We start from the raw sequence: 204,358 nt of genomic DNA on the forward strand, positions 1-204,358 counted from the left end.
AGGTGTTAGCTTTTATTGTCATTTTTTTGGTGGAGTTTTCTAATCCCCCTTCACTGAAGAGGGACTTCAGACGAGAAAATTGAGTCACAGAGAATGTTTTTTTTTTTTTTAACAATATGCCAGAAGTTCAGTGGTATTATAAGCGTCACATGAAGATTGAAACCCAAGTAGTCTCTAAATTAGAATCAGTGCTTTTAGTCTCTGCACTGTAGTGCCTTTCAAGGAAGCATGCATATGCCCAGAGCTCTGGTGAAACAGAAAGAATCCCATGAGAACTCAAGCACAGCTATAGAATCTACATTTACATCTAGTCCTGAGCAAGATAAATAAAGATACCAAATTGCTTTTTTTTTTTTTTTACCAAATTGCTTTTTATGTTACAGACACTGGTCATGCATGAATCTTTCAATAACCCAATGCAGTATGCTTTAGATTTCCCCCCATTTTACAGATAGGGAAACTAAGCCACAGAAAGATTGTGTATTTTCCCCCCAAGTCACACAGCAAGTGAATGGTGGAGCCACACCTGGACCCAGGCTGAACTTAGAGACCAGCTACTTACCCACTAAGATAGATTACTCATCAAAAGCAAGAGCAATGACCTAGTTAGTATACTCAGAGTGCTAAAGTGGACTAATTCAACCTAGAAGCCTATACCAAGTTAAAACTACTATTTGAGTGAGGATGAAAATAAAAATAATTTTAGATAAAACTGGAAAGTGTAAATTATTTATAAGGCCCAGGCTGAAAGAATTAGTATTGATAAATAATGAATTTCAGGAGAAAAGATTATGGGAACCAGAACGGGGGTGAAAGAAGGAATGGAGAACAAAGAAATTGGTAAGCATGGATAAACCTGAACATTAACTGAAGAAAAAAAATTAGTGTGGGAAGTTTTAAAAGAAAGTGAACCAAATGTCATTATAACAAAATCAATTACTCCTTGAATTATAGGCAATGGAGTTTCTTTATATAAATCAGGACAGTTTCTAGCGTTTATCTCAATTCAGTTCTCTCCTCAGAGGTGATGTCCCAATAAACATTCCTGACATATAAATATGTAACAAAAATTCAAAGATAAAATGGTGGCATCAAAAATACGTTTTGTCGATGCCACTATTATTACTCTCCAAGCCTAAGTTAATTCTACTCAGAAAGTGTACATTTTGGTTATTCCATTTTTTATATTTTACCTTTTATTGGTAGAGATCCATACAGGTGAAGACTACATTCCTCTCTCTTAAGCATTTTGATGTGTGTTCATTCTGATTTAGTCTAAGCAATTCTCACGGTTTTGTTAGTCATGTAGCATTAATACAGGTGTCAAAAAATGTCAAAATCATTCCTTTTAAGAAAAAAGTTTTTTGAAATTTCCTTTTGTATACATCGGGCAATGACAGTGATTTCCTGTGTAATTCGGGGATATTTGTTGACAGTAATGTATATAACATGAGGAAAAAATTTACTTTTCCATGAAATGGCCATTATGGGATTATTATTAAAGAAGGAATATAACACTATTTAAAAATTTTCTCCCAACTATTTACATTTGGATTCAATGCATTTTAATTCTAAATTTAGCATCATGGATTAGCATGATTGTCTAAAGGACTGCATACAAGATGACTACATAATTCTGTATTATTTGTCTGTGCTGTCAAATAGGTTTGACATGGAAGGAATTCAAGTAACATTGGCAAAGAGTTCAAGTATGTTCTAACTATGGAAAAGATAAAGGTATGTTGTCTACCATTGCTCAATTTCTGAAATAAAGGGGTAAGAATACAGTGTAAGAATGTGATTTTAGTCAAAGAAAGTGAACTTATGTAATGTTTCTTTAACGCCAAGATTCCAGTGGCTTAACTCAGTAAAGGTTTGTTTTTCCTGCATGTCACAGTGCACTCCAGGTTGGTAGGGAAGGCTCTGCTCCACGCAGTAATTCAGGGACATAGGCTCCTTCCATCTAATAAGTTTACCTTTCCCTGGGATTTCAGATACTGTCTCCATCTCCCTGGGATCCTTTGCTTCTGTCTGGCAGAGACAGAAGACAGAGAACACAGGAGGATTGTGTGGGGGTTTCAGGGACTTGAATGTGACACTCTTACCCCTGTTTATATTCCATTGGCCAGACCTCAATAACTGCAAGCACAGCAGGGAGATGTGTTTGTAGGTGTGTGCCCAAGATGTAGGGAAGATGGGTTTAGTTGAGTATATGACCTGGGTGTTTGCCATAAGATAGCTAATCATGACTGTTTTGCAAGTATGCAAAAGGTAACAAGGATGATTAAAATATATAGTGATCACATTTGTTTATTTATCATTGAAAGTTTTTCCAAGTTAATTACATTCTTTTATTTCCTGATAGCCACCAGCATGGGCCCTGATGCCTAAACACAATTTCATTTATTTGTTTGAACAACTCATTATTTTTTAAATACGCAGCTTGCTGCTTATGAAGAGTTGAGTACAGATGTTGCATTACTTTAGTTGAAGAACTTTGTCAACATTTTGTCTTATAAATTTAATTTACCTGTAAGTAGGTATCATCTTAACTTTGTATTTAAAAAGTTTTGTCTTTAAAAATATAACATGTTTGAGCTTCCCTGGTGGCGCAGTGGTTGAGAGTCCGCCTGCCGATGCAGGGGACACGGGTTCGTGCCCCGGTCCGGGAAGATCCCACATGCCGCAGAGCAGCTGTGCCCGTGAGCCATGGCCGCTGAGCCTGCGCATCCGGAGCCTGTGCTCCGCAACAGGAGAGGCCACAGCAGTGAGAGGCCCGCGTACCGCAAAAAAAAAAAAAAATATATATATATATAACATGTTTCACAGAGGCTTAATGATTGACAAACACTGGATGCTCCTTCATGTAGCCTGGGGAGTGCACGTCGATGCTGGGCAGCACTTGGCTCTTCACCTATGAACTTGGAGCTTCACCTTTGTGAAATTTTCTAGAAGAGGGACACTATCCAGCAAAGCAGAAGTAGGGCAACTCCTCAAGTCTACCTACTTTCATCGATGGTGATAGCACTTGGCAGAATGGTGTTGCTTTGGATTTGACCACAGTTGGGCAAAGCAGTTCAGCATGCAGACAGGAGAAAAGAGCACTGTGTCAAAGGGGCCCAAGTCACTGGGTTTGGCTTCACCCAAGGAATACAGTCTGATTCTTGTGGGAAGTTTAGGGAGAGATAGTCCTGTGAAAGTCTAATGTTCAACCTGCCAAATGTAAGTTATTAAGCTACAAGAAGCATCCTTATCTTCTGTGATTCTTTCCTTAAAACAATTCCTGCCCCTTGACTGGTCACAAGGTAACTTGGCCTCAGATTGACTGAGGCCAATCAAAATGCACCACCTTTTTTGAGAAAGGAAGCTTTTTTCCAACAACCTGAATAGTTTACAATGGTGGCGAGGTGAAGTAGAGTGGTGCGAGCCACCATTCCCCAATTCAACCATCATTATCAGATGGGACAAGCAATCTTGGAGAGTTTTAACTAAAACAATAAGGTGCCAAAGGGTCTCATAGAATGCAGTAAAACTCTTTAATTTGGTGTTTTCTAATACTGTTGGGGCCATGCTAACATGGATGTGCCTTACTTGTGGCCGATATTACAGACCAAGGCAAAAAGGTAAAAAGAAGAACCAAGTTGTCCAGCAGTGGTTTTTTATTCTCCTCTTTGAATCACTATCAGAGCAATTAGTTGTTATAATATGCTGGCCAAGAGAAAGACATCCAAGGGTGAGTGGCATAGGAGACGTGTCAGTCACACTGGGGGACAGCTGAGGAGAGGTGCCTTCCTTGTGCTCCAGCTGAGCAGCCTGCAGAGGGAGAATGCCATCAAGGGGAGGATTTGCTGTGTGACACCAGTCAACTGTGAACACTTTGAGAGGTTCCTAATTCTCTAGCAAGAGAAAGGGGGAGAAAGACATATTCTCAAGCAGTTCTGTGTAGGAGGCTGTGACTCCTGTCTCAGCTCAAAACTGCTTAGCTTTCTTCCTCCTTCTCTTTTCCTTCTCTTTTTGTTCCATTAGTTGACAGTGACCCCAGTTTGGCAAGTCCTTGACCTCATCCACTGACCTAATGGACTTCCTCAGTAAGTGTCTGCAGTAAGCACACCTAGTGGTGCAGGTATATTTCATTAAGGTTCTCTTTTTTTATTTGTCACAAAAAGGTCATTCACATCTGGCAAGGAACAGAGGAGCTTTGGTTTTAGGTCATGTTAACCTTCCCCACATTTGGAAAAAAGTTCATCCCTTGCCACGTTTTCACTCTGAGGCTGAGTCTGCCAGATCTATTTTGGGCTATTATTGAAGAGCCTATGTGTCCAGCAACAGGACTTACCTAGGACATTAGATGTACGCAAATACAGCACATAACTAGTTATTGGACCTATTGATCCCAGTGTGTATTTTACTCATGTGTATTTGACTCATGAGAGACTCTCCTGTGCTTATTCTACCCAAAGGAAAAACTAAAATTGTCTGTCAATTCCCTAATATAATCAAGCCCAGTTTTAAATTGGCCAAGCAGTGAGACCTTCCATAAAGAAAGGGTACTTTAAAGCTTCAGTTTTTTTTCTTCTGCTCCTAGTCTCCTCTATTGCCAGCCTTGGAGGGCGGAGGATTGATTTTGATCAAGGAGTTGATACTATACGTTATGGTTAGTGGATCATGCTGTTAGATTAATGGGATTGGCCTCATTACTAGGTGGCCCAGAAGCAGAAGTAGGAGTAAAAGCTTCAAGAGAGAAGATGATAGAACTGGCCGAACTTCCCTGAGATCTTGGGTATCATCAAGATAGTTGCTAAAGCTCAGTACAACATTGGAGTTTGGAAATATATCACGGTATTTGATATACAAGTATGGCTTTCACGGAAGGTTAAGCTGCTTAGGGAAGAGCCAGCCAATAGGACTGGACAGTCAGTTTCCCAGCTGGAAGGGTCACAAAGATAGAGTGACTTGCGGGAGAGTAGAAAGGTGCCCAGCAAAGTAAGGAGGCAGCCTTTCAGTGAGCCCCAAGGCCAACTAAGGCTGATTATTGAGTGATGCCACTTCCTTTTTATAATCCCATGAATTTTTAATAAAACCTTATTTAAACATTCCTGCTGTCACATCTTGGTGCTAGGCAGTGTCCATCCAGAGCAAGGGCACCTTTTTCTCATTTGTATAAGAGTTCAATACGGGCTAGCTATGGCCCTGATGGTGCTTCAGAGAATCAAGGGAGGGGACATATGTCTGTGATTAGAACAAACGTTAAAGGGGACCAGACCCTGCCTGAGGTCAATGATGATTCCTGAGAGAGCTCCAAGAGGAAAAGACTCTTGTGCAGAAGGAGTTGGAGCTCTAAAGCAGAACTTCACAACTAATATGTCTTGAGTGTGTGGCACATGTGACTCAATGTTGAACTGCTTAACCCTTGGGGAAGCTGGCCGAGGTTGGGGGCAGCCAGAGCCTCTATCTTGGTCACCTCTGGCCAAGAGCAGCCTCATCCATTTAGGTGGTGTGCATGCAATATGATGATATTCGCAGCGTGCCGTGATGCGAACAAGTTTGGGGAGTACTGCTATAAGGTCTCACTTGTCAGAGGACCTGGGTTTCACATCCTGAAGGAAATGTCTAATCTTCCTTATACTTGGTTATCTGGTTCCCAGAACACCGCAGACTAACATCAGAAAATAATGAAGTGGAAAAATATCTGCTAAAGAACCTTCAGCTACAACTGGTTTCTAAGTCAGAAGTGCTGGAGGATCCTGCAGTGAATGGACACAGGTTGATGCAAAAGATGAACTCTGGATATTGGGGAGAATATGAGCTATTTAGCTCAGACTTAAGTAGCTGTGACAATTTCTATTTAAAACTGACAGCCACTCTTGCCAGTCTTAGTATCATAGAGTGCCTATGATAATCTGAGCTACTGATAGTATTGTCATGTTGATTCTCTCCTAGAAATATCTCCCAGACCAGCTTCCTCCTTTGTGTTCTTCTTAACCATGTCACCCCCTTTCTTAAGAGGGAGGGCCTCCACGTTTGGTTGTGCAGTGCGCAATCCACACAATGCTATGCTAAGAGCCTTGATATTCTCCACTGTCTACAGAATAGAGGTTAAACTTTACAGTCTGTCATGCAAGGCTTTCCATGGTCTGGCTTCAGTCTGCTTGAATCAGTGAAGATATTGCCGGGAAACAGATGGCCCACTAAAAGGGTTTAACTGAGGAGAATTTAATGATCAAACTATCTACAGAGTGATGCGTGGGGTTGAGGGAACCCAACAGGGATGATGAAACATTAACGCAGGAGTTAGCCACAGCAAAGCTATTACTACCGCTCGGCTGAATGGACAGGGAAAGCAGGGGTGAGGTGATAATAGACCCTGGAGAGAACTTGGAGCCAAAGAAGAGAGATGGGTAAGTCAGGAGCTGTAGCCATAGACCTACCACTGCCAGAACAGCCAGGAGACAGGGAGGGAGCTGGAGAGCTGCACTTTGATCTCAAGCCAGTGCCCACCCACCCTCATTGCTAAACCAACTAGAATCCAGAAGGCAACAGAGTGTGGGTGATGCAGTCCCTAGGGGTCAGCCTCTGCAGGGCAGAAAAGGTTGGAGAATGCCTCTGGAGAATAACCAGCACATTCCTTCCCTCCTTACGGTCCTGTAAGCCTATGCATTACGCATTCTGGTTCCTTTTCTTGATGGTGGTTCACATTCCTGAGACTTTGCTCCTGTTTATGTCTCAGTCTGGAATGCCCTTCCCACCATCCTCCTATATTTATACATTTGAAATCCTACTCACCCTTGAAATCCCAGCTTGAAAGTAACCTTCTTTTGAAGTCTTCTTTTTTTTTAATTTTTAATTTTTTTTAAAACATCTTTATTGGAGTACAATTGCTTTACAATGGTGTGTTAGTTTCTGCTTTATAACAAAGTGAACCAGTTATACATATACATATGTCCCCATATCTCTTCCCTTTTGCGTCTACCTCCCTCCCACCCTCCCTATCCCACCCCTCTATGTGGTCACAAAGCACCGAGCTGATCTCCCTGTGCTATGCGGCTGCTTCCCACTAGCTATCTATTTTACATTTGGTAGCGTATATATGTCCATGCCACTCTCTCACTTCGTCCCAGCTTACCATTCCCCCTCCCCATATCCTCAAGTCCGTTCTCTACGTCTGTGTCTTTATTCCTGTCCTGCCCCTAGGTTCATCAGAACCATTTTTTTTTAGATTCCATATATGTATTAGCATACGATATTTGTTTTTCTCTTTCTGACTTATTTCACTCTGTATGACAGACTCTAGGTCCATCCACCTCACTACAAATAACTCAATTTCGTTTCTTTTTATGGCTGAGTAATATTCCATTGTATATATGACCCACATCTTCTTTATCCATTTATCTGTCAATGGACACAGGTTGCTTCCATGTCCTGGCTATTGTAAATAGAGCTGCAATGAACATTGTGGTACATGACTCTTTTTGAATTATGGTTTTCTCAGGGTATACGCCCAGTAGTGGGATTACTGCATCTTATGGTAGTTCTATTTTTAGTTTTTTAAGGGACCTCCATACTGTTCTCCATAGTGGCTATATCAATTTACATTCCCACTAACAGTGCAAGAGAATTCCCTTTTCTCCACACTCTCTCCAGCATTTATTGTTTTTGATGACAGCCATTCCGACTGGTATGAAGTGATACCTCATTGTAGTTTAGATTTGCATTTCTCTAATGATTAGTGATGTCGAGCATCCTTTCATGTGTTTGTTGGCAATCTGTATACCTTCTTTGGAGAAATGTCTATTTAGGTCTTCTGCCCATTTTTGGATTGGGTGGTTTGTTTTTTGGATATTGAGCTGCATGAGCTGCTTGTATATTTTGGAGATTAATCCTTTGTCAGTTGCTTCGTTTGCAAATATTTTCTCCCATTCTGAGGGTTGTCTTTTGGTCTTGTTTATGGTTTCCTTTGCTGTGCAAAATCTTTTAAGTTTCATTAGGTCCCATTTGTTTATTTTTGGTTTTATTTCCATTTCTCTAGGAGGTGGGTCAAAAAGGACCTTGCTGTGATGTATGTCATAGAGTGTTCTGCCTATGTTTTCCTCTGAGAGTTTTATAGTGTCTGCCTTACATTTAGGTCTTTAATGCATTTTGAGTTTATTTTTCCGTGTGGTGTTAGGGAGTGTTCTAATTTCATTCTTTTACATGTAGCTGTCCAGTTTTCCCAATACCACTTATTGAAGAGGGTGTCTTTTCTCCATTGTATATTCTTGCCTCCTTTATCAAAAAATAAGGTGACCATATGTGCGTGGGTTTATCTCTGGGCTTTCTATCCTGTTCCATTAATCTATATTTCTGTTTTTGTGCCAGCACCATACTGTCTTGATTACTGCAGCTTTGTAGTATAGTCTGAAGTCCGGGAGCCTGATTCCTCCAGCTCCCTTTTGCTTTCTCAAGATTGCTTTGGCTATTCAGGGTCTTTTGTATTTCCATACAAATTGTGAAATTTTTTATTCTAGTTCTGTGAAGAATGCCATTGGTAGTTTGATAGGGATTGCTCTGAATCTGTAGATTGCTTTGGGTAGTATACTCATTTTCACATTGTTGGTTCTTGCAATCCAAGAATATGGTATATCTCTCCATCTGTTTGTATCATCTTTAATTTCTTTCATCAGTATCTTATAGTTTTCTGCATATAGGTCTTTTGTTTCCTTAGCTAGGTGTATTCCTAGGTATTTTATTCTTTTTGTTGCAGTGGTAAATGGGATTGTTTCCTTAATTTCTCTTTCAGATTTTTCATCAGTAGTGTATAGGAATGCAAGGGATTTCTGTGTATTAATTTTGTATCCTGGTACTTTACCAAATTCATTGATTAGCTCTAGTAGTTTTCTGGTAGCATCTTTAGGATTTTCTATGTATAGTATCATGTCATCTGCAAACAGTGACGGCTTTACTTCTTCTTTTCTGATTTGGTTTACTTTTATTTCCTTTTCTTCTCCAATTGCTGTGGCTGAAACTTCCAAAACTATGTTGAATAGTAGTGGTGAGAGTGTATAACCTTGGCTTATTCCTGATCTTAGAGAAAATGGTTTCAGTTTTTCATCATTGAGAATGATGTTGGCTGTGGGTTTGTCATATATGGCCTTTATTATGTTGAGGAAAGTTCCCTCCATGCTTACTCTCTGGACGGTTTTTATCATAAATGGGTGTTGAATTTTGTCAAAAGCTTTTTCTGCATCTATTGAGATGATCATATGGTTTTTCTCCTTCAATTTGTTAGTATGGTGTATCACATTGATTGATTTGCATATATTGAAGAATCCCTGCATTCCTGGGATAAACCCCACTTGATCATGGTGTATGATCCGTTTAATGTGCTGTTGGATTCTGTTTGCTAGTATTTTGTTGAGGAATTTTGCATCTATGTTCATCAGTGTTATTGGCTTGTAGTTTTCTTTTCTTTGTGATGTCTTTGTCTGGTTTTGGTCTCAGGGTGACGGTAGCCTCGTAGAATGAGTTGGGTAGTGTTCCTCCTTCTGCTATATTTTGGAAGAGTTTGAGAAGGATAGGTTTTAGCTCTTCTTTAAATGTTTGATAGAATTCGCCTGTGAAGCCATCTGGTCCTGGGCTTTTGTTTGTTGGAAGATTTTTAATCACAGTCTTAATTTCAGTGCTTGTGATTGGTCTGTTCATATTTTCTGTTTCTTCCTGGTTCAGTCTTGGAAGGTTGTGCTTTTCTAAGAATTTGTCCATTTCTTCCAGGTTGTCCATTTTATTGGCATATAGTTTCTTGTATTAATCTCTCATGATTCTTTGTATTTCTGCAGTGTCAGTTGTTACTTCTCCTTTTTCATTTCTAATTCTGTTGATTTGAGTCTTCTCCCTTTTTTTCTTGATGAGTCTGGCTAATGGTTTATCAATTTTGTTTATCTTCTCAAAGAACCAACTTTTCGTTTTATTGCTATCGTTTCCTTCATTTCCTTTTCATTTATTTCTGATCTGATCTTTTATCATTTCTTTCCTTCTGCTAACTTTTGGGTTATTTTTGTTCTTATTTTTCTAACTGCTTTAGGTATAAGGTTAGGTTGTTTATTTGAGTTGTTTCTGGAGGTAGGATTGTATTGCTATAAACTTCCCTCTTAGAACTGCTTTTGCTGCATCCTATAGGTTTTGGGTCCTCGTGTTTTCAGTGTCATTTGTTTCTAAGTATCTTTTGATTTCCTCTTTGATTTCTTCAGTGATCACTTCATTATTAAGTAGTGTATTGTTTAGCCTCCATGTGTTTGTATTTTTTACAGATGTTTTCCTGTAATTGATGTCTAGTCTCATAGCATTGTGGTCAGAAAAGATACTTGATACAATTTCAATTTTCTTAAATTTACCAACGCTTGATTTGTGACCCAGGATATGATCTATCCTGGAGAATGTTCCATGAGCACTTGAGAAGAAAGTGTATTCCATTGTTTTTGGATGGAATGTCCTGTAAATATCCATTAAGTCCATCTTGTTTAATGTATCATTTATATCTTGTGTTTTCTTTTTAATTTTCATTTTGGATGATCTGTCCATTGGTGAAAGTGGGGTGTTAAAGTCCCCTAGTATGATTGTGTTACTGTCGATTTCCCCTTTTATGGCTGTTAGCATTTGCCTTATGTATTGAGGTGCTCCTATGTTGGGTGCATAAATATTTACAGCTGTTATATCTTCTTCTAGGATTGATCCCTTGATCATTATGTAGTGTCCTTCTTTGTCTCTTATAATAGTCTTTATTTTAAAGTCCATTTTGTCTCATATAAGAATTGCTGCTCCAGCTTTCTTTTTTTTTTTTTTTTTTTTGGCGGTACACGGGCCTCTCACTGCTGAGGCCTCTCCCGTTGTGGAGCACAGGCTCTGGACGCGCAGGCCCAGTGGCCATGGCCCACAGGCCCAGCCGTTCTTCAGCACATGGGATCCTCCCAGACCAGGGCATGAACCCACGTCCCCTGCATCGGCAGGTGGACCCCCAACCACTGCGCCACCAGGGAAGCCCCTCCAGCTTTCTTTTGATTTCCCTTTGCATGGAATATCTTTTTCATCCCCTCACTTTCAGTCTGTATGTATCCCTAGGTCTGAAGTGGGTATCTTGTAGGCAGCATATATACTGGTCTTGTTTTTGTATCCATTCAGCCAGTCTCTGTCTTTTGGTTGGAGCATTTAATCCATTTACATTTAAGGTAGTTATTGATATATATGTTCCTGTACCATTTTCTTAATTGTTTTGGGTTTGTTATTGTAGGTCCTTTCCTTCTCTTGTGTTTCCTGCCTAGAGAAGTTCCATTAGCATTTGTTGTAAAGCTTGTTTGGTGGTGCTGAATTCTCTTAGCTTTTGCTTGTCTGTGAAGGTTTTAATTTCTCCATTGAATCTGAATGAGATCCTTGCTGGGTAGAGTAATCTTGGTTGTAGGTTTTTCCCTTTCATTACTTTAAATATGTCCTGCCACTCCCTTCTGGCTTGCAGAGTTTCTGCTGAAAGATCAGCTGTTAACCTTATGGGGATTCCCTTGTATGCTTTTAATAGTTTTTCTTTGTATTTAATTTTTGATACTTTGATTAATATGTGTCTTGGCATGTTTCTCCTTGGATTTTTCCTGTATGGGACTCTCTGCGCTTACTGGACTTGGCTAACTATTTCCTTTCCCATATTAGGGAAGTTTTCAACTATAATCTCTCCAAATATTTCCTCAGTCCCTTTCTTTTCCTCTTCTTCTTCTGGAACCCCTATAATTTGAATGTTGGCACGTTTAATGTTGTCCCAGAGGTCTCTAAGACTGTCCTCAATTCTTTTCATTCTTCTTTCTTTATTCTGCTCTGCAGTAGTTATTTCCACTATTTTATCTTCCAGGTCACTTATCTGTTCTTCTGCCTCAGTTATTCTGCTATTGATTCCTTATAGAGAATTTTAAATTTCATTTATTGTGTTGTTCATCATTGTTTGTTTGCTCTTTAGTTCTTCTCGGTCCTTTTTAAATATTTCTTGTATTTTCTCTTTTCTGTTTCCAAGATTTTGGATCATCTTTACTATCATTACTCTGAATTCTTTTTCAGGTAGATGGCTTATTTCCTCTTCATTCGTTTGGCCTGGTGAGTTTTTACCTCGCTCCTCCATCTGCTGTATATTTCTTTTTTCTCATTTTGCTTAACTTACTGTGTTTGGGGTCTCCTTTTCACAGCCTGCAGGTTCTTAGTTCCTATTGTTTTTGGTGTCTGCCCCCAGTGCCTAAGGTTGGTTCAGTGGGTTGTGTAGGCTTCCTGGTGGAGGGGACTGGTGCCTGTGTTCTGGTGGGTGAGGCTGGATCTTGCCTTTCTGGTGGGCAGCACTGCATCTGGTGGTGTGTTTTTGGGTGTCTGTGACCTTATTATGATTTTGGGCAGCCTCTCTGCTAATGGGTTGGGTTGTGTTTCTGTCTTGCTAGTTGTTTGGCATAGGGTGTCCAGCACTGTAGCTTGCTGGTTGTTGAGTCAAGCTGGGTCTTTGTGTTGAGATGGAGATCTCTGGGAGACCTTTCACCGTTTGATATTACGTGGAGCTGGGAGGTCTCTGGTGCACCAATGTCCTGAACTCAGCTCTCCCACCTCAGAGGCACAGGCCTGACACCTGGCTGGAGCACCAAGACCCTGTCAGCCACATGGCTTTTGGGAAGTCTGAGGTCTTCTGCCAGTGTTCAGTATGTGTTCTGTAGGAGTTTTTCCACATGTAGTTGTATTTCTGATGTATTTGTGGGGAGGAAGGTCATTCCATGTCTTACTCCTCTGCCATCTTGAAGGTCTCCTCTATTTTTTATTTAAAAAAGTTTTTATTGGGGTATAGTTGATTTACAATGTTGTGTAAGTTTCAGATGTACAGCAAGGTGAACCTGTTTTACATATACATATACCCACTCTTTTTTAGATTCTTTTCCCATATAGGCCATTACAGAGTCTTGAGTAGTGTTCCCTGTGCTCTACAGTAGGTTCTTAATAATTATCTATTTTATGTATAGTAGTGTATATGTGTCAATCCCAATCTTCCAATTTATCCCTCCCCACCCCTTATCCCCTGGTAACCACAAGTTTATTTTCTACATCTGAAACTGTATTTCTGTTTTGTAGATAAGTTCATTTGTAGCCTTTTCTTAGATTCTACATATAATCGATACCATATGATATTTGTCTTTCTCTGTCTAACTTCACTCAGTATGACAATCTCTGGGTCCATCCATGTTGCTGCAATTGGCATTACTTTGTTCTTTTTTATGACTGAGTAATATTCCATTGTATATAGGTACCACATCTTCTTTATCCTAAATGAATTACTTTTAACAGAACATTTAGAACAGCTCTGAAACCTAGTAAGAACGATAACAGGGTTACTATATACATATACACATATCTATGTGTGTGTTAGCTATTAATAAAGTGGTTTTTTTAAAATTAATTAATTTATTTTTGGCTGTGTTGGGCTTTGTTGCTGCACGTGGGCTTTCTTTTAGCTGTGCCGAGCGGAGTCTCCTCTTCGTTGCGGTTCATGGGCTTCTCATTGCGGTGGTCTCTCTTGCTGTGGAGCATGGGCTCTAGGCACTCGGGCTTCAGTAGTTGTGGCATGTGGGCTCAGTAGTTGTGGCTTGCGGGCTCTAGAGCGCAGGCTCAGTAGTTGTGGCACACGTGCTTAGTTGCTCTGCAGCATGTGGGATCTTCCCTGACCAGGGCTCAAACCCATGACCCCTGCATTAGCAGGCAGATTCTTAACCACTGTGCCACCAGGGAAGCCCCTAATAAAGTGTTTTTAAAGTTTAGGATTTAAGAACTCATGTCTTCCCAAAAGAATTAGATGCTTCTGGACACTTCTTCTAACCACTGATTTTGTAGTGGTTATTATTAACTTATCAAAAAGTTAAAGAATCCTTCTACAGAAATGGTAGGCATTACTAAGCAACTGCTGTAATAGGCAACCATATAAATATGAAATTATTAGCCCCTGCATTTCCTTTTCAACTGAGGGAGATGATAAAAAGCACCAGCCACACATTTCTTTCTCATTATATGTAATTAATCCTGAACCATTCAACCACTGGTACTACTACACTGTGCACCTTCTCACTTTCTCCATCACCAGTCTATGATGATGATTCCTGAAAAGTTTCTGAATATATCCTAGATGCAGCATATAGGCCCCTTTCCCCATTTTAATAGTGGCATGAGGGCCAAAGAAATGGTATTTTTAGGACATGAAGAGGGATAGAAAAGAATGAATAGGTTTGAAAGAGGGTATTGGGACTAGGATAGGATGGAAGGGTCAGTGTAGACTGAGGGTCTTCTAGATGGAAGACAGGGTGTGGCTGTAGGGTGAGTGGGTACCATGGGTGTCATTTAGGCTGGATGGTCAAACAGTTAAAGAAGCAGAAGAAAATGCTTTAATTTCCTTCAACTGTTGCTCCCACTAGTGGCTCAAGTGCATTAATGAAAATGAAATCAAGTAGCAACTTGGATACGTCTCTGGGAAGAGCTATGAGTGCCAGAGGTGTGTGCTCACTTTTTCCTTTTCTCCAGAGTTGGCCTACAGATGGTGAAAACAGGTATGATGTCAGGCATCTCCTCTTTCATCTGGACCATGGCATCGACTGGTCACAGTATCTCATTTCTCCAACGTTTGCTGAAGCTATTAATACTTCCCCTGGTTCCTCTTCTGTCAAAGTGCTTAAAGAACACTTAGAGAAATCAGAGAAATATCTGAGAGCAAACAGAGCAAAATGGTTCTAATTTGTTATTAAAAAAAAAAATCTTAGGAGTCACATATTCCCACAGATCCACAAATCATCTGCCCATATCTTGTTTGACAATATCTAAATTTGTCTACTATCATTCCAGAAGTCTTTTCCACATGGTGTCCGGGGAACTGATGTGGAATGTAATAAAATTTAGACCTGGGATTTGCTAAAAAGAAACAGGGATGAAACTAGTCTTGTTTTTCTCAAACTTTTACCTCACCTGTTTAATATGGCCCTTGCTGAGAAACTTGAAAAGCCTCCCAGAGAACTGAGGCTCTTTCAGACCTTTTTGCAACTGCCTTTGGGGTTAGTCCTTAAATTGCAGTGCCCGTGGTGAAAGAAACCTGAGTCACAGGAATGAGTTATAAATAGGCTTTTATCAAAATGCTTCCCATCCAATGGGCAGATCTATAGTGCTGTTTTTGATTGTAAATGTCTCAATGACTAGAATCCTTTGTTTGTATCCCATTATGGTGAATTATTAATAAATCATTACATGGTTTCCATATGCCTGAGCCATTTTTATAGTGCACTGTGACTCTAAACCGCCAAGATGGGCTATAAGGAACCATGTTATGTTTTTTAAGACTAGCAGCTACAGCGCTGAGATACAATTAAAGTTTTTATTGTGTGCTGTCCAATAGCAATTGTCCTTCACCTTCCTAATCCCTCTCCATCTAAAATACTTCAATAAATGAAACAGAATATTCCCCAATATTCTTAAATTCCCAAAATAGATTCCAAAATTATGCTAAATGGGTGATGAAATTGAAGTTGTTTACACTATCTTAGTTTCCTCTCCTTTATTCAGAGTTTTTCTTTTTACTTACTAAATTCGTATTTCATATAACAATTAGTTGCTTCATTCTCCCTGTGCAACTTACAGCAATGCATTTAAGGGAAACAGAAATTCTGATTTAATGTGATTAGACTGTCCAATAGAATAAATTCTGAAGGGCTTTTACTTTCTTAGTGTTTAGTTTACTTGATATTGCTAAAAAGTAGGCACTTTAAAACTCATGGCTTAGATTTGTCACATCCTAAAAATCTAAATTTCATAATGGTCAGATTACTGTTTAAGTGACCTTCAATGTGATATCTGCCTCCCTCTTATAGCTCTAAAGATATAATAACTCAATTACCTGATAAAATTGGCCATTCTGCACCTTTCTTTAAATGATACATTTAAATTATTATCTTAAAGAATAATATTATTATAATAATTTCCATTCCAATGTCTTTAAAAAGTAAGCATATGATAAAAAAATTAGCAGTACAGAGGAGCACCAGTTGAAAAGTTTTCATCTATGTTAGTCACCTTGGGCTGCCATAACAAAATACCACACAGTGGGTGGCTTAAACAACAGAATTTTATTTTCTTACAGTTCTGGAGGCTAAAAGTCTAAGATTGAAGTGCTGTCAGATTCCGTTTCTGGTATGGGCTCTCTTCCTGGCTTGCAAATGGCCATCTTCTCACTCTGTCCTCCCATGACCTTTTCTCTGTGTGCACAAGAATGAGAGTGAGCTGTGGTGTCTCTTCTTCTTCTTATAAGGACACCAGTCCAATGGGATTATGCCCTTACCCTTATGACTGCATTTAACATTAATTACCTCCAAAAAGGTCCTATTCCAAATACAGTCATGTTGGGGGTTAGGGCTTCAACATATGAATCTGGGAGGACTCAATTCAGCCCCTAACAGTACTCAATCCCTAGTCCCAATCCCTAGAAAACTACTTTTAGCCATTTTCTGATTTTAGTTCTTCTGGTGGTTGTTATTGTATTACTATTATATATTTAGGTACCTGTTACTTGAACTATAGATATTTAGACAATGTATCTTTTGTCTGCACATAAGGGAGATTAGGAAATTAGTTGATTTAGCATAATCTCCTAACTTTCAGCCTTAAAATTTGGAGGCTGGTATTGATTTTAAGTTTTTCAGCTGGTCAACTTTATAACCTTAGAAAACAAACTTCTATTTCTTATTCTGTTAACTGTGGGCAGTCTTCCCTCCCTTCACACTGTGTAAGATAGGGAATTAGCTCCTTTATCATGTCCTGCTCCTCTCCCTTCCCCCTCCCCCTCCTGACTTTTGTCAGCAGTACCATTACTTTGACGTGTCAAGGCTTGTAATATTTATATTCTACTGGTAAATATAAGTGAGCCATATAATTTGATTTTTAAAATGTTTAGAGAATTATGACACACAAATATTATTAACTTTAAAACCAGGCGTGTGTTGAGATTCATTGAAAAGGAAATTACGTCATATCTGAAGTACAACTTCAAGTAATTTTTCAGATGGGATATATAGGTAGTGTTAGAAAATGATGCTTCTGCAAATATAAAATAAACATTTTTTCCAAAGGTTTTACTCAACTTAAAAGTTGATGAAGATATTAGCAAATTGTTAAAATTGGTCCAAAAAATAAAGCACTTAAGAAGCTAAGTATCTATAAGCAATTTTAAGTGTTAGGATAAAACTGCTGGGTTAGATACAAAACTGGTTAATATCCAATGGGGCCACAAACCATGCAGAAGTTAGTTGAATCTCTATCAGATCAAAATCATTTGCACAAGTTAACCTCTGTCCTTACCAAGTTGTAAAATACCCTGAACAATAGGAAGTCAAGCCCAATACTGCACTGAAAACACACCAAAAATAGTTATCTTTTTGCTTTTTTCCAAGTGTTGGATAATTTATCTGAAATAAGTAAACTTTCCAAGTACTTGTAATATGAACATGTTATTATTTTGCCCTTCCACTTGGATGCACATTTGGCTAGGTATAGTATCCTGGATTTAAATATTTTTCCCACAGCATTGAAAGTGTTGTTCCACTGACCTCTAGTATACAATTTGTTAACTTGAATTAAAGGTGACTCTGCTTGTTAATTCTTTACAATACCTGAGGTTTTTCTCTCTTTCTCTCTTGATTCACTCTCAAACATTTTAGATCTCCCCTTTACTTTTGGTGTTCTGACATTTTATATGGACTGTTCTACACGTGAGTCTTTTTCATTCACCCCCTGCCCCCTTAGTACTAAGGAGACACTATCAATCTTTATTAGTTCAAGAAAGTTTCTTCCTTCTGTTGCTCTGGTATTATTACATTTTCTACATTTTCTCTAAAACTCCTATTAGACATATGTTGGACTTTGAGACTAATCCTCTGTATCTTTCAACTTTTGTCAAATATTTCACATCTTTATTTATTTGTTCATTTTAGATTTCCTCTACTTTAACTCCTAGTCCTTCTATTAAAGCTCTTGGCTTTGGCAATCCCATTTTAAATTTGCCAAAACTCCTCCTCATTTTTGATTATTACTTTTTTAAAAAAATAGTAGCTTGTTATTATTTTGGAGCCCAGTATTTTCTCAAATTTCTCTGATGTTATCAATTACAAATTTAAAAATAATACTGTGTTTCTGAACTGTCTTTTCTAGGGAAATGTTCTCTTTGTTCAATTTGGTCTTTTTTTGGGCTATTGATATGCAGTTCATCTCTTCAAATGTCTGATAATTATTGTGGTTCATTTTTATTTTTGAATAAAGGATGAGAATGGTTAATGTCAGCTGATGGCGTAGATCTTTCTCCCCTAAGATGCCTTTCCCTGACTGGACACTGATGTTGATGCGTCTGTGTCAATGACCAGGCTTCACTTTATGATGTGAGGGCAGGAAGTGGGCAAGTGGGCTAGGTTCCCTGCTTCCTGCCCCCTGCCCCAGACCAGGGACTTAGCCCTATCAACACTGAACATTCACTTTCTTTAAGATAAGTTTCTTGATTTCAACCTGGGGCAAACACTGAATGTGTCAGTTGTTCTAACTAAATGGAGTGAGAGGGGATGGGAGGGGCCAGGTGAGATGGGCTGGCAGTTAATTACATAGTTAGCCTCTCAGTCCTGTGACCTTCAGGCTTAGGGGTCTCTTAAGACTCTGCAAGGAAGAACACATCCTTCCACAGCTACAGCCTTATCCTGTATGTTCTAGGCTGCAGCCTTCTCCACTCTAAGTTATCCACCAACTCAAGGCCAGAAACTTTCCATCTTTCAGAAAGTCATCAAAGACTTGGGTGTGTTGTTGGTACCATTTCTCCTGTTTACAATACAGTTTTGGCTTGATTCCATTTTATATTTTCTCACTGTCATTTCAGTGGAATTTGAAAAAGGAAGATTGATAGATGCCAGAACTCATCCATCACTTTGAGCTGGAACTCTATATCTTTTGAAGTAGAACGTATTGCTACCAAGTTTTTCTTGTCCCTTTAGGTATTCAGAATGAATGAGAATCACACCACTGTGTTATGATATAGTTTTTTCTCCAAAACCTTCAAGCAGTGAGGAGTATTTGTTCTCAAACTGTTATTGGGTTTTTTTTGTTTTTGTTTTTTTTTGCGGTACGCAGGCCTCTCACTGTTGTGGCCTCTCCCGTTGCGGAGCACAGGCTCTGGACGCGCAGGCTCAGCAGCCATGGCTCACGGGCCCAGCTGCTCCACGGCATGTGGGATCTTCCCAGACCGGGGCACGAACCCGTGTCCCATGCATCGGCAGGCGGACTCTCAACCACTGAGCCACCAGGGAAGCCCTGTTATTGTTTTTAATTCTTATGATTCCAGTTTCATCTTCTTGCCCTCACTTTTACTTTATTGCCCCTCTCATGGTGCTGCCTTGTAATAGACTCTCTTTTTCTAATCAGCTGCTTCTGATATGCAACAGATTATCCATAGAGCAAGAGTCAAACTTTGAGGGTTTCTTGAGAGACACTCCTTTGAGCAACATGCTTAAATTTTAGGGCATGAATTTTTGTGACATCTATTGTGACTGACTTGAGGCTGTTTGTCCTCACTGATTTGGGTCTATCTTTAGACAGTTGAAATCTTTAGATAGTTGCCAGATAAAGTGAACTCTGACCAGGTCTTGTAGATTTATTATCTTCATTAGAGCGCTATATAAATTCCTAGTGTCAACACCAATCGTTTTTTTTCTCTTAGATTCATTGCCTCTCAATGAATCATAATTCATTTAACCATGAGTAAATTTTTTCACATAAAGACCATTTACAACCAAGATACAATATTATACTTGTTATTAGTAGTCAATAATTTATTTATTAACATGGATTTATTAGCCAATGTGCCAATTTTTTTCCTGTCTTTAGTTTTAACACATATAATAATAACTCTACAGAAGCTCACAAATTACAAAAAGCAATACTTTAGGACTCAGCATAGTCATTTCATAGGAAGAAAATTTACTTCATGTTGCAAATGCAAATTTTAGCAACAATTCTGTCGAAGTTACTTTTCTAGGACTGTTTCCAAAGCATTATTTCAACTACTCAAGATAAAACACATTATTTATCAGGATGTGGTATTTCAAAATGTTACAGATGAGAAATACATGTCAAAGGTAACACATTTGTTTAATTTCATTAGTTACAAGTGAACTGGTGGATTAGTCATGATTTTAGGTGTGTGTAATATTTCTACTAAGACATCTAATCCATGTCTCACTGATAATCAGGAATGGGTATGGCTATTGAGAGTTTCCAGGTAAGTCAGGGTCACCATCTCTGGGGACCCACTGGGCCCACTTGCCCCACTCCATAGACTTAACACAAGCTTTTAATTCATGCTGTGGTTTTAATGCACAGTGTGGTTCATGAGCACTGAGAAGCAAATGCCATCTCCCTTTGGGATGAAATTAAGGGACTGTCTTGACAGATAACCTGGAGAATACATCTATAGATAAAAATCCTGACCATATTAAGTAAGGGAGCACTGTTAGGGAATAAAGATTTTATGTCCAGTGGTCAACAAGGTTGGAAAGAGCTGGCAGTTTCAGAGAGAAGAAACCTCTCTTTAGTACTGTATTGTGGGTCAGAAAAGGCTAAGTAAAGAAACCAATCCCTGAAGACAAGTTAAATGTTTGAAGTGAACCTGCACAGTGAAGTAGTAACTCTAAATAACAAGCATTTGCAAAACCACCCTAACCCTAATTCTATTGTGTGAATATCAATCTGGTTTTGGCCTGATAATTATAGCTGTGTAGATCTAATAATTAGATGAGTGGTTCAGAGCCAACCCAATATGGTCACTCAATAGAATTTCTGGTTCAGACATCATAACCAAAAATGAAACAAAGAAAAAATTTGCTGGGTCATATGTCTAGGCTCCAAAGAGAAGGAGATGGCACATTGTTTTTCCTACAAGATAGGAAAAACAGATTCTGCTTCCTTATTGTTTTTCTTTCTCTTTGTCATGGCAACCTATGTTTTGAGGGAAAGGGATATACATGGAGTTTTAAAACTGGAAGAGGCCATCAATCTCCTTCATTTCTACAGACTTTAGAAGCCCAGTAATTTGCCCAAGATCCAATAGTAAACTAGTGTCCAGCCTGCTTTATTAATCAGTGGGAGATCTAGTGTGCCCCGCTCATAATTCCCACTTGTCACTATTTATAAGTACTTTCTAGAGTTCACATCTTTAATGCCAGAAGACTGGCCAAGAAGAGTAATTCTTAGTCTGCTCAGCCACAACAGCTGAAATCTTGCCAGTTTTTCCAGGCAACAGTTGGGTCACATCAGGTAGATTCTTGTGCAGAGATGATTAAGTTTCAGAGTCTGAAAAAACAACTCAAATCTACACCTTCCCCCTCCTTCATGTGTCAAAATAGCTGGTCCGTGCATGATGTTCTGCTTGACTTTTCAGTTTCTAGAGACTCAAACTCTCTTGGGTTGTATCAGGGAACATGAAGTGGAACTAAACCAACATGGGGCCAGTTTTATCTTGTGGTCACCAACCAAGTTAATAGCATTTGCCATTTGCTGAAGCTTTAGTATGAAATGCCATATGAAAGTGAGAAAGCTCAATGTCAACATGGCTCAGGTGATATTTATTAAGCATTTTACACAATGTCATCACTGCACTTAGCATCCAGCAACTTTTCCAGAAAGTATACATTACTTTGATATCACCTGGGATTCAGACATGTCGGTAGCCTTTCTTCCTTCTTGGAGGCAATGATTAGGTTAAGGCTAGTCCCTCTCCAGAGCTGAACACTACCTGCAGGTTGGGTCAACTGTGTGTTGTGTCAGTGGTTGGAATGCATGCTCAAGAAACCAGCCCAAGTCCCCCTACCACTTACAAAACTGTTTGCTTATACTCTTTTGAGATTTGGTCCTGCTTATTTGGGGTTAGATGGGAGTTTTCAAGCAGTTCATAGTTGTCCTGCATGTTGGGGAGACTTTGCCTCATGTCTTGGGTAACCTTTTGGACCTGAAAACCGGTGCTGTTCTTTGCAGAAATTCTCTGACCCCGGTATGCCTGAGCCTGACGTTTACAGATACCGAACTTGCTGAGCAGGATAAACACATCCCTCTGGAAGGCTTTGGTGAAAATGGCATAGAGGAATGGATTGGCACAGGAGTTAAGTGGGTAGAAGAGAACCAGCAAGATTTTGGAGTTGGTAACGGTGATGAGAGGCTTGTTCATAAGTGCTGACAGAGCATAGAATGAGATTGGGGCCATGCACATGAAGTCAGTGAAGATCAACACAGCCATCCTTTTGGCAATTTTGGTGTCTTTGTCCCCCGGGTTGTACTGGGGATTCCGGACTGTGATGTAGATCTTCACGTAACAGGAGCAGACGATGATAAAGGCAACTATGTTGAGCAACAGAACAAGGATAATATATGCCAGGGCAAGAGGAGTCTCGGTGTCCATGGGCAGGCAGATACTGACCTTAGCATAGCTGCTTATTCCCACCAAAGGGAGCAGGGCGAGCAAGAAGCAGCAAACCCAGCCCCCAACCATGATGGCGTAGGCGTGCCTGAGGCGGATCTTGCGGTCCAGGCGCATTGCGAAGGTGATGGCGTACCAGCGCTCCAGGGTGATGACTGTCAGTGTGTACACTGACAATTCGCTGGCAAAGACGGTGAAGAAACCAGCTGTGTTGCACCCAGGGCCTGTCTGCCAGTCGATGGCATGGTTGTAGTACTCAGACTGCGTGTAGAGGTCTACGGAGGCTATGAGGAGCAGGTACATCCCCATGCAGAAATCTGCGAAGGCCAAGTTGCACATGAGAAAGCGTGGGACAGTCAGTTTGTAGTGGCTCGTGAGGAGGATGACCAGGACAAAAACATTGCCCAGGAGAGCCAGCAGACTAACAAACCACACCACGATTCTCAGGAATTTGTAGCCCATTATGTCTTCACAGGGGTTGAACTCATCCGACCTGGGGGTACACACCATGTCTTCACTGCCCCCACACACGGTGTAGTCATAATGGCTGTCAAAGGCCTGTAGGGTCTCTTCCTGGGGGTTTTTGAGCTCTTGGCCAAAACCAATGATCTCATCCTCTTGTTCTTCTAAGAAGACGTAATAATGAGAGTTGCTGTGGGTATCCTGGAACTTGGAGTTTTCCTTGTACCCAGCGCTGCCGTCACCCAGATCCTCTTCATATTCTTGTTCGAAGGGACCATTTACAGCTTTCACAGATTTTCTCTGACGCAGGCTCCGAATACTGCTCTCATTACACATTAAAGACTCAAGGATTCTGCAAGGCAGTAGATATAAGTCACCACTTGCTGAAAACCCTCTAATAGTCCCCACAACACTTAGCAAAATATGCAAACTACTTCGTATGATATACATGATTCTGTGAGATTCTACATGATCTGGTCAGGCCTGTCTCTCCTATGTCATTTCCTATAACCCTCCCCTCTCCAAGTGTGATCCACTGACATTGGTCCTTATTTCTCGTCTGCAACCAGTTCAAGAACAGCAGTGACTTAAAAAAAAAAAGAAAGTATGGATGCTAGAGCCAGTCTGCCTAGGTTAGGATCTGATTCTACTATTTACTGGCTGTTTCATCTTGGGTAGGTCTATGAACATTGGTTTATTCATTTGTAGAACGGGATAGGGAGAGTATCTATTTCGTTTTGGATTGTTAAAGGATTAGATGAGTTTATCATTTTGAAGTTCTTATGACAGCACCTGGAACATTGTTAGTGCCATGTATATTTTGGTTACTATTATTATTTTTTTTCCTCTTCAGAGCTTTAGAATTCCATGTTCCCTTTGCCTGCCTGAAAAACTCATGGCTGCCTCTACTCATTATTCAGTTTTAAACTCAGATTTTCTTTCCTCAGAAGAGGCTTCCTTCGTCTTCCTTAATACATTGCCTGAGCCTTGTGTTTATTTTCTTCACAGCACTATCTAATATCTTCTTTTTGTTTGCCTGTTTCTTTTCTGACTTCCCATTCTAGAACGTTAACAAAATGCAAGAAGGCTCTTGCTGTGGATAGGACAGTGCCAGGCACATAACAGGTGCTCAATAAATATTTATTGAACAAATGAATAAATGGACACTATTGTTCAGACATGCTTATGGAAGTAAGATTTAGTGTTTCACTAGCTCTCCAGACTGATATCAAAAGGGATTCTTTTTTTTTTTTTGGGCCACGCCACACGGCATGCAGGATCTTAGTTCCTCGACCAGGGATCGAACCAGTGCCCACTGCAGTGGAAGCACAGAGTCTTAACCCCTGGACCACCAAGGAATTCCCTAAATGGCATTCTTTAACTGGCTTTAGCTGCTGAGCAGATTCATCTATTGAGCTCTGCTTAAAATGCCTGGTGGACTGCCTATTCCAACCTGTTTGGAGGTTGACGATAAACCTGGATACTGCCCTCGGGGTCCACTTTAGCCTCCCGCCCATCCCTGGTCCCTTTTCTGCTCAGGGCTGGCTGACACCGTCCCCATATCCCACTCCTAGTTTTCTGCCACTGTTATGCCCGCAGTAGCTTTCTTTGCACAGCTGTTCAACTTTCCTGTTTGCTTCTATCCCCACAGCTAGATCCCAACTTATTTACAACTGCTAGTCTGAGTGCAGGAAGTCAACCCGCAGATATTATATAGAAGCCAAGAGGGAGTGAATAAGAGATAAATGAAGAACAGACACAAAAGGGGAAATGATGCAGAGTGAAACTGTAGGTGAAGACAAGATTCAGAGAGAGCATGGGAGAAAAAGAAGGCCATCCCTCTTTTGCAGTCCCACAAGCAGCCTGTTAATAAAATAATACATATTATGAGAACTTAAATTCCAGGTCATGGTGATAGGTGTTTTCTACTCAGTTTCTCATTTGCTCTTCTCAAAACCTCTGTAAATGGTAGCATTACGATCTCCCTTCACAAAGGCTCAGGAAGGTTAAGTGAGTAGGGTGGGATAACACAGCTAGGAAGTGGCAAAGCTGGGACACAAACCCAGGTGACTACAAAGCCCACACTGTAACCAGGGAGCTGTGACATTTGCAAGGCCTGAACTGACCAGGTAATCCAATTGCTCGTGTTGTTCCTAAGTTCGTCCTCATAGTTGTGGCACCTAATATGGGTTGGGTCTGGAGGCCAGAAATCATGTCGTGTAACCTCTACAAGATTCCTGCCTCTCCTACAACATCACCTAAAATCCTTCCCTCCCCTGCTGTGATCCAGCGACACAGGCCTTATTTCTTATCTGCAACCCTTTCGGTCTGCAGTCACTGTGTCCCATGAACTTCATGTCTCTGACGGATGTTTCCAAATTCTTCTTCACCTGGTTTTCAAACCACAGAGCTTCTTCCTCAAACCCAGAAATTAATTCAACTTCAACCAAAGCCTTTTGTCACTTATTCCAGACACTGTCACTTACCCTCTGATTTTCTTCTGATTCTTAAAAGCACAGCAGTGGCTCGGATAAGAAAGGTCAGCCCGTGTGAGATGAAGGAAACTCAAGGAAAGTGGAAGTTTCTTTAGAGTCCAAGTGTTTCTTGCTATCAGTTCCTTCAGGTGTTCCAGGCCTTTGGATGGCAGGGCAGTAACACTGGTATGAGAGACATCCCTGGGAGGGAGAGAACAGTGATACAGAGAGATGGTGAGCAGCCAGGGCCTTCCAGTTCTTGGCCAGAAAGACAGACAGGCCTGAGATTAATGGGGAGATGACACGATGCTTTCTGCTGTAGAATATGCACTCTGAGTTATTACACACAGCCACTGGTCTAAGGATGGATATTATGCTTCTAAGTTGGTATGTTGCAAGGGACTTCCATTTCTATTGTTTAGAACTCCAGGATCTATCAGTACAAATAATACATAGTTCAGCAGACATTTTGTTTTACCCATTACAATACACACAAACTCTGGGAATCAGAGATGGATGTCAATTTTACTCTGGAAAACTACATCATATAACTACTAAATGGTCTCAAGAGGCAAGAGCAATAAATTTGAACAGGCTCAGAGGGGACTAAATTGCTCCCAGTCTCTGTGGGGGCTAGGGTTTTGGGATTGATAAAGTGTTCATCGATATGGATCAATACCAGTATCATGAAAGTCTTCTCCTAATGACGCAGAACTTGGGAGTCATAACCAGTTACATGGTGGCTTCATGACTCAGAACAATCTCGCCACAGATTCCTTAGAAGGCTCTAAATGTATTCCGGGAAAGAAAACTCCAGGATTTATATTAACAATTTGAAATGAGATTCAGATTGAGGTGGTGAGGCTGGGGACAGTGTAGACATTAGTGTCAGTTACTAAAGTAGAATTAATTCATGGCTTTTAGTGTGACATTTCCTGCTCTTTTCTCAGTCCCACAGAATCCAGGTTATGTATCTTGCTCCATCATTTTTCCTTGTGTTGAGTAACAGCCTGAATAAGACCATAAATATTTAAACTAACATCTCTCTTATTTTATATTTTATCAATTGAATTAAATTGACCTTCATTAAATATTCCTTCTTTTTACAATCATATTTTTAATGTTTCATGTAATTAGTAATGACTGATTAGCAAATGAATTCCAATATTTTCAACTTCTACTCCACATTATTGTAATTGGACTTAGCTGGGATTTACATTCTCAGGGTTCAAGGCTGCTAGAACTTGCAACTTGCTTTTTATAAACAGGAAGCTTGAGTATTAACCCCATTCACTGCAGAACTGTGATTATTGGGGGGAGGCTGTCACGTTCGCTTTTTTTTTATATTTAATTTAAAAATTCCATATTTCAGCATTTCCCAAACTTGCCTGGGGGTAATAATTACCCTTGGTGCTTGTTACTATATGATCCCCAGGTGATTTTTAACGTTAAGCAAGTACATTTGGAAAAACTGGCCTAAATGAATAACTTTGTGGTTAGTGAGAGAGTTGAGGAATTAAGCCCAACTGTGAGGTAAATGAGGCTGGACTTTGCTCTCCTGCCTCATCTTCCTTTGGATGCATCTCTTTCTCTTTTAGCCGTGTGTCTTCATGGTGTGGCCATCTTTATGCCTCCGGTTTTCTGGAGGCCACTTACGTGTCTCTTTTCTGTCGGTGAAACGAGAGCATCTCTTGGCTCCTTTTTTCTGCTTTGCTGTCTGTTGGATACACTGATTGTGTGTGTTCATCTGAAAGAGTTTATCCTTCCAAGTAGTGCGTTTGCATTTTAATAGATATTTCTTTTTTTTACCCTTTCCCCTCCCCGTATCCTCAAGTCCATTCTCTAGTAGGTCTGTGTCTTTAAATAGATATTTCTTGAGAAAACACTTTAGTAACCATTCCTGTTACTGCATGACAAAATACCCCCAAACTAAATGGCATCAAACAACAATCTTTTTATTACAAGCATAGCTTTTGTGGGCCAGGAATTTGAACAGGGCATGGAGGGGATGGTTTGTGTCTGCTCTGTGCTGTCTGGGACTCAGCCGGGAAGGCTTGAAGGTTAGGACAGCTCAGTGGCTGGGGGCTGGGATTATCACCAGGCTCCTTCATATCTTCAGGTCTCTGGAGTCTTTGAACATAGATCCAGGTGCAGCAACCCCTCCAGGAACTCGTTAGCAACCTGGTGGGGGGGAGGAATTTACTCCCTGATTTGTCTGAGTGTCTGCAATGAGCGTTTCCCAGGTAGCCTCTAGTGGGGCTGAATTGGGAAGGCGTTTTTGGAAAATGTGCATAAACTTTGTGATGGAAACATCTGTAACATAATTGGTACTTGGCCTATAGTAGGTGTTCAATGTTAATGCCCTCCTTGCCACAATCTGGAGTTTAAGCTCAAATCAGAAGCAAGGAACCAAGCAAATACAGCTCCAGCCCAGATCTTGGCTTATATAGTCAACTGCTTATTTGACATTTCCATATGGATTTTTCACAGGCATCTCCAACTTGACAGATCCATCCCAAATTTAGCTTCTAATCCCCCACCCTGACACCAACCTGCTCCTCGTCCATTTAATCGAGCAAAATACAGGGATGTGAACTCCAGAAGAGCTCGTATTTGCATCTCTAATGGAAGCTCTCTGGTTCAAGCTAACAGCATCTCTTGCTGTGGTAGTTTTCTTGTCAGCTCTTACTCCCTTCCGGTCCATTCTCCACACAGCAGTAGAGTAGTCGTAACATATGGGTGGAGCAAGGTCATTCTCCTGCTCAAAACCTTGCAGTGACTTCCTAATGTACATGAATAACATCTAGTCTTCATACCATGCTTGTCAAGGCCCTGCAGATCTGGCCCTTGCCTTCCTCTCCAACCTCATCTCAGGGCCACAGACTGCTTACAGCCCAAATTAGAATCTATCTGGAGCCATCTCACTCCCCACTGGCATGAGCCACTTGATGTAGCTCTAAGTATCCATTAAGCCTACTGCTCCTGAAGTGCTCTGAGGTACGGCCCTCTCCTGATGTAGGCTGCTGCACTGGTGCTACTTCAGCCCTTACAGAGTCAAGCAAGGGGAACAACGACTTCCCCTTCAACCCCCCCTTTTAAAAAAATTTAACCTCTGTTGCAGAGATCTAAAGTTTTAATCAGACAGCTCTGAGTGTTGCAGAAAGGAAGATAGGAGCTCCTATACCTCCCAGTGGATGTAGCACTGTCTCTCTTTTCAAAATTACCCAATGGAATGATTCTTCCCTCTAAGTCTGCTGGTATTTCTTTATTTCCTGCCCACCAAGTGCCAACTTCCAGGGCTTATGTTCTTGTGGATTCTCTCTTGTCCTTGTTCAGTATTCATGCCATGAATGTTTACAGTAAAATGCAATTGAGCTAGACCCCCAATCAGATTTCAGCTCTGCTGTTTATGGGTCTACAGTGTCATGGTTCTCATAACTACCACCTTAGTTTAGGTCTGAATTACATTTCAACTGAGTTTTGCAAAAACTTCCGGACTCGTCTCCCAGAAAGTGTCTACTAATTCTGCCTTCAGACTTAGGACAGGATGTTCTTTCTAAAACTTGGAAAGAACAAGTTTTGTTGCTTTCCAGCTTGAAACCCATGGTTCCTCCAATGTCTACAGTTCACACTTCTCTAAGTCTCTGCCCTCTCTCCAGCGCAAGTCTCTTCCTGAATTCTGTGTTGTCTTCTTTCTTGGTTTTCTCCCTCATTTCACTGGAGTACATTTTCTTCCTTCCTTCCTTCCTCCCTCCCTCCCTCCCTCTCTCTCTCTCTCTCTTTTTCCTTCTTTCTTTCTTTTCTTCCTTCCTTCCTTTCTTTCTTTCTTTTTCTTTTCCCGGCTTACAAGATCTTAGTTCCCTCACCAGGGATTGAACCCGCGCCCTCGGTGGTGAAAGTGCAGAGTCCAAACCACTGGACCACCAGGGAATTCCCTGGAGTACATTTCCAAGTAATTTTTTGGAGGTCATATATGCAAGATATTTTCTGAGTCCTTGTATGACTGAAAATGACTTTTTTCCCTACTCTTGTATTCAATTGACACTTCACCTGGCTATAAATTTTAGGTTGCATATCACTTTTCTTCAGAATTCTAAAGGCTTTACTCTATTGAATTCTAGCACCCAGTGTTGCTCTTGGTAAGTACGGTGCCATTCAGGTTCTTATTCTTTGGTCATTTTTTTTTAAACATCTTTATTGGAGTATAATTGCTTTACAATGGTGTGTTAGTTTCTGCTGTATAACAAAGTGAATCAGCTATCAGTATACATATATCCCCATATCCCTCCCTCTTGCATCTCCCTCCCACCCTCCCTATCCCACCCCTCTAGGTGGTCACAAAGCACCGAGCTGATCTCCCTGTGCTATGCAGCTGCTTCCCACTAGCTATCTACTTTACGTTTGGTAGTGTATATATGTCCATGACACTCTCTCACTTTGTCGCAGCTTACCCTTCCCCCTCCCCGTGTCCTCAAGTCCATTCTCTACCTCTGTGTCTTTATTCCTGTCCTGCCCCTAGGTTCTTCAGAACCATTTTTCTTTTTTATTTAGATTCCATATATTCTTTGGTCATTGATGTGATTTTACTCTCTGACAGCTTTTATAGCCTTCTCTCTCTCTCAGCTTTATTGAGATATAATTGACATATATTACGTTCAAGGTGTACAACATGATGATTTGAGATATGTATATATTGTGAAATAATTATATGGCCTTCTCTTCCCTGGTGTGAGATTTCATGAAAGTGTGCCTTGATATAGATATAGATCTTTTTTCATTTATTGTGCTGGACACTGCGATAGAGGGGTCCCTTCAATCTGGAGACCTGTGCTCTTCACCTGTAAGACAATTTTTGGTATTGTTCCCAGGATAACTTGTGCCTTGGAATAACACAATAACTTGAGTTTCTTCCCGGGAATTCCTGGTAAGTGGAAAAGGACCATCCTGGAACCATCAGACATATCTCCATCTTTTCTTATAATTTTCTGCTATTATTTTTATTGAATCTTCTGGTAAAATTCCTTGACTGTATCTTCCATCTCTTCTATTGAATTAAAAAAATAATTAAAACAATGTCCAACTTTATTGAGGTATAATTGACAAAAATTGTATATATTTATGGTGTACAAAGTGCTGTTCTGATACATGTATACACTGAAATGATTACCACAATCAAGCTAATTAACATATCCATCACCTCACACAGATGTAATGTGGTGAGATGTAGTGTGGTGAGAACACTTAAGATTTACTCTCTTAAAGACTAAGACATAGGACTTCCGGGAAGATAGCGGAAGAGTAAGACGCGGAGATCACCTTCCTCCCCACAGATACACCAGAAATACATCTACGCGTGGAACAACTCCTACAGAACACCTACTGAACGCTGGCAGAAGACCTCAGGCCTCCCAAAAGGCAAGAAACTCCCCACGTACCTGGGTAGGGCAAAAGAAAAAAATAAACAGAGACAAAAGGATAGGGACGGTTCCTACACCAGCGGGAGGGAGCTGTGAAGGAGGAAAAGTGTCCACACACTAGGAAGCCCCTTCGCGGGCGGACACTGCGGGTGGTGGAGTGGGGGAGCTTCGGAGCCACAGAGGAGAGCACAGCAACAGGGGTGCGGAGGGCAAAGCGGAGAGATTCCCGCACAGAGGATCAGGGCCGACCAGCACTCACCAGCCCGAGGGGCTTGTCTGCTCACCCGCCGGGGCGGGCGGGGCTGGGAGCTGAGGCTCGGGCTTCAGTCGGAGCGCCGGGAGAGGACTGGGGTTGGCGGCGTGAACACAGCCTACAGGGCGTTAGTGCACCGCGGATAGCCGGGAGGGAGTCCGGGGAAAAGTCTGGACCTGCCGAAGAGGCAACAGACTTTTTCTTCCCTCTTTGTTTCCTGGTGCGCGAGGAGAGGGGATTAAGAGAGCTGCTTAAAGGAGCTCCAGAGACGGGCGCGAGCCGCGGCTAAAAGTGCGGACTCCAGAGGCAGACATGAGACACTAACGCCGCTGCTGCCGCCACCAAGAAGCCTGTGTGCGAACACAGGTCACTATCCACACCCCCATTCCGGGGAGCCTGTGCAGCCCGCCGCTGCCAGGGTCCTGGGATCCAGGGACAACTCACCCGGGAGAACGCACGGCACGCCTCAGGCTGGCAACATCACGCTGGCCTCTGCCGCCGCAGGCCCGCCCCGCACTCCGTGCCCCTCCCTACCCCCGGCCTGAGTGAGCCAGAGCCTCCAATCAGCGGCTCCTTTAACCCCGTCCTGTCTGAGCAAAGAACAGACGCCCTCCGGCGACCTACACGCACAGGCGGGGCCAAATCCAAAGCTGAGCCCCTGGGAGCTGTGAGAACAAAGAAGAGAAAGGGAAATCTCTCCCAGCAGCCTCAGAAGCAGCGGATTAAAGCTCCACAATCAACTTGATGTACCCTGCATCTGTGGAATACATAGATAGACAACGAATCATCCCAAATTAAGGAGCTGTGTGGATGAAAGGCTCTTGGTGCTGCAGCCAGGAGTTAGTGCTGTGCCTCTGAGGTGGGAGAGCCAACTTCAGGACACTGGTCAACAAGAGACCTCTCAGCTCCACGTAATAACAAACGGCGAAAATCTCCAAGAGATCTCCATCTCAACGCCAGCACCCAGCTTCACTCAACGACCAGCAAGCTACAGTGCTGGACATCCCATGCCAAGCAACTAGCAAGACAGGAACACAACCCCACCCATTAGCAGAGAGGCTGCCCAAAATCATAATAAGTCTACAGACACCCGAAAACACACCACCAGACGTGGACCTGCCCACCAGAAAGACAAGATCCAGCCTCATCCACCAGAACACAGGCACTAGTACCCTCCACCAGGAAGCCTACACAACCCATGGAACCAACCTTAGCCACTGGGGACAGACACTAAAAACAACGGGAACTACGAACCTTCAGCCTGCAAAAAGGAGAACCCAAACACAGTAAGATAAGCTAAATGAAAAGACAGAAAAACACACAGCAGATGAAGGAGCAAGATAAAAACCCACCAGACCTAACAAATGAAGAGGAAATAGGCAGTCTACCTGAAAAACAATTCAGAATAATGATAGTAAAGATGATCCAAAATCTTGGAAATAGAATAGACAAAATGCAAGAAACATTTAACAAGGACCTAGAAGAACTAAAGATGAAACAAACAATGATGAACAACACAATAAATGAAATGAAAAATACTCTAGATGGGATCAATAGCAGAATAACTGAGGCAGAAGAATGGATAAGTGACCTGGAAGATAAAATAGTGGAAATGACTAATGCAGAGCAGAATAAAGAAAAAAGAATGAAATGAACTGAGGACAGTCTCAGAGACCTCTGGGACAACATTGACGCACCAACATTCGAATTATAGGGGTTCCAGAAGAAGAAGAGAAAAAGAAAGGGACTGAGAAAGTATTTGAAGAGATGATAGTTGAAAACTTCCCTAATATGGGAAAGGAAATAGTTAATCAAGTCCAGGAAGCACAGAGAGTCCCATACAGGATAAATCCAAGGAGAAATATGCCAAGACACATATTAATCAAACTGTCAAAAATTAAATACAAAGAAAGCATATTAAAAGCAGCAAGGGAAAAACAATAAATAACACACAAGGGAATCCCCAGAAGGTTAACAGCTGATCTTTCAGCAGAAACTCTGCAAGCCAGAAGGGAGTGGCAGGACATATTGAAAATGATGAAGGAGAAAAACCTGCAACCAAGATTACTCTACCCAGCAAGGATCTCATTCAGATTTGATGGAGAAATTAAAACCTTTACAGACAAGCAAAAGCTGAGAGAGTTCCCACCACCAAACCAGCTCTACAACAACTGCTAAAGGAACTTTTCTAGGCAAGAAACACAAAAGAAGGAAAAGACCTACAATAACGAACCCAAAGCAATTAAGAAAATGGGAATGGGAACATACATATTGATAATTACCTTAAATGTAAATGGACTAAATGCTCCCACCAAAAGACACAGATTGGCTGAATGGATACAAAAACAAGACCCATATATTTGCTGTCTACAAGAGACCCACTTCAGACCTAGAGACACATACAGACTGAAAGTAAGGGGATGGAAAAAGGTATTTCATGCAAATGGAAACCAAAAGAAAGCTGGAGTAGAACTTCTCATATCAGACAAAATAGACTTTAAAATAAAGACTATTAGAAGAGACAAAGAAGGACACTACATAACGATCAAGGGATCGATCCAAGAAGAAGATATAACAATTATAAATATTTATGCACCCAACATAGGTGCACCTCAATACATAAGGCAAATACTAACAGCCATAAAAGGGGAAATCGACAGTAACACATTCATAGTAGGGGACTTTAACACCCCACTTTCACCAATGGACAGATCATCCAAAATGAAAATAAATAAGGAAACACAAGCTTTAAATGATACATTAAACAAGATGGACTTAATTGATATTTATAGGACATTCCATCCAAAAACAACAGAATACACATTTTTCTCAAGTGCTCATGGAACATTCTCCAGGATAGATCATATCTTGGGTCACAAATCAAGCCTTGGTAAATTTAAGAAAATTGAAATTGTATCAAGTATCTTTTCCGACCACAATGCTATGAGACTAGATATCAATTACAGGAAAAGATCTGTAAAAAATACAAACACGTGGAGGCTAAACAATACACTACTTAATAACGAAGTGATCACTGAAGAAATCAAAATCAAAAAATACCTAGAAACAAATGACAATGGAGACACGACGACTCAAATTCTATGGGATGCAGCAAAAGCAGTTCTAAGAGGGAAGTTTATAGCAATACAATCCTACCTTAAGAAACAGGAAACATCTCGAATAAACAACCTAAGCTTGCACCTAAAGCAATTAGAGAAAGAAGAACAAAAAAAAAAACCCAAAGTTAGCAGGAGGAAAGAAATCATAAAAATCAGATCAGAAATAAATGAAAAAGAAATGAAGGAAACGATAGCAAAGATCAATAAAACTAAAAGCTGGTTCTTTGAAAGGATAAACAAAATTGATAAACCATTAGCCAGACTCATCAAGAAAAAAAGGGAGAAGACTGAAATCAATAGAATTAGAAATGAAAAAGAAGTAACAACTGACACTGCAGAAATAGAAAAGATCATGAGAGATTACTACAAGCAACTCTATGCCAATAAAATGGACAACCTGGAAGAAATGGACAAATTCTTAGAAAGGCACAACCTGCCAAGACTGAATCAGGAAGAAATAGAAAATACGAACAGACCAATCACAAGCACTGAAATTGAAACTGTGATTAAGAATCTTCCAACAAGCAAAAGCCCAGGACCAGATGACTTCACAGGCGAATTCTATCAAACATTTAGAGAAGAGCTATCACCTATCCTTCTCAAACTCTTCCAAAATATAGCAGAGGGAGGAACACTCCCCAACTCATTCTACGAGGCCACCATCACCCTGATACCAAAACCAGACAAGGATGTCACAAAGAAAGAAAACTACAGGCCAATATCATTGATGAACATAGATGCAAAAATCCTCAACAAAATACTAGCAAACAGAATCCAACAGCGCATTAAACGGATCATACACCATGATCAAGTGGGGTTTATTCCAGGAATGCATGGATTCTTCAATATACACAAATCAATCAACGTGATACAACATATTAACAAACTGAAGGAGAAAAACCATATGATCATCTCAATAGATGCAGAGAAAGCTTTTGACAAAATTCAACACCCATTTATGATAAAAACCCTGCAGAAAGTAGGCATAGAGGGAACTTTCCTCAACATAATAAAGGCCATATATGACAAACCCACAGCCAACATTGTCCTCAATGGTGAAATACTGAAAGCATTTCCACTAAGATCAGGAACAAGACAAGGTTGCCCACTCTCACCACTCTTATTCAACATAGTTTTGGAAGTTTTAGCCACAGCAATCAGAGAAGAAAAGGAAATAAAAGGAATCCAAATCAGAAAAGAAGAAGTAAAGCTGTCACTCTTTGCAGATGACATGATACTATACATAGAGAATCCTAAAGATGCTACCAGAAAACTACTAGAGCTAATCAATGAATTTGGTAAAGTAGCAGGATACAAAATTAATGCACAGAAATCTCTGGCATTCCTATACACTAATGATGAAAAATCTGAAAGTGAAATCAAGAAAACACTCCCATTTACCATTGCAACAAAAAGAATAAAATATCTAGGAATAAACCTACCTAAGGAGACAAAAGACCTGTATGCAGAAAATTATAAGACACTGATGAAAGAAATTAAAGATGATACAAATAGATGGAGAGATATACCATGTTCTTGGATTGGAAGAATCAACATTGTGAAAATGACTCTACTACCCAAAGCAATCTACAGATTCAGTGCAATCCCTATCAAACTACCACTGGCATTTTTCACAGAACCAGAACAAAAATTTTCACAATTTGCATGGAAACACAAAAGACCCCGAAAAGCCAAAGCAATCTTGAGAACGAAAAACGGAGCTGGAGGAATCAGGCTTCCTGACTTCAGACTATACTACAAAGCTACAGTAATCAAGACAGTACTGGCACAGAAACAGAAATATAGATCAATGGAATAGGATAGAAAGCCCAGAGATAAACCCACGCACATATGGTCACCTTATCTTTGATAAAGGAGGCGGAATGTACAGTGGAGAAAGGAGAGCCTCTTCAATAAGTGGTGCTGGGAAAACTGGACAGCTACATGTAAAAATATGAGATTAGGTCACTCCCTAACACCATACACAAAAATAAACTCAAAATGGATTAAAGACCTAAATGTAAGGCCAGAAACTATCAAACTCTTAGAGGAAAACATAGGCAGGACACTCTATGACATAAATCACAGCAAGGTCCTTTTTGACCCACCTCCTAGAGAATGGAAATAAAAAGAAAAATAAACAAATGGGACCTAATGAAACTTAAAAGCTTTTGCGCAGCAAAGAAAACCATAAACAAGACTAAAAGACAACCCTCAGAATGGGAGAAAATATTTGCAAATGAAGCAACTGACAAAGGATTAATCTCCAAAATTTATAAGCAGCTCATGCAGCTTAATAACAAAAAAACAAAAAACCCAATCCAAAAATGGGCAAAAGACCTAAACTGACATTTCTCCAAAGAAGATATACAGACTGCCAACAAACACATGAAAGGATGCTCAACATCACTAATCATTAGAGAAATGCAAATCAAAAAATAAGATATCATCTCACACCAGTCAGAATGGCCATCATCAAAAAATCTAGAAACAATAAATGCTGGAGAGGGTGTGGAGAAAAGGGCACCCTCTTACACTGTTGGTGGGAATGTAAATTGATACAGCCGCTGTGGGGAACAGTATGGAGGTTCCTTAAAAAACTACAAATAGAACTACCATATGACCCAGCAATCCCACTACTGGTTATATACCCTGAGAAAACCATAATTCAAAAAGAGTCATGTACCAAAATGTTCATTGCAGCTCTATTTACAATAGCCCAGAGATGGAAACAACCTAAGTGTCCATCATCGGATGAATGGATAAAGAAGATGTGGCACATATATACAATGGAATATTACTCAGCCATAAAAGAAACGAAATTGAGCTATTTGTAATGAGGTGGATGGACCTAGAGTCTGTCATACAGAGTGAAGTAAGTCAGAAAGAGAGAGACAAATACCGTATGCTAACACATATATATGGAATTTAAGGGAAAAAAATGTCATGAAAAACCTAGAAGTGAAACTGGAATAAAGACACAGACTTACTAGAGAATGTACTTGAGGCTATGGGGAGGGGGAAGGGTAAACTGTGACAAAGTGAGAGAGAGGCATGGACATATATACACTAACAAACTTAAGGTAGATAGCTAGTGGGAAGCAGCCGCATAGCACAGGGAGATCAACTCGGTGTTTTGTGACCGCCTGGAGGGGTGGGATAGGGAGGGTGGGAGGGAGGGAGATGCAAGCAGGAAGAGATATGGGAACATATGTATATATATAACTGATTCATTTTGTTGTGAAGCTGAAACTAACATACCATTGTAAAGCAATTATACTCTAATAAAGATGTTAAAATGAAAAAAAAAAGATTTAATCTCTTAGCAAATTTCAAGTATGCGATATAGTATTAACTATAGTCACCATGCTGTGTATTAGACAGTCAGAACTTAACACTGCATAACTGAAACTTTGTACCTCTTGACCCACATTTTCCTATTTCCCTCATCCCCCATCCCCTGGCAACCACCATTCTACTGTTACTATGAGTTCAACTTTTTTAGATTCCACAAATAAGAGGAATCGTGCAGTATTTGTCTTTCTGTGCCTGGCTTTGAATTTTTTAAATTTAGCTTGATGAGAGCTGGGACTCTGCCTTTTCTGTTTATCGCTATATTTTTCGCACACAGACTGGTGCTTAGAAGACAGAAGGCTCTGAATATATACTTGTCAAATACATTTTTAAAGAGTGCTTTCCTGTTTTATCTTCCTTTTTTATAGCATGTTTGAGGACGTATACACACAGTTAGGAGCATGAGTTTTCAATTCACGCTATCTGGATTTGTATTTTGGCTTCCCCACTTACTATCAGTTACTTAACATTTTGTGCCTCATCTTCTTGAACAGTAACTGACAGTGTGTTGTCAATGAATATTAGCCATTATTATCATTACTGTTATAGGGATAAAACATCTCAGATTTATCTCAGGTCACTAATTGTTGCTTTGTACAAAGTTCTTTTCTGTTCTCTTTAACGTCTTTGGTTCCTCCAGACTCGTCCCCCTCCCCACCCCCACCCCCCCATTTGTTTTTCTTGGTTTTGATCTTTCATGTTAGAAGCATTCTTTGGCTTGTGTTCCTTGGTGTCACATTCATGCTGAAGAATGAGGCACTGAAAATCTGATAGGGAGCTTGTCTACCAGTAGACTGTGCTTTAGGGCAATTCTGTGGGGAGATGGCCATTATGCTGCTGAACCCTAAAATGCCAATGCGGAGGTCTTTTTTGTTTTAGAGTTTTTCAACTTCTTCAGAAAAAAGACTTCAATCTCCAGCTTAGAGGGGAGGTACTTGGCTGTTGGTGTTTTCCACGAATCGGGTGGAGGGTTACCATTTCCAGACAGAGACCTTCAATTAATCCTTTTGTTTTTAGTCCCACGTCTCTTGCCACATGTCACATCCATCACTGCTAAATCTCATACCCTTCAGAGATTCTGCAGGGCAAGGAAGTTGCCTCTGAATATATGCTCCGTGTGGATTTTGCCTCCCTCTCCTCTGCCTTTTTTCCCCCCAGAATTCTGTAGCTCTCCAGGCCATCCATTTGCCCTCACCCGTCTTCTTTGTCCTTGTTGATTTATGTACATTAAAATTTTCTTTCCCATCTTTTAAGAGGGATCTCGGGAGGGAGAAGAAATAAAGGCTTAAGTTCAATGCATCATCTTTGACTTTTAATCACTACTCCATTTAGCATGTAGAAGTGTGCAAGAGCTGAGAATGAATACTTATTGAGTGCTGAGCCACACTGGACAATCTCCAAATCTGGAGTTGATGGAGAAAGAGCCTCAGTCTGAAGAAATCCTCAGACTTAACAAGGCAGGGATCATTTTAAGTTATTTGAAGCTGTATCTTTTCACATTCATCTAAATTTTTATTTGACCACTTTGAATCCAGAATTTCCTAATAGTGTATCTTTCCTAAAATAAATCCTTCAAAATATAGTTTAATTTTTAAATTTTGGTTTTGAAGTGATAACAATATGGAGAGTAGCTATCAGCTGTTAAAGGACCTGAATTCCTTTGTGAGTGCAGCCATATCGAATGAAGCCTACTAGCTGGAGGGCCTCCCCCTCTCTTACTGACTCTGGCACTTTCCACAAGGAGCTCATCAAGTGATGGGCACTGAACTTCAAGAGAATTCGTCTCTAGCAAGTATTTGCTCACAAAACAGAATGCAGCTTAGCTGAGCCTGGCAGACAGTTTGAAGTCTAATTGCCTAGGTCATGGGAACCATCTCAAGTTAAGTGTCTAATGAAAGTAACAGGACCTGAATTTGGAGAGAGTGAGGCCTGCAGGGTTATATACTGGGCAAGAATATCACCAAATTTTAAGGATGCCAGGAAAAAGAAAAGACCCAACTGATATTTGATGTCATAGGAAGAACAAATTGCTCCTCAGAAGCAATTAGGTGCTCTGGCATCCCCAAACATTGGAACAGTTTCTATTTTTGTGTGAGATATTTTGTCATTATCAAATACACGATTAACCTTTGATGAATTCAATTGCAAATTAAATAAGCACTAATCAGCTTGCCAATGTTTCAGCAGCAATTGCAAGTCTCTTTTATGTTTGCTTGTAATGAATGTGGGGTTTTCTAAAGGTCAGTATGTAGAAGCTGATCCATTATAACTGTGTAATCACATCTGTAAATTGGTAGATGAAATGCATCTAAGAGCAGAAAGAAGATTAACTTACTGCTTAAAAAGCAGTTTAATTAATTTATTGATACTGAGTTAAAAATAACTAGGGCTTAAAAGCTATAAGTTCAAGACAGTGAGCTTGTTTAATTATTTGTTTAAAATTTTAAAACAGCATGTGCATTTATTCAATAAGTATTTATTGATTGCTTTCTATGTCTCACGGAACAGTTCTAGAATCTAGGGTTATAGCAGTTGACTAAACATGCAGAAATTCCTGCTCTTCTTATGCTTACATTCTAGAGAGAGGGATAATTTTTTCTAAAAAGGAACAGTATGTTAGATGATAACGATAAGTACCATGGGGAGAAGCAATACGGAGTAGGGGAAAGGAAGAGCCCAGAGGTAAGTCACAATTAGAGATGGGGATGGGTGTCAGGGAAGACCTCACTGAGGAGTTGGTTGAGCGAAGATCTGAAGGAGATGAGGGAGAGAGCCATAGTTATATCTGGGAAAGAGCCTTCCAGGCAGAGAGACCAGTCAGTGCAAAGTCCCTGGGATGAGAGTGTACCTGGTATGTTTAAAAAAGCAGGGAGGCCAGTATGGCTGGAGCTGAGACAGTAGGGGGTTAGGAAATGTGGAAGAAGAAGTCAGAGAGGTAATGGGGAGCCAGATCACGTGTGCCTTGTAGGCCATCAAAAGGACTTTGTCTTTTCATCACAGTGAGATCAAAAGCCTTCAGAGGAATGGTACAATCTGACTTATTTTAAAAGGATCAAACTACTGCTTTGAGAATAAACCAAAGGGAGCAAAGGGTGGAATCAAGGAGACCAACAATAGACAAGATGGTGCCTTGGACCGGAGTGGTAGCAGTGGAGATGCTGAGAATTGTTGGAGTCTGTATAGATTTAAAAGGTAGAACCAATGGGATTTTCTGATGGATTTGGATATGGGGGTTTAAGAACAAGTGAGGTCAAGAATGACTCCATGACATATGGTCTGCAGCTGGAAGAATGGAGTTGCCATTTCCTGAGATGGGGAAGGCTGAAGGTAAAGCAAATTTGGAGGAATGGTCAGAGGTCTAGTTTTGACAGGTCAAGTTTGAGATGCCTATGAGACATCCAGGTGGCAGTGTCAAGTAGGCTGTGTGTTATAAGTCTGGAATTTGGTAGAGTTGTCTGGATTGGAGACTTCTATTTAGATATCACAGGCATTATGCAAAGCCATATGAGTGGATGAGATCACCAAGGACACGGATAAAGAGAGATAAAAAGAAGGCCACAGGTGGAACCCTGGGGTACTCCAACAACAAGAGATCAGGAAGAAGAGGGAGAACCAGAGAGGGAGACTGGGAAGGAGCAATCAGAGGTGTGGAGAAAAACCAAGAGAGAGTGGTGTCTTGGAAGCCAGAAGAAGAAGGTATTGTAAGGAGGATGAAGTCATCAACCTAGTTAAATGCTTCTGAGACACGAACTAAGAATTGGCCATTTGATTTAGCAACTGTGGAAGTCACTGGTGACCTTGAAAAGAGCAGTTTTGGTGGCATGGTGAAAACGTGATTGGAGTGAGCTTAACAGGGATTGGGGGAGAGGATTTAGGATTCTAGCCAACTCTTTTGTGATGTCTTGCTACAAAAGGACACAGAGGTAGATATGGAGTTGAAGGGATATTTTAAAATTATAAGTAGTTCAGCATATAGTCCTGAAAGTTAAAGTATCTTTTAAAAATAAAAGAACACTTAAAAATAATAATAACTCTTTAAAGTCATCAAATATTCAATCAGTGTTCCAAGAGAGGCAAGGTAGTTGTCTCACTGGAGTCAGGAGCCAAGTTGACCTAAGTATTACAGCTGACTGATATGTCTCTTAGGTGTCTTTTAATCCATAGGCTCAAGAAATATTGTTTTAAGATGGGAGAAACAATAGCATGTTTAAATGTCCATGGGAGATAATCCAGTAAAGAGGAAAATATAGATGCTATGGGACAGAAGGGCAAGGATTGCCGAAGCAATGCCCTTGAATTGCTGAGAGGGCATGGGACCCAGGACCTTGGTGAAGGGCCCAGCCTTAAAAAGTGACTTAAAATTCAGGAGAGAAGACAGAGGATGTAGACATAGATACAGGAAGGTGGGTAGATGTGGTGGTGGGAGCATGAGGAATTCTCTTCTGATTGATTTTATTCTAAATGAAATGGAAGTCAAGGTGATCAGCTGGGCATGAGAATGAGAGAGGACTAGAGAATTGAGGAGAGGGGAAGAGGTCTGACATGTTCATCTGGGAGAGTGCCTAGGGAAATGGGATGTTATTGCTGTACAGCACTTGGGGCCCACCTGGGGTGAATGATTTAAAATGAAACCACTTGCCAAGCCCACCTGCAAAAGTCCAGGACCACAGTAGGTGGGAATTGGACTTAACCAAGGTAGGGTTTTTCTATGCAAGGATGATAGAGAGAGGGTCAAGGTAGTTAGTTGGCTGTGTGTACAGATCAGTGCTTATAATGATAGATATGGAATTTAAGCTTCATAAGGAAGAAATGAAGACTTGAGAGAGGTGAAAGACAGTGAAATATTAGTAATAGATTGTAGCTCCTAGTAAGACCGAAGAATTGAAGGAATGACTGTGTTAGAAGGAAACACGTGGAAAGACAGCAGAATGTTTGAGACTGAGATTATGAAGGGTTTGGAATCATTGGCTATAGACCTGAAGTCTAGAGGTAGAGTGGAGGACAAGGTTACTGGAGTGGAAGTCAGAGGCCAGGAGGACAAGGTTACTAGAGTGGAAGTCAGAGGCCAAGGTATAGGAAAGAAGATCCACATGGATACTGAAATCAACAAAAATTATGAAAGGAGTAGTGTTAGAGGAATCAGTAACAGTACATCAGGTGCTGAGAGCTTCAAGAAATGAGATAGAGTAACTTTGGAGTTCACAAATCACAACAAAAAAGATATTTGGGTGGTAAATCAACTATACTTGAATTAAAAAAAAATTTTTTAAAGAAAGAAAATAAAACAAAATTGGAAAAAAAAAGGTTTGTATAGAATTCACACCAAAAAAAGAGTGGTTAAAAAAAATAAAAGTATATTTGGGTGGTAATGTTTGAGGGCATGAGAGTCAAAGTTTGGGAGAGGTTTTAAGGAGGAGGAGAGATAATGGTCCAAAAGCAACAATGAGGAGGCAGGAGGGCATCTGCCTCGACTTCATTCTATATAAACTGCTTATGTTTCTACAACATGAGTCAATCATTAGCATGTTTTAAAATCAGGTATTCTACTTTAAGATCCCTCCAAGCTGCCGGTGCCCACAGGTAACTGTCTAGTTTTTTCATATGAGGATTGACTTGCAACAAGAATTTGCAAGTTGTTCACATGGACTACTTCGCTACTGGGCTTGCTCATTTTCGGAGAACCCATAAGAAAAGAGGCGTTCTTAAGGAGCTTCTGCTCTGTGTGAGTCATTGTATCAGGCGCTGTGGTTACAACCATGGGGAAAGATAGAAAAAAATCTCTTCTCCCGTTACACTTACATACTAATGGAGGGAGAAAGAGTAAACAAGTCAGTAGATGTCTAAAATAGCTAGAAGTTTGGATGGTGCTCAGTATCATGGAGAAAAAGGAAGTAGGGAAATGGGATGAAGGGTGATGGGCAGCTTCTAATTTAAACAGGGAATTCAGGGAAGACCTCAGTGAGAAGCTTACATTTAAGCAAAAACTCAAAGAAGTCAGAAGAGCAAGCCCCATGGATATCTGGGGAAGGAGCCTCCTGGGTAGAGAAAACAGCTGGTGCATAACCCCCAAGGTGAGAATGTGCCTGGGGGCACCAGTTCAGTGTGGCTGGAGTGGAGTGATGAGGAAAGATGCAGGAGATGGGATCAGAGATACTGGGTCATGGGTGGGGGGCGAACAGCATAGGTCTTTGAAGGCCTTGGTGAGGAGTTTGGTTTTTTTCAGAGTCAGATGATCAAGAACTGGGGATGTTCAAGTAGAAATTTAAGAAAATGATCAAGCAACGTTGGAGGATTACAACAGGAGCAAGAATCATCTTATGTGAAAGGGGTTGACCTGATGTGCTGTAAATTGATGGTGTTTCTGGGTTAGGGCTGGGTTTGCATCCTAATATCACCGCTTATGGCCAGGTGACCTTGGGGACTTACCTGATATCGCTGCACCTCAGTTTTCTCATTTGTTAAATAGGGATCATGGCACCTACTACTGAATAGTTAAAGAGACTCAAGGTGATCTGTAAAGAACCTAGCACACAGCTGAAGCTCAAAAATTGCCCCTATTATTAATAAGAAAATGTTTGTCTAAAGATTTAGATGATCATAAATTACCAATCTTTTCTTGAAGTCTTTGCGTACAAACAAAATTGCTTTGTAACTCCGATAATCACTGTTATTTCTTTCTTTTCGCTCTTGAGTTTGCATAATTACACTTCATTTAAGACTATAGCTTCCATGACCTATGAAATCTCATGGAGTTGACTGTCTCAGCGTTATATATCCTGGAATGAAAAACTACCTGTATACTGTAATTCAGTAAGGTGGGAGCTCCTCCACACAGTAACAAGAGGAAATGATGGCAAGGTATTACCGACAGTCAAATGCTGAAACACAAACATGTCCTCCTCAGTGTTAAGTCCTCTCCCCTGTCCTCCCCGACGCACAACACACATACATAATAACCATCACTATCAGTCTGTGAGAAGTGAAAAGTCCACTTTCTTTCGAGTGTTTGTTTCTTTTAGACTCAGAAGCAGAACATAATTAACAAAATGGATTTCATAGACTTGACAGAGATAGCATGTCAGAATGAAAACCCTTAACTACCTTATTTCCTTCCACCTGTTCCAAGAGTAAAAATCACAGAAGAGTCAAAGATTTAGTACTCATCCATATTTGCTTGGGAAGAATTGAGTGCCTCATTTGTATACACTGTAAACTGCTTCTTTATTTATATTTGTGGGTTATTTATTTAAAAATTTAATCCCAGGTTGATTCACCCCTCCTATCAACCTGTTATCAGCATCTTTTAGTGAATTATAAAATCATGAGTAAAACTTGCCACAGAACAGAGTACGCATGATTTTTGCCTCATCTATTTGGCCCTATGCAATCTCATTTCTCTTCTTTCATCATCTGAGACTTGATATGGGTAAAATTACCAGAAATTATGAGCGGAGTAGTGTGGAGAGGTCAGAAACCTTTGGGATTGATAGTATAAAATAAAATAATTTATTTTAAAATGTTTAGCACTGAGACTAGTAGGCACTCACTAAAAAGTAGATTTATTTACATGTAAAGTTGCAGAGAAAAATATGTGTTCCTACTTGCTTTTTATTCTGAAGATTCACTGTTGATTCTGAAGATTCACTGTTGAGGGCTCTTGGCTAAAGAGCACTGATTAGTTAATAAAACTGGTTTAGAAAATTAATATGGTTTAGAATTTTTTTTCTAATTTTTTCCCTGAAACTTCAAGTGTTGTTTACCTAGAATTCAGACTCAGTAAAGATTCTTTCATCTTCTATCAGTTTTGATCAAAGTAAAAATCCTTTAAATAATTGACTTTAGCAAAACTGAGTTAAAAGAAACAGTTAATGGATTTGTGAGTTATTCTTTTTTAGAGATGCAGTCATCCTAGTTTACTTTTTGGCGTGGCATAGATACAAAAACCTTTACTCAGACTGAATCCCCTGACGTAAAATGCATGATCATTTGAGGCCATTGCTCTAGGACAGTGGCTCTCAGTGCTTTGGAGAACTTTATTTAAAGTAAAAATCTTTTGAGGATAATAGTAGCTGGGCTTTTAGTCAACTGAAGAAGCTGAAAGGTTTGTATGGCTTTGAGGATCTTTGCAATAACTCCATCATCCTTCTCCTACCAGAGTCATCCCCCTAGTTGGGAAATGCTCTGAAAGTTTCTCAATAATTGTAAAACGTAACCTTATCATTATAGATTTCCATGACTTGAAGTGCTAATCCTTTCTTCTCATATCAATGGCTATGGTAGTAAGAGATGCTACTGATCAATAAATCTGGATTTGGGGGGAATCAAGTATCCTGAGTTGTTGACATAACTCCTTTGGTCCAAAGATTCCTAGGGCTGAAGAAGACCATCCTTTTGTTTTTAGCAAGAAGCCACCATGCACACAATTCTGGAAAGGTAATTGTCTTCTCTTTCTCTTCAACTTCTTCTGTGACCTTCCTTGCAGCTCTCATAGACTCTACAAAATGGCCACAGGCCCTCTCCTTTGCTGTGCCTCTGGAGAAAAGGGTGTATGACTTAGGAGGAGAAGTTGCTTATCCTGCTTTGGTTGCTTCCCTGACAACCCGGCTTCCTTGGCATGAGTCTGGCTTGGTGCCCAAGTCGGGCACTGCAAGAGGTCTGTTTGTCTTTGTAACTCATTTCACAGCCCAGAGTAGAGCAGCCTAGTAGACAAACCCCTCTGGTTTTCCACCCTTAGGAAGCTCCCTTCCTCTCCAAGAGAGCTACTCCAGAGGCTCTGCTGGCAGGCACAGAAAGGAAGACAAGGAACACTAGGCTGATTAGGTCTTTGGGCTTGATTTCCCTCCCTCTGAGGGAGGGCCAGTGCCTGCCAAACAGCCAGGATGTAGAGATGAGCGGTCCCAGTGCCATGGCTGGGACAGAGCTACCCAGGGTTAATATAGTCAGAGTCAAGTGTGGGCAGAGGCCAAGGAAAGGAAGCATGGGGTGAGTTGAAGAGGACCACAAACTGTAATGGATTATGCAGCTATTACTAATCTTTCCATGGTAACCTTCAGTGGGTCATCCTTACCTGCTGAGTCAGGTCATGTTCCCATAACATGATTTCAACACAACGCGCTTTTCAGACACTATTCTTTGGCCCAAATTATGTTTTTTTGGTTGTTGTTGCTCTTAGAATATATCCTGTTTTCCTGTACGTTTGCCTTTGTTCTTTCTCTTATAGTTTCTGTCTCTGTCTATTGTCATTCTGCCCCTCACCTGAAGCCCATCTCAAATACCACCTCTTTTAAAAAGGCCTTTGCTGGTCACCCTAACCAGAAATGCTATCTTGATTCTTTAAATACTTCTTATGGCTCTTTTTACATTAAACTTATAGTGCCTTATTCACATTTCTCCTGAATTTGATTGTAACCTCCTTCAGGGCAGAGGTTGTATCTTATTCTTATAATTTTCATGGAGTTCAGTAGGTGCTCAGTAAAATATCTTCAGAATGAGTTAATGAACACCTTGTGTGAGTTTGTTTCAGATTAGCTATTTCTCCTTAGAAAGAAAAGAGAAACAGAAAGAGAGAATAAACTAGGGATGACAGAGGACTGGTAGTTAGGACTAAAACTGATTTGATTTCTCAGGACCACACCTCAATAACAACAAAATGTCATGCAACCCAATTTTAAGAATGGATAAAATATTTGAACAGACCCTCGTAAAAAGAAAATATACAAATGGCTAACAAGTACATGAAAAGGTGCTTGACATCATTAATAGTCAGGGAAACACAAAGTAAAACCACCATGAGATATCTCTTTACACCCACTAGCATGGCTAGAATAAAAAAGATTGATAATACAATGGATTGGCAAGTATGAAACTCACTTCACTGGTGGGACTAGAAAATGGGATAGTCATTTTGGAAAACAGTTTGACAGTATATCCTATAAAGTTAAATATACATCTATCCTATGACCTGATAATTTCACTCCTATTTTTACACTAGAAGAATAAAAAGATATGTGGCTGTCTATGGGACATTGGGGCATGAGAGAAGTTTCTGGGCCATGAAAATGTTCTAAGCCTTCAATGAGGTAACATAGTTTTGCCAAAACTCATCAAACTGTACACTTTAAAGATGTGCATGTTATTGTATGTAAATTATACCTCAATAAAGAAATAGTTTTGCCCAGAATTAACCTAGAAAATCATGTATTCAACACGCCTGTGGACTTCAGCCATGCTAGAAAGAACCCTGCCACAATTTTTCAGCCATCTAATAGTATGACCTTGTGGAGAGCATTACGAGTCAAAAGAAATATATGAAAGACTTATTTTTCTCTAAACCAAGATGGCAGTGCCATGACTCTTAGATTTTCAAATGATTAATTTGATCAGCTAATAGCAACAATAGTTTATTTTGAAGTTTGTTTTTGTTGATAACATGTAGTGCAAGCTCAAGTATATTATCACAGAGATTTCATCTTCTTAGGAGTTACTTATAATAGTAAGTGGGACAATTACAATATAGTCATTATCAACAGTAAGTTAAATGCTTATTAGAATGAGTTACATAATTTAGACCTTGGAGGACTCTGGTTATTATGGAAGGCATTACATTTCAGTGTGTTCTTTCCTTTGGGGTTATAAACACCAAGAGCTTCTCTTTCAAAATAAGATGAAAAGAAAACATGATAATCAAAAATGGACAGTATAAAAATGGAAAATGAGATTGCATATCTTGATTAAAAAATCAATAAGGAAAAAATGTTATGAAACTAAATTTAAAAGGCTTTTAAAAAGTTAGCAAAGATTGGAGATGAGATCGCACTTTAGATGTTGCAGCTGTTTTAAATTAGATTCTTTTTAAAGAAATGACCTTGAAAACAGGTGGTAAACTAAGTTGGCAAATTTGACTGTTTTAGTCAACAGAGATGAATACAGTCTTCACAAATACCTTTATGAGGTATACATATATTCCAATCATCTTCTCTTTAGATGGAGTTTAAGATTTTCCAAGTTTGGCTTTTACTCCAAATCATAGCCAAATCATGGGTCTTTGATATTAAGTTATACTTTATCAAGATTTATTGAGTACTTGCTGTCTTCTTTTTTGAAGTGGGGGCATTACAAAAAGTATAAGACACAGTCCATTTCCTCTAGGATCTTAAATTCTAGTTATGGGGAGAAGATATGGCGGAAATAAAGTAATGAAGATTTTGACAAAAGTTCAAGACAAGAATTAAAGTGATGTTGCAAGGCCATACATGGTTAGTTAACAGATGCATTTTAAGACAGATGCTTGGAAGTGGAGAAATGAGACTGGACTCTTATTCATTTCTTGTTTTCCTCCTACGGGCCTCTCAAATGCTACAATCTCCATTGTCCTTTCTTCCTATGCTTTGTGGTGTTCTTTTAAAATTTAATTTAGAATTTTATTAAAATAATGCATGAACCTATTTTTATAAAGCAAATTATACTGGAAACTTAACACACACAGCAGATTCCTGTGCAGCTCTTCCCTGCCTTCTGCTCTCTGATGCCCCTGAAGCAACCACTTTCAACTTCCAGTATTCTTCCCATAATTGAAAATACTTCTTGATTTATTGGTTTTTCATTCACCCACTGACTCCCTACTTTGGAAGATGAGGATTTAGCTCTCTTCCATCACCCTGCACATACATCCTTCTCACACCCCCTTAACTTTCCCGAAATAGTTTTAGGATGTATTTGGTTAAACCTATATTTAGTATTTTGGTTATTACAAGCCTGCATATTGTGATTTCATTTTATTTCTTGTGTAACATTTTTAGTTTCTTCATGAGATGTCTATTTCTCTTTTATTTACATATCTTGGTTTGAATGGACCTCTTGCTGAGCCTTGTTATATGCTCCAAAGTTCTTAAAATATCTCTCAACTCAGTTTTTCATAAAGTCAGTCCTATCATATAATCTATCAATCCCTTTTTATTTGTAGAACTTTCTCTTGGAGCCCTCCTTCAGCCCTGATGTAGATGTCCTGGTTTCAAGATTCCCAGGACCTCCCTTTTTGGTCATCCTGGGAATTCCATTTGCCTCTGTCCAATGTTGATCATTAAAATTCTCATTTTTCTCTTTATTTGTTTATGCTTCAAGAAAAGGTGAAGGGAAATCAAGTTTTTGAGGTTTTGCACATCTGAAAATGTCTTTATTTTACCTTCATCTTTGATAGATAGTTTGGAAAACACTTTTGTATTTCTGTGGTTGTTATAACTTTTCTTCTTTTATTTCTGATTTAATTGATTTGGGCCTTCTCTTCTTTTTTCTTGGTAAGTCTGGCTAAAAGTCTATCCATTTTGTTTATCTTTTTGAGAACCAGCTCTTAATTTTGTTGATCTTTTCTACTGTTTCTTTAGTCTCTATTTCATTTATTTCTGCTCTGATCTTTATGATTTCCTTCCTTCTACTAACTTTGGGTTTTGTTTATTCTTCTTTTCTAGTTCTTTTAGGTATAATGTTAGATTGTTTATTTGAGAGTTTTCTTGTTTCCTAAGGTAGGCCTACATCGCTATAAACTTCCCTCTTAAAAATGCTTTTGCTGTGTCCCATAGATTTGGGGACACTGTGCTTCCATTTTTATTTGTCTCATGGTATCTTCTGATTTCCTCTGATTTCTTCAACGACCCATTTTTTGTTTAGTAGCATATTGTTTAGCCTCCACGTGTTTGTGATTTTTCCATTTTTTTCTTGTAGTTGATTTCTAGTCTCATACCATTGTGGTTGGAAAAGATGCTTGATGTGATTTCAATCTTAAATGTATTGAGACTTCTTTTTTGGCCTAGGATGTGATCTATTCTGGAGAATGTTCCATGTGCACTTGAAAAGAATGTGTTCTGCTGTTTTTGGATGAAATGTATATGTCTATTAGTTCGCTCTGCTTGAGCTATAACAGCCTCCTTGCTACTCTTCAAACACGCCAGGTATGTTTTCACCTGGGGGTCTTTGCACTTGCCTAGAATGATCTTCCCTCATATAGTCACATGACTTGCTCCCTTATGACCTTCCAATCTTTTCCCAGTTGTGACCTTCTTGATGAGGCTTTCCCTGACCATCCTTCAAAGTGGTGACCCTCCCCTATTGAAAGCTCATAATGAAGAGTCCTGGGCTTACCAAGTGCTCAGTAAATGTTGACTGTACATTTTCAGAGGTTGGTCAGGAAAAGTTTCATCAAACTGATGGGAATGGGTAGGAATGAGAGGGAGAGGAGGGAGGAATTCCAGGCAGGTGAGATGACTAAATAAGAGCTATGGTCGGAAACCTGAAATTTAGAAATTATTCATATTCTCATAATATTAGAGAGCAAATGATTTAACCAAAGGAGAAGATATAGAGGAGAAAGATCCAGGACTGAGCCACACTGAAATTCTGGGGCAGTGAGCTCTAGTGAGAGAAATCGGGAGGGAGTGATCAGAGAGGTTACAAAAGATAAGAATAGTGATGCTGTCAAGAGTCAGGAAGAAGTGAAGGTAATGATAATGTTGACCATTTATTAAGCATATATGAAATAGTTCAGATTTATTTTCTTACTTAAGTTTCACTACTTTTAGCTACCCTCTTTTGACAAATAAGAAAACTGAGACTTGGGTCTCACAATTAGTGATGGAGCCAAGAATCAACTCCAGGTCTAGCTCCTAATATAGTTCACTTTTTGTAACCTGGCATGCCTCTAGGAAGCAGAACTGGCATCGTCAAGCTGTTGCACATCTGCTCTTAACTTGGTTAGAGAGTCTTGTAAAAAAGAGACTTACCAAAACTATCAAAACAACTTTTAAGCAGCACAAACAAATAGGTAATTTAATTTACCGCTTCCAAAGAAGTAGAAATGGACACTCTCCCATAAGGACAATGTACTAAAATATCTTTAAAATGTGACTACTACTTAAATGCCATAACATTTATGGAAGTGTGATTCAAATATTTATAGTATACTGTATTAATTTCACAAACATTTTTAAGCAAGTACTGTGTTTCAGGCACTGTAATATGAACTAGAACTGTAGAAATGAAACAGACATAGCCCCTGCCGTCTAGGAGCTCCTGGAGAGATAGATAGAAACATGTCACTGGTGCCATGAGATGCATAAATAGAGGTGGGGAGTATAAGGGAAGAAATGGTCATCCTTCCCTAAGGAGAGGAGGGCCAAGAATGACTTCAGAGAGATCTTTACTCAAATGTCAAAATGGTAGTAGGTGCTTATCAGACAGATAAGGTTGTGCTAGGGTTTTCAAAGCAGTAGGAAGAGCAAGAGTTTAGCATAGCCATAGAAGTAGGTTGGAATATTAAGGGAGCTGAAAGTTTCAATATGGATGGATGATTGGTCAGGAGTGTATAGAGGTGTGAGAGATAAAGCTGAAGGTTATAGCAGGGCTTTGCATGCCACAGCGAGGTCTTTATCCTGAGGGGAATGGGAGACCAGCATTGGTTTTTAAGATCCTATTTGCATTTGAACACAAGGAGGTTTGGAGAAGGTAAAATTGACAAGGTCAAAGATAGAAGGCCAAAAAAAAAAAAAAAAAAAGATAGACGGCCAGGGGAAATCTGGAGACTTGTCATTTAGACCAGTGCTACTCAAAGTGTGGTAACCATTGGCTGTTCCTTATGAGTCCCTGATAAAGTAAGAAGCTTGTACTGGAATGTAAGCAACTACTTTACTAAGCACACTGCTTAGTTTGGGCAACTTTGCTCTCCTAGGAAGACTTTATCCACGAAGAAAGCTGTGCTTTGAAGTACATTCTGGAGCCAACCTTATAGTGGACCCACACTTTGAATGTTTCTGGTCTACACTATTGGTCTTCAAATTCTTTCAATGTCATGTATTTATAAGTAAAAAATGTCTGAGTATGTACTTTAACATATGTATATTTATGAGCTCTATACACATATTACTGTAATACCATACGTTATATATTATACATTACAAAACACACTAACCGTACATTTAAAAGGATAGGATAAAAACAAATAAGTAATATTAAAAAAATATTTCACCAAAGTGAAATCAATGTTATTAAATAATACTTTACTCATTATGAAAATTGTCATTTAACACTTTCTGATACAGCTATTCAGAGGTCTGCTTCTGGGTCAGTTTATTTTTGTTTTGGTTTAAATGGTTGTCAATTGAAAAAGTTACCTCACAAAGATAGATGGTTCCAAATGGAATAGGGCAGGCTTGGCTGTACTTACTAAATTGAGATTCTCATCTCTCAATCCAATTCAGTAATTAAATACATGTTTTTATTGAAATTCATATTCTCAGCTGTCAATAAGTAGTTTTTGCAAAGTAGTCTAAAGATGTTTCATTTGCATATTTTATATACATGGATTTTAAACCCACTGCAACTCTTAATTTGAAAGGCTTTAAAACATGTTAAAATTCAATTTCTGATTTTAAAAAAGCAAAATTTTTATAAGTGACATTCACTATTTTCATCAGGAAAATTACGTAACATGGAAAAGTTTCCAAATACCTGTTTCTAAAGACTTTCCAAAGCACACATTTCTTTAGAAGAGCAACAACTTTCCTCATTCATTGGTGAAATATCACCTTTATCTTGAAGGAGCAGTTAAAGATGTCTTTAAAAAATGTCTTCCAGGTTAAAAAAAAAAAATCACAGAAAAGGTCAATACACTTTTTTTCACTTGTCTTTTTATAAAAAGAAAAATGCATAATACTTTTAAGTACTTTGCCATGAGTTAACAATGAATCCCCGTATGGTACAATAGATTTTCAGGGTCACTCTGCCCTCTTATATGGAGCCTGTGTGTTAAGAAAGTAAGGCCATAAACCCACTTAACTGGGTGTATTCAATCTAAAAGTGAAGTGAAATTGTTAAAAGTGAAAGAGTGAGGATGTAAGTCTTCGAGACTGTGGATCACCAGCTGTTCCCTTGGGATGCAATCATTACCTACCTGACACCTGAGGGACAGTGATCATCTATATGTAAAATATTAGTAGAACTTAATTTGTTCTTTTTTAAATTTTTTTGGCCATGCCACGTGGCTTGCAGGGTCTTAGTTCCCCAACCAGGGATCAAACCCGTGCCCTCAGCAGTGAGAGCACAGAGTCCTAACCACTGGACCACCAGGGAATTCCCAATTTGTTCTTATTTTTAAATGGAACCTCTTATGTATGTATGGAACCTTCGTGCCTCTGATGGATTGTCTTGTGCTTCTCCTGGGGGGCTCTGTTCCACTTTGGCAAGGATTGTACTAGATGCTCAAGAATGAAGTTCTAAACTAAGGCAAAACCAAGGGGATGGAGAAGATGGCACTAGAAGAGGCTTGCAGGAGACAGAATCAACAGAACTTCATCATGATTACATGTGGAGGTATAAATCAGAGGAAATGCACAAATAACTTTTTTTTCCATGTTGTTTTAAAAACTGTTTACATCCCATCTTTTCCAGTGATTGTAAGTTTTCCCAGATATGAATCAAACTTTTTATACTCTTCCTTCTTTGTGCTATGAACCCCCATATGGTACAGTACCATAATGTATTGCATTATGCAATACACATTCATTTCTCAGCAAAGACTAGAGTGCCTTCCACCTATTTGTAGACCTCATATCTCAGAATTTTGCAAACACCAGCTGCTCAAAAATGTCTTTTTTTCCAAAAGAGGGCCTTCATGAATGTCCACACCAAGGTGGCATCAGGCATCAGGATGGCACAGTGGAGTCTGGGGCCTTCTGAGTCTCAAAGAACAAGGACTTTCTTCCAAGCAGTAACCTATACAGCTGGGCAGAAAAGTACTAGCAGAAGCCTTTATCCAAGACAACAACATTCCCTCCCCACAGACATCATCAGCTACTCTTCTTAATGGCCCCCTCCCTTCCATTAAAAAAAAAAAAAAAAGGCAAATATTCTTTTGTATGTCTTACTCACAGCAAGGTTGGTCCACTGTAAACTCCTCCAAATGTATCTTTATCAATAGCTGTCAGGTATTTATTCTTGTTCAGGTAACTAGAGAAAGTGAGAGAGAGGATGGATTAGGTGAGGTTAAGCAAATTAACATAAATACCAAAATAAAATGAGAGCGTGGTCTCCTTAGCTATTACCTGTTTCTTAGGAATTTGGAAAACACCTTACCTTCTTCCAGGTTAAGCACTCAAAATATTCTAGTTTCAATTGTGCAAGGTTTATACACATTAATTATGGCAGAAGTCTTTGAAAGAGAACTTGTTTATGATCTAGTTTGCATGTCTAGATGATATAAAAGTTGCCTAATTCTCTATTTACCTGGCCAATGGCGACTGTATTTTTCAATCTTCTTCAATACCAACTAAATTAAATTTTTTTTCTCAACATTGATCAATATTTACATTTACTTTTGATGACTGGGCTTAAATCAGGTATTCAGTGAATGTGGCGAGTGGTGATGGGAACTGTCAGAGATTCACATCTTTTATTTGGGGCAGGATTGCCAGATTTAGCAAGTAAAAATACAGGATGCCAAGGTAAACAATGAATAATTTTTTAGTATAAGTATTTCCCATGTAATTTTTGAAACATTCATATACTAAAAGGTTATTTGGTGTTTATCTGAACTTCAAATTTAATTGGGTGGCCAGCATTTTCTGTGGCAATCCTATCTGGGGAATGGGGGGCAGGTTATACAGATAAGATTACAGAGTATACCTTTCCTGAAGGGCCTTGATGGGCACATTGATCTTTCCGTTTTGAAAATATATTGGGCAGTTGAGTGTAAAATATTTTTGAGCAATTTAAGTCACAAAGTGATTCTGAAACATAAAATTACCTTCAAATGGATAAAAGCTTCCAAGCATTTTGAAACTGGCTTTTCCCCCCTAGCTTTTTTAGAGAACAATGTTATCTAAAAAGAAACAAAGCATTATGTATGTGTATATATATATATATATATAGCCATCATATATGTGTGTGTGTGTGTGTGTATAAAATCTCCTTGTTATAAATGATCTCAATTTACACATGTTTAGAATAACTGACCCCTGCATAGACTAGTCAATTTAAGAGTCAGTGAGTGGTCACCTGTTGATACAAAATGAATGCAGTGGAGACTCAGGAGATCTGCTTAGATACAGATAATGCTTCCATTATTCTGTTTATGGTGTTTGCTCTTCATGATGGAAAATCTTCAAGGGCGATGGTTAATAAGAATAGTGTGACACTAGGTAAACAACAAGGACCTACTGTATAGCACATGGAACTATTAATATATTCAGTATCTTGTAATAACCTATAATGGAAAAGAATCTGAAAAACTATATCTATATCTATATATGTGTATAACTGAATCACAGTGCTGCACACTTGAAACTAACACAACATTGCAAATCAACTATACTTCAATTAAAAAAAAAAATAGTGTGACATGAGGACTTTGTGTCAGAAGGATTCTTTCCCCAGAGCCCTCACAGAAGAACTTCTCCTTGGTTAATCGTCTCTCTCTCTCTTTCTCTGCATCTCTTGGTGAGATTGAGGAGAGGCAGGGTGGCTTTATTTGTGGCTGAGCCATGAGGAGGTAGCCTCTGTTGCTGTTCAGAAGGCGAAAGCACAAACAGCACTTCCGTGAGGTCTGCCCTCAACCTCTCCTGGTCCAGCAGCTCTGCTCTCTCTAGTCCTTTGTAGAGGATGGAACTTAGAATAAGAGAGGGCAGCCCCAGAGCCATAGATGGGTGTTCACTGGAGCAATTGGAGGAAGAGTTTTACCAAACACCAAGAAGTCTCCCTCTCCTGGGCAGGATGAGGGATTAACCAAATGACAAGTACTACGACTTCACACAATGACATCTCATAAATTGGTATACATTTTGTGATCCTTTACATTTTTTCTCAAATCGAGCTTGAGAACTAACTTAAAGTAGCCACCATCAGTTTTCCTCATTGCAATCTTTGTTTCCTTCATGGCATTATCACAGTCTGTGATTATCTTGTGTATTTGTTTACTTTTTCATCGTCTGTCTCCCAAATCAGAGTTTAAGCTCTCTGTCTTACTCATTGTTGTATCACCAGTGCCAAATTCAGTGCCTCTATAACTATTTACTGAAGGAAGGTGTAAATGATTGAATAAAAAAATCAATGCACTTTTCCTCCAAAATAGTGAGGTGAGCTATGCTAAACTTTTACTTTATGGAAAAAGTAATGGGGAATGAAAGCTAGAAGACTCATCATAGGGTGTGGTGGCCAATTGACTTTTTTGATGGCAGTGACAAGCAACTTGTTTACAAATGCCACAAGGGTATGGTCCAGACATGGCCTCTTCAGGCAATGGCTGGATGGATACCAAGCTTCCAGGGTGCTGTTAAGTCAAAAATGGAGCGGGGGTATCAATTAACCCTCATATATGTACAAAGACGCAACTGAGATGTTAACAGCAGCAAGTCTGTGCCTTCTGGATGAATGGCTATCATGTAAGTCTCTCACTCATAGGCTTCATTCGATCGTTGTTGGAGTCTCCTTCAACCCACTGTGTCCACAGAGTTCATGATCAGTGATAGCCAGAGCAGACAAGAGCTGCCTTGGAGACAAAACACCTGGAGAGAGGATCTTGAGCAGCATGGTTTTGTAAAAAGACAACTAACTCAACTCAAGTGCCACACTGGCTTGTGTCTCTTTTTATATTCTCTGGACCATGCAACTTGCAGATCACATTCTTTTCCCAGACTGCTGAAAATCAAGTAAGGACTGGTGAGCTCATCTCAGTTTTTCCTCTTCATCTCTGACTGCCGCAAGTGAAAATCGGCTTGCTCTAATCATTAGAAATGATTGTAAAACTAAATAATTGCTTGTACAATTCTGCAGTGTTCTCATCTGATATTCAATACGCCCCCAAGGATAAGGAGTCTGGTTGATAAGCGTTAGAGTTTACCAGAAATGCTGCAGAAGACTTTAAACTGGGAAAGCCAGCCAGAGTCCAGAAGGGGAGAAGGAGGATGGAGAGAGGGTGCAGCCAACTTGAACGGAGATGAACTGGAGTCTTGAGGGAGGCTGCATTCTTCAAAACCAAGAGGGTTGTTTGGGCACTTCATCTCTTAGAAATAATTAGGTGCTTAAAAATGAAGCCATCATTCTGCTGTTTAGCGGTTTGGAGGGCTGTCTTATTATCACAAATTATGATAATGCCATGAAGCTTTAACCTTGGGTTCAGATTGCTGATCCTACCTTCTCCTGGAGCGGAGGGGATGGGGATGGGGAAATATATCTGCAGAAGCCTTAATATCCAAGAAGATTGTGCTTCCATCAGCCTCATTTATCATATAATGTTTACTGGGAATGTCAGGTTAGTTAAATTGATTCCTTGACCCGGACTTATCCTGATTCCTCTGGAATCCACATTCTGTAAGCCAACTTGGGTAAGTCAATCACAAATCTTGGTAGACTACATGGGTAACCTACTCCAGACAATGATTATTTTATTGGGAGAGTATGTGTGTGTGATCATCTAAACTGTTTCTTCCAAGGACAAGATGAATGTAAACAAAAGAAGAGTAGAAAGTCTCGGAGTCTGCGGTGAAAGGAAAGACTTCTTGAAAGTCTTTCTAAGTACAAATACTGGGAAGGGCTTATGAGCAAAGGACGGGTATCTCCTTTAAAAATAGGATAGACACTGCTACATGTAAGTATTCAATGACTTTTCACTCTTCGGAGTATGTATGCCTCTTTGAGAACCTCTTGGAAGAAATGAAGTTCTTCCGAGAAAAGATATGTCAGATTTTTCATGTGGTGGGTGGGGGGGTGTAGGGAGAGGGGAGTTAAGAAGTCCTGCCCTGATTTAAGTGCCGTGTATCTCACAGTTAAGGAAGAACAGTGTGGTCAGAAAAATGAAGATGGTCAGGAATGAGCTGGGGAAGACTATCCAGTTGATGAACTCAGTATGATAGACATAGCTCACATCCTTCCCCATTGGACTCACACTTGGCACGCAACAGCCATTCAGTGAAAACATGCTGGATGACTAAATGAAAGTCCAGTTGCTGGGTAACTCCTAGCTCAAGGCACCCTCTGTATTATGTTTAAGTGAGGACGTGTCAGAGGGAGGAGTATGACACTGTGGTAAGGAGAGTTGTGGTTGCTGCTGAACTTTGCTCTCGGGAGTTTTAGGATACATTTCAGCTCCAAGATAGAATGTGAGCCTGCATTTCCACAATCCCCTTAGGGTAAATGGGCGGGCACCTGTTTATACTGTGAGACTCTCATGGGAATACTTCTGTGGGAACTGTATTTCGCTCTCATACCATCAGTTATTTGGAAAATTAAAGAGAATCGCTGCCCAGCCCTCACTGTTCCATAAAAATCCTTTTAGTAGCTGAAATCAGGATACCTGCCTGTAAACAGTAAAAGGTGAGAAAATGCTCAAGGCGTCAACAGGCAGAGGTAAAAGCCAGCCTTGGAGCATATCCTACAAGCTGTTCAAATACTTACTCCATTAGAAAGAATAGCCTGCTTAATCCTATAATCTTCTCTATCGTCATCTTTTCCCAGTGCTCCAAGCTGCAGTGTTTTGCTTGTAATAAGCTAATGTGTGATGCTAATTAGTACATGAATTGTGTTGACTTCTCTGTTCATAACGATTAGTGTTTCAGTATGCTCTTAGCACATCAAAATGGTAATTTTTTCTTCCCAAATGTTTACTGTCAGATGGTAGCTTGTTGCTAGAATTTGACAATACAAAATACAATACAGAGAATTAAATTTTCTGAGATAAGCGATATATCTCCATGCCAGATTGTGTGGAGAGGGTGGAAAAGAGCTTCCAAAGAATGAATGTGTGACTTAACTTGTAACTGAGAGCAGTTCAACTTCTGTTGAGCAAGGGATGCTTGTATTATTATTAATTCCACATCTGAGTGATGACAGTGTGCTTGGTTCCATATGAAATCACAGGACCATGAACTTTCGAGCATTTGCCATAATTTTCATGAACTTTTAATTACCCAACTGCTGCTGAGGCATCAGTGCTTGTTCTCAATGTGGAATTTGTCCAACTTGGCTGCAACCGTGTTCTTCAGTTACACTAAAAAAATAGGTCTAAGTGAGGTCAAATCTGCTAATTTCAGTAAACTGACATGAGGCAGATGATGGGGAATAATCACGCTTTTGGATGAGCAATTGTTTAAATTAGAAGTTAAAATATTTGAACATACTTCTGGAGGATTCAACAAATTGCTAACATGCCATGTACAGTATTTGAACAATATTAGGTTAATTATAGAATACTGATGTGTTTACATTAGTTTTAAATCACAGTTAGTATTGAGGATAGAGGCAACAGCTCCATGTTAAAATCACAAAGTGAATACTATTTTGTTATCACTATGGAAACCTGACCTCTGTTTTCTCCATCTACAGCTCAACCCTTATTTATCCTCCTCTAGTTCCAGGCATCGTTATCATGATTATCATCTTGATTTTACCTTGGATTTATAGGATACCTTTTAATGGAGTGCATAAAGCTAAGAAAAATTTAGTTTCCATCAACCAGGAATCACAAACTTAGGGTAGAACGAACAGATGGAATGTTGTTTTATAACAGGAGCAGAGATTTAAGTTCAGATTTAAAATACTGATTGGATAAAAAGATCTTTATTTTATTTTATGATTGGATCTTAACTTTCAAACCCTAAAATATTTTTGTCCAGATACTTCTTATCTTTATCCCATGTTTGCCATTTAACCTTTACCAGGAATTGGGAGAAATAAACTACATATTTCATCACACAATGGTCATCCTCACTGAATACCTACATCTAGACCAGATGTCCACAAACTACGACCATGTGGTCACATTCTGCCTGTCACCAATTTTTGTAAATAAAATTTTATTGAAATACGGCCATGCTCATTTGTTTATGAATTGTTTGTGGCTGCTTTCACACTACAATGGTAGAGTTGAGAAGCTGTGACTGAGATCTTGTGTCCCACAAAGCCCAAAATATTTGTTATCCGGCCCTTTCCAGAAAAAGTTTGCTGATCTCAGATCTAGACTTCTAAAAATCAAGAAACAAATGATTCTCAGTTAAGAAATATTGCCCACATTTGTTAAACTCTTCCAAATTTTACATAAAAATGTCAAGAAAGTATGTGAAAATGGTGCGTTGATTTCTTTCCTGTGTTTCAAGGGATAGTTGTAGTGACTAGAACAGACTGTATGTAATTCAGAGAATCACTGAATTAAAATCCACTGTTTTCATCAGAATAACTCTCTCCCATCAACCAAGCCTCTCACAGAGCCCATGATATGGTCTAAGGAGAAAGTTGGTAGGAAGGTAGAGACCGTTTTCCTACATAATCTTTTCATAGGTTTAACTTCAGAAGACCACAGGATGATCTGAAAATTTACTGGCTCTTAAGATTCTCCATAGCCTGCCTCTTGAATAAACCTTGTTAAATTTACCTGCCTCCGAACAAGGCAGTATATCAAAAGATTCTTCTTAAGTGTTCTGTGGAACACCAGTCCAGAGAGGTGCTCCAGGAACCAAGAACTCCCTGAGAAGCTCTGCATACTGTATCCCCCTGCTGGATATTAGTAATTCAGATTATTCTATCAAAAGATGCAAGAAGTCCACCTGTATACTTTGTTTAACTTTACAAGGTCAATAGGGAGGGTGGGAGGGAGGGAGACGCAAGAGGGAGGAGATATGGGGATATATGTGTATGTATGACTGATTCCCTTTGTTATAAGGCAGAAGGTAACACACCGTTTAAAGCAATTATACTCCAGTGAAAAGGTTAATAAATAAATAAATAAGTTGAATCCAAGAGGTTCAAGTTATGACAGTGATGGAGCTCATACACCTGGGTCCTCCATCTAGGAAGGAATTGTCTATCCAGCTGCTGGGCCTACTGTCAGGAGAAAAGCTTTAGCTATCAGTCCCTGGGATTGCCTCAGCTGCAGAGAATGGTCTCACCTAAGGAAACCTATGTTAGGGTAGCTTAAATCTAACGACCAAAGAAGATGGGAGTATAGCTGTCTGGCCATTTTAGCAAAACAGGAAAACTCTAGGCCATATTTAGCTCCAGAGTTCTCTGTCAGGTCAGCCAACTTTTCCTGCTACCCCATCTTGCTTTGCTTTCATACCCTCCCTTCCATATCGGTAGGTTCCAGGAGCTCTCCTCAATAAACATCCTGCACACTAAAAAAAGAAAAGAAAATTAAATGTAGGATTGTGTGAGATTTGAACAATAAAGTTAAGATGGAAGTAGGGTCTCTCCAATACTGTAAATAAATTTGATGTATAAGTATTCATGTTACTCTGTTGAGCCTTTTCAGACTTCCCCTATAATATGTATTTAAACAAATGACTAATATCAACCCAGATGAGCCTACACCTAGGCAATCTAGATATAGGTACTCTGATCTTCACTTAACAAAGACTACTAAGAAACCCAAAACCCTGGTAAAGAGTGAGACTCCACTTCAAACAGAACTTAGGAAGCCACGTCAAGGTATAATGACTTTGAACTTATTAACCTGTGTTGTGCAGGTAATTTAACTCACCCTGCTCAAGTTGCTCAATGGACCAGCAGCCTCAGTATCACCTGGGAGCTTGTTAGAAATGCAGAATCTTGGGGCTCACCCCAGATCTACTTAATCAGATTCTGCATTTTAACAAGACCCCCCAGATCGTTTATATGCTCAATAAAGTTTGAGAAGCACCGTAGAGCACAACAGATCTAGAACCACAGGCCTTAAGATTGTGCAATGATCGTTTCCAGAATATAAAACAACTATGTATGAAATGTTTAAAGGGAAAGAAAAAAAAGATGGAATTACAAAAATGAGCAGGCAAACTTTTAAAGAAGCAAATAGAACTTCTGGAATGGAAAAAATACAATTGTTTAAAAATACTCAATAAACTGTCATAAAACAAATTAAACACAAGAATCTATCGTTTGTTGCTTCAGCTGACTCTTACGCATGGTAGTTTCTTCCTTTCCTATGTGTGATTTTTGACTGTAAGCACCTATTTGATTGATTTTAAAAATCTGGGCCTGCACTGGGGTTCTTTCCTCTGCAGAGGTTTGCATTTATTTCTGCCAGGAGTCCAGAGGTTCTACTAATGTGGTCCCACTCCAGCTCTCATCCAGGTTCCCTGGCTTAATCCAGCAGTCTCAGGTTTACATCACTTCTCCACCTTCTCACTGACTTCTCACTGAGTCTAGTCTCCTGGCACCACTGATGTTGGCAGCTGCCCCCAAGGGAACTGCACCCTCTGTAAGCACCCACCATTTTGGTTTCAGCTACTGGTTTGTTAGTTGTTTCATTTTCCTCTCTTGGGGATATGACATAAAATAAGTTTTTTCAAAATATATCATCTAGTTCTTTCGTAGTAGAAACAAATTATCTAGTTCACCATACTGTGGAAAGCAGACTCTACTAAAGGTCTTTGTCATTTATTAGCTATTAGGTTAAATCACACACCAGTATGGCTGAACCAGTCTAGCAGCTCTTAGACACAAAGTATGCTCTGGCATGGACACTGGGGACCACAAAGATCTGATAGAAAGGTACTACAAAGACAGAGACCCATGTTAATCACTATCTTTTTGCCAATATCCTGTTCTAGGCATTATTTATTTGCAGAGAAGCCAAAATCTGGCTATGGCTTTTCAGCTATTTCTAACTGAATCAAATATAAACTGACACCTTTCCTGAAAATATGTCAGATAAAACGAAAAGAAAAGCCTTACCTTCTGAATAGCTTTGGACTTAATTAAAGACACCCCTTTACTTCATGTACATGATAGATGAACATTTACACACACACACACACACACACACACACACACACACACACTCCTATAAGATAATAGAAGGTGACACCATCGTTCTCCATTTTATTAAGGATAAAAGCTTTGGGATTTAGAATTGGAGTTAATGTGTGTCCACTAAAGCTGGATCTTGTCAAGTTCCTTAACATTATCCCCAAGTCTTGGTCATGCTAACTCTGGGGTTGAGGAATGCTCTGGTGGAACCTATCTCTAGCAGAATTCTGACCCACTGAATGGTCCTTCTTGGGGGAGGGAGTGTAGGGCAGGATAGTGGTTTCCATGGCAACCCTTGACTTACACAGCATCCAGCTTTGTCCCATTGAAAGCATGTCCTTGGACTGAAGTAAAGCCATTGTTGTATAGTTTCCTATAATCAACAGAGAGAGGAGAAATCAGTGACCTATAAGAGGTAGTGCTGGCTCTTCTCTGAGGGTTGCTCTTTATTTCTTCAGTGCCAGAGATGTGCATGAAGGTTCTTAGGCCCTACAAGAAAACTTTACAGTATGTCTTATTTGGGACATGGAATAGTGTTTTCCAGTTTGAATCCCCATTCTCCAGACTTAGCTCCTAGAGCTTTAAGCTGTTTCCCAGAAGCAGATTCACTTTAATGAGCAAAGATTTGCAATCGTTAAGGATTTTTAAAAAAATGTTTTACGTATACTCAAAAAACTGGGGTTTCAGGAAATAGTTAACCCAATGTCAATAATGGAGGAATAAGTGCAGTTTCTCAAGATGAGCACTTTAAAAGACATTATTCATCTGAATGCATAGGTTTTATATTTTTCTCTTTAAAATGTTGTTTCACATTTATAGTCATATTTTTAATCCTCAGGGTGTATCATACATTAAATGCTTAATTAAATGGTTGAGGACTGAATCAAATTGAACTTCAAAAACAAATCTAAGAAAATAGATAGACCATGGCCTTTTGGGGAAGTTTTAATGTTTTAACTTGTTGCTATGTTTCTGCAACTAATTAATTCATACGCGATTCCAAGGGCTGGACTGAAGCATTATCTCCTCTATTTCCTAGTCAGGTTATTGAGATATGGAGGTGATTTGCCAAAGCCGCACTGATGCACAGCTGTCGGGAATCAGGATTTCTGAACTCAAAAGCAATTCTTCCCACCCACCAAAAGGACACATCCTTTCTGCTGGAAAAGGAGCTCCAGCCATGGGAACTCTGGTCTACACAGGGGTGCATGGGGGTTCCTGGGGGCTACTGGCATGGGATAAGAGAAGGCTGCCATGTCCACAATCAGGCACAGTGAGTGGCGATTGTAGGGGAACTCTGAAAACTACTGCAGTGCCTCCTGTGAACTCTGGTAACACAGTGAGAAGCATACAGGAGACTCCAAACTTGGAATTAGACCTGGCTCTGTCACTTCATAGTAGGTGACCCTGAGAACCTCTCAACCTCAATTATCCGCAGTTTTCCTTGTCTGTAAAACTATGATAAAATAATACCTAATCAAAAGGTTACTGGCAGGATAAAACAGCTATACATTTAACAAGTAAGGTGTGAACACTTATGAGACGACCATGTTAAAATGAATACCTTGCAAACTTGGATTTATCGTATGTAGTTGTGAAGAACTAAGAGGCAATCCTTGTTTGCTTTTTGTTTTGTTTAAAATAATTACACAATGAGTTTACTTCCTGCTACTAAGGTGTCCTGGGGGAGGACTGCAATGCACCGGGACGCTAAGCACAGAGGCTGAGAAAGCTCTATAGGTAAGTTAATTTTTTCTGAACTAGAGTTCATTAATGAAGATGTGAGAATTGTACATTTGGCATTTCTATTTTCCCAAACTTTGCTGAGAGGCCTGGACAATAAAAATGTTCTTTGTTGGAATTACATTTCAAAGATTAAATAAAACTCTTATTGGACAAGTAGGTCTCAGAAAGGGAAAATAGTGAAGAAAGAAAAACATAGTAAGGAAAGAAAGAACAAAGGGTTGCAAACTTTGATTGAAACTCTATCCTACCAGGAATATGGGTACAAAGTTTGCTGTTGGACACATACCCTTTCACGTTTATAGTTTTTTGAGCATGAGCTTTAAAGAAGCCAGGACTTTTGCAGGTATGTAGAAATAATCATCTGAAAAGATAATGGACAAGCTATGCCATCCCCACCTCTAGATTTCAGGAAAGTTAAGGTTCCCTCATTCAGAGGTTTATCAGATGCCTACTGGGCCCCATGCTGGGTGTGAGACAAACAGCAGCTTTCACTTGAGAGGGCTGCTTGGGATACGGGTCCTTAGAAAAAGATGTCAAAATGTAGAGGTAACATCCTGCAAAGAAATTGAGACTGGTGTTTATATACAATGAGTGGGCACAATGGAAGGCTTTACGGAAGAGGTAAATGGCCTTGAGGTTTGGGGACTGAGCAGGCTAAACCCCAGTCTTTGCTGTGCTGTCAAATGAAATGGTGGCTGAGGAGTCTCTTGTCTTATCAAGAGAGCTCTCCCCATTTTTCGAGAAGGATGAATTGAAATGCTCCACTGTGGATAGAGTCCCAGAGGTTGAGATACCTTCACAGGGTCAAGACGGCTTGACTTGGAACGCTTGGAAACTGCCTCTTCAAAGGGTCGTGTAGAGGCCTGGATCAATTTTGCTGGGGCATAATTCAATCAGGTTTGCATACGACGAAGAACCCTTGGACTGTAGTGTGACTGGAGAAAGGGAGCTGGGTGACAATCTGGGCAAAACCCCCGCCAGGCCTGAACCTGGGCAGTGGTACTGAAACTAGAGAGATGGGATCCTTTGGATGTAGTCCCAACTCTACTTTGTAGCTAATTCGATGAGAGAGGGGAATTTTTACCGGCTTGGAGAATTAACTCATCTTTTGTACCTCTATTAGAACTCCTTCATTAGAACATTTTGTGAATTTCCCTGATCTAGCGTTTCTTTTGAACAACTAAAGAGCAGAACCCATTCAAACTCTGGCAAAATGATGATGTAGAGCAGAACTATGTTTTCTATTCAATATCCCTTCATAGGAACTTAATAATAGTTTGTGACGACACAGTTGAAGTATGAGTGCAGAGTATGAAAAGCCCTTAGCATCACCATTTTCTAGCTCAGTGACCTTGGGAAAGTCACTTAAATTTGCTTTAACCCCAGGTTCTTCCTCTGTTCAATGGGGATACTAGAACCCAGACTATTATAAGGTCTGCAGGCCAAATCTGGCCCACTGGCTGTTTTTGTAAATAAAATTTTGTTGGAACATAGCTATGCTCATTAGTTTATATATTGTGGATGGCTGCTTTTGCCCTGAAATAGCAGAGCTGAACAGTTGCCACAAAGGCCATGTGGTCTGTAGAATCTGAATGGTGCTTCACAGATGAAGTGTGCTGACCACTTCTGTAAGGGAATACTCTCTCGTCTTGTTACCTAAACCACTTCGTCACCTGTAGAGCACCGCACCATGAGTCACTACTCTTATTTAACTATGTGAAACCCTCGGTAGACCATAGAGCACATACTATATGGTAGTACGGTTCTTGGATGGCCTGTGGAAATAGTACAGCGGCCCAAATAAATATTTCATTGTTGGCAGGAGTGGAACTGGCAGTACTCACAGTGTCAAGGTTTCATTGCACAGGCCCTGAAAAGCATTCGCAGGGATCGAAGTCATGTAGGGGTTGTCTGTAATTTCACTGCAGGGGAGGAACAAAAACACCTGGTGAAAAAAGTGCTTTCTGGGCTTCCCTGGTGTCTCAGTGGGTAAGAATCTGCCTGCCGTTGCAGGGGACACGGGTTCAAGCCCTGGTCTGGGAAGATCCCATATGCCGCGGAGCAACTAAGCCCATGCGCCACAACTGCTGAGCCTGCGCTCTAGAGCCCGTGAGCCACAACTACTGAAGCCCACATGCCTAGAGCCTATGCTCCGTAACAAGAGAAGCCACCACAATGAGAAGCCCGCGCACCGCAATGAAGAGTAGCCCCCGCTCGCCACAACTAGAGAGCCCGTGTGCAGCAACAAAGACCCAATGCAGCCAAAAATAAATTTAAAAAAAAAATGCTTTCCTTCTGGAGCTGGGCTCTTGCTGCACATATGCCCTTAAATAAATAACCTGACACAATTCAGTTTTATCTTATTTCTTTTTAGGTGTCATTGACATTTCTTAGCTGTTGGTGGCTCAGAGGTCCGGTGAGGTGGTGAGAGCTGTCCTAGGTGGACATATACTCAGAGCCCCACATGTGCAGTGAGCAAGTGAGCTTTGGGTGTGGGCTGAGGTTCCTGACAAATCCTCATGTGCAAGGGGAGCAGGTGGGTCTCAGAGATTTCTCATGAATCTCTGACTAATACTTTGTCCAGAGCAACTCATTTTCTCAGCGTGTGGAACCCCTAAAAAGGGTTGCTAGAATGGGATCAATTGATTTCATTTCATGAGTATTACTGAAGTGCCCTCCACTTGCAAGACATATACTCCTAGAGGACATTTCTATGCCAGTCTAGTTGCTGGAAGACGGCCTGTATTTTGAACTGAGCTCTTCTGCAGCAAAGAAGCATGGGCATTTTTTCTAACAAAATCCCAAGAGTTTGGATCCTATCATTCTACATTTTGCTGATTCTGTAGTTCAAACTCAGTCTGTAATTCTCTCTGCATATGTCCTTTCACTTCTAAACAACTAGTAAGATACTTAACTGTGTCACAGGTTTTGGAAAAGAGCACCATGACCCCAATTAGAAGTCACAGGAAGTAGTTTGAGCACCACTCACAACTGCTCCTTGGGACTCTCCTCAGACAAAATCCCTTAGGTTTTCTATTCCTCCGTTTCCTCATTTGTTTAGTGGAAAAATTGTTACTTCTTTTTATGTCTTGTAAGGTGGTCGAGAGGAGCAAATATGATAACACATGGGAGAGTGAAAAGCTATGAAAAACTATGTGAAAAATAGAGTATCATCATTATCATCAAATTCCTTCTATTCAAACAATCCCAGCAGCAAAAATATGCCATAGTTTCTCTCATTAAAAACAAAAAAACAAAAAACCCTTTTCTCCGTATTCAATATGCTCCAACTACTGAGGCATTTTCTGCTTCTTTTTTGTAGTAAAACTTCCCTAAAGAGTTTGTTATGGTCACTCTCTCTAATTCCCCCTTCTGGTTCGTTCTTGAGCCCACTCCAACCAGACTTCTCCACCCCCAGAACCCCAGTGGAAGCGTTCTCTTCGGAATCACCGATGCCCCGTGTTACTAAACCCAATGGCCATTTCTCAGTCCTTGCCTTACTTCATCCATCAGTGCATTTGTCACAGCTGATCACTGCTTCCTCCTTGAAACAACTGCTTCACTTGGTTTCAACCAACCCCTCTGGCTGCAGCCCAGTTCTTGTCAGTGGCAAGTAAAATATTGCCAAATATTGCATATGTGCACACTTACAGTATGAAGAATACATCAGTGGAATAAACTTTGGTCAGGTCTGGGAATACTCTAAGTCCAGTGTTGAAAATGCCACTAAAGTACATGAAAAAGAAGAACAAAAGAACAGAAATAAGGTAAGAAAATCAACACATAAGAAGTAGAATAATGTAATAGCTAAAAGTATGTGCTCTGAAGTCAGACTAGGATCAAATCCTAAGTCCTTCATTAATTATCTGAGAGACCATGGCAAGTTCTAATCCTTGGATGAAATGATGCTCCCTGAAGGTACAAGAATCTAACCCAGTCCACCAGTGTCAATACATCTTTTCTGTTTAGAAGCATCTGGGGATTGTTTGAACCAAGTGGGATTCCTAGAAATAGGAATTCAGATTTCTTTTCGTGTGTGTGTGTGTGTGTGTGTGTGTGTGTGTGTGTGTGTGTGTGTGATTTCCTTGTTTTAACTGGAGGACATTATGTGTGTGTTGGGGGGAAGGGAGGGTAGAATAAGGAGAGGATGGGACAGGAAGATAATATAATTACCCAACTCCAAGCCAGGCTTCTTCTTTCAAACTCTACATTATATTGTGTTCATTATTTTACCTAGAATGGTATTCCCATGGCAGTCACTTGAGAATACCATGGCAGCAGTACCATAAAAATATGTCCAGATAAGGGAGGAAATCAGTCAAAGACAATATCTTCACTTTCCAAAGCTGTGTCATCAGGGCAAAATGTCAAGATTAAAACGTGCATTGACAGCATGAATACAAAAACTCTCAAACTCTGGATGCCTCTCAGACTTAGTTGGTTTAACATTTCTTGCAGCTACTAGAACATAGGTAGTGGATTTAGTGATTTTTTTGAGATCTTCAGTATGACATGGTGAGAACTTGTAACTACCAGTAAATCTTTAAAGAAAGTCGTCCAGTAGAGAAAATTCTAGTCCCATTGCTGTACCATCTAAGGCAAATTCTGACCTGACTCCTTCTAGAAGGGAAGACTATGATTTGAAGAGGAAGAAGAGCCTGAGGTCTCAAAAAAGCAAATGGGACATTCTAAATAACAAAGGAGAGATGTAAGATTCCATGAGGTATATTTGAAGAACAGTAAAAAAATCTAGTTCAATTGCAACAGCTGTTCATGTGGAAGAGTACGGTGGGGAGACCCAGAGTTAAGTGGGGACCATATCAAAAAGGGCTGGAAATGCCATATTAGGGACTTGGACCAAGACCTGTCTATTCTTTAAAACCCTGAACAAGTCCATCTCCTTCTGGATGTCTCCTCTAATTACCTGCACCCCCAGATAATGTATGTACCTCTTATTTGTCACTTACCATTGTTCTCCTAGGAGAGGAACTTCTCAATCCCATATATAATATCTTCTTTAACTAGATTGTAAGTTTCTTGAAGGCAAGGACAATGTTTTTTTATCCTACATGTTCCCCACTGAGCCTTGCACATAGCAGGGGACCATTATATCAAAGAGTTACTGATGGATTGGAACTCAAAGTCCACACAGGAGCAATTGCCTTGTGCTGTAAGTTTTTATTACTCCCCAGATACCCTTTCAGCCACATATCTCATCCATATCCTCTTCTGTTCTCCTGGCATCTCCCACTCCTACCTCTTCAATACTGAACTATTTTTCATTCCCCAAACAAGGCATGTGGTTCCACACCTTTGTATCTTTATCATGCTATCCCATCCACTTGTATTTCTCTTCTACCCCTCCCCCTCCTTTTCCTGGATAAACTCTATTCATCCTTAAAGACTAATTTCATAAAATACATTTGGATATATACTTTTATTTAAAATCCCTAGATGGAAATGAACTAATATGTTAATAGTGATTATTTCTGAGTATTGGGATTGAGGTTGGCTTTTTTTCTTCATAACGTCTTGTGTTCTAATTTTTTACAATGCATGTGAGCAAGGAAGAAAGGAAGAAAGGAAGGTACCCAGAAGACCTGAGGCCATACACACACATCCACTGAACACACTTCCTTGAGTACCTAGGCAGTAGGCGCTAAGCAGTAAAGATACAACAAAGAACAAAAATGTTGTGGTCCCTGCTCTCATTGAGGTTACAGTTAGCTCACAAGGTGTCACCAAAGCAAAGCAGTAAGTGCTGTCCCTTCCATTTTTATCCCCCTAGCTCTAAGAGATGAGGTTTTACCCTTTTTTGTTTTCTGTTTGTTTTTGTGTAACAGTCACTCTAATATTGTGATACCCATTTCCTAACAAAATTGACCAGTGGGCTTTCAGAGGTTTTTGTTTTGTTTTGTTATATTCATTTAAAGACCATATATACATGATGGCATTTTCTCCCTCATGTCTCTTGGGGCAGATCTCTCATCCCAGCATTATGTGTTGACTTTTGAATAGGTTTTTAAAATGTGGATCATTTCACCTGTTACCTTGCCTCATGGGAAAAGGTGGGGAGTAAGTCACAGGATGTGATTTGCTCCAGGCCACACACCACTAAAATGGCCCACATCATCCTAGGGATATTCCTACATTATAATTCTCTTAAAAAAAAAACGGTAGGAAGGGACAGGAGTTAATACTTACAGGAACTTTAGAAGGGGGAGCTCTTTCAGGGCGCCTTGGTCTATGTAAGTTAAGCTTCTGGTATTCCGAATCTCTCTGTAAAAGTACAGGAAACATATTCACTGTAATATATCCCTTTCTGTTCTTATGAAAGATAAAACAACATAAATCAGGTTTAGCAAATGTTCCTGAGAGGAATACACATTTACATGGTGCCCCAGGGACTTCTCCCAGGAGCCAGTCCCATCCACAACAAGCTACTTTTTTTATTTTGCTGTACGCGGGCCTCTCACTGTTGTGACCTCTCCCATTGAGGAGCACAGGCTCCGGACGCACAGGCTCAGCGGCCATGGCCCACGGGCCCAGCCGCTCCACGGCATGTGGGATCTTCCCAGACCGGGGCACGAACCCGTGTCCCCTGCATCGGCAGGTGGACTCCCAACCACTGCACCACCAGGGAAGCCCACAAGCTACTTTTTGGCTCCTTTCAGGGACACAATGACTGTTCAGCTCTCATCACTGGCTTAGTTTCAATCCATTTAAATTTTGGGGTGACCTTTCTCATCTACAGTCTCAGAGCCTTTTTTCCTTTTAGATTTGAATAGAAAAGAAAAATCTCTCCAATGGTTTGTTGAGGGAAGATATCTTTATTAACAACAAGTAACCTGGCCCTGGAGTGGGAGTCTGAGTGGATTATATAATGGATTACAGCAAGAAAATAAGGTCAGTGAGGCTCCTCTGTCAATTGCTATTTCAGAGGCAGTAGAGGTAGTGAGTATTAAGAGTTCACTTGGGTTTATTTTTCTATATCAGTGATTGAAAACTCTTGAGCACATGTGATAATATCATATATGTCTACAACTTATCTACTTAGGTTTATATTCATGCTAATCAAAATGCACAGTTAGCATTAATGAAATTAGTACCTGTTTAGAAATGGACTCTCATTGGTAGAATTAAATGTATTCAACATGTGTAGATTGGTTAAAAGAGTTTAAAGGCTTGTGTGAAGAGGGTAGGAAAACTTAGTAAGACTTATAGTCTATCCCCTTCTGAATGGCACCTAAGGCTTGATTCCTAAAGGAACCTGCACCTAGGGGTTGCTGGTAACAACTAGAAGGCTTAGAATCTGGCCTCTGGGATTTTTTAAACAGTTTTACTGAATGAGAATTTCCATTAGCTTCATGCGTTGTGATTAGATACAATTAGATGATGTTTAGTAAACTTACAAAATTGTAAAATCAATTATCATCACAATCCAGTTTTAGAACATTTCTATCAATGACAAAAAATAATCATATGCACATTTGCAATTAATTCCCACGCCCTGCCTCTTGCCGAGGAACCACTGATCTCCTTTCTACCTCTAAATTTGCCTTATGTGGACAGTTCATATAAATGGAATCAGAAATATGTAGTCTTTACGTCTGGCTTCTTTCACTTAACAGAGTGTTTGTGAAGTTCGTCCACGTGTAGCATATATCAGTAGTTTGCTCCCTTTTATTACTGAAGAGTTGGATGGACCTGAGATCAAATCTTGGCTCTGCCACTTCTGGCTACATGACCTTGGACAAGTTACCTGACCTCTTTGAGCCATAGTTTCCTCATCTGTAAAATAGGGACAATAATAGTGCCTCTTTCATAAGACTCTTATGAGGGTCAAATAATGTCTATAAGGGGTTTGACATGTGTCTTAGTTTATGGTGAGGGCTCTATAGGTGATAGTTTTATTATTGTTATTCTCCTGAGTGGAATGAAAGCTGGAACAGACATTGGAGACTTGGGGTTGGAGGTAATGCAATGTTTGCAAAAATTTAAAAACATAAACCAAATGAACAAAAAACCCCCACTAGGTTTTGCATTTGACAAAGGACAGTGGATATGAAACAGACCTTGGAAAAGAGAGAGTGGCATTAACTCTGAGAACAGAAACCATCTCCCACTTCCCCCACCTCAGCTTACTGTCTATTATTAGCATAACCTTCCTGGTCCCTTGTCTTCATTAACATAACTTTTGCCCAGGAAAATAACTTTATTATTAATTTTGGGAACTTCTTGAAAGACCCATCAATGCTTCAACAGTTTATATCCCAAAACTCTTAGAAACCCTCACTTCAAAATCTTTACCTTGTTGTGTCCACTAATCCTAAACTATCATATCACGATCTTTATCCAACCAAGACCCTGCATAGAAAGACCCACTTTAAACTAGATGGTTTAAATTTTCCTCTGGCTTGAAACTAAAAGCCCTGCATCCCTGAAACTCCCTCTATCCTGGGTAAACTAGGACCATTGGCTACCCCACTGCACACTCTCATAGCAATCCCACCTTGCCCCTCTAAGACTATCAGACTCTGTTGAGATGCTCTGTGTGGTGAGCAGTAAGCTCCTTGCCATAGCTTTCCATTTGGAGAGGACGGTTCAAACATCTGTCAATCAAACGTAAACTAGTTAGAAGAGCTTGACAACTGAGTGTGGTTTGCAGTCTGGAAAATTGCTCCATGAGTGACTATTGTTGAACAAGTGAACTTGAGTGAGCAGCCCAAGAGAATGTCACAATAAAAGAGTGTAGCCTGGCTGAATCAACTTTAGGGATAGAGAATGAAAGGGAAATGAACCACAGCTGTTGGTTACAGCTGATTAAATGAGGCTGGCAACCAACATGGCGGCTGTAAGAGAAGAAAGAGGTGAGAGAGGCTACAGGCAGAGAGAGGGAGACACAAAAGAGGAGATGGATTTTTCAGGGAAAATGTATGAGTGAAATAAAGGGGAAAGATGGACAAGAGATACCACAAGAAAACACCAGGCAAAAGAAGCCACCTTCTGAGGTAAGTGGTTAACACTTGTTTGCAAATGACTTTTGAAATATCTCTGCTGAGAGAAAGATAAATACTGTATGAAATCATTTATACGTGGAATCTAAAAGTGCCAAACTCAGAGAAACAGAGAGTAGAGTGGTGGTTACCAAGGACTGGGGTGGGAGTGTGGTCAGGGGACTGGGGAGATATTGGTTAAAGTGTACAAGCTTCCAGTTATAAGATTAGCAAATTCTGAGAATCTAATGTACAGCATGGTGATTATAGCTAATAATACTGTACTATATCACTGAAAGTTGCTACAAGAGATCTTAAATGTTCTTACCACAAAAAAGAAATGGTAATTATGTAACAGGACAGAGGTGTTAGCTCATGCAATGGTGGGAATCATTTTGCAGTATATGAGTATACTAAATCAACACATTGCATACCTTAAACTTACACAATGTTATATGTCAATTATATCTCGATAAATCTAGAAAGATAAAATCTCTGCTGAAACAAAGAAGGGGAGTGGGGCATGGACTGCCAGTAGTTTAGCTAAATGGAGACCGATGTCAGAAGTGAATGCAGCTGGTATAGCTGTTGCAAAAAAAGCAATGGAGGTGTAGAGGTAAGTACCAGAAACCTCTGATAAGAAGGAGAAAATAGGAGTCCAAACTGGAATGCGTTCCAAGAATGCCTGGGAGGGTGAATTTGAATCACACAATTTTGAGTAAAGCAATTATGGCTCAAGTGTGCAGGAGGCCAGATATGCTGCCAGGAAGCTGGGGACACCGAGAGAAAGAAAACCTATATGCAATTGCAGCACAGTGGGTTGGAATAGAGATGTCCTGCAGGGTGAGTTTGAACAAGCGCTGAAGATGTCAGTGCCTCTGGATCAGCAGCCTGCGTCCCCGAGTGACTGCATGGAGGAAGGCTACCCTGCCCACCTGCTCATCTACCCAGTACTGTCTCATAAAGAAGAAATAAACTTGTTACCTTAGGGTTTACACATTTTTATTTTTGTCTATTTCTTACAGTAATTAGCCTACCCAAACTCATACAATAAGCATCAATAAATTCTTAAAATACAGAGCACACTGTTAATAGTGGTCATCTCCGGGAGAAAGGTTTGGAGGCTAGGAATGTGTGAATTTCACTTTTTATTTTATCTTGTTCAAATGAGGAAAAAAATATAATAAAAGCCATGCAAAAGAAAACCCCAAATTAAAAAAAATAGCAATACATATCCTATATAAAAAATTTTAATATGCAGTGCCAAAGAGTCTGCTTAAATCTTCAAGTATGCTCTTCCACGGAGTGGGGCGATTTAGCTGTGTCCGGGAAATACTTGAGGGTCTCGAAGCTTACTGAATAGAAAAAAGCCCAGCCTTGGAAAATTATAAGGTGAAAAGGGATTGGGTATATTTATTACTCAGAACAGTTCTACCAGTGAGGGAATAGAAGAACTGATTTTAGAGAAGTAGGTAACATCCTCCTTATTTTAGAGACAAAACAATGCAGATGCTTAGAAACGTTAAGTGACTGATCTGTTACACAGTTAGAGGCAACTCTGGACCTTAAACTAGGAATTCTAACTCCAAATACAGCTTTTTTTTTTTTTAATGATGTTTAAAGGAGATCATCGACCAGAGCTTAAATATAAATACTCATTATTGCTTAATTTCCCTTCATTGGATTTCAAATAAAATGGACATTTAGATGAAAAGTCTAACGATGCCCAGTGTGCAGTGTTTTCACAAGACAGCAGATTAATAATTTAGCATACATTAGGTTCATTTAATCATACATCTAGATTCTGGATTTTCTTCTTCTGAGAAATATTTGTTAATTCTCAGAGCCAAAAATAGAGAAATCGGTTTGTTTAAAACAACTGGCATTGTGGCAGGTACTTAGTATCCAGTCTAAACCGAAAGAACAGGGAAATCAGCAAGGTGAGAGAAGGGAGTTCTCAGGTTGGGGAGTGAGCAACCAAAAAGGGGGGAAATGAAGGCTTAAACCCTCCTATGAAGGAACTTTCCAACTACTGATTTTCTTCCATTGTCCTGTCCCCCCTCCCACCTCAATTATTCAATAGGCATTAGTCCTGGCATTTGACTGTGATCCTCAGCCTTAGAGATATTTGCCTATGTGCCCTAAACATCTCCAGTCCATGAATGAAAAGCACGCCAAGCTGGGAAAGAATTGAGGGCAATAATAAATTCGAGTTGGCATTTCACCTGCAAAGTTAGATGGGGCCAAGGGCGATAGGAAAGCGTCAGACTCCCACCGGGCTCGGAGACTGAATTAAAATAATTGAAGAGAAGAGAAGCTGCCCCAGTCAGCATAGCTGGACGCTTAAGAAATACAAATGCAATAATGCATAAGACTGTGTTGTTTAAAACAAGAAACTGAGCAAGATTATTAACCAAAAACCTAGCTCTCAGCCAGTCCCAGATCCTTCGCAATGCTTATTTCAATTTGATTTTCAGGTTTTTGTTCTAGTCTGCTTTTAACTGGCAATGGTTCAAAAAAATGGGAGGCAGGCCGCTTTGACTTTCACTAGATCTGCTTACTCTAGTGAGTGGTGTGTGGAGAGATTCGTTAAACACATAATTAGTGGACATCTATCATGTGCAACTTTACTGCATGCTCCAGGAGGTGTAGGGAAGTAGCAACTAATTATTTAGCTACTTTAAAAACAAGATGTGGGCCTTCCCTAGTGGCACAGTGGTTGAGAGTCCGCCTGCCGATGCAGGGGACACGGGTTCGTGCCCCGGTCCGGGAGGATCCCACATGCCGCGGAGCGGCTGGGTCCGTGGGCCATGGCCGCTGAGCCTGCGCGTCCGGAACCTGCACGTCCGGAGCCTGTGCTCCGCAACGGAAGAGGCCACAACAGTGAGAGGCCCGCGTACCGCAAAAAAAAACCCAAAAAAACAAAAAAAACCAAGATGTGAATATGTTGGCAAAGCCAGAATTTTGTTACTTTAAATACTTTAAATGCTTTAAGTGCTGTACTATACCGATGTGAAAACTGGGACTAAGAATTAAGTAAATTAATGTTGAAGTAACATTTTGTGATAGGCTTTTATCACATAATAAATCACCCACGTATTTTTTTTTATTTCACTCATGCTGAAAAGTGTTTTTCACCTTATAAAATCCGTCTGATTTGAAGTAAATGGATAGTTTTCTGCACTAATAGCATGAAACGTATGAGAGTCAGTTTATGGCAGTCACAAGTTTAGTAATTAATGAAGTAAAAGGGCTAGAAGAGTAATTAATATGAGATTAATTGAGCTTTATGGGGACAGAGAAAATTGTGCAATACAGGCTTGAGATTCCCTTTTCCAAATGTGAAACCATAAAATGTTGATCTCATGCAACCATCACGTTAGTAACATAAGGCAAGTGGAGACGGTGGGAGGAAGAGACTGACGTTTAAAGAATGCCTAGGGACAAAAACTGGACTGAGGAGCTTCAAGATGGCGGAAGAGTAAGATGCGGAGATCAACTTCCTCTTTCCAAATACATCAGAAATACATCCACATGTGAAACAGCTCCTACAAAACACCTACTGAACGCGGGCAGAAGACCTCAAACCTCCCAAAAGGCAAGAAACTCCCTACGTACCTGGGTAGGGCAAAAGAAAAAAGAAAAAACAGAGACAAAAGAATAGGGACGGGACCTGCACCAGTGGGAGGGAGCTGAATCACCCATGTATTTTAACATCAAGTATTAATTTCAAAATTAATGCATATTGAAGGACTCCTTAATTTTTAAAAAGTTTATTTCATCTGACTATAAAGATAATATATATATATATACATTGTAAAACTTGTAAACACTTTCACATCAAAAAGATGTGAAATCTCCCATCATTCCATGATCCAAAGAAAATCAGTTTTTTTCTCTCCGTAGATATATTTGGTTATTGTTGTTTTAACAACATTGTGTCAAAAGCAGTTCCTCTGAGATTAGTCTATGACAAAAGATGTCTAATGGTTGCTCAATATTTAATACTAAGCCATTCTACCTAATCATTTGAGTAGTTTCCAAATTTTTGCTATTATAAATTAATTCTGGGACAAATGGCTTTTTTTTTTTTTTTTTTTTTTTTGCGGTACGCAGGCCTCTCTTGTGGCCTCTCCGGTTGTGGAGCACAGGCTCCGGATGAGCAGGCTCAGCGGCCATGGCTCACAGGACCAGCCGCTCTGCAGCATGTGGGATCTTCCCGGACCGGGGCACGAACCCGTGTGCCCTGCATCGGCAGGCGGACTCTCAACCACTGCGCCAGCAGGGAAGCCCCAAATGGCTTTTTATGTGAACTTTTTTCTCACTCCTATGTTTATTTTCTTAGGGAAAATGTACTGAAATGGAATTACTGGGTTAAAAAGTACAAGGCTGTCAAAGCTCTTGTATATATTTGATCCTTAGCTTCTAAGGTCCTGATTTTTGGACTAACACTCACTTTTCAGAAATAGTCTACAAGTTCACAGAATAAGTTATTTCCTACATTTTCTTTTTTTAAATTTAAGATAAGAGTAAGTTTAATGACTCAAAATTATTGAACAACTTTATCCTAAAATGCTTATTAATGGATCAATTTTAGTTTGGGAGGACTTCTTCAACACCAGATTACAGGATTAAAAAATACTTGTTGTAGTCACATTTTTCTAAAATGTAACCCAGATATGGACTGTCCCATCATTCTTCTGTTCCATCATACTTGCCTGCTGATAATAAGGAATCCACTCACATCAGAAAGTGAGCAATGTAGATTTTACTGAAGATTCATAAGTCAGGGGAGAGGTTTTACACTGTATACTCCAAAGTTAACAACTTATTCCTCCCATCAGACTTTTCTGAGTTTTATTGTTTCTGCTACTGTGTATCAAGGCTTTTCAGTGAGAGATATCTTAATTATTCTACTATGATAATTATCGATAAAGTATTTTACCACTAACATTCCATTACATAACTGGGGAAAAATAATCTATAATGGAAGGTGATATTCATGATTTTGATGCATTTTTAATTTATTGAGGAATTTAAAAAATAGATGCTAATTCAAAGAGAGTTTATAAATGTTCAGAGTTTTGAAGCGGATTGAGGAAAATGTAAGTTTATCAGCAGATTTTCCACTAGAAATAGAACATTATAAAAATGATTTTTCTTTTTTTCAATTTATTTTTTTCTTTATTGGGATATAGTTGCTTTACTGTGTTGTGTTAGTTTCTGCTGTACAACAAAGTGAATCAGCTATATGTATACATATATCCCCTCCCTCTTGGACCTCCCTCACCCCTCCACCCCCCATCCCACCCATCTAGGTCACCACAGAGCACTGAGCTGAGCTCCCTGCGCTATAAGGAGGTTCCCACTAGCTATCTGTTTTACACATGGTAGTGTATATATGCCTGGAGGATGTATACAGCTACTTTCATGATTATTCAATGATCAGGACTAAGACTGGTGCTCTCAAAACCTCCAATAAATCCACTTGATTCAATTCAGGGAATCAGCAAAATTAAGTCTTATCTCACTATCCGCTGTAAATCACACGTTTTACCTACCCAGTTGTAGAATTTTTATTTACTTGTGATTTTCAAAAAAATCCACAAAACAAAAACAAAACCCGAAAAATCCACAAAACAGTAAAAACATATTTCTGAGGGCAGCACTTTATTTAATTATTTCTTCTTTTAATTAAAGAGATATTTTGAGTTTGCATTGGTTCTGGAGGCAGACACTCTTGGTTTCAAATTCTGACTCTGAAATTTCTTAGTTGAGTAAACTTGGGTAAGAGCCCTGTGAGATATTTATTACCATCTTCATTTTACATAGTGGAAACTGAGGCTTTGTATGATTAAGTGGGACAGTATATGTGAAGCACTTTTAGCAGAGTGCGTGCCCATAAAAGGCATCCAGTAATTGGTAGCTACTATTAATAGGAGTAACAACAGCAACCGTCTACTATATGCTATTGGCTTCTTTATAAAGGAAATGAAATAGAAGATGGATGTGGCTAGTGTTTCATCAATTTACAGTTACAAATCTTTATCATATGTACACAATTTACAGTCATAAATCTTTATCATATGTACACTTTTGGGTCCAACCAGTATCCTAGCTGAAATTTAGAACTCAGGAGAACTAATTTGTAACCACTTAGGACCCTCAATAATTTGCAAAGAAACCTGCCATTCTTGTAGTTTTCTATTACAAATTCTCAGTGTCCCACCTCTTCTGGCCATCTATTGCTGCATAACAAATTACCCCAAACTAAATGGCTAAAATAACAACCATTTTATTATAGCTCACAATTTTGTGGATTAGGATTTCAGGCAGTGCTAAACTGGGCAATTTTTCTGCCCCATGTGGCATCCCCTAGGATCATTGGTTGGTATATAGCTGGTGTCTGTATCAATCTGGAGGGTCCAGGGTGGTTGTGCTTCTATGCCTGGCTCTGATGCGGGTTGTTAGAAGGCTAGGTTCAGCTGGCTGCTTCTCCATCTCCATGTAATCTCAGGGCCTCCCCATATGGTCTTCCCATCAGTGTAGCTGGACTTCTTACATAGTGGTTCAAGCCTCCAAGAGTCTAAATTAAAAGCTGCCAGTTCTCTTAAAGACTGGGCCTGAAAATGCATGATGTCATTTCCACCATAGTCTGTTGAAATATTGGGCAAAAGTTTCAAAATTTGAACAAAACCAGAAATCCATAGATCCAGGAAGTTCAGCAAACCCCAAGCAGGTTAAAGACAAAGAAAATATCACCTAGGTACATAATTTTAAAAACCAAAGATAGAAAGCCTGAAAAGCAGCCAGAGATAAATGGACACGTTATCCACAGGAGAACAATGATGAGAATATGAGTGAACAATGGAGGCCAAAAGACATGGAAAGATACCTTCAAAGGGCCAAAACAAAAAACTGCCTTGCTAGAATTCTATACCCAGCAAAACTAATTTTTAAATATTAAGGTAAAATAAAGTTATCTTCAGATAAATGAAAGCTGAGAAAATTTGTTGCCAACAGAACCACACTAACATGCTAAAAGAAGTTCTTCAGGCTAAAGGGAATGATTGGATCTACAGGCAGGAATTAACACTGGAAATATTAAATATGGGAATATATGTAAAAGACTAGTTTTTCTTTACTCAAATTCTTTAAAGGTTAATTAACTCTTTTAAAAAATAGCAATGTGGTGGGATTTATAACATATATAGAAATAAAATATATGACAAAACAGAACAAAAAATGGGAGAGAGCAAATGCAATTATAATTTCAAAAGTTTCTTACATGATATGGGGATTGGTATAATCGTTCTTGGTAGACTATGATAAGTGAAGGATGCATATTATAATCCCTTGAGTAACCACAAGAAAATATTACAAAGGGCTAAACAGCTAATAGAGGAGATAGAACAGAATACTAGAAAACAAAAACAAAAGCAGAAACAACCTGATTAATCCAAGAGAAAACAAAGGAGGAACAAAGAACAGAGAAGAAAAATTGAAAACAAATTGGAAAATGGCAGGTTTAAATCATATCAATAATTACAGTAAATGTAATGGACTAAAAAAAAAGGGTAGGGATTATTAGACAGAAAAGCAAGGTCCAGTTATGTGATGTTTACATAAAATGCACTTTATATATAAATATATATAGTTATTGAACACCATTTTTTTCTGTAAAATATAGTAGCTATTTCAGAGGATTGTCGCAAAGATTGAGTAAATATGTGTGTTGAGCATTCAGCATAGTGCTTGGGACATGGTAAATTCTCCATAAAGGACAGCTAAACATATATGCATCTGTGTATGTTCACACATAATACTAAATGTTCTATCAATTGTAATTTTCATTAATTCAGACTTCTTCAGTCTTCTACTTCAATTCATGATTTTAAAAGTGCATGTTTAGAATATATCTAATTGTTCCCCGTTTTTTGGTTTTGGTTTGATGGTGTGAGTGATTGGCACACAAAACACACTGCCTTGTGGAAACATTTATTATTGTCTTCACACATTTGCATTGTTCTCACAAATTTTAGTAAGTTCTATAAAGCAAAAATAAAGGGTTCAATCATAGATTCAAGTGAAGGGTTCATTTAGGTGGGATCAAGGGTATGTGTAAGTAATATTTAGGCTGAAAAAATAATCGGTAGTGTTAACCAGGTAAAGAGAGAGAGAAAGAACTTTCTGGACAGAGGCAAAAGGATGTGAAGGCCCCAAGGTGGAGAAGATCTTGGACTGTTCAAGGAACTAAAGAACACAGGTGTGCAGGAATGGAGCAAGATGAGGAGACAGAGGTGGGCAGGGCCGGCTGAAGTCCTGGGCCTGGAAGTTTATGTTGAAGACTCTGGATTTATCCTAAGAGAAAAATCACTCTGGCTGTTGTGCAGAAATGAAATAGAGGAAGCCAAAACTGGAAAAACCAGTTCGGCTATGAAGTTATTGTAGTCCAAGCAAGAGATGATGGTGGATTGGACAAGGGTGGTGGCAGCGGAGAGGAAGAGGATGAATTTTTTATGTATTAGCGTAGTAGAATGGACAGGACGTGGTGAAGGATTAGAAGTGGGTGATGAGGAAAGAAGGTATAGTGATCCCTTCAGGTGTCTGGGATTTGCAGTAAGGTGAATGGAGGTGCCATATACAGGCTCAGCAAGTATCAGAGGAGTTACAGATTTCAGGAGGAGAGGTAGATTTCAGTTTGGGGTATTTAAGTAGTGAGAGAGATGTAACACAACTGAGGAGATGTCAAGTAGACCAATAGGTTAATGGTCCAATACTTAAAAAGTGAGGCCTGGACTAGATGTGTAAGTTTGAGACTTGTTGGATAAGATCACATGGGGGAGAGTGTGGAGTGAGAAGAGGACACAGGACTGGGCCATATGGAACCCCAAAATTTTGAAGTGGGGAAGGAGGAGACACCAGCAAAGGAGAATGAGAAAGACTGACCAGCATGGTTGGAGGACAGCTGGGAGTGTGGTATCACAGAGCCCAGGGGAAGAGGGTTTGGATAAAAATAGAATAATCCACTATTTTGAATAGTGGATTATTGTGTATGTTCAGCTATAAGATGCAATTACCACAGCTTTAGCACAGTGTTAAACATACCGTATTTATTGAATGAATGGGTAGCTTTGTATCTTTGGAAACCTAGCTCATGGTCACTAACAGAAGCAATGTTTATGTTCTACCACCCCAATTCATATCAGGGAATAAAATCTAAACATGAATTAAGAAGCTGTCTCAGAGGACAAATATTGAGCTTTGGCAGGAAAAGTTTGAAAAGGCATTGGAGAGATGATTAGAAGTGGGGATGATGAAGTGTGAGTTCTCCGTAGCCCTAGATCAGTCTATTCACCAAATCACATGGTCAGAAAGGGGTAGAGAGAGGGCAGCTGAGGAAGGAAATATATTCACGAAACAGAATAACATTATGCTCTTTAACTGCTGATGTGCTCACTGAGGCATTTCAATAAGCACTGGCAACATGCACTGACATTTGAAATCAGTGCTCCTTAGTTTTGTACCTACCCTTGCAGCAAATCCAACATGGTGAAGAGCTATTTCCTAAATAAATCAGAGGGCTTTAATTCTGTGCTCAGGAATCCCAGGAAATTTTGGTTGACAGTACCATGCGGTCTGTGGATTAAACAAATTATTGATGTTTGGCACCCAAAGTCTTTATTTATCCTTCATGTTGACTAGAACCATTTGCAGATAATAATGTTGGATACATAGTAGGAAAATTTGAAGAATGCAAGATGAATTATTCTCTTACTTTCTAAGATATTAGGCTCTCAATACCTCATATATATAAGGAAAGTATCTTTTTAAAAACCCATTTTCAAATTCATCCTTGTTGTAGTCATTGTATTTAATAGTTTCCTTTGCTTTTGGAAGTTAACACTTTTGCTCAGAGAGGGAAAATGGATATTTATAAGAGAAATATTAACAACTAGAACCTTTATGAGAAAAAGGCTGTAATAAGACAAAACAGTTGCTTTTAAGAGATGCAGGATTTATATAGAGCTTTATTACAAATCAGTTGCCTTGAGTTTTTGGTGAGTGGGGCAGAGAAGCAAAATGGGTGATAAATGGACATTATATTCGGAGTCTGGAGACTTGGTTTTGAATTTTAACTGTTGTTCTTAATGACCTGAATTCTCAGTTTTCTTGGGTATTGTTCTACTTTCTTTGGTTTTAATTCACTGTTCCTTTATACATTTATTGTGAAAGCTATATAAATGAATTATTTTCAGCCTTTTTTCTAATATATACATTTTCTTCTGGGTATAACTTAAATTGCATCCTACAGGTTTTGATTTGTCATATTTTTATTGACAATTAGTTAAAATTATTTTCTAGTACCTGTTGGGATTTCTTCTTTGATCCATGATTATTTAGAAGTGTACTACCTACTAGTCAGAGAATATGGTTGATTTTAATTTTTTGTAAGCTACTGAGATATTAATTTCTTATGAGTATGATTATTTACTTTTTTGGTATATATGTTCTATCAGATAAAGCTATATTAAACGCCCACTATGATTGTGGATTTATCTATTTTATTTTTTTAGTTCTGTTACTTTCTGCTTTATATGGTTTGAAGCTATGCTCTTATAGACATTCAAGGTTAGAATCATTATATCTTTTTGGTACAGTGTATAGTAATCCTTTTATATCGTAGTAAAATTTCTTTTTATATATAGCAAGGCTTCATGCTTTATATATATTGGTATATTTATATCAATTTTCTCTTGGTTACTGTTTGCATGTTAATATTTTCATGATTACATTTTCTATCTTTCTATATCTTTACATTTAAGGAATGTCTCTTATAAGCAGCATCTTTAATTAACCTATTTGGCAATCTTTGTATTTTAATTGGAGTGTTTAGTCCTTTTATGCACTTAATGTAAATATTGGTTATTTGGAGTTAAATCTACTATTTGTTCCAGAAGTTCTTTATTTCTTCTAATTTCTTGCCCTTTTTGTATTAATTTTTATTATTCCATTCCTCACTATTATTAGCTTGTTATTTATCCATTCTTTTACAGTTATTTTAGTTTTTGCCCTATGGATTAGAATATTTATTCGTTATTTGTAAAAGTCTAATATAAGTTAGTGCTTTTACCATTTCCCAGACAATTCAACGAACTTAGAATGCATTAATACTATTTAAAACCCTCCCATCGCTTTGTTTGCTATTGTGTATTTGAATTCTGTGTATACAGGCAGTCCTTGCTTTGCATGGTTCCCATATGCATGAGGTTCAGTTACCATTATTTAGTTAAATTTAAATAATAACTGGTTCCAACCACATGGTTCAAGTTTGTTACCACAATATATTAACTATGAATAATTGCATAAAGTACAAACTTTGCTGCCAGATCTTCAGTCTACGCATCACTATGTAAGTCACAGATGCACATCATGATAGGTGATCAATTACACTGCTCCTTTCAAAGTCATTGGTGATAGGTCACCTAGCATCTATTATTCAGTTCATACACAAACAATAAGGTGTGCAGTTGTGTTGCCTCCATGACTCTCAGTGATAAACCCACACAACATTTTATAAAAGAGGATAATTGAAAGAGGCAATTGACCAACAAAGATGGAAGAAACAAAGAAACAAAATGTGATAGTGCTGGAAGTGAAATTTGAATAAATGTAAATAGAATCATAGAAACTGCTAACCATGGGAACGTCCATAGTGCCACCATTTGAGAGACTCTAGACATTTAATAAGAGGAACTTAAGTGAAGGTGCATTATTGACATAAATAAGAAAAGTGGTTGTGAATAAAAGAATGAAGATGTCCCCAAAGAAAAAAAAGAACTTACATTAAAGGGACTCTCAGAAATATTTTGACATTGAAAGAACAGAGGATAGATATTGGAAACTGATCCAGACCTAGAAAGGAGTATGACAATTTGCCAAGACAGTGACGTGATACTCTCTTGTAAGTTATATATACAACAGGGAAAAATGTGTGTGCTATTCAAACTACTCTTGATAAGCTTTTTAGAAAGAAATAAAACATTTTACTTCTAAATGCTTCTAACGTTTAAAATTACAATGTGCTAAAAATATTAGTTTTACTATTTTTACTTTCCCCATGCATTTATAACCCAATAGTAAGAGAGATTTTAATGTTTTGACAAGAATTTTTGTCACAAAAAGTAATCTTTTTATCATTGATTAAGATCGCTTTGCACAGTTTCAGCATGCACAGTTTTATGATCCAACACTATCATGCAGAGCAAAGACTGCCTGTTTTTTAAACCCCATAAGACGTTTTGTTTTGTTTTGTACAGTCGAGGTTAATTTATATTTAGCTCTTTTGTTCGTTTGTTTTTGTTTTTTGCTTTTCATTTCCTCCTGTACCTCTGTGCTATCAGGTAGGATTATTTTCCTTTTGCCTTAATAATTCCCTTTAGCAGTTTCTTTAATATGAGCCTAATGGTGATGAATCCTCTCAGCTTTTGTTTGCTTGAAATGTCTTTCTTTTGTCTTCAATTTCAGAGAATCTTTTTGTTAGGTTGGCTGATATTTGCTGTTGTTATTTGTGTGGTTCTCCTTTTTGCAGATATCTTACTTTTTGCTTTGTGGATTCCATCATTTCTGTTGAAAAGTCAGCTTTCAGTCATGTTGTTACTTCTTTGAAAGTATTATGTATTTTTTTCCTCTGGCTGCTTTTTATGATTTTCTCTTTCTTTGATTTTTTAGCACTTTTACTATGATGTGCCTTGTTGTGGTTTTCTTTGTATTTGTCCTTTAGGGGTTTGCAGTACTGCTTACATTTGTGACTTGATGTCTCATGAATTTTGGAAATTTTCTTTCAAATATTGCTTCTTTCATTCTTTTTCTTATTTTTCTTGGGATCCAGTAATAGGTATGCTAGACTTTTTAGTGTGCCACATATTTCTTTTTCTCTCCATGCTTCAGGTTGGATAAATTCTTCTGACCTAACTTCTAGGTTACTTACTCTCTTTTGACCTATGTATATCTGTTGTTAAACTCATGTATTTAGGTTTTATTTTAGTTATTGAATTTTTAAATTCTAGAGTTTCCATTTGATCCTTTCAAAAATATTTTCCAGTTCTATTCTAAAATTCTCTATCTTGGCAATTAAATTTTTGAATGTCTTGATCATAGTTATTTTAAAGTCTGTCTGATAACTCCAATATTTGAATCTCTTGTGGATCATTTTCTATTGTCTGTTTTCTTCTCTTGATTTTTGCCATAAATTCTTTATTTTTAATTTTTTTTGTATGCTTGGTTATTTTTTATTGAAAGCTGAGCTTTAGTCTTTGTGAGGACTGATCTATTTCCCATTATACCTTACTTCTGGGAGGAAGCTCTTTTTGGCATCCCAGCTAAAATCCTTGGGTGTTTACCAGGAACCATCTCCTTAGTAAGCCTTGAACTCCAGTTTTTATTTCCCTAGCTCTATGAGACTGCCTAAACCTCTGGGCAGCCTCTCAGCTGTTGTTTACAGTTTAGAAAATACTTCAAGAGGAAAGTAATCAAATGTTGTTTTGGGGATTTGCTTCTCTCCCCTTAAGTTCTTGCTGCCTTCATAACACTCAAATACCTTTAAACAGATTTTTTTCCAGCTCCTCTAGTTGTTTTCAAACCAATGGTTGATATAATAATGTCCGCTAGCCTACCATAGCTGGAGACAACTTTCTGGGCCTCAGTATTCTTAACACATTATCGTCCGGGGGATTTTTGCAGAAACTAATACCTGTGGCCATAATACGTCTCTGGTCAAAAATGTGTTAAAGGCAGCATACTGTATTACATAGGGAAAGAAGATTTGAGTCACATATTTATGATGTAAAACCTCTGACCCTATCCATTAGTAACTCTGTGACCTAGGATAATGTATTTAGTCTCTCTACATTTATGCTTTTCTTAAATAAATAATACAAATGATAATCTCTACTTCACAGGGTTGTTTTTTGAAGGTTAAATAAATAAAGTACTTAAATGTTCAGCATAATGTTTAGAACATACTAAGTATTCATAGATGATAAGTATTTTTGTTCTTCATCAAGAAAAGAGAGTTAATATTTCATAATACATGGCTGCTTAAAAGAATGTAATGTGATTATTTGTGTAAAACTTTTTATAGATTGCAAGGTACTACAGAAATAAAAACAGAATATTTATGAAGTGTATTGATTGGTTTTATGTGGGAGGCACTGTGCTAAATGCTTACATGCATTATGTCATTCAATATTTATAAAAAGCATATTAAGTTGGAACTCTTATTACCATTATTTTACAAATGAGGAAACTGAGGTTAGGAAGGATTACATGACATGTCCAAGGTTAGATAATGAGATTGCTGTGACCTAACCACTAGACCACCAGGGAACATCAAGGTTAGACAATGACAGGCAAAGAAACCAGGGTTTTAACCCAACTCTGACCAACTCCAAAGCCAGAGCTCTTAACTCCACTCCTGTTCTAATCTCACAAGGCTACATTTCTCTTTCCTAAATGAGGGGAAAAAGTTAGTTTTTGCAGAAACTTGCACAGGCCCTGGAATCCAGTAGATGGTCAGTAAATATTTATTGACTTACTGATATCCGTGTCAATAAAATCTGTTGACACAGTAGTAATAGAAAGAAATGACAATTCAAAAAGAGGACTTCTAATTTTGTCTTTAACTTCCAGCCATGCAAGTTAGAATTAGGATGAATTAACATAAACTGAGAGTGAGAACAAGTTAAGAATTGAATATAAATGGAAATTCTGACCCATGTTCTAGTTGCTATTGCCATCTGGAGCCCCCAAATTATCAATTAAGATTGGCTGTGGCTTGGATTCATGCTTCACTTTTCATTGTACTTACATGTGAGTCATTTTACTCAAATTGTAGAAGGAATGTGATTCCAGCCGCTGCAGAGTTGCATCTATTGACAAGTAGCTGAACATCACAAAAATATAAAACAAAGTAGAAAGTTAGTAGGGTTGTGAACTGCAAACATACTATTAATTTTGATGTAACTTCTTTGTCAGGGGCTTCCCAGGTCATGCAACATGCACAACCCTCATGGTTTCTCCCTAATTATGTTAAAATTAGTTATTACTTTTTTTAGATCCTGTTTTATCTGAAAGTTTCCCAATTCATTGGACCTATTCATTCTTCTGGTTTCATTCAACAGATACTTCCTTTAGAAGCTTTCCCCAAATTTCCTGATTAGGTCAAATTTTGCATAGTATATCCTCATGGCACCATGAACTTCTCCTTCCACTAATTATCACAATGAAACTTTGCAAGTGTTTGGATGATATGTGATTGATGTCTCATTAGAGTGCCAGTTCTCTGAAATGGGGAACTGTCTGTTTCTGATGGACACTGAAGGTACACTCAAAGTACCTTTCATATTGCTTGTCATGTAGTAGACTTCCAATAATTATGGATTAAGTGAATGACTGAGTGAATGAATGAACAGGTGAGTTACTCAAAATAGCAGAAAATGAAAGACGTTAGAAAAGAATTCACCAATAAATAAGAGGCATTTTTAATGGAGTAGCTAATTGCATGAGATCAGAGATGTAGTTACAAAGAAGATGAAGAAAAAGCCACATTTCTCTAGTGGAACATTCCATAGGGTGGTGACTATATATTCTCTCAAGACTTCTCTTCTTGATTTTGAGAGGCTGAAAACTCAATATTTATTTTGAACTTTGTAATTGAAAGGCAACACAAATAAGAGTTTTAAGTACTAAAAAGGAGAAAAGAGAAACTTCTAAATACAACTTGTCAAGAATACATAAGGGATGATGTTTCAAAAAGTCTCCTAAATTCTATCTTGTAATAAGAATGACTAATGCAGCCAAATTCAATGACTGCTTTTTATTGAGAGGCATTTCTATGACATTTGGGAAATTTAATGATTAACAGATGGTGTCCACCTGTGGCCATAGCAGAGCTTCTCAACCCTGGCCATACAACTGAAATATTTGGGAGGCTTTTAAAACATAAGATGTCCAAGACTCGGTCCAGGATAATTAATTCAGAGTATTTAAGGGATGGGGCAAACATTTTTATTTTTAAAAAGCTTCCCAGATGATTCTAATACGCAGGCAGGGTTAAGAACCACTGGCCTATAGTTTGAATTGAATCTGCCAATAAAATATTTTCATTAATACAATTTTTATAAGAGGAGTGCTGACTGTTCCATTTGAGTGTTTTTCTCATGGGTATTGTGTGTATTCTAAAGGTCCTGTGCTTTCTGTTGTGAATTATCTATTCTCTAAACAATGATCCTTTGATTTATCAGGTCTCCCAAGTCATTGCCACTTGTAGATAACATTACATAAATTATTTTGATCCAAATATCATACCTCTAACATAGAGGAAACCACTGAAGATGTTGAAAAGAATTAATTTATCGTGTAGAGATTGTGGGGATTTATAATGGATGAAGCTGAGCCATCTGAAGGACAAGATTAATTTTGAAGGCTGCAAACTTGTTTTCCTAACTTTGCATCATATCCACTGCTCCAAATTTTCTCCCGAATTTCTTAGTTTAGGAGGTGCAAAGCTTTCTTAAGGTTTTAGTCATTCAGCACATGTCATGATCACTGAAGTTCCAATTTCTCCAACTGAATGATACCTCCTTAGAGGACTCTTATAGCTTGGTTGCGAAGACAACATATAGGAACCATTTATTCAGTGGGATAAGAGCAGTGATTCCCTACTTGCTTATCCCATTTTTATAATCAGGAAAAATCAGATCCCACCTCCTCCTCATATTTCTTCTAAGCATGCAAGTCTCATGTAATAACTAGAGTAACCATATCATTAATCATCCACAATAGGATATTTTTGTGAGTTAATGCAGGGTGCTATTAATAATTATGCCAGAATAATAGGTGGGAATTTGTACTGTTCCAGGCAAAGCTACCTGGTGATCTCTTGCCCCATAGATGTGACAGCTCCCTAACTATTATTTAGGTATGTGTGTATGCTTTCATTCAACAAATATCTATTAAACATTCACTATATGTCAGTAAATGAGCATTGACCATTCAGACCTGTTCCCTAGCTTCAAGGAACTCACAGTAGTGGGAGATACAGACAGGTAAATGGGATTAATATGTAGAGTGATAAATTCTCTGATGGGGTTCAGGGCACACTTAACCCAGACTGGAGAATCTAAACATAGTCTCCCTGGAAGAGTCCTCATCAGGACCTTCAAATCTGCCTGGATGTCCTGAATATCCCAGTCAAACTTCCTTCTTTTACTGCCCATCATTTTATTTCAAACCTTCTCAAATTTCTAACTCTGCCCTTTCTACCCAAATATTAGTAGATAATCTTTTTAATAATTTGTAGAAAATATTGAAACCTTGAGATGAGAATTCCTGGAATCCCCCTCTAATAAGCCTATTAATTTACCTGCACCTGCCCCATCTCTAACTACTATTTCTCGTTATAGTACAAAAGGTGTCCATCTTCCTGTAAAAGGTCAATCCCTCTATTTGGACCCCATTCCCTCCTGCCTTCTTAGGGACCTCATGTTCTTAAAATTGTTCTTTCTTCAGTTTTTTTTTAAGCCTCTCCTCTTTGATGCCTTTCCCTGGTCCCAGTTACTTCTACCTGTTTATGACTCTCAAGTCTTAATCTCTACCAAAATCTCTCCTGAGTGCCCCTACATACCCAGAATTTCCAGTTCTCCTTAGTCTACTTTGATTTTTTTTTCCTTTTTGCCATATCCATATTCCCTTCTGTATTAATTTATTATGGTTTTGGTTCCTTGCCTATTTCTTTTCGTTCGAATGTGAACTCCACAGGGGCATGGCTCTCTGTGCATTTGTTCCCTGATGTATCCCTACCTCTTGGAAAAATGATTGATATATACCAGGGACTGAATAAATATTTCTTGAATGAATTAATAAAAGAATTTTATCCTGATATCTATTAGACATAGCTGCTGGATGCCTCAAAGGCACCTCAAATGCCACAGGCCCCAAATTGAATTCCTAACTTACCCCCTGTCCCTCCACAGCAAATGCACAGAAAACTTCTCTACCTTGGCAAATGTGCTCATCAACCACACAGGTGTCCTAGTCAGAAATGTCGTTGAAATTCTCCGTTTCCCCCTTCAAAATCAACCAACTTTTAAGTTTGTCCGCTCTCCCTTATTTCTCAAACCTGGCCACTTTTTCTTTATTCCCACTCAGCCTTCACCATTCAACCTGCCGTTCCCTCTCCCCAGGCACTGCATCGACCTCCTCACTAACTTCCTGTCTCCAGCCTTGCTCCACTTCCACCCCTTTTCCATAGCCCAGCCAGGGAATATTTCTAAAACATCTGATCTCTCACTTCCCTGCTTATAATCGTTCTGTGGCTTGGTCCTTAGGGAAGATTTCAAACTCCTTCAAATGATTCACAAGGCCCTGTACTCGCTTCCCTCCCAATTTTGTTTTTCTCTACTGTCCCCACTCCCAGCCTAAGTTCCAGCCTCAACAAACTTATTTTTAACTTCACTGACATCCCTTTTCTCTTCTGCTTGGAACTATCTTTCCATCTTTTGTTTTTTGGCCAGATAATACACATTGCAAATTAGGCACCATTTCCTCCAGGAAGCCTTCCCTGACCCCACCCCATATCCAGGTAACAGACCTCTCATATGAGTTCCCAGGTCACCCTAGAACTGACCCCATCATGGCACTTATCACTCTCTTAGGAAGGAAACTGGAGGCTCCATAAGTATTGTCTACTGTTATACGTGACACATCTAGCAAAGCGCCAGGCACAAAGTAGGGCTCAATAAATATTCATTGAATGAATGAATGAATGAATATAGCCAAGTAGAGACACCAAATAGGCAATTGTATAGGGGAGATCAGGGAAAAGGAAGAGCTAAAGGGGAATTTGTGGCTTTTAGCTTTCAGACCACTAAATGGTGCTGCTGTTACAAGAAGGAGTAGAGAGGGAACAGTTTAGGAGGAAGATGATGAGTTTATTTTGGATATGTTGTTTGAAGTGTCTGTGGGACATCAAGGTGACACTATTTGGAAGGAAGTTTGTAATACAGGCCTGAGCTGCAGGAACAACTCAGGGCTAGAGATACTCATTTAGGAATTAGTTGTATTAGGTAATAGTGAAGCCAAAGGAATGGGAGTTTTCATTCAAGGTGCGGAGGGTACAAAGGAATTAGGACAAAATAAACAAAGAACTGGTATGTAAGTAACTGAATGAAATGAAATGAAATGAAATAGGAATCCAGGAGAGGAAATTGAGGAAGAGTAGTCAGGGTAAGATGTTAAAAAGAGGGAGAGAACAACAGCAGGGAAACCAAAGGAGGCAAGAATTTGAAAAAGGAAGGGCTGTTAGAAAAAGAAAAAACTGCAGAGATGTTCAGCTGGGATGGTTTCTCAGTCTCAGCACTACTGACATTGTAGACTAGATAATGCTTTGTTGGAGGTGGGGGGCATCCTATGCCTTGTAGGATGTTGAGTAGATCCTTCACCTCTACCCCTTAGGTGACAGTAGCACCCTTCTCTCCAGTTGTAACAACCAAAAACATCAAACGCTCCTGACATGACACAATGGACACTCAATAAATGGTAATGAAATGAATAAATTTAGCCAGAGACCACACGGGCTGGTGGTAATGTCATTGGTAGGCCTGGATTATCTGCATTGCTTGTCAGAATCAACTAAATGAAATAAAGACCTGGCTCATTTCAGACACATACACTCTTTGTCAATGCAACATGGAACCCCTTTTTCTCCTCACTCTTGAGTGTATAGCAATTCAGTTTTCTACGATTTCAAATTTTCAAATTAATTTTAATTATTTTTTAAAGTGAGAAGTCTGAAATCACTGGCTACATTTATGACAAAATGTAAACGTACTAGTGGTGAAAAGAAAATCAAGAATTGGTAACTGGGATAGATAGATTAGAGATAGATATAGAGATCTGTTTATGGGAGAGATTCCTGGCTAAGGTTTTGCCACATCTCAAAATATATTGAAATACATCAAGAATTATTAAATTCTTAAGGCCAAAGGAATTTAAATTTACTTTAGGTTTAAAAAATCATTTAGGAATTAGGGAATAAATATGTAGCCAAATCAAATAAACATCTTGTACATAAACTTCATATATATTGGAAATGTAGAACGTTATTGACTTATGCAAGTGCGATATATAACAAGTATTTTTCTTGATAGAACACATTCAGAAAATAACACGTCACAATTGCAAACTTCTCTTTATATTAAAAAAAATTGACTTACATCCTGGAAATATTGGGCAGATTTGAAAATGCATGACTGGGAATGGTTTTCAGATGAGTCTCTATAAACTTCCTATGAAAATAACAGTTACACAATTAGAGTTTAAATCATTAGACTTTTCTAGTAACCCACCTTAATTATACAGAACACATTATTAGAAGTATGACAATCCTTACAATGTATACTTTATCATACATAAGCAAGAAAACAATTTTTCCCCCAACAAAACAAGAATTGAGAGTGAGAATCAAATGCAGACAATAAATCTTCAAAATTTGCCTTTGAATTATCAGTGAACTAGTATGCCTTGTATAACATCATATTTAATTTGTTAATGGAAGGGCAACATAATATATTCATAAGTTTATTAGGACTACTGAATTCACGGTCAATGGAAATATCTTGAAATGCCACCAGAGTATGTATTAAGAGGATTAAATGCACTTGATATATCTTAAAGATTAAATATAGTGGTATGATTATAATCTTTTTGCCCAAGCAAAGGTCTCTTCAACCATTACCTTGATCTTATCGTCAACTTGCTGCAATTTGGAAATAAATGACTGACAAGGAGCTAATTCTTCTCGGGATCATGATGTCTTTGTTGCATATGCAACCAAAAGGTTGTGCCTTTTCTTCCAGTTTGCTTTTTTGTTACTTTTCAGAAGGCGGAGAGTGGTTTCCTTACTCAATGAGACCTCTTTATGCATTCCGGTATGTCTCCACCTTGATCCTCCATTTTTTATTGTCTTTCTTTGTTATAGCAACTGCTTGAATAGAATTCTGTATGGAGAAAGGTGTACTTACTGTTCTAAGCTGGCTTTGCAAAAAGCCAATGCCTCACCGTGCTTATCCTCTTCTCCGCGGGTCTGTTTTTACCATTTAAATGTTGGTAATTACACACTGTTCATTTGCTACCTTTTTAAAAGACATCATACTGAGATTGTGTATTTTTCCTTCTAGGCTACAGGGTTTTTTCTCTGTAATCTATTTCCTTGATCTATGTACTCTTTGAACTACTAATTTTTGCAGTGATTGAAATATATTTAGAATTTCTGGTTTCTGGTTCTGCATGACTGGAGCCTGGAAGTCACCCCTCCCTCCTAACAGTAAGCAAAAAGTTGAACAGACTGAAAAATCAACAGCTCTTCTTGGATCTGTGGGACAGGGGAAGACATAGGGCAAACCACTGTCCCCAGGACTGGAGAGACAGGTAAATACAAGGAGTCCCTACTTCCCAGAGCAGAGACTCATGAGCAAAAACTATAAGGGGGAACCAGTGCCAGGGTAGGGTAGGAAAACCTGAGCTGTGATTGACCAATTGCCAGAGGTGCAGTGCAGACAACTCCGAGAGTTGGAAATTCTAGGAGAACCTAGTCACAGGCGACTTCCACAATTTTGTGAGATTTACCTCCAGGAGTTCCACAAGATTCTAAGAGTAAACACTAGGGAAAAATCCCTTTGTGCTTCTGTCACAGGGACGGGAAAAGGAACCATCTGGAAATACAGTTGACCCTTTAACAATGGAGGGGTTAGTTAGGGGCACCAATGCCCACACAGTCGGAAATCCACGTATAACTTTATAGTTGGCCTTCAGTATCTGCAGTTCTGCACCTGCAGATTCAACCAACCACTGTTGGATCAAGTAGTATTGTAGTATTTACTACTGAAGAAAATCCACGAATGAGTGGACCCATGCAGTTCAAAGCCATGTTGTTCAAGGGCCAACTGTACATCAGAGCGCTGTTTTTTTTTAACAAGGCCTACCCTCAGGGGAAACTAGTTATCCAGACCCTGTGGAAGGGAAATACACAACTCCAGCTCACTCTAGCCATTCTGTCCTACCTAGGGGGGAGAGAAAAAAACTGAGAAACACTTGTGAAGTTCACATTCCAGAGGCATAGGCTCACTAAAATACCTAATCACAGGAATATAGAACACTACCGCTCCCCTGACATCTTATCACCACGTTACTAAGACCTATTTATAGCCATTCCTTTTACCCAGTACATCATGTCTGTCTATCAAGAAATACATCTGTAACTTACCTAATCAAAGCCTCAGTAAAACCAAATTAATTTATAAAAGGGGGCAGAGGGAGGCAACCTGAATGATAAAAGGGTAGATTGTCAGCCCTTTGCAACACTGGTGATTCAGCATAAAGTGCAATATGCCTTCATATGTTTCCAGAAATTCAGGTCCCATAGATTACCTGTACTCCCTCACAGGTCTCCCACTTACATTCCCTTAATTGGATTGATTAAAAGCCTGTTGGTCCAGATCCAAGTTTCTGAAGTTAAAAAGAAATGAGAATAACAAGTCGTTGGGACTAAAATCTCCCAGTAAAATTGGGCCATGCCTAAGAAAAACAAAGGATAAGGTACACACCTGTTGGGTATCACCCGAAGAGACTTACTCAAGCTCACAGATAGTCTTACTTATAGAGCATGTCCTAAGGCATGGATATTGAGGGCATATTTATCTAAGATTTTGCACGCTGCTTGTGGGTAATGCGGATTTAATTTGTAACTTTCATTGGCTAAAAATTTGGGGGTTTATTCTGTCTTTAAAAGTAAAGAAACGATACTTAATTTAAAAGAAAATTAGAGTAACAATGGTTTCAGAGAAGTTTGACTTGGAACAGAAATAACATCTAAATGCAATTTAATAGCCTTTGGTTAAAGTTTCAAATAATGTTTATATCATTTTCCAATATATGAATTTCTGAAATTTGGAATACACGTTTCTTGGATTCTCTCTTTCTCTTTCACACATGTAAACACATACACACTTTAAGTCAGAACAAAGATCTTTTACCTACTACTGAGTTGGTTGTAGTTGATGGAGTTCAGGACACACTATCCCAAAACATATTGTGTTGGCATACTGAATACTTTAAGCTGGAGGAATCTGAGAAGCAGAGGTGTAGGAAGGATTCTCTGACTCCCCTTCACACTCTGAAGCAAGCCCTAAGACCCTCATGTGAGAGGTGCCCTCCCCGGAGGAAAGGAGCAGCCTTATCACAGAAGACAGAGGGATGCCGAGGGGATTCTGAATGAACAGACCTTGCAAATTTCCCCTAGTTTACTATTCTCAGTTCATACCCCTTTGTCCTATCACATTTTCCCACCACTTTCCTATCTTCATTAAACCTAGCATAAGAATGCTCAAGTTTAATCACTTCTTCAAGTCTTCATTTCTTCATAAATGCTCCCATGTCATGTAAAACTTGCATTAAATATATTTGTATGCTTTTCTCTTGCCACTCTGTGTTTGGTTACAAAGCCCTAGCTGAGAACCTAGAGGAGTAGAAAGGAAATATTTTTTTTTCCTCACCAAATGCAGAACGTGTTTTAAAAGACAATCATTTTTGAAATGCTAACATTTTGCTTGATTGCACAAACAAGATATTCTTCTCAGCCAGATTTCTCATCAAAGAAAGCCACCCATATAAATGCACGGATAAGAATTACGTATCTCAGTACAGCTGTCTTACTAATGATACAATATGCACAATATTCTTTCCATTGTCTATATTTTCAAAAGCAGAACTTTATTCAAAGTTTTTTTTTTTTTTTTTTTTTTTTTTTGCTTTACGCGGGCATCTCACTGTTGTGGTCTCTCCTGTTGCGGAGCGCAGGCTCAGCAGCCATGGCTCACGGGCCCAGCTGCTCCACGGCATGTGGGATCTTCCCAGACCGGGGCACGAACCCATGTCTCCTGCATCGGCAGGCGGACTCTCAACCACTGCGCCACCAGGGAAGCCTGTGATTACTGCTTTAAAAGCAGATGGGAGAGGAAAGAAAGCAAATGATTGTAATTATTTGGCCAAAATGTTTTATTTTACTTTCAGAATACATTTTGAATATTTTTGGAAGAGAAAAATACATATCTAAGAGTATATTCTTTTGATAAATACATTAGAAAAGCTTCAAGGTGTTATACTATTATCCAAAGGATTAGCATCAAAATAATGTTTATTTCGTATGAAAATACACCAGGTACAGAAGAGACTCTGCTTTTTTATTTTTTTTTGATGGTTCAAAATAAGAAGGCAATGATTATTCTCTCTAAAATAGAATGAAAAAACTCAGAAGACTTACTTTATACAAATAGTATCGGTATTTACTATTAATGACTAAGGCATCACATATAAGTCATTGGGGAAAAAAGTTTACAGCTATAGTTTTGTATCCTAAGTGGACTATGTACATTTAATAGTTAAACAGGTTGGCTTTAAGATATGGAAATTACAAGAGAGAATAAATATTTAAGCTGCTGATGTAATTTAATTTGTTTTTCTAAGACTTATTTAACCAAGAAGTATCAGTGAGAATATGACTTAGAGTCAAATGTTTCCTTTGGACTTTGAGCAGGCAAGATTTATATTTCTCAAATATCTGCATTTGGAAGCTGCAGTGCAAAAATCGAAATGCATGTGAGATGCCACTGATTGACTTACAGATTTTGCCGAATAGGATCCAGTTTTAAGTACCGTCTTTGTTCTTGCAGTAGCGATGGAAGAGGGAAATCTGATTAATGCTACTAAAGAGAGCAGATAGTTCTCTATGTTCCAAAAAGAACAGTTAGCGCAATTAAATTTTTCACAGTAATCTTGCATGATAGTAGGCTCATTTCACTGAAATTTTATCAACATTCCAGCGTCTTGTATTTTACAAGGTTTCTGGACTCATAATACATAGCTTGTGTGTCAGTGTGTACATGTGGGTGAGGTTTTAATTAAGCAATGCTTCAGGTTTCCCATTACAGCCTTTACTTGATAAAGAATGTGGAGTATGAGCAGATGAGCCAGACTGAATCTCATGAGTTGAGAATCCCTGCTGATCTTCTTTGCCATGGCTGAGCTTGTGTGGTCCAGAAACACCAAACTTTTCACTTGTGTGTCACATTTTTGGTCTCTTGGCAATCAGGCTGAGAATATTTTATTTTTTTATAAATTTATTTATTTATTTTTGGCTGCGTTGGGTCCTCATTCCTGTGTGCGGGCTTTTCTCTAGTTGCTGTGAGCGTGGGCTTCTCTTCGTTGCGGTGCGCGGGCTTCTCACTGCAGTGGCTTCTCTTGTTGTGGCTCATGGGCTCTAGAGCACAGGCTCAGTAGCTGTGGCGCACGGGCTTAGTTGCTCCAGGGCGTGTGGAATCTTCCTGGACCAGGGCTTGAACCCATGTCTCCTACATTGACAGGTAGATTCTTAGCCACTGTGCCACCAGGGAAGCCCAGGCTGAGAATATTTTGTGATTCTGCACCAAGCTTGTTTGTTTAATATTGTCATCGGCATTTCTTTGTTTTTTTTTTTTTTTTTTTTTTTTTTGGCATCCTAACCACTGGACCGCCAGGGAATTCCCTTGTCATCTGCATTTCAAGGGCTCCTTTTTATTTATTTTTTTAGTTAAAAAAAATTTTAGGAGAAAGTATTTTTTATTCAGAATTACATTAATTCTATTTTTAACAGCTTTGTGGAGGTTAATTGACATACAAAAAACTATACATAATTAATGTATACAATGTGATGAGTTTGGCCATATGCACCCATATGGGTTTCATGCACCCATGAAACCACAATAAAGGGAATAGACATATCTATTGCCTCCAAAAGTTTCCTGTGTCCCCTTTTCTTTGTTTGTTTTTTCTTGGTTTTCGCGTGTGTGTTAAGAACATTTAACATGAGATCTACCTGCTAAACAAATCTTTAGTGAACAATACATTATTGTTAACTACAGGCACTGTGTTGACTAGCAGATCTGTAAAACCTCCTTTTTATTAAATACCTGTTTCAATCAACTGATAATTCATTTAGATGTGCCAAGTGTGACCATAAAAAGTACTGGCAGTAGAAGAGAGAATTGGTGCAAATAATCCAGATACTTATATATTGTGAAGTTGTACCCTATAAACCGGACAATATTAAATATGACATTTATTGTTTTCCCATTGTTTCTACTTGGCTGAGAAAAACATTCTCATTGGTGAATTTGTTTTACCACTGTGCCAATTTTTTTTTTTTTCTAACTCTGTGGTGAGTTGTGAGAGAGTGCAGCAAGCACAGGGATTAATATCAGGGATGTAGACCCAGAAGAATCACACAGTCAAATAGTTGGCACTCTCTACATAGAGGCCGTATGTTTAAGTATGAACAAATTTTAATCTGTACTAAGTTGTGTTTTCTGGTTTTGGTGGTAGAGTGGGATTTCAGTCAGGGCTGCTGCTGAATTATTTACAAACAGTACAAAAATACCAGGTGATGCCTGCAGCGCAAGGTGTGAAACTGCAATACCCAGATTCCAGAGGCGCCTATGAGTCATCATTTTGGGACAGACAGTTTCCGTTTGGGCTTTAATTTTTGTGATCCGAGACTTAGAAACCCAAGCAATGGCCTGACAGATCTGGCTTATGGAAATTGTCCAGCTTACGTCATCTGGGAGAGAGTTTTCTATTTATGATGCTTGGTTTCCAGATTGAAAAATACATATTTAATTTAGTTTTATTTCATTTGGGATACTTATTGTATTGAAATTTTTTCACAAGTATAATTTGTGTCCAGTAAGATGCACAAATCTTAAATGTCTACTTAGCTACTTAAGGGTATACCAGTGTGTCAATGAAAAAATTAATCAATAGTCAGTCTAAGAATGAAATGGAAATTTTTATTTGAGCCAGTCTAAGAATTATAACCCAGGACACAGTCTCTCAGAGAGCTTTGAGAACTGCTCTGAAGAGGTAAAGGGGAAGGCCAGTATACATTGGATCTTGGTGAATGGGGTATATACAATCAAACACACATCTCAGTAGAAATTTGCTGCTAGTCACGAGGAACAGACGTCTTAGTTAATGGTTTAGTGCTTTTCTAAGTATGGGAAGATGCAAGAATCCAGGTTTATAAAAACTTTCCCCTGAAAATATCTATCTGAAGGTCTGTTCTGCCAGTTTTCCCAAAGCACAGAGTGCCTCTTCCTGATCTTCGCCATGAATTCCTTTCAAGGTGTATTGCAGGTCAGCGACTGCAGTGGCTAATGTGTAGGCCTGGATAGTGGACAACATTCTTTCTTTCTTTATTTTTATTATTATTATTTTTTGCGGTACTTGGGCCTCTCACTGTTGTGGCCTCTCCCGTTGCGGAGCACAGGCTCCGGACACGCAGGCTCAGCGGCCATGGCTCGCGGGCCCAGCCGCTCCGTGGCACGTGGGATCCTCCCGAACCGGGGCATGAACCCGTGTCCCCTGCATCGGCAGGCGGACTCTCAACCACTGTGCCACCAGGGAAGCCCAACATTCTTTATTTTATAATCCCTTCCCTTTCGGTCTTAATTTCAACCAAGGTTTGGGAGGCATTTCATGAGCAATTTGTCCCACGGTGCTAGGAATGCTCACCCCCAGGTCAGGTGAGGATTTCGTTGATAGGCCGTTCAGTGTGCTGTTACTGAAGCAGGCCCTGTTAACAGCAGCCCAAATCCTCTGGACTACCTGTCTGTCGGGGTCCAGGAAATGGTTCCCTCTTGTTGCTGTTTCTCATAATTAGAGTTACACTATTACAGCAATTGATCTTAGAATTATAAATTTGATCAATTAGATTTCAAGGTGCCTAATCATCATTAATTTTATCTGAGCCTCAGTCACACATCTGGTAATATAAGAAACAATAATCTTGTACAATTAGGCAGAATACAAGTATATGACTAGTACTATTAGTAGGTCATCCGTTAAGTATTTAAGCTAAGAACTTCCACTGGGTGTGGGCCAGTATCTCCCCAGGTCGTGTGAATAGTCTGTTCCACACCAATAGCTATCTTTAAGGGAAATGATACACTGGCAATGTACATACAGTTCACCAGAGATGTCTGCACGTACAGGGGAGTAGTGAGTCATTGTGACTCCTTCTAGGATTGAGAAAGGAATGTTATCTTCCGAGGAGTTACATGGCTGGCGCCAGAAGGAGAAAATTGATCTTTAGGGTTGAGCAGTTATTTCTGCTGTTGGGGAGGTCTGGTTAACCTATAATGTAGACACACAATGTGCACTAGAGGGGAGGGAGGAGGCCAAAGGGCAGAGAAAAATTTTATGTTTAAATTTTTCTTGTCTTACCTTAAAATATGAATTTTTATTTCATCCAGTATAGGTAGGTATACTTATACTTTACATATGAACACATACATCCATGTGACGAGGACCTAGATCAAAATATAGACTATCTCCATCATCTGAGAAAGTTCCCTTGTGCCCCTTTCCAGTCAGTAACCCCGTCCCTCTCAGATTGCTCTTTTTGTTAACTTCACATAAATGTAATCATACATTAGCCACCCTTTTCTGTCTGGCTTCTTTTGTTCAACATAATGGTTTTGAGATTCGTCCATGTTGTTGCCTGTATCAGTCGTTCTTTTTTATTGCTAACTATGAATACACATCATTTATTTATTCATTCTATAATTGATATTTTTCCAATTGGGGTTATTATGTTTAAAGCTTCTATGAACATCCGTGTGCCAATTTTTTATGGGCATATACAATCACTGCTCTTAGGTAAATACCTAGGAGTGGGATTTATGAATCATAGGTAAATATATACTTAATTATAACAAAAACTGCTGGTTTCCAAAGTGACTGTACCATGTTCCCTCTTACCAGTGATGGATGGGAGTTCCCGTTAACTCTGCATCCTCACCAACACCTGGTATTATCTGTCTTTTAAATTTTAGCCAGACTGGTAGATGTGTATGTAAATACCAATTGGTATTTACCAATACCACATGATTGGTATTTTTAACTGCTAAAGGATTTGGAGATATGCACAGTCATGTAAAAAAGTATATTTGTAAACCCAAGTGTGAAGGTTAATTTTGTGTGTCAACTTGACAGGGCCATAGAGTGCCCAGATACTTGGTTAAACATTATTCTGGTTGTGTCTGTGAGGGTATTTCTGGATGAGGTAAACATTTGAATGAGTAGGCTGAGTAAATTAGATTTCCCTCCCCATTGTGGATGGACCTCATCCAATTCATTGAAGGCTTGAATAGAAAAAAAAAGGCTGTATAAGAGAGAAAATTCTTTCTCTCTGCCTGCCTATCTTCCCGCTGGGACACTGGTCTTTTCCTGCCTTTGGACTTGGACTTAACTGGAACTTACATAGAGTCTCTCCTGATTCTCAGGTCTTTGGACTCAGACTGGAAATATACTGTCAGCTCTCTTGTGTTTCCAACTTTCCAACTGCAGGTCTCAGCCTTCTCAGCCTCCATTACCATGTGAGCCAATGCCTTATTGTAAAAAATCCTTCTCCCTCTGCCTATGTCTCTGTATATAGAATATATATGTATGTATTCTGTTTCTTTGGAAAATCCAGACTAGTACAACAAGGATGTAAATTGAAAATGATAAATATCTACATAGCTCTGAGCCAGGCACTATGAAAGTACATTACATTTATTACTTCATCACCATAACAGCCATGAGAGTTATATAATATTATTATCCCCATTTTACAGATGATGATCTGAGATACAGGAAGGTTAAATAACTTGCTAAAAGCCACACAGCTGTTCAGTAGGAGAGCAGGGTTTTAATCACAGGCAAAAAGACATCAGATTCTTCAGTATACACTACTGCTGTTCTGCAAAGTATGAAATGTAGATGATAATAATAATACCTACCTCATAGGATTGCCATGAAAATTTAACAAATTATTGTTAGAAGCACCTAGAACAATGTCTGGCACATAGTGGTTGAACACTAGATGAATTGTTTTTTTTAAAGAAATAAAAACATACAAATCTCTTTGCCAATGTATGAATCGATGATGAGAAATAAAACTGTCACATGGACCAGAGTAGTCATGATGCCAAGCCCGTGTTTTCTTGTGAGCAGACTATTGTAGGGAACCAAGACAGATTCAGAAGGTTGCTTGTAGAGCATGAAATCCATCAAAAGAAGGAGAGGAACTCACTTTTTTAATGCTCTCAGGCTAAGAGAGCCTAACATCACCACTTCTTACAAGGAATGACCTTGCCTGTGGGATCACAGCACTTTACATTCACTGGTTTAAGTTTCATTTGTCTTGGACATTGACTAGACAGGAACTTCCACAATTCTCATGTGTGACTCCACTTTCTCTCTGCGTTTATGGCTGATCAATTCTCTGCCAGATGGATATTTTCTTCAACTAGATTGCATGAGGTTGTTGTATTTCCTTTAAGAGATTTTTTATATCTCTATTATGATCCATTATGTGTTACTTTAAAAATTTCCTCTATTTCATTTGTTTCTAATTTATGAGGGAGCATTACAGTGCAGCCTCAATATTATTGGGAATATTTTATTACAGAGCCTTGGACTACTGTTTACTTTGTGTGGTAGTCTTACTTGGTATGTAAATAAAAGAAAAAATGTAAATGGTTCCCTTTAACATTTCCTCAACCCTCATGGAGCATTTTAGGCTTTGAGGAGCACTGTTTAAAACCTATATATTTGTCTAAACCTTGTTATTTTATAGATGAATGATATGAGGAAAGGTTGAGTGACTTAAGTTCATATAATAAAGTAATAGCAGTCCTGCAAGCCTTCCACTATAAAGTATACATACATATGGTGTTCTGAAACTACATAACCATAGGTTCTTTCCTTTGTTGTGAAGGTGTGACCCAGAGGCACTTCAGGAATCAACACATATTTAGTACTACACATATGTTGAGTGTTTACCGTGTTCCAGGCACCACGCATGGTGAGGGGAATGCAATGATAAACAACTCAGATGGACATCCTGCCTTCATGAAGCTGAGACCAGTGGAGGAGCTAGACATTAAAAAAGCTATTTAATACAGTTAACTTACTATATTATTATCACTGTGTTAATGCTATGAAGGAAGAGCCCAGATCTGTGCAAGTGCATAAGAAGTCCTCTCCAAAGAACTGATTTAAGCTGAAACCAGAAGACTATAATTTATAACAGAATCTGAAGGATTAAAAGTGTCAGTGAAAGAAGCAGGGTGATGGACTGGGAGTCAAGGCTTTTTGAACCTTAACCAAAGAAGGGTGATGATATTATCCACTCTTCTCACTTAGTTATTATGAGGAGAAAGGAAAAGTGAATTATATATCACACAATACTGAATGAATGTCAGGAATTATAATGCATGAGGTCTTATATAAAATGATGCCCATAAACATAGCTGGCCTCCAGTTTGTACTCCAGATAAAAGCACTGGGTGAGGACTTCCCTGGTGGCGCAGTGGTTGAGAGTCCGCCTGCCGATGCAGGGGACACGGGTTCGTGCCCCGGTCCGCGAGGATCCCACGTGCCGCGGAGCGGCTGGGCCCGTGGGCCATGGCCGCTAAGTCTGTGCGTCCGGAGCCTGTGCTCTGCGGCGGGAGAGGCCACAACAGTGAGAGGCCCACGTACCACAAAAAAAAAAAGCACTTGGTGAACACTTGCCATCTGTCCAGTGTTCGGAAAGTAGCTTTCCTTAAAAATGGCAATGCAGGCTTTGGCAGAGGGTAACATTAACATTTTTTTCTCGTAGTCATGTGCAAATTGGCAGTTCATTAAGTTCATCATCTCTCATTAAAATTTCAAAGTACTGTCAGTGAATTTTATCCAGGGATAAAAGACTATTGGCTTAGGAAACTTTCAAACCAGTCAGGACAAAGAGTGAAACATCAAAGAGTTAGTATGCATAGATTTATCATATATATATTCTATTCAGAAATGTTAAATACCAGGGTCAAATATTTTTGAAGGAGATGTGTGTGTATGTGTGTCTGTGTGTGTGTATGTTTTTGTTGTTGCTGTTGTTGTTAGGGAGAAGAAAAATAATTTTATTTAACAAATGATCAAAAAGCAAGTTCTTCTCATTCCTAATTTGCATTTCAGGTGTTAATATTTTTGAATGAGTTAATTTTCTTTTCTGTGCTTGCGTCTTAAGTGTTATACACTGATTTCAAAACACAGTCTTCCTCCCTACCACTTCTGCTGCTCTTCATACATTTATGTAGATCCAAATTTCCATCTGGTATTGTTTTTTTCCTGCCTAAAGAACTTCCTTTAACATGTTATTCTTCTTGTTGTTAGTGCAGGTCTGCTAGCAATGACTTTACTCAACTTTTATCAGAAAAAGTCTTTATTTTGCTTTCAATATGGAAAGATATTTTCACTGGGCATAAAATTATAGGTTAACAGCTTTTTCTTTCTTTCAGTACTTAAAGATGTCATTCTGTTGCATTCCAATCTGTGGAGTTTCTGACAAGAACTCTGTGTATTTATTTTTTTCTATGACTGTTTTTAAGATATTCTCTTTATCACTGATTTTCAGCAATTCGATTACGATGTGCCCTGGTGTAGCTTTCTTTCTGTTTCTTCTTCTTCTGCTTCATTAGAGCTTCTTGGACTTGTGGGCGTAGAGTTTTTATCAGATGTGGAAAAGTTTGGGTCATTACTGCCTCAAAATTTTCTTTTGTTCCCTTTCTCTCTCATCTCCTTTTGGAACTCCAATTACATGTGTATTAAAGACTTGATTTTGTCATACAGGTCATTGATGCACTCTTCATTTTTTTAACTATCTTTTTTCCCCTCTGTACTCAATTTTGGATATTTTCTATTGCTAAGTCTTCAAAGTCTTAATATTTTTCACTTTGTAGTGTTTAATGCTATTAAGCCCATCCAGTTAAATTTTCATCTTATGTATTTTTAACCATAGAATTCCATTTGGGTCTTCTCCATGTCTTCCATTTCTCTCCTCATTATCGTCATGTTTTCTTTTCTTGAGTTTCTTTAGAAGACTTATAACAGAAAATTTGTGTCATTGTCTATTAATTCCATCATCTCTGTCATTATGGGTCTGTTGTTATCAACTGATTTTCTCTTTTTTATGGATCATTTTTCCTGTCCTTTTTTTTTTTTACTTTTTTTTTTTTTTGCAGTACGCGGGCCTCTCACTGTTGTGGCCTCTCCCGTTGCGGAGCACAGGCTCCGGACGCGCAGGCTCGGCAGCCATGGCTCACGGGCCCAGCCGCTCCGCGGCATGTGGGATCTTCCCGGACCAGGGCACGAACCCGTGTCCCCTGCATCGGCAGGCAGACTCTCAACCACTGAGCCACCAGGGAAACCCCTCCTGTCCTTTTTTTTTTTTTAAAAAAAATTCCTATTGCTTAGAGAGATAAGATAACGTGGAAACTGTTACTTAAGGGAAAAAAAGATTTACTGATGTCCACTGTGGTAGTAAAAAGATGGCCACAAATTTTCCTCCCCTTGAATTTGGGCTAGCCTTGGTTGCTTGACCAAAGAATGTGGTAGAAGTAGTGTTCTTGCATTTTGTGGTTAGATTAGAAGATGTCTTGAAGCTTCTGCATGGGTGTCTTTGAATATTCTCCTAGAGGGCCCTGAACTGTCATGAAAGAAGTTTGACTACCCTGAAATGAAGAGTGTAGGAGCTCCAGTCACAGTCCCACCTGAGACCAGCATTCAGCCATCCCCACGAAGCAGCAGACATGTGAAGGAACACACCATGGGCTCTCCAGCGACACCCATTTGTCACACAAATACCATTAAGTGAACTCTGATGATGCCATGAGAATGATTCAGCTATATCTTATCCTACCCTGATTATAATTTAGATTATATAATTCCTGATTATAATTTAGATATAATAAGATGGTTGCTTTAAACCTCTAATTTTTTATTGCAATAATAGATAACTAAAATACCCAGTCAAATATTGTGCTATGAATTTTACGTGTATCACATATTGCTAAGAGTAGCCACATCTTATCATAATAAACCTCACCAAGCTGAGATAAATGTAATAGGATTGATTTAATAAGCACCTGCAGAATGACAGAAGTTAAGCTTCATGTCCACTGTTCTCTTTCCCTCTATTATTTCTATCCTGGTTGCAAAGTTACTTGAAAACTTGGGTAATAACAGAGTTTGATAACCTGTAAAGAGGCAAACTAGAAATGATTCTTCTCCATGTAGCATTGTTAGTGTTTATTTTACCACCTGTGTTCCATCAGTACAATGGGGGAGAGAGTTTAGCTGCCTTTTGACTGGGCTGGCCAATCTCAGCTCTGCTAATAACTGTCTCTGTGACTTTAGGTGAATTTTAAACTCTCTGAGCCTCAATTTTTTTTCACGTGTGGAGAATAGTATCTCTTCTCATTAACCCACAGGGTTATAATGACCACCAGGTAAAACAAACTAACTGAAGTTAAATGAAAATTTTATGATTGTGATTATAATAGTATTAATAGGTATTATAATTAACAAGCATTTAACTTCTTATAATATTTGCCCTCCCAATTATAGGGATAAAGAAGTGGTTTGAAGAGAACAGAGGTCTCTCATTTTCAAACTGAAATTGATTCTGATTTAGGGAATAGGGAAAGGTAGAGGTTGATATTAGTTCAGAAATAACTCAAGGCCCCATGTGACCTAGGCTCACTGCAATGTCATTTGCAAAGAAATACTGTTAAGTCAGTAAAAGGAAGTCCTGTCTTTACTTGTGGGAGTTAGTTAGTGTTAAAGGGGAACCATTCTTTTTTTTTTATTTGAACTATAGCTGATTTACAATGTTGTGGCAATCTCTGCTGTACAGCACACTGACTCAGTGATACACACACACACACACACACATATATATATAGACACTCTCTTTTTGATATTCTTTTCCATTATGGTTTATCCCAAGAGATTGGATATAGTTTCCTGTGCTATACAGTAGGACCTTGTTGTTTATCCATCCTAAATGTAATAGTTTGCATCTACCAGCCCCAAGCTCCCAGTCCATCCCTCTCCCTCCCCCGCTCCCCTTTGGCAACTGCAAATCTGTTCTCTGTGTTTGTGAGTCTGTTTCTGTTTTGTAGATTGGTTCATTTGTGCCATATTTTAGATTCCAGATATAAGTGATATCATATGGTATTTGTCTTTCTCTTTCTGACTTAATTCACTTCGTATGACAATCTCTAGTTGCATCCATGTTGCTGCAAATGGCATTATTTCATTCTTTTTAATGGCTGAGTAGTATTCCATTGTATATATGTACCACATCTTCTTTATCCATTCATCTGTTGATGAACATTTAGGTTGTTTCCATGTTTTGGCTATTGGGTATAGGGTTGCTATGAGCATATGGGTACATGTATCTTTTTGAATTATAGTTTTGTCCATGTATATGCCCAGGAGTGGGACTGCTGGATCATATGGTAATTCTATTTTTAGTTTTCTGAGGAACCTCCATACTGTTCTCCATAGTGGCTGCACGAACTTACATTCCCACCAACAGTGCAGGAGGGTTCAAAGGGGAATCATTCTTTTTTTGTTTTAACATCTTTATTGGAGTATAATTGCTTTACAATGGTGTGTTAGTTTCTGCTTTATAACAAAGTGAATCAGCTATACATATACATATGTCCCCATATCTCTTCCCTCTTGCATCTCCCTCCCTCCCAGCCTCCCTATCCCACCTCTCTAGGTGGTCACAAAGCACTGAGCTGATCTCCAAAGGGGAATCATTCTTAATCCTCACAACACATCTTTAAAAGCCCTTCCTCTGCTTCTCCCTTCTTTCAAACCCGCTCCTGATGAACCTCCAAAATTCTCTACAAGATTTCTTCCTCCCTTCCTTTTTCTACTTCATTCCTTCCCCAAAGTATTGGGTTATACAAAGTGACCAAGCCTTACTGGTTATTTGTGCCTCATTTTTATTTTATTTTATTTAAATTAATTTATTAATTTATTTTGGCTGTATTGGGTCTTAGTGGCGGCACACGGGATCATCATTGCAGCATGCGGACTTCTTAGTTGTGGCATGCAGACTCTTAGCTGTGGCATGCTTGTGGGATCTAGTTCCCCGACCAGGGATCAAACCTGAGCCCCCTGCATTGGGAGTGTGGAGTCTTACCCACTGGACCACGAGGGAAGTCCTATCTGCATCATTTATAGATGCTATCTTACTCCACACATTTTCCTGATTTTGTTCCACAAATCATACAAGAAAATGGCTCACAAGGAGTTTTCCTTGGTGGGGAAGGAGGGAGGCACAAGCTAATAAATATTGTCCTCACTGCAAACAATTTTATTTAAAAAATAACATTAAGATGCTTTCTTACCACAGTTTAAAAATCAATTACTTTTTTATAAGGCTACAAACACTCAGTTCTCCATATCATGAGACTCTCTTGGGGTAAGTTTTCTAATAGCCATTTTATGAAATCATTTCAACTGGATGATAAAACGAGTTGCCTCAAAATGGCCAAACACTAATTTTCCCCTCATGAAATAATTTACAAGTTTTCATTATTAGTTCAACCTTAGGGATAAGCTTTATGTATTACTATTGTATCTGATATCCCATTAAGCAGACTGGAATTTGTGTGTGCACAAGAGAAGGTGCTATTAACATTGTCAAGACATCAACACATCTTGGAATAGATTTTTCTTGTTTTAGAAAGAATCACTGGATTTTCCTGTCTTAGTCCATGTTGCCCAGAAGCAGACCCTGAGGCAAGGATTCGTGTGCAAGTGATTTATTAGGGAAGTATTCCTAGGGGAAACTGTAGAGGGACAGAGGGGAGCAGGACAGGAAAGAGTGAGAAGTGTGTGTGTGTGTGTGTGTGTGTGTGTGTGAAGTGTGAGAGTGAAGGTGTGATTTCAGGCAGAGTCCCAGCCTCGGCGGGGTCCCACAGAGAGCTCTGGAGTATAGATCATGTCTTAGAGTTGGTCCTCACTCAAAGAAAGAGTGTGGCTTTCATAGTCCTACTTCAGTCCATTATAAACTCCTCAAATCAGCTCCAGGCATTCCTCTAAAGAGCAAGCATGATTTGCTAGAAGCAAAACCACACAGAAGTTGGGGAAGGGGTCCACTGAAACAATAAAGGGATCTAAATTGATATGGATGGAGCACCACAGTTTGCTATTTCCCTTCTTAGTTATGTATAGGTAAGTAATACAGGAACGAATACTGTAGTTTACTAGGTGCCTGCTGCTGGGCTAAGTGCTTTATGTTACATAAAGCCTTACAACACCCCTGTGATTTTACAAGTAGAGAAACTGAGGTTCAGTAAGGTTAATTGACTTGCTCAAGGTTACACAACAAATGAATTGGCAAGGATTTGAACCCAGGACCTTTGAAGCCAGACGTGAGGCCATCCTGGGAGAAAGGTAAGAGAAGCCCATTTGGGGGATTGATGAAGCTCTCTATTCCATTACTTTTTTTGCTTGAAGGGCTGATCACTGAAGAAGATATGAGAAAGTTTGTGCCAGGATCAAGGTCTCCTGGGAAGGAAGGCTTTTACCCCTTCCCTCCTGAGCTGAGATGTAACTAGAACCTCACTAAAGGACTAAGATGGTTCTCAGTGTGATTTATTGAAAGGAAAAGACACCTAGGGGACCCCTTGATGGAACTTACTTGAGTGGTAGGGCAATCTAGACTTCTGACCTAGACTCTGCAGGAGTTTAAATAGTTATGGAGCTAATAGTGATTCTGTGCAGGGTGGACCTGTGGCTGGGTCATCCCTCTTAATCTGATCATTATGGAAATAATTGCTTGTCATGAGAACGTAAGGTAAGACATTGTAATCTGAGGCATTTGAACATGGAACTTGCTTGGCTGAGTATAAGATCTTCTTTCTTTGAAGACCCACTTCATTCCATGCAGAGACCTGGAAGAGCAGTGGCTTCATGGCAACAGTGGGCTATTTGTACTTGCTCTTAGGAAGCAAAACTGACTTTGTGAAAAATAGTCAGCCTCCGAGAATTTTGAATAATTTGGGAGTAAGATGGAGAGAGAACTCAACGAACGATCTTTCCTTTTCCCACACCCTGGAAACGAGACACTTGAGGCAGATGTTTTACATTCATGAAATTACCCTTTAGATTTCTAGCTTCCCTAACAATTCAGAAAATGAAATGAGTTTGGATTTATGTTTTCATCGCAACAGCGATGATGATTCCAAAAACAAATGATAACATAAAAGAGATTGTGTTTACCTATTTTCTTTCAGAATATCTACTTGGGAAAAAGAAAGACTAATTTTTATTGTTTTCTTACATGAGTCTGAAAAGCATTTAAAATGCATTCAACAATAAATAAATAAAATGCATTTGATCTTTAGACACGTGTATGGTTTTTCTGATAGTTTCATGAGGATCCCTTATGCATGCTAAACTGAACATTTCAAAGTATCCAGACAAACCCGGAAACTATTATTTAGTTGGCTGCAATTTGCAACTATCTTCCTGTTTTTTGGATTACCTGTAAAAGTGCTCCCTGCTCCCTCACTCCAAACGTGAGCCAAACAAACCTAAAGAATAGACTCCTTTGTGATAGCAAAAAATTTGATAGTTAGATAGTTGCAATGTCCAAACACAAGGGATTGCTTAAATAAATTATGGTACATGTACTAAATGAAATATTATTCTGCCATTAAAATTCATCTAGAAGTTGCATAAAAAGAACATGAGAAATGTTTAAAAGGTAATACTAGGTTAAAAAATATCCAGTCACAAAAGAGTGCATGCATTATAAAACTGTTTTATATCAATTGCACAAAAAAACTTCTAAATAGATGTTCAACAAAATATTAGAAGTTCTCAGGGAGTGGGATTAGAGATATTTAAATTTTTCTTTTTGTAATCCGTACTTTCTAATTTGTCTACAGAAAACACGTTTCACTTGTAATGAAAGAAAAGTTATTAACCATTTAAAAAAGTGTGGTTAGGTGGAGCAGGGTTGGATCATTTTTACTCACAGCTATGAGCATGGTCTATAGTTCTAGAAGAGTCATTTTCTCATTAAAAGTTCAAAGGCATGGGGGTTGGGGGATGAGCATAGTGGAAAGAAGGAAGTATTAGTTCCTTCAACCCAGTACAGTAGCCATAACTTCCCTTCATAGAGTACAGCTGTAATGCCCAACACAATTGTCATAGTCACATGTGACTTCCAAGCCCTTGAAATACAGCTGGTATGAACTGTGGGTGTAAAATACACACTGGATTTTGAAGACTTAATAAGAGAAAAAGTAAAATATTTATAATATCTTATTCTGACTACATGTTAAAATTATAAATTTTAAACATACTAATTTAATTAAACATACAATTGACACTAATTTCACCTATTTCTCTTTACTTAGTTTAATGTGACAACTAGAAAATTTTAACTTATGCATGTGGTTTGCATTATATTTCTCTTGGACAGCAACAGATAAAGAGTAAGCCCAGCCTTAATATTCTATGTTTCTTTCTGAACCACAAAAGATTTTTAGGAAATTGTTCTAAATACATGAGATACTAAAACATAATTGAAAGGGAATAAACCAAATGATGCAGATTAAAAAAAAGAAAACTTTTAGGAACTCTGGGAGTGGTTATGCCAAGGAGTACTTCCCAGAACTTCTGCTGCCAGTGTCCTTGTCCCCACAGTGAGCCACAGCCACCCCCCGCCTCTTCAGGAGACCCTCCAACACTAGCAGACCTTGTGAAGGTGACTTTGGGACCTGGAGAGAGGAAGCACAGGAGAAAGGTGATACTTTTGCTACCTCGCAGGAACCCCGGGAGCTGTGAGAAAAAAGAAGAGAAAGGGAAATTTCTCCCAGCAGCCTCAGAAGCAGTGGATTAAAGCTCCACAAGCAACTTGATGTACCCTGCATCTGTGGAATACCTGAATAGAAAACGAATCATGCCAAATTGAGGAGGTGGACTTTGGGAGCAAGAAAGATTATTTTTTCCCCTTTTCCTCTTTTTCTGTGTGGATGAAAGGCTCTTGGGGCTCCAGCCAGCAGTCAGAGCTGTGCCTCTGAGGTTGGAGAGCCAACTTCAGGACACTGGTCAACAACAGACCTTTCAGCTCCACGTAATATCAAACTGCGAAAATCTCCCAGATATCTCCATCTCAACACCAAGACCCAGCTTCACTCAACGACCAGCAAGCTACAATGCTGGACCCCCTATGCTAAACAACTAGCAAGAGAGGAACACAGCCCCATCCATTAGCAGAGAGGCTGCCTAAAATCATAATAAGGCCACGGACACCCCAAAACACACCACCAGACGTGGAACTGCCCACCAGAAAGACAAGATCCAGGCTCATCCACCAGAACACAGGCACTAATCCCCTCCACCAGAAAACTTACACAACCCACTGAACCAACCTTAGCCACTGGGGAAAGACACCAAAAACAACGGGAACTACAAACCAGCAGCCTGTGAAAAGGAGACCCCAAACACAGTAAGATAAGCAAAATGAAAAGACAGAAAAACACACAGCAGATGAAGGAGAAAGGTAAAAACCCACCAGACCTAACAAATGAAGAGGAAATAGGCAGTCTACCTGAAAAAGAACTCACAATAATGATAGTAAAGATGATCCAAAATCTTGGAAATAGAAGAGAGAAAATGCAAGAAACATTTAATGAGGACCTAGAAGAACTAAAGAGGAAACAAGCAACAATGACCAACAAAATAAATGAAATTAAAAATACTCTAGAAGGGATCAATAGCAGAATAACTGAGCCAGAAAAATGGATAAGTGACCTGGAAGATAAAATAGTGGAAATAACTACTGCAGAGCTGAATAAAGAAAAAAGAATGAAAAGAACTGAGGACAGTCTCAGAGGTCTCTGGACCAGCATTAAACACACCAACATTCGAATTATAGGGGTCCCAGAAGAAGAAGAGAAAAAAAAAGGGACTGAGAAAACATTTGAAGAGATTATAGTTGAAAACTTCCCTAATATGGGAAAGGAAATAGTTAATCAAGTCCAGGAAACACAGAGAGTCCCATACAGGATAAATCCAAGGAGAAACACACCAAGACACATATTAATCAAACTATCAAAAATTAAATACAAAGAAAACATATTAAAAGCAGCAAGGGAAAAACAACAAATAACACACAAGGGAATCCCCATAAAGTTAACAGCTGATCTTTCAGCAGAAACTCTGCAAGGCAGAAGGGAGAGGCAGGACATATTTAAAGTGATGAAGGAGAAAAACCTACAAAAAAGATTACTCTACCCAGCAAGGATCTCATTCAGATTTGATGGAGAAATTAAAACCTTTACAGACAAGCAAAAGTTGAGAGAGTTCAGCACCACAAAACCAGCTTTACCACAAATGCTAAAGGAACTTCTCTAGGCAAGAAACACAACAGAAGGAAAAGACCTACAATAACGAACCCAAAACAATTAAGAAAATGGGAATAGGAACATACATATTGATAATTACCTTAAATGTAAATGGATTAAATGCTCCCACCAAAAGACACAGACTGGCTGAATGGATACAAAACAAGACCCATATATATGCTGTCTACAGAGACCCACTTCAGACCTAGGGACACATACAGACTGAAAGGGAGAGAATGGAAAAAGATATTCCATGAAAATGGAAATCAGAAGAAAGCTGGAGTAGAAATTCTCATATCAGACAAAATAGACTTTAAAATAAAGACTATTATAAGAGACAAAAAAGGACACTACATAATGATCAAGGGGTCGATCCAAGGAGAAGATATAACAATTGTAAATATTTAGCACACAACATAGGAGCACCTCAATACATAAGGCAAATACTAACAGCCATAAAAGGGGAAATCGACAGTAACACAATCATAGGAGGGGACTTTAACACCCCACTTTCACCAATGGACAGATCATCCAAAATGAAAATAAATAAGGAAACACAAGCTGTAAATGATACATTAAACAAGATGGACTTAATTGACGTTTATAGGACATTTCATCCGAAAACAACAGAATACACATTTTTCTCAAGTGCTCATGGAACATTCTCCAGGATAGATCATATCTTGGGTCACAAATCAAGCCTTGGTAAATTTAAGAAAATTGAAATCGTATCAAGTATCTTTTCTGACCACAACGCTATGAGACTAGATAAGAATTACAGGAAAAGATCTGTAAAATATACAAACACATGGAGGCTAAACAATACACTACTTATTAACGAAGTGATCTCTGAAGAAATTAAAGAGGATATCAAAAAATACCTAGAAACGGGGGCTTCCCTGGTGGCGCAGTGGTTGGGATCCACCTGCTGATGCGGGGGGCACGGGTTCGTGCCCCGGTCTGGGGGGATCCCACGTGCCGCAGTGCGGCTGGGCCTGTGAGCCATGGCCGCTGGTCCTGTGCATCCGGAGCCTATGCTACGCAATGGGAGAGGCCGTGGCAGTGAGAGGCCCGCATACCGAAAAAAACAAACAAACCTAGAAACAAATGAAAATGAAGACACGACGACCCAAAACCTATGGGATGCGGCAAAAGCAGTTCTAAGAGGGAAATTTATAGCAATACAATCCTACCTTAAGAAACAGGAAACATCTCGAATAAACAACCTAACCTTGCACCTAAGGCAATTAGAGAAAGAAGAACCAAAAAACCCCAAAGTTAGCAGAAGGAAAGAAATCATAAAGATCAGACCAGAAATAAATGAAAAATAAATGAAGGAAAGGATAGCAAAGATCAATAAAACTAAAAGCTGGTTCTTGGAGAAGATAAACAAAATTGATAAACCATTAGCCAGACTCATCAAGAAAAAAATCAATAGAATTAGAAATGAAAAAGGAGAAGTAACAACTGACACTGCAGAAATACAAAAGACCATGAGAGATTACTACAAGCAACTCTATGCCAATAAAATGGACAACCTGGAAGAAATGGACAAATTCTTAGAAATGCACAACCTGCCAAGACTGAACTAGGAAAAAACAGAAAATATGAACAAACCAATCACAAGCACTGAAATTGACACTGTGATTAAAAATCTTCCAACAAACAAAAGCCCAGGACCAGATGGATTCACAGGCGAATTCTATCAAACATTTAGAAAAGAGCTAACACCTATCCTTTGCAAACGCTTTCAAAATACATCAGAGGGAGGAGCAGTCCCAAACTCATTCTACGAGGCCACCATCATCCTTATATCAAAACCAGACAAAGATGTCAAAAATAAAGAAAACTACAGGCCAATATCACTGATGAACATAGATGCAAAAATCCTCAACAAAATACTAGCAAACAGAATCCAGCAGCACATTAAAAGGATCATACACCATGATCAAGTGGGGTTTATTCCAGGAATGCAAGGATTCTTCAATATACGCAAATCAATCAACGTGATACACCATATTAACAAACTGAAGGAGAAAACCCATATGATCATCTCAATAGATGCAGAAAAAGCTTTCAACAAAATTCAACACCCATTTATGATAAAAACCCTGCAGAAAGTAGACATAGAGGGAACTTTCCTCAACATAATAAAGGCTGTATATGACAAACCCACAGCCAACATTGTCCTCAATGGTGAAAAACTGAAACCATTTCCACTAAGATCAGGAAGAAGACAAGGTTGCCCACTCTCACCACTCTTATTCAACATAGTTTTGGAAGTTTTAGCTACAGCAATCAGAGAAGAAAAGGAAATAAAAGGTATCCAAATTGTAAAAGAAGAAGTAAAGCTGTCACTGTTTGCAGATGACATGATACTCTCCATAGAGAATCCTAAAGATGCTACCAGAAAACTACTAGAGCTAATCAAAGAATTTGGTAAAGTAGCAGGAAACAAAATTAATACACAGAAATCTCTGGCATTCCTATACACTAATGATGAAAAATCTGAAAGTGAAATTAAGAAAACACTCCCATTTACCATTGCAACAAAAAGAATAAAATATCTAGGAATAAACCTACCTAAGGAGACAAAAGACCTGTATGCAGAAAATTATAAGACACTGATGAAAGAAATTAAAGATGATACAAATAGATGGAGAGATATACCATGTTCTTGGATTGGAAGAATCAACATTGTGAAAATGACTCTACTACCCAAAGCAATCTACAGATTCAATGCAATCCCTACCAAACTACCACTGGCATTTTTCACAGAACTAGAACAAAAAATTTCACAATTTGTATGGAAACACAAAAGACCCCGAATAGCCAAAGCAATCTTGAGAACGAAAAATGGAGCTGGAGGAATCAGGCTCCCTGACTTCAGACTATACTACAAAGCTACAGTAATCAAGACAGTATGGTACTGGCACAAAAACAGAAATATAGATCAGTGGAACAGGATAGAAAGCCCAGAGATAAACCCACGCACATATGGTCAACTTATCTTTGATTAAGGAGGCAAGAATATACAATAGAAAAAAACCAGCCTCTTCAATAAATGGTGCTGGGAAAACTGGACAGGTACATGTAAAAGTATGAAATTAGAACACTCCCTAACACCATACATAAAAATAAACTCAAAATGTCTTAAAGACCTAAATGTAATGCTAGATAGCATAAAACTCTTAGAGGAAAACATAGGCAGAACACTCTATGACATAAATCACAGCAAGATCCTTATTGACCCACCTCCTACAGAAATGGAAATAAAAATAAACAAATGGGACCTAATGAAACTTCAAAGCTTTTGCACAGCACAGGTAATCATAAACAAGACCAAAAGACAACCCTCAGAATGAGAGAAAATATTTGCAAATGAAGCAACTGACAAAGGATTAATCTCCAAAATTTATAAGCAGCCCATGCAGCTCAATTACAAAAAAACAAACAACCCAATCCAAAAATGGGCAGAAAACCTAAATAGACATTTCTCCAAAGAAGATATACAGATTGCCAACAAACACATGAAAGAATGCTCAACATCATTAATCATTAGAGAAATGCAAATCAAAGCTACAATGAGATATCATCTCACACCGGTCAGAATGGGCATCATCAAAATATCTAGAAACAATAAATGCTGGGAGGGTGTGCAGAAAAGGGAACACTCTTGCAGTGTTGGTGGGAATGTAAATTAATATAGCCACTATGGAGAACAGTATGGAGGTTCCTTAAAAAACTAAAAATATAACTACCATACGACCCAGCAATCCCACTACTGGGTATATACCCTAAGAAAACCATAATTCAAAAAGAGTCATATACAAAAATGTTCATTGCAGCTCCATTTACAGTAGCCAGGACATGGAAGCAACCTAAGTGTCCATCAGCAGATTACTGGACATAGAAGATGTGGCACATATATACAATGGAATATTGCTCAGCCATTTTTATTTGTAATGAGGTGGATGGACCTAGAGTCTGTCATACAGAGTGAAGTAAGTTATAAAGAGAAAAATAAATACCGTATTCTAACACATATATATGGAATTTAAGAAGAAACAAAAAAGGTCATGAAGAACCTAGGGTTAAGATGAGAATAAAGACACAGACCTACTAGAGCATGGACTTGAGGCTATGGGGAGGGGGAAGGGTAAGCTGTGACAAAGTGAGAGAGTGGCATGGACATATATACACTACCAAGCATAAAATAGCTAGTGGGAAGTAGCCGCATAGCAGAGGGATATCAGCTAGGTGGTTTGTGACCACCTAGAGGGGTGAGATAGGGAGAATGGGAGGGAGGGAGATGCAAGAGGGAAGAGATATGGGGACATATGTATATGTATAGCTGATTCACTTTGTTATAAAGCAGAAACTAACACACCATTGTAAAGCAATTATACTCCAATAAAGGTGTTAAAAAAATTTTTAAAAAAATCACCAGAGATGCATGGAAAACCAGATGCTCAAAGAAGCACATGAAAAAAAAATTAAATTTTATCTAACTAAAAGAAAAAAACCCACAAGTTTTAAAATCTGAAACCAGATACCCTATTGGTGTTCTTTAGTAGCAAAGTGTAAATAAATGAGGAACAATGTAGATAGAATTGCCCTTAAAATATATTTATTTCTCCAATTTGAAGCTTAATGTTTTTCCCAACCAACAACTTTATATTTTTACCATAACTCAAATTATTACTCAATTAAAAATAAGTTTTGATAAATACTATTCATCAAAATATTAATGTAGATACTCAGAGCCAATGCCCACTTTGCCTCTTACGGTTGTATTTCCTCCATAGGTATGACTCTAGAGACCTAAACTGCATGACCTAAACTGGTGACTTGATGGTAAGAGCAGAGTGGCAGGGTGGAGGGAACCCATGCTCTTCCAAGTATAATGCTGTATATGTCACTGGCAGGTCAGCTTTCCATCTCCCCTGTCCCCTGTTCGAAAAGTATAGACAGGCTTTCTAAGATCGAGGGCTTATGCAGGGCATACCTGGATATTCAAATCTATGGAAGAAAAATCTGAGATTTCCTGGTTGTTTTATTCATCATGGCAATCAGTCAGAGCTTCCTGGTTCCCAATACTCTTTAGCTTTCACAGACAGGTCTGAAGTTTTATGGTGCTATAATTTTATGTGAAAAGGGCAGCAAAACATGATATGTACCTCTGAAAAATCTCCAGTGTAATAATGGAAAAATGTCATGACCAAAAGGTCATATTTGCTCCATGTGTATTTTATACAGAAATCATTTCCTATTGACAATTCTCTTGATTAAAACAAAAAAGACAAGAAAGTCACATTCACCTTTCCTCCTGACAAACCTCTCAACTGAAAAAACAATGAACATGAAACCACATGATTTTTGATTATGAATGAAATAGTCTAAGTGGATGGGAAATCCAAATGCATCAGTATCTGGGAGGTCATATTCAGACAATTCCATTCAGAATGATTAAAAACACTTTTCAGTGAAGTCCTTTTTTGAGTGATGCCTTCAGATATGGAAAAGCTGGTTTCACAAAACAAAAGATCCTTGGTAAAAAGAATTTAACATTTATCTCGCGTCATGATTTTTAAATAGTGCTTCTATGTGTTTTAATTCACTAAAAGAGAAAAGGATTAACACCAAAATATTTTACCTCGTATTATAATTAAAGTAGAATTTATTTTCAATAAAATTCAGGGAAAGGATTTCAGATTTTTAAAGAAAATATATTTTGATGAGATGAACTGGAACTCAATCCTGAGGTGAAAAATGAATTTAACCAAAAGAAATACAATTTGTTTTTTCTTGAAATTAAGTGAAGGATCAGTTTGCTGTGGTCTTTTAGCCAAGAGACAAGGAAAAAAATGAACTCAGTCTATTCTGTTTAGACATCAGAGAGCAGGCAATTGAAAGTTCACTGTGAAAGTAATTTTTTTTTCCTTCAAGGGCTCTTGAAGGTTCAAACTGGAACATCAGTAACCTTGTTTTGCAGAGTTTGCATCAGCCATTCTTAAATACCCTCTTTGCTGCGATAAATATGTTCTAGTAATTGTAGGTAATAAGTTTTTGGAACCTATCAGCACTATTCCTTAAACATCAGGGTCTGCTCTTCATGACAAAATAGGCTTTATACAGGACTCTCACTGAACTCAACATAATTCCCAGCATATCCATCCCATACTGTAGTCCAAAGTTCAGTGTTAAGTAAGTACACAATATAAAATTATTTGGAGGATGGTTTTAGTGAATTATTTTTATAGTGCTGAGGCTTGGAAATTCCAGACAATGTTGGGCAGTCTCAACAAACCGTGTAACAGAAAACTGGCAAGGATGCAGAGTTCCTGGTATATTTTTTTAAAGAAAGACCAAGTTATTATTTCACCTTCTTTTCTTTAAAAAATGTCAAATGTTTTGTTCAACTCATAGGCCATCAGGTAGGCCAACTTAGAACAGTTTCCCAGAATGGCCATACTCATTTCTACCACTTAGTATAGAAAGTTTGTATTTCCATGAAATAAGCATAAAGAGACTTTGACTGATTTGGGGTTTTCCTCATTAACACATTTTAAAGCCTAAAATCATATCACATATATTTTTATTTATTTTCTCTCCATCATAATTATAAATAACTACTATTCATAGAATAGATCATATTCATGATGATCTTTATCTTATAGATTAGGAAATTGAAAATTAGAGGGGTTAAGTAATTTGTCCAAGGACCTTGTTCAAGGACTACAAGACTACACACACATACACACACACACACACACACACAAATCTTAACCTCTTTTCATATTGCTTCTCTGAATATATTTCATATTTAATAACATCCATGACTATTCATGACTATATGTCAGAAGGCTATAAATAGGCAGCAAAGGGTGTGGTTGCAGAACTTTAATAATTCAAGTCAGAACAGTTCTTTTTTTTTCTCCCTTCTTCCATGTCTCCCTCCTTACTCCTTTTCTTCCTTCACTCTTCTGCCACATGGTCTGCCTCCTATGGTTTGAAATATAATTGAGATGCTAATACATATAATCCTTAAAAGTAAATCATAGGAGAGTTTGAGAAAATTGAGTAAAATAAGATGAAGAGGAAATAGGTACTCACAATTTTTAAAAATTCCCCAAACATTCCTATAGAAAAATGAATGCTTTCTCAAAAATATGGAAATAAAGTTTTAAGTAGAAAAAGTGAATGGGATAACTCTGGGGAAGTTACAATGAACCTTTGATATGGTTTTTAATTTCTTTAAGTTTATTGGATAATTCAGACTTTCTATTTCTTCTTGTGTCGGTTTTGGCAAGTTGAATTTTTTCTAGAAACTTGTCCATTTTATCTAAATTCTCATATTTAGGAACATAAAGTTGTTAATAATATCTTTAAATGATATAATAATTTTTAAAATATCTGTAAGCTCTGTAATGATATATCCCATTTCATTTCTTATTCTTTTTTCTTGAGGAGCTTCACCTGGGGTTTATCAATTTTATTCATCTTTTTAAACAATCAACTTTGGTTTCTTTTTGTTTTTTTTTAATTGGGGTATAGTTATTTACAATGTTGTGTTAGTTTCTACTGTACAGCAAACTTTGGGTTTTTAAAAAATCTTTTCTATTAAAAATTTTAAAGTTGTCTTAGAATTCATTATCTGAATTTCCTGTGCATCCATTTCTATTGCTGTTATTTCTCTTGGTTTTTTAATTAAATCATCTTCTCTTCTCATTTGTCTGGTTATTTTTAATTCTGTGCAAGACATTGTATATGGAAAAAAATGTTGAAATAATTTAAGGCCTGGAATTAGTTTCCTCCAGGTGGGATTTACATTTGCCTTTGGAGGTGGTTAGGGGCACCAGCAATCCTAGATCACCTTAATCCAATTATAGGGACTGAGATGATCTGAAACTGTACTTTAGTCCCAAGTTTCTTCCAGTGACTCCTTACATTAAGATGAAGCCCTTTGGGATCCCAACTCAATGTGGGGGCTTTGTCAGAGATCCCTACTTGACAAAACTTAGATTAGAATTTTTTTTAACTGTCTAGTCCTATGGGGCTGCCAAAATCTGTGCTTACTTTCTCCCTTAATTACCTCTTCCAGAATCATCAGCCACTCCTGGGATTCACCTCTCTAGGTTTCCTTTCTCTCTTCTTTGTTACAATTCTTTACTACCTTGATGACTGTGAGATTGAAAAATAATTTTTTTATCCTGCTTTGTTACTTTTTCTCAGCAGGAGTGGTTTATGTTATGTGCATGTTATGTTCATGTTATTGTGAATATTCCTGGAAGCGGAAGTCTTTTATGCTTTGTTTTTAACATTTTACCATTGATTTGTGATTTCTTAGGTTCATTTTGCCCACGTGTATATTTCTTTTTCATAATATGGAAGATGTATGGTCCAATTTTAGTTCTAGTAATTTTTTTGTCATCTTCTAAAATACAACTTCAAATAATATATTACATTCTCTCTTTCTTTAACCAGTATCTATTAATGCCCCACTCTGAGTGATTATGTTTTTAGAATACTTTCAGTTTCACCTTCTTGTTTTTCTTTTCTGCTACACTTATTTTGTTTAGTTATGTACTTGATCTTAGAGCAGCCTTAAACACATACTTTGAAGATTAGGAAATCAGTACACTTATACTACCTCCATCTTCTTTTCTCTCTAGACCTGGTTTTTGTTAGTTCTATTATTTCTACAAAGTGATAATTTATTATATTTATAGTCTGTTCTATAATCATAATTCTCCCAAGTTATTTTAACCTGAGTTCTACATATAAAGTGACTCTATGCTCACAGCTGGTCCTTTTATTATATGTAATACATTCATATCTTGATTAAGTTTGATAATCATTTTTTAAAAACTCATGTAGTTTGTATTTTCCTAACTTCTTGCATATTTGAAAAAGTTATTGCATATATGAACAGTGAGATAAAGTGCCTAGTGTGTCTCGGTATACAATTTTGGGGTCACACTTTATTTCCCTGAGAACTTTTCAGACATGACTTTATTCTTCCTTGCACTGAATGTGGAAAGTTTGAAGCTACCTTAATTCTTTTGATTTTAAGATGGGATCTTTATGTCACCCTTCTCTGGATATTTTTTTTTCTTTTTCTTTGAAATCCATTAACTTTACTAGATTTTCCATGGGTATTAGGAGATACTTATATCTGTTGGAATACTGCGTCCTTTAATTCTATAGATTCAGGTCTTCTTTTATTTCAGGAGTTTTTGGCACATATTGGAATATTTTTGTGCTCCATTTGTTCTGTTCTTGTCTTTTAAAACATATGTTGCATGTGTTGGATTTCCTTCTGTGTTCTTTAGCTACCTTTTTTCCATCTACTATAATCTTTACTCTTTTCCATTTCATTTTGCTTAGTTTTCTCAAGATGTCTTGAATGTATTTTCAGCATTGGCAGCATTGCTGTTTCTATCAAGGCTTTTATATCTATGATAACTTTATTTTTCTTTTTCACTTCTATCCCAAGATCTGCCAGTTAATTTTTTTTTTAATTTTATGTTGTCTTCTTTTTTCTTTTTTGAGACTTTTATCTCATTAAGTTTTGTGAGCTCACAGATAACTATTTGGTCACATGTTTTGTTTGCTCTACGGCAATAAAAATAGCTTGGTAGGTATCCTTTTTATAATTTTTATTTGTTTTGTTCCTTTTCTTTGTTACTTGTATAGGTTTTTATTTTTTGCGTAAATCTTATGCTTTTGCATAAATCCTATCAAATTCTTTTTTGATAATGAAGGATGTGTCTCTGGGTGTAGCAGAATAATGTATGAGAATATGTGAAGGGACAGAGAGGTGCTCTGGGATAGCAGGAAGATTTTTCAGTTCACATCAAGGTCCCAAATAAAATGAAAGGGGGTGTGTGTGTGTGTGTGTGTGTGTGTGTATCACTTATACGTATGTTAAGGGGTTGATTTAGCCATAGTCTCTCTTCACCCATCCATCCATCCATCCTACAAATATTTATTTATTATGCACTTTCTCTGTGTCAGGTACAGCTCTAGATTTGGGGAATATAGCAATAAAACAGAAAAAAAGTTCCTGTCTCCATGGAGTTTACATTCTGTAGAGGATGGAGATTGAGAGCCTAAAATGCTTATCATTCAGTTTTTCATCTGGTCTGCCAAACACAAAGATAACTTCTTGAAGAGTTAGCTTGTCTGCAAATGCCCTCATTAATCATCACATCCCCTGCCACTGCAGGGTACCTTGTGTGGTTTCCAGAGCTCCTTGAGCTCACCCATCTTGTTTTATGAATGTCTTGCTCCTTGGTATGTACCACCTACTCAGAGAACTTTGCCCTCTCAGGCTATGATCCCCAGCAGCCCTCTTCTTTCAGTTTATTCCCTCCCTCTGGGCCAATTTTACTGTACTTGACAGCTGTTCCTCATGTACATTATGGTCCAAGTTAATGAGGATTTTCTAATAATCACAATGGGAATGTCTGTTGCTAATTTTCTTTGTTGGTTTTGGTTTGTTTCCAGAGATTGGTATAGGATCTAGATATCTTTACTATTCTGAAACTAAATAGTCCATCTTTTCACTTTTAAAGTGAGGGAAACTGAGCCTAGAAAGATTCAGTGTGGGCTTCCCTGGTGGCGCAGTGGTTGAGAGTCCGCCTGCCGATGCAGGGGACACGGGTTCGTGCCCTGGTCCGGGAAGATCCCACTTGCCGCGAAGCGGCTGGGCCCGTGAGCCATGGCCGCTGAGCCTGCGCATCCGGAGCCTGTGCTCTGCAGCGGGAGAGGCCACAACAGTGAGAGGCCCACGTACCGCAAAAAAAAAAAAAAAAAAAAAAGAAAGATTCAGTGATTTAGTCAAGGTTTCACATATAGTTTATAATATGAATCCAATCCAGAACTCAAGCATCCGGACTCCCAGCTAAACACCCTTCCCATTACATCTTATTTTATGTGAAAGATATATAGGCATTAAGTTATAAAAATCAGTATCAGGGATTTATTCATAAAAACAGCTTCAGATTTGTCCAAACCTAACTTTCCACCTCTTCTCACATTAAAAAAAAACAAGTATATATTTCTACTGATTTAGCCATTGTATTAGATAGAGTTCTCCAGAGAAACAGAGCCATCAGGATGTATATATATAGAGAGAGATTTATTATAAGGACTTGGTTTTCACGTGACTGTGGAAGCTGAAAGTCCCAAGATTTGCAGCTGCCAAGCTAGAGACCCAGCAGAGCTGATGGTGTAGTTCCAACGTGAATCTAAAGGCCTGAGCACCAAGACAGGTGATGCTACAAGTTCCAGTCCAAAAGCTGTTAGCTCGAGACCCAAGAAGAGCCAGTGTTCCAGTTAAGCCTAAACACAGGAAAAGACCAGTATCCCAGCTCAACAGTAAGGCAGTAGGAGTCTCCTCTTACTGCAAGAGTGTCAGCCTTTTTGTTCTATGCAGGCCTTCAGCTGATTAATCCAGGGCCCGCACATTAGAGAGGTCAATCTGCTTTACTCAGTCTACCTATCCAAATGTTAATGTCATCCAAAAACACATAGAATAATGTTTCACCAAATATCTGGGCACTCTGTGGCCCAGTCAAGTTAACACATGAAATTAACCATCATACCCATACTAATAACTGCAATTTTAAAGCCCACTTTTAGATCAATGTATGTGACGTACCAGCTATTGAACAGTATCAGTCATTGAGAACGGACTGAGGTTGTAAACTTAGAAAAGAGTAAAAGTAGGTCATAACTGAAAGTGCAGCCATATATTTACTGATATTGTTACCTAGAAAATGTCTTTACCACGAGTCAGATTGTATATCTTGCATATTTAAAAGTGTGCTAAGTGGTTTGAATGAGCTGCAAAAATATATTAAAAAGAACTGATCTAAAACATTATAAAATTACAGATTTCTTCCCAGAGTGGTAGGGCAATTAATGTCATTTAACAATGTTTATTGAGTATAAAGTAGAACTGAGGAATTAATGTCATTTAACAATGTTTACTGAGTATAAAGTAGAATTGAGATTTCCATTATCTAACAATCAGGCTACCAGATCTCTCATGCACCATAATTTCTTTAGAGGCAGGAGAACATGATTTATTTTACCTTTCTGTTTTCCTTCTCCCTCTTACTGTCCTTTCCTCTGTTCTTTACTCCTTTTCTTTCCTTTCTTCCTTCTCTTACTACGATCAGTAGATTTAGGGAAAACAAAGATGGACAAAACACAGAATCTTTTTGCTCTTATCCTAGTGAGGAAGACAAGCAGGTAGAACACCTAACCCATAAATGAAGGGATGAACTCTGTCAGTGCAATAGTGATCAGTTATGCTGACAGAAGACTTTACAGGGGAGGAGACATGTAAGCTGGGCCTCAAAGGTTGATCAGGGATTTGTCAGCAAAGAGACATATTCTGGAAGGAATTATTAAATGATATGAGTAACCTCATAGTCTTTAAGTACATTTTTTCTTAAGGCATCCAAGGTTTCTTTCTGTGGTTGGAAACCAAATTACCCAAACTTTGACCCCCATCACTCCCTGCTCTCACAGTCCTGCTCTTTGATTCCATGAATTCAGACTCCACCTTCCAATATCTTTCTCAACACTTATTATTCTTATAACTTGTTTGGATATCTCTTCTTATGTTTTTTTGTCACCACTTCCATTTCTATATACTTGACTTTCTGCTTGCAGATTTTGTTAAAGAAAAAAATTGCAATAAAATTGAACATTTATCAGTATTCTGATTAGTACCTACATAATTTCATGTTTAACATTTTACATTTTTTGTTGGGGATTTACTAGAAAATAAGACAACGTAAAAAATATGACAAATTGCGATTACTGTTTGTAGAATTATGGGCAATGGAGAGATTGTGGATATTACTAAAAGAATTTTTTCTTACTCATTACCTCAGTTTCTGTACACCAGCAGCTCCCAGTAAGAGCCATTGTCTTTGTCAGCTCTGGGTCTTCTGACGTTACACCAGATACGTGCTAAAGGTAGACTTACATATACCACAGGTACTACTGCAGTACCAAAGGTGGACTATAGTGTATAAATTAGATACTGGCCTTTGGAGCCAGATGGCCTGATTTTGCAACCCAGCTTTGCCACATATCAGCTGTACGACCTTGGGCAAGTTGCCTGCTTTATCCCTGCCTCATGGGAATTAACATGCATAGATATACGTAGAACAGTGCTTGACACATGGTAAATTCTCAGTGAGTGTTGGCAGTTACTTGTATCTCATATTTATTATTGAGGAAATATTAAAGGTAGTAGGTTTGGTATAGACCTGTCATTCTCAGTGTGGTCCCTGGACCCAAAGCATCAGCATTGCCTGTGTACTTGAAAGAAATGTAAGTTCTTAGGCCCTTATTCAGGGGTTGGCAATCCAATGTGTATTTTAACAAGCTCTTTACATGATTCTAATGCATGCTCAAGTTTGACAACCACTAGTACAGACAAAGAGCTATAGGTTAAGATTCAGGGAACATGGGCTCCCAACCTAGCCTTCTAAATTATGGGCTGTGTGACTTTGGGACATGTTTCTTAATATTTCTGAGTATCACTCTGAGATCAAGGATGTTGGGTTGATGCAAATTTTGATCAATGTGGTAAAGCAGTGTGAATTCTTGATGACTGCTCATTGCATGAACTCATTCAGTGGTTACTCATACTCATTTAGAAAGTGCCTGTTGCCCATATATTTTAAAGTTTCAGGTTGTTATGGAAATTTCTTCAAGGAGTCCTACTTTTCCTATTCTTCTAGATTATAGAATCTAATCTCATGGTGTACCTGACGGTTTCTGTATTTGCAAATACAAGAGGTTCATCACCTGCATCTACCTGGTACAGAAATCTGGTTTGGCCTTGTCATCCCCAGGTAAGCCTATGCCTACCCTCACCTCCCATCTTTATCTTCATGAAATGGTAATTTGAGATAGGTTTCTGATCATTGCAATTATAGGAATCTTACTTCGATTGCCCTCATCCATAGTGTTGTAGTTGACTTCACCATATTAAATAATAAGGAATTGTGCAAAATAGAGTACAATGAAAGAATCTGAATGCAAATTTGAAAATGACCTTTTTGTGAGTGCTCACTTTTCTCTTTTTTTCTTTAGGAACTGATCATTTTTGTGGTTTCTAGTCCATTGCTTTAGAGTCATCTAAGTCATACTCACGGTTCACAAACACATATGTGTGCATGCACACACACATACCCCACTACTACCACCACACATATACATCACTTTTTTCCCCTTTGTCTCACTAAAGTGAACTGTGATAGCTATAGTTCTTGTCTGTCTAGCTTGCCTTTCCTTGATCCTTGTTTTCTAGTAGTAGAAACCCTCTTTCTCATAAATACTTTCTTTGTGGTTCAAGTGGGGCTAACCCCTCACTCTGCTCACCACCCACTAATCGCTGGGCAAGGGCACGGTCTTCTCATTGGAATCATTAGCAGCAGGAACAAGCCTAGAGCTCCCACCATATTGCAAGGCTTTCTGAGCATAAAACCTATACAGAGGTAAGAGAAGTTGGAGTTGTGAGGAGAATGAGAACATCTGGGTGATACCGTTTTTGTCAGCTTTAAAATGAGGGCTTGGTCCACAGTAATGTCAACAGCTACCATACACTGAAATTTTACCATATGCTCAGCACTTTACTAAATAATTTCCATGCATTTATTTCCTTTAATATTCATAACAACTCTTTGAGGCATATACTTTTATTCTTCTCCCATCCCAATAACAGAGAAAACTGAGTCCCACAAAACCAATCCTGTGTAAGGTAGTAAGGATGACTTTTGTTCACCATTTGAAGTTAGCTTCTATCAGTGTCTGGCTTAATGATGAGATATCAAAAAGAGTTTGTCAAATAAATAGATAAATCAAGATCTGTTTGACCTCAGAGCCCATGCCCCCGTAACCACCACCAGTAAATTGAAACATTTATTAAAGAATGAAATCTTGCCATCTGTGACAACACGAATGGACCAAGAGGGTATTAGCTAAGTGAAATAAGTCAGACAGAGAAAGACAAATACTGTATGATTTCACTTATATATAGAATCTAAAAATTATAACAAATGAACAAATGTAACACAGTAGAAACAGACTCATAGATACAGAGAACAAACTGGTGGTCACCAGAGGGGAATGGGGTGGAGGGATGAGTGAAATAAATGAGCGAGATTAAGAGGTAGAAACTTCCAGTAACAAAATAAATAAGTCAGGAATGTAATATACAGCCTGAGGAATACAGTCACTAATACTATAATAACTTTGTATGGTGACAGATGGTAACTAGACTTATCATAGTGATGATTTTGTAATGTGTAAAATAGCAAATCACTACACTGTACACCTGAAACAACTATAGTATTGTAAATCAATTATACTTCAATAAAAACATAGGAAAAAAAATCAACCATGGTGCTCCCAAGACCGAAATAAGTGGGCAGCTTAATAAAATCTTGATTTGTATAAACAAAAATAAATAAGCAAATTGGAACATTTATTTACTTGATTAACTACCTAAATTCACTGAGTAGTTATCTAAGGGTTGTTTTCAGGTCTAACAGTCTATGTTTCTAAGAAATTTGAAATGATTAAAGATAGAAATAAATATATATTACCCTCAGATTCAACATTTATCTTAGAGTAAAATGAAAGAAAAACATCTATCTATTTATCCATCTGTCTGTCTAGTCTGAATTGATCTCGAGTTGTTCCTTGACATAAGTATCAGAGATTTCCTTTTATTTCATCAGAGATCCCAAGGTACTGTTCTAGAACTTTAGGTCAAACCGTATGAAACCCACACAAAACAACTTATATTCAATAATTTTTGACCAAAACCCTGCAATTCCATATATTTCAGCCCAATAAAAAGATTGAGAAATTGTGTATGTACATCTGTTGAATAAAGGAAGTTGTTTTGACCCTAGTATTGTAAGTCAATTATATTTCAAAGGAAGTTGTTGTGAAAGTAGATTTTCAAAAGATTTACATAGTTAAAATTATTAATTATACTCAGCTGAATTATTATACAGGCTTCCTCTGAAACATAATACCTACTTATTAAGTAATATCCATACTCTTGAGTTCTTTTAGTTAGCATAAAGTTGACAGGAAGAAAAACAGCTCTGTTGGGCAATCAATTCCATTTCAAAGAATAGATTTACTACATACGTGGTTTTTAAAATAAACATTGCCTGGATATTAAGATTTCCACTGCTAATGCTGCATATTTTAAGCAGAACTCTAGCTTTGGTTTAAAGTTTTGGGTTCGAGTTATGGATTACAGATAAGTTTCCTGTGTTTCACTATAACATATTGAGTTCACAGGTTAACTGAGCTTAACTATATCTCATTATGATCTAACTCATGATATCATCTCTGTCCACCTATCCCAACCCCAAGCCAGCCTTTTCTCCAATTTTCCTCATCTCAATAGAGGATATTTTATCTGACCCTCTGGCTTAAATTAATTGCTCTATGTTCTCCAATAGAAACTAGTACTTCCTTTTCTACACATAACACTTTTGTTTGTCATCCCACTAGACTGTAATGTCCATGAGAATAAATACCATGTGTGTCTTAGGACTACTCCCCAGCTCCAGTACTGTACCTGACACATAGCAGATGTTTATTTATTTATTCATTCATTCATTCATTCAATAATATTAAATACCTCTTATGTGCCTAAGTATCTCTCTCACACACACGCTTAATAAATATTTGTTAATGAGTTTTAGAAATGGCGATTGGCTTGCACTAAACCATTCACATTTTCTTGCCTGTTCAATCTTGCTTGTATTTTGGCACAGCTGAGTCACCCTTTTTATATATTGATCGCACCACAGATTCTTTGGAGTGGGCCAACTCATATGTTATATGACTTATAAGATCATGTGTCTGCTTGTTGGGTTCAGAAAGTTTGGTCATTTTGATACTCTTTGTTTAAGGAATGCACTTTTTTTTTTTAATATCTCCAGCTCCTCAAACTGCATCTAGTTTCCTTCTCATAAAATGTCTCTTGCTGTATCTCTGGAGTACTGACCTTTGCACAAATAAAATCTGCTTTCATTACTAAGTTGATTTGTAAGAGAAAGCTAATCTAGGCCTTGTTCAATTTCTGAGTTGGTTAGATTTCAAAAGTTTGTTTGAAAATCTGTTTTCTGGGATTTTGAATGCATTTTTCCTTAGGGTGGTCAAATTCTCAGGCCAGGTTCCCACAGCCTGTTTCATTTATTCATGTGGTAGAATTAGGACCTGCTTGAGTTTTGTGTTTAGGAGCCATAAGGAGGCCATGGCCATCAGACAAGGAGGAGTTGTCTGCCTCCACTCTTTTTTTTTTTTTTTTTAACATCTTTATTGGAGTATAATTGCTTTACAATGGTGTGTTAGTTTCGGCTGTGTAACAAAGTGAATCAGCTATACATATACATATATCCCCATATCCCTCCCTCTTGTGTCTCCCTCCCACCCTCCCTATCCCACCCCTCTAGGTGGTCACAAAGCACCCAGCTGATCTCCCTGTGCTATGCGGCTGCTTCCCACTAGCTATCTATTTTACGTTTGGTAGTGTATATATGTCGATGTTACTCTCTCACTTTGTCACAGCTTACCCTTCCCCCTCCCCATGTCCTCAAGTCCATACTCTACATCTGCATCTTTATTCCTGTCTTGCCCCTAGGTTCTTCAGAACCATTATTTTTTTTTTAAGATTCCATATATATGTGTTAGCATACGGTATTTGTTTTCCTCTTTCTGACTTACTTCGCTCTGTATGACAGACTCTGGTCCATCTGCCTCACTACAAATAACGCAGTCTTGTTTCTTTTTATGGCTGAGTAATATTCCATTGTATATATGTGCCCCATCTTCTTTATGCATTCGTCTGTCGATGGACACTTAGGTTGCTCCCATGTCCTGGCTGTTGTAAATAGAGCTGCCTCCACTCTTGAGTGCAGGGCCATCTCTAGGTAAAATTTTGAAATAAGCACTTTGCATCCTCCTCCCTCTAACCCACCTCCACCCCACACTTTCAACCTCTCTATGGCCTACCTGCCAAGTCCTTCCTGCTCAGTGCCCTTACACAGCCCTCACCCATTCATTGCATGGCTGCACTCAGAACCAATTTAACCCTAAAACTTTTGTCAAAATTACCCATGTCACCTCTTCCTTACTCTGTGTGTAGTTTCTCTCCTACCCTTGGAAAACCAAAGGTGGAATCAATTCATTGCTACTGGATAACTGACTGATTTCATTTATTGAACTAAAATTCTCACTTACTCCAAATGGAATCTTACACAACGTGAAGTGACAATATTCTTGCTACTGGATTATGCAGGTTAGGCAGTATGTGACATTAAGTCATTTATTAAAGAACATTTGCAAGCAGCTTTCATGAACTAAGCTCTGTACTAAATAGAGGAAATAAATAAATGGCCCTGAAAAATTAATGGGCTAGTGGGAAAGACAGGTAAGTAATTCAATAGACGGTGTTAAGTGCTATTATAGAGAATTGTGCAATATGGAATTTGGGGTGGTCAGGCTCCTCAGAGGAAGCAACACTTGAACTAAGACGTGAAAAGCAAATAGAAATCTGCCCTCGGGAGAAAGACATTCTAGGCAGAGGGAACAACAAAGTGCAAAGGCATGGAGACAAGGGAAAGTGTGGTCCATCTGAGGACATGTAGTCAGCTCAGTATGGCTGGACCGTACATTTCAAGATGGGAACAGAGAGACATGAAATGGGCCCTGGCCAATCTGTCCCAATAAATGGCATGCTATCTACTTATGTGGCATTTTGCAATTCTTCCCTTCTTTCAGTTACACTAGAGATTCTCCAAAATTTCCATGTTCGAAATTTCCCCAATGACTCTCTAGGCAATTGCAGAGGAGAGTTTGACCTAGGGGTTATGGAAGCCTGAGCAGTGGCCATTTTTATATATGGTATTTTAATGTATGGTATTTGTAGGTTCCTTTCTTACTTTTTTACTTACCCTTGACATTCTTTGGCACAAAGTTTCAAACAGGAGTTTGCATGCCTTGAAATTGCCTAGGCTATTTGTTTGAAATGCATAGTCTCAGGCCACATTCCCAGTGTTCTGGTTTCAATGATTTGGAGTGCCATCTGGGAACTTGGATTTTTAACAGTTTCACAGTCAATTTGGATGCAAGCTGTCCTGGGGGCCACACTTTGAGAAATAATGCTCTGGAGTGTCACACACAGCTGACCTCAGTTTTAAAGGGGGCAAGTTTCCCTCTGTACACTCCCTCTTTCCTTTTACCTTCCCAGTACCTTCAAGCTGCACTGGGGTTACTCCAGCATCCCTCCGGGCATTACCCTAATGCCAGTCCCTTTCCTCCACCATCCAAATTTACCATCTATAAAATTACAAAATATTAGCAGAACATTAGAACTGGTTGAAACTTGTAACATGGGTAAAAATGAGACATTGCTCAAATTCAATTCTTTCCTTAGCTTATCTTTGTTACCTCCAAGCGCCATTGGTATTCCATCAACTGCAAAAGCCTGTGCTCTGTTTATTTCCTTATTCCCTTGCTGTTCCCATTTCTTGTGCTATTAAAATTTAAGGAGGTGGCATCCACATGCTGGATTTCTAACACACATCTAACACTGTAACTATGTTTGGATAAAACAAACTGAAATTTTTGCCAGTCTTGAACACTGTACACTAGAAATTTAAAACAAAATTTTAAATTGACAATAATAACTTCTCCCCCTTCCTTTGTTCCCCTTTACCACAGAACAGAATGCTCTATCATTTCCCCTTCAACTATCCAACTTCTTTGCCAGCCTCAGGTTTTCAGAGCTATTTTTTAAAGAAGCTTTCTAGATGCAGTGCAGAACTTTATGGCAAGAAGACTCAATGTGTATTTAAAGTTTCTCAAACAAAGGGATTTAGGGTGTTTGCAAAGACCAATTTCTATGCTTCAAAAAAGAACACGTGACTTAGAGAGGTTTTGAGTTTATATCCAAACACTGATCATGATCCTACTACTCAGAACCAGACCATTTCTGTATTTATACCACATAAACAGATTCTAAGATCTCTATCCCCAACACTCAAATCACCAGTCTATGGCATTGAAATGAAAATTAGGATCAGGTGAAGGTTTATTTTTAAGGAACATTTGATCCAAAATAAAATTAAACTTAAAACATCAATTCTGTTCTCCCTGACACTCTAGTTTCTCCCTGCCATTACAGTTGGCCAAAACTCTCTGTGTGAAGAACCAGGTCTTTGGAAAGCACTTAGGAAATAACTTTTTGAGACTGCATTCCACTAACACACCATGACTAATAGCTGCATGACCAGGTCTCCAAGTCATTTTATGCCTCCTACTTGGTGTGGGAATTCTATGACGACAAAGTCCATTAGCTTAGTTTGGCTACCAACCCCGATCCCATTCGATGAAACGGTGGCTATCGGAGCATGTTAGAGTCCAGTAGCATTAACTGTATGGTGCCAAAGTCCAATCAAACCTTTAGGGCTTATACAGACAATTCTAGAGAGGTGCTAAGGATGAGATGGCGAGGAGAAGGAGGAAGTGGAGAAGAAATCTACTGAAAGCTATTTTTCAGGTACTCTGGCTGGCTTTTCAACGTAGGATCTCATTTATTCTCCTTTATATCCCCTAGATACAAACTCCCCACTATACTGGACTCTGACACCTAAAAGAAAGATATTTGTTATTTGGCATCGTGTGAATCAGCCAGGATACCTCTAAAGTCAGGGACTGGCTGTTGATATTAAATCTGACCATTCTCTCTGGTCTGACACTTAAGCTCAGGTCATCCTGTTTCTTCCTGGGGAGACAAACACTTCTACATGGGCAGACCCTGTAGGGCTCTGAGGAGGACCATCTCTGACATTGTGAAAAACAGCTCCTTCTCACAAGAGGGCTGGGGAATCTTGATATAGAACAGATCTCCAATTGGTTTTGGACTGAAATAACTGAACCAACAAGATATTTTAGAAATGTTTATTTATTGCATTTCTCAAGTTAAGGTGAATTTTATAGACCCATGTCTCCTGGGTATATCTGTTTTAATCCTAAATTAAAGATTAGTACACACTTTTTCCACAAATCACTTTATGAGTGGGAATAATCCCACAAATATCATGACCCATAAGGTTAATGCATGAAAATCCTTTCATCAAGAGTTAGGATTATACTCTATCCCAAATCAAGCCAAGTAAATATAGATGATGCCAGACCACTAAACAGTGTTTTCTCAGACTCTGAAAGGTCAGAGTAAATATCACTCCGTGGGCCATATGTGTGGTCTGGTATGAAGAGAAAGCTTTGGAGGCTGTGAGGTCCAGGCCAGTCACTTTCCCAGGAAGTCAGTGCCCAGTGTCATGAAAGCTGATTAATAATGACCTTGACTCCTAACAGTAGAGTGGAACATAAAAAGTGGCTATAAATTTTCATTGGCTTGAAAACTCCTGGAGGACAGGGCATGTATGTTCATATTTGTAGCAACAAAGTCTATCACAATGGCACTTACCTAACAAATCCTATATAGACATATGTTCATCAGAAAAAACACCTAAATGTCTCTACACATATGTACATGTGTTAAGATTCTCCTTGCAAGAGCTACATAGAAAAAAAAAAATCTTAATTCATATTTTCCAGGGGACTTTTCAGTGTCACTGAGACAAACAAACTTTTTCCTAGAAATTACTACATATGACTAAAAATTCTAATTGTAATTCCTTTTAGGCCATAAATATTGTACCATAATTTTAAAAATTTGATAAACATAAAAGCTGGTTCTTTGAGAAAATAAAATAGACAAACATCTAGCAAGATTGATCAGAAAAAAGGAAGAAAGCACAATACGTAACTGTATTAGGAATGCAAAAGAGGCTACAACTACACATACTGTACAGATTTATAAAAATAACTGAAAACGGGCTTCCCTGGTGGCGCAGTGGTTGAGAGTCCGTCTGCCGATACAGGGGACACGGGTTCGTGCCCTGGTCTGGGAAGATGCCACATGCTGCGGAGTGGCTAGGCCTGTGAGCCATGGCCGCGGAGCCTGCATGTCTGGAGCCTGCGCTCCGCAATGGGAGAGGCCACAACAGTGAGAGGCCCGCGTACCGCAAAAAAAAAAAAAGAAAAGAAAAAATAACTGAAAAGAATACTATGAATAGCTTTATCCTCATAAATTTTTAAAATTAAATGAAACTGATTAGTCTCTAGAAAAAAATGAATGGCCAAAAATAGAAATAGAAAAACGTAAATAGACAAATAATGATTAAATTCTATCTATCTAGCTATATATCTATCTCTGTCTCCCCCAAGGCACCAGCCTGAATGGATTTACCAAACCTTCAAGAAACTGACACTCTCCTTCTTGTACAAATCATTCCAGAAAAAAAGAAAGAAGAAAAGGAAGGAAAGGAGGGAGGGAGAAAAAGAGAAGAAAAGAGGACAAGAGAAAGAGGAAGGAAGGAAGGAAGGAAGGGTGAAGGGTGTACCAACTAGTTTTATGAAGCTCATACAATCTTGACAGTACAAGAAAGGAAAAGCCCAACCTAATCATGCTTATTTCCTAGCTATAGCTAATTGGCTGCTCGCATATGCGCCTTTGAATCTTGAGAGAGTGACAACAAGCCATAATGAAGTTGATAAGTTTTCTGATAGCCATGGCAGTGAGAACATGATAGGAGCAGTACTCAGTGCCATGAGGCAGCAATACCTGCAATGGTGTCCTTGGTAATGGATTTGTCTGATTTCAGCTTAAGTTAATTGGGGTAAGCTTCTGTTACCTCTAACTCTAAATCCTGATTGATATACCTTACAATGGGCATCTACTAAAAAATACAGCAAATTTCATATGTGATGGGTAAACTTCCAAAGCATTATCTTTAAAGTCAAGAAGATAGGATGCTCGTATTCAGTGTTGTACTGGAGTTCCTAATCAATGCACTAAGAGAAGAAAAATTTAGGAGTTGATATTAAGATAGAAGAAACAAAACAATCATATTTATATATTTTTCTGTGAGGAAAATCAAGGGAATTCAGCAAAGTTGGTTTTAAACAAGATTAACATACAATCATCAACAGCATTGTTGTACACCAGCAAAAATCATTTAGAAAATATAATTAAAAAAAAATCTCATAGAAAAATAAAAACAAAACTACAAGATAGTTAAAAATGGAAGACATGCAAGACCTCAGTGGAGTAAATTACTAGATTTGATTGAAAGGAAATTAAAGATACATTTGGCTACATCAAAATTTAAATTACCTCTATAATAAAGGATTGCACAATTAAAGTTAAATGACTAGAATATAACTTCCTATTCAATACATATTTTAAAAATTAAATCAAAAGGCAAGTGATGGACTGGGAAAAGATACTTACCAATTGTATACCAAAGCATTAATACCCAAGATAGATAAAGGACTCCTTGAAGCAATAGAAAGACAAGGCAATAAATAATTTACAGAAGAAAAAGTTAAAATGATGAATAAATATGAAAAATGCTCAACCTCAGTAGTTACAAAGAAAATGAGAGCAAGAAAAATATTCATCAGATTGGTAAATATTTAACATCTAAGGATGTGGTGAGGATATTTGGAAATAAGAATTTTCATGTTCTACTCTTAGGAGTGAATTCTGCTACAATCATTACAAAAAGTAATTTGGCATTGTCTGATAAAGCTGAAGTTTACTGTATCTTACAACCTAACAAATCCTCTTTCCTAGGTATATACCCCAAAGAAACTGTCACAAGGCAACATATACAAAGATGTTCATTGCAGCATTCTTCACAAGAGTCAACTTTTGGAAACAACTTGAAGCTTATCAATAAGGAAATGGATAAATAAAGTTTGATTAGCTATGTGATGAAATAATATATAGCCATTAAAATAAACTACACTACATATATCAATATTAATTTCTCTTGAACTCATATATGGAGTCAAGAAGTTAAACTATAGAATTATACACAAAATGTGAAACCATTAAATAAAATTTTAAAATATAAAACACAATCCTATGGTATTTATGATATGGCATATGTCATAAAACTATAAAATTAATAATTTTCTTGAAAGAGGTTATTTGCTATAGTACAGTGTATATCTTTATGCATTTTAAATGTTCTATAATAAAGAACCTACAATATGCGGAGGGTAGCCAGTAAGTATATGAATAATAGTGGCCTATAAGACGAATGATGTCATTGGAAAACATTTTGCCGACTTGAAACCTCCAGAAACTTCATTTAAAAATTTTTCCCATATTCAAGACAGGATCATTTGCTTCCTGTCCCATAAATTATAAAGAGATAAAAGTATGGTTATATTAATATTGTTTTAAAAATCTGAGAATGTGGAAACTATTAATTATAATCATTCTTCTAAATTAACACTGTAGAGCTCTCCTTTAAAAAGGTGGGTATTTTGCCCATGTAATCATGTTTAATGGGGCTTAAACTTGATTTTAATTAGTTTGTAAACAGCAAAATTATTTGTCATCTGAGGACTGGTTATGGGTAAAACACAATTCCATGTTGCTTGGATAAAATGTTGTTGCTAACTTGAACAGATGTGCTTCTATAATCATTAAAGAAGGAAATCTTAAAGAACAACTAATTAGTGTTCCAATATTTAAAGAGAAAATGTTTATTTTTCCTAGAATAATTGGAGCTTTCAAGAATCTCTTAATGTGGATACTTTTAAGCTGATGCAGGAAATAGAAAATTGATATGAAACAATTAGCAATTCTTCCTATTTTAAGAATAATTCATCTCTGATAAAGACTGAAAACAATTTCCATTCAACATTCACTTATTTTGCCTATCTTACATATTCGTGTTGGTTGAATTTCACTGCATGCGTCATATACTGGGATAAAAAATGTAAACTACATAAAGTTTGTATTCAAGGTAAAATTTCTAGTAAATTTTACCCTTTACTTATAGAAAATGGTACTGAGTTTCTTGTTTGTCAGATGCAACTAATCAGCAATTAACATAATTATTGAGGACTGATTACTGAAAACAGTGCATTGCATCCAAATCTCTGTCATTGGTGTGAAGAAGAGACCCCCACAAGCTTTCAGAATTCTCACCCTGTTCTGTGAATACAGACTTCTTTTTAAATCAGAAAAACACTTCTCATGATTGTGGGGAAAAAACTAAAGGTGATTTAGAAACCAACTACTCCAGCCCTGCTGGTTTACAGATAAAAGTTGTGAAAACCTGTTACTCCTCGTTCCTTAAGTTCAGGCTGCACATAGTGACTTTCCTCCAAAGAGCACAGTATGGAAGGGGAAAAAAGAATAACTTTACAGTGGAGAAACTGAAAAACCTTACCTCAGCCAGGAGATCAAGGTTAATATTAATAGTGATAAATCATGATGAGAATGGCATTTTGCCTCTGCGGTCTTCCTCTGAACACCTGTAACCCCAGTCTAATCACAAGGAAAACATCAGACAAATTCCAATCGAGGAAAATTCTACAAAATACCTGACCAGTACTCAAAACTGTGAGGGTCATCAAAAACAAGGAACCCTTGAGAATGTTGGAATCAAGAGGAGCCTAGGGAGACATGATGACTGTTTCTGTCTGCTCAGGCTGCCATAACAAAATACTATAGACTAGGTGGCTTAGACAGACATTACTTCTCACAGTTCTGGAGGCTGGGAAGTACAAGATCAGGGTGCTGGCGGATTTGGTTCCTGGCTTGCAAATGGCAGTTTTCTTGCTTTGTCCTTACATGATGGAGATAGAGTGAGCTCTGGTCTCTCCCACTTCCTATAAGGGCACTAATCCCACCACAAGGGCCCCACCTTTGTGACTACATCTAAACCTAATTACCTTGCAAAGACCCCACCTCCAAATACCATCACATTGTGGGTTAGGGCTTCGACATAAGAATTCGGGTGGGGGGAGGGGAGACACAGTTTGGTCCATAATGACAACAAAATGTAATGTGGTATCTTGAATAGGAAAAGGTCATTAGGTAAAAATTAGGGAAATATGAATAAAGTATGGACTTTAGTTAATATATCAATATTAGTTTATTGATTGAGACAAATGTACCATACAAATATAAGGTGTTAATAAAATGGTGTTGTGGACTGAGTTGTGTCCCCTGCAAAATTCATACTTTGAAGTCTTGACCTCCAGTACCTCATAATGTGACTGCTTTACGAGATAGGGTCTTTTTTTTTTTTTTTTTTTTGGCTGAGTTTGGCTGCACGCAGGCTTTCTCTAGTTGCAGTAAGCGGGGGCTACTCTTCATTGCAGTGCGTGGGCTTCTCATTGCGGAGCATGGGGTCTAGGCATGTGGGCTTCAGTAGTTGTGGTACGCGGGCTCAGTAGTTGTGGCACATGGGCTTAGCTGCTCCATGGCATGTGGGATATTCCAGGACCAGGGATTGAACCCGTGTTGCCTGCATTAGCAGGTGGATTCTTAACCACTGTGCCACCAGGGAAGTCCCAGGAGAGAGGGTCTTGAAAGAGGTCATTCAGTTAAAATGAGGTCATTGGGGTGGGCTCTAATCCAATCAACTGGTGTCCTTATTGGAAGAGGAGATTAGGACACAGACAATACACAGATCAAGGACAACCTTGAGAGGGTACAGTGAGAAAGAGGTAGTCTGAAAGCCAAGGAGGGAAGCCACAGAAGAAACCAAAGCTGCCTGTACTTTGATCTTGGACTTCTAGCCTCCAAGACCATGACAAAATAAATATCTGTTGTTTAAGCCAGGGGTCCCCAACCCCCCGGACCATGGACTGCTACCAGTCCATGGCCTGTTAGGAACGTGGTCGCTCAGCAGGTGAGCGTCGGGTGAGTGAGCAAAGCTTCATCTGTATTTACAGCCACTCCCCATCGCTCACATTACCGCCTGAGCTCCGCCTCCTGTCAGATCAGCTGTAGCATTAGATTCTCAGCGGAGCACGAACCCTACTGTGAACTGCACATGCGAGAGACCTAGGTTGCGCGTTCCTTATGAGGATCTAATGCCTGGTGATCTGAGGTGGAGCTGAGGAGGTGATGCTAGTGCTGGGGAGCGGCTGCAAATACAGATTATCATTAGCAAAGAGGTTTGACTGCACAGGGACCATAATAAATCAATTGCTTGCATACTCACACCAAAACCCTATCAGTGGCTCGCCCCCCCTAGGCCTCCGCCATGGCGAGTAGCAGCGGCGCCGGGGCGGCGGCGGCGAATCTGAATGCGGTGAGGGAAACCATGGACGTTCTGCTTGAGATTTCAAGAATTTTGAATACTGGATTAGATATGGAAACTCTGTCTATATGTGTACGACTCTGTGAGCAAGGAATTAACCCAGAAGCTTTATCATCAGTTATTAAGGAACTTCGCAAGGCCGCTGAAGCATTAAAGGCTGCTGAAAATATGACAAGCTGACTTTCTGAAGAAATCCTGGTGAGATATGTCAAGCTCTGCAAGAGGATTGAAGATGGCATTGTAGTTAAGAATGTACAATGAAATCACTGCATGTAGCAATGTGGAAACATTGTCCTTTTTAAAAGAATTATAAAACCATAGCTTTATAAATCAGTGAAAGTGGCTTATGGAGAAAACTATCAGTTGTGTTTACACCACATCTTTTTTTTTTTTAACAGTTCTAATGCTTTGGCACTGCTGTGTTCATATTTATGTGTTCCTTATTTATAGCTCGGATAGCTTTAATTTTCTAAGCAGTCTGTCTATCAGATGTGCACATCTGCTGTGCCTGGTTGAAGTATAGTGGAACCCTTCAGTAGTAATGTTGTAGTTATGACTTGTTGACATTTCCATTATAAACTTTAATTTTGAATTGTTTATGCAAAACAACTGTGGATTTATGTTGTATTAGGCTGGAAGTTGACAATTTCAGCTACCAGTTGTGGATTTTGACTTAGATTCATTATGCATATCAGAATCTTGTTTTTTATAAGAGCGTGGAAAAACATTTGTTGTAAACTGCTCTTTAACAAAGAATATTTAGTTTTTTAAAACATAAAGTTTGACTGGCAGTTAATATTGTGAAGCAGATCATATTTGTATTGATTGAAAAATGAAACTTAGAAACTTAGATTTTAAAAGTAATGACAGTGCTTAGTTTACTATTATTTATCATTTGAATCATTTAAATTTAGTGAGAATATTAATAGAGAATATTAATTCTTATTAATAAATAAATATTTTTCTTTCTAATTTTTATACTCTGTAAATCACGGCCTTAAAAATAATAATGCATAATGAAACAATTCCAACATGAAAAGTCTTTTTTACTTTTGTTACATAAAAATAATTTGAGTGCTTACTTAATATACCTTGAGTGGTTATCTAGTTAATCACTAAATAGATGGTGTCACTCAACAAATAATGTTAATTATTTTCTGAAGGAATAAAGGTTTGCAGTCATTAAACAAAAACCAAATAATCAAGGGTTCTGTATCAGGAATTCTAAATATGCCTTTCTAAGATCATTTTTATGTGTCATTATTTTTACCCTGAAAGTTTTAACTAATTGAAGTGATGGTTCAAAATAAATTTTAGAAAACTTAGGATAGCATGGATTCTGTTCCTATAACAGAATCTCAGTGGAATATTTTTCCCAAGACTAATACAAATTTAATCTGATTTTTTAAGACTTTGTTAGCTTCCATTTAAATGATAGTATAGGGTCTTCCCTGGAAATCCCGTCCAGTGGTTAAGACTCCACCTTCCAATGTAGGGGGTGCAAGTTTGATCTCTGGTCAGGGAATTAAGATCCCACATGCTGCGGGGTGCAGCCAAAATTTTTTTTAAAAACTGTTAGTACAAGCATATACTCTTTGGTAGCATTTTTTGTTCTTCAGGCAAACCAAAGTGATTTTAATAAGGCTTAATAATATTTAATGGCAACCTTCTGTTCTATTTTAAAAATCTAGTCTTTTGACCACTTTGACTTTTTAAATACATGACATCTTTACCAAGTGCACTGAAGGTCTATTATAGGGAGAACTGGTTGGGAGACAATAAAAGTTTTGATTGTAAGTCATTCATTTAATTAAAAAGCATTGCCAATACTGCATGTTGTTATTTATATACAATCAGAAAAAGGACATTCTTGTCAAGTTCCAAAATTTGTATATACTTTTAGGTCATAAGAGTTAATAGTTTTATTTATGACTTTGTAGATTATGTTATTTATGTGTGAAACAAAGCAGGAAAATATATTGAGAAGGAGTTAAGTTTATAGAGGACTTTCTTAATGTGTTACATTTCTTAAATGTAAACATATATTTCTAATGCGTACTTAAGTAATGTTTAAGGAAACCAAAGTAATGCATTGTTGTGCATGTTGGCAGTGTCAAAAATAAAACCATTTTGGTGGTAAAAAAAAAAAAAAAAAAAAAAAACCCTATCAGTGAGTGGCAAGTGACAATTAAGCTGCATCTTACGGAGTAGACTGAACATAAGCAACACACTTTGGGTGTCACTGTCTCCCATCACCCCCAGATGGGACCATCTAGTTGCAGGAGGACAAGCTCAGGGTTCCCACTGATTCTGCATTACGGTAAGTTGTATAATCATTTCGTTATATATTACAATGTAATAATAATAGAAATGAGGTGCACAATAAATGTAATGTGCTTGAATCATCCCAAAACCACCCCCAGTCCATGGAAAAATTGTCTTCCACGAAACTGGCCCCTAGTACCAAAAAGGTTGGGAACCACTGGTTTAAGCCATCCCGTCTGTGGTCCTTTGTTATGGCAGCTCTAACAAACCCAAACATAGAGGAAACTGGGTGCAGGGTATATAGGAACTACCTGTGCTATCTTCACAATTTTCCTGTTAAATCTAAAACTGTTCTACAAATAGACTTTTTTTTTTAAAGAAGTGAACCCCAAAGAGGTTAAACAAGGCAGTACAAAACTCAAAAATGCTGTGGTGAAGCCCACTTATACCTCATGCTGTGTGGGCAGGTTATTTTCCCTCTTTAAGCCTTTGCTCATTTGTAAAATGAAGGTGGTAGTATCTGCCCTACTTATTTCACAGGGTTATTATGACATCAGTGGAATTAATACATGCAAAAGCAATTTAATCAAAGGACATTATTAAATGTTTTGCCCAAGTCCCATAGCTATTTTAGGCAGAAGTCAAATTATTTAGAACTCTTATCTGCTGTTAATCAACCAGCCCTCTTCCCATCACTCCTATTTGACCCCAAATTCAAAAACTTCTGTAGCCTAGCAGTTTCAAGGGCACATTAGTCAGATTATAATCTGTGGCAGTTATAATTTACTTTCCTAATCAGGGTTAGCCATCTCAAAACTGCAAATGCTTGTCTTTAATGCTGCCCTGGGGGACGTGACATGCGGACCAACACACCTTGAAAAGCAATTCTGTGAATAAATATTGATTGTAGGTCAATTTTATTTCTGTGTATGGAGGAAAGCATGTTTTTCTATTAAGTATAATACTTTATAGCTGGTTTCCAAAACACAGTGTCCAAGGCAACGTTCTGGAGTACAGAAAAAAATTAGAACCTCTATTTATAATTTTAAAATATTTGGATTTCTGTTTGTGTGTGTGTGTCTTATAATTTACATGGTATGTTAACATAGTAGTATGTGTCTATGAAACATGCACACATACACATATATTTTAAAGTGCTGATTGAGAGCACATATATTTTAAATACACATATATTTTAAAGTACACAAAAAGGTTTGGAGACCATATCATTAGTAGCCAGAAAAAACTGAACCACTGGGTAAGAAAGTATAAACTAGATTCTTAGGGCTTTTTTCCCCCCTTAATACAATAGTAGAGGCGAGTAATACATTTTCATCTTTAAGGATGTTTTCAAACTATAGGCTCTACCACTTGTTGGGTATGTGCCTTGCACAAATTATTTAATCTCTCTCTGCCCTGGCTCCTTCATCGTTTAAATGGGGATCATAACAGTACTACCTCATGTTGTATTTCCAGGTAGGAGAGGGATGAGGAAAAAAACCCTGGTTTCATCAGGATGGAAACACTCTTAATCAGAAACCCATGTGGTTGTAAAACCTGCAGCCCATACTGTCAGATTCAGCTTTCTACTTGTTCTTCAACAAACCTTTGAAACCGTGCAACCCAGATTACACAGGTCTTTTTATTGCAATCACACACCTAGTTTTTGCAACCCAGATTGCACAGGTCTTTTAATTGCAATCACACACCTAGTCTCAGGACTTAATGAAGCTCAAGTTCTTGATGTCTCATCACAGAAAGAATTCAGTGAGAGACAAAGTGATAGGTAAGAAGTGGATTTATTTAGAAAGAGACACACTCCACAGACAGAGTATGGGCCATCTCAGAAGATGAGAGGCCCTGAAATATGGGGTGGTTGGTTTTTATGAGCCGGGTAATTTCACAGGCTAATGAGTGGGAGGATTATTCCAACTATTTTGGGGAAGGGGCGGAGATTTCCAGGAATTGGGCCCCTACCCACTTTTTGATCTTTGATGGTCGCCCTCGGAACCGTCATGGCGCTGGTTGGTGTGTCACTTAGCTTATGTTAATGTATGACAATGAGCGTATAATGAGGCTAAAGGTCCACTGGAAGTCAAATCTTCCACCATCTTGGACCTAGTTGGTTCTAACCAGTTTTTGTCATGTCCTATGGCTAAGTCATTCTTTTAAAACGTGTGCCCTGAGACTTTCCTGTTGGTGCAGTGGATAAGACTCTGAGCTCCCAATGCAGGGGGCCTGGGTTCGATCCCTGGTCAGGGAACTAGATCCCAGATGCATGCCGCAACTAAGAGTTCACATGCCACAACTAAAGGAGCCCGCCTGCTACAACTAAGACCAGGTGCAACCAATAAATAAATAAATAAATAAATAAATAAATAAAAGGTGTGCCTGCCCCCTTCCCTCCTGTTTCACCTTGAACCTGACTTCCAGTACCTCTGAATCAGAACACATCAGAGAAAAATGAGGTGCAGGCCAATGTACCAGAGCTTTTTGGGGTGAGCTAGTAGGAACTGCATGAGCTGTTGCAGGGCCCATGCTCACCAGGAAACAGAGTAACTGGACAGCACATAAACTGGACACAGCACCCCTACTATCGAGTTGTCTTTTGTAAAGAAATAGATTTTTTTTAATAAGAGATAATGAGTTTTTTTTTAATTAATTAATTTTTGGCTGCGTTGGGTCTTGGTTGCTGCGTGTGGGCTTTCTCTAGTTGCGGCGAGCGGGGGCTACTCTTCATTGCGGTGCGCAGGCTTCTCATTATGGTGGCTTCTCTTGTTGCGAAGCACGGGCTCTAGGCGCACAGGCTTCAGTAGTTGTGGCATGTGGGCTCAGTAGTTGTGGCTCATGGGCTCTAGAGCACAGGCTTAGTAGTTGTGGTGCACGGGCTTAGTTGCTCCACGGCATGTGGAATCTTCCTGGACCAGGGATCGAACCTGTGTCCCCTGCACTGGCAGTCGGATTCTTAACCACTGTGCCACCAGGGAAGTCCAAGAAATAGATTTTTATATACATTGTTAAGTGTAGACATGCACCTGATGAAAGGGAGTGTGAAAGGCATTCCAAGGCAGGAGAATAATATGTGCAAAGGCATGAATTGTGAAATGCTTGGAGTGTTAAGAGATGTGTGAGGACTCTGAGTAAAAGTAAATATAAAAGCCAGATAAGTGAATCATGCTTATTTTGACTACTGCCTTAAGCTTTATATATACAGCTTAATAAATATTTCTTATTGTTTTGATAACTGAGTAGAACATATAGGAGATATCAGAATCACCTGCGGGGGGGTGATTTTCTTTTTCAAATTGCAACACCTGCCCTTGGAGGTCCTGATACACACACCCTGTAGTGTTATGTATTAAACCCCTGTTACAGATATGGGAGAGGGAAGGGGTAGAAAAGTGCCATTACTCTAGGTTAGTGTTTTTCCAAACTGCAGGTTGTAACCCATCGGTAGATTGTTAAATCAATTTAGGGTATCATAGTCATCAGTTTAGGGAAATGAAATAAAATAAAACACACACATCCATAAATACGTCTGTGTCCTGGGGCACAATGCAAAACATATTTTTCACTCTGGGTCATGGTCAAAAGTGTGAAGCCACTGATCTACATGATAGTTGATGGAAGTTCTTATTAAAGCAGTAGGTAGATTTTCGTGATGATACTGAAAAAGAATTGGTGGGATTTAGTGAGTAAGTGAATGTGGAAAGTAAAGAAAGGTGGTGATTTGGAATTTCTGGCTGAAGCTAGCCGGTGAAGTACAATGTCGTCAAAACTGAGATGAAGAATGAAGAAGCACAAATGTGGGATTCTTCTGGGGTTGGGAGTGGGGATTATGGGCAGGATATTGGTGAGAAGATGATGAGCTTGGTTGAGATGAGCTGAGTTTGAATTTCCTGCAGGTCATCAAGTGGAGATGTCTAGGAGGCAATAGGAAATGAAGTCTGAAGTACCTGGAAGAGTTCAGGGTTAATGATAAAGTCTGGTAATCATTATCCAGATGATAGCTGACATGTTAAATTGGATGAGGTTTTCTTTTTCCTTTTTCTTTTGGTTTATTCAAATTTTATTCTTTTAGGAGGGTACTTAAATCACTTTCTTATAACTCTGTAAAGAAATGATCAATTTAGCACACGAATAAAGGATGACATTTTAACATGTCTTTTAAATGTGATTCATTATTGATAATTAATAGTAAATGGAACTAAAATAAACCAATCAATAGAGGTTCATTATATGAAGAGACTGAAATTTTTATAACATGCAATAATTCACTGAAGTACATTAAAAGAAAAATGTGAAATGAGCTGGCAATTTTATAAGGTGGCAAGAAATAACTCTAATCGTCTATGCTACATTACTGTGATTGTACTGGAAGTGACTTTTAAAAGGTTAACTCTATTGTGAGCTCATTACGTTACTGAACTCCATAATAATTTGTCTGTTTTAATATTGTTCAAAAGAAAATAAATATCTCTTTCACATAAGCCATAGTATGCTATTACTATGCAAACTGCTTTTCCTTACCGAAAAATTTAAGAAAAACTTACTAGCTGGCTATTGCACAGCTACCAGCTTTTTCTGATTTAAGTTTTAGATGTTATTTTATTTTTATTTAATTTTATTTCATTTTAGTAAAAATACTAGAGATCTACCCTCTTAGATGTTTAAGTATATAATACTTTATTGTTGACTATATTTGCAATGTTGTGCAGATCTCTAGAACTTATTCATCTTGATTAACTGAAACTTTATGTCCCTTGATTAGTAACTGCCCATTTCCGACTCCCTCTTACCCCAGGCAACCACCACTCCACTCTTTGATTCTATGAATTTGATGACTTTAAATACCCCAGATAAGTGGAGTCATACAAAACCTTGAGGACATTATGCTAAGTGACATAAGCCAGCCACAGAAAGACAAATACTGGATGAGATTTTCTAAGGAGCCTGGGGAGTGTGCAAAAGGAACAAAGGATCGAATCCTGGGGAAGGTCAACATTTAATGAGCAAGTCTCAGGAGAGGCAGAATGGAGATGAGGTAGGAAGAGGGTCTATTTGTTACAGAAATATCATAATCTATGGGAATATCAAGCAGAATAAAAACTAAACTGCAACATTTTAAATTGGCAGTTAAGAGTCCTAAGGGACCTTTAGGAGAGCAGTTATCACAGAGTTGAGTAAAGGGATAATGGACAGGATTTTAGCAGACTGAACATAAACGGGAACTGCGAATGTATGGTCTTCTCTTTGAGACAGAATGAAAGGAAACTGATAGAGAGTTAACTATTGGGAAGATAGCATCAAGGGGGAAATGAGATAATATTTGTAGGTAGCAGTGAAGGACAAAGCATGATGGTAATAGTAAACGTAAAGTGTTTACCATGTGCCAGGAATTATTCTCAGTACTTTATATAGATCAGTTCATTTTAATTTTCACAACAACACTGAGGTAGGCACTGCTATTATCTCCATTTTACAAACAAGGAAACTAAGGCACAGGGAAGTTAAGTAAATTAAGCAAGGTCACACACACCTGGTATCAGAGGTAGGATTTAAGTCCAGCTAGGGGCACTAGAGTCTATGCTTTTAACTTCTACAGTTTGCTGGAAAGAGAAAGATGCCGGAAAATAGAGCCCTTTACGAATATGCCACTTGTAAATATATGAATGAATTAAGACTATAAATAACTCACTTTAGTTTGGGCCAAGTTCTGCTTCTGTGAGTTACCAAAAAATTGTCACTGTACAGAGCTGTTTGAATTTTGTGGATAGGGAACAGTGCTCCCACAATAGCTGAACATGTCTCCAAAGGAAAGGAAGGGGAGAAGGTAACAGAGGTGGGGGTATGGCCTTGGAAAGGGTTGGGAACACGTATTCCTTTGTGACAAGAGAAAAGGGGGTGAAAGGAAGACTAGTAGAGCTAGGTCCCGGCTCCTCACTCCCAAATGTCCCAAGAAGCTTTCCTTTGTTCTGCTTTCTTATCGAAGCTCAGATAGATGCCAGACAGACGTCACCTTCTTTCCTTTAAGGTCTAGCATGGCCTGTCCTTGCTTGTCCTTTTTTTTTACTTGACCCACCAGTAGGGTCAAGGTGATCCTGCCTCTCCCTTCCAGGTGTTAGTAAGACAGAAAATGGAAAGAGATATTGAGGGACAGAGGATGCTACTAGAGAGATTCTTTATAGTTCCTATTTCCCTAGTAATAGTCATTCATTCATTCATTTTGCTACCCAGTGTGGGGAAAAACTGAAAAACCGTTAAAACCTTGGAGAATGCTTAAGGGACAAGTGAAGCAAACCTGAAAGACTTCATTGTGACCCCCAGGAAGACAGAGAGAAAAAAAGAGAGAGACTGAGAATGGATATGAAGAGACTATGAATCAGGCTGACATGGAAGAAAAGAATGGGTGTCTGAGTAGAACCAGTGAAGACTGAGAAGTATACTTGACAGTGTGCTTTTTTTCAGAAGGTCTTTGGCATCTATCACTGCACCTCACCCTCCCAGCCACCACCAGGCTCAGGTCACAAGGAGCCTCTGGTTTCTTTGTTCAGCTGACTGGGGCAGGGGGACTAACTCTATTGGAAAGGAAAGGGAAAGCATGAAAATGTTCTTAGTGATCCCAGTAGTCACTTGGACATTTGACATTTTAACCCATAGAAACATGGTAAAACATATTAGATGTCAGAATATTTCTGGTGGTGCTTAAGGTGCATGTGAAGCAAAAAAACCCCGAGACTGCCTTCTGGTTTACAGCTGATTTCTGGAAATGGTATTATAACGTCTGGCATCTTAAGGTTAAAAACTCTTTAGTAGGCTAGCCGGAAAATTTAATACACATGTGAAATACATTCCAAACAACTGACTTGTGGAACACAACCCTATAAATTGGGGACAGCCTGTTTTTATATTCCCTTTGCCAAAGTTACTAAAATTAGTAGCATTATAAAAGTTAAAACTAATATAGTCTTGTGACTCAACAGCATGGTAGCATCTTCAAACCCAAAGCTTAATTTTAGAGTCAATATTATTTTATTGGGCATTTTCTAGAACCACAGAGAATGAGTTGGCAAGCCACCCCATCTGGCTATATTAATGGAGAAATTCTGTTTTTATCTTTACAATTAAAGTAGCTTTGTGCAGTTTAAATATCAATATGAATGCGGGCACAGGTGGTATGCTGATCGAACCTGCTGAGGTGGGAAGCCATCTACAGCTCATTCTCCCCTGCATGGGACTTGGAAGCAGTTTTGTTGTGCTTTAGAGGGAAACCTTGAAAGCCAAGTGAGTTGTGCTTACACCACTGTGAACTGTCCCAGCGCCCATTTGATATAGTTGGTCACAAAGATTAATGAAGTAGTTTAAAAGGAGGAAACAGAATCTTTGCTCTGATCCAGAACAAGGGGACAAGAAGGTACTGCTATCTTTCTGCCATTTGTGAAACAAAGGGAGGCTATTTTTATTTACTTAAGAAACTTTTCCAAAAAAGTTAAGTTGTGGGTGTGTGTGAGAGAAATGGCAAATGTGTTAGGGAAGAGACAAATTTTTTGCTCCTCTCCCATCTCCTCAATCTATCATCCAAAAGTGTAGCAGTTTGGAGGATCATGTTGTGTAGAAAATGGAGGGAAAACATGGAATGTTCAGCCTAGAAAAGACTAAGGAGGAGGAAAGTCATTAAATGGAAGTGAGATTCTTTCTGATTCGATCTGTGGCACTCAAGTAGACACATCTAAGACCAATAGTGCTAGATTTTCTCCAGTGCAGGAAAGGATAACAGAATTCTTCAAAAACGAGATAGTAAGTTCTTTTTACCATATGTATTCAAAGGATGAATATCATGAATCAACCACAAGAGATTCTTACATTCGGTAGAAGATTAAAATAGATGATCTCCAAGTCCCTCTTTCCAATACCAAAACCCCTCAAGTCCATGAAAATCATAATAACTACTCCCTTCTTCCCAAAGTAATATGATATCCTCAAAATTGGATGCCAGTAAGAAAATTCAAGTTAATGCTAAGACCCCAGTTGGCCATGCAGTTGTGCAATCAGGTTTTAAGTATTCTTGAAGGAGCCAGCCAACCTGGGACTGCCCATTTCTTTAGTCATGGAGATGTACTTTTGGAATCCAAAATCTGTAGTAGGCAAAAATCAGTCCAAGCCATGTGGCTTTCCAACAGGGTATGATTACAAAAGAAGCCAAAATTATTAGAGCCCAGACAGGGAAAACTCAGCAGAATTCATTATCCTTATAAAACACATTCTTTGATCCTTCCTTCTACCATATTGCATGCACTGTTTCTTGGGCTATCTGGTGGTCAGTGAGGTCAAGATAATGTTGTATAGCTCTCATTTCCTTTATATTGGCTTTAGAGAGACTGAGAGCCAAGATTAGCCATTCTAGCTTCTTTTTAGAATAGTTACTATTTAAGAAATTCAAGTTTTTCATTGTTGGAAATCACTTGGTGTTCTTTAGAATGTGGCAGTAGCTTCTTCTTGACCTTTATAAGTAATAACTTCAAGGCATTGTAGTATGCTCACAAATAAAGTTGTAATGGAAGTCTCTTTTTCTCCTTTATAATACCCATCAAACTTGTAATGATACATTTGATCAATGTTGGCCACCTGTCTGGAATGCAAATTCCATGAGAGTATGGACAACTTATCTGTCTTGTTCAGCATCCCATTTCCAGTGCCTAGCATAGTGTCAGCACTCAAAAATATTGAATTGAATGAAGAAATCAAGCAAGGAAATGATCATCTGCTCCTTCCAATTCTCCTCATATCTTCCATATCACATCACATCACATCACATCACAACACACACACACACACACACACAGACAGACAACTTACCTGTTTTGGGAAAGTTCCTTAAAAAAATAAAAATAGCCTCCCCTTTCGTTTCATAAATTTCAGAAAGATAGCAGTATTTTCTTGTCCCCTTGTTCTGGATCAGAGCAAAGATTCTATTTCCTCCTTTTAAACTACTTCATTAGTCTCTGTAACCAACTATATCAAATGGGCGCTGGGACAGTTCACAGTGGTGTAAGCACAACTCACCTGGCTTTCAAGGTTTCCCTCTAAAGCACGACAAAACTGCTTCCAAGTCCCATGCAGGGGAGAACAAGCTGTGGATGGTTTCCCAAGTAGGTGAACACCATCTCATGGGACAGTTGCGATAGGCAGCCTCATCATAAAAATGTAAGTAAATATGGAAGATCTCCTGCTTCTTAAATACCTTCAAATGCCTTTTCAGGCAACATTCCTTTCTGAGAGGCAGGACAAAGGCAGCAGGGTTGTATGTGCTACCTGGGAATTGGAAGGCAGGGAGATGGGCAGCGTTAACCACAAACCTGCCCTGTCTTACATTTTGCCAGAAACCAGACTGGCAAATAATGCTATGATAGTTTAACCAGCATAATCCTAATGATAACACTATCTGGGTTTGTGTATTGTCCATTTGTTCCATAAACACCTACATATATGATTTCATTTGATCTTTGTAATAACACTGTGAGGTAGTTAACATAGGTATTAGTTATTATTATTGTTATTCCCATCTATTTTTCATAGGCAAAAACTGCAGGGTTTAAATGACCATTTTAGGGTTAAAGTGCTAGCTATAGGCAAAGCTGGGTCTCTTTATCTCTAGGTGACAAAGCAGTGTGGTGGAGCAAGCACAGGACTAAAGCCTGCTTAATCTCAACTCCATTTACTATCCATAAGAGCTTAGAAAAATCCTTTGCATTTTCTAGGCTTTACTCTCCTTAAATATTTTTAAAATGCAGGCTAAAGAGGTACAGAGGAATAGGGAAGAAGAGATGTTAATATTTTTCCTGTTTACCTCATGGAATTATTCTGAGGTGGGTATAATAAAGATTAAAGTGCTCTGTAAGGTATAACTGTGAGACGGTATTGCTCTTCTTGCTCCCAAGGGAGGTGCAGAGAACGGGGTTTTGGAGTCACAGAGGCTTCATTTAAGTCCCAGGGCTACTCTTTTCTAATTGTATGACCTTGTCTGAGTTCCTGAACCCTCACTAAAACTCAGTTTCCTTATCTGTAATGTGGGAACAACAAAACCTGACTCATAAGGCTGATATGAGGGTTAAATGAGATTAAGTGCAGGAAACAGAAGTGACTAAAAAGATGGTAGTAGTATGATAATGATAATGATGATGATGATAATAATAATAATGATAATAATAATGTCTTCTTTACAGTTGAAGAAACTGAGATTCAGTAGCTTACTGATTTGGGCTCAGGGTACCCAGAGAGCAGAGCAGTAAGAGACTTGGTAAACCAGTGCTAAGGCTTGTGTTTGCTCTGGGAGAAAGATTTGGTGAGTGGATGCTGAACAAGAAGAAACTTTTTTCTTTTTCTCTCTATCCCACTACCTCCACCCACCTCAGACCACAGGGTCTATTTCATTAGGATCTGAGAAAACAGGAGCCAGGGAGGCCCAAGGAAGAACTAGTACAGGAGACTTCCCCTCCTCTATTGCTATGAGAATCCCAAGAAAACTTAGGCAAGAGATTGGATTCCTAGTGGTGCCATTGCTTAAACCCCAGGTTTTCCCAATTACTAGAACAGTGCTTCTTTCTGCTGAGGACCAGATCTGAATTTGTGGGAGTTTTTTGGCCCCTTAGGTAACTGGAAATAAATTTCTGAGATGACACCTGCTTGTCTCTTACTACTCCCTCGGCTGGTTCTCTGAAAGCTTACTGTGACGGAGCAATGTGATTCAGAAAATGTTGCAATAAAGTTATAGTCACTTGGCCAAAGAACAATGTTTCCAAAAATAAAGGACAATCATGGGAATATGTAGCATTGTACTGCATAATAATTTATGCAAAAACAGTTCAAATCTCCTAGGAAAGGGAAAAGATATTGGTGAAGCAAAGAACCTCTAAGTATTCAAACAAGGCTGCTGGGTTCATGTTGGGACTTTGGGATTTAATTGAAAGTCTGACAGAAAGGGGTTTAAATTCTTGATTCAGTTCCTGCTGATGCATTTATTTAAATTTCTGTCTCAACAGAACACCACACAGTTGCAATTTTGTAAAATTTATTATATTTACAAGGGAATGCACCTATTTTTAAGACATAAGATAGAAAAATAGGATCAAAATCATGCAGGGTCAACAGGAAACTATTAATTTTTTTTGACTTACAAAAATATACAGAAACTCCAGAAAATCACTTACCCTTCTTTAAAAAAAATCAAAACTAGTTTTATCTACATGGGAAAAGGAAAAATTTAAGATTGATATGTAGATAATTCAGACCAAGAAGCACCCATACAGCCAGGTATTGGAGACAGAAGTACGTTAAGCTCCTTAACTGGTCCGCTGGTTCTCTGCAAAGCAGGGGGTCACGCTGAACCACTAAAGTGCAGAAAGATAACACACTAGCATTTCTTTTTCTCACACCTTTTGCCTTTACATTATTTGTGTGTTTTATAAGCGTGTATAAAGTGTGCTGATTAGTTCAGTAGTTTAGCATGGAATTTATAAGTAAATGTGGATGTTAGGAGTACATGTTCAAAAATGTACTGATAAGAGCGCACAATAAATTGAACCTGGAGATCACGCCTCTGGGTGATTTGCCCAATGCGAAACTTTACTGGGCAGGATAGGCATGCGCTCATAATTAACTATGACTGTTTCCCTTGGCATCAATCTGAGAAAAATATTTAGGGAATATGGATTGTGTGCTCAGCACTATGCTAGGCACCGAGGGGACTACAAGGAAGGTCTAAGCCACAGGTGTTTAGCCTGAATGCTTGTCTCTCCATCTCTTAGAGGAGTCCATTCCACTGTTGAACAGCTGCTATCTTCAGAACATTCCGTCTTATACTGTATCTAAATCTGAAAGATGACAATCCAATTTGGAAGTAAATTTTTACCCAAGTTTTGTCTACAAGGGCAACACCGGATAGCTTTTAAATATCCGAAAACAGATCAAGTCTGTTTTTTTTTTATTTTTCTCTCCCCCAGGGCCCTATCTGGGCTCTTTCAACTTTTAAAATATAGCCTGGGGTACTGTCTACCTTCTTGGATGGCAGTCACCTGAATTTCTCTAGTTTGTCCATTCCCTTTTCAAATGTGATTTGACGTGTGCTGAATGCAGTGAGGCTATCATTTCTCTTGATTTGCATACCCTATACTATTAATAAAATTAATGTTAATATTTTTAGGAATTTCATCTGTCTCTTGGCTCTTTTTATAGTTAGCTACAGCCCCCAGAGGCTTTTTACCATGAAATCTGGGCTAGGATGTTACCATCCTGTAACTGTGTAATTTATTATTTAGAGCTGATTATAGGGTTTATATTCATCTCGGTTAAATTTATCATCTAGCACAGTTTGATTTATAACATAGCCTACTGAGATTATTTTTTAATCTCTTCTCATTCAGCAAATATTGATTAAGCGCCACTAAGTGCTAGTCACTGTTTTGGGTTGTGCAGTCAAATGAAAAACTAAGTCACTGTCTCTCCTCTTGAGGATCTCACATTCCAGTCAGGAAACTGGACACAAAGTTTCCAGTTATGTTATGCAACATGTTAAGACCTGTAACAGGAGTCCGTGAGTCTGTGTAAAGCGTAGTGAACATGCAAAGAAGGAAGAGATTTAAACAACTGCTAACATTTTTATATTGATTTAGGATTTATGATTAGCTTGCAGATTTTATTTAATTCTCAAAACAATTCTGATGGATAATAGGGTTAGCAAATAATCCTCAGTTTACAGAAGAACCAGAGGCTCAGAGCAATTAAGTGACCCAGCAAGTAAGAAGTGTCTTTTCCCCTTTTTTAGAAAGCCAGGAAAAAGGGGTCCTATTTTTCTGTTCAAATTTTTTTTTTCCCCCCAAGATTCCCCAGATATTCCACATTGTGCCTTCAGAGACTGATGACTGGATCTCTTCAGCACCGAGGGATGTAATTCCTCTGAATGGTGTGAATCCCTCTGGTGGTGTGAATTAATTTAAAGCAACTTCACCAATATGTCAGCTGAACTTGGTCCTCAAAATTCCTTTCAGAGTTTGAAGTCTATGAACCTTCCGTAGGCTCTTATTTGTCATCTGCTGTTACAGTGTTCTCGGACCATCTGCTCCTTCAATTACTCTTGCTCTACTCTGAACATGGTTTTCAAACGTCCCCTTTCTGTTCAATTTTATTTTCAGTTCCCAGACTTTTCCCCTCTCCTCTTTTCCAATATCTGACAATAAAACTGGAAAGAGGGGTAGGGTTAATAACAAAATGAAGCAAAATCCCTGGCCCTGTCAACATTAATTGCTTTCAAATTTTGCCCTGTCTTTATGAAATTTGTTTCTTTATTTCCACTTTGAAAACAAACCTGGGTTATTGAATGTCTGGGCTGGAATTTCTGCTGAAGAAAAATATTCAGAGGCTCTTGAAGTGTGTCCAAGTTCTCAAGTCTTTTTTGTAAGTAGGTAAAACCACTTGTCTGAAAAAAAGAATTCTTTTCCCCACTCAAGTGTTTTTTTGTCATGTGCACTGGTGAGCAGCTTTCTTTAAAGATGTGAGCTAACATATGAGGACAGAGAGTGACAGGTTAAAAGGCTGGACTCTTTTGCACTATACTGAGCAATTTAATGGAAAGAGGAGTTTCTAGGTCTTTTACTTTAGCATAATAACATTATAGGAGAAAATACTGATTTTTTAAAAGCCGTCTATGAATTTACAAATTACTTTTGACTAAGAGAGAAAAAAATGAGGACTTGTTCGATCTGTATTTTAATCTTCTTATTCATGAATGTCACTGTTTACTTGTATAAAATGTTTAAAAATTATTCCTATTTCAGGCCTCTCTCTTAAAGAAAACTGCCACCAGTCCTGTGTTTCTAGCATCAATATAGAAACTAGCGCAGTAACAATCATAACAGGCTTAGGTCAGGGATATTCTATTGGATGCATCTTATGTGCATCCTCTTCTATTATGGACCCAAATGAGAAGCCTTCTAATTGGGCAAGAATCTGGCTTTCCAAGTAGCCATCAAAGAGGCCAGATGACACACCTGTAAGTGCAGGGGAGTGACTTCAATCAATGGGAAACAAGAGATGGGAGGGCGTGGGTAGGTTCCTTCTTATGAACTGTCTTCTGAAACATGGGTTTTCCACAGGGCCTGTCCACAGATGCCCTACATGGCTGTGCAGATGCACTCACCACATGACCTGCAGGATTTTTTCTGGCTTACTGGGAAGGAAGCTGCAGCAGTGCGTTGCTCCCCAGCCCTCCCTGCCTTACTTCTCTTTTTCCTCACGCTCACATCAGCAAGTAACCTCCGCCTCAGACTCTGTTTTCCAGGGAATCTAGGACAAGATGGCTATTAGCTAAAAATATCAATTAACCAGCACACGAAAGTTCATTTCAATCCAGGATAACTTTGTGAATCTGCAAGGCACTAGATTAGATGGTACAGGGAAGCACAGCTGAATAAAATTCAATCCGTGACCTTAGGTGCTAATAGTCGAGAAGAGAAGATAAAATAATTGCATAGGCAGCACAGCTCTGAAAAAGGGATTCAGGAGAGTTGCCTTCTAAGTCTGGCTCTATGGGTCACTGGCTTGAGAACAACATTTATTCTTCCTGGGCCTCAGTGCTCTTAGCTGTAAAATACAGGGTTGCCTTAGATAACCTCAAAAGTCTTTTCCACACCTAAAATCCTGTGACTTTATAAATCTGACAGGTGCATTTTCTGAATCCAAATGTTGTGCGGACCCAGGGCTTTAGAGATTTGGGAAACATCTGTGAAGAATGAGGGAGGCATTTGAGCTTTCAGGATTTGTAGGATTTTGATAGGCAATTATGGGGCAGATGAGCATGTCAGGCAGGAGAATCATACACGAAGGAATACAAAAGGAAAAGTATAACGTGTATGCGAGAGAGTATGACTAGTTCATTTTGGTCAAAGCAAGGGGTAAATAGATACCTAAATCAAAGAAATTGGTAAAGTAGAAAATGGAAGATCTCAACCACCAAGCTAAGTTTGAGCTTTATTCTGTATTCATTGACTCAACATATCTATAGAACACTTAACTATGTGACAGAGAGAGAGCAAGGTGCTGAGAACACAGAAATAAAGAAGACAGAGCTCCTGTCCTTAAGCGGGTGATGAGCAGTGGGCAGGGGAATGGGAAACAGAAGTGAAAGTGGTGTGTAAAATTCTGTAACATAAAACTGGAACGCAGAGCATGAAAGTGTGAGACATTTCAGAGGTACGATAACATTGAAGAGACAGAAGAGGCAATGACGATGGGAGACTGTAAAGACGGCAGGAAAGAGCAAAGGATGAGCAGTTCTGTTGACAGGAAAATGAGTTTGCTTTGGGTGTTGAAGTTGAGGTCCTTCCAGACAACCAGGCAGAAATGTCTAAAAAGTAGAAAAAATATTGGTCTGTGATGAGGTTAAAATATTGGAGCGAGAGACTGAAGGATGAGTGTATTCTCTGAATAACTCACGGGTCTGGGAAGGATTGTCAAGGAGGAAGACAGAGACAGAAGAAGATCAAGGAGAATGCCTTTAGGGAATACCCACACTTAGGTGTCAGAAGAAGTAAGTCATGAGTCGAGAAGACAGAGTTCAGGCTGTCAGAGATAGTGGACAACCAGCATAAAGGATTTCAAGGGAAGAAAGAATTTCAAGAAAGATGAGGGTAAAAGTTTTCCCAAGTTTGGTGAACCAGCTGTACCAAAATCAATTGAAACATGTATTAAAAATATGGACTTTTGGGTATGGATGGATCTATCCAGAAACTGTTAACAGTGGTTGCCTTTGGGGAGAGAATTTAGGGAACTTAAGGGGAAGGATGGAGAAGGACTTACATTTTAGCACTTACGCATTAGTATTGTTTAAATTTTTACCACGCACACGTTTTACCTAACTGAACAAATATATTAAAATGCAGATTTCCAACCTCTACCTCAGACCTACTGGGTAAGAATTTTCAGGAATGGGGCCTGGGAACCAATATTTTTAATAAGCTCTCCTGGTAATTTTAACCTGTAGTCAAATTTGAAAACCGCTAAAGTAGATAATTTGTAACAGAACTTCCAGTTCTTGGAATAAATGTGTTATGGGTAGAAAGGAAAGGGAAGGACGAGAATTTCAAATACCAGAAAGCATCCAGAAGATAAAGACTGAGAAGAAGCCCTTGTAAACACAGGATAGCAAGTTTTGGTAGAAAGATGGGGTCAGAAGTAAGTAGCAAAGGAACGAGGAATGAATAGAGGATGAACAAACAGTGGCAATGAGGAATATGAGAGTGAAAGGAAGATACTAGAACCTGAGGGGTAACTACATAAAGCAAAACGCTTAGCACTAGCAGTGTAACCTAATCGAAGTACCGGTCTGTCAGTTACCAGGAAACAGCAGAGAACTTCCAGAGCTGAGCAACCTGGTGGAGAAATCTCAGGTGAACTGTACTGTCAATGAAAAAGTGGGATGAAAGGTTTTAGTTTTTTAAAGTGTGGGATGCAGCATAAGACTTGAAGTAGAGTTAAAATACAATCAATATAAAAGAACTGAACCAGAGTTGAAGTACCCACATAGAAATGAGAAAGCAAAGCCTTCAGGGGGTCACCAGGAGGTAAGGGAATTGGCTGGAAGTCATAAATGCTGGCATCCAGTGTCAATGTACTGCATCAAGTTGCCTCATGGAGGACCAGTATTACTTTGGAAATGACATATGGGAAGCACCAAGACTGCTTTGCCTGGCTTTTTTTTAAATTGAAGTATAGTTGATTTACAATGTTGTGTTAGTTTCAAGAGTACAGCAAAGTGATTCAGTTACACACAAACACACACGCGCGCACGCACACACACACATTCTTTTTCAGGTTCTTTTCCATTATAGATTATTACAAGACATTGAATATAGTTCCCTGTGCTATAAAGTAGGTCCTTGTTGTTTATCTATTTTATATATAGTAGTGTGTATCTGTTAATCCCCAAACTCCTACTTTATCTCTCCCCTCCCCTTTCCCCTTTGGTAACCATAAGTTTGTTTTCTATGTCTGTGAGTCTATTTCTGTTTTGTAAATAAGTTCATTTATATCATTTTTTTAGATTCCACATATAGTGATATCGTATGATCTTTGTCCTTCTCTCTCTGACTTGTTTTACTTAGTATGATAATCTCTAGATCCATCCATGTTGCTGCAAATGCTTTGCCTTGCTTTTAAGAGAACTCACAGATGCAGGAATGGAGAATGGAGTAATACGTAACCAAGGAATAGATAGAATGCTATCTTGAGAGGGTACCGAGTACCAGGGGAGGCATCATTTTGCTTTGCTCTGTTTTTAAGAATAGAGGAGGCCTGAGCACATTTATATGCAGAGAAGAAAAACTTGAGAAAAAAAGAAAGGTTGACATTTGTAAGAATGATGGGGGGAAATAAAAGGCTGAAAATGGAATTTTCATAAAGACTTAAAATTTTCAAGTATCTTTGGAAATAACTGTGTTTGACAATTACATTCTAGTTCCTACAGTATGCTGCCTCTGTGCAAGGTGATGTGGAATCATTAATCGAGAGGACATTCTTCACCATCTTGGAGATTATAGTCCAGTCTAGAAGATGATACATACAAGTAAATATGCAATTAAAATAGTGTTAAAGAACGAGGAAACATACCGTGCTGAATTAGGTCTACGTAATCTAGATTTGAGGAAAGTTAGGGAAGTTTTCCTGGAGAAACTGATGCCTAATTTATATTGTACAGTTGATAGCACAGGATCTCTATCCTTTTCCTTAAGACACTGTCTTCAACACCCTATACAGCCCCCGAGACAATAAGATATCTGTAGAATGAATAATCTAGAAACTGAAAGATGGAGACTTCCTGGAAGTCTACACAATCCAAAATCCTTCCTACTATGACCATCTGTAAATTCTGTGTAAGACACTATAATTCTTTCAATGGATAGGTGAGCTCCCCTGGTATCAAGAGAGAACGGCAAACAGAATGGTAAGCCTTATGAGTGGTCTAGAAATAGGAAAGTGATAGTGGGGAAGGCATTGCCAGACTCAGTAACCTGGGAGCTTGGCTTTTAATGCTGACAGTGGGTCATAAGAACAGTATTACAACAGTGTTACAATATTAGCAATGTAAGATGGCTACACACTTAGTGAAAATGTGAGTCAGAAAAGATCTGCCCACTGACTAAAGTTTGTATATCCCTTGTATACATTCTGTATTAAAAAAATATTTTAAGAATCTGGAATGCACCTACCCAGAGATGTGGGTGTTTGGGTTAGCACTTAAACTGCTGCCTGGTTGAGATACCTCCCAAGCAGTGATAGTAACACAAAGTATGGACCTGAGTGATGAGATCCATGACATTGCCGATAGAAACAAATGCAGAGCTCCTGATGAAACATGCTCGGCTCACAGCCCAGGCTGCACAAGATTCTCAGTGACATAGCCCTGCTGAAGATGAGTTTATAATCCAAAATTTAAAAATAAGGAGGTTACAATTCACCATGAAAGAGCTAGTAGACTCAACATGCTAGCAAATTGAGACCCCAAGAATTTCAGAAAATAGAACGATTTCATAGTGACTACAAAGTAAGCTTGTTTAAAATAATTCAAAACATAAAAGATATAACCCAAACCACAAAAAAGAATAGAGCAATATTAAAAAGAACAGATAACTGAAATATAACAGAAATGAAAAATATATGCAGTAATACTGAATGGATTAAATAGAAAAGTAGTCAGCTGAAGAAGAGTGAATTGGAAGATAAAGCCATGGAAAATAGATAAAATGTAGCATAGAGAGATATCATATTGGAAAACATAAAATAGAAGTTGAGAGACAAGAATGGAAGATGAATGATCCAAAATACATCTAATAGGGCTTACAGAAGAAAAGAATAGAGAAAATGAGGAGAGACAATATTAAAGAAATAATGACAGAATTCTCATGACAATGAGTTCAAAACAGGATAAATAAAAATTAAATAATACCTACGCGCATTATAGTAAAACTGTGGACTATCAAAGACAAAGAGACCTTAAAAGCAAATAGAAGTCAAAGACAAAGAATGACAGCCTGATGGCAGATTTTTAACAGCAATAATAGAAGGCAAGAGACAACAGACATATATCTTGACCTATAGGTGGGGAGAGAAGCAAAATACAGGCTAATGGTAGGGCTTTAGCTGTTTCTATAACATTTTACTTATTTAAAGTATAAAAGAGAGAGCTGAAGCAAATAAGGCCAAATGTTAACTTCTGGTTGATTTTTTTTAAAATAAATTTATTTATTTATTTTTGGCTGTGTTGGGTCTTCGTTGCTGTGCGCAGGCTTTCTCTAGTTGTGGTAAGCCGGGGCTACTCTTCATTGTGGTGCGCGGGCTTCTTATTGCAGTGGCTTCTCTTGTTGTGGAACATGGGCTCTAGGCGTGCGGGCTTCAGTAGTTGTGGCTCATGGGCTCTAGAGTGCAGGCGCAGTAGTTGTGGCACACAGGCTTAGCTGCTACACGGCATGTGGGATCTTCCCGGAGCAGGGATCAAACCCGTGTGCCCTGTATTGGCAGGAGGATTCTTAACCACTGAGCCACCAGGGAAGCCCCAACTTCTGGTTAATCTTGATGGTAATACACAGCCATCTGCATTGCTATTTTTGTACTTTTATACATGTAAATTATAACTTTAAAAAGTAAAGGATGAGTAAGAGTTAACCAGATAAAAAAGGAGTGCAGATAAAGAATGTTCCAGTAAGAAGGAATAGCCTGTGCAAAACTGCATAAGAGCAGCACAGTGCATACACATTCTAGACTATAAAACTAATGAAAAGTAGCTGAAATAATAGAAGTGACTGAAATGGAGGGAAACTGGTAAGAGATCTGCCTGAAAAGAGAAGCAGGGCCAGATCACACAGGCTTCATAAACCAAGCAGAGTTTGAAATTTCTCCTGAGAACAACGAAAACCAATAATGTATTTTAAACAGGGAACTGAGACCCCCATCCATAGTACATTTTAGACATCACTCTGACTGCTGCGTTTAATAAGGACAGAAGAATCTCCACTTATAGTGGTTCAGGTGGAAAACAATGGTGGTGGTGTGAACTTGCATGGCAGTAACACGAATGCAATAGAGACAGATTCAAGAGATGTTTAGATTGGTAATGATTATGGATTGATATTAGGGATGCGTGAGAAGATAGTACCAAAGATACTATTATATGCTGTCTGTTTTGCGTATCTGGGTAAATGGTGATCCACTCTCTGAGATGAGTAGACAGAAAGGTGGTTTTGGCTAAGAAAAGAATGAGGTCACTTTGGGAAATATAAATGTTAGGAGTCTGTAGGATGTCTAAATAGGCATTTGGATGATATAGATGTAGTGCTCAGAAAATAGACTTAGCCTAAAGATCTGAAATTGCAATTCATTTAGCATCTCAATGGATGTACGAATTGGAGTGAACAAGACAGTTGGGGGCAAGTATCCTATGAGCAGAGAACTTAATAAGCAACATTGTTTAAATGATGGGTGGAGAAAGAGAAGCTTGTAAGGAAAACCAGGGATGTGCAAACAGAACAGATGAAAGAGAAAAATGGATGCGGCAGCCAGGGAGACATGCCACTCCGATCACCTTGGAAGAAACCGCTTTCTATTTTGCTCTCAAGAGGCAGTTAGCTGCCAGCCTCCATCTGTAGCAAGTTCAGATCTGTCACAGAGTTTGAACCAATACCCACTCTTCCTGGGAAGCCCACAGCCAGTGACTGAGCATGGAAGAGGCACTAGAGCCTACCCTTTACACCCAACGTGGGGCTCCTCTAACAGGCAATCTTCACTCAAGAGCTCCCCAATGGGTTGGCTGAGACTTTGTCAGACGTGCAGCACAGTTTGAGAGTATCCCTGCCAAAGTCTGCTTCTTCTCCCTTTACCTTTCACGGATGTTATCTCCCAGCGAACCACTTGCACTCCTCATTCTGTCTCAGCATCTGTCCCAGAATAACTGAACCTATACAGTTGGTACTGGAACAGGTATGAGAAAGTAGGAGCAAAAGTAGAGTTTAGGGAATGGATCACTTTCTGCAGGTTGATAATGAGGATCCCATACTGGGTGGTATGCAGTGTACAAGTAGTCCCCGGCACAAGGTAGCAGCCCAACTACTAAAACTTTCACCAGGAGTGGCTTGGAAGAATGTTTTGTTGAGGAACTTTCCTGGCCTTTGGAATGATTCATGGTCTAGGAAAGTAATGGGGATGGGTTGAGGTGGGAGTGAGGGAAGTGAAGGAAGGCAATGCATCCAAAGAAAGAGCTGGCTTTTATTAAGTTGTAATTGAAGCTACTACAGACAGATAATGAAAAGCTGAGAACAATTAACAGACAATTGAAAACTAAATGTAAAGGCCCTTGTACAGTCCAGTATGAAATCAGAGAAAGCTGAAGACCAAACTCAGGACTTAGAGTTAAGAGTTATGCTTTTATTTATCCCTCAGTAGGAAAATGGACAAACTGTGGTTTATTCATTCAATGGAGTATTGTACAAGGATTGCTCTGTCTATATATCAGTTGACATGGAAGCCTGCTAGCTTGGGGTAGGGACTGAGCAGGACTCTGCACACCAGGTTGTAGCACAAGCAGCTGGGTCATATGACCTGGTAGACCCTGTTGTGTTGGAGGTGTTAATACTGGAAAAAGAGATAGTGTGGAGTGGACTTTATGGTTAGCCCTCACAAGAGAAATATAATGCAGTCCCCTGGAGTTCTAGAGCAAGGCCGCACCATCTGCAGTACAGAAAAACAGCTCTTGGTAAGCTACTGGGCTCTCAGTCAAATGAGACTGAACACCGGACCCTGGAAACCAAGAGGCCACGCATCCTAAACTGTCCATCATGAGCTGAATTCTATAGGACTGGCTAAGTCAGAGTACCTGGCAGACTCAGCAGCAGTTAATCAGATGGAAAGTGGTACATCCAAGATCAAGCCTGGGCAGAACTACAAAGCATGAGTAAACTGTCTGAACAGGTAACCCAGACCCTCAAGTCACCTACTAAGACTGCAGCACAGTCCCTTCCTTGTTCACACCTATGGCTGTATGAGGTCCCATATGAGAAGCTAAGGGAAAAACAAAAAGCCAGATCTTGGTCAATGGATCATTTGCTGGTGTGTAGATGTTGGTTCACTATGTCCCCCCAAAATCGACATCAGCTGCAAGTGGAAGTGGCCTTGAAAGATAGCAGCAAGGGAAAATCTTCCTAATGGGTTCAATTCATGGAAGAGTGTTCAAAGATAAAAAATAGATATGGGGCTTCCCTGGTGGCGCAGTGGTTGAGAGTCCGCCTGCCGATGCAGGGGACACGGCTTCGTGCCCCGGTCCGGGAAGATCCCACATGCCGCAGAGCGGCCGGGCCCGTGAGCCATGGCCGCTGAGCCTGCACGTCCGGAGCCTGTGCTCCGCAACGGGAGAGGCCACAACAGTGAGAGGCCCGCGTAATGCAAAAAAAAAAAAAAAAAGATATGGATTTGTGAACAAATGGTTTGGCCATCTGGTCAGGGGCCTGGGAAGAAAAAGACTAGAAAAGGCAGCTGGGCAGCGACAGTCCACAGTCTTCAGCTACCGGAAGTCAGGTTATTCACTGCCTGAAACAGATGCGGCACCCTTGAGCCTCCGTCAGTTCCTGCCGCCAAGCACCACTCACTTCTGCAGCATTCAGCACTATTCCCCGTGCTAACCCCCGCCCTCAGCCCCCGGGCACTCTGTGAGCCCTACCGGGGGGCAATCCCAGCCCCACACCCCACGTGGTGGTGCCTGGGCCAGGCTCCATACGATAAGTGCTGACGCTGTGTGCAAAAGAAGGAAGGTGAAGAGAAGACCCCAGGTGAAAGAAAATCAAAGATGTTCAGGATGCAGGGGGGAAAAGAAAAAGGAAAAGAAAGGAAAAGAAGAGGAGAGGGGAGGGGGAAGAAAAGAAAGGAAAGGAAAAGAAAGGAAAGGAAAAGAAAAGGAAAGAAAGGAAAAGAAAAGGAAAGAAAGGAAAGGAAAAGAAAAGAAAAGAAAGGAAAGGAAAGGAAAAGAAAGGAAAGGAAAAGAAAAAAAAGAAAAGAAAGGAAAGGAAAAGAAAAGGAAAGAAAGTAAAAGACAAAGATGAGAAGGTTGAAGGGAAAAAAGTTTGGAGAATGAATGAATGAATGAATGAATATATGAGAAAGGGTGTAAAATGTGAAGACCTTTGTATCATATATTAATGACCATCAGAAAGCAGCTACCATAGAAGAAGCATTGAAATAACCAAGACAAAATCACTTGATCAATTGACAGTAGCCAGCCTTCATCATTGGCCACCCCAGAACTAGCATAAATGGAAGATTAACAGAGTGGAGACTACACGCCAATACCATAGACACCCCCCTGCCTCCCTCCACCCCACTTATTAAGGCTGATCTGGCCACTATCACCATTGAAAGTCCAGCTAGTTGGCAACAGAAATCAATGTGGCACTATTACTCGATAGCACCACATGGCTGCTTAGTGACAAGTTGACCACACTGAGCCCTTTCTTCCTAGAAGGGCCAGTGGTTTATTGTCATAACAGTAGACATTATCAGTAACTGTTCACCTTTCCTGCCGCTAGAGCCTCAACCAGCACCACTAGCTGAGAGATTTCAAAGTGTCTGATCCACAGGCATAGAATCTCATACAATAGAGCATCTGACGATGAGACCTACTTCACAGAGAAGGAGATAGGGAGGTGAGTCCATATCAGGGGATCCACTGGTCCTATCAAGCACCATATAATCCAGAAGCAATTGATTTTACAGAGCAATGGAATAGCCTGCAAAAGGCACAACTTGTAGGCAATACACGACCGTGATGGAGTACCATTATGCAGGTTACACATTGAATCACAAACCTCTATTTGGATGTTTGCTCTATTAGGAAGCAAAATGGGCCTGGGAACCAAGCAGCCAAAGCAGGAGTAGCCTCAGTTGCCTTTATATCCAATGAGCCACTAAGGATCTTTGTGTTTCCCATCCCTACAATTCTAGGCTCTGCAGGGAATTTTAAACTATGACTGCTACCTAGGCATTTTGGACTCCTTATGTCCAGGGAATCAGCAGACTAAAGGAGGAGTTAATATCTTGGCAAGAGTAAGTGATCCTGATCAGCAGGAAGAGGTAGGGCTGCTCTTCCACAGTGAGAGCAGAAGGGAATATGTGTGGAATTCAGCTGATCCATTTGGGCATATTGAAGTACTTGTTCCGTTATGACTAAAATGGACACGGACAGCAACGTTGACCCGAGAAGGGTATAGTTACCATGGGCTCAAACCCCTCAGGAATGAAAGCTTGGATCAGACAACTAGATCAGTCATCAAGACCAGCTGAGGTGAAAGCTGAGTGTGAGGGGAATTTAGAATGGACAGTGGAAGAGAGAGACTATAAATACCAATTGTGATCCTGAGACCAACTGAGATCCAGTTGTGGAGGTGAGCACTCCGTTCAAGAAAGCACTTGCTATTAAGCTGTAGGAGTGCAGCTGACATTCCTAACTGGCTCAGTATCTCAGTATCTGCCCTCATTGTGCAATAGCAGCCCTACCTTAGATGATGATCAGAGAGCCACTTCGAGGCACCAGGCAATCAGAGTGTAAAGTGGAGGACTCCAAGGGAGATGGTCATCACTGCTACCAAAGGTTCAATCCAGGAAAGTTTCTAAAATGTCCACTGAATTTTTCAACATAGATTGTTAGTCACTTTGGAAAAGAGATTTTTCAATTGAGTGATGGGGGCAGAAGCCAGATTTCACTAAGCTAAAGAATGAATAGGAAGTAAAAACATCAAGAGAGCAACTTGAGAAAATTCTTTATAAATATGTAGCTGTGAAGGGAAGAAGGCAGGGAAGTAGGAGTGGTAGATGGGCTAAAATGTGAGAACTATAGAGATGTTTTTAAGAAGACAGAGACTTGAGTGTGTTTGGAGAGCAGTGGAAAGGATCTGGGAGAGAAAGAGAGAGGAAAAAAAGTCTAGGGTGAAGAGACCAGGGAGCGTGGACACAGGTGGAGAGACTCCTCTTCCATTATTGTAAGAGTGGAGGAGGAAAGGATGGATGTGGATGCTTTTAAATTAAGTATTTAGTTGTTGTTGCTTTGTTTTTAGTCTAATTCCCTCAAAATCCCTATATGATACATCTATGTTCCCTAAAATATTTGATAAAGCATAACCCCCCATATTCTTACTCTGCTGAATGAGAAAGATTGTCCTTGAATAATGAAGAGCACCTTCTACACTTGAACAGTTACTTCCCTGGTCTACCCATCAGTTCTCTGAGGTAGGACAGAGCCATTCCTTGGTGTTCATTTAACAGATACAAAAAGTGAGACACAGAAAGATTAAGTGCCTTGCTAAAATGTTCACGACTTATTGAAGGTCTCCTGACTTATGACCTCCATTTCTATTTACCACTCTTACTATATAGAGTTCTGTCACATAGTCATATAATCATTTACTTATTGCTCCAGAAACTTCCATCCTCTACTCTTCACTATGACTTTTAGCTGACATGGCTTTAACCACAATATTTCCCTCCGTACTTTGCTGCTATTGAAACTGAAGACATTGGATATAATATAAAAAGAAAGCATAGCCCCTCCAAGTCACTCTATTTTTTTTTTTTTTTGGCCATGAGATAACATACTTTCTGTAAAGTGCTCAGTTTCTTAAGAGTAGAAGGAATTCTTCATAAATACATTAGAACTTCTATTGTCACATAGAACTGAATCAGACAGAACCTTAATGGATTCTTTCATGCTTCGTAGAGCACATTTCAGAGCTTCTGGCTTTGTTGTTTTAGATTCCAGGGACTGAGGATGGTTTTGAAATGGCAACTTGGTTATGCTACATAAGAAGGCCAGCCAAGCATTAAATAGGGGCATCTGGAGAGTTTGGAAATACCAACAAGCCTTTCAGCCAAACTCTGACACAGAACAGATAAACCCTTCCTAGAGATTTATGGGCCTTATTGGGACAGAGACCCTCCCAGCTAGAATTTCGGTCACTTTACCCTACTAAGAGTAACTTCTCGGACATGAATATCTCAGGAAGATAAGAAATCTCGTAAATCTTTAAACTGTCCCTTTTGCACAGTGGACAAGTGTTTGCTCTTCTTAATAAAGCTGTACAACCCTCAAGCCAAACAGCTGCTGAATGGTCCCTGCATGGAAGCTTGACCTCCCTGAGGCAATATAATACCCACATCAAGGGTTAAATCAGGCCAGATCTCACAGGCTCTCAGACCTACTACTGCATTAGTGATAACAGTTAACCTGTGATCAACGCTTTATTCTGGTTTATCAGGTATTTCACGTACATGCTACTAGCATAACCTCACGTGATCCTCATAACCACTCCATGATGTGGGTATAGCACAACTTACTAGCTTGTTCATCCTGTGAGTTGAGCAAATAGAGTCTTCCACACAGTGAGTTGATGGAGAGCTAGGATTTGACCATACAGCTTCTGCCTCCAAGTCCAGAGCAGGTTGGGAAGAAATAGCTGAGAAGTAAACTCTGGTAAACGTAAGGGGAAGAATAATCTACTTCTCTCATTTAACCTTTTTTTATTCTTAGCAAATTTCCTTTATTGGCATATTGGTTAAAAATTTTTAACGGAGATGGAAAATATTATTAAAAGAAACACCATTACAAATGGGATACTGTTTGAGTTCTTCAGCTTCCCTATAACAGAGGGAAGTCCTTTGCATAAATATTGGCTCTTAAAAGGGTAAGAGTTATGGATAATGGCTCATGCATTGCTATTAAGTCACCTCTTTGTAGAAGTGTTGACTAAGATTGCTGTGGGATCCAGAAGGGTTAAGAGCATGGAGTTCCTCAGCCAACTGGCTAGAAACACTCTCCCTCACAAGATGGGTATTCTTAAAACCTTTTGACATGGGAAAGTCATTTTGTAGCTCTAAGCCTCTGAGAATAAGTATTGGACATTTTCGGTGTTCAGATTATTATATCTAAGGTGTAAGGTGTTTAGACAAGGGGTGGGGGTCCTTTTTATACAGGTGTGTTAGAAATGAACCTGTATGAAAAATCTTGAAAGTAAACCAAGCTTGGCCTTTTACATCTCCTTTTGCACTGGGCCACTCGTCTGATCACCCACATTCTTTCTATCCCTACAACGTGGATGAAATGTGAAAACATGAAGTAAAAGAAGCCAGACACAAAGGTCACATATGTATGATTCCATTGATATAAAATGTCTAGAAAAGGTAAATCCATAGAGACAGAAAGCAGATTAATGGTTGCCAGGGGCTATGTGGCGAGGGGGAATGGCAAGAGACTGCTTCATCAGTACAGGATCTCCGTTAGAGGTGATGAAAAGGGTTTGGAACTAGAGGTGATGGCTGTACAACACTATGAACGTACTAAACACTACTCGGGGCACTGTATGAATTTCACATCAATTAAGAGAGGGTGGTGGGGAGTTATTTAGGAAGAGAACTACAGAATAGTAGAGAGAGCCTTGGATTTAGAGTTAGGACACCCGAGTTCGAATACCCTTTCACTTAAACTCGTTGTGACATAAAAGATGAGAGAGATGACATTTCTAGGTCTCAGATTCCTCATCTGAGTCAACCATCTACCTCACAGAGCTACCATGAGTCCTAAGTGAAATATCATATGTGAAAACACATAGCATGGGGCTGGACACAGAGTTCACACACAGAACATAATTCAACAAAAGAAAATAACATAAAAGTGATAGGTTTTTTAAGGCAGTACACAGAACTCATTTAATTCCTATTATTGCTCAAACTGTTATGATGTAATAAAAGTAACTTGGATTAATAAACCATAGTAGATAAAAATCATGGCAATTTTCAGAAATCCAAACACTCTGAAGAACTAGTTGTTTTTGAAACTCAAGTTTTCTGGCATCAAGGCATTAACTTAACCCTAAAAATTACCATCATGGCAAATTCTTCACTCTAATACTGCTTGACCTACATCAAGAGGAACTCTATTTCATTAATTTAAGATGCACATTTTTGGAAAAAAACTTTAATATCTCTGAGACCAGGAGTCTATTGATTGAAAGGGAGGCTGGATCACCCTAAGGAAATTTCTACGATGCCACCCTAGAGGTGATGTTCAACAACCAGCTGGACAAGATGACCCATTCTATGGTGCAGTGAACATGAATGAAACGGCCATGGTGACAGGGACTGAAGCCAAACATGGGCTCCTTTTCATCACAGCTAGTCAAGATACTGCCTCTGTAAAATCCCAACCTGCCAACAGCAGAACCCTATGCTGCAACCTTGATAAGGTAAATTTCCCCAGAAAACAGCCAGCCATTTGGTGGCAGTTTGGTTACACTGGACGCTTTCCACCCTGTAGAAAATAGTGATTCATTTTAAAAAGAATTTTTACTTTAGATTTCGGTTTGTCTTCCCTGACCTCAACACGTCCACCAGAACCACTATTCAAGGGCTTATAAAATGCTTGATCTACCAGTAGGAAATCCTGCACAATACCGCAACAAGCGACTTGTGCAACAGTGCAATACAACCCTCAACCAAGAGACACCTTTCATGACAGAGAAGGTACAACAAAGGGTGCATGACCGCCATATCCACTAGTCCTACCATCGTGCAGAAGCAGACTGCCTAATAAAATGAGGGACTGACCCATTAAAGGCTCAGCTAAGGTTCCAACTTGGAGACTAAGTCCTGCAGGGTTGGGGATCTGATCTGATGAAGTATACACACTGAACCAATAGCCATTGTATGCTATTATGTTCTTTACAGCTAGAATACCTGGGTCTGAGGACCTAGGGGAGTTGGTAGGATTGGCCCTTCTCACCATCACCACAGTGACCTACTTCCAGAATTTGAACCTCTCAATTCCTGCCAGATTAGAGGTCCTAGTTCCTGGATGGACAGATAACTTCCACAAAGTAAAACACAGTGGGCCTGATGCTATAATAACCACCTGGTCATTTGGGCTCCTTGTACCAGTGCATGAATAGGAAAATAAAGGAGTTTCTCTACTGATGGGAATAATAGAACCAGGAGAAGCTGGGGTGGCTGCTACACATTAGCAGCAAGGAGTATGACTAGAACCCAGGAATTTGACTGGGACATACCTTGGTTCTTCTATGGCCAGTGATAATGGTGAATGAGAAAATGGGGCGACTATAGTTGAAAAGGGCAAGGCAACTAAGGGTTTAGAACACTTGGAGGTGCAAGTCTGGGTCATACCACTAGGCAATCACCCCAGCCAGTCAAAGTGCTGTCCGAAGGAGAAAGAAATCTAGGATTGGAGTTGCAGAGAGATGATAAGTATCAAATACAAGCTTGGGATCAAACACAACAGAGAAGACTTTAGCTCATGTCTGAAACTCTCCTGCATTATGTCTTTGCAAAGATTGCATCTTGAAGGGAGTGGCAGATTGGACTTGTATCCTCCTCTTTCACAGGAAAGAAGTAAGGGCATATCATTCCTACAAAACTGCAGATAACATATTTTCGTATGGGAGCAGGATATAATGGAAATCTTGGGCAGATTCTGAGTGGTGCAAAGAGTGAACTACATTGGAGTTCTCTTATATCTCACTTGAGATCCTCTCAGCCTTACGTGCCTCCTACTCTAGCCATTCCGCAGCCACCGGTTCATGCAGAAGCCAGCTGGCTTCACCCAGGTGCACCCTGACAGTGCTGCATCTCAGCCCTGCATCATGCTCCTCTCGCCTTCCACCCCGGGGCTTTTCTGTTAATATCTGGAAACTCTTATATCATCCATGCATAAGAAACCCGGAAGGTTGGTGAGTTAACACTCTGACCTATGGGGGGTATTTTTTTTCATGCGATTTTTCTTGTGGGGGGTGATTAAAAATCCTTACTAACTTCTTATCTCACTCAGAAAACAAACAAATAAATATTTATTTATTTTTTACACACACACACACACACACACACACACACACACACACACACAAATACCTTATAATGATCTATAAAGTAAACATGATCTATAACTGCTCTGATGTCATTTCCAACAACTCTTTCTGCTCCAGCTACATTTCTCTTCTTGTTACTTCTTAAACATATTATGCGTGTTCTTCTCCTGTCCCCCCGACTCTGGGTCTTTGCATTTACTCAGAATCCCCCCCACCCAGATACCAGCCTGGCTTAGTTTTTTTTAGATCCTTCAGGTCTTTATCCAAATGTCACCTTCTCAGTGGGGCCTTCTCTGACCATTTAAAATGCAACTTCCGGCATTCCTCCTCCCCCTTCCTTTATTCTTCTCCATTATACTTATCACATTTTATGTGTTTTCCTTATTTATTTATTAATTTATTTTCGGTGGCTATTTCCCCTGCTAGAATGTAAGGTCAAGGAGGTCATTTATTATATATCTCCAATGCCTAGAATGGTATTTACATTTAATAGGTGATCAATGAATATTTATTTAAAAAAGAAAGAAGAAAGGAAGGAAGAATAACTAACTAGAACAAAATGCCATCTATCTAGAGGTAAGATTTCTGGTCATCTCAAACCTCTGGACCATGGCCATGAAGCCAGAAATAATTGAAAAATGTGTTGAGAAGGAAACAGAGCAGTCACCCAGCCCACTAAGGACTCTGTCACAGGAAAGCCCCTCACTGACACCCTCCCTTTAGAGCCTATTTATTCTCAAGTCCACATCCTTCACCCAAAGTTAGCCTTCTCGTTTCCCAGCTCACAAAAAGATTGAAATAACAAAATACAGAGTGACCTGGCAATAAGAAGAGATGATTTCAATCCTCTAACTGGAGTTGAGTAATTACGATAACACACGGGTGTGGGTAAAATTAAGCTAATGCTTGGAAAATGTAAACCAAGAGCTTATGTATCATATAAATACAAAGATTGTGGTTTTGAAAGAAAAACTGGGACACAGTGAGCTCTTCCCAGGTGCAAAAGGGGTGTGGGGAGTTTAGTTAAGATGAAATATTTGAATTTCTGGACTATTGTGATGGTGCAAAACCTACGCCATATTTACATGTCACTACATTAAGAGAGTAATATTTATAAGATGCTTTAAAAATCACAAATGCCTGCTCTGTAATTTTAAGAAAAGAATCTGTTTTGAACATTTCCAGAACACCCTAAATGATCTTAAGGATTCATACAAGAATGAAGCAAAGTAAGTAGTGTCTGACATCTAAATGGAATGCTTTAAAATCCAATTTGTAGCTTTGAACAAATGGGACCATTTTGCCCATACTTGAAATTTTCTTCAATGATTTTTTAATTGCAGGAATGAAGGGCTAAAGAGTAATGAAGCACACTGGCCAGCTTCAGTGAAAATGGAAACAGGGTCAGTGTGGAGGAGTTGATGCCAGACATGAGGTATTAGACACTTGTAAGATCTGTTTTTAAACTATTGGCTTGAAGAATAGCCACATTCAGTGAACTTCTGTGTGAAAAGCCTATTCAAAGGACAGGCTAAGTGTGAGGCATAAAAAAGTAACCATACTAATGTATTCAGGAGAAAATATATCACATTCAATGATCAAGACTTTTTTTTTGTTTAAATATATGTTTAAGCATTCTTTGTAGTAAAATAAAAATGTTTATAATAAAAAGAATTATAGGCGATACCAAACGTATACTTCCAGTTACACAAAATGCCAAATTATGCCAAAACAGAATTTCTTTGGAGGTCAAGAAACCTCCAAAGATTTTCATTGAAAAATCTGAGAAGAATTATAGACTCTCTCAGCAATGCCCTAATGTTCTTGTATACAAATTTTTACATTATCACAGATTCCCAGGAGGCCAACCACAGACCCCTAGGAAGCCCATGAACCTCTGGTTAATAAATCTTTTTTTTTTTTTAATTTTTATTGGAGTATGGCTAATGATGCGTTAGCCTCCACTGCACAACAAAATGAATCAGCCATACACATATAGATATTCCCTCCCTTTTGGACTTCCCTCCCATTTAGGTTACCACAGTGCATCAGGTAGAGTTCTCTATTCTATACAGTATGTTCCCATCAGTTGTCTATTTTATACATAGTATCAATAATGCATATGTGTCAATCCCAGTCTCCCAGTTCCTCCCACCCCACCCCTTTCCCCTTTGGTATCCATACATTTGTTCTCTACGTCTGTGTCTCTATTTCTGCTTTGCAAATAAGATCATCTATACCATTTTTCTAGATTCCACATATATGTGTTATTATACGATATTTGCTTTTCTCTTTCTGACTTAGTTCACTCTGTATGACAGTCTCTAGGTCCATCCACGTCTCTACAAACGACCCAATTTCGTTCCTTTTGATGGCTGAGTAATATTCCATTGTATATAGGTACCACATCTTCTTTATCCATTCCTCTGTTGATGGATATTTAGGTTGCTTCCATGTCCTGGCTATTGTAAATAGTGCTGCTATGAACATTGGTGTGCATGTGTTTTTTTGAATTATGGTTTTCTCTGGGAATAAATCTTAACCTGAAGGGTAAAAAACATACCTTGTACAACCAAGAAACATTAAAATAATCAAAGATATCATTTTAATTTCTCAGCTCTGGAGGGGAAAAAGCTATTTCAATTAATTGACTGATAAATTCAGGTAAAGTTCACTCATTTAACAACACATTTTAAGTAGTGTGAATTTGTTTTCTATGTCTACTACTTTATCAGAGCTGATATACGAAGACAGACTTAGACCCAGGGGCAGGTGACATAACCAGCCATTCTGGACCCAGGTCTCTGAGAACAGGACTGAATGGGCTTGGCCTCTGCAGAGCTGGTCTGATCATGGAGCTCTTACACACAGCACTGCCTCCCAAACTACTTCTTCACTGGCCTCCTTCAGTGCCTGCCATTCCGTGCATCAAGGCACTTCTGTGGATCAAGTGACGGGGATATTCAAATACAGAGATGCATTAACCTGAAGGTACAAGGAAATAACTCCGGGAAGGTATACAAGAAGCCACATGAAAAACAAATACGTGATGGAAAAGAATTTAAAATTTTAGTAATTTTTTGGAAGTTAAATTGAAAAAATAAACCAAAGACTTCGAAGGAATGTCCTGCTTGCCCTGGATTCCTCTGAGTATCCCAGCTATCCCAGGGGCCCTGCTCCACTTCCTCTTGCCGAGGAGCCCTACCTTTGGGAAGTTTAGAAAGCACTGGGGTAGTTAATTTCTTGGGGTGGCAGTTCAAAGGATCTTCATCAACAGGTCTTTAGTAATATGAACAAACAATGAGAGATGTGGATGTCACTTCAGTATCTAAAGAAGTAGTGTCCCAGATAGCCAGGAAAAATACGAAACAAAGCAGAATTCCATCCGTCTTAACAGGGCAATAAAACTAAAGGACTTGGAAAAGGAATTATAAAAGGGTGCAAAGAACCCAATGGGACAACATTAGAGTGCCTCTGGAGACATTCATTCATGCGTTTGTTCATCTATTAAACAAATACTCACTGACTATCGATTATATACCAGGCCTTTTCTGGACACTGGGGATACATAACTGAACAAAACAGACAAACAATAACAACAACAACAATAAACAAAACAAAAACCTTGCCCTTGTGGAGATTATATTCTTGTGGAGAAAGACATAAACAAGAAGCATAAAAACAAGCAAATTACTTAGATACTGGAAGGTGACAAGTGCTATGGATTAAAAAAATGTTTTAAAGCAGGAGTGTTAAATTTTAAATGGAGTGATTAGGAAAGCCTTATTGAGAAGGTACCATCTGAACAGAAACTTGAAGGAGGTGCAGGGATTAACCGTGGGGATGTCTGGGAAAATAATGTTTGAGACGCAGGGAAGGACCAAATATGTAAATCCTGACAAATGTGAGGAACAACAAGGCCAATGGAGTGAAAGCTGGATTACGAATGAAAGTAATAAGAAATAAAATTGGAAAAGTAAAGAAGGTCTGAATCACATAGGGCCTTTTGGGCCAAAACTGGAAGGACTTTGGTTTTTATCTTGAGATAACTAGGAACCCTGTTAGAAGTTCCTGAGTAGAGGAGGGACATGACCTGACCTACATTTTAAAAGTTCTTTGGCTGCTGTATGAACAGGCTGTGGAGGGCAGGGGTGGAAGACGGGACAGGTTCGGAGGCTCCTACAGTAAGCAAGAAGGGAAGACACTTTCAGTATCTTAAGAGAGCCAAAGAAACACAAAATCAACTGAAGCAGTGAAGGAAGCTAGCTACCTAACTATGTGGGGATTGCAGATTTTGAAGGGGTATTGAGAGACCAACCCATTTTAAGTTATTGTCTCCCAGTTACGGTGACAATAAACAAGGCTAAGAATGTCCCCATATGTCCTATGGGCCTCTGGACTTTATGTTTTATTAGTAATTTATCCTCCAAATTGGGACACCTTTGAGAATGAAAGGAATGCTATTAATTACACCTGGACAACAGGTACAAGAGAATGTTCCTTTCAGATAGGGCAACCCTAATTACAAGGAACTTAGGAAGCCTGTGGATGGTTCCTTAAAAACCAGAGTTCGTTAGAGGAGGAAGACCAACTTGCTTACTGAATAGACATCTTTTAGCCTGGGAAATTTTACAATTAAGAATAGAAATGAGAGGCTAACTCAGATCCACAGTATCAATATGTTTGTGTTGAGTTTAAGAATAGTCAATACATATTTGGTATGTTCGGTCTTTGTCTTATTTAAACTTGGGCTGTTGGAATATCTAATAGATTGCCCTTGCAACTCCAATTTAAAATGAATGATTGAGTAATTTATTTCAACCTGTGATTTAAGTTGAAAAGAAAATTATTTTTTACTGCGTTTACTTGTAAATGTCTACCGTGAGCCAGTAACTGTTCTAAGCAATTTATACACATTGTAGGGGCAAAATCATGCTTCAGTGGAAAACTATGCATTGATTTAGAGCACATTCTTCCAAGATTGAGTCTGATTCAACAAGAGCTACTTTACAGCTCTGTAGGTTGTAGATGACTGACAACAAGGCGAAACAATTTTGTCTGCGGACACACAAATTCTGTCCTGTGAGCGCTTCAGTTGACTCTGCCCACTCTTCCCCACATGAAAGAAGTTAGTTTTGCCTCCATCAGCATGTTCACTTCGGTATTCCACATCTATAAAAGTGCTGATTTTGTGGGCTCTCCTTTAAGCTGATTGCAACATCTTACCAGTTTTCTCCTTGTTGTGGATTGACTAGTGTCCCCGTAAAACTCATGTCCACCTGGAACCTGAGTATGTGACCTTATTTGGAAATAGGGTGTTTGTAGATATAATTAGTTAAGCTGAGGTCATCCTGGAGTAGGGTGAGCCCTAAACCCAATGACTGGGATTGTGATAAGATGAGGAAAGGACACACAGAGACAAAGACACACAGAGAGAAGGCCACATCAATAAAGAGACAGAGATTGGCATCCTGCAGCTACAAGCCAAGGAACACCAAGGATTCCCACGGCCATCAGAAGCTGAAGAAGGCAGGAAGGATTCTTCCCTAGAGCTTTCAGAGGAACATAGCCGTGTTAACACCTTGATTTCTTACTTAGCTTCCAGAACCGTGAGACAATACATTTCTGTTATGGTAAGCTCCTCAGTTTGTGATACTCTGTTACGGCAGTCTTAGGAAACTAATACGCTGCAATGAGTTAAACACAATCTTTAATGTGTTCAATTTATAGCTGTAGGAGAGACATAATTTTACCTACCTTTGAAAATTATTCTTTAACAGTGTTAGGTCATTCACACCTCCCAGCAATCCAATGAGGCAGGTACTACTTTTATCCTTATTTTATAGATGAAGAAACTGAGGCACAGAACAATCAGGCAATGTTCCTGATGGGGTTTAGGACAGGCTACCCCAAAATACAGAACTTTGGCATGTTGAGTATTTTAAGGAATTTGAGAAACAGCATGTGCAGGGAGGACTTTCTGACCTTCTCCCAAAGCAGGTCACAACACCCTCTGGTGAGAGGTCCTCCCTATACCCGCAGGGAAGGACCATCCCTATCTCTAAAGACAGAGGGAAGGCAAGAGGAATCTGAGTGAACAGACTTTGCTGTTTGCCCGTTTATTACACTTAGCTCACACCTTTTTTTGTCTTGTCATATTGTTCCATGGCTCACCATGCTTCATCAAAACTAGCATAAAGACGCTCAGGTATAATAGCTTCTTGGGGTCTTCATTTCCTTGTGAAAGCTCTGTGTCATGCCATGTAAAACTTATATTAAATAAATTTGTATGCTTTTCTTTTGTTAATCTGTTACTGTTACAGAGGCCCCAGCCGAGAACTTAGAAGGGTAGGGGGAAATTTTTTTCTCTCCTACATTCTCAAGAGCATACCTAGGAAACAGTACAGCAAGCCATTCAACCCAGATGACCTCACTCCAGAGAGCATGCTCTTAACCACTTTATTCTCCTGCCCCGTAAAGAGCACTGGGATATCTAAAAACTTAGGATTCCTGGTACTTATAAGATTTAATTTAATAGACTTTCTAGAATTTTCCAAGTATTTGGAAAGTTTTGTCAAATATTCACATGCTTTAAAAGAAAATATATTACATTTGTATTCATTTAAACTACTTATTATTTTATTAAAGTACTTATTAAGATATTATTAAATTATAAACTCTTCCTTAAAGTAATTGTTACAATTAGATTTACAAATAAAATAATAAATACATGCAAAACTCAAAAAAAAAACCCCTAGGTTTTACATTTATTACTTTAATGAGTCAAATATTTGTTTTTAAAACCAGTTACCCTCAAAAGCCTTCTTTGGACACAAAAGCTGCCCCCACTGACATCAGAATTCACTTTGACCTGTATTGTATTATGAAGAAAGTATGTAGTACATATTTTGTTGCCCATCAATATCTTTGTCCCAAGCGAATTAATCAAACCCTTCAGCATTTAAGTTAGAATTCTCCAAAGTTCTTCAAACGAGCAGTTCCACCTCCTGGAACAATGCTTCCTCACCCTCCATGAAACGCTTATACCCAAATTCTACTGGTTCAGGATACAGCTCAAAGTCTTCCTTGAACCCCAGTCAAAGTTAACCCCCCCCATCCGCCCATTTCCACCAAGTATACTCTCAGCACACTTACACAATTCTAATTACATGTTTATGGGATTAATATTCAGCTTCCACACTAGACTGTGAGACCCCTGAGAACAGGGACATGTTGGCATCATTCTCCACCAAATCCAGAGCTTAGCACAGTGTCTGGAATATAGCTAGTGCTTAATAAACATTTGCAGAATGAAAGAAGTGATGAGCCATGTGGAGGGCATATGGCCCCTCTTTGGTGGGAAATTCCCCATTGTGTGTAATATTAGAAGGACACTATTCTGCATCTCCTACTGCTGACACCAAAAATGATAAAGGGAGACCTCTTTCCTCTTCCTACCCCCAGCAGCTAGGACACAGCAGGTAACCTACACCAGATAATCAGTTGCTCTCACATAGGATATCATTCTCTGGCTGGTGATTCAAAGAGGCAGGGACAATTGAGAAATTAGTTATGACAGCACACAGATAGTCCAGCAGCTATACAACTGGGTGCCCAGCACCACAGATGTTCTGTGGCTGTGATCACGGTATTGTCCATGGAGTTGTTCCAACCAGATGGTTGGCAGTGGTTCCAACTTCCTGCCTGCTGTGGGCCTTGGCCTATTTTCAAAGCCTGGTTCTACGATGATTCTGTAAATTATATGTAATTCTTTCAAAATATTTCTTTTCTCCTTAAGCTAGACACAGCGGGTTTTCTGTTACTTACCAATGAAAACCTTGACTGATATACACACACACATACTCACACAGAATAACAGAGAATAAATCACAGAGCCTGGAAGTGTGAAGTGAAGCTGCCTTTATAAGACACAAAGTATTGGTCCGTGTTTGGACAGCATATGGGTGCTGAAGCAGAGGGCTTCTCTTTAGGTTAAAGCCAAATGTTATTCAGGTTATGACCGCTAATTGTAACTGAAGTAATTGTGAAATGTAGAATTAATCCACATTTCCCTAAGTGTAAAACAGGTGTGACTTGGAGATACTTGAGATTATTTTAGGTGGAATGCCCACATGGCTTTAAATAATATTGAATCACACAGTGAGAAAGTGATTCCCTTTTCCATTGTCCTTCAGTCTTTCTGACACCACCAAGGATTGGTGGATTGATATCTCTTTGATATTTCTTGAACACTTATTAAACTTCCTTTATAACAAAGAGAAGGCAGCCTCAGGCTCAGAACATTCAAAGACAATAGTCTCAAGCTAGAATAGAATTACATTTATGTTTTAATTGTATTTAGTTTTCTAGTTACCTTCTATTTAGAGCAAGGCGTGCTAATTTTCCATTTATAGTCACAATATAAGCCTTCTAAACAGATTTCTTTTAGTTGAAGAAGTGAGTCAACCTAAAAATATTGAGTAAATCATAGCATGGGTAGAACACAGAGAAGGCAAAAATCCTGAAGATGGTGAGTTACCATCTTCAGTTTAGAAGACACCAGGACAGGCCATCAATTAGAGACACAGATACAGAATGCAAATGACTAAAAACTGAAGCAAAATGCAGAACCCGAAAACAATAGCTACAACTCTTTCAGAAACATTTCTGAAGGCACACAAGTGCGTGATGGACAAACCACTACTTCACTGAAGCCCTAGACTCTGGAAGGCGGGGGATGGAGGGGGTGGAGGCAATGATTGTCACCATCATAAACTAAAAGCAGGTGGGTTAAAAGGACAAGGCAAGGTAAGGCAGCACTTTCTTGAGGAAGAATCCACAGAAATCCAGAACAGCCGTCTAACCTCATCTACCTCCTCAGAGAAGGGATGGTCTCTTATACACAGAAGTAGCAAATGGCAACTCTCTGAATGAGAGTGATGGGTCAATCTTGTTATCCTTGGTGTTAAGGTAATATGATCTATAATTATACATGAAAACTTAAATTTTATTCTTCTTGCTTCATTAACGTTCCCTTAAATCAGTACTTCTCAATTGGAAGGAGCAATTTTTTCAGACTACCTGTATATCAAAGATTCTAGAATGTTCCATCAGGGAGTAGGGATACCAGCTCTCCCTCACTTCTCACCTAGTTAGAACCACTGTTATAAAGAGAGTGTATCATGCCCATTTGGAGGGGGGGAAGTGGAAGAAAAGATTCCGAACCACTGTTTCAGTGGGAGCCATAAACAGTATAACTCCCACCCAGCCCATGTGACAGGTGTATGGGTGGTGAAGAAAGAGGCAATCTCTTTACCTTTCAGCACCATACTATGTGGATAGAAGGTAAGGGTTAGGGAAAATTGCACCATAGTAATTTGTAAAATGGCTAGGCAATGGTTAAACAGCATCTGTATTTGGAATAGGGGTTACCACTCAGAACAGGTTTTTAATGACAAGGATCTGGTTTGCTCCAGCAGGGAAGGCCTTGTATGATATATGTAGTCTTTCTTTTCCTCCCTCTGTCCCAATCTTCCCTCCCAATTTCTTCTTTCCCTCCTTCTTTCTTTCCTTGTTTTATTTTCCTCTTACCCTCCCATTTTCTGAGTTACTGCATATTTCTAGGGACAATAGCCCCCAAGGTTATCTGTGGCTTATTGGACATCACTAGCTTTCAAACTTTTTTCTCCAAAGCCTCACAACCATACTGGGGAAGAGCTGGCAGGGTGAGACCCATTTTCCTCTGAAAGCAGGGGGCTCAGGGTGCAGCTCTGCAGTATTTCACATCCTGGCAGTACCGCTTACAAGTTGTGTGACGTTGAGCAAATAGCTTCATTTCTGTTGTGCCTCAGTTTTCTCATCTATAAAATGAGAGTAATAAAATCGTCTACTAGATTTGGTTTTGTGAGGATTCAATGGGTGAGTTGGTATAAAGTACTGAGAACAGGAAAAAGCACAGTATGATTGTTAGCTTTACATATTTGACTTCTCTCATAAGCTTTCCTTTCACAGAAGAGTTCTACTGCCCCCAAAAGATTTGAAAATCATTCTGCTACTTTTGCCCAGGGCTGCAGTCATTGTTCAAATTAGCATGCTCTTTAACCTATACTTTTCATCAATTTTCTCTTCTCTATCTCAGGATAACTTCATTCTTCAGAACAGCTCCCCTCCTGCCCTCCCTCTCCCCACCTTCCCACTGTTTTCAAGGTCAGATTCTCCCCACTACTGTCTTTATCCAGTGATTCAGTGGATTCCCTCAGACTATTCTCATTGCATCACAGGCATCAGAAAGAACCTAATGGAACCCTCCCTTTTACCCTGAAGGAAACTTGGGTCCTGCCACATAAATTATCTCACCTAATTTCACAGTTAGTGAGACAGGGAGGAAGAGATGTGTATCCTGACTCTGATTTCATTGCTCTTTCTCTGACACTACCTGTCTCATCACTTGGTGGAACTATACACAGAATGATTCCAGCTTCCCTTCCACTGCCAGAGTCACATTTCTCTTCAATGACTCTTGAAGTTCTGCTCCCCTTAAAGAAGTCTCTGAAGTCGTGATGTCTCTGGCCTCCTTTCTCCCCACACACAGCAGACACTCTGAGACCAGCATATTTGTTTGTTCTTTCATTCACCTAACAAGCTTTTTTTTTCAGCATCAGAGTAGTTCCAGAGTTGAATGACAGGGTCCCTGTGTTAGAGAAGCTCACGTCCTGCTTAGACAGGCACTCAAAGAAATATCAAGTTACGGAAAAGCTGTGTGTAAGGGCTAGGACGGGGTGAATGCACAGAATGTTGTGGAGAAGGTCGCTCACCCAGCCTAGGGGTCATGGACCAGGAGGGGCTTCCTGAAGGAGTTGACAGCTAATCTGGACCTTGGAGTAGGCATCAGCCAGATGAAGAAAAGGGAAAAGTCGCTTTAGGCAGAGGGAAGAGAATGTGGAAGGGAAGGCCCAGGCAGTTAGTTGTGAGAGCAAAGAACTTTGGGGAAAGTGCCAGAAATTCTGTTCAGTAGGAGTGAAAAGTGTGACAGAGTAGGAGCCATGAGGTTTGAAAGACTGGGCTACGTCTTAAAGGATCTTGTAGGTTGTACAAAAGAGTTTTATCATGGGAGACATGGGGAGTCAATGCAGGGGTTTAATCAAGAGGATAAGAACGTATTTTATTCTGTAGTGGCAGCATGGAGATCTTCGTTGCTGCACGCAGGCTTTCTCTAGTTGTGGCAAGCGGGGGCTGCTCTTCGTTCTGGTGTGCGGGCTTCTCACTGCGGTGGCTTCTCTTGTTGTGGAGCACGGGCTCTAAGCACGCGGGCTTCAGTAGCTGTGGCTCGCAGGCTCTAGAGCGCAGGCTCAGTAGCTGTGGTGCACAGGCTTAGTTGCTCCACTTAGTTGATCCATGTGGGATCTTCCCAGACCAGGGCTCGAACCCACGTCCCCTGTATTGGCAGGTGGATTCCTAACCACTGCACCACCAGGGAAGCCCGAGAATGAATGTTATTCACTGGACGTTATTACACTAATTGACCCAGGTGAGATAAGAAACTGAGATATCGCAGCATAGAAATACACACCTGTGTCCAAAACGTTCATAACCCACTGTTGAATGTCCCTATGAGCTGAATTCTTGAGGAAATCTTAAATACAACTTCACCATTGCTTTCCACTTACCTACATTTTCTTTAATAACCTGAGCTTTTGTACCTTAACTGGGTTTAACCAGTTAAGTAAACAGTAAAACCAGACTGTCTTACTATTCTTTCCTACTGTTCTATTTCTAATCACCCAAGAAAGCCTTCTTCCCTTGTTTACAATTATCCTTTCAATCGTTGATTTCAACATCTGTTAAGGAACAGATGTACACAAAACTCATTTAACATCAAGTTTCTAATCTGGTAACATTTAACACGCAGATAAAAATGTACTTCATGAAATTTCATCTCTTTATACCTCTACCATGCCAAAGCCAAAGGAGATTTTTGGATGCACTACATCAGTGGGTATCTCACATTTGAGTAAATAACTCAGATACTTCATACAAAGTGAATTCCAGACGAAGTATAAAGGATATTCAGTTGACCGTCCATCTGGGCAGGTTTCATATCTGCAGATTCAACAAACACTGGATTGAAAATATTTGGGGGAACAAAATTCCAGAAGGTTCCAAAAAGCATAACCTGGATTTGCCACACACTGGCAACTATTTACATAGCATTTACATTGTATTAGGTATTGTAAGTAATTTAGAGATGATCTAAAGTATACAGGAGGATGTGCATAGGTGATATGCAAATGCTATACTTGAGCATCCTCTGATTTGAGTGTACACAGGGGTCCTGGAACCAATCCCCCATGTATACCGAGGGACGACTGTGTTTTTAAAAGAGCCCTGATTAAATTTTTGTCAAATGTTTGATGAACCAAGAGACCTGGTAAGATAATTTCCCATCTAGAAAGATTAAAAGTTGAACCCCCCCTTTTTTTTTTGCAACTTTCATCACCCAAAATAAGATCAAAAGGATCCGTTTTTGAGTTGCTATTAATCTTATTTACATCTTAAGTAAAATTAAGATTCAGCCAGGGCTGGGAGTAGGCGAAGTGCAGAACAGCAGCTCTTTAGAAAGAACAACTCTCACTTTTCATCTTGTACTAAAATTTCGTTAACTTTTTCTGTGTTATGAGTAACTCGAGCGTCAGCAATCCCACGTTTGGTCGATGGAGTTTTTACTCATTGCGCGCGCGGGCGCGCGCGCGCACACACACACACACACACACACACACACGCACACACAACCCTCTCAAGCTCTTTTTGTGCACTTCCATCCACCTTTTCCAGCCGACTTTGGCTCCTGAGTCCTCCCCTCTCCTCTCCCAGGTACTCACAGGGTCTGCGTACTGGGCGGTAAGCTGGGGATGCGGTGGATATCCTTGCAGGTGACTCTGAAGTCGTCCTCCTGGTGGCATTTGCAGGGCGGAGAAGGACACCCTTTCCCCCTCAGGCTCCTGGGCAGGACAAGAAGCAGCGCCAGCTGCAGCAGGGGCGTCGGTTTCATTGTCCTCGGGGCTCCAAGGCTATGTCTTCATCCTCCACTATCGCCTCATTCTCAGCCCTCTGCGCCTCGGGTTCCCTCAGGCTGAAGGAGAGCGGGAGGGGTGGGAGGAAGGAGAAATCGATGGGGTCGTGACTTCAGCACCAAAGAGGAGGCTGGAGAGGGGAAAGAAGAGGCTCTCAAGTGCTCCGTTTCCCTAGGCAACCCTCCACCCAAACAAGCTTACGTACTTCACTTTCCTTGCCCCATGCCACTCCCGTCTGTTGCCTGACAATCAGCGCCGGTCCGGGCTGTTCTCTCTGCCCTCCAACCTGCCTCACGCGCCCCTCCCATTACTTCCCTCCAAAGCCTAGTTTACACGCCCGCTCCTTTCCTTGGCTCTAAACCCAACGGGCCACCTCTTCCCATGGGTGGGTAGCCTCTCCAAAGCGCTCCCTGTCGGGATCCATCCGCACGCACCCTCTATCCAGAGAAAGTTGCAGCGGAAAGGACCGTCCCGGGACGGACGCCGGTGCCGCAGAACTTCAGCTCTTCCTGGCCTAGGACGCGTCTGCCGAGGGTCGGAGGCGGGCACACGTGGCTTGCCAGCCCGAGGTGCGGCCGAGGCCGGGGCGCGACACCCACGGGGGGATCCTCACGGCTCCCCAACTTCAGCGCAAACCCGGACCTCTGGGGGCGCGCAGCCACTAGCGCAGAAATCGCCGCGGGGAGCCGTCTGGCGGCGTTCGGCGGCGTTCGGCGGCGTCCGGCTCTCACTGCCGCGCGCGGACTCGGCGAGGCAGGCCAGGAACTGGGCTCTGGCGTCACCTGCCGGGAGAGCCTGGAACGGCAGAAACTGTTCGAGTGCCTTGAATGGAACTCTTGAATCGAGCTTTGCTCTATGTAGTTGAAGTTGACCTGTAAATTCTGGTCTGGCCAGGAATATTATCGAGCCATATATCCCCCCAGAAGATGGGAAGAAGAAGAATACTTAAGGGGCACACTATTGTCTACTCATCATCCTTCACACAGTAGCCAAGAAGATAATTTAAAATAAATATCAGATTGTGCCAATTTCGCTCTCAAAAACTTTCAATTGCTTACTAATTCTTCTTGGGTAAAAGGAGCATATGGCATCATATAGCATCTTCTTACATGCTATATGGTTCCATTTATATGAACTTCTGGGACGGCGGGAGGAAGTTATGGTGAAGGAAATCAGAATAATGGTTAGGGGAGATTGACTGGAAAAGGACAGCAGAGAACTCATGGCAGTTATATTAATAGAAATGTTCTACATCTTGATTAGACTGGACATAAGTGGATGTATACATTTGCCAAAATCCATCAGACTGTGCACTTTAAATATGTGTATTTCAATTTTTTTAGTGGCTTTGTTCCTAATCCCCCCAAACTGGAAATCACCCAAATGTTCTTCCACTAGGTAATAGATAACAGAGTGATACATCCATACAATGGAATACTATTCCACAATAAAAAGAAGAAATTAAAAAAAATTAAAGAAAATTAAGTATAAATTCTTTATACTAAGCAATGAAATCCTACTATGGGTGCCTGTAAACTTTTCTTGTGAAGAAATTTTCCTGTGAAGAACCTAGATGTTTTAGGCTTTGTGGGCCACATAGGATCTTTGTCACATCTTCTCCTCCTTCTTCTTTTTCATACAACCCTCTAAAAATGTAAAAGCCATTTTTAGCTTGTAGGCTGTACTGGAACAGGACTCGGGCAGGATTTGACCTAGAAGACAAGTTTGCTGATTCCTGTTTTTCAAGATCCGGCCCTTACCATCACTTTGCTGGACCTGGAAAGAGACAAGTTTATTATCACCTCTGGGCCTTTGCTATTGTTGAACTCTATGCCTGGAAAAATTTGTCCCCAGATCGTCACATCATTCAAGTTGTTGTTTAAATATCGTAAGTTTTTCTGGAAAAACCTTTCTCAAGTAACGATCCCCCCATCATATTACCTCACCAAAGCACTTATCTCTTGTTATTATTATTAATTAGTTTACTCATTTATTGCCTGTCTCTTGCTGCTCTCCCATCCCCATCAAAATATAAGCTCCATGAAAGCAGGAACCTTGCTTTTTTTTTTTTTTTTTTTTTGCCACTGTATCCCTAACACCAAGAAGAGTGCCTAGCTCAGAGTTAGGAAATAATAAACGTTAAATGAATGAATAGGCAATGGCTATATTAGCTATCTGTTGCAGCATAATCAATAACCCCAAAATGTTAAATATTGGCTTAAAACAACATTTACTATCTCAGAGTTTCTGTGGTGCAATTTGGGAGAGGTTTAACTGGATGCTCTGGCTTAAGGTCTATCATGAGGTTGCAAACAAAATGACGGCTAGGGCTGCAGTTATCTGATAGCTTGGCTGCAATATCACGAAATTCACTTATTAGTTCTAGAAGCTGTTTCATAGATTCCATCCAATTATCCACATAGATGAGTTGTATTGTCTGAGTATAGATCGTTTACTTCTCTTCCAATCTGAATGCTTCTCATTTCTTTTTCCTATTGGACTGCACAGGCTAGAAACTCCAGTACAATTTTGAGTAGAAAGATTAAGGGCAGTTATCATCTTGTTTCTAATCATATGGGGGAAATCATTCTTTCATCATGAAATATGATGTTAAGTATACAGTTTCCATAAATGCTTTTCATCAGGTTGAGAAATTTTCCTTCTATTCTCCTTTTCTTAGAGTTTTTAATCAGGAATAGGTATTAGAGTTTTCCAAATGCTTTTTCTGCATCTGTTAAGATGAGTCAGCATTTTTCTTTTTTAGTCTGTTAATGTGGTGAATAAAAGTGATGGATTTTTGAATGTTAAACCCATTTTGCATTCCAGGGATAAACCCCACTTGATTATGACATATTAAGTTTTTAATTTATTTTATGATTAAATTTTCTAAAATTTGGTTATGGGTTTTGCATAGATGTTAACTGTCATTTTCTTTTTTGTAATGTTTTTGTTAAGTTTTTGTATAAGGCTAATTCTGCCATCATAGAATAAGTTAGAAAATATTCCCTCCTCTTCAAATTTGTGTAAGTTTGTGTAGAATTGATATTATTTCTTTCTTAGTTATGTGGTAGAATTCACCAGTGAAGCTATCCAGACATTTTTACTTGCTGGAAGGTTTTTAACTTCAAATTAAATTTCTAAAAATAGATGGTAGGGCTATTCAGTGTATCTAATTCTTCCTGAGACAGCTTTAACAGTTTGTGTTTTACTATGAATTTGTCCATTTTATTTAAATTTTTGAACTTATTGTCATAAATGTGTTCATAATATTCTCTTATCCTCTTCAAATTTGTATAATCTGTTCTAATGTCAGCACTCTCATACCTGATACTGGTATTTGTGTCTTCACTCTTCCTTTCCTGATAAGTATGTCTAGAGGTTTATCAATTTTATAAATATTCTCAAAGAAGCAACTTTTTGTTTCATAGATTCTTTATTGTTTTTCTATGTTCTATTTCATTGATACCTGCTCAGATCTTTATTATCTCCTTTCTTTTGCATCTGTTGGGTTTAATTTGCCCTTCTTTTCTTAGTTTCTTATGGTGAAGGCTGAGGTCATTGATTTGAGACCTTTTTAAAAGATAATATTGTATAGTGCTATAGATTTTCCCTCTAAGCACTGCTTTAGAGACATCTCTTAGGTTTTGATATTTATTATCATTCAGCTGAAAATACTTTCTAATTTTCTTCTTTGATTTCTGGGTCATTTAGTAATGTGTTATTTAGTTTCGAAATATTTGGGGATTTTTCACATATTGTTCTGTTATTAATTTCTAAATTTATTCCACTGTAGAGAGAGAACATAGTTTGTATGACTTGAGAAGTTTTAAATTTAGTGAGACTCAGAATAAGGTCTATTTTGACAAATGTTCAGTGTGTTTTTGAAAAAAATGTGCCTTCTGAATGTGTTCTACAAATGACAACAGATCAAGTTGTTGATAGTGTTGTTCAAGTCATCTATATTTTTACTGATTTTTCTATCTACTTGTTATGTCAATTATTGAGACATGGGTCCTAAAATTTTTTTTACTATAATTGGGGATTTGTCTTTTTTTCCATTGTATTTCTATCAGTTTTTGATTCATATGTTTTGAAGTTCTACTATTAAATATACAACTATTTAGAACTCTTTTATTTTCTTGGTGAATTGATGCCTTTATCATTATTAAATGTACTTTTTTATCTCTTGTGATGTCCTTTTCTTTTTAATTGACTTTTTTATGTTATAGAGACAATCCAACTTTCTTTTGATTAGTGTTACCATGCTAGTCTTTTTCTATACTTTTACTTCAACCTCTTTGCATCCTTATATTTGAAGTGCCATTTCTTATAAATAGCAGATTGAAAGCAGGTTTTGCTTTCAATCTTTGCTTTTTATTTGGATTGTGTAGATCATTTACATTTGATGCCATTATTATTACTTTTTTTTAAATTTTTTTTTTTTTTTTTTTTCTGGTACGCGGGCCTCTCACTGTTGTGGCCTCTCCCATTGTGGAGCATAGGCTCCGGACACGCAGGCCCAGCGGCCATGGCTCACGGGCCCAGCTGCTCCGTGGCATGTGGGATCCTCCCGGACCGGGGCACGAACCCATGTCCCCTGCATCGGCAGGCGGACTCTCAACCACTGCGCCACCAGGGAAGCCCAAGATGCCATTATTGATATTAGGTGTCAGTCTGTAGTCTTGCTCCTGGTTTTCTATTCATCCCATCTATTCTTTGATCCCTTTTCCTTTTCTTTTTTTAACCTGTTTGGATTAATTCAGGAGTTTTTATGATTCTATTTCATCTTCTTTGTTGACTCTTAGCTATAACTGTTTGGTTATTATAGTGCCTGCTTTAGGGTTTATAGTGGATGTCTTTAAGTTATCAGAGTCTACCTGCAGCTGCTATTACACTGCTTTATGTATGGTTTAAGAACCCTATAACGGTGTTACTTCCATTTCTTCTTTCCTGGCCTTTATGCTTCTGTTGCCGTACATTTTACCTATGCATAAGCTATAAACTCTACAATACGTTCTTATTATCTTTGTTAAGATAACCAGTTATCTTTCAAAGAAATTTAAGTCATAAGAAAAGACTCATTTAGTTATCCTTTTTGGTCTTCATTCCTGAGTGTATGTAGAGCCGTATTTTCTCCTGTCACCCGGCTTTTGCTTGAAAGACTTTAACGTTTCTTGTAGTACAGATCTTCTGGTTATAAATTATGCCAGGTTTTGTGTGTCTGAAAAGTGCTAGTTTTGCCTTTATTTTTAAAGGGTATCATTGCTTAGTACAGAGTCATAGACTGACAGTTTTTTCTTTTCAGTACTTACAAAATACGGCTCATTGTCTTGTTGCTTGCATCGTTTCCAAGGGCAAATCTTCTGTCATTTTTCTTTGTTCTTTTGCAGCATGTTTTTTTCTCCCATAGGATGCTTTTAAGACTTTTGTTATCACTGGTTAAGAGTCATTTTATCATGTGCCTTGATGTATTTTTCTTCATCTTTCTTATGCAGTATTTTGAGGGTCTTGGATTTGTGCATTTATGGTTTTCAAATTTTATAATTTGAAAAAATTTCAGGCTTTATTTCTTCACGTATGAATACTTTCTCTATCCCCTTATCTCTCTTTACTCCTTTGGAGATTCCAGTTATTACACTTACATTAGGCTGAATGAAGTTGTCCCACAAAGAGCTCATTGATGCTTTTTATATCAAAACTTTTCTTTTTTTCATTTAGACAGTTTCTTTTGCTATGTTTTCATATTCAGTATTCTTTTTTTTTCTTTTTCTGAAAGAGTTAATTTGCCACTAGTCTTACCGGTGTATTTTTCATCTCAGGTGAAGTTTTCATATCTAGAAGTTCTATTTGGGCTTTACCGTATTTTCCTTGTCTCTACGTAAATTTCTGAACATCTAAATCACAGTAACTATTTTGATATCTGAATTAGTTTCCCAGGGCTGCTGAAAAAAAAGAACCACAAACTTGGTGGCTTAAAACAGAAGAAATTAATTCACTCACAGTTCTGGAGGCTAGAAGTCCAAAATAAAGGTGTTGGCAGGGGTGTTCTCTCTCTGAAGGCTCTGGGGAAGGATCCTTCATTGCCTCTTCCAGCTTGTGATAGTTGCCAGCAATCCTTGACTTGTGTCACTTGGCTTGCATTACTCCAATTTCTCTTCTATCATCACAAGATGTTCTCTCTGTGTATCTCTGTGTCCATACTTCTCTTTTCCTATAAGGAAACCAGGCATTATATTAGGGTCCACCCTAATCCACTCTGACCTCAATTTAACTTGAATACCTGCAAAGACCCTATTTCCAAATAAGGTCACATTCACAGGTGCCAGGTGTTAGAACTTTAAGATATCTTTTTGGGGTGCATAATTCAACCACCAACAATGTTTGATAATTCTAATATCTTTGTCAGCTCTGGGTCAGTTTAGATTGGTTGATTTTTCTTTTTTTTTTTTACATCTTTATTGGAGTATAATGGTTTTACAATGGTGTGTTAGTTTCTGCTTTATAACAAACTGAATCAGTTATACATATACATATGTTCCCATATCTCTTCCCTCTTGCGTCTCCCTCTCTCCCACCCTCCCTATCCCACCCCTCTAGGTGGTCACAAAGCAACAAGCTGATCTCCCTGTGCTATGCGGCAGCTTCCCACTACCTATCTATTTTACGTTTGGTAGTGTATATATGTCCATGCCACTCTCTCACTTTGTCACAGCTTACCCTTCCCCCTCCCCATATCCTCAACTCCATTATCTAGTAGGTCTGTGTCTTTATTCCCGTCTTGTTCCTAGGTTCTTCATGACCTTTATGTTTTTTTCTTAGATTCCATATTGTGTGTTAGCATACGGTATTTGTTTTTCTCTTTCTGATTTACTTCACTCTATATGACAGACTCTAGGTCCATCCACCTCACGACAAATATCTCAATTTCGTTTCTTTTTATGTCTGAGTAATATTCCATTGTATATATGTGCCACATCTTCTTTATCCATTCATCTGTTGATGGACATTTAGGTTGCTTCCATGTCCTGGCTATTGTAAATAGAGCTGCAATGAACATTTTGGTACATGACTCTTTTTGAATTATGGTTTTCTCAGGATACATGCCCAGTAGTGGGATTGCTAGGTCATATGGTAGTTCTATTTGTAGTTTTTTAAGGAACTTCCATACTGTTCTCCATAGTGGCTGTATCAATTTACATTCACACCAACAGTGCAAGAGTGTTCCCCTTTCTCCACATCCTCTGCAGCATTCTTTGTTTCTGGATTTTTTGATGATGCCCATTCTGACCGGTGTGAAATGATATCTCATTGTACTTTTGATTTGCATTTCTCTAATGATTAATGATGTTGAGCATTCTTTCATATGTTTGTTGGCAATCTGTATATCTTCTTTGGAGAAATGTCTATTTAGGTCTTCTGCCCATTTTAGGATTGGGTTTTTTGTGTTTTTCATATTGAGGTGCATGAGCTGCTTGTAAATCTTGGAGATTAATCCTTTATCAGTTGCTTCATTTGCAAATATTTTCTCCCATACTGAGGGTTGTCTTTTGGTCTTGTTTATGGTTTCCTTTGCTGTGCAAGAGGTTTTAACTTTCATTAGGTCCCATTTGTTTATTTTTGTTTTTACTTCCATTTCTCTAGGAGGTGGGTCAAAAAGGACCTTGCTGTGATTTATGTCATAGAGTGTTCTGCCTATGTTTTCCTCTAAGAGTTTGATAGCGTCTAGCCTTACATTTAGGTCTTTAAGCCATTTTGAGTTTATTTTTGTGTATGGTGTTAGGGAGTGTTCTAATTTCATACTTTTACAGGTATCTGTCGAGTTTTCCCAGCATCACTTATTGAAGAGGCTGTCTTTTCTCCACTGTATATTCTTGCCTCCTTTATCAAAGATAAGGTGACCATATGTGCGTGGGTTTATCTCTGGGCTTTCTTTCCTGTTCCATTGATCTATCTTTCTGTTTTTGTGCCAGTACCATACTGTCTTGATTACTGTAGCTTTGTAGTATAGTCTGAAGTCAGGGAGCCTGATTCCTCCTGCTCCATTTTTCGTTCTCAAGACTGCTTTGGCTATTCGGGGTCTTTTGTGTTTCCATACAAAGTGTGAAATATTTTGTTCTAGTTCTGTGAAAAATGCCAGTGGTAGTTTGATAGGGATTACATTGAATCTGTAGATTGCTTTGGGTAGTAGAGTCATTTTCACAATGTTGATTCTTCCAATCCAAGAACATGGGATATCTCTCCATCTATTTGTATCATCTTTAATTTCTTTCATCAGTGTCTTATAATTTTCTGCATACAGGTCTTTTGTCTCCTTAGGTAGGTTTATTCCTAGATATTTTATTCTTTTTGTTGCAATGGTAAATGGGAGTGTTTTCTTAATTTCACTTTCAAATTTTTCATCATTAGTGTGTAGGAATGCCAAAGATTTCTGTGCATTAATTTTGTATCCTGCTACTTTACCAAATTCATTGATTAGCTCTAGTAGTTTTCTGGTAGCATCTTTAGGATTCTCTATGGAGAGTATCATGTCATCTGCAAACAGTGACAGCTTTACTTCTTCTTTTCCAATTTGTATTCCTTTTACTTCTTTTTCTTCTCTGATTGCTTGGCTACAACTTCCAAAACTATGTTGAATAATAGCGGTGAGAGTGGGCAGCCTTGTCTTGTTCCTGATCTTAGTGGAAATGGTTTTAGTTTTTCACCACTGAGGACGATGTTGGCTGTGGGTTTGTCATATATGGCCATTATTATATTGAGGAAAGTTCCCTCTATGCATACTTTCTGCAGGGTTTTTTTTTTTTTTTTTTACCATATATGGGTGTTGAATTTTGTCGAAAGCTTTCTCTGCATCTATTGAGATGATCATATGTGTTTTCTCCTTCAATTTGTTAATATGGTGTATCGCGTTGATTGATTTGCATATATTGAAGAATCCTTGCATTCCTGGAGTAAATCCCACTTGATCATGGTGTATGATCCTTTCAGTGTGCTGTTGGATTCTGTTTGCTAGTATTTTGTTGAGGATTTTTGCATCTATGTTCATCAGTGATATGGGCCTGTAGTTTTCTTTCTTTGTGACATCTTTGTCAGGTTTTGGTATCAGGGTGATGGTGGCCTCGTAGAATGAGTTTGGGAGTGTTCCTCCCTCAGCTATATTTTTGAAGAATTTGAGAAGGATAGGTGTTAACTCTTCTCTAAATATTTGATAGAATTCTCCTGTGAAGCCATCTGGTTCTGGGCTTTTGTTTGTTGGAAGATTTTTTTTTTTTTTTTTTTGGAAGATTTTTAATCACAGTTTCAATTTCAATGCTTGTGATTGGTCGGTTCATATTTTCTATTTCTTCCTGGTTAAGTCTTGGCAGGTTGTGCATTTCTAAGAATTTGTCCATTTCTTCCAGGTTGTCCATTTTATTGGCATAGAGTTGCTTGTAGTAATCTCTCATGATCCTTTGTATTTCTGCAGTGTCAGTTGTTTCTTCTCCTTTTTCATTTCTAATTCTGTTGATCTGAGTCTTCTCCCTTTTTTTCTTGTTGAGTCTGGCTAATGGTTTATCAATTTTGTTTATCTTCTCAAAGAACCAGCTTTAGTTTTATTGATCTTTGCTATTGTTTCCTTCATTTCTTTTTCATTATTTCTGATCTGATATTTATAATTTCTTTCCTTCTGCTAACTTTGGGTTTTTTTTTTTGTTCTTCTTTCTCAAATTGCTTTATGTTGTTTATTTGAGATGTCTCCTGTTTCTTAAGGTAGGACTGTATTGCTATAAACTCCCCTCTTAGGACTGCTTTTGCTGCATCCCATAGGTTTTGGGTCGTCGTGTCTCCATGGTCATGTGTTTCCAGGTATTTTTTGATTTTCTCTTTGATTTCTTCAGTGATCACTTCATTATTAAGTAGTGTATTGTTTAGCCTCCATGTGTTTGTATTTTTTACAGATCTTTGCCTGTAATTGATATCTAGTCTCAGAGCGTTGTGCTCAGAAAAGATACTTGATACGATTTCAATTTTCTTAAATTTACCAAGGCTTGATTTGTGCCCCAAGATATGATCTATCCTGGAGAATTTCCATGAGCACTTGAGAAGAAAGTATATTCTATTGTTTTTGCATAGAATGTCCTATGAATATCAGTTAACTCCATCGTGTTTAATGTATCATTCAAAGCTTGTGTTTCTTTATCTTCATTTTGGATGATCTGTCCATTGGTGAAAGTGGGGTGTTAAAGTCCCCTACTGTGTTTGTGTTACTGTCGATTTCCCCTTTTATGGCTGTTAGTATTTGCCTTATGTATTGAGGTGCTCCTAATTTGGGTGCTAAATATTTACAATTGTTATATCTTCTTCTTGGATCGATCTCTTGATCATTATGTAGTGTCCTTCTTTGTCTCTTGTAATAGTCTTTATTTTAAGGACTATTTTGTCTGATATGAGAGTTGCTGCTCCAGCTTTCTTTTGATTTCCATTTGCATAGAATATCTTTTTCCATCCCCTCACTTTCAGTCTGTATGTGTCCCTATGTCTGAAGTGGGTCTCTTGTAGACAGCATATATATGGGTCTTGTTTTTGTATCCATTCAGCCAGTCTGTGTCTTTTGGTGGGAGCATTTAATCAATTCACATTTAAGGTAATTATCAATATGTATGTTCCTATTCTCATTTTCTTAATTGTTTTGGCTTTGTTATTGTAGGTCTTTTCCTTCTCTTGTGTTTCTTGCCTAAAGAAGTTCCTTTAGCATTTGTTGTAGAGCTGGTTTTGTGGTGCTGAACTCTCTCAACTTTTGCTTGTCTGTAAAGGTTTTAATTTCTCCATCAAATCTGAATGAGATCCTTGCTGGGTAGAGTAATATTTTTTGTAGGTTTTTCTCCTTCATCACTTTAAATATGTCCTGCCAGTCCCTTCTGGCTTGCAGAGTTTCTGCTGAAAGATCAGCTGTTAACCTTATGGGGATTCCCTTGTGTGTTATTTGTTGTTTTTCCCTTGCTGCTTTTAATATTTTTTCTTTGTATTTAATTTTTTTTGTTGTTGTTTTTGTTTTTTTTTTTTTGCGGTACGCAGCCCTCTCACTGTTGTGGCCTCTCCCATTGTGGAGCACAGGCTCTGGACATGTAGGCTCCGCAGCCATGGCTCATGGGGCCAGCCACTCCGCAGCATGTGGGATCTTCCCGGACCGGGGCACGAACCCGTGTCCCCTGCATTGGCAGGCGGACTCTCAACCACTACACCACAAGGGAAGCCCTGTATTTAATTTCTGATAGTTTGATTAATATGTTTCTTGGCATGTTTCTCCTTGGATTTATCCTGTATGGGACTCTCTGTGCTTCCTGGACTTGTTAACTATTTCCTTTCCCATATTAGGGAAGTTTTCAACTATAATCACTTCAAATACTTTCTCAGTCCCTTTCTTTTTCTTTTCTTCTTCTGGGACCCCTATAATTTGAATGTTGGTGCATTTAATGTTGTCCCAGAGGTCTCTGAGACTGTCCTCAGTTCTTTTCATTCTTTTTTCTTTATTCTGCTCTGCAGTAGCTATTTCCACTATTTTATCTTCCAGGTCAGTTATCCATTCTTCTGCCTCAGTTATTCTCCTATTGATCCCTTCTAGAGTATTTTTAATTTCATTTATTGTGTTGTTCATTGTTGCTTGTTTCCTCTTTTATTCTTCTAGGTCCTTGTTAAATGTTTACTGCATTTTCTCTGTTCTATTTCCAAGATTTTGGATCATCTTTACTATCATTATTCTGAAATCTTTTTCAGGTAGACTGCCTATTTCCTCTTCATTTGTTAGGTCTGGTGGGTTTTCACCTTGCTCTTTCATCTGCTGTGTGTTTCTCTGTTTTCTCATTTTGCTTATCTTACTGTGTTTGGGGTCTCCTTTTTGCAGGCTGCAGGTTCATAATTCTTGTTGTTTTTGGTGTCTGTCCCCAGTGCCTAAGGTTGGTTCAATGGGTTGTGTAGGCTTCCTGGTGGAGGGGACTAGTGCCTGTGTTCTGGTGGATGAGGCTGGATCTTGTCTTTATGGTGGGCATGTCCACGTCTGGTGGTGTGTTTTGGGGTGTCTGTAGCCTTATTATGATTTTAGGCAGCCTCTCTGCCAATGGGTGGGGCTGTGTTTCTGTCTTGCTAGTTGTATGGCATAGGGTGTCCAGCACTGTAGCTTGCTGGTCGTTGAGTGAAGCTGTGTCTTGGTGTTGAGATGGAGATCTCTGGGAGATTTTCGCCATTTGATATTATGTGGAGATGGGAGGTCTCTTGTGGACCAGTGTCCTGAAGTTGGCTCTCGCACCTTAGAGGCGCAGCACTGACTCCTGGCTGGAGCACCAAGAGTCTGTCCTCCACACAGCTTAGAATAAAAGGGAGAAAAAATAGAAAGAAAGAAAGAAAGAGGATAAAATAAAATAAAGTAAGATAAAATAAAATAAAATTATTAAAATAAAAAATAATTATTAAGAAAAAAATTTTTTTAAAAAGTAAAAAACAAAACAACAACAAATCAGACGGACAGAACCCTAGGACAAATGGTGAAAGCAAATCTATACAGACAAAGCATACACATACACACTCACAAAAAGAGGAAAAGGGGTAAAAGTAATATATCTTGCTCTCAAAATCCACCTCCTCAATTTGGGATGATTCTTTTTTTATTCATGTATTCCACAGGTGCAGGGTACATCAAGTTGATTGTGGAGCTTTAATCTGCTGCTCCTGGGGCTGCTGGGAGACATTTCCCTTTCTCTTCTTTGTTCTCACAGCTCCCAGGGTCTCAGCTTTGGATTTGGCGCCGCCTCTGCATGTAGGTCGCTGGAGGGCGTCTGTTCTTCGCTCAGACAGGACGGGGTTAAAGGAGCCGCTGATTCGGGGGCTCTGGCTCACTCAGGCTGCGGGTGGGAGGGATACGGTTGCGGGGCGAGCTGCGGCGGCAGAGGCCAGCAGGACGTTGCACCAGCCTGAGGCGTGCCGTGCGTTCTCCCGGGGAAGTTGTCCCTGGATCACGGGACCCTGGCAGTGGTGGGCTGCACAGACTCCCGGGAGGGGAGGTGTGGATAGTGACCTGTGCTCACACACAGGCTTCTTGGTGGTGGCAGCAGCAGCCTTAGCATCCCATGCCTATTTCTCGGGTCTGCGCTGATAGCCGCGTCTCTCACCCGTCTCTGGAGCTCCTTTAAGCGGTGCTCTTAATCCCCTCTCCTTGAGCACCAGGAAACAAAGAGGCAAGAAAAAGTCTCTTGCCTCTTCAGCAGCTCCAAACTTTTCCCCGGACTCCCTCCCGGCTAGCCGTGGCGCACTAGCCCCCTTCAGGCTGTGTTCACGCAGCCAACCCCCGTCCTCTCCCTGCGATCCGACCAGAGCCCGAGCCTCAGCTCCCAGCCCTGCCCGCTCCGGCGTGTGAGCCGACAAGCCTTGGGCTGGTGAGTGTTGGTCGGCACCGATCCTTTGTGCGGGAATCTCACCGCTTTGCCCTCCACACCCCTGTGGCTGTGCTCTCCTCCGCGGCTCCGAAGCTTCCCCCCTCAGCCACCCGCAGTCTCCCCCCGCGAAGGGGCTTCTAGTGTGTGGAAACCTTTCCTCCATAGCTCCCTCCCACTGACGCAGGTCCCATCCCTATTCTTTTGTCTCTGTTTATTCTTTTTTTCTTTTGCCCTACCCAGGTATGTGGGGAGTTTCTTGCCTTTTGGGAGGTCTGAGGTCTTCAGCCAGCGTTCAGTGGGTGTTCTATAGGAGTAGTTCCACGTGTAGATGTATTTCTGATGTATCTGTGGGGAGGAAGATAATCTCTGCATCTTACTCTTCCACCATCTTCCTCAAGTCCGATTTTTCTTTTTTAAATGGGTTACAGTTTCGTTCTTTTTTTTTTTTTTTATGGAAATGCATTTCTCTTATTTATTTATTTATTTATTTTTTATTTTACTTTTGGCTGTGTTGGGTCTTCGTTTCTGTGTGAGGGCTTTCTCCAGTTGTGGCAAGCGGGGGCCACTCTTCATCGCGGTGTGCAGGCCTCTCACTATTTTGGCCTCTCTTGTTGCGGAGCACAGGCTCCAGACGCGCAGGCTCAGCAGCCGTGGCTCACGGGCCTAGTTGCTCTGTGGCACGTGGGATCTTCCAAGACGATGGCTCGAACCCGTGTCCCCTGCATTAGCAGGCAGATTCTCAACCACTGCGTCACCAGGGAAGCCCTTCATTCTTCCTTATATGCCTGATAACCTTATTTGGATGGATGATGTAAATTTTAACCCCATTGGTACTGAATTATTTGATTTCACATAAAGTTGAGATTTGTTGTCAGATATGATTAAATTACTTGGAAACTTTGATATTTTGGGATCTTGCTTTCAAGGTTTGTTAGGTGGGACCAGAGTAGCATTTAATCTGTTGCTAATTATTCCCCAGCCTTGAGATAAGACTCTTCTGAGTACTCTACCTAATGCTCCATGAATTATGAGGAGTCTCAATCTGGCAGGCAGGAATAGTCACTATTCCTGGTCCTGTGAGTGACAGGCACTTTTCCCTCCACTCTTGTAAGGTGCTTCTGTCTCCAGCCTCAGTTTCTTCACATAAATGTGATGACTCATACTCTGCTGAACACTTCATGGAGTTCTCTGGAGCTTTCTCTCTATGTGGTTCTCTCCACTCGTTTGTTCTGCAAACTCCAGCTACATTGGTCTTTCCCGACTTTCAGCTCTGTTTCTTCAATTCAGAGCATCTGCTGGGCTCTTCCTGAGTTCCTTCTCCTTGCACCATGCCCAGGAAATGTTCTCGAGGCAGTAAGTTGTGGCAATCATAAGACTTACCTTATTTGTTTCCTATCTCTCTGCCCTTCTTTGTCTGATGTCTACTGTCTTGAAAAGCATTGTTTCATATATTTTGCCTGTATTTTTGTTTGATTCAGGTGTAGGGTAAGTCTGGTCTCTCCTATTCCATCTTTATTGGGAACAGAAATGGTACATTGAAATCTGTAACATTTTAATCAAGATTTAGACAGCATAAAATTGGCTTAGTGGTGCTCATAATGTAGGTGAAATTTCCTGTGTCAACCAGTTTCAATTTAGTAAACTAGAACAAGCCCTCAGCGAATGGCTATGTTCTAATAGCCTGCTCAACAAATTGGTATGATAATAAAGCAATTTTCTTTCCTTAGCATAACTTTTAAACTGGGGCAAATAAAAACACAGGATGAGAAGATGAATCCATGTAAATAAAGGGAAGTGTTTGCACTCAGATCCATTAAACACAAAAAAATCTTTTAAAATACAACAGATAAATGCAAATGGCTATAGAAGATTATATTTTCCTTTATGTAGGACGACCATTAGCATGGTTCAAATATCAGAAAGTGGTACTTAGCAATGAATTACTCTATGTGTTTTGTCTTTTTTCAGAAGGTGCCTATTAGGGCTTCCCTGGTGGCGCAGTGGTCGAGAGTCCGCCTGCCGATGCAGGAGACACAGGTTCGTGCCCCGGTCTGGGAAAATCCCACATGCCATGGAGCAGCTAGGCCCGTGAGCCATGGCCGCTGAGCCTGCGCGTCCGGAGCCTGTGCTCCGCAGTGGGAGAGGCCACAACAGTGAGAGGCACGCGTACCGCAAAAAAAAAAAAAGGTGCCTATTAAAGTGGAACATAGGCTATATTATTTAGCTACAAAAATGTCTTACAATTTTGGTTTTGTACATTAATAGTTTTTCATTTTGATTTAAATGCATAAAAATTGCTGTTTTATATTTGTGATGTTCTTGGCAGTGACAAATACCTATAATTAGGAAGTGTATGGCTAGAAAGAATATTACAGGATCAACAGTGCTTCTACACAATGAATGGCTGAAGATGATTCTGGAGTAGTGGGCGATACCACTTTTGCAACATCTTATTTCAACTCTTATTAGACTTGCAGTTATCTTGAAACTTGATGCATAAAGAGTCAATGACAGGGCTTCCCTGGTGGCACAGTGGTTAAGAATCTGCCTGCCAATGCAGGGTACACGGGTTTGAGCCCTGGTCTGGGAAGATTCCCACATGCCACGGAGCAACTAAGCCCATGTGCTACAACTACTGAGCCTGCGCTCTAGAGCCCATGAGCCACAACTACTGAAGCCTGCGTGCCTAGAGCCTGTGCTCCGCAGCAAGAGAAGCCACTGCAATGAGAAGCCCACGCACTGCAATGAAGAGTAGCCCCTGCTCACCGTAACTAGAGAAAGCCCGCGCACAGTAACAAAGACCCAATGCAGCCAAAAATAAATAAATAAAAAAATAATATAATAATAAAAAAGACAGTCAATGACCATTTATGATCATCTCATGCTGGTGTAAAGAG

The 204,358-nt window shown here is 39.1% G+C and overlaps 2 protein-coding genes across 3 annotated transcripts; one reads left to right on the top strand and one right to left on the bottom strand.

The window, feature by feature from the left end:
* Positions 1-21,913: 21,913 nt before the first annotated feature.
* TSHR (thyroid stimulating hormone receptor) lies at positions 21,914-188,066 on the bottom strand (the record flags this gene model as incomplete). Of its 2 annotated transcripts, XM_082648834.1 has the most annotated exons (10): positions 187,867-188,066; positions 94,387-94,458; positions 88,980-89,054; positions 71,319-71,393; positions 68,766-68,840; positions 66,959-67,036; positions 63,673-63,741; positions 54,507-54,584; positions 25,462-25,650; positions 21,914-23,327 (listed from the first exon to the last, which is right to left on the bottom strand). In XM_082648834.1, the coding sequence occupies exons 1-10, from the start codon at positions 188,034-188,036 to the stop codon at positions 21,914-21,916; spliced, it is 2,295 nt and encodes a 764-aa protein (XP_082504960.1). In that variant the 5' UTR covers positions 188,037-188,066. The 2 variants fall into 2 exon arrangements, with proteins under 2 accessions (XP_082504960.1, XP_082504961.1); XM_082648835.1 differs by lacking the exons at positions 21,914-23,327; positions 25,462-25,650 and adding an exon at positions 54,281-54,350.
* LOC309818142 (mitotic-spindle organizing protein 1) lies at positions 142,701-144,901 on the top strand. The gene has a single exon (XM_082647619.1). It carries the CDS (start codon positions 142,716-142,718, stop codon positions 142,950-142,952), a length of 237 nt encoding a protein of 78 aa, XP_082503745.1. The 5' UTR covers positions 142,701-142,715; the 3' UTR covers positions 142,953-144,901.
* Positions 188,067-204,358: the final 16,292 nt, after the last annotated feature.

Source organism: Grampus griseus (genome assembly GCF_964374135.1).
Source record: "Grampus griseus genome assembly, chromosome: 2".
Lineage (NCBI taxonomy): Eukaryota > Metazoa > Chordata > Mammalia > Artiodactyla > Delphinidae > Grampus > Grampus griseus.

What these genes read in the sequence shown, in the direction of transcription:
- LOC309818142 (XM_082647619.1), top strand. Translation starts at nt 142,716, where the DNA reads ATGGCGAGTAGCAGCGGCGCCGGGGCGGCGGCGGCGAATCTGAATGCG.